Below are 228482 nucleotides of genomic sequence, written 5' to 3'. Positions count from 1 at the left end.
TATATATATATATATATATATGTGTATAAAATTAAATATTTATACTACTCGCATTTTTAGTATGAATTTTGTTCTAATATTCTTACGGACGTTAGAAAGTGTTCATTATCGCTTGCTTATTAGAAATAGATCTTCCTACATACTTACAATCTGTAAGTAATACTTATGTAAACATATCCTTATTTTATATTTCTTATTTTCTCCTTTCCTTATTAGACACTGTTTTCATTGTAAAAGTGTTACTACTTTTAATCATTATTTATGAATAATTTTTATTTTTCTTCTTATTTGGCTTATATAAATATAGATATATGCGTATGTGATATATTAGTATTTCTCTTAATTGTATTCGTTTATACATAAAAAAAACTGCGTTATTTTTTAACGCTGTAAAAATATCAGGGAAAAAAAAAAAAAACAAAAAAAAACCTTAAAATAAAAAAAGTAAATTTTATCTCAAGGAAATATATTGTAATTTTTTGTTTTATATTATATTGGCTTTTATATGTATACATAAATATATATATACCCTCTCACAATGTTAATAACAAATGAATTTTCTATAACGTATAATTTTACATTATAAAATTTTTTTATGTATTTTATTTTATACTTATTTTTTCTTCGTATGTAAAAAAGTAAAAATCACATAAATGAGTACCTAATAAATAAATATCTATCTATGCATATTTTTTAAATATAAACATATACAATTACAGAGCAAATAATATATATATATATAAATGTATATGTATAATAATGCCTCATTTCAGTTAACACTCTTTTTGAATATACATACATTATATAAATATCCATTTTTTTATTGTGATGCTATTATATATAAACTTCTCTTTTTTTTATTTTATAACTTACATTATTGCACGAGTTATTTTATAAAAATTTTGTCTATTTCAATACTTTTTTTTTTAAATGAATATAGTTATATGTGAAAGTGTAAAAAACGAGAATATTTTATAGAAGTTTAATAAAGATTACATGTATTATGTATATATAATATATAGGTAAAGCAAATGTAAAAAATTTCTTAATTTTCCAATGAAAGCGAATATACAGAAGTTTAAAGAATAGAATTCATATTTCGTGTTAACATAAAAACTATTTGTAAATATATTTCATATTGAAATATAGTTTTTTAAAAAAAAAAAAAAAAAATACTTCAGAAAATGTATAAAAAATTAATAATTCGTAATTAGAATATATATATTTTTTTTTTTTAAAAGGCTGCTTTTGTACTGTTAATTATTTAAAAAATGTTATTTATTAGAAATATGAAACCTAGTTAAAAACGTAGTTATATAATTAAATATGTCGTCTCAATTTTAATTCATGTATTATGCCATTTTGCAATTGTATATCTTTTGAAATTTGGAAAAAAGTCACATGTATGCGGCATATTAATACATACGCGTATACATATATATATATTTATATATTATACAACAAAAAAAAAAAAAAAAAAGTAAAAACAAAATAGCAACTTAACGAGAAAACGAAAAAGCCATGACAGTAGTAGCAGCAGAAGGCGGGAATTTCATAATGTATGTCCGTGTATGTATATAAGTTATATAAATTTATATACGAATGAATATGCATATAAACGTAAATAAATAAATATTTGTACACAATTAAAATGATAACAGATAGAAGTGATCAAATGGACATAGAATATTATGGTAAACTACACCACGTGAAAGTTATGGATGTAGCTACAATTAGAGATTATACACAAAATGGAATGAAATATTCCGTTGTTTCAAATACACAGAGTAATAAATATATTTGCTTGTATATAAATAATGAAAAAGATGTATGTAATAGAGAGGAGGTTTCTTCCCTCTTAAAAATGGGTACCAAATGTTTGCAAAATAATTCTAATATAAATGAATATTATGATTTTGGAATAATAAAGTTGCATAAAATAAATAATAAAAACTGTAAAAAAGTAAATAGTTATATTAAATGTGTTAGCAAAAAATTGTCAAGCTTCAGTAAGAATATAGAAAAAGTGAAATCCTGTAAAATTTTCCACAGTGATAATAATAAATATAACAAGTACTCGCACCTGCGTATTCATAGAATGAACCAACGAATAACCGCCTCAAAAAAGAGCAAGCTATGGAAGCAATATGGAAACACTGATAATAGGGATATAAGTAACATACTTAAACTGCTTAAGAGAAGAAAGAAAAAAAAAAAAAAAGAAAAGAAAAAGAAAAGGAAAAGCTAGAGCAAAAGCAAGTGCAAAAGCAAAGACAAGAACAAATGCAAATAAGCGGTATTTCAATTAGTGAAATGATACAATTTCCAAACAAAAATGAACCCCAAAAAAATGCGCTTATAATAGGTAAAAAGCAAGTGAAGGACTTTCGCATATATAACATCATAAAGCCATTACAACATCATAAATGGGGTAAAAATGAGGATGTTCGTAAGTTAGTTAAACTAACAGATAGCATTAATGTAAGTAATAGACACAATAGTAACAGTAACAATAATGCCAACAACATAAGCAACAACCGCAAGAGTAATTGTAAGAGTAGCGAAATAGAGGCTCATTCGAATCACAAGGATGTGGAAAATATTTCCGCCCATGATGTAAACGTAAAATATGTAGTGTGCAAAAGAAAAAGGAAAATAGCAAAATTAAACGAACTGTTAGTAGAAGAAGAAAATGTAGAGAATAATATCAATGTAAAGAAGTATAATAATAATGATGATACATGTTGTCCTATCTATATCAAAAAAATAAGAGAAAATAACAGTAGCATATTTGCAAAACATAGAGGAGTTACTTTTTTTAAACAGGATTTTATTAATAATTTAAAAAAAGAACTAAAAAGACATATAAAAATTTATATACATAAGAAAATTTTAAATGGAAAAAACGTTACAAGCTATAAAGATAAAAAAAATAATAATGCACGTTTACATACTATTATGAGACGTATAAATGGTGGTTACATTCAACATAACCCTGTTCTTTTTTTTAATAGTTATGAATTTGAAAATATGAGCAATATTTATTACTCCTACTTGTCTATTTTATTTAAAAAATTTGTAAATTATTATCTATTTGCATGCAAATGGAAATGCATAAAAGGTTATGGAGAAAAAGATTTTTTAAAAAAAATTATTTACAGTAGCAATATGCGTTATTTCTTTATGTTATATGGTTTTATTGCTATTAATAAATTCTATAATGAATACGCTAGAATATATTACCTCATGTGTTTGAAGCGAGATGTAAATATTTGCCTAATTCGAAACGGAAGAGGTAGTATAAAGTGGGGCCAGGACGATGCAAAGGGTAATATTGTTAGTATTAGTACTTCAAGGTTTTCTAAACTTAGTGAGCAGAAAGATGGTAGTGATCATGGCGACAATGAATACAATAATTACGACGTGAGTTGCATGAACAGAATTACTGTAGACAAAAGATTTATTTTAATGGGAGAATGCACTGACCGTATTACAAATAAAAGAAAAGTCACTCCTTTTTATACAAATGGTGAGAAAGAGGAAATAAGGAGGCGTGGGAATAAATATATTAACAAGAGAAGCGACAACATATTAGAACATGTTAAGGATCATATTAATTTTGATGATGCATATTATGGTAATGGGAAGAAAATAACTACAAGGGATTGTATTTGTAGGTTAAGTGGAAATAATTGGAGACACTTCAGTGGAAGTAACTACACAAATAATGATAGTAACTGTAACAATGAGAACGGAAATCAAAGAGAAAGTAGCGAATGTGAGAATAACGGTAATGGAAGTTATAACAATAGTGAAAATAGTAACAGGCATAGTAGCAGCGGTGGTAGGAATTGTAATAACAGAAGTAATAGTAGTAGTGGCGATAACAATGATGAAAACAATGGAGGACAGGGGAGTGGAGGCAGAGGAAGTGGGGATAGAGGTAATGGAGACAGAGGTAATGGGGAGAGAGGAAATGGGGACAAAAATAATGATGGAGATAAGAACAATAAGGAGAATAAAAGTAGCAGTAGCAACAATAGTAATGACAATGAAAACGAAAATGATACTAAGAATGGGGATCAAAATGGTAGTAAGAATGAGAGCCAAAATGGCAGTACGAATGGGGATCAAAATGATAGTAAGAATGAAAACCAAAATGGCAGTACGAATGGGGACCAAAATGGCAATACGAATGAGAGACAAAATGGCAATACGAATGAGAGACAAAATGGCAGTACGCATGAGGGTCAAAATGGCATTACGAATGAGGGTCAAAATTGTGTGGATAAGGAAAATAAACAGGGGAACAATAATATGAGTATTCAGAAGAACGAGCACGAAAATTATTACAAATTAATAAGGGAAATTGAATTTTTAGAAAAAAATGAGAACATGAAGGAATGTTTGAATAAAGAAAAAAACGAAGGCACAGATACTTTTTTATATGGAGATACAAAAGAAAGGAAGTTAATGAATGCGGAAAATTTTATTGTGAGACAAGAGAAGGGCAATGTGGAAAATGAAGAGGAAGAGTCCAGTGTAGAAGTAAACACAGTATTAAATAAGGAAACTCCCTTTTTAGACATAAATCAAATAATTATACATACATCGTCAAATTGTGTTAATCAGCCGTTAAAATTGCCATTGCTTCCAGAAATGAGTCACCCAAATTCGTTTTCTTCTCACTCGCCGCGTTCTATTAATGTGTGCAGTAGTGGCAGTGCCAGCGGTGGTAGTAATAGTGGAAGTAGCAGCAGTAGCAGTGGCAGTAGTAGTAGCAGCAGTAACAAAAGTAGCACGCCTAAGAATTATACTAATCAGTTGAATGACCCCGATTTTGAGGAGGCATGCGACATTAGACTAATGAATACACCAGAAAATATGAAATTTTCTCAATCCCCTCCAACGAGCTCACTACATGCATCATGTTTACATTTAACAGATGTGAACGAGTTGGTATTATCTCCTAATCAACAGATGTATTCTAATAGTCCCATAAAATCACCTAATACTCCTCTTACACCAACATCCCCCCTTTTTGAATCAAATTATAATGCGGAAAATATTGAGAAAGTGAACTCGAATTATTTGGTTTCCTCTCCATATAGAAATGATATATTTTCAGAGTTTGATATGTTAGGTTCTTTTTTTGAATCACTAGATGAGTTAGAAAATAGAAGCGATTGTACAGAAAGTAGTAGTAATGATAATGGTAAGCATGGTAACGATTTTTCCTTAGATATGAATACCCAAAGAACGAAAAAGACCAATATACAAAAAGATGAAGTTATTTATAATTTTAAAAAAGACAATTATAAGAAGGTTTTTCATGCTTGGTGTAATAAAGGAAAACATGAATTAAATTATGATAACAAAAAATTTACCTCTGTTATGGAATGGATCAATTATGTGGAGGAGTTAATGTTTCATGAAGAAGAGGGGAAAAATAAAGGGCTAGAAGATGAGGAGGATATGAAAACCGATACACCTCTTAGCTGTTTTAATGAAGAAAACGATGGTCATGTTAGCGATAATATTAACAGCAACATTAATGGTAATATTAGTGGTAATATTAGTGGTAATGTTAGTGGTAATATTAGTGGTAATGTTAGTGGTAATATTAGTGGTAATGTTAGTGGTAATATTAGTGGTAATGTTAGTGGTAACGTTAGTGGCAATATCAGCGGCTATATCAGTAGCTATATCAGTGCCAATTTTAGTGACAATATGTGTGAGTATGATAACGAAAATGATACAGGTGCAGATACGATAGAACATATGGACAGCCATGATGAATATTATAAGGATAACGATGTACATAACTTTGGAGTAAACTCATTTAACGTAAAAAATATAAACATTTATGGTGACGATAATTATGAGAATAGACATGATGATCATTCTCATGAAAATAATCAAATGTTTGTAGATGCGATGAATAGCAACAGTCACTATAATGATTCGTTTTCTAACAACAATGGATGCAGGGAAAATTTATTGCCACAGTATAACAGTGCTGAAGATAACATTACGTATAATGATGATTTTAAGCAAAATGATGATAACTGCTTTTCCAGTTATTTATTAAATAATGAACAGCTTCGGAATAATTCTTGTGGCGTTATTGGCGGTGGTAGTTCTAATGGTAACGCTATTGATAGTAATTGCTTTGTTTGGGATTATGACTTAAGCGAAAAAGAGGATGTTAATAATAACAATAGTAATAGCAATAGCAGCAACAATACATCTGCAGTTAGTAACAGCAAAGACAACGATTTTGATATTAATGTTGTTGGAGAAGGAAGTATAAAAACGCAAAATAGCACGTCCAGCGAGAATATAATTTCGTCAAATTTTGTAGGATAGACGCATATTGAATGGGGTTAATCGTAGGAGCAGATTTCGCCCTTTTACACAATTCCATTAGAAATGTTCTTTTTTTTTTTTTTTTTTTATTCATGATGTTTGCACAATTTCTTTCTTTTCTTTTTCTTTTTTTTTTAACACATTATATCTTGTGTTAGTTAAATTATATGACACCTTATTTTTATGTGTTAATTTATCTGTTATCGCATTAATTTTATCTCATTTTTTCTTAGTTCATTAATTTTATATACCTTATGACTTCATAATTTTACGACATCATAATTGCGTAATAATAATAAATGTATATGTTATTTTAAGGTACATTTCCTTTTTTTATTCCTTCCCTTTTTTTTTATTTTTTTTAAGTCAATCACATATGCATATGTACTTATTTACTTTATACGGATATTCCTTTTTACTCGTATACCCTCTTAATATGTACATCATTTTTTCTCTTTTTTTTTTTTTTTTCTATATTTGAAAAGTTACAAGCTTATGAATTAGTTTATTTAAAATAATTAATACATTTGAATTTGTAATTAAAAATTAATTGACCTGCTATATAGTCTTTTCATTTTACCTTTCCTTTGCCTTTTATTTTTCTTTTCCTTTACTTCGTACTTTTGCTTTTTATTTTTGCTTTTTATTTGTGCTTTTCATTTTTACTTTTCATTTATACTTCGTATTTTTACATCTTATTCTCCTTTTACTTCTTATTTTCCCTTAATTTTTTTTTTTTTTTTTTGCCATTTGAGTTTTATATTTTTCTTTTTTTGTGTTTTGCTTTTGCCATATTTTAAAAGAGAACAACTTTTAAAGAAAAAACGTATAAAACTCTTTGCATTTTAAAAAAAAATTAAGAATTTTTTTTTTTTTATAATTTTTATTAAAATATGAGGAATACGCATGCATAAGTTATGTGCTTATATCTATGTAGCATTTGTTTGAGTATTTTTATTTTTTTTTTGTAGGATTTTAAAATACGTATTTATTAATTTTAACTAATTAACAATAATTAGATAGTTGTTACTAACGGATGGGCAGTGGTTACTATTTCTCTTGTACATACACCTGTACCAATTCCTATACATGTTTTTCTTTTTTTAAGTGAAATGAAGAGTAAAATTTTATTAGGTTGTTACTCTTATATATATATATATATATACATAAGCATAAACACGTTATTAGCACATGGGCTGAAGCAGTTGCGGTATTCCACTGTGAATATTTTTTTTTTTTTTTTTTTTAAGTAACATAACATGGGACTTCTCAAGAGTAAAATGCTTCGTTTTAGTTAGTCTCAGGAACATTCTATGTACAAAGTTTTATGAAAAGTATGTTGCATGTGACAAGTTGTACATTCCATGTCATGAGTGATGTGTATTGCATGTTATGAACTTTTAAGTGTGTGCAAGAAATTACACTTTTTGTTAATTCAATTATTTTACTTGCTTTTGTTTCCTTGTTAATATTCAAAAATAATAGACAAGCTGTTGTTGATACTTCATATCAAATTACAAGGACATGTATTAATTCGTTCAAATGGGTACACTTTTGTTAAAAGTAGACTCGTTTGTGCGTATATTTATGTGTGTACATGCAAGAACATAAATCTTTTTTTGTTCTCTACCATAAGGAAAAATACCTTTCATAAGTTCAACCATAGTACACAACCTATAATGTGTTTAAGGTCAAAATAAATCAAAAAAGTCGTAGAAGTAAATCAGTAGAGACGCGAAGAAGTATCAAAGTGAGCAGTAGAGAAAAAACAGAATAGTAGGTTTTTTCTTTTACGTAAAGGAAGATGGAACAGGGGGAAAATTTTCGGAAGTACGTTTATTTGTGTCCTGTTAAATTCTAAGAAAGTATATGTTCAGTGTGTGTTATAATTTCATTTATTTTTATTCATCTTTTCTTTTCTGTTTTTTTTTTTTTTTTTTTTTTTTATGTCTAGGAAAAATAGTAATTATTCGGACCTAAAGTTGGAAAAATTTAAAAGAGAAGCATTTGAAATTATTGAATATAAAGACAAAATTATTAGGATGTTATGTGCTATTCTAGAAGTACAAGGGACAACAACTCTAAATATTAAAGAGTTCATTACGAGTAATACAGAAAGTTGTGTGTAACGTGATATATTTTGATTTATCTGCATTCATGTTGTATTACTTTTTCCTGCTATACCGTCACACGTGTATATATATACACCCACATATATATATGTACTGCAAAATAAAATAAATAATCTAGGCACAACAGATCAAACGAAAGGCCATTTATTCGAAAACAGTGAATACGAGTAACAAAAAATGATGGAATAAAAAAAGAAAAAAAAGACAAGTGAAATTTCACAAAAGGGAGTTATACCTCCCCCCATTTTTAAGGGACAACTCAGAAAAAAGTGACACCAAAATTTTGACATTCGTATAGGGTAAAAGCGTATAAAAAGAAAACGTCTTCGAGGAAGAGAACCGTAAGAAAAAGAGTCATACACAAATTGATGTACATGTTTATGCGTATGCCTGTGGGCATATATATATATGCATATTTCTTTGGGTTTATATACGTGTGTGCTTGTGTGTATGGTCAATGTGCCTCTGTAAAATGAAACCCTCCTTTCTTTTCTTCAAGTTAATTAATGTACCTGGTTTTAAGGCGTTAAACAAAAACTCAGAGCTAAATTTATTTTCAACCCCGAATAAAATAGATGAGGAATTAAATAAAGAAAGGAACTTTTCCGATTCTGTCTTGAGTTCCTATAAGTTATCATTAAACGAGAAACATTCAGAAAATAAGGTGATAAACAATGCCTTAAATATTTTTATCACTTTTAAAAGCTACATTATTTGAAGTGTATACACATACATATATGGATTGTATTTTTGTACGAAAAAAAAAAAAAGAAAAAAAGAATACAAAAAAAAGTTCATTTAACATAAATTTCACATATCCTCTGCACACCTAAATACATTTTCCTTTTTAATTTTATTTTTCCTTATTTTTTCCCCTTGTCTGTTAAGATAATAACAAGAGACATTTCAGTGAAAAAAAGTAAATTGTCATTCCTTTTTACTAAGCAATTTTTCGTTTATTTTGAAACGTTTCTTATCATTTGTGAGCAATGATAAGCATATTACATTTTCAACTTGCATTAATTTTTTTTTTTTTTTCTTTTTTATGTATATATTTGTAGATATTGAAGAAGATATGCTCCCTAGCGAAGTAGAACAAGACACAAGTAGTAAAAACAGTGTACCAGTAAATCATTCTGGATTTGACAAAAATTTCGTTGAAAGCGTAAAATTGAAAAAAAAAGAGCACAACTGAGAGTAAATATGTTTGTATATATTGTGCATGTATCTATGAGTTCACATATATATATATATATATATGTGTGTCTGTGTGTGTAAGCGGGTGGGCATGTATATACCTCATCAGTGCAATGCATTTGTGAGTATGAAAACATCTTCGTTTTTCTGCTTATTCACAAAGCGGAAAAAAGCGTTAGAAAATTTTCGAAACAGAGAAACCAATTTTGAGTGTACATATAAATCGAATAGTCAAAAAGAACATAAAAGTTCAAAGACATCACCAAATATATGCGCGTCAAGTACTGAAGAGTGTCAGTTGGTAAGTCACCTACTAATGTTTATTATAACAGCAATATATATTGATGCACATATATATATAGGAATGTACACGTATGCATGTACATACATGCACATACCCGTAATTAACGTATATGTACATTGAAATATGTTTGCTTGTAGTGGGTATAAGATGATTGTACCTAGATATTTAAGTTCCCTTTTTATATATAACCATATGAACAATTTTACATCCTTTCCCCAGTGCTTAATGCCAAATACAGAATCATTACATGGAAATTTCCCACCTACCTTTTATAAGCTAAGTTGTGGTAATTAATTTTATTCTTAGACTTAAACACTTGGTTATAATTATTTTGATTTTACTTGTTTTGCATGTTTTGATTGTTTCGTTTATTTTTATTATTATTATTTTTTTTTTTTTTAAGATCATGTTTTTCACTTAATGTGTGTATACGAAACTGTAATAAGAAGGGAATGTAGAAAGGTACTGAAAGCAGAAAAACAAAAAATATGGGTCTTTTCCGGGCGCACATATGTTTATACCCCCACATATGTATATATATATATATATATATTCATGTTCGCGTGCAACTTTAATGTATATTTAATTTTATGTTTAGCACTAATAATTTTTAAAAAGGGTTGAATGAAAAGAAAAATGAAAACATAAATTCATATAATCATTTAAAAAAGCTTAAATCAATGAATATATTTAAAAAATAATTTAAAAAAAAAAAAAAAAAAAAAATAGTAATTAATTTTAGTGAAAGAAAAAAAAAAGGCACGACGTGTACATTTTTTAAAAAGCTATACATATGATTCTGCATGGGCACAAATAATATATATATACAGAGTACATACACAAATATTAGAATGTGCATGTGTATATATATATGTATAAATGTAAGTGTGTATAAATTAATTCCTTTCTTTGACTATATAGACCTGTTGCATTTGTCACAACGAATTGAGCGAAGAAGATAGAAATAACATAATCAGCAAAGTAAAGCGCGAAAAAAAAGAAAATGAGAAAAAGAGCAAGATTCTGTTTAAAGTTATGAAGCTACAGGCAGATAACAATGATTAATATGAGAAAAAAGAGATAAAAAAATAAATAAAATAAAATAAAGTTTAGTGAAGAAGAAGGATCTTTACAAATGCTTTCTAATTAAAGTAATTAAGTCATTACTAGTAACGTAATGTTCTTTCCTTGCTAATACACTTTTATTTTTCATTACAACTATTGTTGGTAAGGATTTTATTGAAAATTTTCTTGCCATCGAATCATTCTGATCAATGTCAATCTTCACCACATATATGCGTTTACCGTAATACTTTTCAAGTTTTTCCTGTTACGAAAAAAAAAAATATGTACATGTTTCGTTTTCGACTTTTGCTTACAGGGAAACACATATTGACGCGTACACTTATATATATATGAAAGCATATACGTTTGCACAGATATGGGCTTTTACCCAAGCACACATATATATATAAATATATGTACGTATGTATGTAATTTTCTTCTCTTTATATCAACTGAATAGACTTTTTTGTAATTTTTCTTTTCTTCTTTTTTGTAATAATACCATTTCACCTCCTTGCATTTTACAAGCGTGACACCTACGGGGTTAAAAAAAAAAAATAAATAAAAAAGGAAATAATAAATATGTCACATATGTAGCTAACTACACAAAAATGAGCAGAGTGCCAACGGTGAAATAAATGTCTTATATTTTCTATACACTCTCGTGCAATGTGTAACAGTATAAAATGTAACATGACAAAATAACATAGAAAATGTAAGACACACACACACACACACACACTATTTTATATTACCATTTTGCAAAGAAGTACAAAACAAATACTGTACTTTTCATGTTAATACCCTGAATAGAAGCAAATATATATATATACATATATTTATTTATATACACATGTAAATAAGTACATTTTTAGTTACAGCGATTCTACATATCTACACCAGTCTTTTAATTATAAAGAATAACTGAGAAAACTCATAAATGTTTATGTGTAAGCAAAAAACATTAAAAAAATAAGGTGGTATAAAAAATGGTTATAAATAATAAATTTTATAAGTTGTGTAGAAATGTTCAAAGTAACATATTAAGAATACTTAAACATTAATATAAGGTGTGTTTTTCTATGCTTACATTTATAAAAGTCGATTCATTTTGCTGTAATCTTTTCGATTTATTATACATGCGTAAAAAGTACTTATCAAACTTGTTCAGAGGGGTTAAAGGACTAACTGCTTCTCCCTGAGGCGTTAGTAGATCTTTCGTACATTTAACATTGCTTAAACAAAAAAAACTTATAATAAAGAAACTTAACAGTACTATGTGCTTCATGATGAATTAAGGAAGGTATTATAAATATTTAACCAATGTGAGAAATGGTCAAAGAAAAAGGGAAATAAAAAGTTATAACTAAGATAAAGCAAATAAAGAAAATATGGCAAAATAATAAAAAATAAAACAAAATAAATTAAAATATATAATTGCCAGTTTTAAAAAAAAAAAATTCATCTCATTCGAAAAAAAAAAAAAAAAAATCACTGTTTTGCGTTTTTTCGCAAGAGTTTGCAAAAGCTTTACAAGCAAAACGAAAAACAAAAAAAAAAAAAAAATTTGAAAATAAGAGCTTAAAAAATATAAATGGTATAACCATCTTGAATATATAAAATGTTTAATTATTTATAGTAATATATATATATATTTATAAAATTGTAATATAAGTATAATGTATATATGTATATATATATATTATATACATATAGCATTTTTATTGTTTTGAAATCCTTCCTGACGGGCTTAAGCTTGCGAAGTCGCCGTCGTAATTATGGTACGTGCGCAGAAGGAATTTAAAAAAAAAAAAAAAATCTGTTGCATCGTTAATCATTAAGCAATGATATAATTTCCTCTCCCAAATATAAATATATATGTAAATATATATATAAATGATATAATTTACACATGTTATATTATTATTTTTTTTTTGAATCAGTTTAAAAGTAGCAGTCATTTTTTATAAACAAAAAGTTTTACTACAAATTCATACACAAAAACTATGTTGTACTTGGTCAAAATTTTTCAAGCAATTATAAATTCAATAATGTTCTAAAAAAAAAAAAAAAAAAATTACTATATATACTTGACGGGTCGAACATTTCTGTTATTACTAGTTTATATTATAGCCAATTGCCTTTTCTCAGAATAATTGGTCATATATATGTATATATAATATTATCCGTATATGTATATACGCGTACAATGAACATTTTATTGTGCTAAGAAATTCTATTTAGTATAAAAGTAAATTTTTTTCACAAAAATTCTTCCCCTGTGTCTTTCTCATAGTTAAAGTTGTATAGTAACATTGTATGTTACATAAGAGTTTAGCAAAGGTAGTTATACATTTATATATGTACATATATTTGTATAATTATTTGTATATACATTTGTATATATATTTATTATATGCATTTGTATATATGTATTAGTATATGCATTTGCATATATATTTGCGTAATGTATGTATAATAAGGGGTAACCTAATTTTTTCCCCCTTGACATCAGATTAAGTAACATTATACATATAGTTTACTGCGTTTTATTAGATGTAAAACACGTATAGGAATAAGGTACCATCAGCTGTATTTTATTTTAAAATAATTATAATTTTATTAACCAATATTCTTATTTAAATACAAAGCAAAGTTTTGTTACAAATAAGAAACTAAAAATCACTGCAATAGATCAATAAAGTAATATATGGAACATCTGTAATTTCTTTTAAATCTATAACAATATGAATGAAAGCATATTACTTTTCATATGCATGTTCTTTTGTTCATGCAAAAACTGTTAAATTATATTTAGGAGAAAAAAACACTTATGGCAGTAATTTTTTTTCCTTGTTCATATATTTATTACCATAGAAATAAAAAAAAATTATTATAAAAACTTTTAAAGGTTGAAGTGGTTATATTAGGGAAAAGTGTCCAAATGTTGTAACGTAAAATATTGTATAAATTTGTTTAATTGTTTATTGAAGTAGTTAATTTATTCTTTTTTTGTTTAAAAAAAAGTTTAAGTATAATCAAAAACTTGTAGGGTAAAAACATGCACGAAAAAAAAAAAAAAATTAAAAACCTGTGCATATGACTATATATATATGTATTATATGGACATATGCCATAGGTATGTGAAAACTCTGGAATAAATTTCATTTCCTCAGAACAAATATATTTTTATATGCAGAAAAAAAAAAAAAAAAAAACATAAGTTTAGAAAACAGCTAAAGAGATTTACTCATACAAATGTGATGTATTGCAAAGTAATATAATGTACAGTGTAGCAAAATAAAGCCTCAGCACACTTGTATTGTTTTTTGCCCTCTAGTTGCTCACTTAAGGGAAGAAAATTTTCTCGTTATCCTAATGAGTTTTTAAAGTGCCTTTTTTTTTTTTTCTTTTTTTATGTCTTTCTTTACGATTAAATAACAAAAAGAAAAAAAAAATTTTACGTATTACTACGAGAACATTTCGCTCTTATAGTTTAACCATATTTTACGTACATACAGAAGACACGTACAATCCTGTACATCCACGTCCATCATTTTTTTTTTTTTTTTTTTTTGTGTATGGTTCTACCTAGACATGGCTTCCAAATTTTTTACTTTCAACATATGAAATTTTAACCTTCTCTGAGATTGCTTCATTTTTATTGAGTACATTTTTTTCTTTATGTTTTGCATAGCACGAGGGTCTAAGGAAAAGAATAACTTCGTTTGTAGTTGCAAACATGTTAACATATCTACTAAATCTAAGTACGAGTTGAGGTAATCTATATATCCATTTTTGATTGACAAATGTATGAAGGGGTAATAATTGAAGTTGTTTTTTGTTTTTCTTTGATATAAATTGTAAATTACTCCTCCTAACATACCAAATAAATGGGCTGACCAAGCAATACCAAAATTATTTCTTTTAAAAAACAAAAAAAGGAAATTTGTTAAAATTGACATATGACATAATTGCAAAGCTGTCATCTTTAAATATGGAAGTGGAAATATGGATACAAAAATTTCATTTGGCTTAACTGTTGATAGAAGGTATATAAGACCCATGATAGATCCCGATGCACCTAATATTTGATTCCTTTTATGAAGAAGAATATAAGGAATAGTTGAAATTATTGCTGATAATAAACAAACATTAATTATATCTTTATCATTTATTTTTTTCTCTAAAACATTTGATTTATAATTAAAGAATATATAATAATTTTTTTTATTTTCTTTAATTTCTGGACATAATAAGGTGTTAGTAATAGTGTGGAATGCCCACATATTAAATAAAAAATGAGGAACAGTTATATGACTGATACTAGCTGTAAAAATTGTATGGTAATACTTTTTTTTGATATTTTCATAAGAGCAAATAAAATGTCTGCACATGAAATGAAAGAATTTCTTATTTCGAGCAATTTCACTTAACCTCCAACTCAAAAATACTACTCCGTTCACAAATAAAAACAAATTGCATCCATTGAAAATGTCATTTCTATAAAAATTATTTGCAATTATGTCTTTAATATTGTTTTCCTGTCCGGTCAGGGTGTTTTTGTTCCCCCCTCCGCTGTAGTCATATCCAAATGTTTGCTTTTTTTTAGTTAGTGTTTCTTTCCCTGAATTACTTTCCTTCATTTCATCCTTTTGATTTTTATAATCTAAGCTATTTATACGATTTATTTTTATTTCATACGAACAATTATCTTCGCAAATGTTGCACATTTTTATTTCATTTTTTTCGACAGGAGATAGTTCATTTTTATGCTCATATTTTAAAGCATTTTTATTACCACTGCTTATTTTTCCTTTTCCTTTTTCATCCTGTAAATATTCTTTTTCCACTTTTTCTGGCTTTGCAAATATATTTAGTCTTTTCACATAATGCAGAAAGGTACTACTGTCATCTCCCCCAATGAAATTATTACTTGAGCATTTTTTCTTATTTTCTACTTTTTCCTTTTTAGAATCATTTAATATAAACAGATGATAAATATAGTCACAGGTGAAAAAGTACACAGAACTAAAAATAATGAGTTTTAATTTTTCTCTTAGTTGTATATTTGTTTGTTTATTTATTCTGTCCTTTCGCATGGCAGCATTATTTTTATATATTCTTTGCCTTCTTGTATATTCGTGAAAAGTTCTCTTTCTATTTAAGAATAATAATATATTTCTCTTATGACAATAACTCGTTCTAAAGTATCTATACGAGTTAAGCATTTTATCTATGTCATCTCAAAAATGAATTTACACTCAACATTAGCAAAGAAAGGAGGTGCATTTTTCCGCTAACAAGGAAACGGATGGTGAGAAAGAAAAAAAAAAAAATAATAATAAAATAAAATAATAAAATAAAACAGAATAAAATATAGAAATATTTTCTACTAGTAGCATCATTAAATGGTATAACTTATCTTTAAGTTTTAAAAAAAAAAAAAAAATGAATTGCTTAATGTAAAAAACAAAAGTATATTAAAACATACTTTTAGATAACACCTACTCAAATGTAGCAAATTTTACAAAAATTTATATGCTTAAAAAAGGAGACATTTGATAAATTTGAATAACAAACATTCAAAAAAAAATAAATGCACTCATGAATAGGCATAACAAAAGGGAGAATCTCCTTTTTTTTTTATTTATATAGAATACTGTCAAATGATCCAAACGGATTTATAACTCGGTACATTCAAAGTAAGCATATTTGAATTTTTTTAATGGAATTATTCAAACATCATGTTTTATCTTTTCACTTGTGAGACCGTTGAGATGATTCACCATTTAAAAGTGTTGCTTCTCTTTTTGTGCATACAAATTATCATATGAGCGGAAAAAAAAAAAAAAAGTCTGCTATTTTTGCCCTCTTCTACTTTATCGTATTTTTTTTTATTAATTTATACATTCATTTGTCTTTTATATATTTATCGTTTTTTTTTTTGTTTTTTTTCTTTCATTTTGTTTTATTTCTTTTTTTTTTATTTCCATTTTTTCCTTTTTTTTTTTTTTATAAGGCCTCAAATTGTGCTAGTTTTCTTCCGTTTATACCATATACATTTCATTTTTGAAGCGAAGCAACGAGAAAACTTCGTCCTTGCGTCGTCGAATAATTTCACTTAAATACTATGAAAGGGATGAATAAAGATAATAGTTTTTTTTTTTTTTTTTTTTTTAATTTTTATGGTATTAAATAAAAAAAATAATATACCTCGAGTTACTAAAATTTCAGTGAACTGATATTCGAAGTGTTGTATTTTTTATCTGTTACAAAAAAACTGTAGAGTAATAAAGGAAACGATATGACATTGCTGTGTTGTACTAGCTACAGTTCTAACTTGAAATAGGGGAAAGTTGTTTCTATAAAATGGTATTTGCTATTAATTTGCTTTTAAATGTTTTTATTTACTACAAAAAATGGTCCTCTTTTTATATGCCCCTTGCATTCTCATTTAGTGCGAGATAATGTATCCACATATATATATATATATATATATACATGTACATTTATGTATACTTCTTTATATAAAAATACACAAAAAATGAGAAATGGAGTAAACCAAAAAATGAACAACGTAAAGGGGAATAAGGGAATAATATATAGAACGTGCATATATTTTATGTGAAAGGAATTTTAAAAAATGGCTTTTCAAAAACTAAGGGTTTCTTTTTTTCCATTTCATTTGAGCTTGCTCAGCATTTTTACTTCAGTAGCTGATAACCATTTTAATTCCCCTTTTTCAAATTTCTTTTCTGTAATTGTAAAAAAAAAAAAAATAATAATGAATAATTGAGCAAACACATGAAATAGCACTGAGTACATGTATACATGTGAGTGATTATTACGTGTATTTTGAGCAGGGAAACGTGCAAACATATTGCATGAAAAATTTTAAATAAACTCCTTAATGGAGTAATGCCAAATTAAAGACAAATATAAACACACGCACGTATATACGTGTGCACATATACGTCTGTATGCATATGTAAGTGTGCTTATGTATGTACAAACATATAAATGTGTATGCTAATATTTTATTTCCAGTTTATCTATAAATTTCTTTTTTTATAAAATTGTATTACGAATCGACGTATGTTGCAATGAGTTTTATCGAGAGGGTAGTAAAACAGCAAAAATCCTGCAAAGACTTTTGATGATACCTTCAAAAAACTTTTTAGCTAGACAAAAAAAGAAAAAAGAAAATTAAAAAATAATTTATAAAGGTAAATTATATTAAAAAGAGGAGTGGAGCAATGAAAAAATAACTATAACGTTGATGAAAAGTTACAAAAAAGGAAAATAACAAAATACATCACAGATGAACTGTACAAATGTATATCTATGTATGTATGTATGTATGTGTGTTCATTTATGCTCGTAAGTACATATTCATCATTACGTAGTAGGAAGTGTGCACTCCAAACAGGAAATTTCTGAAAAATCCATATTTTACATTTGGATGATATTCTTTTGGTAACTCAAAACGAACGTTCTTTATTTCGCACACCTCATATGGTAAACTTACTTTTTTATTCATGGTGTTTATGTAATTGGGTTTTATAAAAATATAAAGGGTATTAAAAGATGTTTAAAATAAATCAGTGGAAATGGCTTTTCTCAAGGAAAAATATTTGATCTGCATTTAATAAAAAAGTACCAGTTTTCACAAAAAAAAATTACGTATTTTATTTTTTTATATATACAATTATACACATAATATATATGTACATAAATACACATATACATATATATATATACATATATGTATACACAATTTTCTATGCATGCACTTATAAGCCTTTTAAGTTAAAAACATATTTTTTTGTCGCTAATAATTTGCTTAAAATATGGAAGAAAAAAAATATTTATTCTGGAATATGCATACATATACATAAATATATACATATATATATATACATATATATATATATATATATACACATATACGTGTGCATATGATGTATCAGCTATTCCGTATATGTACATGCTAGAAAAAAAAAATAAATTAAAAATTTAAAAATATTGAAAAGAATAAAAAGCATAAAAAGCGTAAAAAGCGTAAAAAGCGTAAAAAGCGTAAAAAGCGTAAAAGGAGTAAAAAAGATAATAATGAAATGAAAGGAATAATTTAAATTTCAAAATGTGCTTACTTAACGCAAAAAAAAAAAAAAAAATTAAAAGTGAAGCTCAGTGACGCTATATATAAAGAAGGGGGGGAAATAAAATGCTTGTGAGCACATTTATAGATTTATTTGCAAACATAAGTATTTAAAATATTTTGCACACTTTAAAAAGTAATATATAACGAAAGAGGGGTATGAGATAAAAAAGGAACATAAAGAGCACAAATACGTTATTACCTGAATGGTGATAAGATAAATATATCATTAAAAAAAAATTAAGAATGTTGGAATTATTTTGAAGTTATGGAAATATGAATGTGCGTATTAATGTATATGAATATGTATTTATTAATCAAGTTGTTGATGTGAATATATAGGCATATGTGTGTTTAGATGTAAGTATATACATATATAATGAAAAACATCACGCGTAAACAAGTAAAAACAAGTGCTACCCTTAATAATATGCATATATTTCCTCTTTCTTTTTTTTTTTCTATTCATAACAAAATAAATGAAATTGGATGAATATCAATTATTATTTCGTGTTTACTTCTTGCAAGTACATAGTACGCACATACTTTATTTTTTTGTATTACGTATTAACAGTTTTGTCTGAAATATAGTTGTAACGCTGTGTAGCTGAATTATTTTATGTTATACTGTATATATATATACATGCATATATACATACATGCATATATACATCCGTTTTACTGAGCATTTTCCACCTTCCTAAATCCCTTAAACACCTCACTATTTGTTGGTGTATCCAGTTCATTAATATATTTAATATTGTTATTCCATTTGATTGAAGCTTTATTATTATGATTAATTGTTTTATTTTGAATAAAGATAGGTTTGGGTTGTTCAACTAAATTTGAATTTACTTTTTTGGGTTTTTTCTTTGTTTTTTCATATTCATCCACTTGTTCTTCTTCCGTTACAGTTAGGTCGGACAGTTCATGATGAAAACGTATCTTTCTTTTTTTTTTAATTACTATTTTTTTTCCTTCATTTGTTTTTACTTCTTTTCTGTATATCACATTGTCGATTTTTTCTAATACTGAAAGGCGCAAAAAAGGGAAAAGAGGAAAATAAATAAATCACTTCCATGTGTACTGTGTAAAATAAAACGTACACAGGCATGTGAAGCGGTAAAATGGTAAAGGAGGTGTGTCAGATAAGTGCTTGAACATAAAATGATGTACGCAAAATTGGCTGTAATATATACACGTACATATATTTATGTGCACATATACTTGTATACAAATATTTGCACATACATATTTACGTACACAATATAACGTATGCACATATATATATTTGTGTATATATGCACACATATGCATGTACGAGCGTGTAACACGCAGGAAGGAATATTACTTTGCTTCTTCCTCTTTTCATCATCAATATTTCCAATGCACTCTCCTCTCTTAAAAACGTTATCATTAAAAGAGTTATCTATAAAATTCTTATTTTTTTTTAACATATCTACATTTTCAAGTTCTGTAAAAGGTTCATATAAAGAATTTTTCAAATATTTTTTTGTATCATCATCACTGCTGGTACTACTATCCGATTCAAAATCACTCAGCTTGACATTTCCTAAGCTGCAGTTAAGTAAAAGTTTTTTTTTTCTTAATAGCTGTTTTTCTCTTTCTAATTCGAGCTTTTCTTTATTCGTTAATTCCTTATTAAATTCTTTTCCTTGATATGTAAATTTTTTCAAAAACATATTTTCTTCAAACTTTTCCATTTCCTCCTTGTGCTTCAGTTTAACAATATCATTATCGCTGTTATATTCTTCATTATTTATGAACTCGCTTAACCTGATGACAAAGTAACGTGTATAGAATATTCAAATATATATAATTAAAGGGGATTCACAAAATAAATATTAAAATAGAGTATTCTTCTTCACTTGAGCAAGTTGCAAACGTTTTACAAGAAAGGAAGGCATTTGATCTAATACTGCACAGATTTTTTTTAAAAGAGCACATATATGTAGGTAAATATGTATATGTATGAACTTGCGATCGCGAATAAAAAGGCCTACCCCTCACTGTTGTACTGATCATCGTCTTCCGAATCATCCTGTTGGTATTTTGAATTTTTCAAAAGTTGAGCTCTTTTTCTTTCTTCGGGATCTTCTATATTCTCATCCTCACTTTCCTCTGCTTCCAACTCAAACACGTGCTTCATTTTGTCTTCCCGTAATCTTGTAAAAAAAAAAAAAAGGAAAAAAAGGAAAAAAATATATGTTTCCATTGGAAATGAATATACGCATTTACTATTATGCGTAAAACATACACATTCAATGTATTTATTTACACTATGCATTTTATGTTGACCCATATAAACGAATAATCAAAATACATACATTATTATGCATATAATAAATATGCTAGATACAGTTGGGTTACGAAGTGGAAAATTAATGGAATTATATTATTTATTGTATACCTTTTTTTTTCTTCTGCATATTTTTGCTTCATAATAATATCCACAGGATTAATAATATCCTGCTCATTTTCGTCATTCTTTTTTCTTTTTCTTATGTTTCTAACTTTTTCTTCATCCTTTTGTTCACTACTATAGTCACTTAAATCCTCCTGCTTACTGTTATCTTTTTGACTAGTAATATTCTTCCTTTTACTTATGCTATAATTTCCCTCAAATCTGTTATAGCTCTTTTGACTACTACAATAATTTTTGTCATCATCCGCAAAATCCTCTTCATGATTCTCCTCATTAGTATTGTCATACTTGTTAGCTATCTCACTCTTCTGTTGATAATTTTCACACATATCATTCATTTTATCATCATCTAAAATTCTTCTTTTCTTTTTTTTTATTTTTACATAGTCTAATTTTTCACTTTCACTTGCTACATATGACAGGTTAGTAACCTCATCTTTCATATGTTCAGCAATTGGGTCATGTTCCTTACTTTCAATCCTTTCACCCTCTACATTTATATTTACTTTATCTTTACTTAAAAATGATGTTAATTTCAACTGTTTTGTGTCATCGTTCGAACAGAACTTTTTGATTTTTTTTGTTAAAAAATCGCTCTTTCTTTTGTTTTCACTTTTGCTTATTTCAGTATTGGTTATGCCACTTCCCCATTTCGAAGTTTTTCCTTGATTCGTGTCATTCGTAAATGAGGGAACTTCCTCGTTGCACACCTTTTGGCGAGTCGATTCCTCCTTTAAATGTGCACATTGACTAGTTACTTCTTCACCCTTTACCTGTACACTCTGACTAGTTACTTCCTCGCCCTTTACCTGTACACTCTGACTAGTTACTTCCTCGCCCTTTACCTGTACACTCTGACTAGTTACTTCCTCGCCCTTTACCTGTACACTCTGACTAGTTACTTCCTCGCCCTTTACCTGTACACTCTGACTAGTTACTTCCCCGCCCTTTACCTGTACACTCTGACTAGTTACTTCCTCGCCCTTTACCTGTAAACTCTGACTAGTTACTTCCCCGCCCTTTACCTGTACACTCTGACTAGTTACTTCCTCGCCCTTTACCTGTAAACTCTGACTAGTTACTTCCTCGCCCTTTACCTGTAAACTCTGACTAGTTACTTCTTCACCCTTTACCTGTAAACTCTGACTAGTTACTTCCTCGCCCTTTACCTGTACACACTTAAGAGTCACGTCCTGACCTCCTCCAGCTGCTTCTATTTTTACGAAGACATTTTTGCTGTCCTGGGTTTGGTTGGGTGCCGCCACCTTCGTATCCGTGCATTGGACATCTTCTAACGGATCATCATCATTTACCAAATTTGACATATTCCATATTTGAAAATTATTAAGTTTGTTTTGTTCATTCCACATATTTTGAAATGATTCTAACAACCATGGTTGAGTATGTAACTCAAAATTCGTAGGCAAATTTTCATTGTTTTTGATAATTTTTACTAGCCCATAATTTTCTGCATATATTCTTCTCTTATTATATTCCAACTTCTTATTTAAGCTAGGAAATTGTAAAAAGTAATTTATTAATAAATTTTTTTCTTCTATAGTATTTGGTGGCTTTACATATACTAACTGATTACTGTTTGATTTATAAAATTCATGAATATTAGGATTAGAATATTTCGGGCCTTCTCCAAAATACTGAGCAGCTGATTCTAGTAGGGAATATATATTATAAATTTTTTTATCATCTTTTTCTTTTTTCTTTTTTTTCATTTCTTCTATAGCTTTATTTTTTCTTTCCAAATCTTCTAATTCTTTTCTTTTTCTTTCCATTTCTTCATAATGTTTTCTTTCTCTTTCCTCAGCATCATCTGCATTATTGTTCCCTTCACTACAAAACTTATTCTGTGCTATCTTTTCACCTGCATTACTTTTATTCATGCTACTACTCTCATTATAACTATTTTTATTTCTGTTTGTAATATCATATTTACTGGATGTTTCAATTTTCCTCCCATGTTTTTTTAATAATCTTAGCTTCTCCCAAGGGTCAGTTACGTGGTCATTTCGTAGTTCATTTTTTTTTTTATTAATATGAGAAAACATAGGATGTAAATTAAACCCTCGGATATCCGGGGTTGCACAAGTGTGAAGACCATATACATTTGGAGTACATTCTTGTGCATAACTCATTGCTATACATATATTTAAATAAAAAAAAATTTCTCTTCTTTTTATAGGTTCTAAGATCTTCATTTCTTTTATTTTTTCATTATTTTCTGTGATAGATGATAAATCGTAGATGTTTCTTTTTATGTACGAAATGTATTCCTTTATCAGTTTAATCTGTTGGTTGCACAGGCAAACTAAGTTATCTACTATGATATATTCCTTGCTCTTATTAAATATGTGGTCAATGGTTGGGATTCCCTTATCCTCCATAGGATGTGGTTTGTCCTCTAGTGAAGTCCTATCCCCCGTAGCAGCTTCAATTGAAGTTGGAGGTGCAACTGAGTATGAATCTTTAAAAGTATTACCCCCGCTATTAAGTACACCCAACTTACGCATCGTGGTAAAGCAATTAATGATGCTTCTCCTTCTATTTCTCGTTAATCTGTCAAACCAAAATATTTCCAAATTTTTTATATCATCCTTACTTGAATTGTCAAGAATAATGTTCTCTTTGCCTAAGAACAGCTCACTCTTGTTTATGGGAATAATTATCTTTAAACATTCGAAGATGTATTCTTCAACATTGTATTCCTTTTTTATAAATGCTATTTGAACTGCTTTCAATTTTAACTTGTCTTCATTAGGATTTATATTATCTATCAACTTCGAGTTTTTTATTTTTTTTTTTTTTTGCTTTTCCTTTACTGAGGTCTTTATTTCCTCCCCTTCCCTCTCCCTTCCTTCGCCTTGTTCATCTATATTATTATCGTCTCTTCTTTGATTTGCTCGTTTATCTCCTTTTTTGTGCGTCCCTGCCTTTTCGAAAATTTCTAATTCGTTCTTCTGATCTCTCCAAAGATCTTCTTCCTCGTTATCTTCAGAGTGGTTAACTACACGCTGCTTCTGTGTCTGGTCTTGTTCTTGCTGCTGCTCCTTCCCGTCGTTTTCATCTTCACTTTTCCATTGTTTCCCTTCATGATCATTCATCTCCTGTACCTCTTCCATTTTGTGCACTTTCCTTTTTTTTTTTTTTTTTTTTTCATTAATCATTTTATGGAATGTGGTCTCTTCTTCATGTTTCCCTTCTCCAAGTTTTTTAGAATTATTCTCCTTGAGTGAATTTTCTCCACTAGATGCGTCTTCGTTTGTATTATTGGTCTCACCACTGTCATTTCTGTTAAGCGTGTATTCTATATTTCTACTCTCTATCATATCTGTAGTATCGTTTCCTGAGGCGTCTTCTTGCATAGTGCATTTTTTCAATTTTTTTTTTTTTTTTTTTTGTTTCAAAATATCTTCACATTTGTTGCTTTGTTGTGTGTCATTTTGGCTATGTTCAGATTTATCATCTCCATTTTTACCTTGCTCAATATTTCCACTTTCACTCCTAATATAGCCATTTATGTCATTATTATTTATATCTCCACCATTTCTATCATCTCCTTCTTCTCCTACATCTTCAACTTTCTTGGTAATATTTCCTTCTATTAATTCTTCACCCTCGGATTTGTCAACAGGGTCATGTTCATATGCATCAATTCCGTTTGTACATAGAAGTGGTTTATTTTTTGTGGCCCTTTCACTACTCACCTCAATAGAAGTATGTTCAATTTCATTACTTTTACTGTCTTCTTCATCTGAAAATATTTTTTTCTTTTTTCTCTTCTTATTTATAGTACTCATTCTTATTTTACAATTCACTTTTCAGAATACTAAAACATAATTATCCCTGTATCCTTAATAGCGTATTCCGTTTTTTAGATCATCCTCTCATTGCACAAAGAATGCGCCACATATACGAGGTCAAAAGAAAAAAAAAAAAAGGAATACAAATATAGTTAAAGGAATTTTGCCTCTTTATTTTTCTTTATTACAGTTGAATCTTATGTAATATATATTTTTCTGTATATAACTGCTTAACATTTAAGGTAAATATACTTGTGTGCATGAGGGTAAAGTACGTAGGGAGGAGGAACGCAAAATATATACACAAATACAAATATATATATATATATCCACACATACACATGTGTATGCATGTGCGCCGTAAGTTTTCCTTAAAAAACCAAAGCTCGAATTACACTTTTGTTAGAAGGAAGAGATATGTTTCGTTCTATAAACCTGCATTAAAAAAGAAAGAAAAAAGCATATCACACTAAATTTCTTTTATAGTTATTGTGTCTGCTCCTCTTAATATTTTTGCTTTATTTTTTTTTTTTTTTTTTCCCTTCGTTTTTTCTTTAATATTATAAATGGTCATAAAATAAAATAGCTGTCTCAAAAAAAAAAAAAAAAAAAAAAAAGGAAATAAATCATATCACATTAAATTGTATTGTATTACAATAAACAATTTTACAGTAAACTATATTACAATGAGCAATATTATAATGTACTATTTTACAGTATACTATTTTACCTTATATTATGCCACATTACATTATATTTTATTGCATCAAAATTAAATGGAAACGAAATGAAAATACTACTATAGTATAAGTGAAAATTTTTCAAGTATATATTTACACTTATTTTTGTGATATCACTTTTGGAATGTTCATATATAAATATATCAAGGAGAGATATAAGTTATATGCACATTTTACATGTATAATGTATTAAAAAAGGTCAATTTTTTTTTTTTTTTTTTTTTTTTGATTCTTTGTTGTCATGCGAATTAATAGGTGAATTAAAAATTTATTCCTTTTACCAAATTTTTAAATGGTTAATGATAAAATATTTGTTACGCGAGGAAAGTTGTATGGTGTGAGGTTATAAAAATGTTCATTTCTATTAATTATGATTTATTATTTTTTCTTTACTTTTTTTCTTTTAATATTTATTTACAGCCCATTATATATGTTATTATAATATACCTTTTATTACATATTCTTTTAAGTAGTTATTGAAATAACATAGGTTTTTTCTCCATTTAACTTTTCTTTGGCTAATAAGCAGGCATCTAATTGGATGTAAAACACTTTTAAGCAGTGTAATTAAGAATATATACAAAGTTATAATTATACATATAATACTAAACTATAATTAAGCTTATATATATTAACACAAATATATATGTACATATGTATATTATATCGAGACGAAAAAGGCGTCAAAATTTTATGCTATTATTACACAGCAGTTAATTTGGTTTTGTTACACTTGTATTGCTAAGCAAAAACAGTATTATTCTTGGCTCATAGCCTATATTTAAGAGAAAAAGAAAAAAAAAAAAAAAAAAAAAAAGATCTGCCATGTTTTTCACTGTTTTTAAAAAGATGTTTAACCTAAACATATGGAAAGAGCCTGATAACAAGTTTTACAAAATATTCAAAGGACATTCTTAATAATTCGAATGTGATTGAATGAAAGCAATTTCTTTTTCTCACTTTTTTTTTTTTTTTTATGCTTTACTGCTTTTTTGCGTTATGTGTAAGCGTTAAATGCATAAATGAAAAAATATAAAAATGCTTAAATTTCTTTTTGACTGAAGGGCGTTCAACAATAGGTATGAAATTTATTGTGTTGATACAAAAATAATATTTTGCCTCGTACATTTTATATAGATAAATGTTATTAAGATTTCATATAAAATATGGGAGGTTAATTTTAAAGCGGAATACAAATGTTTTTTACAAAAATATTAAATACCAAATAACAATAAGATAAAGCAAAATAGGAGAATACAAATATTAAGATAAATATATAATAAAAATTTATATTTATATTGGAAGGCATGATGAGATCCCTTTCCTGTTTCTTTTGTAAATTCTAAAATGTAATGTTACGAGTTTGAATATTATATAACGACATAACAAATGCATTATTTTATTTTACTTTTTTTGTACACATAAAAAGAAGTAATCACATTTTTAAAAAATGTCAAAAGTAATAACAGTGTATGGTTAAGAGTTAACATAACATGGTTAACAAATGCGAGATACATTATAAAAATATTTCATTGTAGGAATATTTAAATGGGTTTTATGTGCATGCCAACAAACATATTTACACTTACATTATATATATATACACACTTTTGTATACATACACGAACACATATATATATATATATATTTATTTATTTAAATACGCAAACACACACATACACATACATAACAATGGTATAATAAGAATAAAGAACCCTTCTTAACAAAATGATTAATTCATATCTTATAAAAAAAAATTCGTTCAGTATAATAAGATGAGATTAAATAATGAAAAAGGTAAAAGTGCTAAAAAGTTTAATAATAATATGTTATATGAGCATATTAACAAGGTTTGGAAATAAGAATTGCGTAAAATGTAGATCTTTTTCATGTATACCAAAATATGGAAGCTTTACAAATCACAGGAATAAATATATTAATTTTATGATAAAGACAAAATGTGGCACAAAAAAAGAATGGAACAAGATATTACATAAAAACCCTGTATATTACTTAGGTAAAAGTAAATATCTAATAAATGAAAATGTGAAGAAAAATACAAAACGGTTATTTACAATACAACCGAATAAACCTGTTAATTGTAGCACACTGAAACCTTCTACATGTGTACAAAAGCATATACGAACAAAGTACAATTTGGGAAATGCTAATTACAGAATACAAAAAGAATTGCATAATTTTTTAAAAAATCCTCCAATCAATTGTACAATAGATGTACACCCAAATAATATTAGAATTTGGATTGTAACATATACAGGATTAGAAAATACTATATATGCTAATGAAATTTATAAAATAAAAATTATTTTTTCTGATGATTATCCCTTAAAACCACCAACTGTTTATTTTTTACAAAAACCACCTAAGCACACACATGTGTATTCAAATGGAGACATTTGTTTAAGTTTATTAGGTGATGACTACAACCCTAGTTTATCTATTTCCGGCCTAATATTATCTATTATATCCATGCTCTCTTCAGCAAAAGAAAAAAAGCTGCCAATTGATAACTACACACATGCAGATGCCAAACCTGGAAGCAGTCAGAATAACTTTCTTTATCATGACGACAAATGTTGACGTAGTTATTCACGTACAGACACACACAAGTACACATACAACACATATATGTATATGCACTCATGTATATATCCAATGCTGCTGCACAATGCATGAATTTATTACAATTTTTTCCTTTTAATATATTTTCCTAAACATGCACAAACTTTTGCCCAAATACTTCACCCATCTATACCCTTCACCCATACATTTTTTTCCCTCTTCCCCCTTTGCCATTTATATGTGATATTTTTTCTCTTTTAAGTGTTGTTTATGAGTAAAAGAATAATTTAAATTTTACCCTCTTTTTATTAATATTTTGTAACGTACCATTGTAAAAATTAAAATAAATATGTTTTATAATTTTTCTTTTTTCGCATTTTACCCCCATTTTTATATGACATGCAAGAATTTATATGTAAATATATATATTTTTTTTTTGCGTATTTTTTTTTTTTTTTTTTTACTTAATTATTGGTTAAATTGTTGATTTTTAATTTTAACTTTTTTTTTGTATTATTATTAGTTAAAATGCTATTTTATAATTCATTTTTTATATACAGTTAGCATTTAAAGCATTTCAGTTGTTTTGCTTTATGTTCATTATGTATGTTTCCATCTTTTTGCTTATTTTCCATAGAGAAAAATAAAACATGGGAAATTTTACTTTTTTTTACTTTTTTACATTTTTGGTGGTCCTTTTTGAAATTTCGTAATAATTTTTCTTTAAACATAAAACAAAACATAATAAATATGTGAATTACAATGTTCATATATGTTATTAGGCACTTGAAGGAATGGAATTATATGCAAAAAAAATAAAAGTATGATAAAAAACGCAAATATCTTTTTTTTTTTCTTGTGAGTTTTAGATTACCCTTTTTAGTTAATCCATTTTAAATTTATGTTTTTTTAAATGAATTAGTTTTTCCTTTTACTTATTTTTATTCTGCTGAATTTACCTAGTTTCTTTTCAAAAAAAAAAAATATTATAGAACAAATCTGATTCATGTTTATTCGTGAAACATTTTAAAGAGGAAAGCGATGGAATATAAATCGAAAATTGATAAAATTAAGCAAATTGAACAAATTGAACGAATTAAACAAATTGAACGAATTAAACAAATTGAACGAATTAAACAAATTGAATGAACTGGAAAAATTGAACGAATTGAACAAAAAGAGCAAAATGAAAGGAAAATAAAAATAAATGTGAAAATAAAAAAATATAGAACACATTTGTAAAAAATTTTTTTTTTTTTTTTTACTTGTTGCGAATGTAATATAAATACACTGCACACAAATACGCACACATCAAAAAAACATCCGGAAGTATATTAATAAATAAAAAGTACAAATGAAATTACAGTAAAAAAAAAAAAATGTATAATTTAAAATATACCAATATTAAGAAACACACTTATATAATTTATCAAATAAAATGAAATTATATATTTTTCTTTTTTTCATAAACAAAAAAAACATTGAATAAGTAATTTTTGAATTAGAAGTCTATAAATTTTTATGGAAATTATTTTAATTTGTTTTTTTTTGTAGAATAGAATAATTATTTGTTACGTTTTTACTTGATCCGATTAAAAGTTGAAATTTTGAATAAACTGATTTATTTAATGTACTATTAAAAAAAAAAAGAAAAAAAAAAATTACAAATTTTAAATTTAATTACATGATCAAGAGCCACATTTTTTTTTTTTTTTCTTTTGTTATTATTGCATATTAAGACTGTTATCTTTTCTTTTTTTTTTTTTTCCTACCATTTTTATGGTTGTACGTGTAATTCTTTTCAATATATGTACATATGTAACCTGAACAGTTCATATAATTTTTAATAAATAGCTTTTTTTGCTCACATGTTTTATTAGGTAGTTGCGTTATTTATTATGACCTGTTCATTATTTAATAGTATGGTTAATGAAGACAAAATATTAAATGTTTTTTCTTTCTTTTCCATTTTAATATTGTATCATATGTGTGTATAGGAAAATATATACATGTATGTATTAAAAATAATTTAAGTATTACCCACTTAAAAATCTCACATTTGTAATTTTTCTTAAAGCCTTTTCTCTTTAAAAAAGAATTTAAAAAAAAAAGAAATAAAGAAAAAAGAAATTTGACTAAAATATTAAGTCTACTTTTTTATACGTTAAAAAGATTATATTTATAATTGTACGTATGCATGTATGTATGTGTGTATGTATATATGCATGTATGTATGTGTGTATGTATATATGCATGTATGTATGTATATATGCGTATATCCATAAAAGTATATACATAAGCATATTTTATCCGTTTTGTATAAGTTTTTATTTCTAACTTAGCTGCATTACCAATGTTGCTTACTGAAGTTTTCGTATCACCATTTGTGTAAAATGTTTATTACAATATAAGGTTAAGTGGTTATTAGTGTCTTCCCATTTAACGTACATTACTGTTATAAAAAAAATAAAAAAGAACGAAAATATTAAGTTTTCACCTTATATATATATATATATACGTGTGAAGGTATACATATGCATACATTAATCATACGTAGAATTTATATTTTATAATATTTAATTTTGTGCTAATATATTTATAAAAATTTTTACCCTCTACAATGTTTATATGAATGAAGGAAGTGCAAGGAAAAACATTGGTTTTATATTCAGTTCATCAAGTATAGATTAACATATTTTTTTTTTTATGCTAATAAACTAATAGATTTATAGTGATATTACGTATATATATATATTTTTAAAAAAGCAGCTCATATATATAGTTATACCTATCTGCCATCTGGCTATGTTTGTAAATTCATATAAAAATTATGAAAAAATGAGTAAACCTGATAAGGGTTTTGAAGAAACCAACGACACCCTACCTGAAAGTACAGGTAGACAATATGCTGTAGAGGGGTACACTAATGAAAGTATTGCAGTTCCCCAAACGAAATATCAGGAGTACTATACTTATCCGAATGCAGGAGTTCATGAATATGAAAATAAGAAAAATTCTTCAATGAATATTAGTTGCTCAGGAAACTCATTTAGTTGCAAACCACAAAATCGAAAAGTATTTATTCGCACAGTTGACAACAAACGTAAAACGAGCAATAAAAAATATAATTCTTTTAATAATTCATTCTGTCAAGAATATAATCCTTATGTAATATATCCCAGTAATTCAATCCAAGGAAGTAATATAGAAGATTATAATTATGCTATGCCTATGAGTGATAAAAATGCAGAATATAAAGAAAAATATATAAGCAATAATCCAAGTAGGTTAACTTATGCATATCTATCTGATGATATTAATTACTCTCTAAATGGGCAATTTATGGATCTTGACAATATGCACACCAATGTGCCAATATGTATTAGAGAATCGTTTCAAAGCAACAGAGTGAACAACCTTATGAATCGTATGTATCCAATGAGTCAGGTAAAACAGTGTTCCAGTCTTATAAGCATTTGAGCTTAAAAAAAAAAAGAAATTAGACAAGAAAGAAAAGAGAAAAAGAACTAGAAAAAAAAAAGAAGACTAATAAAATAAAATAGGATAAAAAAGATATAGAATAAAATAAAACAGAATAAAAAAGATATAGAATAAAATAAAACAGAATAAAAAAGATATAGAATAAAATAAAATAGAATAAAATAAAACAGAATAAAAAAGAAATAGAATAACATAAAATAGAATAAACTAAAACTAAAACTAAATTATATTAAAGTAACAAATTAAGCGTTAAGACAATGTCATGCGTATATATATCAACAACACACTTAGTGTGAAGAAAATCATTTCCAATGAACACTTTTAAATTTATTAAAAATCAATAATATAATTATTCCATTTGTATGTTACTTGCTTTTTTTTTTTTTTTTTTATAGGATGAATATAATTTAAATAACACTCTACCTAATGTAGTAGACTTAAAATGTGATGTCATTGCGAAAGACATTTTAAGATATATTCGCATGTTTATAAGATATATTTATAAAGTAGTTAAATTAGCTTTTGCAAAAATTAAAAGGGACTTAAACACTAAAGAAATTTACTTTGACCCTACAATACCACCAATTCATCAAATGGATATGGAATGTGAAGTTTGTAGAAAAAAATATGGAGATATATTATTAGATGCCCATCAGAAGGACTGTATAAGTTTTTTTGAAGGGGTTGACGAATCTCGTACTATATTTTCTAAATTATGGGATATTATAAATAATTGGCTAGACTCAAAAGAAAGTGATAAAATTGACGTCTTAAGAAGTCAAAGAAGCGTAGAACAGCTAATTCAAGAAAATAGAAAGGAGTATGAAGAGGTTTATTATCAAATGGAAAATTTCCCAAGGGACGAAAATGGAAAAATCGAATTACCTCAATTCAATGATATTTCGAGACAGAGCATCGTAATGACATAGGTATATTTAGTTTTTCTATCATAAAAAGAAAAATAAAAAGGAAAAATGAGGTCATATATTGAACAAAATACGACGAGAAATAAGGTCAGAAGCTGAATAAATGAGAATACGATGCATCAATAAATTATTTCTTAACTCAGAAAAATTATCCCAGATTTTACGTGAATGGTAATTTGAAATAAAAAATTTCATGTAACATATATATGTATTTTTTGAAGAAATTAATCAGGTAAATATATGAAGTTAGCTTTTAGTGTTCGTGCTTTCCAACGCTGCGATAATAAGGCATATTTTTTGGTCGTGTGAAGATGTTATGCGCGGGCGTATATGTGTAGGTGAACATTTATATGCATATACATGTGTATGTACATTTTGAGTACCTTTTTTTTCACACATCAGGAAGTCAATATTTATACTTTCTCTATTGTACTGTTCTATAGTATACTTTTCTATGCTATTATGTAGTATATTGAACTTTACTTTTCTTTACGTATGCTTTCTTGACTTTCTTTTTTTGTAAATTTTTTTTTAAAATTATTTTAAAATTTAAGAATATTAACCTATGCATTTGCCACTGCGCTTCCATTCACTGCTTTGCATTTTAGAGTTATGAAAAATATGGACTTTTTCTGCTTTCCCTTAGTATTATATCACTCTATGAACAGTTACATTAATCATAGCTTACATATTATAACCTGCTCATTACAACAAATAGACAGGCGGTGAAAGCTGACGTAATTGCATCTGTTTATAATAACCAGAGGAAGCTAGAAAGAAAAAAAAAAAAAAAAAAAGGAAGAAACTTCTGTTCAGGATAAATGTAAAAGGTGTACATTTCACAAATGGGAATGGCATAGTTATACGAAAAATGTAAATATTCTAACGTGGTTAGAATCACTGAGGGTTTAAAATGTTAGCTACTATATAGCTTTATATTCGCACATGCATACAGTATATTTATGTTCCAGTGGAACGCATTGCGTCAACGCGTACATATATATGATCTTAATTAAATTGGGAAAATATGTAAAATAAAAGTGGAAATAAATAAATATGGAAATAAATAAATATGGAAATAAATAAATAATGAAATAAATAAATACTGAAATAAATAAATATGGAAATAAATAAATATGGAAATAAATAAATATTGAAAAAAGTAGATGAAAAAAGAATGGACAATGGAAAACTAAATAAGCGATAAATACGCGAATTCAAGAAAAGCAGTACATATGAACAGTTCAGGAGGCATGTTCTTGTGGTGCATAGTGATTCCAATTTTCATTATGTAATTTTGTATTAGTCGCTTGTGTTTCATTTTTTTTTTGAAAAACTAGTAATTTAAATTTAAGTTTTTCATTAATTGCATCTATAAAATCTTCTGTGAACAAATAGTCTTTTTCGGTAACATTTTTAATTCCTTTAATGCATGCTGCTAAATCTTTCGGCATTAGTCCATCTTCAACGGTTTCTATACAAGCCCTTTCAAGTGCATAACAGAACTGTTGTAAGGGTTGATTGTTATCTAACTTAGCTCTGTGTTGAAGACCCCTTGTCCATGCAAAAATAGATGCAATAGGATTTGTTGATGTTTTTTCACCTTTCTGATAAGATCTAAAATGTCTTGTCACAGTACCATGTGCAGCTTCAGAAACGCATGTAACACCATCTGGGCACATTAAAATAGAACTCATTAAACCTAAGCTTCCATACCCTTGTGCAACTGCATCTGATTGTATATCTCCATCATAATTCTTACAAGCCCATACAAATCCTCCCTCAGATTTCAAAACCTGCGCAACCATATCATCAATTAATTTATGTTCATACCATAAATTATGTTGTTCAAATAATTTTCGAAATTTTTCTTCATATATTTCAGAAAAAATATCTGTAAATAATCCATCATAGATTTTCAGTATGGTACTTTTTGTACTCATATATAGAGGCATTTTAAGATCTAATGCATATCTGAAGCATGATAAAGCAAAATTTCGGATAGACTCTTCTGTATTATACATACCTAAACACACACCAGAACCTTTGAAATGGTAAACCTTTTCTCTGACTACTTGAGAATTATCATCGGGGGTAAAAACTATTTCAAATGTACCACTTTTTTCAATTTTTAATGATTTCTGTTTGTACTGATCAGCATAAGCATGTCTTCCTATAATAATTGGTTTTCTCCAATTAGGTATAAATCTAGGTATATTTTTTATAAGAATAGGAGCTCTAAAAACAGTTCCGTCTAATATATTTCTTATCGTGCCATTTGGACTTTTCCACATTTGCTTTAAATTAAATTCCTTAACTCTAGCAGCGTCAGGTGTAATTGTAGCACATTTTATACCAACAGAACTTTTTTTTATTTCCTCTGCTGCTTCTAGTGTTACTTCATCATTTGTTCTGTCTCTATTTTGAATAGATAAATCGAAATATTTTATATTCAAATCTAGATAGGGTAGTATTAATTTATTCTTAATATCTTTCCATATTACTTTGGTCATTTCATCTCCGTCTAATTCTACCACTGGATTTTCGACTTTTACTTTCCCGTAAATGTTGAAGGAGGAGGGGCTCTTTTTTATATTTCGTTTGATAATATTGTGAATCACTGGACGTTTGATAATTTTCCATTTTGCTCCCATTTTTGTTCCGTTTTTTTGGCTTATTTTTTAGTTCCCTTATCTTTTTACTTCTTAGTTCCCTTATTTTTTTCCTTTTTAGTTCCCTTATTTTGTTACTTCTTTGTTCCTTTATTTTGTTCTTTTTTTTTTTTTTTTTTTTGCTTAACTTACTACCCTTTTTATGAAAAATTTTGAATAAAAAAGATGGAACACTTGGCCTAGTCACTACTTTAAAGAGTGGCTTAAAAAAATATTAAAAAAGCTGTGTATACGGAAAGACTTAAAAATATTCGCAAATGTATATATATGTATACACACACGTATACAAGTTAATGCCCCCGTATGTATACTTATGGTGTAGAAGCAGAAACCGTTTTGCGTACTTTTCGTATCTAAATATGTGTCCTCGTTTTTGTTTTTCTGTTAATTTCCGTAATAATAAACTAAGACATTATTTTTTTTTTTTTAACCTGATTCGAGAACAACTTTTCCATATTTGTTTCGTTCTAACGCGGATTTTTTAAACAGTACAACGGGTTAAAATAATATGATAAAAAAGGGGCGGTAAATTTTGTATACATATATAAATATATATTTATACCTATATATATAAATGCGTACCCAAGAATGTGGATCTTTCTCAGCAACTTACTTCCTATGCATTCAGCTTATACGAAAGCAAAATTATAAAAGGAACAGATACAATAATTTGGATCATATATGTGTACCTTTATTCGATATATCTACCTTACAGCCTCTTTTTGTAATGCGAAAAAATTATATACATGTATGCATAAGTATTTATATGTATGTACGTATGTATTTATAAGCATGTATATATATCAGGTCATTATTCCGTATGTGTAAACAAAAAAATTAAAATTCTGAATCTCATTTCGTTCGTATATTTTCATGCAAGTTCGTGTTTGTGCCTTTCTTGCCTCTATCTTGACCCTTTCTTTTAATGCATATATTTAAATTTTTCAACGGGCAAAAATTTTTTGTTTTTTATAAAAAGTAAATCCGTCGTGTTTTATTAACCATAAAAAATGTGTTTTCATTTCTTTCTATTTATTCCATTGTATATGCATACGTATATGTGTTTTTCTTTTTTCTTTTTTCTTTTTTTTTTTTTTTTTTTTTTTAATTTAAATGTTATTTATTCAAATTAACGGAAATGTATAATTTAATAATAAAAAAAAAAAAAAATATATATATATATATATAGAGTATCCTTTGTGTAATTAGTAACTTGTTGAACTACAAAGGCATAATAACTACTAGTAAAGTAATGACGGATTACCAATCCTACGACAAAATATTCCTTATTCTTACCTACTTATTATTATGCACGAAGAAAAAAAAACAGAACAGTAGAAAATAAAATATATAAAATAAAAAATACCGTGTTGAAATTGAACTATGCTGCATATATATATAAACAAGAAACAATTACAAGAACGTGCATTTACGGGTTTTTTTATTACGTGTTAATTAGCTAAATAATAATAAAATGTAAGTGCATCATGCTGTAGCCATGACTATTACATTCATATATATATAAATGTACCACTTATGAATGTGCACAAATATATATACATACATATTTATACATATATATATATATATATATATATATATATATTTTTTTTTTTTTTTTTTTCGTTTAACAAGTTGGGAATGTATAAAATTGAACACGTACATATATGCGTATATACATATCTATTTACCTCATATATGTATGTGCGGGTATATGCGTAACAATAACGTTCCTTCATTTACTTGAATTTATTACTCAATCCTAAAAATTAAAAAAATGCTAATTTTTCGTTTTTTTCTTTTTTTTTTTTTTCTTTATTTTTCTTTATTTTTCCCATCATTTATTCATGTATCATATGAAATTTTTTTACAATTAATAGAAAAAATTATATTATGTAGATAGGTATGTAAATATATGCTGTATAATCACGTACATATACGTACATATGTACTTGTATAAAAATATACGTGAAAATAAATAAATATATATATATATATATATTTATTTATTTATTTTTTGATTTATAATTACATATTAATAAGTAGTTCTTTTCAAAAGATCTTTAAAATTACTATAGAAGATGCTTTAATCTCCTATTTGAAGAATACTATTCTAGCAGTACATAAAACTGAAGAGTCAAAGCTGAATAAAATGAGATTTATGAAAGGAATTAATAATGTTAATATATTTTATTATAATAAAAATAGTATTAGGAAAAAACTGTATGTATTTGTAAATTTCTTTTTCTTTTAGAATTTAACAATAAATATATTTATCATCGTTAGTAGTAGTAGAAAGGGCTTATTTTCATTTATATATTTCTGAAGTTATATCTTTAATATCATATGAGTAATGCATGTCATTACAGTGTTATCGTATATATAATACTCATATAACGTTACCATACGATTAGTTTAAATTTGTAATAGCTTCACTTGGGTGTTAATATATGTTTTCCATTATTTTTGCTTTTTTTCTCTCATTTTCCCTCCATTTTTGTGCTCGTTTTTTCGCACTTTCCCTCCATTTTTTTTTTTTTTTCCTTATTTATAAAGCTGTTCCAACGGGTACATTACATATGGCTATGAATACATTTAACCTGCTCATAGGCGCATGTTCATAAAACTTAACTTGCTTTAATTTGCTGTGTTATTTTTGTACATACAATTTATTTTTGCTTCAATTAGCAAATCGTTTATGATCCTTTTATAGTGACATAAGGTCGTCTCTTTTTATGTGCAGTTGCCTAGTTCTGGGAAAAAATAATTTGCACACTTACATACCCGCATATGTATATATATACATAGTATATATGCACCTGTACCAATATATGTACACACGCATATATATATATATTTATATATATAGATATGAACTTTTCTATTTGTACTTGCACATATGCACATTTATAATATGCAAATGCTACCTTACTGTATGTAAAATCGTGAAATATGGAACGTGAGTTGAACATCTGACTATATCATATTTAAGTCGTCTGTTTTTATCTTTTTTTTTGATGCATATCACTCGTAGGGAAGTTACTTGTTGGGTTAGATGTATGCATGCATGCGTGCGTGTATAAATATATATAAGTGTATATATGTGCACGTGTATTTGTGTGCTCACACATTTTCGCATGTACATATGTGCATGTGTTCATATATGTATATGTTCATATGCTTGTATGTGCAAATGTTCATAACAGGTAAATAAAAGAAACTAATATGGACACGTTTAAGGTGGACGAGATTATTAAGAAGAATGAAGACTTCAGTAAATATTATGAGTACGACACTAAGGAGAGTGACCAAGGTAAGTCAATGGAGGAAGTACACAAGGAAACATGTAATTTGAATAACATGAATAATTATTTTAATAAAGATATTGTTAAGATTAATGATGAAAATTGTGGGAACGACAAGAGTCGAGGGATCAGTAAGCATACTGAGGCAAATAGCCATCGTGATAGAACTCATAGGGAGGATATTATAAGAGGGAGGGACAACCAAAAGAAAGATGTCGTTGCTGCATCAAGAAATGAGGTGAATGAAGTTAACGGGGTAAATAAAGTTAACGAAGTAAATGAAGAAAAAGAGGAGGAGTCGGGAGGGAAAGAAGAGTATGAAGAAGAAGAAGATGATGAAGAAGATTATTCAAGTTCCATGGAATGCATTTCAAATGATGATAACTCCTATTATTCGATGTATGAAGGGTACAAAACTAATTATATTATGGAATCACTATTTGATAAAAATTCGTTTGTTTATTTTATGGTGCCTTTTAATAAATATAATTATACAAATTATTACACAAACTGGAATAAGTTAAGTTTTCGTATGTATGCTTCTTTAAACTCTGTGACCCCAAAATATATGAAAAAAAAGAGGAAAAGAAATAGTCTAACTACCTCATATAATAGTATTAAAAATACGATAAATACTAACAACAGTAGTAGCAATAAAAAAATTAACGGCAATTATTGTGGTAATTATATCCAAAGTAATGATGATTATACCACAGATTACAATTTCAATAACCCTTTAATTTCCATTTTAAATAATTTCTTATATTTCTTAATACTTAGTGAGTTTTTAAATTATAATGAACTATATAAATTGATGCCATTATGTAAATGCTCATACGATATTTTTAACAATTTTTTTTATATTAACGTTCATATAAATCCGTTCAAACAAAATATTAAAGACATTATGCTTTTCCTAAAAGAGAACAAGGAATACCAGTTTAAAATTTTAAAAAGTGTGAATTATAAAATGAGAAGTTACGAAAAATTATATGACCATAAGAGGGAACTGTTGAATGGAAGGGGAGTATGGGTTCATAACACAAATGAAGTGTTTGAGGAAAGGAAGCATTCCAGAGAGGAACATTGGGTATTAAGTAATGCGCAGAATGGAAACAGCGGAAATAAAAACAGTGGTGAAATAAATAATTATGTTAATAATGATATTAAAAAAAACAATAATGATAATCATAGTAATAATTTGGATAAGCTGCATGCTTCAGATAAGCTTACAAAGGGATCGTATATAGCAGGGAAAGAAGAAAACCATGATTGCTACGGAATGATGGAAAGAATGGTTAGAGAGGGAGAGCAAAGGAACTCTTATGAAAAGGCTAGTCTCATACCTAATAAATCAGTACAAAATAACGTTCTTTTTACAAATAATATTATTAACATTAGAAATCTATTTAGCTTATATGAATTTACAAGAATATATTTAAGCAAATATAATAGAGAGAAGGTTCATTTTTGTATATCTGATGAGAGTTTTAAGTATGATTTTAAAAGACCGAGTACATTTTTTAATGATGTATTTCCTTATGGAAATAAAATATGTTCTTTTGAGTATAAAGTGAAGTTAAAAAAACATGTACAAAGAAGGTGGAATTTGAAAAGTAATTATGTGCATGAAAATTACTTTCATCATATATCGGATCATTCAAATAATGGGGGAATAGTAAAATTAATTGAAAATAAACATAGTAATTTGTATCCTTCCTTTACTTCTTTTATATCATTAGACAAGTTTGGTTATGTTAATCTGTGGAAAATTGATGATCTAAATTCGTTAGTTCCAAATATTTTACTTAAATCGAAGTTATCTCTCAGTGGCAGCAAACATATTATGGCGACGGATTCGGTTAACCTAACAAGTGACAAATTTTTGTTAGCCGACAGCTCCTCCTTGTACTTCTTTTCTCTAAAAGGTACCAAAAAAAATAGAGAGCAAATTGGGGGTTATGCGAACCCCCCCTTTAAGTGAGTGAGTGTGCAGATTCAACTATATCGATGCTCATGCATATATAGGAACAAATAGGAATACATGCGAACACATATATAAATATATATATATATATATATATATATATATATATATATAAACATACTCTTGATTGCATCCCCCTCTGCAACGCGTACATTTGGTTTATGCCTGTTTTCGTGTGTCCGCACCGAAATCGTCTAAACAACTTGAATGATTTATGTTTCGTAAATGCCCCTATATCTCGTGGAATATCCATATTTTTAATGATCTCTTTTTCATTTTACAGATGAAGGGGAACTACCACTGACGGGAGTTATCGCCCTGAATACATGCAAAGAGAAGGAAGAAACAAAGATAAAGAACATTGTAAAAACTGATAAGAACAAATGTTGTGTTGGTTTAAGTAAGGCAATATGCTATAGAGTAGACTTAGAAAGAGGTGAGATCGAAAGTAATAAGAAAGTAATGGAGAATTTACAAAAAATAAATTGTTTTGATACAAATACAAACATAGTTTTAAGTAAAAAGAATATATTAATTGATGATAGAAGAGTAGCAAATTATGTATCCTATGTAAATTATAATTTAATAGATTATGAAAATGAGAAGAAATATTATAATAGTGACAACTCTTTTAAAGATTTTAGCTTAACTGGTATTTCATTAACTTGTTTAAATTCGAACAATTCAATTTTTCTATTTGATTTAAGATATAAATACCCTTCAACTTGTTTATATTATGAAAACGTAATTACAGAAACGTATAATTTGAGAGAAAGTGAAAAATTGAAATATTTAAATATGTTGAAGAGGAATTATAATTCAAGGTATTATGTAAATAATAAAAAATATTGTGGTTTTCACGATAATGTAATTTTATATCCATGTGTTGTTAGTGATCATGTAGACAGATCCATAAAAGAAGAGGAAGAATACTATGTAAAAAATAAAATTTTATCAGATGAATCATTTATATATTCTATAATAAAAGAAAAAAAGAAAAGAGAATTTTATAATATTCCTAGTTCTTATTTAAATATGTGGAGGTGGTGTGATAAGAGGCAGTTTAAAACATTTTTTCATTATTATGAAGATCTAACTAGTAAACGAAATATAACAAGTACAACAAATATGGCAAATACATGTTATCAAAAGTTATCCTTCGATTCAATATACAAGTTTGTTGATGCACCAAATCATATTTTCCTTACTTATGAAAATTCCAATTTTATCCATTCCCTTTTGTCACCATCATATGGGTTGGAAATAAAAAGTTCTCTTAAGGAAGTCCCTTTTTTTATGCATCCTACAAATCTTTAACCATATAATGAATTGTATACCGCTTCTTACCCTTTGGCATTTTTCATGAATCTTGTGTATGTTTAACAATGATGGGAACGATTGAGAAGCAAGGGAGGGGGGGGGGAGGAACGCATATACATATATATATATATGTATGTATATATGTGTGTATATCACTGCACATTGCTGCTGCTTCCATTTTTTTTTTTTCACCATACGCTGTTGATGTTTTGAACCACGCCTTATATACCCATGACGGATGAACATAACTCTGTCATGACATAAATAGAAACATAGCCTTTTACCCTTTTTTAAATAAAAAAGGATAAAATTATTTTATATCCCTTTAGTTTTTTATTTACTTTTAATTTATTTAAGCTTTATTAATTTAATTTAATTTAATTTTTTTTTTTTTTTATTATTATTATTGACGAAGATTTTTATTGTCTCCATTTTGTGAATATGTTTATTTATTAAATGAAAAAACAAAATTGCGTAAGCAAAAAAAAATGAAAAACAAATATACAGTCCTTTCAAAGTGGACAGTTAAATCATGGGAACTTATTTTAATTTCTTCGTAAGTGTATGTTGGGGCAAAAGCGGACACTCACGTTTTGTCACGGCTGTATCGTATCGTGCTTGCGCAACTAGCTTTGATCGAAGATTTGGTCAGTATTAAAAATTATTATCTCCATAATTTTAGGGAAAGCATTTCCCAATTTTCACGAAATTATGCGCGAGTAGTAGTTCTATATTATTCCAATTTTGAAGATATCCACTTAAATATACATGTACATATATCGCATATACCCCTCTTGTGGCTAAAATGGAAATTCATGTAGCAGCTTCCCTTTTGCACATATTAAACAGTAACAAAAGAAAAAAAAAAAATAAAATAAAAATAAAAATATGAGAAATTTTTTTTTATTTACAAATATATGTTTCCTTTTTACGTATATTTTTTATTTTAAACTTTGTGTCCTTAAAAATACGTACGAAAAATGAAGAAGTCACTACTTAAATACTTATATAGTTTTGTATCATTAACACGTATATTACAAAAAAAAAAAAAAGAAAAAAAAAAATTAAACATTTTTACGTACAAAAAATGCACATAACACAATGCACACCTAAAATGTGCACTTTGGATATATGAGAACTCGTTGAAGTGGTGTGCAAAACAAAAAAGAAAAAAAAAAAAAAAATTTCCACATATTATTAATATTTATTCTAGTTTATTCCTGTCCATTCCAGTTCACTCCAATTCATTTCAGTTCTTTAAATGACTTTCTGAGTAGACAGCAGAACGTGGTAAAGGGCATGCCCTTATTTAAACTGTTCACGTAATCTTCGAATTTGTTTAAGCGAGGTGCCGTTTCAATAGCTGCAAAAAAATTGTTTGTTTGAATGTACATAGTGTGAATATGTCCATGTATTCACATACAAATATGTGCAAACTATATGTATACTTGCATACATTTGCACCGATTAAAGATTTCTGCCTGACCTTCGTACGTTCCATTGTGCAAAGTGACAGTAGCTCGATACTTCTTTTGCGGGTCAGACATTTGGATGTTATAAAATTCGATTACAATTTTATCATCTGCTTCAATTTTAACATTTACGACAAAGGGAAAAAAAAAAAAAAAAAACAATAGTAATAATAAAATAGTAATAATAATAAAAAAAAAGGCACACATATTTCCAGACAATTACACAGAAAAATGTCTTACAAAAGGAACAGGTGGTTATACAATATGAACTAAAAAATTAACGGACGAGCGGTATATTAGAAAAAGCTTAAGCATTAGAAAAACCTTGAAGTATTATCTCAAATCCTAAAAGGTTATATAAAGTCTCTAGTTTTTTCTTCCATTCACTCTCAATATAGTCCTTATGTAATTTCACGGTGTTATATTCTGTTATAGCAAAATTTAAAGGGGAAAAGGAAAAGTATAAAGCACATGAAACGTAAGAAGCATACGAAATGTAAGAAGCATATGAAATGTAAGAGGCATATGAAATGTAAGAAGCATGTGAAATGTAAGAAGTATATGAAATGTAAGAAGTATGTGAAATGTAAGAAGTATATGAAATGTAAGAAGTATATGAAATGTAAGAAGTATATAAAAAGTAAGAAGCATAAGAAAAGCAAAATGGCGTATGTAGGTAATGCAAATGGACAAAAAAAGCTCATGGGATCGTAAATAAAAAGAAGTACCTAATTTAGATGAATCAAAGTTTTTCAAAATTAAGTTAAGTCTTTCATTAATTTCGTCAATTAATTTGGGAAATTCGTCTAATTTTTTCTCCTCCTCCTATGTGCAAAATGGTGAAGGGAAAAATGGTTAGAGGTAAAACGGTTCGAAAGACATAATTATGTAGACTTCTTACCATGACACTCTCCTTCAGCTCAGTTACCAAAACGGTATTGGCTTCGATCTCTTAAAAAAATAATAAGCATAATATATATTAAAAAAAAAAGAAAAACATACTTATATATGTATATATATTAATAAACCTTTCTTTTAGATAAAAAAAAAATTATAAAAAAAAAAAAATAAAAATAAAATGAATTGTTAATATACATACTCATATGAAGTTTTCATTTTGGTCAGCTAATTTCAAGAATACCGTGAGTTATCCTATTAATTGATATTTTTTTTTCCTTTGTTTTATTTTTCAGAATTTCTATTTGCTCTTTGAAAAAAAAGAAAAAAGTAAATTAAAAAAAAGCTATATTTTCGTACACTGTAATTAAAAAGGAAGTTCAAGTGCATTCCTTGTATTTCGGCATATTCACTGTATGATCATTGAATCTTACTTTTTTCGTTTTCAATGTATGATATTAATTCATTGTACTGCTTTTCATTGTCCTCAACTATCTGATTTATTTGTTGTTGAAGAGACTCTTTTATTTTGTTATTATCTAGTACGTCCTCCATTGCATGAATTTTTCTTTTCCTTTTTTTTGTATATTTGTATTTTCCGCGTTATATTATACTTACATTTCATGTATAATATTTTGCGTTTTGTCCGTTTTGTATAGTTTTTGCCTTAATTTACTTCTGCTTTGAAATTTATTATTTATTTTATTTTATTTATTTTATTTTATTTATTTTATTTTATTTATTTTATTTATTTTAATTTATTTTATTTATTTTATTTTTTTGTTTTTTTTGTTTTATCTCGTTATACACGTACTAATTATTTTGTGTGAATTACTGTCTATTATATATTAACATATAAATAGGATTAACTTAACAACGTATAAAACATTTTACGTTTCGTCGCATCTTAAAAAGGTACAAGAATCAATAAGCACAATCAATACATACATATTTGAACATATACAGACATACGCGTATATGTATATGTATACATATGTGTATACGTGTAGAAATGTAAAACAATTTCCCTTCGCCCAATTAAAACTCTTGTATGTGTTACATATTTTCATCTAGTTCAAGTGCAAAAAGTTTCTATTGGTTTAATAAAACACATTAAAAGGGGATAATAATATATTAAATGAAAAATAAAATATTATAAAAAAAAAAAAAAAAGTTAACCGCTTTTTTTTTTTTTTTAAGAAAAATTTAATTTTGAAAAAGCACTTCAAAATTTAAAAAATATTATATAATGAAATTAATTTATTATTAAAAAAAAAAAAAAAGAAAAAATAATATATATATATCATCAACATGAATGTGCATATATAAATGATTATCTTTGTTCTGATAATAATGTGAAGTGTTTTACTGTTTGGCTTTATCCTGTTTATATAAAATACATAAATGAATGAATAAATGAGTATGGGGATACACAAATATTAAAATGTAGCAAGAAAAAAATGATCGTTTAATTATTCATAATTTTAAAACCGCACAATCCCTTATATTTTTAAACTTAATGATGAAATTATAGAAGGGGATACTAAAAGAAAAAGAAAAAGAATTGGAAAATAATGGAACGTAGGAATTAAGGAAATAATAAATTAAGGAATTACGAAAAAGAGCGCGAAACAAAACTAAATCTGTAAATTTAAATTACCACAAAAAAGAAATAAAATAAACGTCCATATTGTTTGCTCGCAGCTGTATGTTTGTCCATTTATGTTTTCTCGCTATTAATTACACATTTAATTAAGTACAAAATAGAATAATGGAAATGAGAGATAACAAAATGAGATAAATATACAGACGTAGGTATATATATATTTATTTATTTATAAGAGAAATAAAGTTCTAAAATTTTTTTTTTTTTTTCTGTTTTTATTTTTGCAAACTACATATAAATGAGAAGTTAATAACAAAGCCTAAACCAAATTAGGAAGAAAAACTGATTAGAAAAATTATAGTATATGCGCAAGAAAAAAGAAAGAATTTTTTTTTTCCCTCTTTTTTTTTTTTGTTTCGTTAATTATTATGAACAAAATGGAAAGGATGAAAATTTTATGAACAATTAATATTCAGAAACTTAATTATTATTTGAAGGGGAAACTTCTGATTGTATTTTTTTTAATGTGTCTTGAAGCAAATTAACATTTTCATCAATTTTACAGTTCAGTAATTTAATATTTTTCTCTGCCAAATTCAGTGTCTCGTCTAGCTTCGCTTGTTGCTTTTCTAAATCTGGGAATATGGAAGGACGAAGGAAAAAGAAAAAAAAAAAAAAAAGCATCTATGAGTGTTGCACGGGTAGATTTACGTGTATGCTCAGCGCATGCATAGATTTATGTGTACGCGTATTACACACATATGCCCACACTTGTGCAATTGTTCATCATACCTTCTATCCTTGAGGAGAACGATTGTGCGTTATCATGTATTTTTTTCAATTGATGAAGTCTGGTTAAAATATTAGGAATTATGTGATGGGTTTTTTTCCATATATCTAAGATCTTAAAAAGTTCATCAATTGATTCTTCATAATTTCCTCGTTCTTTTGATATGTTCAGGAGATCTTTTTTAAATTTTTTTAGGTTTAGAAATTCGGACTGAAGATTTTGCATCTTTTTTTTTACGCTCTCTAATTTATTTGAATCTAACAAACTTAGTTTATTATATAAATCTAAAATAGCATGGTTAAGATCATCATATGGAAGCATAGATATTTTATCAATACCTAAAACCTTTTCAATATTTGAAATTTTTCTTTCTAGCATTAATAAATCCGTTACCTGAACATCTTTTTCCTGCGCATTTGTAAGAGTATATATATCAAATTGTTCGGAATTGGAAACCCTAAGATTATCCCCTTTTTTTGTATCTTCATTATTCCGCTTATCTTCATCATCCCAATTTAAATTATTATCCTGCCAACGCTTCAATGTTTCGAAAAGAATCCTAGCGTCTTTACAATAATCATAGGTAGTGGCATATTTTTCCATAGATACTCTTTCGTCTTTTTCCGTTTTAAATAGTTTTTTAAGCGTATCATCATTTAACATATTGCTTATATCGTTTTTTAAAGAAAACAGTTCCATTAGTATTTCGGGTGCTTCCCTATTATGTAAAATTTGTTTAAGTATTTTTTCATGTTCTGCTAGCTCTTCGTCATCTAGTTTATTATTTATGTTTATGGGGTTTGTTTGTTCTTTTCGCATTCTTGTTATGTCGTTAATATATAATATAATATCCTCCACTTCACATTTTAACTTTTGTAAATAAGATAAAGGATCGTCTAAATAGCTATGCATGTTCTGGTTATACTCATACTTACTCGAATTGTTATACCTTAATTTCGAAGGATCAACATCTACAACAATACCGTTATTATTGTAGTGCTTAAAAATTTTATTTTTATAAAATTCGTAAGAATATATAGCTTTATTAGTGCATGTTTCGTCTAAAATGAGGCTTTTATTTTCGTCTGTTATTCCATATTTATTATTCATTATTTCGGACCCATATTCCAACGAATTTTTATTTTGTTTAACTTTAGAATTATCTGCTGTTGTTAACATACTTGATAGGTACGTATCTAAAGGAGAGGAATATATATTAACATTTATTTCATCTAAAAAATGCTTATTCATCGTAACTACATCTTTGTATAATTCATTTGGATCATTATGACATAATGTATAACTAGATGTATCTGGAACATATTCATAAACATCTTTTTCTTGTGAGGTAAAAAAAAAATCTCTCATGTTTAGTTTTAAGTTTTCCTTTGTTAATTTTCTACTTCTGTTCATATGAATATCTTCTTTTTTTATATAGTCTGATATATTTTCCACTTCAAATAATTTACTTCCACTTTTTTGCTCAATTTTTTTGCTTTTTAACTTTACATTGTACAATAGCTTCTTATCTGCTAGATAATCGTCACATGTACTTGAAATAATAATTTTACTATTTTTTTCATTCTCTAATGAATTTAACGGTATATTATCTTCTTTTTGTTTTTCATTTACAATCCTGGTAATGCCTTTATTTCGTTCTTCATTCTCATTAGTCGTTGTATTTCCGAAAGAAGCATGAATCTCTTTTTCCACGTTGTTTTCGAAGCCGTTTTTTGCGTATTCCGATTTTAGGTTCCGTTCATGTTGTTCATGTTGCTCAGGTTGTTCATGCTGTTCAGGCTGTTCAGATTCATATTCTTCTCGTTTTACTGATAGATTGTCTTGTTCATGTTGCTTACTATTATCACTTTGCTCAAAATGCTCGCTATCATCACTGTGTGTTTTTAATTTCCTTTCCGTTGATGTTTCCATATTTGCCAAAGTTCTCCTCGAGTGATTAGCCTATATGTTGTTTGCACTAATAGTGCTTATTTGTTTTTATTTTTTACTTTGTCTATTTTGTATACAACAAAAAGTGTACATATATAAAATGTTTTGCCGTTATATAATTATACTGAAGATGCTTAGTTATCCAATTTATATAATTTTAAAAGTTCACTTTTGTATATTGCAACATTGCACATATGGAAAGGTAAACAAGGAAAAAAGGAAAAAAAAAAAAAAAAATGGGGAATACACACCTACGCATACATTACATTTTAGCATTACAATAAGAGAAAAAAAGTGTACTTATGCGTATATATATATATATATATTGCATAATTTTTTTAAGTATAACATAAAGGAGTTTATTTTCTTTTTGATTGGTATTTTTGCGTATACGGAGAAGAAGCACTTGTAAGGTTTTAACCAAGCCCATGTTTCACATATTTTGTTATTCGAAAAACACATTCCATTTATATTTGAACTAGGGTTAAAATTGAAAAGACGCAAAAAAAAAAAAAATAAAATAAAGGAAAAAAAAATCAAGGCATAAAAAAAAGTAAAACTTTTGAAGACGGTTAAAACTGTGCATTTGTTTATGTTTTGGTATTTATTCTTGTATATGTTTACCAGTTTAAGCGTTTGCATATATTCACTTTTTGCTGCTTACATATATTCACTTTTTGCTGCTTACATATATTCATTTTTTGCTTCTTGCATATTTACATTTTATTCTGCTTGGTTATTACTCTTTTACAATTTTGCAAATTTGCTCTTTTTTCGTTTGCTTGTTTGCACTTTTACCGGTATGCTTGTTTATGTGCTTATATTATTGCCTATTTATGAGCTTGCAGCAACTATTGGGGGATTAAATATTTTACCTAATTCCCCTTCTTTAAAAAAAGAAATATTCTTCATTAGTTAACTGAGAACTGTTATTATTTTTTCTTATCTTGTGTCGTCTATAAATATACAATTGCACATATTCCTTTATAAAAGTATTTATATATATATATATTTATATATACTTTTTTTTTTTTTTTTTTTTTGGTGCTGTAATTCATAGTATTGTAAATATATATTAAGAAAATTCACCATACACTTTAATAATTTTACACGTCCTTAATAACATATAAAGCGTTTAATCAAAATATATTACACAAGTTTGTATTGTATAACTTGTTTCTGTTTAAATTATAAACAGACTGAAAACGATTTTTTATTTATTTATATACTTTTTTTTTCTTAAAGTGGAGAATTTTATTTTCTGTCCATGTAAGAAAAATATGTTCATATCAAATTTTTTCCTAGGTCTTTTTTTTTTTTTTTTTATGAGAGATTCATAAAAAAGCGAAAATAAAAGAATGAGTAAAATTATTTATATTACCATACAAAAATAAAGAAAATTCTTTACAAGAAACTCCACCATTCCAGATATTTCTATCGAATTTTATGGAATATCTTTTGTTTTATTTTTTTGACTATTTGAGCAAATTTCTAAAGTGCAGAAGTTCTCATAATGACTATGCAGCTACAATATGAATTTATACAACTGTCATCAGTTGTACACATAATCGCGTCTTTTTTTTTTTTTAATATGAAAATTACTGTGCTTTATAAAACTTAACCGAGGGAACATATGTTTTTCTTTAAATGGTAAACATTGAAACTTTTAAGGGTTTATTAAAAATTTAGCATTTAAATAAAAATTTTTTTTGGAATTATAAATATAGCAGAGAAGGGTTATCTATATATTACAAGTGTAAAAATGTGTTGTAAAATTTTTCCATAAGCGAAACAAAATAAATGTAACCTCATATTTGTGCTGTCTTTACCATAATTCAACTAAAATACCATGCTTTATTATCCCTTCGGATAATAAAATGGATGTATACAAATGTTTTTTTACAAATTAAATAATAATGTGCGATGTACGTTTTGTTTTTTCTTATTCATTACAAACAAAAACATAGGTAATTACAACTAAAAAAAAAAGAAAAAAGGTATATATGTATGTACGTATGTATATATATATATATATATTTATTCGTGAAAAATAAAAATTAACGTCGTGCAACATCTCATGTGCTCTACAGTTTGCTAGAAACATTAGAAAGTATAACTACAATAAATGTAACACAATTTTAAGTTGTTTAAGAATATTGCTAAAAGGAAAAGCAGTTATTATATTATTTATATGTTAACATAATTTATTCGTGAAGATATGGTACTAAGCGTGTTAACTCGTACAACATAAAAGAAAAAATTTCAAAAATATTTTCTTGAATTATATATATATATATATATATACACATATTCCCAAACATATACAAGTACACAAACGTATATTTATGAAAAAACTAATGGACAATTGTAATTTAAAAAGTGAAAATTTTTTTTTATCAATATTTGTAAAATTTTGCTTGGAGTAAAAATTTTATATTGAATAACGCACAGTTGCCACTGTAATACAGTACGCGTTAAATAAAGAAATAATATAAAATATGAAAGTTACATTTATACATGTATATATTTATATATATATATATATATATATATATATATACGCATAAATACATATGTATACATAATACATATATATTTATATAGTTTAAAAAAAAAAAATATATATAAATAAAATAATAATAAAATGATAAAATAATGAAGTGACACAATGACGAAATTCATAATATACACTTAATAATTTCCTAATTGTATATACATTTGTACATGTATACTTTTTTTTTTTTTGTTCGATATTATATTTTTTATTTGTTTAAAAATTAGGTTATTATAATTTGCTATTTATCAGCATACGAGAGTATGCGTTAGTTGAAGCTCATATTATTAGAGTATACACAATAATAAATTTGTCGTAGTATATAAAAACTATGTGTTTATTTATTTAGGTTTTTGTTTTTTGTTTTTTTTTTCCTTTTTTTTTTTTTTTATAAAATATTTAAAATAATAAATTAATAGGTATATGCTAACACATAAAAAAGAAAAACAAGGAAATAAGAAGGACAAGATTCAAATAGATTATATTGTATAGTAAGATGAAAAAAAAAAAAAAAAAAAACTAATTAGGTGAAAATAGCTAAAAGAAATACATAAACAGAATGAATGAAGTGAATATATGCTACTCTGTATGTATATATGTATACATACATATATGCATATATATATATGCATATATATATATATATATATATGTAAAGCATAAATGACTAGATTTTAATATTGTGTACGTTTTTTTTGAGTGGTAAATAAATAGCAAGAATGGTATAAATGTAGTATAAATGTCGTATAAACGTCGTATAAATGTAGCATAAACGTACTACAAATGTAGCATAAACGTACTACAAATGTAGCATAAACGTACCACAAATGTAGCATAAACGTAGTATAAATGTAGCATAAACGTAGTATAAATGTAGCATAAACGTAGTATAAATGTAGTATAAGCGTCGTATAAATGTCGTATAAATGTATGAATAATTTTTTTTTTATTTATTATAAAGCAGGAACGCAAGAGTGAGAAAGAAACCTAAATAAGGAAAGAATGGGTAAGGAAAGGAAAAAATACATTTTGATCATTTTATACTGATATTTGTTAAAACTGAATTTTTCAGTAAAGTAATATATATTATATGAGTACAACGAAATATTATTACACTGTTGTGTAACATGTAAGTAGGAAACGTATGTGTCCATATGTGAAGTGAACACTGCTCACCTACATATTTACATTTTCAAAGAGGGATAAAATTCTAATTCATATGAAATGAATGCCGACAGTGATAATCATATTTTTTGCATAATTTACATAATTCGAATAATTAATGTTTCTGATACGTATATTATTCGATGGTTGTCTAATATGACTGATTGCACATTAAGAGTTATTTCCGAAATCGACATATTTACTCCATCCCTTAAAAACATAAATGTGCAGAAGTGTTTAAATCGCATGTTCATCCCTACCCATGGGCCACATATATTTCATTTATTCATTTTGTGCATCATTTATTGCTTCTTTTTTTTTTTTTTTTTCCCTTCCAACCCCGCGTCTATTATACAGTGAGATTCCTAAACTTGATAAAGCCTGTTATGTTTTTACTGCCTGAAGTGCAGTCGTCAGATAGAAAACTACCATTTAAGGAAAAGTTATTGTGGACAGCTGTGTCTTTGTTTGTATTTTTAATATGCTGCCAAATACCGTTATATGGGATTGTTACGAGTAAGTCTAGTGATCCGTTTTATTGGATGCGGGTAATTTTAGCATCGAATAGAGGAACGTTAATGGAATTAGGTATATCACCAATAGTTACAAGTGGTATGGTTATGCAGTTATTAGCAGGATCTAAAATTATAGATGTGGATCAAAGTTTAAAAGAAGATAGAACATTATTTCAAGGTGCTCAGAAATTATTAGGTTTGCTAATAACATTAGGGGAAGCTATTGCTTATGTTATTAGTGGTATATATGGGAATTTATCAGAAATAGGAACAGGTCATGCAATTATAATTATTCTTCAGTTATTTTTTGCTGGAGTAGTTGTTATATTATTAGATGAATTATTACAGAAAGGATATGGTTTAGGATCTGGTATATCGTTATTTATTGCAACAAATATATGTGAAACAATTATGTGGAAATCTTTTAGTCCAACAACTATTAATACAGATAAAGGAATAGAATTTGAAGGGGCTATTATATCTTTAATATATTGCTTATTTACAGAATCGAATAAAATATCAGCTTTAAAAAAAGCTTTTTATAGAACACATGCACCTAATGTTACTAATTTACTAGCAACCATTTTAGTTTTTTTAATAGTAATATATTTACAAGGTTTTAGAGTAGATTTATCAGTCAAATATCAAAGCGTAAGAGGACAACAAGGAACCTATCCTATTAAATTATTTTACACTAGTAATATTCCAATAATATTACAAACAGCTTTAGTTTCTAATTTATATTTTTTTTCTCAAATATTATATAAAAGATTTAAAAATAGTATACTAGTTAATATATTAGGTCAATGGCAAGAGGTAGAATCTAGTGGTACATCTATACCAATTGGTGGAATAGCATATTATATATCTCCACCAAATTCTTTTGCTGACATAACAAATGACCCTTTTCATACATTAGTGTACATATCTTTTGTTCTAGTTGCATGTGCATTTTTTTCAAAAACATGGATAGAGGTGTCTGGTAGTTCAGCCAAAGATGTAGCAAAACAGTTAAGAGATCAACAAATTGGTATGAGAGGGTTTAGAGATACACCCACTTCGTTAACTCGTGTCTTTAACAGATACATTCCCACCGCAGCTGCTTTCGGTGGTATGTGTATTGGTGCCTTAACAATTTTAGCTGACTTTCTAGGTGCTTTAGGTAGTGGTACAGGTATTCTACTGGCAGTTACAATTATCTACCAGTTTTATGAAATGCTCTTGAAGGAACAAGAAAAAGCAACGTCATTATTTTAAAGGTCAATCCCATATATGATAAAGGCATGAAAAACGATTTTTGTAAAACAGGCCATTTTTTTTTTTTTTTATTTAAAAAATATTTCTTCCTTTTTTTATTTCTTTCGTTCATTCTTACTTAATTTCTTTCGTTTTCCTTTTTTCTTTTATCTTTTTTTTTTTTTTTTAAATGTCACGATGGGGGAAGTTATAAAAAATACGTGCGTATGTGTATTCATGTGTACATTTGTATAACTAACTATGCCCATATGCGCACATGCGTATGAGTATATATGTATATATATATATATATATATATATATATATATATATATGTGTTTGTAAGTACGTGTGTGCGTGCATGTATACATGCCCTTTGTTTTTTTTTTTTTTTTTTTTTTTCTTTTACGATATTATATAGAATAAAATAACCTATTTTAATTGCCGTATTCTTCATTCATATATGATCTACCACCTTATGAAATATTTGATCAATTTTATGAATAACAAAACATAACGAAGAAAAAATGCCTACCAAAAAATTATATATTAAAACACAAAAGTAAAAAGTTGTGTAAATTTATTATGCGTTATAGCAAAAATTGAGGGAGTGAGCTCAGCACTCAATGGAAGCGCGTGCTTAAAAAGGTACATAGTGTGTGTTATGTTGTGTATGTTAAGGTGTGTCTTATAAGGCATGCATGTGTAGATATATGCTTATTATGTGTTTACGCAATGAATATTGTCAGTATTTAGCGATTTTACTAAACTTGAATGAAAAAAAAAAAAAAAGAATAAAGTGTAAAGTTATTACATTGTGGATATTTAAATTCACTGAAACGTAATTTAAATGTATTTTTATAATTTTTTGAGATGTAAAACTTTGAAGAGTTATGTTTAAAAAGAGGAGAAAAAATATAGCAAATGTAAGGAGCATATTTAATATAATTTTGCTTTTTTTTCAAGATAAAAACACCAAAAAATGGAGATAAAAAATAAAATAAAATAGATAAGCAGGGTAATGAAATCAGATGAAAGAAGAAAACATTTCGAAAGTGTTGGAAAAAGGACTACATTTCAAACAACATCGTTGGGGGATTCTAAAAAAAGTAGCACACAATAAATTTGAAAGTGAGCAAGAATAATAACGACATAATTATATTGTAACAAAAGGATGTGGATGTATACAAACTGGGAAAAAAAAAAATAATAATAAAATAAAAATAAATTAAAAATATTAAAAAAATGATTAGAAATATAACTCAAAAGATAATTAAAAAGATAATTAAACAGACAATTAAATAGACAATTAAGCTCCTAATTAAAAACAATAAAAAATGCAATTAAAAAGTCAATTGAAAATATAGTAATACAGATGATGTTGCTTATTGTGGGGTTGTGTGGTATAAGCGGTAAGATGAGACCCCTGTTCTTGAAATATCATACAAACGCATAGGCCGTATATATATGATGTTACGAAATTTGGTTCAAACAAATAAGCTGTAATCAAGAATCCTAAAAGATTGTATCATTTCATTAAATATGTTCAACTCGGGATGAATATCCAAGTCTTCTTTTGGTATATTCCATGTAATTAATATATCAGCGTTATATTCTTTAAAGGAAAATATACAAATATATAGTAAAATGTTTTCGTATATATCTGAATTTTGTTTTTTTATTTTTTGTCTACCTACAATTAAAATATAATTTCTTTGTGAATGAGGTAAGCAACTATTATTTACAATAATCATGTTTTCAATACTACAGTTTTCTTTTGCTAAATCATAAAAATAAAATTCCCCCTTCTCATTATTATCTATATTTTGGTAACATACAACTTCAATAATAAAACATTTGTTATCAAATTTGTGAACGTACACTTCTTGGTTATCCGGTATTAACCTGTACTTTGATGCATCCAAGTAGTTGTCAGGAATATTCATTTTAATGTATTTATCAAAAAAATGATTCTCATATAATTTCTCTTCCATTTTTGTTTTCTGCATATATTTAAATATATATATATACGCTACTGCGCATGTGTGGAAAGGTTAACGCTTTTTCGTGGTAATATGACACTATTTTAAGCATAAAAAGTACAGAGAGATATAATTAAATGAGGGTATACAAAAGCGGGAGTACGTAGGTATTTATATGGCTTAAGGACTACTTGCTTATATTAATTTTATTTTTCTAATTTATTATTATTTGAATATTTTTACACAAATGCAACGGTATTTATTTTTTCTCCCATTTTTTTTTTTTTTTCCTTTTTTTTATATGTTCTTCAATTTTTAAGTTTATATGACATGCGTAAACAGTTTAAAAATGAAGGGTGGCGAGGATGATATAGAACGGCTGAAGGTGCTTTAAAAAATATATATTTTTTTTTTTTTTTTTGTTATAAAAAAAAACGTGTGAAATGAATTATACTAAATTAGATATGCAAATGCTTTTAATTTCTTCCTTTAAATTTTCATTCTAACCTTTTGATCAAATACAAAATTAGAGGGAGCTGTGTTTTACTACTTAAAGTATAATTTGACGTGTTTCCTTTGGGTCTAACTCCACATATGCGCCTCTATACATTCTTACGTATATACATATAAAAGTATATATATATATATATATATAAATACATGAATATATATGTGAAGTTATGTATATGCGATGTGCCCACTTGTACAAAATATACATAATTCGCTGCACATATGTTCGTTTTACATTTATTTTTTCAGTTATTTCTGAAAAAAATGTTCATAATAAATAAAAGCGATTTAAATATATTTTTTGCAAAAAAATTAATGAAACTACAGTCGAATGCCGCAGAATTTGTAAATGATTTTTTATTTAAAGTCATGTGAAATTAAAAAGGAAGAAAGTGCAGCTTAACTAAAAATATTAAGAAAGTAATAAAAACTTTTGGTAGCAATATGTATTTACCAAATGTTTTTAATTATATAATTTAATATTCACTAAAACAACGAACAGTTTTATTACATTCTCTTTCTGAATGAAAATAAAATTGCGCGGGAAATTTGAATATATATATGTATATGTGTACATGTATGTTTTTATATTTTTAAGAACATCCATATGAGTCTACCTTTATTTATACTTATATGAAAATATTACTTTTCCTCCCAAATTTTGTGTACACAAATATTTATATATAATTTTTTATATGATCCAAATGTATGTACAAATTTTTAAAACATAAAAAATATTCTAGATGAATAATACATGTACCTCCAATATGAACAAATTATTCTACAGTTGCCTTTTAAATTATAAGCAATTGCCTTATTCATTTTTGAGTAATAATGTTTGTAAAGGTACATGTATATATATATACGTACATATAAGTATATGCTAACTTTTTTGTACGGTTATTTACGTTTTCGTAACGCCTTTTTGTGTTACATATTGTAATTTGGTTTCTTTTTTTTTTTTTTTTTTTTTCCAGCTTACTAATTTTGGGCCAGTTTCTTCTTTTGTTAATATAACCCCATAATTTCAACTTACATGGAAAATTACTCAATATGCATATATATATACATAAATATATATTTTTATTTAAATATATAAGTGTATAAAGAGCCTTGTTACATATATATGATCAAAGAAGGGAATTGTCAAGGTGAATTACGTAGTATCCGTATATGTTTTTACCTTCATGTACTATATATATGTGTGTACATACATACGTATTTATGTGTATACCCATATATGTAAACTTAATTTATTTTTTTTATTATATTTTTTGTAAAAAAATAATAAGATAATTAGCAAACTAGTGAATTTGTGGTAAATTAGGAGTAATTAAAAAAAAAAAAAAAAAAGGCACAAACAAACATGTGTACATAAATATTTTTTCAAACAGGTTGATAAACCAACACATTATTTGTAAGATAATATTTATTACTATTTGCTAAGGTGGGAGGAATGTTTACAGTCCTAGGGTTATGTACGTATGTTTTTATATGTAAATGTATATGCACTTATGTGGCTTGTAAAAAATTAACCCCATGTTTTAATTTTTTACAAATTTTTTTATCAATTCTCATTCTATTATATTTAATATATTTTCGTATATCTTTTTGTATTTTTTTTTATATTGAAAAAAAAAAAAGAAGAAAAACAAATCTATATATGTATTTATAAACACATATGTTTACATTGAATAAATTTCTGTAAGGTGGTAAAAAGAATAATGGCTAAAAAAAAAAAAAAAAAAAAATCAAATTTCCTTTTTCCTTATTATAAATGTAATTTCATAAATTTTTAAACAAGATACTAAAATTTTTTGCTCCATAATAAATATGTATAATATAACTGAATAGGTTTTATTTCAATGAGTCCTATTATTCTGAGATACATTATTCTTCGAGTAGTTTAATAAACAAAAAGCGTTTTGGGAAAAAGAGTTATTTACAAATAAAAACATTTAAATCATATGCGTATGAATGTATATTATAAATATACGTAAGTTATGTACATATATAATATAATAATACTTATCAGTGTATAACTGAGCCAAATAACTTAGCAGTATAAAAATGTATATATATGTATATATATACATAAATATAAATAATGATTTGAGTATGTACGCAATTACTTATGTACACAATACGTGTATAAATATACAGAAGTAATGTTTATTGTAAAATAAGGATTGTTTTTATATTACATCATTTTTATTTTATTTAAAAAAAAAGAAAAAAGAAAATTATATTTATGTATTTATTATGTAACAAGAAAAAGATCTACAAACAATTGTTTTGTACTTACATGAAAGTATTATAAAAAAATATAAAACAAAATAAAAAGTATTTTCATATATTTATAAGGAGAAAAATATTTTGAAGTCTTAAAAAAAAAAAAAATTATTTTGTAATATAAAAAAGGGAGAAAAATAATAAATTATATATTCTTTTATAAGAATTCTCTACAACTTTTACTATTTTAACAATGTACATTTTTTTTTAAATTTTTATGAAATTTTTTAAATTGTCATATTATATAATTTTTTTTATTTTTACTTATACATATGTTTATGTAATAAAATAAATTATATTTATTATAAGTAGTTGTTAATTTACATATTTATTTTTGAATATTAAGAATAATTGTACTAATTAAAAATATTGAATTTTATTCCTTAATTTTATATTTTACATTATACGTTTTACATTTTACATTATACGTTTTACATTATACATTATTCGTTTTACATTATACATTATTCGTTTTACATTATACATTATTCGTTTTACATTATACATTTTACATTTTGCATTATACATTTTACATTATACATTTTAAATTATACATGATACATTTTAAATTATACATGATACATTTTAAATTATACATTATACATTTTACTTTTTACATTTTCATAACAAATTTCACATTTTTAATAAAAATTTTTTTTTATGAATAAATAATTTTTAAGTGCTATAATTTTTTTTGAAGCTTACTAATTATTGTATCATTCTTACATGCATAAATACATATACCACATATATTTGTATATATGTATAAATTCTTATGTATATAATTTTATAATACAAATATTTTATAAGTTGTATCGTTTTACATAATACTATTTTTCCAACATGCCTGGTAGCACAAAAAGCGACACAAAATTAGAAAACGAGATAAGAGTAAGTTATAAGAGTGATGCTTTAGATTACGTCTATAAAGCAATCGTTCTTTTTGAAACAAACGATGAAGTAATTTTATCGGGGGTAGGTAAAGCCATTAGCTCAGTTGTTAATGTTGCTGAAATGGTCAAGAGGAGGGCAAAAGGATTACACCAGTTTACCAAACTTTATGAAAAAGAACATACAATTAAAAGGTTCGAATTTTTTTTTCTTTATAAAAATTTATATTTTTGTACTTTGCACAAGTTTCTTATTACAGTTACAACTAGGAGTATAATTTGGCAGTTGTATTTGAACTTAAATTTTTTTTTTTTTTTTTTTTTTTTTACATAATACGCCATACGTATAAATATATATTTATATGTTTTGTTTTTATTATATATTAGTTTTAATTCATAATTTTCCGACACGTTTGTTTTATATAGTTCTTGTTCTAATCTTTTTTTACATGGAACATACAGTGGATACACATATATTAATGTACATAGAAAAAGTATGAGATAGTATAATATGTAAAATGAACAAATTATATTTATTATTTTTATAGAGGGGATAATAGCGGATTAAAGAAAAATTCAAAGAGCGAAGATAAAAAATCGGACGATGAAGAAGAAGTGGATGAAGAAAATGAAAAAAATAAAGATTCATCAAATAGAATAATTGAATATAGTACTACTGTTCCATGTATGAAAATAATTTTAACAAAAAATGAAGACAAAATTGATAAAAATGAAATAGGTTACCAAAAACCATTAGATGATAAGGATGTAAATGTTATGACACCAGATCAAATATTAAAGGAAAAGTCTTACAGGAGGAGATGTAAGATTTTTTTAATTTTTATTGTTTTATTTTACTCCAAAAAATAATGTCCTTTTAATTTGTGTATAAAATAGTGTAAACCATTAATATGTATTATATATATATATATATATATATATATATAATTATGCACATGTGGAAACTTTTTTTTTTTTATTCTTTTATAACTATAACAGATAGAAGAGGTAGAGGAGGAGACAGATATAGAACCAATTATCGCAGACCATATTATGAAACTTCCATGTGGAATAATAGGAGATATGAAAAAAGAAATTAAGAATTAAAATGTGATATCTTTATTTTTACCCTATTTTATTACACATTACTTACATCTGTACATTTTACATTATATATTTATTTTGTATAGAATAATGAATAAAATTTTTGGTTATATATATGTGTGTATATACGTATATATATCTAATGGCATGTGAAGAAGTCTCCATATATTTCAAAATAGTTTTTAGAATCCCTTTTTACTTTTTGAAATTAAATAAAAATTCTGAATGATGTGGAAGAAGAACAGAAAAGAAATTGTGGAACTATTTCAATATATATTGAACATATTATTAGTATTTACTTTAAAAAAAAACATTTTACTATATATTATATATATATGTGTATGTATTATGTATGTATTTATGTATAAACCGATTATGTTTTAAATGTTCTTAAGTGTGTCAATAAATAAATTATAATTTTTTTTTTTTTTTTTTTTTTTTCATAATAATTATTATTAAAATAATGTTTATAATATGAAAAGTTTTTTAATTTATTAATGTTATGTTAGAATTTCATATTTCAAATATTTATTTTTTAATAGTTTAACAATATTAGTATTATTTAAAAAAAAAAAAAAAATATTAGTTTTTAAAAATGAATTTTAATGGAATAAAAAATAATATAAATGTTTCTCTATATTTTACATTTTTCTTTTGTTTAAAACCCTTGGAGCAGATGTAAATATAAGAAGTTTCTTTTTTTTTTTTTTTTTAAGGTTATCTTTTATAAGAAATTAAATTTGCACATATTGTATTAGAATTAATTACAACAATGATTAAAAAAAAAGAAAAAGGAATAGACGTAAATTGTTGCAACGCTAAAAATATTGTAAGTTCAGAATAAAAATAAAATGTAAAAATAAATAAAAGAAGTTGTTCATAGGGAGGTTGGGAGAAAATGTTGTAAAATGTACCAAATACATTATTTTTTTTTTATATATTATATTTTTGTTTGTTTTTTACTGAATTGAATAGAATGTTTCATCTGTTCTAGCATATTAATCTTTTGTACGTGGTTGAAAAAGAAAAAAAGAGAATAATAAGAAGACATATTTTTGTCTATATAAATGAAATACTGCATGTGTCTTATAAAAATAATGACATCATATTTATACATGTAACATTGATATTTAAATAATATAAATCTGTCATTTTGTTTCGTTTTAACTTGTTTTATTTTTTTTTATTTTATTCTCATTTTTTAATTGTTTAAAAAATATAATTTGAATTTACCGTGTTACAATTTTTCTCGTTTATTATTATTACAATACTTACTATTTTTTACTTTTAAACGAGAAAAGAACATTCTTTTTTTTTTTTTTTTTTTTTTGGTAAATTTATTATATGGCTAACAATTTTAAATAAAAAAAAAAAATTATATCCATATTATAACTTGTTCGTAAATAAATTAAAAAAGTGTCTCATAAATTTTAATTTGTTCTTAAATGTTCATAAAAATTCGTTTTACATTAGCTTTAAGTATAAATACACTTACAACTATTCTCATATTTTACATCAGTTAATGTATATACAAAACGGGGAATAAAAATAAAGGTAAAACATGTATAAGTTTACGTATATATATATATATATATATATATATATATATATATACATATTTATATTTATATCTTTATATATTTAATGAAAAAAAAAATTTATACTGCCTTTTTTTTTAGTAATTAATGAATAATATTAACCCATAAACGTTTATAATATAATGTTTATGTACAAAAAAAATAAAAAATAAAAATACGAATGAAAAAATATTCATGTAAAAAGGTATACACATAATATTAATTCAGTGTAATATCTAATCGTTTTTACCTTTTTCATTGAAATATGATAAAAAATTTTGAATATTATATTCACTTTTTATTTTATTTTATTATTTTTTTTTTTTTTATCATACATTTACATATATAGCTTATGTATGTATATACATATTTCAACAAATTTTTTTTTTTATTATTAGCTGTAAAACTGTACATTTCATGTATTAGCTCCTATTACATTATACTATATAATAGAAAGTAACTTATTATGGAGTTGTGCAATATACATTATTACATGTTTTAGCAAAAAATGTGGACTTCTTCAAAAAAAAAAAAATACCTAAATATAAAATTTTAAATTTGGCTTTATATCATATAGAGGCAAAGAAAAAGGATATAAAAAATGTTCATATAACGTGAAAACTAAAATTATATAAACAATGAAGATATAGATTAAGTGAAGTTTGCTTTTTCTCCCTTTTTACTTCCTTTTACGTCCTTTTTGTAGTTGAATTTACAAAAGTAAGATATAATACTTTTAGAATATATTTACGTTAATAAAAAAGTAAAATATAATTATATAGAAGACGAAAAGGTAGGAAGAAAAGTATGCAACTGAAAAGAAATAAAAAATGCTGGAGTCATTAGTTGAAAAACTGTTAAATAAATTTCTCGCACCATATGTTGAAGGAATAGAGCGGAATTTGCATTTGGGTGTTTGGTCAGGGAACATTGTTTTAGAAAACCTAAAATTGAAACCACAGATAACCGAAATATTAGACTTATCGTTTAAGATAATACATGGAAACATAGGAAGAGTAAACATTCAAATACCATGGAGCAGCTTAGGGAAAAGTCCAGTATGTGTATTAATTAAAAATGTGCATATATACATAAAACCTAGAAGCTATCAAAAAAGTGAAAGTGTTATAATCGAAGAATTAAGGAGAGCAAAAATGCACAGATTAGAATTGTTAGAAGAAGAAATTTCTATAATTAAACAACAGAAAAATAAGGAAAAGTCATCAGAAAAATCTACACTTATATTTAAATTACTAAATAAAATTATTAATAACATTCATATAGATATTCAAGATATTTTAATTCATTTTGAAGATCCAGGAAAAAAATTTTCTATTGGATTTATTTTGAAATCATCGTCTGTAAAAAACTGTCAGAAAAATGTTGAAGTTTCGACAGAAGCTAATACAAGTTCTGAGTATAAAAAATTAAATCATATTATTGAATTCAAGGGGTTATGTATTTATAGCAACAGTAACATAAGAAAAAGAAGAAGAAAGAAAAAAAAGGAGTACAACATAGAGGACAAAGAACACGATGCGGGGGGAGGAGAAAAAAAAAAAATAAAAAAAGGAAAAGAACACCAGCGTGATAGTAATAATACCCCTTCTAATGAAAACAATGTTGACAGCAAGATTTATACGAATAGTAATGATGAAAAAGAAGATACAAAAAATAAAACTCATACCAATAATGAAAATGAAATGAATAATGATACTAGTGATAAGTTCGAAAACGTTGATTTTTCGTTAAAGATAAATGATGACATGTCACATAATAATGATCAAAAAGAAGATATAACTTTTGAATCTAAATTAAGTAGTGATGGTGATGAGAATAAGGATGATTATTTAAAAAGTACCTTAGCTCGAATAGGTAGTTTTTTAAAAGATGATGATAATAAAATTTTAAATTATTATAATTTTGAATATTTAATTAAACCGTTTGATTTAGTATTGCCAGTAGAGCAGTCTAGTAATAAAAAAGAATTAAAAGCCAAATTAGAAATTAGTGAGAAATGGGAAGGAATAACATTAACAAGAACGCAAATTACAAAGATTATTGAAATAATGAATGAGGCGAATAAATCAAGGAGTCAAACAAATAAACTGTTATTAAAATATGCTTGTACCGTCAAGTTGGACATTGAATCATTAAGAAATGAAACAAAAAACGAATTTATGAACTTGTACAATAAGGTTCTTGGAGAAAAATATAATATATCCAAAGTAGAATTAACTAACCAAGAATTAAATAGATTACAAATATTGTATGACGTGGTGGGTGTTAGACATTTAGCCAAATGGAGATTGCAGTGTCAAAACATGTTAGAAAAAATAATTGAAGAAAAAAATTTAAAAAAAAAATATCTATATGATTCTATATATAAGCAACAATCATGGTGGTCTTGGGTAACAGGAAGTAAAAAAGATATAGAAAACAAGGTTCAGAGTATTTTAAAAAGCGAGCAAGATATTATAAATGAAAAGGAGTTACATATTTTACAGGAAGCAGTAACGAATGAAGATAATTATGATGTTGTTGTTCCAACCAAATATGATTTCGAATTTAAACTTGCAAATTTTTCCATCAATGTATATGATGATTGTAAGAAAAAAAGGAAATATGTAGATAAGGAAGAAGAGGAACTTATTCAATCTGAAGAAAGAATGCAAAGTAATGGAGAAGAACATATAAAAGGTATTTCACATTTAAAGTGTGCAGGAAATGATGAGCAAATTGATGTAGGTACTATAAGAAATAAGCATTATAGTAATAATTCCTTTAATGATAATTTGAATGATGAAATATCTCTAAGTGGAAGCGTTGATTCATTATTAAACAGTACACCAGATATGAGTGCTACCAATTCAAGTTACATAAAAAACAATAGAAAAATGAGATATGAAGAAATTAATATATTATCAATTAATTTTTATCAAATATATTCATCTTTATCCCTTCAATCAGTTGTTGATCATAATGATAATGACAATTTTCAGTGGAAGTTCATTATCGAGTTACAAAATTTTGTAGCAAAACATAAGAATAATATATTTATGGAATTTAGAAAAAATAATACCTTGTTTCCTTTTGATAATAACGGTTCAAGCAGTATTTATAAAAATCCAATATACTATTCCTTGTTGTACAGTCAAAGTTTGTGTGCATACCTAGAGATAAATCATTTAGTTACGGAAAAGGGAAATACCTTATCTACCTTGTTAAGATTAAATCCTTTGGAATTGTACTTATCATCATTACTTATTAAAAACATTTTATCCTTTACTTTTCCTCTATTAGACATTATAAATAAAAGGCATAAAACTGCAATGAAAAGATACAAAAGGAAAAATTCATATCCTGACAAGGAGGAAAAGCAGGAAACGTGTACACAGGCGATTCATATGACAGATGCAGCATTATCATTTCTTCAAAAAGAGGAAGAAGCGGTAGAAGTGAAGGAAGAAGTAATACCCCAAGTAGAGGGCGATGAGAAGCGGGAATTTAAAGATAACTGTGAACATAGTCAAAAAATGGATGAATATAATAAGGAAAAAATACCAACGGAAAAGATAAGCAAAGAAGAAATTGAAAAAGGGGAAGGAAGATATACTGAAGAGGATGATCGTGAGGATGAGGAAGAGGTAGAAGATGAAGATGACGATGAAGCACTTGAGAATATTAAAAAAATGGAACAATCAGAATTAATTGAAGGATTAAAGGAAAAAGGAGAAAATGTATATAATAGAGCAGTTCAGCATTTGCCTGAATTATTCGAATTTTATATTCATATATGTGGCCCGATAGTACATTTTGATAACCTAACGAATGGTATTGTTGAGTTGCATTTAGGTAATTTGATAGCTAAGACAGAATGCCCATGTGCATACAACAAGTTTAATTTAATATTTGAATTTAACGAAACGCAAATAACATGTTTAAAAACGGTTTTTCCGAATGCTAATAAATTTTACAAGTATAAGAAGGACAAAGATTTGAACCACAAAAAAGAGCAGTTGGCAAATGAGAAGACTATTAATAACAGAAAAAATAATGTACATTTGAAAAGTAGTGCACATGTAGAAAATAATGAAGATCGAGTAATTTCTAAAGAGCCCGTTAACAGACGATTGGATTTTAAGGATAGTTATTGTAATAGTATAAAAGATAGACTGCTAAGTAGCGAAAAATTTTATATACTACAACCAATTCCAGTTAAGATATATGTGGAATATGATTTAAAAATTTTAAAAGCTAACATAATATTAGATTGTATTTTTTTTCAAATAAATCCAGATGCTGTCAGCATCATATTAGCAGTACCAACATCTATTACTAGATACTTAACACGGTTTTATTCAAAAAACAAAAATAAGGAAAAAGAGTTCTTTAAGTTTAAAAAAAAAAGTTCTGTGGAAAAAAAAGAAATGGATGCAAAAGGAGAAGGACGAATTATATGTCAGGATGGAACATCAAAATTTGAAGAGAGTCAGACGAAGAATGATAATCTGAATAACAGTATTGTAGCGAATGCTGAAGAGAATGAAAATTTGAATAAAATAAATAAAAATAATAAAGCAGAGGAGGAATCATTTTTATATGACATTGATTTTTTAATTAAAAATTCTTCTTTCTCTATAAAAAATAGGAAGGACTTTGAAATATTGAAATATGAGGCCTGTGGAATATCTTACAAAAATTATTTTCAAAAAAAAAAAAAATTATGAAAGTAGAAATCGAGCAGTTATGGATTTGTGATCCAAGTAATAGACAGCCAATTTTTTTTACCTTAACAAAAAATGTCAATTCGAAGGATATTTTTCTCTTCCTGTCTCTTTCCACCTATTTGGAGGAGAAAAACAATGCTTATGCTAACAATGAAAACGGCATTGTTGATATTGTGGATAGCGCAAACATGGATAATAATAGCAGCAGTAAGAAGGAGATTCAAGACGGGATGAAAATAGAGGATGCTCATTTGGAAGGACAAAACGACAGTAAAGAGAACAACAAGAATAGCGATAATTCAGGATGTATAGATCGATTCGAGTCAGCTGAAAGAATAGAAAATTTCATGATAAGCAATATTGTGAATAGGCAAGAGGAGGAAGAGAAGGAATACAGCGGACAGAACAGATGTCTTGAAAATTCAGGAAAAAATTACTGTAATAAGAATAGTAATGGAAATGGTAATAGTAACAATATTTGTAAAAGTAATAAAAATAATTATGACATGCTGACAAAAGCCTATGTGGAAAAGGTTATTACTGATGTACACCTATTGTCAAGGAATGTAAATTTGAAATCGTGTTATAACGAAAGTAATATAAGTATAAATGATCAAAATGGCAATAAGATTGAAGATGATGAGAAAGATATAGACAGCGAGTTGACGGGGGTAAAGGGAGGCTCAAATAACCCAAGTAGTAAGAACGTAGCTGCGAATGAAAAATATATGAAGAGTGGTAGGCAGAATGTACAAGTGGAAGGTGGTAACCATGATGATGAAAACGATGATGAGGATGACGATTTTATGGATGCTATAGAAGAAAAACAGCTTTCAATAAACCTCCAAATTCTGCAAAAACAAAATAAAAGAAATAAAGCAGAAACGCATATTAATTTTATTATAAGTGATATTGAATTACATTGGAAATATAAGACAATAAAGCAAATATTTAAAACAATGAAAGAGTATAAAGAGAAATTACAGTACGGATTAGAGAAAGACATGAAGTATATAAAAAAGAAACTAAAAAATGAAGAGGAACTTAAAAATTACAAGATGTTTATATCAGAACATACTTTAAGAAGTGTTCAAGAGACATTAAACAATGTAAAGAATGCTCTAAACATTTTAGATATAGAATCAGAAAAGAAAAATAATGAAGAAAACAATGTTGGAGATGATACAATTAATAATACGAATGTAGTTCCGTGTGATGTTAACGTTATCAAATCATGTATAATTGATGAAGAAACAAAAAAGATAAATAATATAAATAAAAAAAGTGATACAATTCTTAACAATGGGTTATGTAACTCGTTACCGAAATTGTATGGTCAGAAAAATTCGTATGTTAAGTATTTCTTCAATTGTTATATTAAAAGTGCATCTCTTGCTTTTTGGCAAAAAAAAAAAATTTTTTCAAAAATACAAGTTAGTAATATATTTTACGAAAATAAGATATATTTGAATTTCGATCAGAAAATGTTTATAAACATTGAAAAAGGTATAATATCTATGAATAACAAAAATATTATATCGAATAATATTAATGATTATACGTATGATTTGTTTATTTCTAAAAAGAGTAATAAGCTGAGTGGTGCTGATGGGGATGTTCTTCCACGTAATGAGGAGAAGGGGGAGAGCTCGAAAATGATTTCCGAGGGAAGAAATAGCAAAGATATTTTAAATTATATAAATACGGACAACTTGTCTGAGGAGATAAGAAAAAAAAAAATAAAAAGAGCTGCGGAGGGAGCGACAACTGTTGCGACCAACAAGCAGAAAAAAGAGAAACACGACCTGTTCATAGGTAAGGTAAAAGTTTACAATGACAAAAGAGATTATAATATATGTTTGTTATGTGACATTTCAAGTATCTATTATATTTTTTATTTGCGTGATTTGAAGTCATTTTTGGATTACTTAGATGATGGTATATTAAATGTTTTTATTAGCAAGTCATACAAAAAAGTGGTGCAAGTTGCGCAGGCAAAATATTTTTTATTTAGCTGCACAATTATGAATCCAGTTGTTATTATTCCTGAGGATAAAAATATAATATATAATTACAAGGGAGAAGTAAAAAATACGTCCTTGTGTTTTAACAAAATTAATAATGGTCTTTGCAATACGGATAAGGAAAAGAACAACATACCATATATTGAATCTTACTTAAAATTTCATCTGAATACTTTAAAGTTTAAAAATTCATACACAATAAATTGCATAGAACAGATTATGGTAAAGCGAAGGAATGATATGAAGGAAAACAAGATAAAAAAAATTAGTAAGAGGAAGGAGAGAGGAAAAAAGAAGTGCGAGCAGAAAAGGGAAAAAGGCACAAACACGCCTGCAGATAAAATGGAAAATGAAAAAATATACGTTAAGGGGGAAAAAACAAATATATCGTGTTCTCCAGTGAAGTATGATTTTACCTTATATGTTGATTTGCTAGACATAGAAAGCAAAGCTTGTGAAAATGGGGGAAGTACAAATATTGAGGGAAATATTTTACACAAAGTTAATATTGGTCTATGTTTAGTTAGTAGTAAAAATGGGGTTTATATTTTTTTTAATGGAAGCAATTTTAGTCTAGACTTAACTGTTTTTCAACTGGCCTTTTTGTTAGACATTATTAATGAAAATTTTTGTTTTAAAGGATATTTTCCTATGTGTTTTATTTGCGATAAAAGCGTCGATATGTACAACCTCATAAACGCAGAATGGTTCCGAAAGGGGAACATCAATTTGAACAATTTGAGCAATATGCACAATATGAGCAGTGTGAGTAATGTGAACAATATGAATAATATGAACATTGTGAACAATATGAATCATGTAAGCAATTTGAATCGTATCACTGATACTAATGACATTAGCAAGTGCGGCAGTCGAGTTGATAACAAGGACAACCAACACAGTAGTAACAACTGCAGTGAAAAGAGGGATGAGCGCGAGATGAAGGGCGATTTACCAAACTATGAAGTCAACACTTGTTGCTCATGTAAGAATCCTGTGATTAACGGAGCAAAGAATGAAGTACTTGTAAGAAAAGGAGGGTTTAAATTATATGTGTATATAAATTTGGAGAGTTTAAAAATTAAAACTTCTTTTGATAAAAATACACCTGTAGCTATTATAGCATTTCAAAATATAAGTATATCATTCCATTTAGTACTTTTAGATTTTTATTTTATTTATTTTTTTGATTTATATAGTAATTCTTTGTATATTGATGATGTTAGAAAGGATTCTATAAACTACTACAAAAGGGTTGCATATTGTTGTATTGAAAATGAAATAAAAAAAAGAAAAAGAAGCAATTTTATGCACGAGAATGGTAGAAAAGGTTTGGTAAAAGATAGTTCCTTTGAAAAGAAATCTTTATTAATAAATAACCTCGTATCAGCCAATAGCAATTCGATTATTCTAAATGTTGAAGAAGAAACTAATATGAATAGTAACACTGTTGTGAATAGTGAGTATAGTTTTAACAGTGGGGAGAATATAAAGAAGATGTGTACTTTTTCAGAGTCAGATATAAAGGATTACAAAAAACTATTAAGTTATATGCTTGAAAATAATGTGTTTTTAAACGAAAAGAAGAAATGTAAAAAGCAAAAAGGCATAAAAATAAAAATCAATTCCTTTATAGAAGATTTATTGTTAAGCATTGAACTGGACGATGCATACATTTGTTGTTTTTTTATTATTTTTATAGATATCTACAAATTTTTATCAACAAGTTTTAATTTGAGTACACTACGTTTATATCCCAAGCCATCCCCTTACATTGTATCAAATAAGGATGGCAAGAAAAATGGAAAGAAGAAAAAGAATACAATGAAAGTGGAGGGATACGAACATGTAGATAACCAAATGGTAAATACAAGTAAAAAAAAAATAAATTTGAATGATGACAAGGTTAAAGTGTATACAGATATTAAAAGTTATAGTAGGAGTCTTAAAAAATATAATGTAGAAAATATTCATATAGAGGAAAATGTGTTTAAACAAGGAAGAAAACAGCCTAATGAAGAGAATAAGCTTCTCAGGAAAGAAGAAGAAGAATCCTCAATCGATGACGACAAAGAAAACGACAGCATACAAATAAAAAAAAAAATAAAAAAAAAAAATAATAATAATAATGATGATGATAAAAATAGTAATAGTAATAATAATAATAATAATAATAATAATAGTAATAGTAATAGCTATGATAATAATAATAATAGCTATAATAATAATAATAATAATAATAATAATAATAATAATAATAATAATAATAATAATAATAATAATAGTAATAGTAAAAGTAATAATATAAATGGTGCTAATGGCAATAGTGGTAATACTATAACGAATATATCCAAATTTATAAAGCAGAAAGTAAGAGATGTGAAGAACAAAAAGATAACAAATATAAACGAATTATTAAAATTAGATAACAAACCAATTCATATAAACTTCAAAGTGAATAATGGGAATTTTATTATTTTCACACACTTAGAAAATGTGGCTAACCCTATAATAATGTGGTCTAACAATTTCGTTTTTTCCTTTTCTATTTTGAATAAGTGCATAATTTTTAGGAAAATATATGCTATAGATAGCAAGATAAAAAGAATTAATTATGTAAGTAATACATCAAATGAAAGGAAGCAAGAAAAGGGTTATAAAAATGTATCGAATCCACTTCATAATTATCATAAGAAGAAAATATTATTATGTGATAATTTAAATGTAAAAGGGGAAGCATTATACGAATCAGTTGATACCAGGAAGGATAATTACATTTTAAAAACAAATGTTAAGGGAAAGGATTCGTTTCATTTTATATCTATTTTTGAACTTGATATTAATATTAGTAATTTTGACATTCGATTATCAAATGATGATGTAGAAATATTGTTAAGGGCATCTTCTACCTTATTTGGTGATACTCCTAGCTCCTTTACCAATATAGTTGTAGGTCCAGTTACTCCACCAGTGACATTTATACATACAAAAATAAAAAATAAATTTATGAGAAATAATATATTTTTTATAAGCAAAAATATAAATGGTGCTCCGATAAGCGGTACAAATGATGTGCATATTACTAATGTAGGTAAGCTTAAAAGGGGGAAGAAAACAAAACCGAATGTGGACTCTATACAGCTTAGACCTAAGCAGAGTGTATTAGAGAAGGAAAACAAGAATGATATAGAAACAGAGAATGGAACAGAAAAAAACGAAGCAAAGGGAGATACTACGATGAAAAATATAAAGCTTAAACAAAATAATAAGAAACTGTGTGTAATAAATTTGTCCGAATCTAGCAATAATGTGATTGAGTCCTTTTCATACAATGCACTAACTGAATTTTCAACAGATACCAATACGATGAGTTGTTCCGATTCATCCAATACAGAATCATACAAGTCGAATTTTATTTATGAAAATAATCGTATAAGTGAAAATGGATCAGAATATGGGGAAAATCATAATGAAACAGCAAATACATACAGAGATATTAAAATAAGTATCAAGTTACACAATGTTAAGTGTACTTTTATTGATGATATCCGAAATTCTATTGTCCCAATTATTAGAATGATATTTAGTATGAATATAAGTTTAAATTTTTATACAGACGAATGTTCATATAATATTAACGATTTGAATTCTAAGGTAGAATATTTTAATAATTGTATTGGTGATTGGGAACCGTTTCTTGAAAAGTGTAATATATCGTTAGATGTTCACAAAATTTTACCTAACGATATGTATAGTGAAGATACAGAATCGAGTAAAGCACCAATCAGTATTATAAAAATTAATAGTGTTAAGGCATTGTGGTTTAACATTACTCCTCAGTTGATTAATCTGCTTTTCTTATTTGTTCCTGTATTTTCAGAAAAATTTCTAAATGGGTTAAAAAAAAAAAGAATTGAAAAAAAAGATACTAATATAGTTAATAACAACATAGGGAAGTATGAACATAATGGCTGTGTTGATCTTCTGAATAGCAATTATGAGAGCTTGTCTACTGAGTTAGATGATAAGATACTATCTGCTAAGAGTAAGAGCATTTATGAAAATTGTTCATCAGTATTTGAATCATTTCCAGGAGACATGGATACAAATAAGGAAAATGGTTTTAACTTAGATGATTTTTTAAAAAAGGAAGAAAATCGTGATACATATGATTCTATGAAAGATAATTCGGTAATATACTATGTCAATTTAACAAGTGATTATTTTTACGCCTTTGTTATGCCTGAAAGTAATGTAGACGAAATGAAACTGATGAAAACTTGTGTAACGGTAGAAAGCGCGTACGGAACAAATTTGCACAAAAGGAAGAACTTTGCTAATCAGCCTAAAGATGAAAGGGAAAATAAAAAGACGGATATCGTTTCGAGAGGGGTAACGGGTGAAGTGTTGGACATAGGGGCAGGAGAAGTGGCAAATACAACAGCTAGTGTAACAGTGAGCAGCTCAGCGATCGGAGAGGAGAACGATGGGGAAAATGAAGAATCCTCAAGGGAGCATGTGCTAAAAAATGTACCTGAAATATACACGAAAATTATAGCAACCAATAAGTTAATATCGTTAGATAGGTTGCTGATAAATGAAATAGCTAATAATTCTCTAATTGAGAAGAAGTGCTTATACTTGTACTTAATACCTATTCCTCCAACAAACGTGGTAAACATAATTCATGATATGTTTACGAATATAAGTAAAAGAGACATAGTTCTAGATTTAATGATAACAAGGAATCCAAAGAAAACAATTGAAAATTTATTATCGTATAATCGATACAGGGAAGATGAGAAAAAGAGTAGAAAAATTATGAACATCAATCTGAATGAAAACAAAAATGTTGATGAACAACAGTTAAGTAAATATAAAAAGGTAGAAAATGAAAGAAGCTCAAATGTTTCGAGAGGGACAAGAACGAGCTTATTAAATAAGGAAAAAGGGTATCTTATTAAAAATAATACAAGTACTATAAATGATAAATATGGATCAGAAGAAAAGACGAATGTTGACACAGAATGTGGGAAAAATGAAAACATGGTAGCTAATATTGAAGATATTGCACAAACAGATAAGAGTGATATTGATTCCGAAGGTGATCACTTCGCACGGGATAGAGAAGAGCATAACATGGGATATGCCAAGGATAACAATTATGATGTTGATGAATATATAGATATTGATGATGATGATGATGATGATGATGATGACGATGACGATGACGATAGTGATGACGAGGAAAGCGAGAACACGAATTCAAATGTGGAAAAGGAGAGCACGTGTAATAGGTACTATTTTGAATATAACAAGAAAAAGAAAGATTTAGGGAATTCTATATTTTCACCTAATAAATTTGTTGGTCCATTTTTAAAAAATTCTGAATGTGTCATCATAAATCTGATTAAGAATAGTTGTACATTATTAACTACATCGTTAAAAAATAGTAACGTGATTCATATATTAAAACCTGCTGATTTTATTTTTGAAGAAAACTCAATAAATGTTGTTACGAGTAAGAAGAATAATAACCAGAAATTTGTAAAGGATAAAAATGGCAGTACAAATGCGGATACCAAAGAAATAGTATTAAATAAAGAAAATATAGATAAAGTTAATGAATGGGAAAGAATAAATGAAGAAATGAATAAACAAACATATTTAGCATGCAAATATAGATTAAAGAATAATTGTATACCGCAAACATCCTTGGTAGAAACTGTATGTGAAATAATATCGCCTATGCCAAATTATAAAATTCTTTTTATGTCATCAACTGTTAGAATTGTAAATAAATGTGGTATACCGTTAGAATTTTGTTTTTTTGATGGAACAAAAAATCCCATTTTGTTAACGTCTATAGAGAATAGAACAATACCTATTAGTACCTTATATCCAAATCATAGTGATTCTTTTAAAAATTACAAAGTATCTAATAGTTTGAATATTAATCCAAATATAAAATTAAGACAAAAAAATAATAATTTAAGCTTTACTGTAATATTAAATCATGAATATTTGTTGTCCACCCCAGAATGTGCCTTTTGTGGTCCCTCAAATGTGTATCTGTCCTTTAAACCGATTAATTTGGTAAGTGAGGAAAATGACTACTATGAGATAGTGAGTTCACATAGCAAGAGAATCGGGGGGTGCGATAAAGGCAGAAGTAACAGCAATAACAATGGTAAGAGAATTAGCAATAGCAAGTGTAGCAACTTGGGAGGTTTGAAGGGTGAACAGAGTGCAGATAATTTAATCGATCCCACTGTTATTAACATGGAAGGCGGATGGTCGGATATCTTCAGCTCGGACACGAGTCAAGGAACGTATGTGAAAAAATGCAAATTAAGAGAGAAGAATAATTATTTATATTTTCTTGTAAAAATTGAAAATAAAATAAGTGCATTACCAGCTGAGAAAAATTTAAGAATTATTACAATTTATCCACATGTTAGTGTAGTAAATGCTATTCCAGCATTGGTAGATATAATTATGATGTCTGAAGTTACAGAGGAAAAACAGAATGAGTTTATTTACGAAGAGAAAGGTAAAATTGATATTTTAAAAAATAAGAGAGCTAAATTATTAAGACAGCATGAGGAAATTAATTCATTTTTAAACAAAATAGGATCGATAAAACAAAGTAATAGTGGTATGACCATTTCAGCATCTGATTATGGTTTAGGAAAAGGGGTGTCTAACAATGAACGTGTGTATGTGCATGAATTGAATCGATTAGAGAGAGAAATATTTACTCTTGATGAGCAAATAAATTCAAAGAAAAAAGAATTGAACTCAAGTACATTAAATAAAGGATATGTAAACAAAAGATTAAATCCTTTTTCTATATTTTATATATATGAAATAAAGAAATATACATGTTTGAATTTGAAAATGAAAATTGGTAATTCGCAATGTGAATGGTCCGAAAAGATATATTTAGAAGAAGATGATGAAGAAACTGTTACTAGATTTACGTTAAATTTTAAAAAGTTTGCATCAGTTGAAGTTGAAATAATTAAAAATTTTAGTGGCTATTTTAATTCCTTAAGTAGTATACTAGGTAATAAGCAGTTGTATATTTTTTCCTTACCTAGATGTTTTATTGATAGGACAGGTCTAGGTATCAAGGCTATAAATTCAAATAAATATTACCCCATAATTAATGGTATAACACTGTTAGGAGATAACTCACAAATAGACTTGTTGCTACCCCACAGAACGTACAACAGCAATAGTAATGGTACAAAAAAATGTAGTGATATCAGTAGTAAGAATAATAGTAATAATAATACCTGTGGTGAAATGGAAAGGTGGAACCAAAATACCTCAAAATTTTTTGAGGAACGCAATTTGACGGATTATGACCTATTTAATGATTATAATTATCCATCTCCTGTTGATAATTCTTTGATATTATTTAAAGCCACATTGCCACCTATTGGTAGTTACACAGAAACTAATGTAGTTTGTAAAAACTTTTTTTATACCTTTTGTTTAAATACAGAAAAGATTAAAACAACAAATATACCTTATATAATTAGCAGAATAATTACAGTAGTCCCTCAATTTATTATTAGTAACAAGTTAAATTACCCATTACTAATTAAACAATATCAAACGGAAAAAATACAGGGGATCCGACAGAATGACACGTGTCCCTTATATTTTACGAAGAAACAGAATATTTTATTATTCGAGTTTAAAACATTAGAACCATCTAAAAATGCACAAGAGGAAAAGAAGAACGATGTGGGTACTAATGGTGCTATTAGTACAAATAGTGCTAATATGAACAGTAGTAGCAAAATGATGAGTAGCTATAATAACAATAAATATTATAAGCCGAACAAGAATATCTTTTGGTCGTCTGTTATATTCCCTAGTGAGAATTTTGTGGGAACAAATTATATGGTAATTAATAATGGAGATAGCGAGAAATCGGATGTATATGTAATTACATGTATTCCAGATATGGGTACTAAAAATATAATAATTGAAAAGTTAGAAAATAAGAACAAAGGATTTATTGCTTATAATTATTCTAGTTTAGCTAAATATTTAAAAATAAGAACATTTCATGATGATACTCAGCATTTAAAATTAGAGGAAGAAGAAAATTATATAGAAAAAAATAATTTTTTAAGTAATTTTTTAAAATCAACAGATATGGAGCATTATTTTAATATAGAATATAACAAGTACAGTTACTTAGGGTGGATAAATCCATTCATATATATAACAAGGAATATACAAATAGAGATAGTACTACATGACATGAAGGTAATACCTAGAACACCTTTTGTTTTGAAATTTGCGATATATAATTATTCTCAAAAGACGTATTATATATACTACTATGATACGATTTTTATCATATCCATTGAGTATATAGAAGACTTGATAACAATTAAGTTAACACATAAAGAGTGTATTAAAAGAGGTTTATATGATGATAGTATTTTAATGAATAATGAGGCATTAAAGAGTGCATCTAATATGTTGTACTACAATAAAAATGATACAATCAGTAGTTATGGTAATTACAACATGTACAATGATAGGAACTCCAGGTATTCAGTGAATTTAAACAAGTATACCAAGATAGACACTACAGAGGAAAGAGGTAAGAGAGGAAGTGAAAAAATTGGAGGAAAATTGGAACAAGCAATAACTCCTGCTTCGAACATATTGAGCTGTGGAAAAGGTAGTTACATACAGAAGAAAATGATAGGATATAATGAGTACAATTATGTTAGAAATATTGTGGACAAGGAGGGTGCAGGTGGTCAAAGGAATGGTTATAGCGGTTACGGCAATTATAATTGTCAGAATGGTAATAGTGGTTACACTGGTTACAATAGTTATGGAAATTATAGTAGCTACTACGCGGAGAGCAGCAATAACGAGTTAGTTAGGGTTATTAGTAATACGTACAAAAATGTGCATGTAATAATAAATGTAACACAGATTGGTGTAAGTATCATATCGAATATTTTAAAAGAGGAGGTGTTTTTTATTGAGTTGTCTAAATTGTGTGCACTGTTTTATATGAAAAATGAAGAGGAAGTGATTGATATCAAGATAACGGATGTGCAGGTAGACTGTCAATTGGAATCGTGTGAAAAGTGTGTACTGTTGGCAAACAGAGGGATAAACAGTAGTACTAGTGGTACCAACAACAATAATAATAGTGGTAACAGTAATAGTAACAGCAACAGTAATAGTAGTAACAACAATAACATTAATAATAACAATAATAATAATAGCCGAAGTAGTTATAATAGTAATCGTAACCAGGGAGGCAATAGCGAGAATGAGATGAAGAAAATGAATAAATTTTCTTATGACAGCCATGGAGGTAGTATTACCAACAATGCAAATATGGAAGAAGATCCAAGTAGACATTTGAACACAGCATTGTATGAGAATAATAAGTTGACTACAAATAATGGAATAAGAAGAAAAAATATAAACGCAAATGAAGAGAAAATATTTCTAAATATATATGTAGAAAGATCATTTATATCACATAATGATGTTATATTTAAAAAGATACAAGTATCTCTAGATGATGTAGAGATAGAAATGGATGCAGAAACATTAAACGGAATAAACTTATTGATAGCAGAATATTTAGAAGGGGTAAGTATTGTGCAGAAAAAAAATTTATTATATGAAGAAATACAAAAGTGGACTATCTTACCAGTATATGTGAATTATAAATCTCCAGATATTCCTTTAGCTATTAATATACAATATATGCAAATAGACAAATTTACTTTAGTAGTATGGTGTTCCTTTTTATTAGATAAGATGCATATGATGAGTGACTTACTTAGAATAGGATTGAGAATCTTGATGGTATCAGGAAAATTAGAATTATTAGGTGCTCCTGTAACATTAAATCAAGAAATATTTAATAACATTCGTGTTAGTTTAAAATCTTTTTATGCATTATTAAAAGATAAATATAGTCATTCTATATTAGCATGTTTAGGTTTTATTGTAGGGTACAGTAGTCTAATAAATATACCTAAAATTCCGTTAGAAATTGGTAGAAATACTATTGGATTAGCTGTATATGCAGTGGATAATGTTAGTGTAGGTATTGGAAGCTTCTTATCCAATTTAACATTTGATACAGAATATATTAATAGGAGGCAAAAGGAAAGGAATTTTAAAACGAACACTAATATGAAAGAAGGGCTTATAAGTGCAGTAAAAAATATAGGTGAAGGAGTATTGAGTTTATCCAATATTGTAACAAAACCCATTGAAGGAGCACAAAAAGAAGGAGTTGGTGGATTTTTCAAAGGTATAGGTAAAGGAGTAGCAGGGTCATTAGTAAAACCATTAGATAAAGTAGGTCAAGCAGTTTCAGATGTTACAAGAGGAATAAAAGCAGAGGTATCGAAACCTATAGGGGGTTATAAATATAAAACTAAGAGACATAGAAAACCAAGAATGTTATGGGGAGAATATGGAAAAATTAAAGAATATAATTTACATGAAGCTGAATTAAGAGAATGTTTAGGTTTAAAATTTTCAAAAAATATTATGAAATGTTTAACTATACATAAGCAGGAAAATCATCCTCCATCTTACTATTCTTTATTACTATACCCTAAGGTAATTATATATGCAAATTTATATGCTAACTTAAATACCAATACAAAAAATAGCGAATTCTTTAATGATAAAAAGGGGGATATTGTTATATGGTCTCTTAAAATTGAAGATATTGCTGAAATAAGAGCTTCTAGTCATGGCCTAATAATAAGGACCAACAATAATAATAACCTTGTGTATAAAATACCATGTAATAATGCGCTGTTAATTAATAAAATATACCGAGAACTCCATAACTCGAAAAACTCAATTAACTCAACTATCATATTAGGCCAGAACAATTTCTCACTGTACAGATACCTCTGACATGTAGCACCTTTATTTGGGGAAAAGTTATGATCCGCTCACAAGGGTACAATTATATATATATATGACTGTGTATGTATGTATTTGTATACACGAAATACTGCTCACCATCGCAATTGTTCCTTTTCTGAAGGAGTTTTATACGTTGGATGCGCAGATATGGGTGCTATATACTGTTTCTGTGAATGTGCCATATGCCGTATTGTGATGGGGTAGTTAAAATTTTGGTAAAAGCTTCTACAATTATTAAAGACATGGGTAGTAGTTAACCTGTTTGGGGTTTGCGTTGTGTATGAACAATACGTAGGTGCACCCGCTGCATGCAGTATCCGTACGTTTTACATATATATATATATATATATATACATTTATGTACACAAAGTTGTTTATTGTAAGTCCGGCTTGCTGCCTACATTTTCGATTTGTTTAATGTTTGTCATTTTGTAGTTATTTTATGTACATAATGATCTTATTGTTGCTATGCTGATCAACATTTGCATCTTTTTTCTTTTTTCTTTTTTCTTTTTTTTTTTTTTTCTTTTTTACGTAATTTTTAACTAGCCAACTTCTGTGAAAATGATTTAAAGATTTATTTTTTTTTTTTTTTTATGTGAGAATACTTTAAAAAATTTATTCTTCAATAATCAAAAAGGTAGAAAAAACTGGAGAAAATGAAAAAAATTAAAACTTTGCAAAGTTTTCAAAAAAGTTTTGAAGTGCATATATTTCACGAGATTAAAGAGGGTGATAGAAAGGCGGAAAAAATTTGAAAGAAAACGTAAGCTAACATTGAATAAATAAAAAAAATATATATTTAAGCCAACGATTTCAAATGAATATATTGTGCATACTTTATATTTATAATAAAAGTAGGGTAAAAAATGGGGATGAATATTTTTATTATAAAAAAATAATAGAAGTGTACTGATGATTCTGAAGAAAATTTTGTTTTATAGCTCTTTATTTCTCGAGTCGTTTTAGGCTTTTTATTTTTTTTTGATAGCATATAAATGCCCTTCGAGATAAACATGTATATTTTGATACATAAATTAAATAAGAGCAATGTTTGATTATAAGGAATTTTTATATCTCGTTTGATTTTATATGAGTCATTTCTTTCCTGGTAAGTTTTATAACATTCTCCACGAATTCATCAATAACAACTCTTTTATTTTAAATATTTCATAGTTTTTAGTTGTTCCTTTTAGTGGAACTATTTGTTGTCACCTTTGATAGCATCATTTTGTTATACGCTTTTTTTTAGTATAAATATTTTTACTTTATTTTTTTTTTTTTTTTCAAATTTTAATTTTTGAATTTTTCGCCTCGTTATATTGGACGAGGAATTGGTTCTTCGTGATACATATAGGGAAGGAACATATAATATGTAGTGTGTGTTTACATATGATAGGACTGTATATGCGCATATGTTGTACGTGTAAATTGGTTATATTTGTCTATGCATATATATATATATATATACAAGTACATTTTGTACATTATTTATACGTGTAAGCACAAGTACCTACTCACACGAATGAGGCAGGCATATGGATAACCCAGAAGTAGATAGGAAAAATGCAAAGGAGAAAAAGGGAAAGGAGTTATTAAAAGAAAGGAGTGAAGAATTGAAGAAAAGAACAAATCAGAATGAATCAAAATTTAGAAAGTTTTGTGGTAATACTGATTTTATGTTAAATGTACCAAATATTGATAGTAACTTGAAATTTTTAAAGTATGAAGTAGATAACAGCATATTAAATTTTAATTACAATACCATGATTTTAAATGAGAAAATTGAGAGACTAAATGATATAGAACGTGATGTACACATACATATGGAATTACCATTTTTATATTCCTATAACATACAAAATAATGACGATATTAAATGCTGGATTAATGCTCAAAATGCCTGTGAAAAGGAGAAAGACGCATTGGCAGTAAGCGGTAATAATAGTACAAGTAATTGCAGAAGTAAAAACAGGAGTAATGGCAAAAGTAGTAGTAGCAGTAGTAGCAGTAGTAGCGATAGAGGCAGTAGTAGTAACAATAATACAATATTTTTGAGTGACAGTAAATTGAAAGAGATTTCTCCTTATCTACCCGTTGTAACGAATTTCGAAAAAGACGATTTAGATTTATTAATTAAGACCATCCCTAACTATGTTAGAAGTGTTCAGAATTATTTGTTAGCAAATGAAGAAAAGAAAAATGGAAATCACTTAGAAAAGAAGAAAAACTTATCAAATGATCATAGTCGTGGTTTAACTGATAGTACTAATTCAAAAAAAGATAAAAAGAGATTACCTTATAATCAGTACTTTCAGCACCCACTGAAGAAAAAGGCAAAAATTAGAAAAATTTATCCTGTTTTACCTTACATATCTGTATGGAAAAATAAATATATACAAGGAATAATGGAAATAGAGAGCACTTATGACAATGTAAAAAGTAAAAGTGGCGAAGATAGGAAGCCCCTTTGTAACGACAATGGTAAAAGTAGTAAGGGGACGAAAAGCAGTGCTCCCTATGGCCTTTTACACTTAATAGAAAAAACTAGAGATAAGCGCATATATAGTTTATATAAAAGGCATATAATGAATAATAGTAATAATAATACCTTTAGTAGTAGCGGAAATGATGGGAACGTCCTAACTTTTTCGAAGAGTATACCGGATATATACAATATGGAAAATTTTTATGATAGAGGCAGAGGGATTAGCAGGGAAAGGGAATACCCTATAGAATGCTGCAATGATGATGAACAGAATGACATACAGAGGGACACGGACAAAACAAGCAATGAATGTAGTGGTAAAATTGGAAATGATGTAAATAGTGCTAGTAGCGAAACAAACCATGATGGCAGCAAAACAAAGAAGCGCATCAGCCTTAGCAAATTTCTCATAAGGAAGCATATTTTAAAATTAAAAAATAAAGTGTCAGCGGTGTCAACAATGTCTGCTGAATCGCACGAAAAGAGTAAAAATAAAGGGGATTTATTAGATACAAAAAGTGAAGGAAATAATGGTAAAGTAATAACGAAAAATTGCAAAAATGTTACATTCAATGAAAAATATGAATATACACTAGTTGAAAAAAAAATAGATAATGAAAATAATGCTGAAGAGGACTTGAAAATAGAAGGGGATCTAGAAAATATAAGCGAAATACTAGGTGAGAATATTCAATGTTTCAAATACGTAAGAGATTACAAATCGCCGTCTTTTGATATAAATGAAAAGGATTCACTTTCATATGCTTTAAGTTTTTCAAAAAAGAACTTAGCTTTTATATTTCCTACCTTATCTAAAAAAATTATCTTCTCAAAAACAGGACAACAAAAAAGAAAAAATTATATTTTATTAAAAGAGTAGCTGCAGGCGTAGAAGTAACAGTAAAAGAGAAATCTATGTGTAATGAAGTTATACTCCATTGTATTAGGAGAGGGGTGGTTGCAGTTGATTTTGTCGATATTATTATCTGCATTTCTTGGCTTATTTAAATGGAATTATCCGCATTCGATTGTGTGTTCGATCCTCCGCAGTTAGATAGGAACTTATGTGTTTGAAGGTTTTGCTGTATATATTTATATGTATGTATATGTGCATGGGTGAATTACCTCAATTTATTTTATTTTATTTTTTTCCCCCATCCATTATCTGCTTCTTCCCAAGCATATATTTTTTTAAAAAACTCATATGTAAATATGTTATAATGGGCTTCGTAAAATACGTGAAAAAAAAAAAAAAAAAATTCGAGGTACGTATCAGAACACGTGTAAGAACATATATCAGAATGCACGTTACAATATAAGTCGAAAAACATCTCAAAAAATGTATATCTGAGAGGTAGCTGGAAATTTATTTAGAATTTCCACGTTTTCCCCGTTGATTTCCAAAAGGTTATGCTTTCTTATCACATTTTAACATAACAAGTAGAGAATATTATGTATAGAAGTAATGCGCCAATACTTGAACTATTCGAACGTATAAACATATGTACGTATGCATGTATAAATGTATGTATATACGTATGCATGTATAAATGTATGTATATATACGTATGCATGTATAAATGTATGTATATATACGTATGCATGTATAAATGTATGTATATATACATATGCATGTATAAATGTATGTATATATACGTATGCATGTATAAATGTATGTATATATACGTATACGTGAATGCATACCCATATGTATGGTCGTGATGTATTTCCCCCACAAACGTCCGCAAAAATCAGAAAAAGAAATCGTGCATATGCTTCCATTCAAAGGTGTATCTTTGTCTTAGCAAAGCTAAGCCTTGACCCAGTACTAAATTAATTTGGTATTTATATAAAGGGTAACTTACTAATAATTGTTCATATTTTTTTTTTAAAAAATCTAAATGTTCGTTCATATTTTCAATTTTAAAAGAAGCTAGAATATGTGTACCTGCTAAACCGCTACAACGAGATGACTGTTCGAGAATTTCATTTATATGATCACGTAAATCTTCTAATATAAATAATACATCAAATAATTCATTAATTTCTTTTTTTTTTTTTGTTATTTCCTTATCATATTCGTATGCTTTTATTTTTTCTTCCATTGAACTTAAGATTCCCTCCCAAATAGATACATTTAACACTAAGTTAACAGAATCGTTCCAGTTACTTGTAAGAATGTTATCATATAGCTGATCCATCTCTTTAATTAAATTTTGCTTTTCCTTTATGTTGTCATATAAGGCACTGAAGTACTTTCTTTTTTGACCGGAAAAAGAACTATATATATGACCATTTTTTAAATACGTACAAAAATATTTTTCTGGGATATAACCATGCCCTTTATGAAAAGCTTCGAAAATTTTAGAACCAAATGAAAAATACAAAGACAATTTCATAATATTTGAAGTCAATCAAAAAATACACTAAATGGTCAATTGGCTAGCCAGCAACCTAATTAATCAGCTCGCAAAAAACAATGGGGGCTAGTGTAGGTAAGTATGTATATACGTGTATATATATACGTAAATAATTACATGTGTACGTAAATACATACATGGGTACGTAAGTATATATATGCTTATGCATATGTATATATATGGAAAGCACCACTAGATGTATAATTACATTCTTGATGTTATTCAAAAAACGAGTGGCATAAAGGAAGCAAGCAGTTTTTATAATTTATTCTTTTTTTTGTGTTAAAACGAAGAATAAAAAATGAACGGGAAATATAAAATAAAATTTGATACGTATAAGGAAAAAAAATAAAAATGTGTTCAACGTCTTGGCAATTTATATATTACTTATTGCACATACACTTGTGCATGTACGTATCTGTACATGAATTAACTTACGCATATAAGCACAATTACTTTTGCTTTTTTAACAATAACTTGTATATATAAAAATGTAACATGCAAAATTTGTTTTTTTTACGCAGATCTGATCCTCTCTACATGGATACATTAGCTTGAGCATTGGGGTATCTACATATATCTACATATATCTACATATATCTACATATATATATATATGTATATGTATGTATTTGTGTATTTATTTATACACTTTGCACGAATACAATATAAAGAGAATGAACTATCACAATGCAAGTTTGCAGTTGTAAAATTTCTCAAAAATGTGCGTGATAATATGCCCAGTACTCATTTAGCATCTTTTGTATGTGTCTCATTTTGGTTATACTGAGGTCATGCTTTGGCTCTTTTAAATTAGCGTTATAGGGATCCCGTTTTTGTATTTATTATCCTGTAGTTTTTGTTTATTATGCTGTTTTTGAATTTATTTCCTGTACCAGTTATTTATTATTCTATATTTTATGCATTTTATGCATTTTATGAAATTTATGAATTTTATGCATTTTATGAAATTTATGAATTTTATGCATTTTATGAATTTTATGCATTTTATGAATTTTATGCATTTTATGAATTTTATGCATTTTATGAATTTTATGAATTTTGTGCATTTTATGTATTTTATGTATTTTATTTTTTATTTCATTTTTTTTTTTTCTTCCAACTCGGTTTAACAATTCGTTGTTCCTTTTTGATGAAGGGGAAATGTAAGCTTTTTACTCTTTAAGTAAGGCAATTCGAAAAATGAAAAATAAAAAAATAAAAAATGGTGAAGCTAGAGGATTCGTAAAAAGGAAATAAAAAAACTCTCACATATCTGTATTTTCACATACTTAGGTGTCCTTAAATTTTTACATATCTTTTAATGGAAAATTTTAAATATATGTATACATTAAAAAAAGAATGGAAGTTTCGAAGTATGAACTATCAGAGTTATAAGTTGATTCATTTTTAATTTTTAAGAAAAAAAAGCAAAAATGTGCGACGAATAGAGAGAACTACATATTTAATTTGCTCGGGAAAAAGAACATGTATGTATGTATGTGTAAGTATATGTATGTATATATAAGTATATGTTTGTATATGTATGAATATGTAAGTATATGTTTGTATATATATATATATATATATATATATATATATATATATATATAGGGCGTCCTTGCAAATATAAAATTACAATTCTTAATAAATGGAAATAAAAATTACAGATTACTCCTTTGTTTTTGCGCCGCTATATTTTTTAGGAGATGTTGGTACACACACAGAAACACAATATATATATATATATGTATGTATATGGGCATGAATAGGCATACCAAGACATATACACACAATGATGAATATAAGGAGGGTTTAAAAAATGAGGGGAAACACAATGGAAGAAAAAAGGCTCGATATAAAGAATGTAGGAGGTACGCATACACTTACGTATGTGCATAGATAATGGTACACACGCGGGGTGAATTCCCCTTAACATGAAGTAATGTACATGGAACTCTTTTAGGAATTATGTGTAGGATGGAAGTGTGTACAGGTTGGAAGTGTATACAGGTTGGAAGTGTGTACAGGTTGGAAGTGTGTTCAGGTTGGTAGTGTGTTCAGGTTGGAAGTGTGTTCAGATTGGAAGTGTGTTTAGGTTGGATGTGTGTTCAGGTTGGAAGTATGTTCAGGTTGGAAGTATGTTCAGGTTGGAAGTATGTTCAGGTTGGAAGTATGTTCAGGTTGGAAGTGTGTACAGGCTGGAAGTGTATGAAGAATGGACGCGTGAATGGTCATATATATAGCAATATTAGGACAATTAATAATATAAAAATTCTAGCTAAAAATCCGTAATAAGCGGATGCTACTTTAATTGTCATATAGGCAGTTTTTTTATCTTTCTTACAAATACAGGTGAAGGAAGTAGTTTCTTGTAAACTTCCAACTAAGCCAAATATTTTAATTTTATTATCACCTTTACTATCATCATAATATTCAATATTTCCCATATTTAATTGTGCATCTAAATAAACAATTTTGGATGGTTCTAATTCACCTTCTTGTGGTTGATATACTTGAAAAAAACAATCAGGTACAATATCTCCAGGGCAGCTTATCCCTAATAAATGATTATAACTTTTGTAGGTCAATTCGACATTACATGTAATATGTGCATTATCAGCTAAAGCAGTCATATCAATATTATTTGTGAATGTATGAGAAGTACTATCAGATGAAAAATTACATCCATGTATAGTTTTTTTTGAATTATGTGGACTTATAATTGTAGTATAAATAGTAGAATTATCAACTTTACATGAACATTCTGCATTTACAGTATCTGTAGTAATATATATTGGAGCTTTAAATATAGTAAAATTTTTATGATATACTATTTTGTTACTTTTATATAATTCACCATTATTATGTGATTTTTGAAAACATTTCTTATCAATTTGTTCACATGCTAAGACAAGTAGATCTCCTTCTTTTAATTGTACATTCAATTTTTTATCATTAAATGATTTAATATTATATTTATCAGCTAGATATGGGTAAGATTCTTTTGTTAAGTTAACTAGTATAATATCATAAGGATATTTTAATACACGTACATGTATTAATGCACTCCTTCCTTCAATATTAGATACTACCTTTTTTGTATTATCACATAGACAAAAGAACTCTACATCTTTATTATTAAATGGAGAAATAGTTAAAATTTTATCTACAGAATCTGCACTTGTTTTATCTTCTTTTACTTCATAATCAACTAGACCTAATGTATCTATTTTAGTTTCATTTTTCTTATTCATGTCTGTATATACAGTTTCAAAACACTTTTCTGGTAATATCTTAAACTTAGATTCTGACCCACCTTTAGGTATTGTTAATCTTATTTTGTCATATATAAAATATGAGTGGATACTACATAATATCGATCTATTTTCTAGGATATCCGGTTCTAAATTATGTACACCCTTAGTAGAAAAATTACATTTGAATCCTAAAAATGTTGTCACTTGACTACTCATATCTTTAGGAGATACATATGAATTATCATCTCCTGTACTTACTTTTAAGAGTAGTATTTTGCATATCAGTAGAATGAAGTAAAATTTTTTCATATAACTGCTGGACATGATAGACAATGGGGTAGCGGTCAAGGAATGGAATTAGGTGGAAAATGGGACTGTTCTTTTGGTAGTTAGTTGGCTTGTATGATTGTATGATCTTATAATGGTGTGCTTATTTGCTTTAACCCTTTATTTTCCTATATTTCTATTCGTTTTACCCCTTTATTCTCTTGTGTATTTATGATCTTGTGCCTTTCTCTCTTTTCCTCTCTCCTTTTTGCTTTTTTTTTTTTTTTGTTTTTTTTCTTTTTACAGATTTATACATATACATATGCAGTATGAGTACCTGCGCATAATGTGTGTGAGTGTGTGTGTTTTGTTACGTATAATACATTTCAGTATCTGAGCTTTCCTTTTTTGTTTGAATTGCTTTTACGTAGTTAAAGCGTGCCTGTATAAATGTTATGTTCACACACACACACATACATACATACATACATACATACCAGATGCGCATGTGTGTATGAGTTAAGTATTTACATTCATGATATGGAAAATTTTTTACATTTTTGAAGAATGAAAAAATGCTTAATTTTCTAAAGACACTTTGTTTTCCACAAATATTTTCCGTGTTAGCGACTGCTTAAGCATACTCATGAATTTCGAGATACGTGCGTACATATATTATAAAATTTGTATATTTATCGTATATTGCGGGAGGGTAAGGGAAAAAAAAAAAAAAAAAAAAAAGGTAAATAAATGAGCGGTATATAAACAAGTGGACACATAAATAAATGCATTAACCCATGAATGTAATGTGATACATTAAAAAGTGTTTTAAAAAATTCCCAAAAAGACACCTCAGTATATTCTGTACGCACATATGTGTACATGTGTTTGCTAGTTTGTTTTTCCTTTTTCTTTTTCTTTTTTATATCATACATATTTTCATGAAGTGTTTTTATGGTATTCGTGAGATGGAGTATTCTTATATTTTAATTTTATTACTTTGAATTTTTACAATTCTGATTCATCACTTTGCAGTTTTTCTATTTTGTTTTATTGCTTATTAAAATTTTTTTTTTTTTTTTTTTTTGCTGCCCAGTCCTTTAACTTCTTTACCTTCATAAGTACTTTTTTCTAATACTATTTGGATTAATGAATGTGCAATTATTGCTAATTTTAAATATATAACATTTATTTATTTTTACTATTTTATTTTATTTTATTATTTTTTTTTTTTTTTTTTTTTTTGGTATATACTAGATCTACAACATCATAAGAAAAAAAAAAAAATATATATATATATATATATATATATATATGAAATTGCACATGCTTGTAAATACGTATACATACATCTACCAAAATATCGACCTCTTTTTTCGACATACATATGTATTACATGTATATTTTTTTTTTTTATTTGTTAAATAATTTTATATAAATGCAGTAATAGTAGTAAAAATTCTTTTTTCTCATAACCTCCAACAGTGCAAACATTTTTTGTTTTTGTTGTAATATATGTCTTAAGGGGAAAGAATGAAATAAAAGTACCAGAAAAAAAAAAAAGAAAGCTATATTGGGAGTCCATAAAACTCTGATAATACTTAACTGGATGTGTTTTACTGAAAAAGGTAAAATATGCTAACTTTATATTTTATTTAAAAACTGAAAAGTAAATCTTTTAAGCGCACTGTTTCTTTAGCACATTTCGTTTCATCGCTTTTAAGAAAGGGATAAGGAAATTTTAGCTTATAAGCCACAAAAAAAAGGTTAAGTTGTAGTGCCCCCTCAAAGCAATAATTGAACAATGGCAATTCTACCGAATGTTCAAAAATTTAGAATTTTAAGGGGATAAAACATAACTGTATGTACTTAATTTTTTTTCTTTTTTTTTTTGTAAATCTCATGACGATGTTCAGTTCACCAGCATTACACAAGATAAACAAGATATTTATATATGCGTATGTGTATGCTCATGTATGGGTTTGTATGCTAGTAAACATTTGACACAGTTAAACTTCAGAATACTGCCCATCTTTTGGTTTTTGTTTTTTTATTTTTTTTTTTATTTTTTAGATGATAAAAAATAATTTATTTTACACTATCCAATATGTTTGAGTTTTCCTTTTTTGTATTTATTTGATCCGAAAACCTAACAGTTAAAAATTGTATGGGCATATTATTGTCTATATAGGTATCATCTCTTTTTAGTTCCTTATTCGAATTTATGATTATATCACTACTTATATTATAACAGTTTAAAAAAAAGTAGGAGTTTGTTTTTGATCAAAAATTGGAATAACATAGGAATGCATAATGAAAGGATGTTCAAATGGTACGAAGCATTTCGTTTGAATATATTTTGTTTTGTTTTGCTGTATTTTGCTCTATCATAGCTCTTTTATTATAAATATAGCTCTATTTGAAGCTAATGGAAACACCATTTCTAAAATGAAAGGGGAGAGGAAAAATTTGAAAGCAGAATATATAGTATGTTTGCATCGAACGGTATTTTTACTTGTTTTTTACGGGTATACAGGTAAGTAATGGGTACACATATATACGCATACTTGTACGTATACATATACATATATATATACATATATGGATGTACAATGTGTGCATAATGTATGCGCCTTGCATACTGCTATATGAAAACATCTCACGACTTGGAAAAAAATGAATATAAAAGTGAATAATAATCAAACCACTCGAAGTGTTATATTGGCACTCTTTATACACACATTCCCATGTATGTGTGCACTTTAAGATGTTGGGAAATTTTAAAACATACGAAAGCAATTATAAAAAAAAAAAAAAAAAAGATAAAATGAAATAAAATCTGCTTTTGTCACCATAAAAGAGTAATTTTTAACATGTACATAGATATATAATCATATATATATACATAAATATATATACATAGATATATATACATAGATATTTATATACTTAGATATATATACATAGATATTTATATACTTAGATATATATACATAGATATATATACATATATATATATATACATAGATATATATATATATACATAGATATATATACATATATATATATATACATAGATATATATACTTAGATATATATATATATATAGATATATATGTGTAAACACATCAGTATTTCCGTAAGTGCACACTCTTCATTAGTGCAACTCTAGAGTGAGAATGGTACTTCTCTTCCTTGGGCAAATTAATTCAAATATAGGAATGCAACAACAAGTAATACTAAAACTAAACTAACAAAACTCGTACTAGCAGAGTCAATTGTCAATTCCATGATTCCTTTTTTGCCAGCATTTTCACAAATGCACCTTATAACTTTATTTTTCTCTGGTCTAGTTGGAAATCCAACGACAAAAGCTCTTAGTTTTAAATTGGCGTAGTATTCTACATCAATTGTTTCTAATACATCATCTAACAAAAACGTTTCAAATTTTTTTTCTCCATTAATTGTTTTTTCATATAAAACATGTCTAAAACAATAAGTAGGAGTTAATTTATAAGGACACCTAAAACCAGCAGCAAGATTCTTTTTACCTGATTTTATATGGACAGAACAAATTTCTTCATCAGTTATATCGTTCAGGTTGAAACCATTTAAATACATGCCTTCACCTTTAGGTTTAGTAAAATCACAACCATCAATAGTTCCTGTTTTTTCTGATTTAAGAACAATTTTATAAGTAGAACTATTTTTTTCAAATGTTAATGTGCAATTAATTGGGCTCAAAAAAACAGTAGGCATTCTAAGAGAAAAAAAATATTCTGAAATAAAACCAAATTTGATATTCATTAAATTATCACATTGATCTTCATATGTATTCTTAAAACCAGTATATTTTAAATGAATAACTTCATTTTCTTTTATTTGAATTTCTCTATTATAGTCTGTTCCTGTTACACCATCCTGTGAAAATTCGTTAGATCCAGTAATATCTACACCCCTTGGATTTTCATCTTTTTGGTTTAAAATAATTTTTACTAATCCTACTTTTCCTTTCTCTTTTTCATTTGATCCAATTCCATTTTCTGTTTCTCTGTTATCACATCTACAATAAATAGTCTTATTCTTTTTATAACTATATGGAATAACTAATGTTCTTAATTCGAAATCATCAAAAGTTTTGTTTACAGTTAATATTTTTTCAACATCTAGTTTTTTAAAATCTTTTGCATCTTTCTCAGAATCGTAAGGAGAATATAGGTGAGTAGAAAAACATGTAGAAGGAACAATTTCAACCTTCGAATATCGAGACTCTTTTTTCTTTGGACAAATTAATGCAACGATGTCTGATAAGCTAGGGTTGTTTACTGTACATCCGATTTGTTCAAACTTATCTTCTCCTTCCTTTAATGATGGATTAACACTAGTTAAAGGATTGAAATGAAAATCGCATACATATTCAATCATACCTATTCCTTCATTCACAATTTCTCTTATGAAAAATAGTGACGTTACTGCAGCTAGTATTGATAATTTCATTTTGAAAGTTTCGTAAGGACGTGTAGGAAAATTAAAAAAGTGCAAGGTGCTACGTACCACGCTCGTCTACGTTTGTGCGTATATACATATATTTACGTATACCAGTGTACAGGGAGTGATACTTGCATATACATAATTTGCACAGCGTTCAATTTAAAACTATTGAAATATTTACTATGTTTTTTGGAAAAATATTTTTGTATTTTTCATATGTTGTAAAATTATTTTTATTGTAAGTTTTTTATTTATTCTTTTCTAATTTTTCTAATTTTTCTGTTTTTTTTTTTTTTTTTTTTTGTCTTTTTTTGTTTTTTCTTTGAATATTTAGAGTGTTATAAGTGCCGACTCGAAAACAGTAAAATTCGACTTTTTTTTTGATAGTTGGCAGTAGTTCAAGGTATTTGGCGTTTACATGTTTTTCCATTTTATTATTTTTTTTTTTTTTTTTGAAGTACAGTTGCTTAAATAAGAGCCTTTTTTTTTTTTTTTTTTTTCTGTCCTATAACTGTGTATGTATCTTTTTGTCAGAGGTTTTATTATTGTACGTATGGATGTGTGTATACGGTGTATGTTTTTTTTTTTTTTTTTTTTTTTTTTTTTTTTTCTTAGCTTCCTTGTTAGTTGTTTGTAATTGCAAAATACCCATTTAATAGTAAAAATAACGGGGGAATTATAAATTCTTATTTTATTTTTTTCCCCCTCTTTTAATGTATAAATTGTGAACGCTTGAGAAATAAGAAAGTCCTTTATTTTCATAACATTGCAGAGGTGTCTATATGTATACACGCTGATTGAGCTGATGAGAGATCGCGCATATATTTGCATGTACACAATTGAACATACTGTAGGATTAAACACGGAATGCTTACGACATACAACTTTTTTGTTTTTGTAGGAGGAATGAAATTTATTAGTTAAAAAAGAAAAAAAAACGAATAAAAAATAAATAAAAAATAAATAAAAAATAAATAAAAAATACATAAAAAATAAATAAAAAATGAATAAAAAATGAATAAAAAATGAATAAAAAATGAATAAAAAATGCTTCGTCCCTTATTTTTCTAATGTGCGTATGACTTTAAATCTACACTCTAACATTTTACTTTGTACAAGGGAAAAAAATTAAAAAATGTCAATCTTCACCTTAATTTATTTGCAAAAATGCGTTTAAGTTATAGTGAATATATGAAATTAAAAAGAGTATAATTCATTTAAGAAAATACGACGAACATAATAATTAAGCACATAGATAAAAACTTTGGCGGAAGTGGTACAAGAACTGGACTGTTGTTTTATTTTTTTAAAAAGGGGGTATTCAGTCGCATATACATTCACACAATTATGCATATATTTTAAATAACACCCTCTATTCCCTTTTTCCTTGAAATTGTTTAAAAACGGATGTAATGAATTGTATACCCTTTTTTCTTGCTACTTAAATATTTTAACCCTACTTACTAACATAATAGTATTCTTTCGAAATTAAAATATTTTTTTTTCTGCTTAGCGAAGTATATATATTTTTTTTCTTTTATTAGATGAAAAAAAGATATTAGTCCTTTTAAGTAAAAAAAGGAAAAAAAAAAAAAAAAATGAATGAATGGATTAACCAATCAAAAGAACAGCGTCTTTTGTTTTTATTCGTACGTTAAATTTTGTATTTATGCATTTCAATATTTTTTGATGTTCCTTTAATATTTTTTTTTTTTTTACCTTTATGTCTTTTTTTACCCATGTGAAAAGTGGTATACGTTAAATTTTCTCATCTTTTAACCGTATTTTGGGGAAAACCTAATTTTTGTTAGCTATTTGTAAAAATGGAGAAACAAAAAGAGATCGTATATCAGTAACTGTTCAAGTGATAAAATTTGGACATACGTTTATGTGCGCGAATATACTTATGTGCATATTTATTTGAATAATATATTAGCCATAACAAAAAAAAACCAATCATCGCATATAGTAAACACAAAATGAATAGCGTTTGAATATGTAATAATTTAAAAAAAAAAAAAAAGAAAAAAAAAGTAAAATGATAATAAAAAATGTAAAAAAGAGCAAGACTTGTAAAAATATATAAACAAAAGGTAAGGCTTGTAAAAATATATATAAAAAGATAAAGATAAAAAAAGATAAGTTTTGTAAAAATAATTATGCAAAAGAAAAGACTTATAAAAAATAAAAAGAAAAAATCATACAAAAGTAAACATTGAAAAGAGAATAATTCGCTTTTATGAAAAATAGGAAGAAACGTGTGTGTGCGTGCCTGTGTGAACATATCACTGAAAAGTTATTGACTTTGATTAAATGCGATTGACTGCGATTGACTGCGATTGACTGCGATTGACTGCGATTGACTGCGATTGATTGCGATTGATTGCGATTGTGTTCTAAAATTAATAAATTTAGGAGCTCTTTTATGCATAACATTATAATTCATTTTTATTGGTACTGTTAAAAAAGGAATAATTGAAATAGTGCTAAAGTATACAGATAATTTTACATATACATATAATATGTGAAAAAATTATATACATACAAAGGTATGTACATGCAAAGGTATATACGGCCAAAGGTATATACGGCCAAAGGTATATAAGGCCAAAGGTATATACGGCCAAAGATATATACGGCCAAAGGTATATACAGCCAAAGGCATATACATTCAAAGGTATATACGTTTAAAGGTATATACATACAAAGTATATATATACAAAAATATACACATACTGACAAACGTTTATTAAACAAAGGTAACAGTGAAAATGCATTCAAAGTGAACGAAGAATTCGTTTAATCTCTTTTATTAACAATTCATGCAAATTGTGACAGGCAATAAATTTCTAATAACAAGTTTCCCATAAATTGGTATAATTTAAGTAAAAATTAAATTGGAGGGGAAAAAATAAAACAACATAGAATTAAACAAAGCAGAATAAAGCGAAATGCAATAAAGCGAAATGCAATAAAGCGAAATGCAATAAAGCGAAATGCAATAAAGCGAAATGCAATAAAGCGAAATAGAATAAAGCAATACAGAACAAAGCGAAATAGAATAAAGCAAAACAGAACAAAGCGAAATTGAATAAAGCAAAGCAGAACAAAGCGAAATTGAATAAAGCAATACAGAACAAAGCGAAATAAAATAAAGCAATACAGAACAAAGCGAAATAAAATAAAGCAATACAGAACAAAGCGAAATAAAATAAAGCAATACAGAACAAAGCGAAATAAAATAAAGCAATACAGAACAAAGCGAAATAAAATAAAACAATACAGAACAAAGCGAAATAAAATAAAGCAAAACAAAATAAAACGAAACAATATTACCTTGGAAGAATGAATAGGAATACAATAATATATGAAGAAAATGCTGATGGAAATGAAAAAAAAAAGAGAAAACTTTTCGAAGATACGCCAAATTTTGACTCCAACTTCTTTTCAAATTACTTAACAGAATATAACGTTGATCATGTTAATTTCAGTCGGGTAAGCAGCAACCAGATCAGCAGTAATCAAATAAACTGCAATCAGTCTAACAATGTACTAGACAGTACTTATCAGAACAGTAAAGAAACAAACTACTGCGACAATTTTTATCCTAATGACAACTCATTTAATATATATAAACAAAACAAGAAGGATGACCCATTATTAGGCTTCAACAATAACTGTAATAATAATATACAATTTGACAAAAATTTGCTAATAAACAGTATTGATGTTCTTTTAAATTTTATGAATTATAACTACTTAAATGAGACGATAAAGCATGAAGCTCTTCATGAAAATTTATTGAATTTGCGTTTCTATATTCTTAGCTTAAATGATGATAAATTTATCCAAAAAAAAATAACAGAATATTTCCTGAAAATGTAAGTATATTATTAATCGATGTGTATACAATTCGAATTTTTTTTTTTTAGTATGATGAGAGGAGGGTGTGTGTGCATACATAAAAACACACGCATGGTACACAGGAAAAGAGCATAAGTACTTTATGTGCGTGTGTACATGTATTTTTAAGCACTTATGTGCGGACATATATTATATACATGTACCTCTTCATGTGCATGTATATACATTTGTTTAAGAGTGGCTTTTGAAAACAACATAAAAAAAAAAAAAAAAAAAAAAAAAGAAAAAGAAACATGATTTTTATGTATCATGAATTTTGAATGTTCGTATTTATATATATATATATATATATATTTTTTTTTTTTTTTTTTTTTTTCTTCTTCCTCTTCTTCATCCTTTTGAACAAATTTTGTTATATAATTTTTAACTTTCATTTTTAATTTTCCAAAACAAAATTAGTACAAATTTAGCTTCGTTATTATGTAAATCCTAATTGTTTGATCTAAGGAAGCAAAAACACAAAGACCTAACTTGTCTTTATTCCAATCAAATGAAATTATTGGTTGAGTAGAAACGTTCTGGTAATTTAACTTTTCTAATTCTCCAATTATTCCCCTTTTGCATCCTTTCAATTCATCAAATACATAATTTTTTTCCGGGTTTATATATTTATACAGAATTAGCTAGAAAAAAAAAAAAAAAAAAACTAAAATTAGGAGAACAGAGGTGTAATTGTAATGTGAATATAAAACACTGCTCCTAAACATTTCATTTTTCGAATATCCCAAATGTCCCTTAAATTTTGGGAATTTTTTATGGAATGAAATTCGTACTATCGTATACGTTCTTTTCGGTGTCTCCTTTATTTTTCCATTCTCATTCTACTTAATATTTTTATTTTGATTTGGTTCTCATTTTATTTTTTTTTATTTTAATTTACTTCTCATTTTATTTTATTTTATTTTAATTTACTTCTCATTTTATTTTATTTTATTTTTTATTTTTCATCTCTTTTTTATTTTCTAATTTTTTTCTTTTTTTTTTTCTTGTTAACATTTCCGTCTCCCCCTAATGTTGCAAAAATGTCCCGGTTCTGCGGCAAAAATGGAGTACCCCAGCAAGTTCCTTTTAAAATGGGAAAAAAAAATATTTTTTAAGTTAATATATTTTTTCAATAATTTTATTTGTAGGTTTTATTTTTTGAGCATATATTTTTTTCTTTTAGCATGTCTTTGTCATAGTATTTCATCCCCAAATGTAAAATTTTAAAGACAAAACTTTGATTTACCATCGTTCATATCGGTTAAGTTGCCTACTTATTAGCCGAGCTGTTTACTTATTAGTTAATCTGCCTACTTATCAGTTAATATAAAACCTATTCATTCCTATTCCTCGCATACTATAAATATACCTGATATTATTTGGTCCTTGCTATATGCAAACCCGGAATCTTCGCTGTAGACATCTAAGTTGAAAATGTAAATATTCCCTTCTAGCGTTGAGCAAATTAATTTATTTCGTTTGGTGTCTTTTCTGTCGTAATTTATAGAACAAACTCCATTGTTAACATTAGCCTTGAAAAGGAAAAGTAGTATTTAAAAAACATAAATCATAGGAACGTTGTTTGTACTTTTTGTGCTGTCTGTTATTCGTTCAGGAAACATATACTACGACAAAGGACAGCACGATGAAATATTTGTTGAACAGGAATAGTCTCTAGAGGATGAGGGGGTTCATATATAAATCATTTGTAAATATATACATACTTAAATAATTGCATATATACGCACATACATACATGTACACATATATACATATACATGTATGCACGCGCACGTGTGCGTTAAGGAATATACGGAAATATTGGCATATACAAACTTCAACTCTTTTCTTAATACCTCGTGCTCAATTAACATCATTTTTATGTCAAAAAATTTAATATCCCCATTGTCATATCCTGCGCATATATTCAAGTTTTCCTGTCCAGTCTCACAATACGAATTTTCTTCAATGTAGTTATTTCCTGAGATAAAAAGGGGGTAAAGATAACATATGATCATTTTCATCATGTAAGTATATATATATATATATTTGTGTGTACGTTTATATATTTTGCAAGTATTATATAACCTGTTGCAACACACCAGCAGTCAGGCATATAGTCTGAGTTTTTTGGGGGCTCTAAACTGACAACCTTCGTATAATATGAAAAAAAATGAAGAACAAACAATAAGGATACCAAAATTGTAATGTGTATAGGATTGATGTACAAGCATATGTATTAGGTATATATATGTGTACAATGTATATAGTGCACATTTGCGCGTATATATGTGGGTAACAGAAAAACCGAAAAAGAAAAAAAAATACAAAAATAACAACAAAAATAAAAATAAAAACACAAACACGTATGTTTTTGTGTGCCTATGCATTCCCCTTTTTTTCCTCCTTTTACTTCATGGTTTGTCCTTATGTCAAAAATTTTAACCGATCCATCCCTGCTTGCACTTACGATAATATTATTATTTTTGTAACTTTTGCAGTCTATTTTATTTATTAACTTGCTATGTTTTTTTATGCTATAATATGGCTCAGACAAATTGTTGATATCATATAACAATATGCTACCGTCAAATGAGCCTGCAGATTTTTGAAGAAAAATTAAAAAAAGGATAAAATACAAAAAATAAGAAAATGTATAAATAGTAATTTTATAGGAAAAATAACTAAGGCGAATTAACTGAGAATTATATTTTGCCTTAATATATTTTCCTTCGTTTTTTTTTTTTTTTTTTCCTTCTTATTATGCTTCTTTTGCTTTTTTTTTTTTTTTTGATGCCCATTTCCAACCACAAGCAATAGTGTAGCTTCCCGAATGAGAATAAAAAGGACAAATAGTTTTTATTCCTTTATCTGTTCGATTATTAGAAATACACGTAAAATTCCCCTTATTTAAATTATAAATATTTATGTATCCCTTTTTATCTAATAATTCTCCAACAGCAATGATGTTTGATTTTCCATCAACCCATTTCACATCGTATATAGTATTATCCAATGAATAATTTATATGTTCAATTATTTGTGGTTTATTTTGTATGTGCATTGCTTTAGCAAACTATTAAAGAAAGAAATAGTTACTTAATAGTTTTTCTTAAATTAAGTCGTTCCCTTCTGCCTTCGCCCACACAAGAGATATAAAAAAATGAATAAATGAATGAGCAGATAAATAAATAGATACATAAATATATAAATAAACAGATAAAGAGATAAATAAACATATATATAAAAGAATAAATAAATAGATAAATTAATATATAGATATATAAAAAAAAGGATACATAAATAAACGCTTAAAAGAATATTTTAAAAATGCTTTGTACTCAAGCAAAAATTTTCTTTTTAAATTAGAAAGAGGGAATACATTTACTTAAATATTTGGTCGTTTTGCTTTTTTTATGCTTCATGATACTATCGGCTCAACAGTTTTCGCATTACATGTTAGCTTTTCCTTGTATATAACAATATTAACATAAGCGTATATAAATATAGCATATGTAAATTTTGTAATATGTAAGAATAACTTAAAAGTTGTTCAGTGCGTTCCTTTATTTGGTTTAGACTTTAAAAATAAAATTATGTAGTATACATTTCGTATTACGCCTCCCCTCTTTGTCATTTTATGTTATTTTGCTTATTATAGTACGATAATGAAATTTGAAAACATTCAGGTTTTATATACCTGCACTTGTTCATAGTTTTTTTTTTTTTTTTTTTTTTTTTATTAGCGTAGATGTGTGTTTATATATACACATTCATGAATCCTTATATGTATAAAATTATCAATACACTAATGCACACATTTGTGTATTTAATAGTTTCCCCTTTTATGAAAAAAAAATGATGAGAAAGATTTATGATACGTGAATATAATTTCGATTAAAATGAATTATTAAGATTAACGAATATATATGATGGTTCCGTGTTATATGTTCATGGCTTCATCGTTTTTAACATGTTTTGAAAAATTATAGTGAGATACTTTTTGTTTATTCGTAGAACTGCTACACACCTTTTAAGAGTTTTTATGTTTAAAAATGGAAAAAAAAAAAAGTTTACCAATTTTTCCTCAACATGAACTATTTCACTCTCTATCTGAAAAGAGAAAATATGAACACTTCCAGCGTGCCCATAATTTAAAGTATCTTATATGTAGCATCGCCGTTTTACATTACCAAATTCATTCTGATTTTTTACACCCTATAAATATGTACATATATATATATATATATATATTTTTTTTTTTTTTTTTTTTTTTAAATGCAGTTAAAATTTGTATCCCTCTAAAACTAAATTTTAACATTTTTTTGCAAGAGCATTAATATGAGGTAAATTTTTTTCCCCCATAATCTTATGTGAAATATTTTGCTTTAAAAACAATGGGAAAACGTGTTCATTGTGTTTTAATGTGCATAAAATAGATATATAATTCTAAATATGTGTATGCACACAAAGACATTGTATATACGAACACTACACCTTTTGGAAGAACTCAAATTTAAAATGGGGCCACGTCGATATTGCATTATGCTAAATGTATTACTCTTTGTGTAGTCTTTCCAACCATGGTAACTTTCATATACAGTTGTGTTCTATTCATGAGAAAAGTATATTCACCTGCCTCTTTTTACGTACTTGCATTTGAATACATGTGTGTACAGGTACTAATAAAAAAAAGCAAAAGGTTTTGGAAGTGTGTGTTGTTAAAATAGGGGAACTTTTTATTTTTATTTTTCCATTTTGATGTAAAATTATTTTTATTCATTTTATTTAAATTAATTAATTCAGATCAATTTATTCATATTCAGTTCAATTTATTCATATTCAGTTTAATTTATGCAGTTTAATTTATGATGTTTAATTTATGCAGTTTAATTTATGCAATTTAATTTATGTATTTTAACATATGCTGATGAACTAAATTTTCTTTATTCTATTCATTTTACTCTATTCAATTTAATTTATTTTATAAAACTTCGTTTTTTTATTTGGAGCGTTCATGTTGCTCAAACTTCAAAAAGAGACTAACAGGAAAATTTTTCATTGTATTAGTTTCTTAATCTTTCTTGATGTTAAAAAAAAATTTTAACAGATCACCACACATTCCTTATAAAAGAAAATTAAAATTTTTTAGTAGTTGATTTTGCTTTAACCCCTTTTTTTTTTTTTTTTTTTTTTTTAAACGAAGCAGCATATAACTGATGTAAAATAGCTAGTTAACTATGCGTCAATCTGACAAAATCCATATAGAAAAACTGGTCATTCATTTTTTATTTAATTATACATATTTTTTTTTTTCTTTTTTTTTTTTTTTTAACAGTGCTTAAGGGTAAAATACATGTTTTATAGAGTTTCTTAAGCGAATTATGGTGAAAGTTATATCGTTTATTATGCTTCCAAAAGTATATGTGCTATTTGTGTGGTATGTACGGGCTTTTAAGTAAACACATAGGTACACATGTAAAGCAGGGGAGCCTTTTACAATTGTCTTTATAAATAAGTTTACTTGTTGAATATATTAAAAAAAAAAAAAAAAAAAAAAAAAAAAAATTAACCGCTCCTCATGGCGCGTATAAAAGTGTTAAACGTAGCTGAGAAACCATCCGTTGCATCAGCAATAGCAGACATCCTTAGTAAAGGCAAACAAAACAAAAAAAAAAGTTATAGCAAATATAATCCTGTTTTTACATTTGAGTATAAAATAAAAAATGATACTTGGTATATGTATGTAACATCAGTAACAGGGCATTTGACGGAACAAAAATTTGATGACAGATATAAGAATTGGAATAACACAGATCCTCAAGAATTATTTGATGCGAAAATTACTATATACATTGAAAAGGATAAAAAGACAATTGAAAATAACTTGAAAAAATACTCAAAGGATTGTAACATGTTAATATTGTGGCTAGACTGTGATAGAGAAGGAGAACATATTTGTTTTGAGGTAATAAATACATGTTATGTAACAAATAAGAAATTGAAAATTCAAAGAGCTCAGTTCTCAGCTGTTACTGAAAAAGATATAATCCATGCTATTAATAATTTGAAATATCCAGATAGAAATTTAGCATACAGTGTAGATGTAAGAAGAGAAATCGATTTAAGAATGGGTTCTATTTTTACTAGATTTATGACTATTAGGTATATAAATTTAGTAAAATCTGAAACAAATATTATTAGTTATGGGCCTTGCCAGTTCCCTACCTTAGGATTTGTTGTAAACAGATATTTAGATATAAAACATTTTAAATGTGAATATTACTGGTATATTAAAATGCAGTTTTTGTGTGATATGGATGGGAGCAGCACTATTCATAGTGAAGAGGACAGTGATACAACTACTGATGAGAATAAAGAAATATATAGTGCAAGAATGAAAAAGAATGAGACAAAAAAAAAAAAAAAAAGAAAAGAAAAAAGAAAACTAACACTGGTGGTAGTAGTTCCACTAATGTAGTAGATTTTACTTGGTCAAGATTGAAAATGTTTGATCATCTAGGTGTAGTTCTTATTTATGAAAAGTTATTAGAAAATCCTCTATGTAGAATTACTAATATTTATGAAAATGATACTAAGAAATATAAACCATTACCGTTAAACACATTGCAGATGACTAAACTCGTTTCCAAATTTTTTCATATCTCTTCTAAAGAGTGTATGAGCATAGCAGAGAAGTTATACAATAAAGGATATATTAGTTATCCTAGAACAGAAACAAATTATTTTATAGATAGTATGAATTTACATAAAATAGTCTTAGAAATGAAAAAGAATAATATTTTTGGTTCCTATGCCGCTAAGTTAAGTCAAAATAATAATTTTAAACAACCAAGAAAAGGGAAACTAAATGATAAGGCACATCCTCCTATACATCCCGTAAAAAATATGAACAAATCAGAAAAAATAGATGAAAAAGAATGGAAATTATATGAATTCATCTGTAGACACTTTTTAGCTGTTTGTAGTGATGATGCAATAGGATACAATAGTAAGGTTATAGCAAATATAGGGGAAGAACAATTCTTTTGTAAAGGATTAAAAATAGTAAAAAAAAATTATTTAGAAGTTTATATATATGAAAAATGGAATGATAAAATTATACCATCATTTCAAGTCAATGATCAGTTCTATCCATACAGTCTCCTAATAGAAGAGGGAATAACACAACCACCAAAGTACTTATCTGAATATAATTTACTATCCTTAATGGATAAATTTGGTATTGGGACAGATGCAACGATGCATGAACATATAGAGAATATACAAAAGAGAAATTATGTAATTAAAAATTCAAAAAATTTGTTTATACCAACAAATTTAGGCATCGCATTAATATTATCCTATAAAAAATTTAAAGACATCGGGGTAGATTTAACAGAGCCATCCTTAAGAGCAAAAATGGAAAAGGATATGTCTCTCGTTGCTTCGGGAGTAAAAGAGAAAAATGAAATTATAAGGAATTACATTGATATAATGAAATATATTTACCAAGAGATATATAACAGAATAGACCTGTTAGACCAAAACATACGTTTTTATTTAAATAGCACAGCAGTTACATGTTAGTACTTTGTTTTTTAACATAACACAAGAAAATTGTTATTTCATTAATAATGCGTTTATTCTATATTTTTTTTTTTTTTTTATGCTTTAAATGTTCTATCAAAAATGCTAAATTTTATTTCATGAAAGAGAAAATAAAAGTGATTTTTATTTTGGAAAAAGTGTATTCCCTTCCTTATGATTGTCTTTATCTCTACATGATTTTCACTACTTTGAAAAAGGCGTTATTTGTTTGAGTTTTTTTATATATTTTTTTTTTATTTTTAAGTGTGTGATGAAGTTGGGTTTCGTCAGTGCTTTTGGTAAATGTGTGTGATAATTTGCTTTGTTAGTTTTCCTTGTTAATTTGCTTTGTTAATTTTCCTTGTTAATTTGCTTTGTTAATTTTCCTTGTTAATTTTCCTTGTTAATTTGCTTTGTTAATTTTCCTTGTTAATTTTCCTTGTTAATTTGCTTTGTTAATTTTCCTTGTTAATTTTCCTTGTTAATTTGCTTTGTTAATTTTCCTTGTTAATTTTCCTTGTTAATTTGCTTTGTTAATTTTCCTTGTTAATTTTCCTTGTTAATGTGCCTTGTTAATATGCTTTACAAATATACACTGCTAATTCTTTTTGTAAACCTTTTTTTCTGTCAAATCAAATGATTTTATACCCATTGTTGTGTTATTTCCATGTTACGTAGTATATATATATAATTATTTTTGATGGTGTAATATATCTATTAACAAGGTGTTTTCTTACGATCCCTATTGCTGCTGTACGAGGATGACTATTTCTACTACTTTATTTTTTTTTACTTTGTTTTTAAAGTTTCACCCTTTTCATTAGAGACCAAAACAGAAATAAGTGTAGGTGCATATTTTTAATTTCTCAATTTAATTAATAACAAATTTTTATGCTATATGGGACGGATGCATCTATATCGCACGGTCGTGTTATATGATCATAACTTTTCCAAAATGTAAACATTAAACAACATTATTTACTGCTTTTTTTTTTTTCTTTTTTTTTTTTTTTTTTTTTTTTTTTTTTTTTTTTTTTTTTTTTTTTTTTGGAAACAAAAACTAATTACAAATTCAGGATAATATTGTAGAAATATCAGTTTAAAAGTCTCTTACACTGTGTTGGGTTATCTTTACAATATCAGAAGTAAAATTAAAAAAGTTATTAAAGTTCGAAACTGATAATTAGTTCATATGATTGTATTCAAAAAGATGTGCATATTTTTACGTGAAATGAACGTATATATAAATAATGTAACGGTATTTTGTATGCTCATGTATTCTAATTAATATCTGCTATATGTACGTAATTAATTAATGGTTTACGAAGCAATTATTTTATTTTTTAAACACATACGGAATTAGAGGATTATGGTAAACATTATTTCCTCTTTACATATGGAGCATTATTGTGTAATAGCAATTAATGGCAAAAGGAAATGAATCTAAAAGAAAAAGATTTATTATAAGATAAAAATAAAAATTAATGAAAGGACATAAAAGTTTTTCATAAAACAATAATAATTAAAGATGATGGGTAAAAAAACACGTTAGTTTCAACGGTGAGAAAATTGTAATAAAAAAAAAAAAAAATTACAAACTGGGGTGATGCAGTATAAAGTGGATGCTTATGCATAAGCATACACACATACAGAGGTACATACGTGCATACATATATAAGTATATATGCAGGTGCCCATCGTCACTTAATTTTCTCTCTTCAACCGCGGCGTTTGTCCGGTAGACCTACTTAGTCTCAGACAATATTCCGCACAAAAGAATGGAATAAAAAATAAATTGTTTTAATATTATTTTTTACTTGGTTTTACTTTGTTTTATTTTGCTTTGCTTTACTTTTCTTTATTTTGTTTTATTTCTCTTTATTTTGCTTTACTACGCTTTACTTCTCATTATTCCGCTTTACTTCTCTTTATTCTGCTTTACTACGCTTTACTTCTCATTATTCCGCTTTACTTCTCTTTATTTTGCTTTACTACGCTTTACTTCTCATTATTCCGCTTTACTTCTCTTTATTTTGCTTTACTACGCTTTACTTCTCATTATTCCGCTTTACTTCTCTTTATTTTGTTTTACTTCCCTTTATTCTGCTTTGCTTTACTTTATATTCTTCGTTTCGCTTTGTTGTCCTTACAACTGCAGCTACTTATACTTGTCCAGTTTTTTGCGCCTTTCTCCCCGTTGTAGAAGCTTATCTGCGGCTCTGTACATTTGCGCCTTATAGTAATTGTCCAAAATCATTCCTCTTCCTCCTCCTTCTAACATGTGTTCACAGTTCTGCTTTACTCTCTGGCACAAGTGGAAATAGGTTATAAATATAAGTCGTCCATATACCCATAAACAAACCAACAAACATAGCAATAACCATGAAGGTAGATATTGTTTCAATGTCTTTCTTTTTTTTTGCTTTTTTTAATTCTTGAACAAAGACTATAAATGGAATTGTGTTAAACCATCCATTAGTATAAGCAAGTAAAGCCATACAAATACACTGTTGAATGATGCTTTCAAAAAATGGTTTAGACACAGCTGCGTTTAAAACAAACCATGGAATAAAAAGCATACGAATAACATTTGCTATTAATAATTTATTTAAAGAAAAAGTAAAAAATTTAAAAATCTTAATATGACTTAAATTAGGTGGATACCTACTTACAAAATCAAAAACTTGAAACATACCAACAATGATAGTTACATAATAATCTGTAATTTTATGACGCTGTTGCCATTTTTTATGCCCAACTCCTGGAAATAATTGTAGAGATAACCAATTTACTAAAAACATAGCCAAAATTGCTTTATAACTATCTTTAATTAATTCCATGTATGATAACCCTGGTTCATCATTTTTTTCCTCCTCTTTTTTAGTTGATGTTGATGATAATTCTAAATTACATACACAAAAAATAATTGCAAGTACTAAACATACTTCACATATAATATATAGATATAATAACTTTGCTGCATTTATATCATGTATTTTTGTATCTGAAACAATAAGATCAAGCAATATATTTATAACGAAGATAAAAACTCCCGATATACCGATTCCTGCAGACATATAGCCCCCCATATTTTCTTCCATAGTTGTTCCAATACTAAAAGCAATTGTTTGTGCAAATCCTGCCATTATTCCTATTACTATAAAAGCCACTAAACAATACGTGTCAAATTCTTTATATTCAAAAAATCGATGCGATATTTGAAAGCCTCCACATAATATTGCTAGCATTCCTAAAATATATGGTAATAATATTTTCGGTATGTTAATAAAAAGAGCTATTATAGAAGAACATACTAAACCGGTTATTTGATATGTGTTATATTTAAAATTAATATTTAATCCTAAGGCTGTATTCCACACATTTAACGAACTCAGACCAATTAAAATAAAAGTTAATGGTAAAATAATTTGTTCTCTCTTATTTAATTTTGACCCTTGTTTGTCATCACACTTGCTATCTCCCCCTTTCTTCTCAATATCTACAAGAGCTTTCGACGCTTGTTTGCTAGTACTCATTTTCACTCAGTTCGAAAAGAAGATTGTACATACGCAAAAATATACGCGTATTGTTACATACATACGCTTATATATATATATATATGCACGCAGAGATATATAAATATATATTTGTAAATGTATAGATGGATATATATATATATGTATATATTTGCTTATATTCGTATGTGCTATATATGTGCATATATTTGTATGCGCTTCTATATATGTGAATATATTTGTATGTGCTTCTATATATTTGCATATATCTGTATATTTTATTTTTTTTTTTTGGCATAAAACGTAAAACTACTTTTAAAAATTTTGTTCCAATTTAAGTATTACAGAAAAAAGGAAGCCAGTTGTACAAATATTTTAAAAAAAGTTAATACAAAAAAATTGTAAAAGCTATAAAAAAAAATTAAAAAAGTAAACTCTATGATACTGAAAAATAAATGTGAGCTTATATAAATAATACAAAATATATTATACGTTAAGAAATCACCGTTAGCAATAAATTCTTCCGCCCACTAGTGAAGGAGGATCATCCGTGCTTCAAGTAAAATATAATAATACAGTATAATATAATTTGTTTTTAAGAAATACTAAAATATTTTTTTTTTTTTTTTTTCTTTTTATTTGCTTTTCTTTTCTTGTGATATAATCTCAACATACAATTTTGTAATATTCCAATTTATTCTTTTCCGCATGTATATGTTAATTAATTTTTGTTTCATTTTATTTGCAATTTTTGTTTTTTTACTTTATGTAAAAAAGTAATATGTTCTTACGCTTTCTCATATGTAAAATGCATGAATGTACTATCTACATGTATATGTACATGTTTATGTATAATTATATAATTTCAAGTATATATTATACATATAATAGAATTAAATTTTCATCAAGTTATTAATCAAATGATACTCAATACTCCGATCGGAACTTTCTAATAAAATAAAAAAGTAAATCTTCAAAGGAGAAGTTTATTTTTTTTGCGTAATTTATGTAAAATTAAAAAATAAAGAATTCTTATAAGTTGTATGATAAGTAAAGGGATAAATTAATAATTTTTAATTAATTCTTGGAATGTCGAAATGTTGGAATGTTAAAAAAGAGAAAATGCCCAAGCAACACTATTACGGTTAAAGGGTTACATATATATATATATATTCTTGTGTTTATATGTATACATATATGCATATATCTATATATAGATGTGTATATGTATATACCTACACGTAATGCACGTTGCTGTAAGTTGTATATTTTTTTAAAGTTGATGTTCCGTTAGCTTTACTTTCACAGAAGGCCGTGATATTAAAAAAAAAAATTGATGGCTGTATCATTTTGGCTGCTCATTAGTTTCATAAGTCATTAAGGTATATCCCAAAAGAGGTTGAAGGTATAGCCTTTTTGAAATGCGAGAATATAAAAGAGGGTTTTTTCACATTATTCTTTTTAAAAAAGTATGTAAGTTTTTACCTTTTTTTAAAATAAGAATGAAATTATATATATTTATTTGTATGTAATTATGTATGAATATATATATATATTTATATGTGGTACACATTAACAGTGAAATTAATTTTTTTACCCAATTAGAAAGAAATATATTATACATGCGTATACGAATAGGTATTGTATGGGCATATGTACTTGCATGTATATCTGAACGTAAATTTATGCATATAACCCTATATTGAAAATATTAAAAAATGGTATCCTCAAAAATAGGCAAATTAAAGTTTTATATATGAAAGGTATATCTGAGTATAATTATATACATGAATGTGCAAATACACTAATGCATGCAATAAGTTTACGAACGAAATGTAATTTAAAAAAAAAAAAAGAATCATGGTAGAGTATTACTGTACACAAAGGATCCTGCATGTCATAAAAAAAAGTGTGCTCCATCCTTTTCATAAATATGTATGTGAACCTACGTACATATCTTTCTATCTATATATAGATAGATAGATATGCACAAATTCGTTATTACGTTAAAAAAAGCGCTTTGTTTTTGTATGTTATACCTTAAATATAAAAAAGGGGAAACTTGAATAATAAGTGTCGTGAAGCGTTTTGCACCATATTTTTAATATTCTTGGAGATCTATGAGAATAAACGGGTCCATAATGTTAAAAGGAAGGTGTTGCAAAAATGCACATTTGTATATATATATATATATATGTGTGTATGCATGCATGTACATGTATATACACCTATGCACATATATTTTTTTTGTTTATCCGTTGCTGCTGCAATTTCGGTATTTTACCTCAGTGTAGAATACTATATAAATGGTACATATACATGAGTTTGTAAATAACTACAAAGAAAAAAAAAAAAGAATAAAATATTAAGATCCATTATTACTGTGACTGTAGTAGGAATGGTATAAAAAATGATTGTGTAAAAAAAATTCTTAAGAAGTTGTATGTATATATTTATATGCTTAAAAAAGAAATCTAACAATAAGCGGAAGAACAAGGGTTGAAATAAGAGGCATAAAAATAGCGTTAAAAGGATATAAAAAAACAGAGACGAATGGCGTGAGGTATATAAATAATATCGAAATGAAAAAGAGAAGAGATCCTATAGTTATGCAAGTGCAAAATATTATTTCTTCCTTTAAGATTATCTGCGTTTTGTCCTATATAAATTAGTATATATAAATATATGTATATATATATTTTTTTTCTTTTTTTTTTTTTTGCGATTTATATGTAAAAGCAGTTTTACGCACTAATTTTTTTGCATAATACGCACATATATGTGTACATATTTATATATATGTAGAGATCCATACGTTTTTGCGTGCACATTACTCTAATTAGTGGGTAGAATAAAGGAAAGAAACAAAAGAAAAGGGAGGATAATAAAAAAAATACCTAAAAAAAAAATATACACGTAAATATATGTACATATGTACAAATAAGAACATATACACATATGAGCATGTACAAATAAGAACATATACACATATGAGCATGTACGCATATGTATGTTTACACATATATATATATATATATATAAAGAACCCTACGTGAGCATTAAATGTGCACTTGTGTTACACGTAGTAAGAACTATGTAACTTTTCTTTGTTTTTCCATTTTCTCCTTTTTTATTTTCTCCTTTCACGTTTGTTTCATATAGTGAATTTATAATTATTAAGCCTTACTGGGAGAAATATTATGAGGGAAAAAAGCAAATACAGTAAGAGTAAAAATAATATTATAAAAACATTTAATACTGAAAAGACGCAAAAGATTTTATAATTTTCAAAAAATTCTGTGTAATTACATATTAAGGAATTAAAGTTTTGGATATTTAATACTTTCTATGGGAAAATACGAAAAAAAAAAAAAAAAAAAATTTGCAACTGAATAGTATAGAACAGGTGCATAATAATATGTACATACATAAAACAAAACGACGGATATGACCTACACTTCTGAAGAAGTGAGAATATAATGTTACTAAGTGAATATTTCTCATGTAAACTAATCATATTTTAATTTTGTATGTACTCAAAAAAAAAAAAAAAAAGGTCTACATAAAAACTACATTGGTGTGTACATAGTGACTGAAGTTGATAAGCAACATTTATTTTTATTCATCTTTATTAAATTTAATATATTTCATTTTATTTTATTCATCTTATATTATTCAATTTATTATTGGTTTTTCTTTTCATCTCATTTAATGCAATTGAGGATGACTTGTTTTAGTATGTAATACGGGTTTGCCTTTACAATCGTATCATCTTTATTCGTATAAACTTTTTCTTCATAGGGCATTACACTGTTACTAGGACATATTGACTGAGTAATAGTTTTTCCTTCAGTATAGTGTTTCATCTTTACACATCGAATAATAGAAGTAAAAATAAGAATATTATGTTGCTATAAAAAATATCGCTATGTTGTGTGTAATTTGAAAAAAAAAAAAAAAAAAATATGTATTTTGGCCAATAAACATTTCTATATACACAAATTTTTTATCAACACATGCTTGCTTTTTTAAAAAAAAAAAAAAAAAAAAAAAAGGGATACAGATAAGCACTTAAATTATATTTTTAAAATGATTAAATGTGAAAAAAAAAAAAAAAAAAAAAAAATTAGTAAAGCCCTTTACAGATTCAAAGAAAATTATTAAATGCACCAGTTTTTTACATTTACAAAAATGGTCAAAAAAAAAGTAGTAATTATTGAAAACGGTAATTGAGAATGCCAGAACAGTTGTAATTAACATATTAAAATATTCCCCTGTTTGTACCTGTGCTTATATGGATATAAGTGTACTTAAGTATTTTTTTGCTTATGTTGAGAATTTTCCCTGTGTATACCTTATAGTGTTAATTTGTACTACGCTTAAATTGTTCGTGTTATAGCGGATATACATGAACACATGTGTACACTACATGTGATAAAAATTTGCTTAAAGTACTACAATTGTATGATTTAACGAACGAAAAGTTGCTCACCAGGAAAAGAACTTGAAAAAGAAAACTTCTAATGGAAGCTTACACATATGTAATTAATTTTATTTTTTCAGTTTTTTTTATATCGGAAAATTAAATTTTATATTTCTGTTTAACACATATTTCGAATTTTTTTTAAAACAGTAACACATTGCTTATTCATTACAAAGATAATAAGTTCATTGATAACTCGCTTACTAGATAAATTGTTTACTTGACGGTATTTTGTTTACCTTTATAATAAATTCTTAAATAATACTTAGTTTTAATTAAGTAGGTATCCCCAACTTTCCACTATTGTTATGTATTTACTTGTACATTCATATATATACGTACACATATATACATATATATATGTATCATTTGTTCGCATGAACGTCCTCTTTCTTTCCTTTTTCAAAAAAAAAAAGAAAAAAATACTTTATATAAACGTTAGAAGATGAAAAAGGTTGAATCTTCGTTGTAAAGATATATATATATATATATATATATATATATATATATATATATATATATATATATATTTTTTTTTTTTTTTTTCCCTGTTATCTTTACGTGTATATATATTTGAAGTTCCCTTTATTTTTATTGAGCGCATAATTTTTAATTCACAAAACTGATATTTTTATTTTCTTTTTCTCCTTTCACATATACATTTTTGCTTTATAGTTTGCTAATAAGGCTGTATAAGTATTATTTTTGTGAGTAGTTTTACTTATTCGTACGCTTATTCTTTTTCTTCTTTTTCTTCTTAAAGTTATTATTATTATTTTATTATAATATTATCCTTTTTTTATTTTATTTTTTATTTATTTTATTTTATTTTTTATTTATTTTATTTTATTTTTTATTTATTTTATTTTATTTTTTATTTATTTTATTTTATTTTTTATTTATTTTATTTTATTTTTTATTTATTTTATTATTATTTTTTTTTATTTGTGTTATTTCAAATAACAGAAGAATGCTGAAAACTCGAAGCAAGGCACAGTTTAAGCAGTATAAACCAAGCAAGAATGAAAATATTTATGATGAAAAGGTAAAAGATATGAGAACAAACGAAGAGGAAGAAGAAGAAGAAGAAGAAGAAGAAGAAGAAGAAGGAAAAGGAGGAGAAGCAGAAGAAGACACCGAAGGTGGATGTTTTGGAGTAAATGATTTTTTGTGTTACAAAGAAAATTCTAAAGTTTTAAGAAAATTTTTCTTATTTGTGTTGTTAATTATATTATCTCCAGCAATTTTAATTCTGTTGTATAAATACATGTTTGTGTATTGTTTAAGCTTATCTAAAAACAAGTCTTTATTGTTTAGTCTTTATTTCGTAATTTTATATATTGTATCATTAACCTTACTATATGCTTATTTAGCTTTTAATGAAAACAACAATAACGTTGAGGATGGAATAACAAATCAAAACAAAAAAAAGAAGTGATAAGATAAAAAAAGAGATAGAAAAAAAAGGGGGTATGTGAAAAGAAGGGATAAGAAAACAGAGAGATGAAAAAAAGGAATATTGAAAAAGGTTAAAATTTTAACTTAACAAAATCAGCGATGATACTACTTTTATCACACATTCATTGTTCATTATTTAATAATAAAGAAAAAAAAGAAAAATTCCTTTTTTAAAGCTTATTATTTTACTTTGACCTATTTTTATATTTACTTGACTTTATTTTATTCTACGTCACTATATTACATTTTACTTCATTCTATTTTATTTTTTTGTTTGAAGGTGTGAAAAATTAAGACAACTGTATACTTACATATAAATACATTTACCCCATTTTGCGCTTACATATATATACATATATATTCGTGCGTATTTATGCGATACTTTTTAAAATTATATATGATTAAATATTTATTTCATGTGTGCACATGATATAACAAAAAAAAAAAAAAAAAAAGGTAAAAAGTAGCAAAACATTCATTTTACCCATAAAAAAAAACAAACTGTAGTATATTTTCTCTATTCGTGTTATATCATTTTGACGTCATTTGTTTTATGTCTTACATTTAACATAATTTAAAAGAATAATTAATTAAAGGAAAAAAGAATTATAAATTATACTTCTTTTTTTTTTTATTATTCATCGGCATTCAATGATATGACAAGCATTCTTCATACTCTTCATGCGCAGAATGAATAAAAAAGGAGCAAAAATTTTATATGACTTATTTTAACTCACCAATTTTATTTTTGCAATTCACTGTTTTAGTTTTTCGCATACTCGTCAATAATAAAGATGGACGTATATATAATATATACATGAGCACGCAAAGCAATGCTATAAACTCGTTTTGTTCTTGTACATACAGACAACCCATTATATCATCTTAGTGTTATAAACATTATCAGCCATGTATCTTTATGTGCATTCGAATTACTTTAATATAATGGGAGTGGTAAGTGAAAAAAACTATATAAAATATATGTACACCAAATAGAAGAAGGCGACGCGTATATTTTATCAAATAATCATTTATAAAAATAATTAAAAATAAATAATTTATACAATGGTGTTTTGTATCTGTAAATATGTTATCTAAAGGTAGAGAAAAGGCAAAAAAAAAAAATAAAAAAATTAAAATAAAATAAAAATAAAATAAAAATAAAATAAAAATACAATAGTAAAATAGTAATATATATGGTAGAATAAAGTAATATATGCTAATATATTAAAATGGAGTAAATATAGTAAAATATGCTAATATAGGAATTGGTATATAATGGAGTAAAATAAATTTTGGTAAAAATTAATATGCGAAAAAGTAAAATGGGGAAGAATATAAAAATGCAAAAAGGTTAGTTCTTAATGCGTAATATTCAATGTTATGTAATAATATATATATATATATATATATATATATATATATAGATATATAGATAGATATAGATATAGATATATAATGTAATGAGATACACTTTTTTTTTTTTTTTTTTCTTTTTTTTTTGGTTAAGCATAAATTAGGAACGAAATATAATCACTCTATAAACAACCCTAACAGATGTTGTGATAATGTAACATTTTTCTGTCTTTTGTAAAAACTCTCTCTTCATATACATAACATGTATGCGTATTAGTCAGTTAGAATTTCATATAGCGCTACTAAATCCTGTTGCACTGTGTATTTTTTACCTTTTCCCTTTATTTCGTCTTTATTTTTTTCATTTATACGTATATATATGTATATGTATATATATATATATATATATATATATAATTACAAACAGGTAAAAATGAATTGTTACATGCAAAAATAATGCATATCACAGAAACAAGAATTTGCTCTTTTATATTTTTTTTTTTTGCATATTTTTTGCAATTTTTAGTGCATTTAAAAAATTTTTTTTGTACTTTTTTGTACTTTATTATATTTTTATTTTTCCCATTTTTATTCCTTATCATTATGATTAAAAACTTGCAGTCCAGTTGTTTCTACCCATGCATCCTTAAAAACATTATCGTCATATGTAAAATTTAATCTAGGTGATGGTCCATGTCTATAACCTATAGCTAACCCGTTTAGAATGGCTTTAGCTACATCTAATTTAGACACATTTGAATGCTTAAATATACCACCCGAAAATAAGCAGATTCTGCAAGTATTCATTCTTACATGTTTTATTTCTTCACGTTTTACTAAACCATTGTAATCACATAACGCTGTCATCAAATTTTCTGCTGTTTCATGTACAGCTTCTAAAAATTCATCAGATGAACTAAAATTTTTTCCTTTTGGGCCTACTACGTAAACCATACCCATATTCTTTTCTTTCTTATGAGGGAAATTCTTCTTAAATGTAACAATAAAAACAGATCCTGTCGTATAATCGCTACCTTTTTTTAAGCTGTTACGGATTCTACACAAGGCTAATTTTACATCTGGGTATTTTTTTTCAACATTTTCATATAACACTGATTTCACCTCCTCATCGGGTTTCTCACCATTGTCCTTAACTGCTTTGCTTAACAACTCCTGCGAAACGTTCAAAAAAAAAAAAAAATAATAGATATTTATAAATGTAAAAGTTGGTACAAAATCATCGAACTAAATGAATATGAACCAAAAAAAAAAAAAAAAGAAAAAAAAAAAAAGAAAAAGAACAAATGGGAATGGTAGCTAATGACCCGATGCCTTGGGTGCATTCCAATGTTAATCCAAAAAAAAAAAAAAAAATTATACACATACATACAGTACATGCATGCATTTTTAACAGATTTGTAAATGTAAAATAAAAATCTGTATAGGGAGAATACAGCCATTCGTGTACACAAATAATTGGAGCCTTTTTTTTTTTTTTTTTTTTTTTTTCCCCCTTCCTTCTCTTTCCATTTAACTCTATTTCACATTCTTTCTTACCTTGAACAAGGCTTCGTACTTGTCGACCTCCTGACTCTGTGCAGACAAAAGTTCAGAAAAAGATCCATTGATACCCTCGCCTCCAACATACAAATTATTATCTCCGGCATTCACCGAAGAGATATATTCATTTGGATTTTCGTCAAAAATGGGTGTGAAATTGTCCGTTTTTTCATGAAAACTTACATACCCTGGTGATATTCGTGAGCCTTTAAAATCTGGGTGCTTTTCCATATATATTTTTAATCCTGGTGTATACGAATAATTAGAATTAAAGTAGCTATACGATGTTTCAATTTTTACTACTACTGCTGCATTCTTTGATTGTAAAGAAGATTGTAACTGTACACATAAAGGTAATGCATCACCTAATCCACTAAGGATAATATACCTTGTTCCCCCTGCCAATAATTCCCTTGCTGTTCTTTCTAAAAACCTTCTTGTCCTTTTCACTGATACTAACAACACTTTTGAATTAGGATATTCGTTTTCGTCTACGGTATTCTGTTTATGATTATGTTTTTTTTCATTTTCCATCTTTACCTTACTGATGTGTATATACGTATATATATGTAACTATATGTATATATGTATGTAAAAATAAATATATATAAACGTATGTAAATATATGTATAGGTATGCGTTATATGCAAATGTTATATGTACGCGGTGATGCTTAAAATATGCACTAACTCAAAAATTGATTACAAAGGAAAAATCTGCTTTTAAATATTTCTCCTCTTTATATATGCATATATATATATATATATATATATATATGTAGATGTACGTATATATGTGTATATTTATTAACACTCGCGAAATTTAAGCATATATCGTTTATAATGCTTATATTATATAAACAGTCCCTCTTTGTGCAAAGTTGATTGTATATTTTAAAAAAAATTTCTAAACGTAAAAATTACAAGCTTGTTCTTCTAATTTATTCTTCTCTATACTGCTTTCCACCTGTATCTTTTTTTTCTTTCCTATTTCTTATATTTTTTTACATTCTTTTTTTTACATACGTTTTTAAATCTTCCCTTTTATAATCTTATTCTTTTTAGTTCCTGATCGTTTTTTTTTTTTTTTTTTTTTTTTTTTAATTTTCTGTTTTTCTCCTTTTGTTTTTGTTTCTTTGTTTCCTTTTTTTTTTTTTTTTCTGTATTTTCGTTTTAGTTTCTATTTTTTTTTTTTTTTTTAATTGTTACTTTTATAACAAATAATAATGGCGTATATGAATATAAAGATCTTTTAAATTATATTTTTTACTTATTATTAAAATTTTATTTTATTTTATAGATTTATTTTTTTAATTTTATATATTTATTTGTTTATTTTTATGGGTATAAATTTAAAGAAAGCTTCATATATTTATAAATATATAAATATATATACATAAAAATATGTATATTATATACATATAATAAATATGTAATATATATTGTTAGTATAGTAAAATTCGTACAATATTGAGATTATATATACAATAACACATGTTCAAGTATGTACAGGTTTACACGTATATGCGCATTCTTATGTAATACATGTATTATATAATATTACTTATGTAATGTATACATATATATATAATATAAAATGTATAAATTATTTTTGGTAAAAAATATATGCCTATTTAATTATTATTATTATAATATTGCGTAACAAAATTTAAAAAAAAAAATTTTCTTTTTTGTTATTGCTTTATTACATGCCTGCTTTATTTTTTTTAATTTTTGTTATATCTATCTTCAGTAGAATACATACTGCTGATTATTCTTGAAATTTAACATTTAACTAACGCTTATCATTTTTTTGTTTTTACCTTCTTTTATGTTCTTTGATACGTACTTTATTTATTCTTTCATAATAAATAAATAGTCGAAGGAAGATTATATATATATTATTAATATTTTATTATAATTTATTATATTTTTGTTTGGTATGTAATAATTTCTGTTACTACACTATTTTCTATTATTTTTTAATTAAAAGAATTAGCAGTCCGTACCGTTGATATGTATACATATTTATATGTATGTAATATATTTATGTACGTATATATATTTATGAATACGTAATATATTTTTATGTACATATATATATCTATATGTAATATATGTACATATGTATATATATTTATATATATAAAATGTATATATATATATATGTATATATATTTATGAATACGTAATATATTTTTGTATGTACATATATTTATGAATGTATGTGTATACGTACGTACATGTGCATGTATGTATGTATTACATAATATATATTTATGCACATGCCGAATATTTGCTTGAAGCATGTAGTGTTACGAGTATATTATATTTTATATTCATGAGAATAAAATAAAACTTTTATGTATGTATGTAAGTATGTATGTATGTACATCGATAAAAAATCTAATTGATGAGTTTAGGTAAAATAATAGGAAAAAACAACATATATATAAATATATTTATTATGCATACCTTATATGCATGTACACAAAAATACATACGTATTTACAAGTGCAATATAAAACAAGCATATATTTTTCCCCTATATTTTATGAATACAATGAAAAATGTAAAATTAAAGATGTAAAATAAATGGAAAGTAACAAAATAAATGGAAAGTAACAAAATAAATGGAAAGTAACAAAATAAATGGAAAGTAACAAAATAAAAGGAAAGTATTAAAATAAATTAAAAAAATGATATTAAAATTAAGGAAAAAAACAGTATAAAATGAGGCAAAAAAATGATAAAAGAAAGCAATATTAAACAATGTTTAGTTCGATGTAACTAAAATTTTTTTTTTGTTTTATCATTTTTTAGATTAATTTTTTAGCTTTTAATTTTTATTAAAAAAATTATAATAATAATTTTTTATTCTAAGTTTTTTTCATATTTCATGTATATACAGCTACCATTTTACCATTTAAAGGCTGTACACACAAATTCATGGTATGGAAAATTATGTACCTAATAAATATACATTCACAGAAAATTAATAAAAAAAAAAAAAAAAAAAAAAAGGATATAATTTTCTACATTTCGGGCGAATATAATATATTATTTTGAATTTATACTACATATACTTATTTTACAATTGTGAAGTTGTTTTATGTATATAATATTATATATATTTTGATTAAATGAACGAATTGCCCATTAGGAGTCCCTTTTTTATTTTTTAAGGGAAAAAAGAAAATTTTCCTTTATATCTGTACTTACTTTTTTCAGCTTTTCGATAAATATTTTTAAGTTCTTAAATGATAGGTATATATGTTTTATAGTTCATCTTGAATATAAAAGGGGGGGATATAAAAAATGATCCTCACCCGCACAAGAAAAAATAAAATGATTAATATGTAAAGTAATCCTTTGTAATTGTTTGGTGTATGTATTTGCATATGTTTATACACACATACGATCAATTATATTTGTACTGTAATAAGCATATTACATTAATATTTATCGATCAAATGTGAAGAGGAAGTATCAAGCTTCTTTTTTTATGTCTTTTTTTTTTTTACCTATTATTTTTTTTCTAATTTAAAATATGCTTAAGTTGCTCTTTTGTATTTTATATATGAGTAGTTACACTTAGGAAAACAATTTTCCATTTCGCATAGTTAGCGGGTAATATATGCTGTGAATGGACGTTACCATAAACTTTCTCTTTTGTTGGCAGCCATTGTATTGTAATTAAAAGGTTACTGCGGTGATAGAAAAAAAAAGATGAAGATGGGCGGAAAGTACTAACAATTTAATTATATCATCGTACCAGAGATACTTTTTTTTTTTTTTTTTTTTTTTTTTGTGTGTATGGGTAACACGAAAGCGAATAAGCAAAATATATATGTTCATGGGTAAATGCTTATGCGGACTCATTATACTTGCTAAAGTGGTGTTGTTGGAGAAATCTCATATTTAATTTTTTTTTTTTTTTTTATAAGTTAAAAATTGTTTTTCTAAAATAAAATAAGACATTCGAAGTTACTTCATCGTGCAGTTCTCTTTTTTTAATAGTATCAAGTCGGTGAAAAATATATGCATATATAATGCATGGTATAATGTATAATATACTGCGTAATATATTGCATAATACATTGCATAATACATTGCATAATACATTGCATAATACATTGCATAATACATTGCATAATAAATGGAATAATAAATTACATAATATATTGCATATATTATATACACATTTATAATAACTAGTTAGGATGCTTATTTATTAGAAAAGAAGTTTAATTCTAAAAATAAGTTAAATAAAAATAAGACGCAATATACTTAAATGAAGTTAAGTAAAAAGTGCACATTTCACTCAAATGAACTTTATAAAAATGTTTAAATAATATCTAAAAGAGGAAAACCCAAATTTATCCATTTTTTTTAAATTGTTCTTGTAATAATTATAATAGTAATAAAAGTAATAATAATAATAATAATAATAATAATAATACATACACACTTGCTGCGTTTAAATGTTTTCTTATTTTTTCTCGTATATGTTTTGTAATTATAATTATTTGCAAAATAAATGCGGTAACGTTTATTTTACTTATTTTTTCGACTGTATTTTATTTGAAATTTGAATGAAAAGAAATATTGAGCAAGATAAATAAGAACTTGTCTTAATAAATAACTTTTATAATTTTTGTGTACTTACACTTCTGTACTTTGTACTCTTTTTTAACTTAAATATCTGTATATGCAATGTTATGTCATTTGCAATGTTTGTTGATTTATGGCACATGCATACGTATACGCATATACCTATGTGAGTGTACAGCTACACGCATAGGTTTATATATTATATATACATACAAGCGAATGAAAAGAACTGTTTTACTTTGTAGTGTTGTTGTTGTTCAAACCTGTGGCATCATATACATTTTTTTTTTTTTTTTTATTTGTGTTTTTCAAAATGAAGATTATTTTTTTTGTTTTTTCTTTTACTTTAACGTTACTTGGTAAGTTTTAACGAAAGTTCACTTATGCATCGTTTTATTATTTTATTTTTTTTTTTTTTCCTTTTTTGCTATTTTTCATTGTACAATGTACCAAAAAATAATGGGCCTTAAAAATAAGAATATATACTTGCATATGAATATATATGTTTATATGTAGATATTTTGTATTATACTATTTGTGTGTGGTAAATGTAATATATTATATAAGAGAAGAAATTATAATAAAAATAAATAAATAATTAACAGTAATATATTTTTTAATATTAAAATAAATGCTACACTTAACAAAAAAAAAAAAAAAAATATTTCTTTTAAAGAAAGAGCTTGCAGTATACCATTAAAGAAAACTAGTTTTGATGAAGAAATTAAAGAGTATGTAAAAAGTTTTCTTATCTTAAAAAATTCACAAAAAGTATGTAAGAAGTTTTAAGAAAAGACAGTAGATTAAATCTGTTATATTTGCAAATATGTACATGTACACATATGTATAAATGTACATAGGTTCGTACGATATATATATATATTTTTGCTTTTAAAGATGTGTACTTTTTTGAGAGTATTTTTTTTTTTATGATATATTTGTATACATATGTTTTTACATATATTTTTATGTATATATCTGCATGTGTATGTACATATTTGTGGGGATGTTGTACATTTTCGCAAATGTGCCTCTTGCATGCTTGGCATTTTTGTAGTATTGTGAAGGGAGAGATTTACTGTTAGCTCCAAATAGCGTAAGGATTTTATTTCTTTATTTTAATTTTTTGCAAGTTTAAAAAATTTTTTTTTTGAAAATATTGACATTGATATTGATCATTTCACTGATAGAAGAAAATAAATTATATATATAAATTCGGAAAAAAAAAAAAAAAATTTATAGGAAAAAATATTTAATATTAGCAAAGTATTAGACATTTGTGAGTCTAAGAAAAGATGCGATTTTGTATCTTATTCGCCAAAAAGAATACTTAGAAACTCCATTTTTTATGAACATGAAAAGGAGTTAAAACATACAGGCGCAAATTGGGTCTGCTCAGGTTTTGCACACATTCACTCACATGCATATATATATATATATATATATATATATATATATATATATATATATGTATATATGCATTAGTAAATATCTTACAAATGATCTCTTTAAACTTAAATAATTCGTGTAAATGCATCTGTGTAGACTACTCCGTGTGCGCAATTATTTTTAATATTCATGGCGATACTGCGTCTACATTTTTTTATTCTATTTTTCATTGACTTTTTTAGCGTTATTTTATTTTATTTATTTATTCTATTTTATTTTATTTATTCTATTATATTTATTTTATTTTATTTATTTTATTTATTTATTTATTTATTTTATTTTATTTATTATTATTATTATTTTTTTTTTTTTCTCCCCCGTGATATGCCTATTTTTATTTCATTTTCGTAAGGAGATAAATGGGTGCTTTCACGTCCAAAAAAATATTGGGTAATTAAATTTACTCTTCTAACAATTTACTGCATTTATACTCTATTTTTTAATTGATAAAATTTCATGTTATAATATTTTGTTAAAATTTTTATGTGTAGATTACTGCCGTTAAGGAGGATCACATAAAAGGTCTAAAAAAGAATTTTTGGAAATGGGGTCTTTTCTCATTGTTCTTTCTTTTTCATTTATTTTATTTTAATTTTATTCTATTTTATTCTATTTTATTCTATATTATTCTATTTTGTTCTATTTTATTCTATATTATTCTATTTTATTATATTTTATTCTATTTTATTCTATTTTATTCTATATAATATTATTTTTATTTTTATTCTATTTCTTTTTTTTTGTTGGTAATTTGTTTCAATTTTCACGCCTTACAGAAAATTTGAAGAACTACAAGTTGATTTCTTTGAACATATCTGGGGTACTACTAATTTGAAAATAACAGTAGAAAAAAAAAAAAAAAAATATAACATGTAACGCATAACGTATAACATATAACGTATAACATATAACGTATAACATGTAATGTATAACATGTAATGTATAACATTTAACTCTTAACCTTTAACTTATAACGTTTTACACATACCACTTAACAAGGACGAAATGTTTTCTGAAATTATATATGTTGTCAGGAATGCGATAGGGAACATGTCTTGATGAAAATTAGTAAATTCATTTCACCTAAAGGAGTGGCAGAAGAGTAAAATTAAAAAAAAAATTACAAAATAGGGAAATAGGTCAATAATTGATTTCCAACCACTGTATTTTTTAAGTATATAGAGAATTAATTTTTATTTTATTTTATTTTATTTATTTTTTTCTTTTGTAAATTTATTCAAATGAAGGTGCAACAAAATCCCTAACTGCAAATTTATCGTATTTGTAATATAATAAACGGATGTGCAAAAGCAAAACCAGTCTTTAAAAATAAACACATATATATGAGGGCATATATGTATGTGCATATATATATATATATATATTTATACCACAATTTTCTTCTTTCCTTAAATCTTAAAGAATTACAATAGGCAGCTGGGGGGAGAAAAAAAAGCGGATGACATGGCAATACTTTGTTCCCGTAAATATAAAACCTTGCTTTTTTATGCATAACTTATACATATATAAGCATATATATATACTTATATAGATACATACATATAAATAAATATATATATATATGTATGTATATATATGTATATATATGTATGTATATATCATACTTGTTCGCCCAAATCCTATGTGGACAACATATTTTTCATTTGCTCATTAGAACCCCCTATAAATAGAAAAAATAAATTAGGTTTCCTGATAGTTGGTAAAATAAAAGAATTCACGTAGCTGCCTATGCACATATGATCATATACACAAAATATTTATATAGCAATTTTTACATAATATCTGTTTCATCTTATGCAGGAAAGAATTATATAGAGGTGCCTTATGGGAAAAGGAAAACAGATGACCGAAAAAAAAAAATCATAGTAATTCTTTTAATAATTAGGCAATGTTTATTTTTTGTATTCCTGTGCAAATTATAGAATTTTGTAACTTTGTATTTTACATGATTGTAGTGCATAATACATGTTACATAATACGTAGTACATAATACGTAGTACATAATACGTAGTACATAATACGTAGTACATAATACATGTTACATAATACATGTTACATAATACATATTATATATATTTTTTTTTTCTTTTCACTAAGAGCGCAAAAGGAGGAACCGTTGGAGGATCCATAACTCCTGATGGTATATTTAAATTATTTTAATTCGATTTAATTTTTTTTTTTTTTTTAACTTTCAAAAAATATTTCTTTTTTATATTTTTATTCGTGCTACTTTTTTATGAACACATAATTTATCACTTTAGATAACTACTACAATTATAAGAAGGGCGAAATTGTACACGCTAGTAAGATTAACTAGTAGGAAAAGGGGAATTGTAAACCTACATTTGTTCACATATAGGTTATTTAGCTATCTAACAGTATGACAAACCTTTAAGTATATATATATATATATAGATAGATACATTCATGCGTATATATACTATTAACATTTGAAAAGAATTCTATAACTTATCAACTTACAAATTTCCTATTTTGTATGTGTATGGATAAGATTAAAAAAAATTGTTTCAACTTGTATACATAAAGTTATTACCTGAATAAACATACATAGTAGCTGTTGGAGACATGCGAAAATGATAAAATATTTAGAGTCATATGTTACCAATGAGTTAGCAATGTAAAGACAATTATTCTTACGATTTTTATCAAGTTGCATTATATATGTACATGTATATGTATATATATGTATATGTATATATATGTATATGTATATATATGTATATGTATATTTAGATATATATAGATATGTACAAAATGAATAAAATACGTTTTATTAACCCCCTTTACATGTCTATAAAATAATACTAATTTTTTGTGGGCTATATTTCTTTTTTTTTAATATAACAGTAGACATATCTATATGTACTCATCATGCTTGTTAAAACTTGCTTGTTTAAGTTTAACTTATTCACATTAATAAAATGTACGAAAATTCATTAATACAAAGCAGCTGGTAATCATATTTCTTTTTACATTTTTCAATGTAATTATATGGACCATTCAGAATTATAACAATGTCTTAATTTTCTTTTTCGCCTCGAAAAAAAATAAGCGAAATGAAGAAGAATAAAATGAAGAAATTAAAAAAAAATATTTTATATATTTAAAGGAGAATAACAAAGAAATAATTACATAAATGCTGAATATAGTGGTGGTAAAATCAAATATATTATTTATAACTTATTCTGACATGTTCGTCATAATTACTGCTTTTTATGGCACTATTATTTATAACTTTTACTTATGGTGTTATATTTACAGTGTTTAAGTATCATTTTACTATATTACATTATTATAGGTATATAGCGCTATATGTACAACTCTATAACAACATAGCAACACGTACATTGGACATTTATTCGATATATTGTGCTTACAAAATTACATGTACAGCAATTACATGTTTAGTATTAATATTTTTTCATTAAATAATATGTCGACTGGTTTATATATCAGCATTTTTTTGCAAAATTTATAAACATACTTATTATAGATTTGCAAAAATAAAAAATACGAAGACGGATTAAAATTAATCAGTTTATTTTGATATAATTTTATCATTTCAACAATTTCCACTTGACACTTCACGGTACGACTTATCATTAAATAAGCATTATATAAAAATTCAACTAAATTCTTCATTATAATTTAAATTTAAGCTTTATTTATACAATACATGCACATATATATATTTGTCTATATATAATCTTTTATGTTCAATATAAATGAGAAAATAATTTTTTATTAACTATGTTATTATGTCATTTAAAATCGCTGTTTTTTAATTTTAATTTATTACAAAAAATTAAAAAAAAATAGTAAATTATGACAATGTCATTATTATATATATCTAATATATATATTATAAATATATTTTTATATTTTTATGTATTTAATAAATTTATATATAACTTTATAATATATATATTACATACGTAATTACAATAAGAAGGATTAAAATAAGAGTATACCTTTCTACATAAAATCATACATCAAAATATGTAAGATAATGTATTTATATGCACATAATAATATTATATATGAGGTACTACGAAAAAATAAAACTATAAAGCCAGTGCATTAACTATTATTTTTAATTTTATATTATATTATTTCGTCCTTTTCTAGTAAAAACCTAATTATTCGTATATAGCTTTTCCCTTTCATAGCTACCAGTGATGTAGCAAATTAATAATTTATAAAAACGGGCTAAAAAAGCAGTTTTATAATTACATATATATTACTATTACATATATATTATTATTACATATATATTACTGTTACATATATATTATTATTACACATATATTATTATTACATATATATATATATATATATATATATTTGAACTTCGTATCTGAAATTTTTAGCTATTAACTTCCTTATAATAATAGCTCCTAGTAAATTTAATTATAGTATATTAAGCATATCATAAACTCTTTAATATTACTGATTTTCACCATATTTTACGCATAAAAAAAAAAAATATATATATACATATATATATAATGCTTATACTGTATTTGAAAAAATGTTAAACTACTTGCTAAAAAAGTATATATTTTTTATATATAATATATAATGCATATATAATATATACATTATTATATACATTACGTTTATTATATATATATTACAATGTTTGTATATATTTATGTAATATTATAATAATTTAACGAACGTTTTTCCGCTTTATATGCACGTATAAAATAGTAATAAAAAGAAATAGAAAAATAATAGTTTTTGATGATATATAATATATAAATATTACCGATAGATTTATTACCATTCTATTTTGTTCATTATAAAAAGAAAGGAGTATAATAATAGTGCAATGTGAAATTTTAAAAAATTATAAAAAATATAAGATGTCATTTTTTCTCCTTTTTTATTTTTATATTTCTTTTTTTGATATGAGAAATAATTTTGATTACAATATTACATCTTAATAAATTATATACAATGCTATAAAAAAAAAAAAATATCAACTTATATACATTTAGCAAAAAATAATATATATATGTTACATATATTACATGTACTGGCATAGTGTGATATATATATTTCACCTCTGTATATAATTTTTATATTTTTTATCATGTACACCATTTAACGTTAATGACTTAATAATGTATAAAGCTTTTTATGCATATAATACACATACTTTATATATAAATATAAGTTTTCTTTATTTATTATATACACATGTATGTCATAACATTTTTAGAATTAAAAATTTGTTTGTTACATATACAAATAAAATGATTAACAATTAATGAAAATCGTTACATAATAAAATTCTTTTTAAAACTCAAATTGAACTCTAGGAAATGGTTTAACTTTTTTCTTTTTGATATGTATATATGTGAGTGTGTTTTCTTGTACACAAACCCATCATGATGAGAGTTATGTGTTTGAGGATAATTAAATAATTTACTTTTTAAATATTATAATATAAATGTAATGAAAAATGATTTCTAGTTAAAAAAAAAAAAAAAATATTATTATTTATGTATAATATTACAATATATATACATTATTATATAACAATAAATATAAATTTGAAAATATGCATAATGTAATGTATACGTATATATGTTACATTTTCGCTACAGAAAGAAAAACAAAATTAGTTACACAATTTTTAGCGATATATAATGTGTATATTATATATATATATATATATATAAACGTATACATATTAATAAATTATACTAATAGAATATAAAACATACTGAGTTATTTGATTTTACAATTATGAATATATAATACATCAAAATATAGCAGTCCATTTGTTTTATGCAAATACATTTTATATGTAATTTTTTTATATAATACTTGTACTTATATATATGCAAATATAAATATGTGCATTTAAATATGTATTTATAAATATGCATATAAAAATGCGTTTATATGAATATGTATATATAAATGTATATATAAAAATATGTATATATAAACGTATATATAAAAATATGTATATGAATAAGTATATATAAATGTATATATAAAAATATGTATATATAAACGTATATATAAAAATATGTATATAAATATGTATATATAAATATGAAAATAAAAATATATTCATATAATTATGTGCATATAAATATGTATGTATCGTCTTTTTGTGTAAGTTTTATTTCTTTTTTTCGTCCAATTTTTTTTTTTTTTTTATTGTATTTTCCCCTGTATTTTTGTATCACATAATTTGCTGCGTCATTTTTTTTTAGTTTTTGGCATTTTTAATATAGTTAAATGAATACATATATATATATATATAAAAGATGTAAAAAGTAACTGCCCTAAAATTGTGTTTGACAGTACGTACGTGTATGTATATATATATATATATATATATACATATATTTATACATATATTTGTATTTTAGTACATTTTACATTTGCAAACATTGTAGATATTTATATAACACGTACTAGTATCGCTTTCATGCGTATAACAGTACACACCTTTGTATACGTCAATATATACATGTATAAACAATCATGCATATGTTTGAATTGTTAACATTTTTTTTATATGACTTATGAAGAAGTAGAGCAAAAAATATAACTGTTATTAAAGATTAATAATTTTTATATACGTCTTATCGTATTCGTTACTTTATTTTATCACATGCTGCTATATTTTACAGTTTGCTTTATTTTACCTCATTTTGCTTTATTTTTTGTTTTCTTTTTTTTTTTTTTTTTGTATACTACCAATATTTTGACAAATTTGTAAGTTACGAAGTAACAGCTGTGTATATTTTCTATATACATGCAGTTACATTTGCAAACGTTAAAAAAAAAATAATAAGAAGAAGGAATAAAGAGTAAAAAAATAAGGAGTAAAGGAATAGAAAGTAAAAGAATAAAGAGTAAAAGAATAAATAGCATAGGAATAAATAGTATAGGAATAAATAGTATAAGAATAAATAGTATAGGAATAAATAGTATAGGAATAAACAGTATAGGAATAAATAGTATAAGAATAAATAGTATAGGAATAAATAGTATAAGAATAAATAGGAATAGAATAAAAATGAAAAAGGAAAGTGGATTAATGATGAGGAACGAATTTTTAGTTAATACAATTTATAATCATGGAAATTTGAAAAAAATTTTGGGTTTGTTAAAAAGTATAAAGAGAAATAATAAACTGGACTATGTAGGAAAGGTATGTGAGCAATTTAATGTAGATGATGAGGACGAAATATGTAGGATATTTTTAAATGAACTAAAAAATATGTGTAAAGATGATCAGATAAACAGGAATATTGTTAGCGATAGTAATGATAATAATATGAGTAAACTGCATAATATGATTAATAATAATAGTAACAGTAACAGTAATAGTAATAGTAATAGTAATAATATTTCTAATAATAATAATAGTAATAATAATAATAGTAATAATAATAATAGTAATAATAATAATAGTAATAATAATAATAGCAGTAATAATAATAGTAATAATAATAATAGTAATAATAATAATAATAGCAGTAATAATAATAATAGTAATAATAATAATGGTAATAATAATAATAATAGCAGTAATAATACCAATAGTGGTAGTAAAGGCTACCTCGAATGCAACAGTGATCCCATTTATGGTGATATAAAAGACATTAACAGTTCCCCATCAAATAATTCTGAAGAAATTAATGAATACGATTTAAATTGTAGTACATCAACACTAGAGAAAAATAATAAATCCACACGAATATATGTGGATGGTATATTTGATTTATCCCATTCTGGTCATTTTAATGCTATGAGACAAGCAAAAAAGTTAGGTGATATTGTAGTAGTTGGGATAAATTCGGATGAAGACGCTTTGAATTCTAAAGGGGTTATGCCAATATATACACAAGAAGAAAGAGGAGCATTAATAGCTGGTTGTAAGTGGGTAGATGAAGTTATCGTAGGAACAAAATATACTGTAAGTATGGAGCTATTAGAAAAATATAATTGCGATTATGCAGCTCATGGTAGTGATGTTGCTTATGATCGTAATGGAAAATGTTGTTATGAAGAAGTAAGGAAAAATAATAAATTAAAAATATTTGAAAGAAGTTATGGTATATCTAGCACAACGATAATTAACCATTTACTGCAAGCGGTAAATAGCGGTAATAATAATAACAGTAGTAGTACGTTTACTGCAAATAATGATAATAGTAAAAATACATCAACAGCAATGAGCTGTAACAAGGGTACAAATAATAATTTGAATAGTTGTGGAGATGATAATAATTATATATACAACCAGGATGAAGCAGATAGTGAATGTAATAACATTAATAGTAATATCAATATAAATACTTATAGTACGAACTGTGTGAATGGGTCAGGCGAAAAAATTAATTTTAAAAAATGTAAAATCAATCCCAAAGAATTGGAAGAGCAGTTCAAAAATACTGAAATAGTTGGAACAGATAATGTAACAAAGTTAAATGATCATATATCCAATGTAAAGAATTCTTTAAATAAAAATAAATGTTATGTGACAGCATCCCAGTTATATCAATTTATGGAAAATCATGATAAAAAAAAGAAGCACAGAGTAGTATATGTTGATGGGTCATTTGATATATTCCATATAGGTCATTTAAAAATATTAGAGAATGCCAAAAAGTTAGGAGATTATTTATTAGTAGGTATGCATTCTGATGATGTCGTTAGAACAATGAAAGGAAAATATTTCCCTGTTGTTTCATTACTAGAAAGAACGTTAAATGTTTTAGCTATGAAGGTAGTAGATGATGTAGTTATCGGAGCCCCTTGGGTTATTACAGAAAGTTTTATTAAACGTTTTCATATTGATGTTGTAGTAAGAGGAACAATTGTAGACTATGTTTACTCACATAATGAAATAGACCCTTATACCATTCCGAAGAAGCTAAACATATTTAGGGAACTTTCTTCCGAATCGGTAAGAACATCAGCAAAGGAGAACCGAGGGAGGATGGTGGAAGATCGTCCTTTGTGTCAACTACAACGATGCATATTATATATATATATATATATATATATATATATATATATTAAGCCCCCCAAAAAAAGGGCAAAAGGAACTTATATTTTTTTTACATTGACATATTTTTACGCTAACGTATCTTCAAGTTGACTCAATTTTACGATCATTTCGTTGCTTATACAGGGTATCACCACATTTGAAATAATTCAGAGGATTGAAAAAAACAAAATGTGTCTCATGAATAGCATTACAAAAAGGTACTATAAATTTTTTTATACGTCATGTTATTGCTTAGGAACATGTACACATTATATGTATACTTGTATATATATTATGTATGTATATGAATGGGCACGCGTAGTTATGTGTATATATATACATATATATGTGCATATATATACGTACGTACAAATGTGAAAACACTTCTACATATACATAACATCGTTTTTTCGGTACCCCATTTACAGGAAAAAGAATGAAGAGAACATTTGGAAAGTTAGCAGTTCGTATGTTTTAAATTAAGTAAATAACTTTTTTTTTCTTTTTTTTTTCTCCTCTTTCTTTTACCCAACTCTCGTTTTCCCTTTATTTTGCCTTTTTTTTTTTTTTTTTAAATTGATTTTTTTTAAAATTTGTATAATAAAATGACTCCACCACTATTTTCTATTATAATGCACTTAAAAACGCGTAAAAATCGTATTTGCAAAAATGAAGAAAATTAATTTAACCTATCTTTATTTTTATTATTATGATTGTTTTTAATAATTTTAAAATATAAATAATTTTTTTTAATTTTAACGCTTTGAACTTTACCGAATATTCGGATTTCATATATATATATACATGTACGTGTGTATATTATTATATGCCCACACACATACGCACACGTGCACACTCATTTATATATATATATGTATGTATGTATGTATGTATGTATGTATGTATGTATGTATGTATGTATGTATGTATGTATGTATGTATGTATGTATGTATGTATGTATGTATGTATGTATGTATGTATGTATGTATGTATGTATATGTGCACATGTATGTCAACACACATATGGATACCTTATCTTTAATAATGCATATTTATTTATGTATTATTATTAATATTAATTTTTAAGAAACATAAACATCCCTTATTTTAAAAATCTTTATATAGATTAATTTTGTTTCAAAAATATTAAATGTTTAAAAGGTTATACCGAAATTAAAAAAAAAAAAAAAGTGTTCTCTCTATATACCTTAAATTTGCACGTATATACATGCATCCGCATATCTATACCTACATACGCAAACGTACACTCATGTAGACATACATGTAAGCATACACACAGACATGCACATGCATATACACATGGGCATGTATGTGTAATCGAAAATACGTATATTTGCCTGTACAACTTTAATTAATCTAATAATGGACTGCGTTTTAAGCAACCAAGAAATTAAAAAAATCGTTGAAAGAAATGAAGCTTACTATTCTGTTATAGAGTTGAATGATGTGCTTTATTTAAACAATAAATTCTATAGAAAAATCGAAAGTTTGCAGAATTTGCAGAATTTAAAAACCTTATATCTGAATAATAATGGTTTTACCATAAAAAAAAAAATAATATTAACAAAATAAAATAAAAACAATTATAAATTCCATAGAGTATATAAAATAAATATAAAAATAATAAACCAGCAAAGCGGCTTAAATGTCTTAAAAACACATTTAAATATATGTACCGTATTTTTAGCACTGGAAAGCATTTGTGGCCTCGACTGTTGCGTTAATCTGATTGCTCTGTTAGTGTTTAGTCGCATGCACTCATACATATATGAATACATATTAATACGTATGAACATGTATGTTTGTAATATAAAATGAAGCTACATAATGCGAGATGAACCTTACCCATTTCAAATTACAGTGAAGTGTCCATTTTTATGTAGTCATATATTGGTGCACCACTTTTCGCGAAATTCTGAATTCATTTATTTGTAGATATGTTTGTTTATTTAGCTATTTGTTGACATATTTATTTATTTGTTTGTTTTTTTTATTTTACAATATTTTTTTATGAAGATACCTTAACTGTAACCGAATTTCCAAAATTGAAAATTTACACTCCTTGAAAAAGCTAAGAATATTGAATTTGGAAGACAACAATATTTGTGAGATAGAAAATTTGGGTAACCTATTACTCGACTCTTTATTTAATTTTATTTTATTTTTATTTTATTTTTATTTTATTTTTATTTTATTTTATTCTATTTTTATTTTATTTTTATTTTATTTTATTTTATTCTATTTTATTTTTATTTTATTTTATTCTATTTTTATTTTATTTTTATTTTATTTTTATTTTATTTTATTCTATTTTTATTTTATTTTCATATTTTTTTTGTTCATAATATCTTTGGGTGAGCGGAATATCGTATTTCATTTTCCCAATGCATATCTTCTTTTTTTATTCCTCTCTCCCATTTACAGATAATTTAAAGAATTTAGAAGATTTAAATTTGAGTAACAATTGTTTGGGAAGTAAAGGCTCTTCAAATATTGTACACTTACGAGAGAACAAAAAGATATCAATTTTAAATATTAGCAACAATCAAATAAATGACGATATTCTGGATAACTTGACTCATTTGGAAAATCTGTCTATTTTATATTTGATGAACAACCCCATAGTAATACACACAAGAGAAACTGTTACACATACATAAGCATGTATTTACGTATAATCCCATACACACATACGTATAAATGGCTAATATGTATTCACGCTTACACATATATATATATATATATTCATAAAAATACACCAATTTATGTAAATCTAGCCAAACGATTTTACATCATACAAATGCATAACTGTAAAATAAAATTCTTACCTTATGTGGGGAAAAAAAAATTGATATATTTTTATTTTTCTCCTACCATTTTCTATTTTCTTATTTTATTATTTTTCTACTTTACAACTTCCCCATTTTTTTACGTATTTAAATTTATAGCAAATCATATGCATATTTTTATTTTTTTATATTCACTGCTTTTCTTTTAGTTGGTGAAATACAAAAATTACAGAAAATTATTCGTGTATACGTTGAATAGGTTAACTTTTCTTGATTACAAACCAATCAAAATGGAGGAAAGAAGGTAATAAAATGAACAAATGTACAATTTTCGTTTTGTACACATACATAAGCATGGTCATATACTTAAACTCTTTTTTTCATTTTGAAATGTATAATATAAAAAAAAAAAAAAAAAAAAAAAAAAAATGCAGGTGCGTTGAAGCCTTTTTTGAGGGAGGTTTAGCAAAGGAGATGGAAGAAATGGAAAAAATTAAAAAGGAGAAAAAAACACAACATGAAAATTCTATAGAATGTACAATTTCAAAAATTACATATGGATTGCAATCGTTTAAACAAATATAATATACACACACGTAACGCTAAACCATGTATACATAATGAAACACGTATGCATGTCTTATTTATACAATACATATACATATGCATTAACATATGTGTAACACCTTTACAGACTTCAGAAAATATGTAATGAATAAATAAGTGGGGTCTTCTAACTGTTTAGGGATGAATGCAAAATGCGAAGAATGTAATCACACTTTTCCTCTGTGTTCAAGTTTTTCCACTAAAAAATAAAAGAAGCATAAATTTTGTCCATTTGAGAATATTTACATATATTTGCGCATATTTGTTTACGTTTGTACACATTTGTGCACATTTGTGTATATTTGTCTACATTTGTGAGCACTGAACATTTTGCATTTCTGTGGTACATGTGAGCACGTATTTGGAAGTATGTAGGAATACGGCATTTTGGCGCTGCATACATGCATGCATAATATTGATATATATGATTATATACGTACATAACTGTTCACGTGTACACATATGAGCGTGTTTTATGCAAAAATATTTTCTCTTTCATTTTTATTACCTCGCTTAAAAATAACAAAGAAGTTGTATACGTTTTCTTAATATTCTCAAAAATGTAATAACTATCATTTATGAGGACATTGTTATCCCTACTTTCATCCCTAAAATGTGAAAAAAAAAAAAAAAAATAAAATAAAATGAACATAAAATGGGAGCGATAAATAAATAAACAGTAGACGAATTGGGCGAGAATAATAAATAAACTGCATGTAAATAATAAAACAAATTGCACGTTAATAATAAAAAGAACTGCACGTGAATAATAAAAAGAACTTCACGTGAATAATAAAATAAATTTCTGATAAATAATAAAACGAACGGCTTATAAATAAAAAGTATGAACTTGTCATGCGCGTCACAAAATTTAATGAACTTATTGCCACTCACAAAATGTCATCTTGACTATTTCATGCTGCCAAAATTTTCATTTTTTTTTTTTTTTTTTTTTTATAATGGTTATATATGCTAACCGTAATACGTTCTCCTCTGGGATGCATAAAATGGAAATGCTCTTATTCCTTATATCATCGATAACTATATTATATTTTTGATACAAATGCAAAACGTTTTCAGGAATGTCAAAGAAGTATTTTGCTTTCTTCACATCATTAAAGAAATGAATAAAATAAATTTCGGTTAATGTAGGTGTGAGAAAATTTATATTTAGCAATTTAAGAATATTTTTAATATCATTATACTCGTTGGATGATGTAAATAAATTTAATTTTTCTTCTTCTCTTTTATACCAATAATAACAAGGTAAATTGGTTAAAATGTAATTAATATATTTATTATTTTTGTTAAAGGAAAGAAAGTAAAAGTTCATAATAACATATACATATATCTCATATAATTTACAATAATCCTCATCATTTATATTCATGTTTTTTTTATTGTTTAAGAATTCATTTATTAATTGCATATAATAATTTTTTATCAAATCATTATAAAAATGAAATTTGCATAAAAAGTATATTATATTTAACTTATGGACAAGTGACAACTCGAATTTAGGGGTGACGAGATTTATTTCTGTGATGTTATCTTCTGAAGCATTATCATTGCTGCTTACTCGGTCAGGCAAAAAAGTATAATCTTCATCTGCGTTTTTATTTTCAATGGTTTGTTTTACAAAATGAGTATAGACTTTCTTCTCTTCTCTATGTATTGCATTAACACCACTTTCGATGGTACTTCGCTTTCTCTTTTCAGTAGAAATATTGTCAGTGTGGATATTACTACTAGTAGAGTATCCACTGGGTGCATATGCAATTGATGAATTTTCAATGAATGAATTTTCTTTTCTTGCCTGTTTATCCAATTCGTTTACATATTCCATTTGTTGTCCTCTTTTATCATTTTCGCAAAACCCATTTACAAAGTCGTCCCTACTATTGCCGCTAAGAACAGTAGCAGTTGGAATATGTGTATTGACATTCTCCTCACTAAGGAACTTTTTCTTGTCTTCATTTTCATACAGTTTAACTAGGTCATCGTCAACATTTGAATTTGAGTGTGTGTCAAATTCGCTTGTGTAATTCCCATACTTTTGTATTAAGAGATAATTTAAGTGAATAATTTCTTTATTTTTAATACTCAAGGATATTAATAATTCATTTGTTTTTATCAAATTTTGAATGATTTCCTTATTCATATTATTTATATATTGATGTAATGAAGTTACATATACCTCCAATAAATTGGAAATAAAATTTTCATTTATATATTTTAATTTGGAATAAAAATATAAAATAATATGAACAAGGTAGAAATTAAAATTTCTAATATTGATTTTATTTAATTCTTTATTTAAAATAATTAAATATTTCAAATAATTTTTTGTTAAATCATATTTTATAAAAACTTGAAAAATAGGAAAAATGTCTTGAATGGTAAAAAAAGGGGAAAAATTTCCCATTGCTCGAACATAATATTTTATAAACATACTTAAATATGAGTACTCCGATGATATATATATACTTTGATAAAATTGTTTAACACTTAACAGAACAGTAGTTAACATTCTGAATGTGTTTACTTCCACTATTTCGTGTCTACATAGAATTATATCTTTTATGGCTAATGTTAGTAATTTCATGTATTTCCCATCGTCATTTAATATACTTACATAATTTAAAAGTCTGGTTATACTGTTTAACGAAATAATTTCTTTTTCAAGAAAATGTTTTATCTCTTCTTTATTCTCATTTACATAATCTATATTTAATAAATAATTTTTTAAGTTAATATCATATTTCAGCCTGTCTACTACTACATTGTATATGACGTCATTGTGTAGGGGATGCTCACGCGCTGCTCTTATTTTTTCCGCTTCCTCGAGACTGCTTCTTTTAGCAGTTGCACCATTATGCCAATTTTTTCCTGCTTCACTATCTACAGTTTCGTTAACAGTGCCAAATAATGAATTTCCATTTTCGCAATGTAATAACAACTCATTCGGCACCCCATTTATTAAGGTATTTTTAAGTGTTACTATTTGTTCGCTCGAAATGCACATCTCGCTGTATCTTCTACTCCTCTTGTCCTCTTTTTCTTGATCGCTTTTCAAAAGAAAATAACTCAGATCAACTTTTAAAATATTTACATTTTTATAATCAACATATGTTTGTAAATATTTCGCAATAGTGTCCCTTGTTTTTGTTTTTGGGTCCAGTGCTAAAAAAAGATTTACCGTACTTGTAAGATCGTCATAATCATAATAACAATTTTCAAAATGTGAAGCATACATTGTATGTGTGTTTAAGTTCATTTCATCAAAATGTTTGTTACTGTGAGATGGGCAATATTCAGACGTGCAATCAGAATTCTCTCTATGGTTGAAGTTATCCATTTTTACAAGATTTTCAAAACTGTTTTCTTTATTTCCTTCTTTAATATTTGCAATATAATCATCTAAATAGGTGTCTGTAAATTCTCTTTGTGTATATTTTATCCCATCATAAGTACTATATATTATATTCCTCTCATATGTTGCTTGTTCTTCCTGTTTTCCTTGTTCTCTCCACCTCTTTAGTAATAATCCTTCAATATGTTTTGAAATAAAAAAATCAACGAATGGGTGAAATTTATTTATTGTCATCATGACCTTAATTAATGAATACAACTGAGATACATCTAGCTCACTTATATAGGTGAAAAGAATAAAATAATTGATAATTTGCTCTATTGATAATATATCATATTTTTTACTTATCTGATCTATATAAAATTCTGAATTGTTCAGAAAACAATTGTAATGGTGTTCAATTATATATTCATATATATTATTGTTGGTATCAACATGACTAGTGATATATTTTTGTTTTATTAAAAAGAATTCCTCTTTTTTTATTTTAAAAATAAAATCTTCACAAATATCATTAAAAAGGGCACGCGATATTAAAATAGTGAAATCGTGTCTATTTATTATCATAGAATTTTTTTTCCCCTTAAAATTGCTCTTACTTAAAGGATTCATGTGTATAACATCTATATGTCCAGCTAGATTACCCTCCTTCTTTTTTTTACTACCACCAATTTGTTGATAAATATTATCAGTAAATATATCATCATCATTTTTTTTTTCTTCTTCAAAACTTTTTTCATTCTCATAATAATTATTCTTTATTTTGTTTTCATTTGATACGTTATGATAATACTGAACTTCTTCGTTATTTTTATTGCCTTGTACAGGTGATAAGTTCATTTTTTCAACTGATTTGCTGGGTTTTTTCCCCACATTTGCTTCTCTCCCCTCAGAATTAAGATCTAAAATATTATGCAAATAAAAATGAGCTGTGTGTCCTTTTGTAGTATATCCGTTATTTCTCTTATCATCAAAAGAAAACTCATTTTTTAGGTCAAAAGTATAATTTTTGGGCAGCTCATTAATTAAACTAATTAAAGTTACAATCTCTTTAAGTGTAAACAAATTTATACTAGCATATATTTCATTTATTAAGTAATTCACAATTTTTTTAATATCACTAAGTAGATTTTTTTTTTTTTCCTACCATCTGCATAATTCTCATCATTATTTAGCATACGAAAGAAACTACAATATACATTCAATATATATAAATACGTGTTCGTCGGGAATGCCATTTTTTGTTTAACAAAAAATTGTGTAAAGAACACAATATTATTTTTAATAAAATCATTCAGGTGTTTTGTGTCGTCTTTTATTTTACACATAAAGTGAAACAAGGAAATATTCCTTTTATTTTGTAGAAAATATTTCATTTTACTGATTTGTAAAAGTTCACAGCACTTAGTATGCGTTTCCTTTAACTGAACTATTGATATTAACATGTTATAAAAGACATAATTATTTATATTCATCATGTTTACATCTGTTGCATAGTTTATTGTGTTACAAAAATTATTCAGGTAATGGTTTTTTAAAAAGGAGAAGAAATTGTTCCTCAATAGCGTGTTTGAAAAAAAGGTCAACAGAGAGTTATGCAGTACATAGTGTTTGTTCTGCAAGGGGAAATTCTTTCCATAGCCGCTGCTTGGGATACTCTTGTTTCCACTATTGCTGCCACTACTGTCACCTCCGCTAATGCTAATGCTAACGCTACTGTCCATACCCCCCTCGATATCTAAGTGAGAGCAGAAATCCGAATTTTTAATTTTGGAAAAAGCTAAATTCATGAGAACGTATTTTACTTGATAGTTCTTCAAAAAGGACAAGTCACGATATATTAAACTTAACAAACAAATATTTATATTTTCATTTTGTAAAATATTATAAAAAGATAATTGATCCATGAAATAATACTTTACGTCCATTTCTAAATATTTCTTACTTTTTGATGATAAAAAGTTCTTATATATCAAAAACATAACGTACTGTTCTTCTACTCCCTTTTTTGTTTTTTTCTCTAAGTGTTCATAAATAGATAATATATTTTTTTTAATATGTTCATAAATAGTGGGAGAGCAAAACGTGTTATCACATATATTGGTTAAGTTCAATAATAGTTCTATTTTTTTATATACATCATTTGTGTCATTAATTCGGTTAATTATTATTTGAAATATTTCGTTCATTTTTTTAAAATTAAAACAATCATTTTTTACGCTTTTATCATGTTTTGTCCAATTTTTATTTTGCATATTCATTATATAAAGGCTATCCTTTATACTTCTTAAAACTTCAGTTGCATTGTTCAGACAATTTACTTTCTCTTTTATAAAATTAAAAATATTCTCCTCTTCTATTTCTTGCTTGGTATATTTATTATAATACCGCAGTAGAAACAAAAGGTTGTTCACTTCTCTCTGATCATTATATTTTTGTGTACTTTTGTTCATGTTTTCTTTTCCCTCTACCTCGACATTATGTTTACTATTCATATCATTAGAGAATGGGAGAATCTGCTTTATATGGCTCACATATTTGTTAATAAAAATTGGAAAGGAGTTGTAGAAATAAGTGTAGAAGTTATTCTTTTGATTTATAAATACGATATCATTTAAATGTTCTTTTAAAATATGACCAGTTGTTTTGATAATATTTTTATTATCATCATAATATTTTAAAATATCATTTTGTATGTTCTTCCTAATTTTACTAACTCTATTAGGATTGTTACCTTCTATACTTTCGCACTTATGATCGTGTGCTATTTGTTTATAGGTATTATCAGATATACCCTCTTTAATGGCTGTTCTCGAATGTTCGCACCTCCTCGATGAGTGAAGGAGGAAGCAGTTTCTTTTTTTTTTTATTGTGCCATTCCTTCTTGGAATTATAAATTTTGTTGTTTTCATTTTGTTAAAATATCATTACGTGATGAAAGCGTTATAACATAAAAAATAAAATAAAATAAAAAAATAATAAATTAAATATATATATATATATATATATATATATATATATATATATATAATATATATATGTATATACATGTACGTATAAATAGAATAGCATAAAATATGAAGGATGCTCCTCGTACGGTCATGTGTCGCATTTACTGCTGGTTACACCTATCTTTTTTCGATACAAATATGGATAAGCAGAAATATTATTCATATTTTTCTTTTTTTATCTCGTTACTTTTATATAAATATGAATATATGCATATGTAACGGACAGCTGTAATAATTATATAGCAGACTTTTGTTCTCTTTATTTTTTGCTTTTTTTTTTTTTTCTTTTTCATATATTACGCCCCTTTCTCGCCTTCTATTTTTACGCTCTATGTGCAGACTCGGGAATGAACATATATGTGTAATTTACGCAAGAAGGGAAAAACATTTATACTAAAACATTTGCATAGCAATATTTTTCGCCTATATTAAAGTTAAATTGTAGTTAATGTGAAACAATACATTAGCATTTGATTGTCACATACGTTGTTCAAAACGCGAAAGAGTAGTTATTTTTATACCTACATTGTATATATATATACGTACATACATAAGTACGTACATATGCCCATAGGCGTATATTTATATTATAGCACTATAAAGTAGTATGCTTTGGGATCGGAGTTTTTCTAATTTTTACAAGTATCAAAAAAAAAAAAAAAAAAATACGATGGAAATAGTAATATATTATTTTTGTGTTATATTGGCGTATATTAAAGTATTGTTACAGTATAATATGTATTAGCTGCACACTAGTATGTAAAGTTAATCACTATTATGGGCGAATAAAGTTTTTCAAGTACATTCATTGATTATGGTAGGTCTCATAAACAAATGAAAGGAAGTATAGTGCGTTATTGTACGCCCAAAGGTAAATATCGTAAATGTATTATTGTAAGTGTTATACAAAATAAAAAATAAAATAAAATAAAAAAAAAAAAAAATAAGATAAAATAAAATAAAATAATAAAACAAATGCTTAGGTAAAAATTAAAAAAAATAAGCAAATAGAAATGTAAGAAGATACAAAAATGTACAAAATAAATACACAAATTGATACAACAAATAATGCTCAGTAAAATGACGTGTTGTTAATTAGGTGGATGATAATTTTTTTTTTTTTTTTTTTTTTTTTTTACAAATTAAATACATTTTGAATTAAATAAGAAAATGAGTTTTCATTTAGTATAATCTTATTACAGCTTGGGAGAGTTGTCACATGTTCAAAAGGGATACGTCCATCCTTAGTTCTATTACTTGAATCATCCCCTCCATTTCTGGCTTCCACGTTAGCTACTACATCCCCTCGCTGTGCTTCTCTACCGGCTACTACCCTTTCATCGGCTTCTTTTTTTCCCTGAATAGAAATACGCAGCATGCTATCTTGAAGTGAAACCGCATCATTAAATTTTGCTAACTTATTCGTAGTGTAAAAATTATTTACTACACTTTTGAGGGATTTTAATTTGCTGTACACATGAGCCCTCTCTTGAGCTAACTTTTGGGCGCACTTTTGAGAGTGCCCTTTGCTGCTACTTCCAGTATTTGTTTGGTCATTAATACTACCAATAGGTGTATTCAGTATTTGTGTGAATATATCGTTTTTTAAAATTTTGTAAGATTCAATGATGTCAACAATATGTTGAATTGATTTATTATTTTCACGTGGAATAAAAGAACTGCTTAATGTCGTTTGATACAATTTATTTTTAAAATAATCCGTTTTGCATCTTTTTAATTTGCTTTTAATTATTTCACAGTTATAAATATCATCATATAACATTGAATGTTTTGTATTAGAAAAAAAGGTATTATTATCTTGAAGAAGTTGATTCTCATTTAAGGTAATTTTTTTTTTTTTTTTTTCATTTTTTATTTCCCTCGTATTGTTTGGAGAATCCACTTCGTTGCTATTAATTTCATTAGTTTCTTTTGGAGGATTTTCATTTTCTAAGGAGTGATTAAAATTTATTGCTAAAGAATCAAGATATAAATCATTGTAATAATTAATTTTTTGATCAAATAGATAGTAATGTTTATTTATTTTTGTCAAGAAATTTTCATAATATAAGTTATTTATAATTCTTTTCATATAATAAATGTCTAGATTTGATTGTTCGAAGTTTTTGGTAGACCCTATATACTTTTTTTTTTGTTCATAATTTTTTAATAACTCATTGTATTTATTCTTCAGTTCGTTGTAATTTTTAGAAATATAAGTAATTTCATTTAAACTTTCATTTTTGCTTTTTCGTAAATCAGTAATAATACTTAAATATTCATTTTTTTCTTTTTTTAAAATGTCAAAGTCCATTTTTATTTTATTAAATTTTTCTTCTCTAATTGTTAAAATATTAATATTCTTTTCTAGCATTTGAATTGTATTTGTGCATGACATTACTTTTTCCTCTAATTTTTTTATCACCCCCTCCTTCTCTTCTAAGTCCTTAGGTTCTATTATCCTTTTGTTTTTTTTCGACATTACGTTATTGTAAATTTCTATATATTTTTCAAAAATTTTGAAAATAAATAATTTTTTCTTTTCTTGTATATCAATTGAATAAATATTAGAACTTTCTAAAATGGTTTTTAATTCTTTTAAAATGTAGTTACTTGTTTTACTTATTGTACTGCTTAATTCTTTTCCCCATTTTTCATTATTTGTGTTACTTATGTTATTGATGAGTACCTCTTTGTACTTTTCTGTGTACCTTATAAAATTTTTAAATGAAATTTTGTACTGCTTAGTCATAAAATGAAAATTGAGAATTTTTTGTGGTGTCTTTATTAGTTTTAGTACCTCCTCACATTTTATAATTATCTCCATTTGTATATTTAAGTCAACTTCGTTGGAAAAATGGACATATGTGTCCTTATCAATTATCAGGAGGATGCTAACTGCACTGGCGGTGTTCAAAAAGCAGAACATCTCGAATGAAGATACAGTTTCGTTTGTATTCATTTCTCGCACGTCCTTGCATTTTATCTCCTTTTCCTTATCGTTCATTTGGTTATTCTTTTCAATATAGTAAATATGGTCGATTTCTCCATTTTCATCCATTTCGTGGTTACTGTATATTTTCGTAGTCATTTTGTACCTCTCCTTTTCGTATATCGCATGCCGCTTTGACTGGTAACTCTTTTCCTCCATTTTTCTATCATCCGGTTTATCTAATTGCACATGGGTAATAAACAGTGTGTTGTGCATATCTATTAGCATACTAGTTAACATATTAAGTGTTGAGTAATCAATGTTATTAGAGAACAATTTGAATTTAATTTTTTCCATAAACTGTTCTAATATATATTTAGATAGACAAAATATGTTGGCAAGTCTATCATCTTGTAACAATTGGATGTTATTATATCTATTCGCGCTTTTAATAATTTGGACATATTTTATTATACATACAAGAAAATTACAGAGTGTTATTGAAAAATAAATGCCAAACCTAATACTACCCTTTTCTAAGGATAGGACATAAGAAGGATGATCATTAATGTTTGTAATTATTTCTTTTAAATACGTATCGCGTATATATATCAAAAGGAGCAAGGACATATTTACACAGTCCATAATATCATTCACTATTTTCATGTTGCAATATAGGATTTCTACAATATTTGAAAAGCTTAATTTGCTAAGGGCAAATGCTTCTGAGGTAGTTAAGTCTTTTTTTTCATTTTCCATTGTAGGCATACTAATAGGAAGCATGTTTTCTTTTTGTGGGTTCGTCTTTGAAATGTACTCAGTTAGAATTTTCTCTTTTAATAGGTTCATCTGTTCATCGTATGTGACTTCCTCTTTTTGTTTACTTCTTTCTGTGTTATAAATGTTGCACAGATGGTGGAAGAGAAGACTGTTCACTGCCTTTTCATCCTCTAGATTGAAGATATTATTACGGCTATTATAGGCGCAACTACCATCACTGCTTCCAAGGACGCCATTACTTTTTCCCCTTTTAATGCCCTCTATCGGGGAAGAGCTTGATATCGAGTTAATGTACTTCAAGACTAAGTGCCTATTCGCGTTGCTCACTTTATATTTTACTTCATAATAGTTTAGCAAAACGTTGAGTGCATTAAATTCTTCTAATTTGACTTTCCATTGAATATTATAATTTTCTATGGCTTTTTTTTTTCTTAGTTCTTCTGTAAGTTGTTCATTAATTTTTAACGTTGCTAGTAACGTTTTGTCCTTTTCTTTTTTACACTTCAAATATCTGTCACTTATGTTAGTAATAATTTGAAAAAAATTCTTAATTTTATTATTGGCTATACATAATTTATTTCTTGTATTTTCTAATTCGACTATTACTTGTTCATTTACTTTCTTATTAACATCATTAAGTCTATCATTTATTTTTATTATTTCTTTTAGTAAATTATTATCATTCTTTGTCTCTAAGTTATTGTCTATCATAGAACAAATTTTACTTTCTGCTTCATCTTTCTTCTTTTTAAATGATATAATTATACTTTTCAATTTTTCTAAAATTTTTTTATACCCATCTATTTCTTTTTTTTGTTTGTTAATAATTTTTTGCAGCTCTCTGTTTTTTTTAACCTCTTTCTCTTTTTCCAGACTTAGAATATTTAAATTAACGTTTAGAAATTCGCACTGATTCTCCTGTGTGTGGAGGTAGTAAGTAGAGAAAGAAAAAAGAGGAGTAAAGTTTTTAGGTGCACATGATAATTATTATTTCAGGATGCAGTTAAGTATATAGCTATATTTTTAAGTAAAGTACGGAGACATGTAACGGTAAATAATCAATAATATATTAGTATGTACGTAGCTTAGATAAAATGGGAATATTTTTTTAATTACCATGTACTTATATTTCATTGAAACATCTCTCATAAATATTTCATCATTTCGCTCTTGCCCATTTTTATCACTAGAATGGTTTGTAAATTTCTGTAATGTTTTCTTCAAAATTGAATGCTCTAATTCAATCTGTTCGTACTTTTTCATCCAAGTGTCTCTTTCCTAAAGGGAGGTAGTACACCCACGTACAAACACAAATATATATATATATATATATATGTATATATATATATATATATATATATATATATATATATATATATATGTGTGCATACCACGTAGATCATACATACAATATGTTGTGTAAACTACTATATATTCAGTGCATAGAGTGAGCTACATATGCATAATATCACTGCAAAAAAATTTACATATATATATATACATTACCTCAATCAAGCTTTTAGTGTCCAATCCTCCCTAAAAATATGCCAATATAAAAAGAAAAAAAGAAAAAAATGTTAAATATGTACTTCTTTTGTTTAAATATGATGTAATAAAAATTTTGATAAAAATATAGTGTTACAAATAAAATAGTAGAAATTCTATGTAGTTTTTGTTTATATAATGAGTTTTTCATAATGAATTTTGAAGACTTTTTGGCTTTATGTAAATGTATAGAAAATTTTTGGAAAAATGTTTTTTACAAGTCTTGACTTCTTTGAGCAAGTATTTCCAGCATATGAAAATGAAAATGAGAATACATGCAAGATAATATGGACAAACACGAATACAAATGAGTTAACACAAAAATGTGCTTATAACAGCATGTTTGTTGAAGGTTAAGCCTTATATTTTTCCTAATAATATGCATTTGAACTCAGCTAAAAATTGGATCTTTTTTTTTTTTTTTAACTTCGTTCTTTGTGGAGCATAAACGTGTAGTCGTATAGACGTAAAATGGTATAAACGTATAGTCGTATAGACGTATGATGGTATAAACGTATAGTCATATAAACATATAATCGTATAAACGTATAGTCATATAAACATATAATCGTATAAACGTATATTCATATAAACATATACTCGTATAAACGTATATTCATATAAACATATACTCGTATAAACGTATATTCATATAAACATATACTCGTATAAACGTATAGTCGTATAAACGTATAGTCGTACAGACGTATGCAAATAGCATTATGTGTATTTTGCGCTTACATTTAAGCCCATTTTTATGCCTCAGGTTATGACGTAATTTATTAATATGCTAATATACTAATTTTTTAATTCTTTAATTCATTAATTTTATTGATGTCTAACTGAAAAATAAATAGGCATGCATGCTTGAAGCATAATGAAGAAAAAAAAAGCCTCCATTAATTTTTTCATTTCATCTGTTAAGCTCACATTTTATTTTGCCTAAAAAAATTTTTTTTGCAAAATGGGACCTCTTTAACATTAGCAACATAAAAGTGAAAATAAAATAAATCATATATGGTAAGGTACGATATGATAAATAAAATAATAAAACAATGGAACACGTGCGAGAAGACAATTTTTCCTCTTAAAATTTCCAAAAAAAATGAATTTATTACAAATAAATTAAAAAATGTACATAATACCTACATTTCGCGTTATTATGTACAGATATGTAATTCATATATTGTCAACATTTAATGTTATAATGTTATGTGATTTGATTTGATTTGATTTGATTTGGTTTGATTTGATTTGATTTGGTTTGATTTGATTTGGTTTGATTTGATTTGATTTGATTTGATTTGATTTGGTTTGGTTTGATTTGATTTGATTTGATTTGATTTGGTTTGGTTTGATTTGGTTTGGTTTGATTTGATTTGATTTGATTTGATTTAATTTTTTTTATACAATTATGTATACCAAATGATGTGTACATTTGTGCGCTTACATATATGTTGATGAGCTAAACAAACTGGTGTAATTTTCATTAGTTACCATAGACCTAGCAGACTTTTTCAAGAATTATTATTTTTTTTTTATTTGAAATGTATGTATAAGTATCATTTACGAATTACTTATATTTGTATAAATTTATTAATGAGGAAAAAGAAAAAAAGAAAAAAAAAAAGATAAAAATAAGGGGAAAATTACACTTTTCATAACTTTACGCTGTTACGAAAAATATTACAATTTAAGTAATTATCTTAAAAAAAAAAAAAATAGAATAAAATAAAGCAAAATAAAGTAAAGCAAAATACAGTAAAGCAAAATACAGTGAAGCAAAATACAGTGAAGCAAAATACAGTGAAGCAAAATAAAGTAAAATATACGCGTACACACACGTTACATGTGTGTATATGTACGAAATGAAAATTATAAAATCCGAAAGTTCAGTATAACGCTGATAATTTTATTCAAAATAGTGTATTTTATTTTTCAAATTTAATTATTCCCAAGTAAATTAACAAGTATTGAATGATATTATCTTATCTGCTAGTTTACTGAATAGCTTAATGCTTATATTTTACCACATATGTGCTTCATTAGTTACATACATGTACATATATATGTATGTTTTTATATATATGTACACATATGTGCACTTGCTCTATGCCCCTTCTCACTTTTTGAAGGGCTTATAAGACAACCAATCCATCGAAGAGATAATCATAAATTTTATTTCTTTGAAATAAATAAAATGAAGGATGATTTTATTACAGCTCACAGTTATTGGTTATATAAACACTGGAAAGACATCCCTAATAAATTCCATCATGAATAACGAAGTTTTCAGCAAATACGCTCATACAGATATGCCCATGTAATGCAAATATAAACGCAAGAACATATGAACTCAGACGCGTACATACATAAACATGTACATATAAAATAATTATACTTACGGAAATATATACATATATTACAAAATAATCTTTTAAAAATTTTGAAGGGTGTATTATAAGGTGCACAAGGACAAGAACCGAACTTTCTGCGTTGAAATAGAAGACACCTCCGTTGATGTAGACATAAATATTTTCACAAATATGCTAAGGAAAGAAAGTATACTTATCTTTTCGAAATAAAAATACTTGGCTTCATGTATATGAATGAGTCGGACAAATGCGCACACATACATACATGCTTACATACATACGTACTTACATACATACGTACTTGCATACATACGTACTTACATACATACGTACTTACATACATACGTACTTACATACATACGTACTTACATACATACGTACTTGCATACATACGTACTTACATACATACATACTTACATACATACGTACTTACATACATACGTACTTACATACATACGTACTTACATACATACGTACATATATATATATATGTATACCTGCGCATGGTTGTATTGTGCACGCCAACACAAGTAACTGCAAAACTATTTCGTTCTCTCAACGAAAGAAAAGTATGCTCTGTTCAGAAAACATATGCTAATGCGCTTGTCTATTCTTATATTTTAAAATTCTTAACAAAATGAAAATTTAAAATATAATTCTTCACAGTAACAACCAATAGTAACACCACGAGAAATCCAGTATTCAGTTTCTTTGAAAAGCCATCCATTCCTTTTAAAACAGAAGATAAATATAACTCAATTAGCTATGGTTAAAAAAAAAGAAAATATTCATTATTTTTTAATTTTTGCAGTTGTTTATAATGCTATGAGATATTTCTATTGTCGAAAAAATAAAAATTCTATAATATTAACCTAAATATGTACACATAATTGATGTTTATAAAACATGATTTGTGTGTGTGTATTTACTTTTTTTTTTTTTTTTTCAGGGAGGATGGCTTATTTTCTCGTTTTTGATCTTACAAACCCTTCAACACTTGAATATGTTAAAACGGTTTATTTAAACATGTCAAGTGTATATGAGAGATATTACGTAATTATGAAAAATTATGGAATATTCTTCTTTTTTCTATTTACCGCATATTTTTATGCCTTAGTACTTTTTCGTGCGTCTAATTCTTATATATATACCTCTTTTTTTTTATTCACTGATTTAATTTTTATTTATTTATTTTTTACTTTCTATTTTTTAGACACTAAAACCATTTATAACCCTTGTTGGTAATAAATCTGGTAGGAATTCCTTCCAAAGCTGAGCTAATATACATACACGTATATATATGTACGCACACCTATATATACGTAAACATATGTATATATATGCATATATACATATGTGCATAAAAATACACGTATGACTCTGCTTTTGTACGTGCGCTAGATTTAGCAAGTGAAGACTCCGAGTTAGTTAGGCAAGCTGAAAACTTCGCGTAAGCTTTTTAGTATTGTTCATTGAAGCAGTTTATATTTTGTGCTATATCTTAAAAATGAAAATACATTCATACGTAAGCGCATACAAATATATATATATATATATATATGTATGTATGTGTGCTTATGTATATATGTGTGTGCTTATGTTTATATGTGTGTGTGTATGTTTATATGTGTGTGTGTATGCTTATATATGTGTGTGTATGCTTATATGTGTGTGTGTATGCTTATATGTGTGTGTGTATGCTTATATGTGTGTGTGTATGCTTATATGTTTGTGTGTATGCTTATATGTGTGTGTGTATGCTTATATGTGTGTGTGTATGCTTATATGTTTGTGTGTATGCTTATATGTGTGTGTGTATGCTTATACGTGTGTGTGTATGTTTATATGTGTGTGCTTATATATATATGTGCATAAATATACCCATACGGAAGTTTCATTTTTCCCCTTAAAAAGCAACGAAAACATGGTTCAGTTGTGGCTAACATCAGCCTTTACAGGAAAAAACGTTAAAAAGGTTAAAAGATTATTTTTTTTATTTCTGCAAAATTATTCTACATATTAATAAGAACTACGAGATGAACAGTGAATATAATTAAATAATATATCGGAATAATTATGGAAATAACAATAGTAAATTTTGTTTTTTCAACTTTTAGCTGTTCTTGCACATGGTTAATATGGTTTACAATAACACGAACTTGTGGAAATATGATATAGAAGACGTAATAAAAAAAAATATATATACATATATATATATATACAAATGCGACAAAGAATAAAGCATATGATAATTATAACCAAAAAAAAAAAAAAAAAAAAAAAAAGAAAATTACTATTAAATAATTGCACCATTTTATTGTATTTATCGAATTTTTTTTTTTTTTTTTTTTGAAATATTACCATATTAAATATAATTTATACACCCCTTTGTATTGCGTAGTTTTACATATATGTTAATGTGTCTACCTGCTTATTACTTTTATCCTGTTAGCACTTTTTTTTGTTTCTGAGTATTATAAAGTTCATTTTAATGTTCAACTGTATATGTACTCAAGTTGGCACATATATGTACACATGTAAAATATGCTCATTCTACATATTATTCCTTTTTCAGTCAGGGTCTGAGTCGTCAGAAAGTTGATCTTATTGGCATGAGTACAGAAGGCTATGAAAAATTTTCTTTCCTTTTTAATTTTTAAAACAATTCAAATTATGTAAAAAGAAAGTGTTCGCATAACCGACTTTTTATATGCCTAGTTATTTAAAGATAAGGGGAAATAAACATTTTAAATGTTTAACAGAGAAAAAATATATATGTATTTGTACACACATGTATCAACTTCATTTATCAATAGTTATGACGTCAGAACTCCCTTTTTTGTAGCGCTGCAAGTACAATTTCGCGTTTTATTTTAGGTGCACTTCCTTTTTAACACCATATTTATTCATTTATTTTTGAATTTATTATATTTTTTATTTTTTTCTTTTTTACATTATTTTTAATTAAAATTATTATTAATATGAATGCAAAACACATTTGCATTAGAGTGAAAAAGAGACCATTGTTTAATGAAAATTAAATATACAAAAAACATGGCATATATATGTATATACATGCATGCATACAAATACTGTTATAGTAGTTTTAGTCATGCTGAACAAGCCATTTTTTACTATAAATTTTTTGTTTACAACAGAACAAACTACAAAAAATTGAAGCTGTTTCTTTTTGTCCATGATGAAGAAGAAAGAAATCATTAAAAAGATATACAAATTTGCAAATATGCAGATATATAAATATATATATGACAAATAATAAATAATAATTAGCTCTTTTTCTTTCCTGTTAATCATCCCCTTTTCCTTCTTTGGTGTTCTTAATTTACAGTTTTATTTTCTTTGCATTCAAATAAGAAATTCGTTAAGGATAACATAAATATATAGTTCATCTCAGAAAGTTGGTTGCAAGAAGAAAGAGGTATTTTTAATAACAAAAAAAAAAAAAAAAGTGTTAAGCAAATTTTATTATTCTAGAATATAGAAAAGAATAATCTGCTTTAATTGTTTTTTAAAATAGAACAATTTATATATAAAATATAATTTTTTAAAATATAGCAATTTATCATATTTAAAGGGAAAAAAAAAAAAAAGCACCTTTTTTATATACTTAAAAAAATATATATATATATATATATATATATATATACATTTAACATACGGTCTTAAGATTAATATAATAGAGTAGTTTTAAAAGAATTAATATTATTAATTATTACATATTACCTATATTAAATTTTGCAAAAATATATGTAACATTGATGAAAAAAAAATGGTTTTTTTTTAAAAAAAATTTCTGATTAGTAAGGTATAGAAGCTTAGCTTCAGGATACTCTATTATAATTCTTGTTTTTTTTTTTTTTTTTTTTTTTTTTCTTTCTATATTTTTATTTTGGTTTTTACGTTAAAATTTGAAAAATTATTATTTGTCAAAATATGTTCTTTTTATATGTACATTTTTTAAGTGCAAAAGGATAAAGCAACACTATAATGTTAAGAAGTGGATAATTTTCTTCTAGCTTTTGAAAAATAAGAAAATAATAAAATATAGGTTCTTGCAAGGCAATAAATAGTAAAATGCAGGTTTCAAATCATTAATGAAGAAAAATTGTACTATTAAAAATTCGTCAACCAAAGTATGTGATGTTAAAGGGAAAAAAACTGAGCGTAAAACTTTTTTAAGATTTACCTGACCCATACATTCTCTTGTAGCTGAAGCTGTTTTTATTTGTTGGTTGATACCAGTATGATAAGGAAAAAATACACGTTCATAAATGAGAATTATACATACGTGTGCATACGCATACGTATACATATACGCACATATAGGAACATATACGTACATATACCTATACTTACATATATACATGTACTTATATGTTCCACTTCCTTCCAAAGTATAATGTGCACGTATAGGAAGGACTCACAATAAACACAATTTTGAACTTTTTTAAAAAATTTTATCCTATAGAATATATGCACATATCAAAAGAGGGCCCCTTTCAGAACTACAAGTGAGTAACAGATGTGCAAGATATTTATGTCAGTCTTCAAATAAAACAACTGAAAAATTAAAGGTTGAGAATGCATATAATTCAAATAATATTGCTTTAACAAATATTGCAAATTAAGTAAGGATTATGTTAAAAAAGGGAAAAGCAACTAAACAAAATGAAAATGATTTAGAAATAGAGAACATACTTATAAGGGGGAATTTATCAGAAAAAGAATTAAAAAATATGGATTTGTCTACATTACGTTCAATGAGTAAAGATCATAATAGTCAGCTTACCTATCAGTTATTAGACCTTTTGATGAATAATTTATAAGAAAAGATATTACGAAAGGATGTTCAAGATTTATAGTATCATGAATGCAAACTGCATAGGTATAGATATATTCTTATGGTTTATAATATATTTAAGTATTTGCAAAAGAATATGAAACAGTTCAATTTATATGAGCTCTTTGTACGACGTGTTTGGAATACGTGTATTTATCTTTTGTCACTTATATTAACAAATAAGGAGAAATATCTCGAAAGCTTTTTTAAACGTTCTACTTATAAGAAAAAACCTTCTACGAAAAAGAGGTATGAAAAATTGTCAAATCAAAGCAGAAAGATATTTGATACCTTGTGTGCAGATATGTGTAATGAGTGCATACAATTAATAGACAGAAATATCAAAAAAAAAGAAGAAAGAAAATATAGTTGTCAAGGTGTAATTGAAATTTTTAAAAAATCTTAACAAATATTGGAAATATGCGTACATATTTTGTAACCTTGGGGAAGTGAAAAAAAAATAAAATAAAAATATGATATAATAAAATAAAAAAAATAAAATATGATAAAATAAAAATAAAAAATAAAATAAAATAAAACTATACTGGTAACCTGTTTCTATATCGTGGCAAATATTATACAAAAATTTCGGAGGTCTATAAATATTTATATATATATACATATATGTATATATATTATCAATACACGCGTGCAAAAGTTTTTACGCAGAATTTAAGCTATTCAAAAAAAGCTCATTTAAAAAAAAAATAATATGTCGTTATAATTTTTTGAGGGCTTTGCGCCTTTATTAGTATGCTCTGTTTGATATATTTATTTTAATATATACCTGTCCCCTTCATCTCCTTCCTTTCATTTTTTTGTATTTTTTGTATTTTTTGTAACAAATATATATTATAGTAAGTAAAATATTTATACTGCCTTATGCAGTTAATTTAAACTTTATATATTTTATTACATGAATTATTTTAGCTCTATTCGTGCAATACTTTCTTTAATTATTGTGCTCCGTGTTACACATTATATATCTTTGTACATTTTGGGGGCATATTTAAATAACATATAATTGCATGGATATAGTATAAATATATATATATACATAAATGTTTGTATGTATGTATATATGTATGTATGCATATATGTATGTATGCATATATATGCACACATACATATACACCATTCTATATTGCGTATAAAATATGTTAAATGACCTATTTTTTGGAAAATTATTCGTCGGAATGTGAAAGTGTATTATTCAATGCTTACTCGCCTACAACTATATTATCCATGCTTGGGAAAGAATTCATAATATATAAACTTCCGTCGTATAATTATACATTTTTCGAAATTACTAGCGGCGATTTTAACACTATTTATTTGTATATCTGTTCATTTGTTCGTTTGCTTATTTGATTCTTTTCTTTTTCTTATTTTTAGTAGGGTCGCACAATAATTCAGCTTTTAATATTTTATTGTAAAATGCATTTTTTGCCCTTCTAAAATTATTCACAATTGTTTCGCATAATTTTTTAAGTTTTTATTTCATTTCGCTTATTTATATGTTTATTTGGTTAATTGTTAATTTCATTTTGACTATATAACTCGTAATAACACAGTTTTTCTTTCATTTCACATTTATTTTCAAGATTTAGTTAAAATAAAAAGCAAAAATTAAATCAAAAACAAAACGCAAAAGTTTCCACGCTATATAAAAAAAACAAAAAAATAATATTTTCAATAAAGCAAAACAATAAGGCGAAACAGTAAAACGCTAAATAAAATAAAGCGAAACAAAATAAAAAAAAAAGCAAAACAAAGCAAAATAAAGCAAAATAAAGAAAAACAAAGCAAAATAAAGCAAAATAAAGAAAAACAAAGCAAAATAAAGAAAAACAAAGAAAAACAAAGCAAAATAAAGAAAAACAAAGCAAAATAAAGAAAAACAAAGAAAAACAAAGCAAAATAAAGAAAAACAAAGCAAAGCAAAGCAAAATAAAGCTAAACAAAGCAAAATAAAGCAAAACAAAGCAAAACAAAGCAAAATAAAGCAAAACAAAGCAAAATAAAGCAAAATAAAGCAAAATAAAGCAAAATAAAGCAAAACAATTTGGAGACAAAAAAAAGATAAAATGAAAAATACAAATAAAAATACATATAATACGGCCATTATTATATTTTTTACTTATCCTTTTATTATATAAATTTTGTGAACAAATATGTGGATAAACAAAATAGGAAACAAAAGTGCTTCCTTTATAAACCATAAGCATTTTCATCCAGGTACATTTACCCAAAAGAAATGAATTATGACAAAGTTGCACTTGTGTATTACATATGTACACATATATATATATATATATGCATAGTATGTGCAGTTTCTCATAATATGTATGTGCTTATACTTACAATCCTTGAATTTGCAAAATATGATTATATCATCTTGTGCGTGTTTACCAATGTTCACTTACCCAAAATTTTCAGGGAATATAAAAAATTTAGAAAGAGTATGGTTAGCTGAAGAAAGCGAACGAAAAAGAAAAGAAGAAGAAGAAAAATACTTAAAAAAGAGAGAAGAGCAATACAAATTGTATGTTTTAAAAAAGCAGTTAACAAAAAACGAAGAAGATAATAAAAACGCCCTGCATAATAATATACTGTACGATATAAACAAAGAAAGGAAAAAAGAAAATACAAACAAGAAAATTAATATCACTTTTAGTGAAAATGAACAAAATGGAATTGATGCAATAAATAATAAATTAATTATAAAATCGAAATATAATGAAGACTTATTTGTTAAGAACCATAAGTCCATTTATGGTTCATATTATGATATAGAAAAAAAAAAATGGGGGTACAAATGTTGTAAGAAAGTTAATAAAAATTCTATATGCACAAGCAATGATTGTGATAATACAAAAATTAATAATACAAATGGCGTGTGTGTCAAAAAGAATTTAAGCAAATCAAAAAAGAAGAAAAAAAAGAAGAAAAAAAAGAAGAAAAAAAACATTGTTGATAACAGTATTTCTGCGCTTTTGAATAAAATATTGTGATATTTATATGTATATATATATTTTTTTATTTTTTTTTGAATAAATATTTAATTTGTCTATTCATAAAATTCGCATCACAATGCGAATATACAATTATGGTATCAACTTTTTTAGTGCAAAACTTTTAAATATGTACAACTGGGAATTATTATTTTTGTGTATGTGCGTGCGTATAATACACAATTTTATGCCCAAGGATTATTTATACATTCATAAAATCTTATGTGATAAGTAATGAAAAAGGAAAAAAAAAGCTTTGAAATAAAAATAGATCTGCAAAACTTACATTTTAGCAATCTTGGCAGCTTTGTGAAAGCATAAAGTGTACGACATAAATTAACGAATTATATGCACACGTATGTATATATATATACATAAGTGTACGTCTATTCAAATAAACAAAGCGCTTTAAAAGAAACCCTTTTAGATACTATAATTAAAAAAATTATTTGATCAGTGATGTATTAAAAAATGTAAAAATTAACAAGAATTGACATGCAAATTTGTTATTAAATAATATGATATATTTTTTCAGACGTTTTAATTGTTAATTTTGGTATTATTAAATGATTTAGTTTTTTCAAAAACTATAACAAAAAAAAAAAAAAAAAAAGTCAAATATAAATAGGTTACATATATATAATATACGTAAATCTGCCATGAAAAGGTGCAAATTTGATGGTTCATTAAAACAGAATATTTTTTTAATATAATTGATTTACATAAATATCAGAAAGATTCAGCAAAGTTGTTGTATATAAGTTACACATAGATAAGTTTTTCATCAATTTTAACATTATAAAATACATTATTTTTTTAAGGTGCACTGCTTCTCAGGTTTTTGTATTATCTTCTCATTCGTTTCGAGGCCCTGTAAAAAGGAGTAAATTATTTTATAAATTTTAATCATTTTACTTACATTCACGTTGAAAATTATTATACACACATTCGCAATATATACATACATACATACGTACATACGTACATACATACATACATACATACATACATACGTACATACACACATACATACATACATACGTACATACACACATACATACATACATACGTACATACACACATACATACATACGTACATACAAATTTTGTGCTCAATGAGAACAATTCTATGTAGCTCATCCATTCTTGTGAATAAAGCTTTTACGGAGATTAAATTAATGTAACTTCTTTTATGGCAGTGTTACATGTACGTGTTATATTGTCTATTTTATATTGTTATATCGTACCTTTGCTCTTCTAATATAATTTACAATTTCGGTAGCAGTGTTATCCGTTAACTTAATGTCGAAATCTTCGTCATAAATTACGGATGAGCTGTCATTCAACAAAAAGATGTCCTCATTTAATTTATTCCAATGACTAAATTGAATGTCATATATTACATTACCTGAGCATTTTGATCTTAACTCTTCAGCTAATTTAAAAGAATTAAATAAAGGTAAATATGCATCTATACAGTACAAAAAATATCCATCTTTTATTTCTTCTGATAGTATAGAACATCTTCTTTTTAATAATACATTGTAAACTTTTCCTAGTACATTACTTTCACATGTTAAATTTAGCCTTAACATGGGTTCAAAAATTCGTAGTTTATTTTGTTGCATTGAATTTAAACAAGCTTCTTTCATTAAAGCAATAATATTACCAGCATTTATTTTATCTTCTAAGTTATCCTTTGAATTTCCATCTTCAAATGGTTCATCATTGGATGCCTCGTCAATAATTAACCCCTCAATTACGAATAGAGCTCCTCTTGGGGGAAGAAGTAGTATATACACGAGCATGTACATGTGTGTGCATTTTCATATGAATATATGTGCATGTACATGTGTGTGCATTTTCATATGAATATATGTGCATGTACATATGTATGATTATGCATATGTACATACTTGAGTACACATTTTATTTATGTACGTACACTTGAACGTACACACTTATGCGTACACATTTATCATGGAATAACGAAAAAGAATGTATAATATTTGTACATATCGTGTAAATATGCATTTTTTGTTTTCTATCCTACCTTATAGGTTCCTGAGCAATAGGACCATATTTGGATGCTAATTTAAATCCAAGAGATATATTATTCAAATAAATATTTATGTCACTATTTGTATCTGATAAATATGTATCGACAAAAGATCTTTGATTAATTATATTTTTGTATTTTTCATTTGTCAAAATATTGTCAAGTATATATTCATTATTTTTTTTTTTATTAAAGTATTTTTTTATATATAATAATGTGATACTACCATTTTGAACACAAATATCCCATAGTTCTAATTGGAAGTTTTTGTTTTTTCTCAAACTGCTTATTTTTTCATTATTATGATAGTTACTATCCCTTTTGGTGTTTTCTGTACTATTGTAATCATTCATTATATTTCTATCATTGTTATTATGTTGTGATTCTTCGTCATTAGAATCATGTGTCAAATTCTCATTAATGATCTGGTTTAGTTCATGTATTTTACTTTTCCCTTCCTTAACTTTCTCCTTATCTCTTTCTGCGACCTTTTCCTTTTCTTTGTCCTCTGCTTTGTCCCATTCTCCCTCCTCCCTCTTAACCGAACTGCTTACGATCGATTTACTCAGCCTGTTCTCTATTATATTATCATAATCAATATTATCAGAAAAGCACAAATCGTTAACACATTTTTCCAAATTGATTAAACATTGCTTGTACATAAAATATTCATTTTTACATGATAGGTCTATTTTGCTATAATTTAATAATGAAGGGGATATAGATCTATTTTCTAAAATTGTTTGTATATTTGAATAATGCTTATCAAAGAAATGTAGCATATTTTCTGGCATATCTAGTACGCTCAAAAAAACGTAGAAAGAATTATTATTTAACTTATGACATATGGTATTATGACTATAATTAAATAATATATTTAAAAAATGATTTTCTTTTTCTAAATTAATATTTTTAAACAGATGTTCTAAACCATCTTTTTTCATTTTTGTAAAATAATTACCATCGTCAGCATTATTATTACAAATACTGTTTTTTTCTTTGCTTATAATATTACAATTTTCGTTGCCTGCTACAATTTTGTAACTGTCTTTAGCTATTTCACCATTCATATTATTATAATTATAATTATTATTATTTTCACTAATTTTATGATGACTATCCATATGAATTTTCAAATAATAATTATATAAATCTTTTAAATTATCATGTATCTTATTTTTTTTTCTTTTCACTTTTATGTAATTGTCACTTATGCCTTCTCTTATAGATATGTTCGTATCGGACGTTTTTATTTCTATATTACTATATATGTTGACGAAGTCCGACAGACACTTTTGCATATGTATTTCTCCGCAAAATTTTAAAATATATTCACCCTTCTCGTTAAAATCTATGTCTATGGATGTATCACATGTATATAATAAAATTAAGCCATAAAGAAATTTATTCATGTCTTGAATATTTTTTGGTTCTATTATTGTGTGCAAAATTGTGGAGGATGTGTCAGAAAAAGGTAAAATAAATGAATCCATATTTTCCTGACTTGACAAGGTAATATTTTTATTTAAAAAAATGCCATCGTTGTTCATTAAAAATATATTGTGCTCTTTTTTATTCTGTTTGTTTTTTATTAATTTCATTAAAGTGTTGGATAAATATTGCAGATCCTCTGTATTACACGAACCACCTATGTTTAAAGGTGTGTTAATACAAAATTGATCATTCGTATTTTTTGTTTTATTATTTGTTGGTGTGCAATTACCTGACCTGTTCATAATTTTTTTTTTATTATCTAAAGAGCATCCATTGTTGTTTTCAAAAAGGGTTTCTTCTTCCTCTACTTCATCGACGTCCTTTTCTTTCTCTTCTTCCACTTCTTTCTCTTCTTTCAATACTTCCTTAACTTCTTCTACTTTTTCTTCTTCCCCTCTTTCATTTTGTCCAACATAACCGTTGTTGTGCTGTCCAAATTTTTCACACAAATTATGATCTGACATGTTAATAATTTCTTGCTCCTTTAAGCCATTTATTCTATTTGTGTCATTATGTACACAACTGTGGTCACCATCATTTATAATCGACAGATATACAGCTACAATGTTTCCAGCAAATGCTTCATTAATAGGTAAAAGATCTCCTCCCATACATATATAAATTTTTTTAACGACAGTTTTAATACTTTTTCCGCAAATATATAAAATCATGTTTTGATATAGCATTCCTGAATAAATTCTACAAATAGAGAGGAATGTGTTTTTATCATAGAATCCCTTAAATCCTACTAAGGTATTATTATGTATATTTGCACAGATGTATTTAGATATATATATAATGGTAAACTCATTAGTTAATGAACAGTTAATAATATTCTTGTATATTTTTTCATTATATAAAGATGGGAAAATTTTAAAAAGTCTACTTTCATCAATTGATTTTGGAGAAGGAAACATTTCTATACATGCATTAAATATGGATCTAGAAAGATTTAAAAAATGGGACATTATATAAGTTAAAATAAAAGTATTGTTTTCAGAATTATTTTGTTGGTTTTTTTTTAAGAATTGATCCGAAATATTTAATTCGGAGCATAATTTTTTTATTTTGTCATCATCTCTATTTATTGTAGTAATATCATATATTTTCCAAAGAAAATCCAAAACAACTAGAGAAAACAAATTTTTTTTTTTTTTTTTTTTGTACTCATATTATTACATGAATAGTTAGTATCATTAGGTATTTTTAAAATTTTCTTTTCTTTCATATTAAAATAGTATTGATTCCACATGTACTTTTTTATTTTATAAGAATTGTTCAAATCTATATTCATTTTTTTACAAAATAAAATTGAAAAAATATTCATATCAACACACCAGCAATGTATACTACTACATAGTAATACATTTCCTTTTAAAGGAGAATATGAATATTTTTCTAATTCTGATGTTTCAATATTTTCATTGTTCATATTTTCTTCAATATATAATTGATATATATATGCATTCACTTGTTCAATTATATTATTTATATGTTCATATGCACTTATACTATCCATATTTTGATTAGTAATTAACTTATCTATTTTATTAATTACTATAATGCTTTTTATCATTTCTTTCCATGTTTGCCTTAAAACAGTCTTCGTTTGACTGCATAGACCTTCTATGCAATCAATTAGAATTAACGAGCCATCACAAATTCTTACACACGTGGAAACCTCGGATGAAAAATCGACATGCCCGGGCGTGTCGATAATGTTAATTAGATGCGTGCCACTGCTTCTACTATTATTATGGTTATTATCACTAACATAATTATTATTTCTCGTTCGTACAAGGGATTCTTCATCATTTTCCTTGCTATCACCACATTCCTTTTCAATATTTATTGAATCCTTTCCGCATTTCAGAGCATTTTCGTTATTATCATTTTTTACAAATTCTTTATGGTTGACATGCATCTCATAATTTTCATTCTTTACATTGCACTGATTATTACCCCCTTTTGTACTATCAGTTATATCATTAAATATTTCACTTAGGTAAAGTTTACTGTATGTATGTTTTAAAAGAATACTTGAGCTCTTCATAGTTATTTGTCGCTTCTGTTCATCTTCTCTACTATCTAAATATTTCACTTTCCCAATATTCTTATCACTTATAATTTTATTAGAACTGATCAAGTTGTCAACAAGGGTTGTTTTCCCATGGTCTACATGAGCTAAAATGCAGATATTACGAATTTTGTCATTTTCATTAAGGTGTTTTATCAAATCCATAATAGCAAATATTTAAAAGGGCCTTAACAAAGAAAATTGGCTTTGTATACATATATATATTTATATATAAGCATATACCCATATACACACATACACTTGTGCATATATAAACGCATAAATATACACATATATGAACATATAAGAATATGTATATATAGTGAAAGGTGCTGCATATGGGGAACTAAAAAAAGAAAAAAAAACATACAGAGGGGAAAATAAAGAATGAAATGTAATATATTAAATTAGAAATTACACAAACACTATAGAAAAAAAAAAAAAAAAAAAGAGAAAGAGAAAGAGAAAGAATAAGAATAAGAATAAGAATAAGAATAAGAATAAGAATAAGAATAAGAATAAGAATAAGAATAAGAATAAGAATAAGAATAAGAATAAGAATAAGAATAAGAATAAGAATAAGAATAAGAATAAGAATAAGAATAAGAATAAGAATAAGAATAAGAATAAGAATAAGAATAAGAATAATAATAAGAATAAGAATAAGAATAAGAATAAGAATAAGAATAAGAATAAGAATAAGAATAAGAATAAGAATAAGAATAAGAATAAGAATAAGAATAAGAATAAGAATAAGAATAAGAATAAGAATAAGAATAAGAATAAGAATAAGAAAAAGAATAAGAATAAGAATAAGAATAAGAATAAGAATAAGAATAAGAATAAGAATAAGAATAAGAATAAGAATAAGAATAAGAATAAGAATAAGAATAAGAATAAGAATAAGAATAAGAATAAGAATAAGAATAAGAATAAGAATAAGAATAAGAATAAGAATAAGAATAAGAATAAGAATAAGAATAAGAATAAGAATAAGAAGAGAGATAAGAAAAGTAAAAATAAGAAGGAGCTTATTCATACAGTCAATATTCGTTGTGAACGAGAATTTAAGAAAATAAAATATTCAAAATTAGGTATGGAAGAATAAAACTACAAATTAGTTCTATAAAATTAGCTTAAGTGATAAGAAAAAAATATAAATAAATATATACATATATATATGTATGCATAACATGACTACACCGTTGACAAAAAAAAAAAATTGAATTATATATTAACTGTACTGCGGGTTTCGCTATTTTATATAAAATTACGTTAAATGTACAAATATATATACTTGTGTATGTATATATATATATATATATATATATATATGTGCACATATATAGGACATGTCGACATACTTATTCTCCTCTTCAGTTAATAACTTTCCACAGTTTATTTAGTCCTATATATCATTACGTATGTGCCCGTAACACTGTGCATACGTACATTTACCTTTTTAATTAAAAGTATGAAACTATACGGCAAATTTTAATTGAAAGCGATTCATTCGTTAATGCTGAACGAGATTTGATAAAAGAATGCTGGGATTATACATATAAATATAGTAATATATGCATATATATATATATGTACAAATTCGTTTTAGATGCCCATAAAATGAAAACCATTGGTTTATTCTCCTCACTACATGTGTTTGTGTTATAAATCTGTGTTACACGTAAGTATTATACGTACGCATACCCATTTTATGTGCATAATTGAAATATAGGAGCACGCCAAAAAGAGAAGGAAGGAGTAGCAAATATTGCAGAAAAAGGTCTTATAACTCACAGTCACTTACAATTTTATTCTGCTTTCTCTTTTTTTCATTTATTTATAATATATGGAAAAGTAAACGCTATGCACTTCGTTTCTTCGAAAATAATTATTTTCTATCGACAATACGCAACAACGTACATAAATGTACATATATATATACATATGTGCATACATTCCCTGTTATATACTTGCGTATAATAAAACGCATATCACACAACTTATGAATGATATGCAGTATGTCATATGCTTTCACATTTTGTAAAAAAATTATTCTTACGTTCCACGATAAAAAGAAAAAAGAAAAGAAGAAAATAAAAAATAAAAAATTGGCAAAACAATATATACTTTCCGCTTATATTTAAATTAAATATGATTTACTGCTTCTTATTCATATGATATACATTTCCAACCTGATATCTTTTTAAGGTCTGGAAATGCGTTGAAGAAGAATTCATAAATTTCAAATGGAATATAATAAATAAAAAAAAAAAAAAAGCTCCAACTTAAATTTAACATATACATACAATACATTTGTTTTTAAAAAGTTTTTTCCTTATAAAATTAATACGAAAAAAAAAAAAATTACAAAATGGTGAGGTCCATATTGGTACGAAAAAAAAAAAAAAAAAAAAAAAAAGAAAGAATGGGAATAGAATAAAAAAGGGAATAAGAAAATGAATAGGAAAAGGGAAAAAATATGGAAAAAAAAAAAAAAAAGAAAAGAACAATTAACACAGTAAACTCGATGAACACAATAAGCACAATAAATAAAACAAAAACAATTTAAGCTAGTTAAGAATACACAAATATTAGTCACAACACAAAAATATTCCATGAAAAAAAAAAAAAAAAAAAAAAAAAAGCTTCAGCCGAAAATTACGAATAATGTATTGATAGTGTTTTACGTATATTTCTTTATTGTTAATCTTCTTTGTTTTGCCGCTTCCTTTTGTTTTTTTTTTTGTGCATATTTTTTGTTTTTTCCATCCTACGAAAGAAGGATAAAAAATATATGTTTTTACGTCTATATATACATGTATACACATATATGTATGTATATATATATATGTATAGCATACATAAACGCTGGTTTAAATACTGTACATCCTTTAAAAGTAGCGTGTTTTGCTTTTTACATTTATTAGCTTATTTAAATAATCATTATTTAAGTTATGCGTATTCAGATTGTATTTGTGGCATTTGTCAACGATTGATATGTTGTCTTCTATAAATATTTCGATACATTCATATATATATTCATAATAATTAAAAATAGTCCTTTTCTCTTCTCTTTTTCCATCCTCAATTTTACTCTCCTTAACATGTTCATCTTCAATTAGATCATTTAATCTGCGAAGGGGGAAACAGAAGGTATATATATATATATATATATGTAAGAACGGATAAGTTAAGGCATTGATGTGACCAATAAAAGGTCAAACATTTTAAAAAAAATAATATAATGGATAAATACATGAACCACTTTGGAAATCATTGGGCTTGTGTATATACGCCCGCACACACCATTTAACATTTAAAAGTAAGGCGACTATAAATTAAGCAGCTATATTGGTGTAGCTGCTATTTTGCAGATACATACATAAATACACACACTTACACCTACGTACACATATAAACACATGCATATACGCGCTTATGCGCATCCTCTCTGCTCACGTCGTCGAGTCCACATCGTAGAACTTTATCATATTGTTCATCAGATTGTTCAACAACACCATAACGAAGCATTTGATTTTATTTAGATTGGAATTAATTAAAAAGAAATTCTCATTTTCCTTGTCATTATTAATTTCATCTTCATTGGTTAACTGTCTGACTTGTTCATTTACAGCGTGTAAATAGTTGTGATTGGATGTGAGAGTTTCTATATCCGTGCTAGTATTAATTGTTGATGAAATAACACAGTACACTTTGTTAATGTCATACACTAATAAAGCTATTTCATTGTACGTAGTATAGTTTAAATAAGATATGAGATACACTAAAATTTGTAAATATAAAAATAGAAAATAATTAATATATGTATATTCATCCATTATCATATGATGTTCTAAGAGGTGATCATACTTTTTTTTTATTTTGTAAAGTATATTTTTTTCATTATAATAATTTTCTTCTGAACTGTTCAGGTTAGAAATATCATCTTTGTTGAAATTTTCTTCTGATATGGCATTTGCATTATTTGATGACTCATCACAGTTACTTTTATTGTTCTTATCTCTCTTTTTTTTTTTTTTTTTGGTATTTGCTTTTTTCTTTACTTTTTTTTTCATATATTTTTTTTCATTGCTAATATAACTATTAACATAGCTATTTTTGGTAGAAGAAGAATTCGAATCATTCCCCTCTGACCCATCCTCTATATCCTGACCTGCTTGTTTTATTGAAGACATATATGTGTTAACAATATGCAAATATATTTCTTTCATTGTATAAACTTGAACAAAAACCTCCCTGTTACTGCCGTCGAAATTATTCCCCTCACCACAGTTCCGTTCGTTCAGCATGTTACTACCTCCACTGCTGTCAATATTGCCTATGTTATTACTTCCGCTGTTAATATTGCCCATGTTGTTATTGCCCATGTTGTTATTACCCATGTTGTTATTGCCCGTGATATTACTGCCCGTGATATTACTACCCGTGATATTACTGCCCGTGATATTACTACCCGTGATATTACTGCCCGTGATATTACTACCCGTGATATTACTGCCGGGGTTATTACTACCGCTTTGTGTACCTCCGCTCGTGTTACCGTTATACTTGCAGTTCACGTCGCGCACGAAATTCCGGACCTTGTTATATCGAACGAAGTGGCAAGCACTTTCGATTTCTTTCAGTATAATTTTCAAATAATTGATTTTTAATTTTGTATTTGTTAAGTTATCATACATATCTATGAGGCTTTTAAAAAAGGACTGTTCCATTTTACTAAACAGCAAAATGTTGTTCATGTAATTTGTGTCTCTGTTGTTAGACATATAATGATTTTCAATTATATAAAATAATAAATACTGTAAACATTCAGCTAGATTGTTTAAGAAGTTAAAATTTTCTTTCTCTATAATTGAATGAATAATTTTTTCACTTCGAGTTTTTAATTTTTCATCAGTACAAAAACATAAGCAAAAAATACTTGGTGATATTTTAGTACTTTGTAAAAACCCTTCTTTATATAAATGACTTAAAATTTGAATACCCAAATTTTTGATAAAGTGCAATTCTTCAATTGTACAATCCTTGTACATAAACTTATTAATCTTTAATATATCTAATATGTTTGGAGCAAATACAGAAGCAACTAGCAGAACATGTATTATGTCTTTATTCTGTTCATTTGATATATTCTTCGTATCTCTTTCCTTTTGTGCTATTTTTTCTTTTTTTTCTAACTCGTTGGATATAACCTTTTCACTTTTTTTAATCGTTACTCGTCTTTCCTCGTTTTCTTTTTGTACATCCCCTTTTGTCTCCTCTTCATCTGGTTCGGTTATATCTTTTGGCCCGTCTGCCTCATCTGCAATATCTTCCTCTTTCACTTCATCAGTCTGTTCTAGGCCTCCAACTGCTGTCCCTTCTTCTTCCAATAGTGCTTCTCTTTTTACCTTACCCGTCTGATTCTTCCTTTTGTACGTTTTGGAATTGTCCCTGTTCTGTTCATATTCAGTGCCTGTGCTTATCCTGGAGATACTTGTAAGAAGGTTAGGTATGTCGTTGATATTACTACAATGGGACGTATCTAATGAGGTGCTTATTTCATCATTTAAAGGACGATCCTTTCGCGTTTGGCTATTGACGAGGGGATTTTTCTCCTCTAAGCATTTATGGGTACTACTATGGTGCACACTGTAAATCACGTTGCGACTCATACGATAGTTCACATTACTAGCATTAGTGCCATCCCCATCACTGTCAGTAGTGTTATTTCTCTTAGGGCACTTTTTTGTAGCTTTCCTGCGGCATTCTGTCGGGGCTGCAGTTGCGCTGGCTCTACAGTTTTGAGAGAGGACTTGACTTAAGTTGTGATGTGCTCTACTTCGAGCAAGGAATAAGTTATCCTTATTCTTTAAGCATTGTTCATATGTCTTAATTAACTGAAGGAGTGTGTATAAAAAGCTTTTTTGTAAGATAGGGTTAAAACAGTTAATACAGTAAAAGAAAACATTTCTTAGTTTTAAATCGTTAATAAAATGAGAATTATAATAGTTTGATAATATTTTACTAAGACAAAGAAGAAAGAAACACTTGCATTTTATATCATTTGATATATAAAATAGATCAACTAATAGATTGACCAGAACTAAAGCAACATTAAAAAATTTATTGCTGCATATATCAACACACTTTTCTATTTTTTGAATAGTTACTCTTTTTTTTATGACTTCCAAAAGTATTTCATTCTTTAGTTTTAATATATTCCATTTCGAAATATACTCATTTTGTTTATTGTACATATATTCAAAGTAGAAGATGCCATGCCTATATATTTGTACATTTCTAGCAATACTTGACAGTTTAATATACTTTATGCTATTATTTTGATTTACATTGTCAAACTCGTCTGAGTTTGTTATCTCTTTGTTGCTTCGATAGTTTTGTTTACTTTGATTGCTTCGCCTACCGTTACCATTTTCCTCTTTGCCGTTTTTCTGCATTTCCTTTATTTGAACGTGCGTATGTTCATCTACGCCTTCTGTATACATATCGTTGATAATAATTTTGTTCATATTTATAAATTCACAAATTACTGATATGAACCATGCATATTTATTTATATTTAAAATGTCATTCTGTGTTATAGAAAACATTTCAAATACATGTTTTTTATACTGATATAAGTGCCATACGAACTTTTCGTATTTTATATCAATGATATTGTAAATGAAGTAGTTATTAGGGTCATTTTGACTATTCTGCTGCTTATGCTTTTCATTTTGTGCATTTCCATTTATATCTAACTGTGTGTGGCAGTCAGTACCTTTTACCTGTGTATAAAGGTAACACAAGCTATTTTTTATATTTTTCTTTTCCTCTGTTTTCATAAAATAAAACTCCCTTACAAAGTCATTCATCTGAAAAATATAATTATTAACTAGCAAGCATAGTTTATATTTATGTAATTTTATTAAACAGTCTTCAATATAATTTTTGAAAGAAACAAAATTAGCAAAGATATATGTATGCAATGTGCATAATAACTGGGTGTACGATCTTGAAATAAAAATATTAGGATGATATATTAAAGAAGTATTAAACGAAACATTTTTAAATTGTAGTTTTAACTGTAGATCTAATTTGCAATAAGGGATAATAGAAGATAATAATTCGCATACATCTTTAGACACATCGTTATTATAAATATATGGATAAAAAAAATTGATATATTTTATAAATAAGTTAGGAATAATTTCAATAATGATATTAAATATATTCATAATTTTTTTTGTTTCACTCTCTTGCATGCTGTTTCTTCTGCTATTTATAAATAATCCTATTAAAGTATGCACCCACACTTCCAGAATGTACTTTATGCTCTTCATATTCAGTATCTCTAAATGTTTGTACGAGCTGCTAACGTATATGTTGTAAATGGTATTCTTAGCACTAAGCAAGTTGCTTTCACTGTTAAGTGCTGTACCTATACCAACCTCTTCCCTTATGTTAGACTCTTTTCCCCTGCTAATTTCGCTTCCTATCATTTCTGTCCTTCCTGCCACTGTTTTTTTTTTTTTTTTTTTTTTTTTTTTTCTCTTCCTCGTCACCCCATACAGCTTCCTCTGTATAGCTCATCTTTTCCTCTTTGTCGTCAAAAGAATTGTCGCCCCAATTTTTGCTCATAATGGTATTTTTATCAAATTCTCCATATAATTTATTTTTAATTAGTTTTACGTTATTTGTGTGTTTTATATCCTTTTCACTAATAATTTTGTGTATTAACCCTATTTTGTCTTGATATTTTTTTATATTTTTATCCATATATGCTAACATTTTGTTCACAATATTAATGTTATGTTTATTTTTCATAACGTATAATAGATGAATGAACAATTTGTACATATTTTTTCCTATTTTAATATATTTATTGGAATTCTCTTCTTGTATGTCAACTGACTGATCTTTTTCCGATCCATATGCACTACATGGTGATAAGTTTAAAATATGTTCCTCATTACTATCTTCTACATAGTCTACTGACGACGTCTCATGGGCATGTATATTTCTTTTCTTTATACGCTTATTATTTCTCTTAGCTAATATAAATATGTTAATAAAAAATACTTCAATAAAAATTTCTAAGACCGTATTTTTCATAGCATCGTTATCAAAGGTAGATATGTATCTGTCCATAAGATCATTTAAAATTAAAATGTTATCATCAATACAATTCGTCTTTTCATTTCTACTACTACTCAATTGATGAAGTGTTTCCTCAGATGTTTTAGTTTCCTTGTTATTCTGTTCGCAATTTTGTTTACAATTATCTTCACAATTCTCTTCATGTATATACTTTTTCGCGTATATGTTAAAATAAATAATATACTTTAATATTTTAACGCTAATGATCCTTACGCTTACTTTTATATCCTTTGAGGATCTTTTTATTGCTTCAACAATTTCGTTCGTGATGTACTCGTTCAGGTCAACGCGGATACCCTGACAGTTGTTCAGATGCTCCCCTTTGGTATCAACCTGACCATTACTGCTATTTAAGGTGCTATTAGCATTAGGGACTCTATTCGAATTTGATACACTATTCGCATTAATACCTTCCCTCTTTGTTACCCTTTCTAACTCTTTCCGAGTTCCCTTCTTACTCTCTCTTGTGTTATGATCACTGTCATTTATTATACCTTTATCATGCGGATTGACTTCTACCATTTTAGGTTTTCTACCATAATATAGACGTTCTTCGAGCTTATCGTGCACATCACTGTTGTAGTTGTTTATCAACACGTCTAGCTCTAAAAAATTTTTGCAAAAATTGTAAAAAATGCAAAGAGTATACTCTCTAACCTTTAAATAATTATCAGTTAGACATGACAGTAAAATATTTTGAGTCTGTTTACACTTCAAATACAAATAGTTATCATTTATAATATTATTAATTATGGAAATACTATAATACCTTAAATTTTTATTACTATTTTCATATAATATATAAAATAATTGATTAAAAGCTATATTAAAAAAATCGTAAAAAAAAAAATATAAATATATTTTCCAAACAGAATTTATATATACATCAAAATTGTACGTATATCTAAAGCATTTAAAGGAGTCTTCCTTTGTCTTCACATTTTTATACTCGTATATTAGGAAATCGTTCAGCTTTTTTACAATAATATCTTTCTTTGTCATCTCCCCTTTGTTACTCTCATCCGCTTTGTGTTCCTTGCCTTTTGTACCTCTTTCTTTTTTTTTTTTTATTTTTTTTTTACTTTTCATGGATGTTTTTCTTTTGTTCCCCCCTTCTATGAACAACTTGCCTTGTTGTGGAGTCCTGGTATCACCTTCATGCTCATTTTTATCCTCATACATAAAGTTATTATACATGAGCAGTATGTATGAGTAAATATGGTTACAATCTTTATCTATTCTTTCATTTAATCTGTCTTTTCTGATATGTATTAGTAAGTAGTAATAATATATAGCGAAAATTTTTAAATTGGTAAGAAATTTTTCAAAACAGTAGAAGCCTTTATATTTTTCTTTCTTCTTTTTAAATTTTAAATTTAAGAAACTATTATTCCTTTGTGCTTCTTTTATAATAAAACTCTTAACAATATTTTTAATTTTACAGTTATCACAGTTATACTGTAAAATATTAGGAGTTCCGCATTTATGTTTGCGTAATTTTGTTCCTACTTCTTTATTTTCGACGCAGGTATCGCTCTTTGGGTCGTTCCTACCTCCTTTTTTTTCCTGCTCTTTATAATTCAGACTTAGGTTATTTTCAAAGCAGTTTTCTTCCGCAAGATTATCAATATTATTGTCGTTATTATTGTCATTATTTTTATCATTGTAATTGCTATCATTGTAATTGCTATCATTGTAATTGTTATCATTGTAATTGCTATCATTGTAATTGTTATCATTGTAATTGCTATCATTGTAATTGTTATCATTGTAATTGCTATCAATGTTATCACTGTAATTGTTATCATTGTAACCGTTCTCGTTCGTGTTATTGCTTCTGCAGTTACGGTCGAAGCCATTTTGCACGTTTAACTTGTTATAATCCTTGTAGATGCACGTTAAATGGTAGAAGCATTCGCACTGTGCACATCGAAAAAGTTTCTCATTTTTCTTTATGCTATTATCACAACATTTTACATAAATATATTTTTCGTTTGTCTTACTAGAGCTGCGATCTTTACCTGACACATTGCTACTTTGGTCCACATGAGATGAAGTGCCACTATGTAGTAGTAAGCTCTTTTTTTTTCCTTTTTCACTCCTCATATTTTCTCTTTCTTCATTATAACTATTATTATAATTATTATTATGTTCATAATTACGCATATAATTGTGAGTATAACTACGTTTACAGCTGTCATTATAATCATATTCATATTCATGATTATGACCCAAATAACTAGTGTATCTACTTTGACTAATCCTAACAACACTGCTGGGGGATGTGGCAGCGGCTTCAGTAAAAGCATCATTAATGTAAAAAAGAGGTTTTATAAACTTACTTTTATGTATTTCTTTGTTAAAATTATACAATAAGTGAAAACATGAGTAATTAATATAGTTGTAGATGTTAAATGTGTACTTGAAAATGCATCTCAAAATAAATAGACAAGTTTCTTTAATATTACTTTCGTATTTCTTATTTATAATATCAATGAAAATATGGATTGTGTTTTTTATGAACAATGTACTTATACTAAATAGAGGATTATCACAACATTTTATTAGGTCTAAAATAAGATATTGCAATATAGTTTTCGCATTTTTATTATCTTGAAGTAAAACCTTTTCAATGATTTCTATTAATATGTAATTTGTAATGCTATTTAATCTGGTGAAATTTTTTCTCATCATAAATATGTTGAACGACTCGTCTGACTGAGCCTCATGGCATCCATGCTTTCGCGCGTTGCTATTCTTTCTCATGCTGCTATTACTTTTCAAGTTGCTATTACTCTTCATGTTGATACTACTTTTCATGTTGATACTACTTTTCATGTTGATACTACTTTTCATGTTGCTATTACTTCTCACGTTGCTATTACTTCTCACGTTGCTATTACTTCTCACGTTGCTATTACTTCTCACGTTGCTATTACTTCTCATGTTGCTATTACTTCTCATGTTGCTAAGGTTCTTTTTTTTTTTCTTTTTTTTTAAATCAGTACATCCGTAACTTCCGCTACTATCTTTACCTGAACTCGTGGTACATTTTTTTTTTTTTTGAGCCATATTAATAATTTCATTTGTGTCATTCAAAAAATCGTAGTCATAAATATCACTTGTTATTTTTTTCTTTATCCTTACGGAATATTTTTTTTCTATATTTCTGCTACTAGTGAGATTTTTTTTGGAGGAGATAAATTTGTTTTTATTAACCTTATTTTTTTTATTTTTCATTTTTTGTTTTCTATCATTTTTTGAAATATGTTCATTACTAATACTATTGTGTTCGTCTTCGCTTGTAAACATACTTAAGTTAAAAGATTCATCTGACTGTGAAGAGGTGTGTTCGGTGCATTCGGCGTACACAGTGCTGCTGCAAACCTTGGATTTTGCTTTATATTCCTCGTCTACACGATATTCATCATCGTCATCATCATCATCATCTGCACAGTCATCCGTGTAGTTATCCATGTAGTCATGCTCCACCTTCTCATTATCCTTGTATCCATATTTTCCCCTAGCACACTTTCCATAATTTGCATTTTCACGTGGTTTATTTATTACCCTCTCCTGGTACAATAAAAACTTGCTTCTTAAATTTCCATCGTAATAAGAAAACGATTCAGCAATTTTTATAAAAAAGAACGTGATAAGATGTATGTAGGTTGAGTTAGTATAACTGTTTTTAAAATTTAACTTGTTATATTTAAAATTTACATTGTTTATATTTAGTAGTAGGTTATCTAATATGTACTTTTTAAAATTTTTTCTATTATTATTGCTGTACACTTTTAAAAGTAAATTGATTGAATTGACAATAATATTCTGAACATTGTAATGTGTTTGAAAGGATAATATGCACAAGTCTAACAAGTTCACTAGCACTGTGTCATATTTTTCAATATATATATAAATATCAAATACATAAAACAAGCATTTTTCATATATCCAATTTAGTTGTATTAAATATGATTCATGTATATTGTAAAATTGAATTATTCTGTTTTTAATTTCACTTTCACATAGTTTTAGAATAATGTTCTTGAAGTTAATTTTTAGGTATATTAGAACGTTTTCGTTAAGATCATTTGTGTCAACATATTTCTTAAAATATTCGAAATTTAATAAAATTAAGTACAGCAAAATGTTGTAATGCCCATATATTATATCGCTCATTATTTCGTTGTTACTGCTCATATTGCTTCTATTTTTGCTTGTCTTTCTGGGATTACCCGAGCTAGACAGTTCAAGTTCTTTTGGTTTGTCCTTCCGACTGTCGGCGTTACCTCTATTAGCATTGGCATCATAATCATCATCGTAATCAGCACCATATTCAGCGGCATAGATAGCATTATAATCAGCTTCATTATCATTGTCATCATTTACATTTTCCTTTGCATTTACATTAGCATTACCATCACCGTCGGACGGAGTGCGCGCTGCCTTCTTTTGCCCGCCTCCTCGATAACTAATTTCGGTATTTAAAAATTGCTTCACATTATAGAAAATCCTGTCAAATATAATTTGTACGGTATTCGTTTTATCATAAATGAGATTTTTGTTATTCTTCAGGCAATCCTCAATGCATGTTATTATTCTCTTAATCTTTTTGTTTTTATTTAAATCATTCGCACTTAAACTTAAGAACAGATCAATGTTTCTATCGAATAGTAAGCATGATGTGTCATTCCCCTTGTACTGCATTTTGTTATTATCATCCTCCGTTTTCTCCTCCTTGTTCTCCACTTGTCCCCTTTTTTGTGTTATTTGACTATCTTCATTTTCAAATAGGGGCTTTGCATTATTACTTACTTCATATGAATGTACTAAATCTGGTTTAAACGAATTTAAGTTTGTTGGTATATTTCCTTTGTTCTTTCTTCCACAGTTGTTCTCTTCCTCCAGTTCGTCTTCTCTATCTCTTAACTCACTTACATTTTCTTCTCTTACATTTTCTTCTCTTACATTTTCTTCACTTACATTTTCTTCACTTACATTTTCTTCTCTTACATTTTCCCTTTTTATACTATTTAAGGTAGATGAGCTGGACAAATTAGACATTTCCTTTTCGGCCTTGTCCTTTGTTGTGCTTCTTCGCGCCTGCCCTCTTTTTATTTGATTAATTTTATTTAACTCATTTATTCCATTAATTAGTGGTTCATATGTTTTATTATTAGAGTAATATTCTATGTGAGCTTCTTTTATATTTTTATCAGTAGTTGTATGTTGTTCATTTACACTTGCAAATTGAAGAAGCGTCGGAGGATTGTCATAGTCGTAAGCTTGTGTAGTCTCTTTCTGATTTAGTTCTTCCTTCTTATGGACCTTCTCCTTATCCTTAACCCCATAATGAGCTTCCCCTTCTTTCTGTGTTTCCCCTTCTATCTGTGCTTCCACTTCTCTTTGTGCTTCCACTTCTCTTTGTGCTTCCACTTCTCTTTGTGCTTCCACTTCTCTTTGTGCTTCCACTTCTCTTTGTGCTTCCACTTCTCTTTGTGCTTCCACTTCTCTTTGTGCTTCCACTTCTCTCTGTGCTTCCACTTCTCTTTGTGCTTCCACTTCTCTTTGTGCTTCCACTTCTCTTTGTGCTTCCACTCCTCTTTGTGCTTCCACTCCTCTTTGTGTTTCCATTCCTCTTTGTGATTCCACTCCATTTGCTTTTCCTTTTTCATTTTCTTTCTTCAAAAATATGTTTGTGGAGTTTTTATTTGAATTACATTCACGTTGGACGGTTATCCCCAAATTACAGGTGTATTGAGACAGCTGGTGGTTGTGATAACTTTGGTGTATATCATAATTATGGCGGTTAATAAAATTGTCCACATACTGATTGTGTTGCTGACCATTCGTGTGCTTATACGATTCATAATCATTCCTACGTTTATATATCATATTATTATTTGTATGCTGATCTTTCATGTTTTGGTCCGCACGATGATATGATTCATCATGAATCCCATGCTGATACGTGTTAGAGTTCGGACAATCTGAGTGGTGTTCATAATTTTTCTTACCAAATAAATTATGATAGTTGAGATGCTCATTTTTTATGTTAGCATTTAACGGGTTCATGATTATGTTGATATTCTTTAGTTTATGGAATTGACTCTTATAAGCAAGTTTGATCATATCCATTTCGTTTATTAACTGCTCATCGATATAGCTATTATTGTTACTATTAGTGGTTTCTTTATAGCTATTGCTGCGAGTGCTGTTCATATTATTTTTGCGCATTTCTACATTGAAATTGGGATTACTGGACGAGATGAAGTTGTTTGTAACGACTCTGCCGTTTATGAATCCGTCTCCCACATTGCCTTCGTTGCTTTCGTTGTTGTTACTGTTGTTGCTGTTACTGCTTCTTCCGCTGGTCCTCCTGCTGCTTCCTTTGTTTGTACATTTTTCAGTCGATGGAGTATTATGTGGGGGGCCGATTAATTTGGCATCGCTCTGTCTCTTATATGTATTACTTGACTTTTCATCTATGTAATAACCTGCACAATTGTTTCTAAAATAATGACTGGAGGAATAGTCATCACTCATTCGTAGTTTATCCTGTGCAGGTACATTATTCCCATTTGGGTATTCATTGGTGTAGAATATTTGTTCATAGTTTACATTACAGCCTTTTTTCGCTTTTTGATAAAATATATGATTATCATCTGTGTATTTTCTTTTATTCCCTAAATTTTGCGTCTTTAAAATCTTTATTGCTATTTCTTCAGGTGTCTTACATTTTTCTAGGTTTTCTATATTTATGTTATAGGAATTAGAAACGTTTATTATATGTTCATGTGAAATATGTTCATCATTTTCTCTGTTATGGTTAATTACACTTTTATTTATGTTGTAATGAATAAGATCCTCATCAATATTTGCATGTACATATTTAGAATTATTTAGACCGATAGTTGAGGGTACAATGCTTCTAAACATGGTTACTAGTACTGTGAGAGTTTGAAGATAAAGTTACGGAAACCACATGCACACATGCGCAGTAATTGTAGGTGTAGGGGCAGTTGTACGTATAAATGGAGATGTACTTATGCACGTGTGTCTATATATGTACGTATAATTGCATGCGCACATAAGGAAATGTATTTATATATATATATATATATATATGTATGCATGTATATGTATTTGTCCATATGTGCGTATGGTATAGTCACCTGTCCATATGTACCCATTAGAGAATGTTCTATATTCACAACGATTGTATTTCTCTTCAATTAAATTATGCTTAGATTCTATGTGTACGGTTGCATAGGAGTTTTCGATAAAACAATCAAACAGGATGAAAGTCAAACAGTTGAATAATCAAGCAGTGAAACAGTCAAACCGTAAAACAGTGATGCAGTCAAGCTGTAAAACAGTGAAGCAGTCAAGCTGTAAAACAGTGAAGCAGTCAAGCTGTAAAACAGTGAAGCAGTCAAGCTGTAAAACAGTGAAGCAGTCAAGCTGTAAAACAGTGAAGCAGTCAAACAGTTAAACAGTGAAGCAGTCAAACAGTTAAACAGTGAAACCGTCAAATAGTTGAATAGTCAAACAGTGAAACAGTCAAACAGTTAACAGTCAAACATGTAGGACCAAATATTATCATTACAAAGAAAATGCATATACAAACATAAACAGAGTTAATGGACGTGAACTGCTTTATCCTTGATTGCTACTAAAGATGTTCTCCTTCTTGTTCCAATTGAGCTACTTATTTATGGTTAAAAATAAAAAAAAAAAAACAAAAAAAAAAACTAAATCATAGCATAGAGAAGCAAAATAAAGAAACTTAAAGAATAAATAAGTGGGCGGAAAAAAGACTACTTTTATTTAACCTATATTTTTGATAAATAGTAACAGGGGCTTCCTATTGTCACACATATGTATGCTTATGTACATAAAAATAAAATATCAGGTGCGCAAATCAAAAGAAGTAAAATGATGTAATATTTACATTTCGAATTATAAAAAAAAAAAGGACACGTAAAAGAAAGTTTTCACATATATAAAAAAAAAAAAAAAAAAATAAAAATTATATTGTTCTTTAATTTACGAATAAACAATTTTTACTGTAAACAAAATAACAAAAAAAAAAAAAAAAGATAGAAGCCTTGTTATGTTCAAGAGCCATATATTGTTAATAAAAAAATTAGGACAAAAAAAAAAAAAAAATATTTAAAAAAAAATAAAATAAGATAATTTAACAAATAACAGATGCACTATAAAGGGGAAAACACGTAGTAAAGAGTATGGTAATACAAAAAAAAAAAAAAAAAAAAAAAAAAAAATTATATATGTGTTTATACATATATAGGTATGTATAGTATAGCTCCTAATAAGCTTTACGAAAAATGGGAAAGGAATAAATAACACAGAGAGGTGGAAAAGTTTGCCTCTTATTTCCTGTCTGAGTATAATGTTGAACTATACGTCAAAGTAAATTTTTTTAAATCAAATACTTTTAAGCATATGATATACTAAAATTTAATAAATTTTTCAACAAGGATTGTTAGAGAATTGTTATTTCATAATTATTATTCTATTGTTCATTGTTTTTTGTCATTTTTTAGTTATACTTTTATTATACTTCATTATTTTTTTTATTTATTATTTTTTTTTTTTTTTTTTTGGTTTTATGACTAATAATGTAGAAGTCATAAAATAATGCAAATAAAATGTATGCAAATAGCGACTTAAGGGAAACAAAGTAAAATGAAAATAACTTAGTAGGGATAATAAAAATGGTATCAATTACTTTAACGAATGGTAATTCACATTCTGTTATTTTATAAAATTTAAGTAGGATGCCATGCGACATATATATAGGTCGCACATATCTTTTCTATTTATAGGGAAATTATGCTTTAATTAAAATGAGATAGCATTTTTTTTTTTTTTTTTTTTTTTTTTTTTTTTCCATCTGTATTTACACTAATATATGTAATATATAAAAACGTTACCATAATAATATTACACTGTTTTCGTATAATACTACATACAATTCGATATGTAGTTTAAATGTAATATTATTATGAATCATCGTGTATAAATGGAAAACATACAGTCTCGCTTTTATAAATTCTAAATAAAAACAAAAATTACTAATAATTTTTTTCCAACATCGTTTTACACAAAACGTTTATTTTCAAATATAATTTTACGTTTTTCTTACATGTATAATATTTCATAATGTGGGTATTTTATTTTTTTATTTTTTGTAAATTTATCCTACATAAAAGTGCTTTACGTGATATTTTGTTAAACCATTTTGCCTTTTTACTATTTTGCCATCTTATTTTACAGATATATTAATATACGTATATCATGTGGGACATTTATTATACATATCATATAATGCTCTTTAAATGTGTATAGAGTGTTTCGTACCGTTAATGAAGCACTTTTCTAAAAACACATATATAACGGTTCAATACGCAAAATTGTGTTATAAATACGAGTATTACTGTTATACTAATAATAGCATCTTAAAGCAGAAGGTAATATATTTTTTGAAAATAAAATGCCTGTCAACCTTGTTTTTGTTATTCTTCGTTTGGCATCTTGCTGTTAAGTTGTATATTACAAATGGGAAAATATAATGGATGTCTTATTACAAGGTTTGGGGCGACTAGTAGTATACTAATAAACGCGCATACGCATGCACATATATGTATATATATACATGTATATATACGTGCACACATACGTACATACATACGTACATACATACGTGCACACATACATGCATACATACATATATGCGTACACACAAACGTAACAAACACGTCCCTTTGAAATTTTTTTTCAGCGTTACACCTAGCTTTCTCTTTAAACTTCTTCCTGCGCATTGGGAGTATATTTACCCATATTAATTTTTTTTTAAAATTGGGAAAATTTTTGACGTGTTTTGGTTTTTAGAGCTATTAAAAGATGATATTTAATTCCGTACATTTTTACTTCCGTACAATTTACATTTTCGCATCTTTACATTCTCGCATCTTTACATTCTCGAATCTTTACATTTTCACATCTTTACATTTTCACATCTTTACAATCTCACATCTTTACAATCTCACATCTTTACATTCTCACATCTTTACAATCTCACATCTTTACAATCTCACATCTTTACAATCTCACATCTTTACAATCTCACATCTTTACAATCTCACATCTTTACAATCTCACATCTTTACAATCTCACATCTTTACAATCTCACATCTTTACAATCTCACATCTTTACAATCTCACATCTTTACAATCTCACATCTTTACAATCTCACATTCTTCCTTTTTCAAATTACAAGTAACAAACATTTGAAAGAAAAATTGAATAAAATAATATAAAATAAAAATGCAAACGAAAATGAATATAAATGAGAATAAAAAAAAGGGAAATATATCGGAACTCTTTTTACTGGAACAGCATTCTGAAAAAAATAAAATTTTGACGAATGTCAGGGGCACGTAGTGGAGTAGTATATAACGAAAAGCTTACAGTAAGCAGTATGTAATGTTAAAAAAAATATACAAGAAATAGATAAAAAAAAAAAAAAAAAAACAATAATAATAATAATAATAATAAAAATAAAAATAATAATAATAATAATAGCAATAGTAATAGCTGTAATAGTAGCAGTAATAGTAGCAGTAATAATGGCAGCAATAGTAGTAATACTAATAAAGTAGCAATAACAGAAATAGGAAGAGTAATAATAAAATACAAAATAAACGATGAGAGTGAATATCTATCCCTAAAAAAACCTTAAAATGAATAATAAAAATAGGATACTTTCATATACCCATATAAGAAAAATTTTATTTTCTCTATGTGTTGATTCTTCCAGTTTTTGTTGTTTAAAAAAAAAAAAAAAAATTGCAAAATGAAACTAGAAATAAAAGATGGGGACGAAAAAGATCAAACGGAAAATAAAAAAAATATCTCACATAGGATGAAGAAACTTTATTCTATTCTGAACAGTCCGATTATAGATATAAGTAGGGAAAAATAAAAACACGACAAGATAAAGTTAAAGATATATATATATATATATATATATATATTTTGTATCCGTATGTCAATATATGCGCGTACATTATTGCATAACAAGTAACATATTTCGAAGAGGTGTATATGTACATGTATTTACAGACATATATACACATGAGTACACACACATATATATATTTATAAATACCAATTTGTACACATGTATCACTAAGGGGTAGTAGGAGAAATCCGTATATTTTTTTTCCATCCCCCCGCAGCACAAAATAAAAATAAATATAAAAGATATATATAAAAGATATATATAAAAGATAAAAATAAAAGATAAAAATAAAAGATAAAAATAAAAGATAAAAATAAAAGATAAAAATAAAAGATAAAAATAAAAGATAAAATAAAATAAATAAATAAATATACAGTTTTATTTGCCCTATAAGTAAAAGTTATAGATTATAAAAAGGAATAAAAATCCTTTTCAACGAGTTCGATATGTGCAAAATTCCATCACTCCATTTGAGTATTTATATTCTCTAAAGACACTCAGAGAATGGCAATCTAATTTATGTGTATGTAGTTTGTCTGACTCTTTAATTAGCATGAATTTGTACATACACGTTAATCTATCTTAGGAGGTTTCACGAATATGTATGTGCATGCAATGTTCGTATGTACAAATAGATTTATTTGTGTATATGTGGACTTATACGTATATGCCCATGTTTATAATGCGTGTGTTCAACAAGTCCATGATTTAGGATGCTACCCAGATTTTTTATATTTAAAGTTCATAGAACATTTATGCCTCATTTATTGTTCATTTGATATCAAGCGATTAATGAGAAAAAGATCATATATGATCGTTGTGAAGGGTGTATACGTTAATTTCCAGCTAACGCTAGGTCATTGTCTGCTCAAAGAGCACATATATTTATTTATAATCCTATATACACACATATACATACATACAAACGTACATATGTACATACAAACGTACATACGTACATACAGACGTACATACGTACATACAGACGTACATACGTACATACGTACATACAGACGTACATATGCGTATTGTACCCATGTGTACATGCACGTGCGCCTCATCGCATAGGCAATTCGTTAATAACTTCCCTTTTTTTCCCAATTTGTCCAATGCAGATGAACTAAAAAATATATTATGGGGTGGGATATCAGACGAAATGTCGTTTAATGTAAGAGAGGAGTGCTGGAAATTAGCATTAGGCTACTTACCACTAAATCGAGAAGATACAGAAAAAGTGCTAAAGAAAAAAAGAGATGAATATGAAAATTTAAAAAAACAATATTATATCAAGAATCGATTGTCTGAAGATGAATTGAAGATATTACGGCAGATAAAGGTTGATATACCTCGAACGAAATCATGTTATAATATATTTAATAATAAAAAAATACAGCAGTTAAGTGAACATGTATTATTTATTTATTCTGTTCGACATCCAGCTTGTGGATATGTACAAGGAATAAATGATTTAATAACACCATTTTTAATAGTATTTTTACGACCAATTATTTTAAAAGAAGAAATTAATTCCAATGATATTGATAATATAGGTGAACAAGAATTAAAAAATGTAGAGTCAGATTTATATTTTTGTCTTTCGAAATTATTAGAACAAATACAAGATAATTATACATTTGGTCAACCAGGAATACAAAGAGCTATAATCAAAGTTAAAGAAATAGTTAAACGAATTGATAATTCATTATTTAATCATATATATGATAACAATATAGATTTTATTCAATTTTCCTTTAGATGGGTAAATTGTCTTTTATTAAGAGAATTCCCAATTAATATATCTGTAAGATTATTAGATACATATATTAGTGATATCTGTGATATATTTACCGATTTTCATCCATACATTTGTGCTGTTTTTTTAGTACATTGGTCTCAATATTTAAAGAAAATGGACTTTCAACAAATGCTATTATTTATGCAACGCTTTCCAACTCATGATTGGAAAATTCAAGATATCGAATCTATTTTATCCAAGGCCTTTGTTTTAAAAAACGCGTTCCAATCATCTCCCAAGCATTTCTCTTAGCACCTTCTGCGTGTGCATATGTGAGTATACGTGTACATACGTGAGTATACGTGTACATACGTGAGTATACGTGTACATATGTGGGTATACATGTACATATGTGGGTATACATGTACATATGTGGGTATACATGTACATATGTGGGTATACATGTACATATGTGGGTATACATGTACATATGTGGGTATACATGTACATATGTATACCTATATGTAACCATACTACATGTCCCCATTTACACGCATGTTCATCACATGTACATGTGCATATTCAGTTCCATACACATATATATACAACGACAAAATGTAACGCTTAATTCTTTGCAAAATATATATTACACATATAGAAGGGGAAGAACAATATAATTTTCCTGGTATATTTTTTTATGTAACACCTATTATTTCATTTACGATGTTTTATATTACTTCAACTTTTTACATTTTAAATTACTTTATTTTTTTTTCGATTGCTCAATTTTTAATAAAAAGGTATTAAATAATTCTCCATTTTATTCATATGGCATCCTTTGATTGCGCAAAAAAAAAAAAAAAAAAAAAAAAAAAGTAAAAAAAATATTGTTTTATTGAATTCGCGATGAGCAAAAAATCCTTTCAGTGGAAGTAAATGAAAATTTACGTTAAACAAAAATTTATACATAGATAAATATATATATATATATATATACATACATATATAAATAAATATTTATTTTTTTTATTTTCTACCTGTTCCTTCTTTACCTGCTCGTTTTTAACAAATGGCAGTTGCGAAAAACGAGAGTCCTCAAAAACATTCAGAACGAATATAATGCATGCAATGTACATATATAAATGTATAAACGTACAAATATATGTATGTATATATATATGATATACATGTGTATATACTGCATGCATTTTATTAGCGGCTCTTTGTTACGTGGGATGATGTTATAATTGAAGGTATTTGACTCTGTTTCATGTTTTATAGGTGTACTTTTCCCCTCTTCAACACATATGTACATGAAGGAGAAAATAAAAAATACATTTTAGTGTCTAAATAAATTTGCAAATACGGCCGTTTTCGTATTCATTTTTGTGTTCTCTTTTGTGTTCATTTTTTTTTTTTTTCGTTTTCTTACTGCAAATTTTTTAAATAAGCTGTCTTTTTCTATTAAATTTCGCGGGTGATATTAAATGCTTGGGAATAGCACAAGCAAAAAAGGAAACATGAAAGCGCATTAATAATAATGACAAAAATATAAAAATGCTCCGTTTTCCTGTGTCTAGCGGAATTTTATAATTATGCTATGTATGTTGTAGGAACTTCTATTTTGTTTTGTTTTGTTTTATTTTGTTTTATTTTATTTTGTTCTGTTTTATTTTATTTTGTTCTGTTTTATTTTATTTTGTTCTGTTTTATTTTATTTTGTTCTGTTTTATTTTATTTTGTTCTGTTCTGTTTTTTTCTGTTTACTTTTCTATTTTTTTTATTCATTTTTTTTTTTTTTTTTAAGTCCATTTATTCAATTTAGAGCAAGTGTTAAAAATAAAAAATTAAAGAATACACATAGAACAACGTTCAAAAAACAGAACAATTTTTTCTTTGTGCAGTTCGAGAGAATAAAAAGGAAACATCTCTAATTGTAGTATTAAATGTTTATGTATAAGTATATATCCATATTTATATCTATATCTATATATCTATATATCTATATATCTATATCTATATATCTATATATATATATATATATATATGTGTGTGTGTACATGTAGAACTGCTTTCCCCCGTAATCGCGCAAATATCGTATGAATTTTTTTTCCCAAATTATATACAGTTAAAATTTAAGTAATTTTTTAAAATACTTTCTACTGATAAATTTATTTTTTTTTTTTAACTCTGCTTCTTTTTCTTCTTCTCCTCTTCCTTTCTTTTTTTCTTTTTTTTTTTTTTTTTTTTTTTTCGCCAAAACTATCAAATATTGAAGTAACAAAATGAGTTTCCATAAAAAATTGAACGAAAGGCAGAACTGTAATGAAGTAGTATTTGAGTAAATTGAAATAAATGAAAACATAGGAAAAAAAAAAAAGAAAAAAATGAGCGAATATATGAAGACGATGCATACTTATTACAACACAATATAATATCTTTTCTCCGCTTTTTAGTAGCTCATCAAAACGAATTAAATACATTATTGATATATGCCATCTTGAAATATGCAAACAGCAGTAAGTATACAACATTTTTTTTTTTTTTTAGAGCATATGGAAAAATAGACCAAGAGTTTAAGACAAGTAACAGAGGAGTAAAAGCGAAAAATGGTATTCAAAAAATAGGCATTACTTTTTTTCATTTGAGTGGTTCATTATGTATGAATGCACTTATGTTTATTATGCACTTATGTTTATTATGCACTTATGTTTATTATGCACATGTGGGTATTACTGAATGTGTGCATTAATGCATATGCGTGTTAATGCATATGAGTATTAATGTATATGAGTATTAATACTTATGAGTATTAATGCATATGCGTATTTATACATACGAATATTTATGCATACGCATTTGTTGTTTCACTTCCGTAGAAATAGAAGATAACTTATCTAAAAAATTGCCCTTCTTTTTGAGCAAGGAAAAGAAAAAGGAGGTACGAAAGGAAAGAAGCATTAGTGCACACACACGTATTGTACATATATATATGTATGTATATATCTGCACACGCGTTGCTCATGCTGTATAAATGGGAAGGCTGCTTTACCCGTGGATAAGGAATTCTCTGGTGGTCTTTCCCATGAAGCTTTTTTTTCTTAAAAATATGTACATAAATTTTCTCTAATTTTATGAATTCTTGATAGAAAACATGTGATTTTTTGATGAACATTTCGGACCAAAATGATGATGTACAGTTTGTTTCAAAAATTATAAAGTCTTATATGAATATAAGTGAGCCCCTTAGAGTTAGATTGTCTCTATTATATACGACTGGACAGTATGACTTGTTTAGAAATTATATAATTGCAATTAAAACTATGATGAAAGGCTTTTTAGTATTAAAAGTTTCGAGAAATGGAAATATAAAAAAAAGGAAGGTATCTTTTAATTCATATTATATGACCATAATAGGAAATTGGTCAAGGAAAATATTATTATATGATGAAATAACACAAATAAATATAGGGAATAGCTGTACGCCAGAATTACGTATTTTTGAAAAAAAAGTTCAAGATTATGAAAATAGAATGAATTATGTTGTCTTAAGGACTTTATATAGAGACTATAGCTTCTTATTTATAACGGATGATGAAATATTAATGCGAATAAAAAATATATCAGCATTAGGAAAATTAAAAAATTTACTAGCAGGTAAAGATAATATGCTTAAAAAAACTAACGACTTAAATGTAAAAAGGGATGCTAAACAAGAATTAAAAGATAATTCTTTTTTAACTTCTGAAGGAAATTATGACGACATAACAAAGGAAAAATTACAAGGTAGTCTTAAAAATATCCACCAAAATGATGTTATACTTAAAGATGAAAAAGAAGATGTGCGATATACTATTCAAGGTTTTAAATATTTCTTTTTATCCGTTATACGGAGCATAAAAACAAAAAACGTTAACATTGAGATAGAAAAAGTGAAGGGCATGTTTAAAAAAAGTAATATGCTTTATTTTGATAAATATGATTTTAAAAATACAAAAATTAATTCCTTTTTCCTTTTTTGTCAAATAGCGTTAGATATATGTGGACCTGAAGTTTGGTTCACCTCCAAATTTGACGAGATTCTTTTTACGCGCTTAAATTAGGAATGCGTTTTATGTATTCAAGCTTGAGCAAAGGAATTTTATTTTTATTTTTATTTGGTGTTTTTCTGAATAATTTAAATGCGTTTTTACATCTGTACGTTTGTATGTCTTTATGTCTGCGTGCATACGAGCCCCCTTCTTTTCCGCTAAAACGGTTCTGCTTTGGACGTCATATGTGTGTGCACATATAATACGCTCATGTATATGTTACACGCATAAATATATACATACATGTATGTATATACATATATATATATATGTACGCGTTTATGCGTATTTCCACCATTTGGTTATTTTTTTTGAGTAATTTGCATGTACATGGAATAAAAAAAAAAAAAAAAAAAAAAGTTACACAATTTTCATACATACTTGAAGTTGTACCCTTTTTGTATATTAATTTTATTATTTTATTTTATTTTTTATTATTTTATTTTATTTTTTATTATTTTATTTTATTTTTTATTATTTTATTTTATTTTTTATTATTATTTTTTTTTTTTTTTATGTGTGCACTATGCATATGCATTTCTGAAACTATCACTATTAATTTTTTGAATATTTCTTGTGAAGTCTTTCTCAGTCGAATTCCTTTATTTCGGGGGGCACTTTCCAGTATATTATACCTGCGCAGTTTGAACAAATCATTTTTTCGTTTCAAGGGAAAATTAATTATTTAATGTTAACAAGGCGTACTACCTTACTTCATCTTCTCTTTATAGATATAGTGTTTTATTTAATTTTTTTTTTTCTTACTTTCATCTCTTGAAGTCGAAACGATAAAGTGATTGTCATATGTAAATAGGCATTTGTTTATAACATCGTTATGGGCATTTCCTGTTATTGGAGAGAAATGATGATAAGAAATGCAAATCGATAAATGTAAGGGTGTGAAAGAAGAGGAAAAGGGACTACAAGGGAGAGAAATGGCCACTCGTTATTCACTTCATTCGTCGTTGTTAATCATACCTATGTATAGGCAAGTGCAGCTTTTAAATTCGTACAATCTCAACTTGTGATCGTCAGAACCTAAGGGGGAAAAATATGCATATGCATGTGGATATGCATATATATACATACGTGTATAGGTATATATACACCCATACGCACACAAAAATGTGTTTCATTTTTCACTTCTCATAAATCATGATTGCTTGTGTTGCTTTTTCTAAGATGGACTCGAACCTGTTATGAAGAACTTGCCCCTGTCATCAATATCAACAGAGAGGATATTGTGAAATGGGGAATAATAAAAATTCTTACTAACATCATTTTTAATTAAATCATAATACATAAAAATATTATTGTTTCCACAACATAATAGGATGTCAAATTTTCTATTCAGAGCAATTTGTTTATATCTTGTATTATTTATATCTATTATCTTTTTAACTAGTGCACTTTCTTGAATATTATATAAGATTATAAGCCCGTCTTCGCTGCAGCTACAGAGCTATAAATATAAAGAAAGATGAAGGGGGGAGGGTGAGTCATGTGCAATCATTGAAAAAATGGATATGCTACGTGTGTGTCATTCTTATATGTTTCTTTAAAGAATGAAACTATTTGCGGTACATTGCGAAAGAAGCACAAAGGGGAAAAAAAAAAAAGAAAAAAAAAAAAAAAATGTATCTTATTGCATCTCATCACAGTGCAAAAAACGAGAAATAGAGAGAGAGCATAACTGTGTAGTGTGCTCTTCCCATATATGATGCCCATAGACAAAACGTTCAATTTATTGTACATTCTTTTGAATATTTTTTTGTCGTTACATGTTTATCCTTGTAGAGAATAATATGATTAATTATGGATGAGTGATAATTAATTGTATTAAAATTAATATATTTGTTTTTTTCGAATTTCCAAAATTTGATATCTCCATTATTTCCGGCAGTTATTAAATCATATTCATTATAAAAAGTTAAAGTATTGCAATAGTCATAATGAGAATTTAAAATAAGAGAAACAATTTTCAAATATTTCGATGTTAATAAGTAAATATTGTTATGTATAGATAGAGCTACATATTTTCCATCATTTGATATTTTTATACTATGACAGGTTAACTTCTTATTTATTTTGCCTATGTTTTCTATATTTTGTAGATTTTTATCATTATCTAAATTGGCACTTTGTTTATCATTTTCAATAGCATTACTATTTTTTTCTTCAACCATTTTATTAAGCTTACATAGTTTCTTTCTTTTATCTGTTGGTATATTCAAGAACTTCTTATCATAATAGATGAATTTGCCCTTGTTCATATTTTTTAAGTATATAACTTTCTTATCATAGAATTGCCATGCCATTATACTATTATGGCTGCATGTATACAGTATATAATTATAATTCATAGGAAAGCATAGATCACGTATATAATTATTGTGAATTAGCAATAATACATAATAACTACCATTGTTTATATCCATTACGTAAATAATGTTTTCATAAATACTGATAAATATTGTGGATTCATTTCTCATTTCAATTGAATTTACAGATCCATATATCTTTGTTTTCCTTAAAATTTTCTTTTCCACAATGTCTATTAGGCTCACATATCCATCTCCACTTCCTTTGGTCCGGTGTGTAAAGGGATAGCCAAAAAATATATGTGTGCAATAGCGCCCCCCGCATTAGGGAAAAACTCGCATTTAAGAACACGCGCGTATTTGCACATGTTCGCACATACGTATATATGTATGTATGCATGTATGTAAGTATTTATATATATATATATATATATATATATATATATAAGTGCATGCAACTGTGCACCAGCAGTAACCTTTTTTAAACGAAAAATTAGAATGTCTTATGTCCGCTAGTGGCACTATTTTTATACAGTATTATTCCATTTTATTCAATTTTATTTCGTTTATTTTTATTTTTATTTTTTTTGCGAACCTGTCAAGATCGTTTTGTCGTCCAGGATCTTTACTACGTTTATCCCATTACTGAATAAGTAATTCTCTGGTATAATTTTTTCGAGAACCCTAGACTTTATATTTACTACTAGTACATCACCTGCGCAATATTTTTTTAATATGATATATTGTTAGCGTGGAATTGTTATGACAGCTTTTAATGCTTCTATTGGATTTTACAGTCTGGAATTATTGTTGTTTCGGCTGGGCACAGCTCCCTTAACACATGTACATGCACGCATATGTACACCCATACATGTATATTGCAAAGATTGATATATGATCCCATATACATGCACGAAACCTGTTAATGTACATTTTATGCATATGTCTTACCCGTCGTCGTCCCTAAAAAGGCATACTCATCGTTGTTTTTCAGTTCTAAGCACACAAACTGCCTTTTGTAAATGGATGTATTTACTTCTACTTCGTTCATTCGCTTTGTCGAAAAATTGTAGTAGCATATTTTGATGCTGTTAAGTTTAGCTTCAAAACAAAAAAAGAAAAAAAGAAAAAATTAAGAGGATTTAACTGCATTATTATTTCACTGTTTATGGCTTGAAAAGGTTTTTAATGCCATGAGGGGATATGCTACGAATGGTACTTCACTGATATACTTCTAATGCTGCTACGGTGCTATACTACTAACACTGCTTTACTGCATGATTGTATTTTATTTTATTTTTTTTTTTTTTTTTTTCCCTTCCCCCCTTCTCTTAAATATCTTGTTTACACTGTTTAGCCTCCTTTTTTTTGAACTAACCTATTATGAAATTATTAGTTTGATGGAAAAAGGAAATATTAGTATATGGATAGTCAGAAGAGGACTTATATATAAATTTTTGGTTTTCTATTTGAGTTAATATTAAGCATTTGTCGTCTTCTCCTCCGGATGAGAGAAGGTATTTCCCATCATTACTTATAGAAATATCCACTGTTTTAAATTTATGTAAAGATAAAATGATATTTTCTTTTTTATTTTCAAAATCGAATATATAAATATTAGACATCAGTTTACTCTCTTTGCAACAGCAAATATATTTTTTGTTGTTATCAACATATAATTTATTTATTTTATATTCATCACTTTTAAAAATTGTTCTATTATTATTTACAATGTCTTCTTTTATTATATTAGTACCAATAGCATAGATCATAAAAAAATTATATTTTAATTCTTCTTTTTTCAGTTCATAGTAATTATGATTAATGGTAATATTTTTTAAATTATAAACACTTTTTAATTTTTTTTTTTTTTCATTTTCTAAAAATTCTTCTTCTTCTATGCATTTTAATTTTTCTTTATAATCCCTTTCATTTATTTCTTTATGTTGTCTTATTAGAATTAGGTTATTTGTTATATTACCGTTGAACCCGATAAATGATTCTACTGCTAGTTCTTTTTCCATCTCTGAAGCCTCGATAGTAGTGTAATATTAAATTTTTGATTATGTGGAGCAAAAATAAAAGAAAAAAAAAAAAAAAAAAAGGAAGGAAGAGGAAGAGGAAGAGGAAGAGGAAGAGAAGGAAAAGGAAAGAAAAAATATTCACGCGTACATCGTAGCGGATGGTGCACTTTAATCCCCGGTCATGTAGACACATGTACATGTACATATGTGTAACAGTATGTACACGTATATTCGTATGTATATGTATATATATATGTATACACATACATACGTGCATACATGTATGCAGAGTTTTGGGAGGTAGCGGAATTCCTTATTTTACAAGTGAAAAATAATCTCTAGGTCCACATAAATATAATAAGCCTATACTTGCTGCATATGCAAATATGGACAAGTGGTTATAATATTTATATGTAGGCCATTCAGATCCAATGATTCTTCATACTTCATATAATATGATATTATAAATTTTTTTTCCTTTTTTTTCCTTTTTTTTTCTTTTTTTTAATAATTAGTATAGTATTTCCACCGTCATACTGAGGAAAGGCCCGCACATACACATATATGCATATGTATATGTCTTAGTGCATTAAAAAAAAAACATATGGGGAAAGTGAAGTGCGGAAATTTTAACACTTCGTCGTAAGCATTATGAAGAAAGTATTTATTACAAAATGGGCTTACATAAATTATGTAATTGGGAGTGTAAGTGTGCATTCAAGTATCCATGTACTAATTTACGTATTTATGTGCGTATGCTCGTATGTATGTATGAAGGTGTGCATGCATCTAAAAATCTAACAGAGGAGTGCAAAGGGGAGAACTGCCAAAGAGATAGACATTATTTTCAAGCGTAATCACGTACAGAAATGGCTATAAAAAAAAAAAAAAAAAAAAATACCATTCTATTAGGTACGAGCGAACTTTTTATTAATTTACAAAACACTCCTATTATTGTATTTTAATATATTTTTATATGTTTTACTGTATTATATTATTAAATTTACTCATATTATTTATTGTATTTATTATTTTTTTTATTTTTCCTCTCACTTCTACATTTGTTTTTTCTCTTTTAAAGCAATTTTCCCTATAAATGAATATACTCAACATGAATTGCTTTGTGTGCATTTAAAATAACGTAGGTGCGAAAATGGCTAGAAATGGCGGATGAGAAACTGCAAAAAGTAAAAAAAAAAATAATAAAATGAAGTAAAATAAAATAAAATGAAGTAAAATAAAATAAAATGAAGTAAAACAAAATAAAATGAAGTAAAACAAAATAAAATGAAGTAAAACAAAATAAAATGAAGTAAAACAAAATAAAATGAAGTAAAACAAAATAAAATGAAGTAAAACAAAATAAAATGAAGTAAAACAAAATAAAATAACACGAAGTATATTCGTAGTGAAAGGAGGGAATAATAAAGGATAAGTTGAAACATAAGTCTATGCATACACACCAAACATACATACTAGATACTCTATACATAAACGCATTGTGCACACGCATATAACGTAATATGCCATGCAGTTAAATTTATAAAAACAGTGGTTACGTAAAAGATTCATACGCAACTAGTGATACGTAGTTTATATATGAATAATACACATTATGAATAGTATATAGAAGGAGCATTAGGTTAGGAGCGCTAGTAATGATAAGACGCCTTAAAATGAGGAGTAATAATAATTTGAGTTGAAGTGGAAGAGAAAGTATTTTGATTTTTTCCCTATTTCTTTTTCTGCGCGATTAGTATCGCCTTCTCTTCATTTTCCTTTGCTTTTTCTTTTTTGTTTATTTTTTTGTTTATTTTTTTGTTTATTTTTTTGTTTACTTTTTTGTTTATTTTTTTGTTTATTTTTTTGTATATTTTTTTGTTTACTTTTTCTTATACTTCTTCTTTTTTTCTCTTTTTTTTATATTTATGCTCTTTTTACTCTCCTCTGGCTATTCCGTACTTTTTAACGAAGCAGGCACTACCCGAGTCATAGTCTCATTTCCCCCTCTTGTCTGTCCAGTACTTACAAAATCAAGATGAATAAGGAAATTACAAAAATTCTATTTCCCTATGATGTAAAATTCTTCAAGGGTATATTTGACAAGTATATGCAAAATGAAGACTACAGCAAAGACTTGAAAATTATTCACAGTTCAGGTAATTTAATGAAAGAAATAATTAGTAAGGAGAACGGGCTAAATTTTTACTTAGATGAGAATAACGATGAAAGTTTTTTAAAAGAATGTAAGTTACCATTTTTTAAAAAATTACTCAAGTATATGGATGTAAAAGAAGAGAAGGAGAGAGTAAAGAGAGAAGAAAAAATGGAGAAGGATATGGAAACAGATGAACATGGTCATATTTTACAAAATAAAAAGAATCAAAAGGATGAAAATAATAGATATGATAAGAGGGTGAGTAACAGAAGAAAAGCATTTCGAGCTTACTTTGTGTTTAATAAGAAAATTAATATAATAAATAGTTACAGGATATATAGCTATTGCTCAAATATCATTCAGTCATTACCTTCTCTCACCTATTTGTCTGTTATTAAAATATATTTGACAAACTACCCCTTAAAAATATTTTTGTCTTGTGTCTACTTTTACACCTTCGTTACTTACGTGTGTGATAGGAACAACTTGATAGGTATATTTTGTGTGTGTGTGTGTGTATGTGTGTGTGTATGTGGGTGGGTGTATGTATGTATGTTTTTCTCCGTGTTTGAATTTCTCCATGTGCACTAACTTTAGCTTTATATGTGGTTTAACACTATTTTAATGTTTTCCCTAGCAGAAAGAAAAATATGTCGTTTCTAATCTATTTTTTTTTTTTGTTCTATTTTCCTGCTTTTCCTGCTTTTCCTGCTTTTCCTGCTTTTCCTAGTCTTAATATCCTCTGTGCTTCCATTTTTTTAGAATTTCTGGAATCCCTCTTCTGCTCGATAATTGTCACGATCGGCTGCTTGACACTAACAGCGGTGCACTACGTGAAAGAGAATCGAATAATTTCATTGATGTCTAGAATAAACGATTTCAAGGAGAGTTATATATGTAGAAATTTCATAAAAAATTCTGCAAGGGATGAAATGGAGGTCTCTAAGTTTGTAAGTAAGAAAACACATGAGATGAAGAAATACTCAAAATATTTTTTTTTGAAAAGTGTATTAAATAGAATAAACTCAGAATTATATGATTATGAATGTTTAAAGGATTCTAACAAATTGAACTATATGAAAGATACCTTTAAAGAAAACCCCCTTACTCAATATTCCCCGGTCAACTCGAAAGAGGAGTACTTAGTTCAAACGATGGAGGAAGGAGATCGCTCTAAAAAGGGGGCAGCAAAACGAGAGGAAGAAAATAGAAGAAGTAGTATTAGCAGTAGTAGTACTAAGGCTCGAGAAATGCTCATGGGAAGTGGGGTTCCTGAAAAGATCGTCTCAGAAGGTATATATGTAGATGGTGAAAAAAAGGTAAATGGAGGAGAAAGCATGCAAATGGGTATAAATACAAACGAAACAGATATAGAACCAAAAGGAAATGAAAAAGAAAAAAAAAAAAAAAATTAAACTTAGAATATTGTAGTGGCATAGATGATACAGAAAAAGTATGCAAACATGGGGAGGATAAAAGCACAATAAATAACATAAGAAAGGATAAAAAATATGACCATATGATGGTCGAAGTTGAAAAGAACAAAAATATAATTGATTACATAATTTTTGAAAATAATATTTATTTAATTAATGGAAAGAATATACTAGTTGGGGACATTATTTATTTATTCAAAGGAGATATTATACCAGCAGACGGTATACTCATAAAAGGTAACAATCTGATTGTAGATGAATCAAATATAGTAAATTCAGGTAAAAAAGAAAAGAAAAAAAAAATTAGACTAGATGAATATATATATGAAATAGAGCGATCAAGAAAAAGAAGAATAACTGTTAACGAATTGAAGAAAAAAAATTTTAATTATTTTGAAACTCTTAATTTAAAAGTCAAGATGCAACTAAAAAGGTTTAGCAATCCGAAGAATTCTAAAAAGGGAGATTTGTCTGTACTAGGTCAACAAATGATCACAGAACAACAACATGAGAATGATGTGCGCAATAGTCTGGGGGATAAGGATAAATCGAGTTCAAGGGGGGAAGAAAGGCAAGAAAAGAAGCTAGGGGAGATTAAAAGCAGACAATTTTGGGGTGAAAAAGGGGACAATTTGTGCCATGAGGCGTTAGAAAATGGGAATATTTACAGGGGATCTGTTGGGGAAAGTGCAGCTGGACAAATTGTGGGTGGGATTAGCCCGAGTCAGATATATATGAACGAAAATTGCGGTAAGCTGTGCGAATATTCACCTTTGCTTTTATCCGAATCCGTGGTAACAGATGGTATGGGCATAATGATCGCTACTTGTGTAAGTAAAAACAAACAGATGTTTAACAATACTATTAAAAATTCGGAAGAAGATACAAAATTAGAAGTATTAATAAACAGCTATTCAAAGAATGTTGTGATATTATTAACTTTTTATTGTTCTCTGTGTATACTTTTTGTATTCATACATTTTCTTATTAATCTAATTGAGAACGATATGCAGACATTTGCATACAACTTGTTAATGTTTTTGCTGAACGCGATAATGTTAGAAATTTTGAAATATCTTTTACTTTCAATTGATCAAATGCCTTTATTATTACAAAACTGTATAGCATTAAATTCAAGTCAAATAATGAAAGAAAATTTTATAATCAAAAAAAAAAATACGTTCGAAAAAATTTTACATACTAATACTATTTTTATTGATATACAGAGATATATAAAATACCAATGTATTTATTTTTATTATAATACTGAATTTACTTTTGCTACTGATGGAGATATAGTAACATCTAGTATTGTAGAAGAAGATAACATAAGGGTGTTTAATAAAATTGGAGAAAATGAAAATGTTAGGAGTAGTCTCTTTTTTGTTTTATTAATTCAAGGTATACTAACCACTAGCAATTTGTATCAATATAATGAAAATAACCTACCAGTAGATTTATCTTTACTAACTTTTTTGAAACGTTTAGAAATAAATATCGACGATTATTTTATAAAAAGAAAAAATATTATACGTATAATATCTAGTGGTCAAGATTACATAATTTCATTTGTTCTTTCGAAGAAGCCTTTTTTAAGTGACAAGAAGCTGTCCCTACAAGTAAGCAATGTGAGCCTTAACAGGGGGGAAGAACAGGCATACGTGTTGAGAATATTTGTGAGGGGACCCGCTAACCTCGTCTTGCCCAAGTGCAGTCAGTACGTGAACGGCGATCGGCTAGTCAGGTTAGTTCGACCATGCGCGGTGGGTGCGAGAATGCATACATATATACATACATACATACATATATACATACATATATACATACATACATATATACATACATACATATATACATACATACATATATACCTACATATATACCTACATACATACATACATATATACATACATATATACATACATACATATATACATACATACATATATACCTACATATATACCTACATATATACATACATATATACATACATATATACATATGTGCATGTCCATGTGCATGCATATAAGGACTTCCTCACGAACACGCCGATTAGCTATTTGTAACTTGGTTGTTTATTATTATTTTTCTTTTTTTTTTTTTGCGAGCAATTATTTATTCGTTCACTACTAAACATTAGATAAAGTGCAATTTTTCATGTCCATTTTTTTTTATCGCATGTGTTCAACTGTCCCATTTTGTATTTTTTTTTTTTTATTTTTTTTTTTTTTCGTTTAGAAATGTGGATAAGCTAAGAGAAAAGACGGAGAAGGTTAACAGAAGAGACCACGAGCTAGTCCTCTGTGTTGCATATAAAGAAATACTCTTGAAGGAGAAGGAAAAAGAAAGTCTTTTTTTATGTGAGGATGATAACGATTTAACGTTTGATAATAAAGAAATGCAAATGTATGTGAAGGATAGTTACTTAAGGTACATGAATATGAACGATTTTACATGTGTGTCAATTTTAGCCTTTGAAAGAAAGCTAAGTAAGCATTTCTATTTTGATTATAAAATGTTAGAAGCAAATGATATGACTGTGAAATTGTTTACAAATGATAATTTGATAAAAACGAAAAAACTGTTTTGCAATTTTCCGAATTTTTTTCAAAATTTTATTTTATATAATGCAAAAAAAAAAAAAGGTATGGATGGAGAAGGTCCCATTATGCCTGATGGGAATGCTTATGGCATTAACGAGGAAGATAAAAAAAAAAAAAAAAATTTAGAAGATATATATATAGACAATTTCGGTGGTAGTAGTGGTAATGGTCAAGACAATGGATATGGTAATGGCAATGGTACTTATAACGGAGGTTACCAAAAGGAAGGAGACAATTTGCATGGTTATAAGTTGAACACAAAATGGGAGGAAACCACCGTTCGACTTAATAAATGCAAAAGTGAGATTTTAAACCTGAAGCAATATGAAGAAGGTATTACAATGAATCTATTGAATCAAAATGAAAGAAAAGAAAAAGAGGATTATTTTATTTTGCAGCACAACGTTTTCTATAACTGTTCTAGTAAAGAATTGGAGAATTTATTATATGTTTCTAAATATTATGGGCAGAATGCAGTAGTAACAAATCAAAGCAATTTCGTTAATGATGATCGTATATGTAGTTTACTAGTTTGTGATAATAGAAGTAAAGATGCAGATAAAGCAAAAAGTGATATAATAATTTTAAATAAAAGCTTATATTATTATATAAAACTAAAATGCTTTTCCAGGTGTATGTTAATGAATATTCGATTATTCATTGAATATAATATAACTTTATACATGTGTCTTGTTCTTTTTTCTATCGTTTCAACATTTGTAAATGGATTGGAATTTTTAAGTGCTATACAAATATTATACATATATTTAATAAAAAATGTAATATTCCATTATATATCTTGTTATCGAAAAAGTTTATATAGCATAGGAGGAAATAAATTAAAAAAAATATCATATGACTTTTTTAGTGAAAAAGATATGAACAATATGATATCATCAATTTTGTCTAAATTTACAATTCTTTTAATAGTTTTTTTATTTGGACATTTGTTTATACCTGAATCGAAATGGGAATTTGTCAAAGATGAAGTGAGAGAACAATTCGCGTTCTGTGAATTTTCATTCTTTACAGATAAACATAATTCTAATTACTTCCATACGATTAGATCAAGTATTCGTTTTAAAAAAAATTTAGAAAATATAAGAATTCTTAATATAATTGATGTTAAGAAGGATTATAGGACAATGGAGGAATGGGATAATCACATTAGCCCAAGTAGACATAGCACTATTCTGTTTAATCTGTTTTTCCTTTTTTTCTTTTTTTCATACATTCATATTTATATGAAAACTTTTTTGTGCGAAATAAGTTTGTATTTCGATAAATTTAAGGAAAACCAAAGGGGAAAATATAAGCATTTGCATTTGATTCAAAATGAGGGGAAAATGGAGATAGAAAAAAAAAGATTGTCTCAACAGATTTACAGTTTAAAGAAAGAATTAAAAGAAGAAAGGGAAAAAGGTCTAAAACGTATGACACCAAATTCAGGGGATTTAAACAAAGGTTTTGTTGAAACAAAGGACCAGGCAAATTATTCTCTTAGTTCTGAAAAAAAGGAAAACAATCCGAAGAATAGCAGTACTCAAAACAGTGATACACAAAACAAGCACTCCGCAGTAAATTTAATAAATCAGTTGAGCACAAAACATATTCTAACTGATAAGGATATAAGAAGAATGTTAATTAATTGTATCAATCAAAATTATGTTAGTTTTCTTATTTTCCTCTTTCTATTATTACTACACATTACAGTCATTCAGAGTGGTTCATTTTTTTTTAATTTCCACGTAAAAGGATTAACACTAATTCAGTGGATTATCTGCTTTGTCTTTTGTGCCTTAGATATGGTCCTTTATCTAATTATATCCCGACTCAGTCTTTTCAAGTTATTTTGCAAATCGTTTAAGAATTTTCAACATTTGTATGAACCGCGGGAGAGAAGCGTGTAAGTATTCCCTCTCGTCTTTGCATCAATAAAAAAAAAAAAAAAAAAATGACAAAATAGACATAACAAAAGAGAAATGAGAAAAGAAGGGAAAAAAGAATTGTTAAATGAAACATACGTGCACAAAAAATTTGAAGCCGCAGAAATGCGTCTGAGCGGAAAATATTATGCATCTTGAATATGGCACTTGGTTGCTATGCTATTACTCCGCTACTATTCTGCGATTTTTTCCTACTTATTTTATATTCTTTTTATACTTATTACCTATTTACTTCCTATTCATTTCATCTTCATTTTTCTTTTATTCCATATTTTGCTTTATTTTTTTTTGAAGGTTCGACACGCTGCAAGAGTACAAAACAAGTTACATATCCCAGAGATACAAATACGACCTCAAAGTGTAGACAACTTTTATTTCTTTATAATTACCAATTCATGCGAATTTTGCTCAGCCTGGTCATGTTCATCTATTCGTAAGATTGTACGTTCACCTGTCCTTTTGCTGACCTGTTCATTTTTTTTTTTTTTTTTTTTTTTTTTTGTAGAACGCGAAAGAGCTGGATATAAAGACATGAACTGTTCATGCAAAAATACCTTTTTTATGTATGTGTGCACATGTTTAAAGAAGACATTTAATTAAAGCAATAAATACGATGTACTACCTTCTACTGCTCCATTTCATTTAATAAAATGAGATATAAATATATACTGAAAAGGAGAAATGCAATATAAGAGTAGAATTTGCACTTATCGGGAAACTCTATTTTATATTTATTCTATTTTTTGAGATGCTCATGTGTATTTCTTCATGTATATATATAAATCTACTTGTGCGCGTATAGTAGTTCATACGACGCCCACAATCATAATTTCATACCCATAAAGTATTTTACTAACTCGCTTTTAAAATTAGCTTGACCATTTTTTTCTTCTCTTACGAAGAAGTAACAGTATAACATGGATACATATGCAAATATAAAAAAAAAAAAATTTATAATAAATAAATTAATAAATGAACATATCAATAAATGAATAAACTAATAAATGAACATCAATAAATGAACATCAATAAATGAATAAACTAATAAATGAACATATCAATAAATGAATAAACTAATAAATGAATATATCAATAAATGAGTAAATTAATAAATGAATAAATTAATAAATGAATATATCAATAAATGAGTAAATTAATAAATGAATAAATTAATGAATGAGTAATTTAATAAATAAACCAACAAAATGAATGAAGACAAAACCAATACTAATAAAATGTAGTTAAATACATTTATAGTGAAAGCAGTATATTATCAAATTTTAAATTGGTTTAAGTTTAAAAAATGAAAAGCTCGTTCGTTAAAAGGAATGAATTTGTATGGACATTGTATATGCACAAAGTTGTGGACTACATAATGTGTAAAATATGTTGTACACAACAATAATAAAAAAAAGGAAAAATAATAAAAAAAAAGAAAAAAAAAAGTACAATAAATAAATAGAACTTAAAAAGGCAGTTATTTCTATTCTCTCAATGAATGAATGGGCTTATTTTTTTTTACGGAATTAATGAATTTCTTAATTTCTATATTGTACAAATTTACATAATTATTGTAATTATTATATGTTTTCCTTCCTAAACAATTTAAAGAAACATTATTTTTATTTTTTTGTGATGATTTATTTTTTAAAAAGGCATTAACTTGATCTTCATAATCCTTAAGAATCCATAAATGATCATCATTTGAATATTTTATTTTCTTTTTTACATTCTCGTCTTTCCCTTCTATATTTTTTTTCATAAAACTTAAAGAGGTAACGAATTTTGAAAATTTCGCATTTTCCCTTCTTTTATTTGGTGACTCAGCTTTGTTATCTTCCATTACTTTTTTTTTTTTTTTTTATTTGCGTGTTTATTCAAAGATTTGTTTGAAATGCTAATTGTAAAGGAATTAGTGGCAACTTTAATATATTTGTTGGTATGTGATGGACTGCGAGTATTTGATATTTGCCAGCACTGTACATGTATTATGCGCATATGTACACATATATATATGTATATGCACGTATACGCATGTTGCTTACCCTTTTGCGACTTTAAAATTCATCATTTCAATTTCCATTACGCTTACAATTTTTGAGCGGACGCTTTTTTTAGTCATGGAAAATGTACATAACGTACTTGCGCAATGATTCGCTATAAATATACATAAGCAAAAAAAAAAAAAAAAATAATTCACTCTAAAATAAAAGCATATGCGATAAACACGTGAATACTTTTATGTAGTTCTTTGGTGCATTCGAACTTATTACTGCTGTATATGCAAGTAGCCTTCCTTTATTTTAGTTTTTCATACATATTAAATGTATGTACACTTGTTATATATTATATATTTTTTCAAACTGTGCAAACTTAAATTTGCGTTGTATGTCTCCACCGCTTTAAATTAAATTGTATACATATGAATTTATTAGCATTATTTTTATTTTTTATTTTTTTATTATGATGAAAAAATGTAAAAGGTTAAACATAAATTTAGCTGTTTGAACTTCATACATTACTAAAAAGGTTGTAAATAATGACCATAAAAAAATGGAATTTTTGAAAGATAAAAAAAACGGAATTTTTTAAAAATAAAAAAAAGAATTATTCATTTTTTTAAGTAAAATATACATATATATACTTTTTATCCTTTTTTAGTGGCATAATAACCCATTTAACATGTATTATTCTGCAGAGATTTTTACGTATATAAATCAACGTTATGTACGGAGGGAAGAATGCATGTATATATATATATATATGCATATTTATATGTATGTATTATGTATGTGTAAAAGTTAGATCTGCGCAGCACGGAACGACTAGCATACCCCGCCGTATGTCTGTATTCTTTTTAAATTTATATAATATTTTTTTGAAAAGCTTTATTCATATTAGCTAAAAGGAGAGATCTTGGATCAATAATTTTTTTTTTTTTTTTGAAGTCGTCTTTTCGATAAATATTATCACTCTTTTTTGCTAATAACATTGTTCCCTCCTTTTTCGTGTTAGCACTATCACCAGTTAAGTTTTTTAAAAGGGTTAATTTATTTTTCCTATCATGGAATTTGAAGGGAAAAAAAAATAAAAATAATAAATAATATGTAAAATGAATTATGGCTAGAAAAAAAAAAAAAAAAAACATGAATAAAAGAAATGACTTATGGCTAGAAAAAAAAAAAAAAAAATTGAAATACACATGTTTGCATATGAATATATAACCTGATTTTAAATTTTTTTCCCTTGTTTATATACTCTATCAACGAGTTGCGTGAGAATTTGGAAGAATAATTTAACCTTTCATTACTATAATGCTATCAGGAAATAAAAGATAAAGTAAAATATGATCATATGTCATTAATTGATTATGTGATTAAGTAAAACAATGTAGCTTGAAAAAATATGTGAAATGATGTAGACGCACACTACGATATCCTTTTGTACCCTTTTGTAACTTTTTTTTTTTTTTTAATTACTAATGGGTTAAATTCTTCAATCAGAATTAGGAAATGGAGCATTTCCTTCAGTGTAGTGTCCTCTATCATATCAATTGTTTTTTCATTATCCATGGAACACTCTTCTATAGTGAGCGAATAAGTTTCTTGTGTTGCTAATCCCTTTGTAATGTGGAAAGAATAAAGCATATATTTTGCGTTATTACATCGATATACATATTCCACTCATTCTGGTTATACATATGCATATATGTATATGATGCATACGTCTGTATATATATATATATATATGTATACTCAAATGTTATATATGAGAGATAAATGAAAAAGTGACAAATTATATAGAACAAAATTTACGTGCAAACATAAGGCTATTGTCTTCTCCTCCTTAATCATAGGAGTTCCTACCCACAAGAATCGAACTTCTTTTTCGCTATTCAAAAAGAACGAAAAAATAGTATCACTAAGCATTTGAAGTTTTTGTCCTTGCGTGTGTACATTTTGCCATAAACTGTTTCTTTTCTTTTCTTTTTTTTTTTTTTTTTTTTTTTTTTTACTGCATTGTTAGGTCCGTCGGATTTATATTAGATCTTAGTATTAGTACTTGTTCCTGTGATTATTATTTTTATTTAATTTTTGTTGTTCCGTTTGTCATCATAAACATGAATGAGTATATATAAATCTGGATGTATATTCACATGTATATATGCAGTGCATGATATGTAGCTTCGACGGGTGGAAGAATCGCTGCTAATTTGGTAATTTTTTTTTTTTTTTTTTTTTTACATTTTCATATAGCTCTTTTGATAAAGAACTTAGCGAAATTAAATTTTGTTCTTGTAACAATGGGCTGCTTAAAAAGATAGGTATTCCATATATCTGGTAGGAGAAAAAGGAAAATAAAATTTTGATAAATATTACAGAATAAAAGGTTCCAAGCATTTGGAAATGCAGATGCCCACGTAAGTGTAAGTATAAATGTGAATGTTTAAGTAAATGTAAACTTATATATACATGTTATTATTATTTTTTTTTTTTTTATGTTCCCTTTTTTCGACACGCATATTAACAACGATTAGATAAATGCAAAATTTAACTAAATGCTGAGAAATGCCATCCTTCAAAGCTTTTGCTCTTATGTCAAATTCAACGGATAACTTATTTAAACTGACGTAAACCTCATGCCCTACTTCTATTATTAAAGGTCTTGCTTCACATTTCAGCAATAGCTGAGAAGGTAAGTATAAATTAAAAGGAAGAATTCGACTTTGTTAGTTTTCACATGTTTAGGTTTTACCAATTTGATGACTGCTATTAGATTTATCTCTCCTTGCTGGGTCTATCTCATCGCGTTCGATCTATTTCGTCTCGTTTGTTCTACCTGTCTTAATTTTTTTGCTTTTCCGTATTTTGTTATTATGTTATTTTATTATTCTACTTTATTTATTTATTTATTTATTTATTTTATTTTATTTTTGTACCTGGTTTTTCAAACTTAAGGTAATTGAAACAGTAAATTTGATGGCTAGTATCTCTTTTGATATTTGCAAAATGTTTACTTTGTTCAGTTCTATATTCTTGAAAAAGAAGTTTGAATATTTACTCAATTCGGAACTGATTTTTTGCATTTTCCCTGTAGCATCAATAATCCCGTTCATAACTAATTGAAAAAAAAAAAAAAATATAGGAAGAAAAAGGATATAAAAAAAAAAAAAAAAAAAAAAATTAACAGTATATAAACGTTATATCTTAGTAAGTGTGCATTATTTTATTATATACAAAAAAAAATATTATAATGGGCAAAAATATGTTTAACCGTTAAAAAAATTAATTTCACATATGGATTCACTCAATATGTTTCCTATTATTTTTAGCTCCGAAATTTTATCATCCCAAATATGAACATTGCTTGATATAATTGCAGCCTTATCGCATTTCTTGATTTTTGCAATATCTAAGAAGCAAATAAATGGGTAAGAGAGTCATGCATAAACTGCTGTTTGTTTACGCATGTACGTGCGTATATATGCGTATGCATATGTATGTTTACACATACATAAATTTGAAAGCTAAGGCTAATATGACTTGTTATAGACAAAAATATAGAAAGAAAGGGGATCCCGAATATATAGCAAAAGAATTTTATGATAAAACGGATGAAGAGGCATTCGAAGGAATGCGTACTTTTATGTTCTTTTAAAAAGGCTAATAAGGGGTCTACAGCTACTTCACTTCCTACTACTGAGTGCTCATTATTTAAGTAGAAGTAAGGGGATATTTTGTCTATGGCTTTTTTTACATTTTCATAATCAAACGGATCAGAAAAATTTAGAACATCTGAATAATCGATTAGATCTAGACAAAGGGGAAATAAAAATGAAAATTGGGAAAAAAGGAAAATGGGGCAACTAAAAATGAGATACCAGAAAATTCGTTTATTTGTATAATGTACATATGTATAGATATATATACATATATACATACATACATGCATATATATGTATGCACGTGTGTGTGTTCATCTTAGTGTTTGATGTCGTTTACAGTTTTATACGTACTTATGCACACGAGCCAGAATTTGATATCTCTTGTTTTACTATTATTAAGCAAATCTTGCAAGGAATAAAACATATATTTAAATATGTATTTTTTCTCTTTTGAGTTAAATGTGTGAAATCTGGTATCACATATGTACAGAAGTTTCATTTGTGTAATGTATATTTTTTTTTTTGTAAGATCATAAAAGGGAAATAAAAAGTATAATACAAGTTTATTTTTTGTCTTTATGCAATGTAGCATATAAAAAAGGATGGAAATTAACATATCTTTTTTGATTTTTTGATTTTTTGATTTTTTGATTTTTTGATTTTTTGTTTTTTTGCATTTTTTTTTTTTTTTTTTCCTTTCCCTATGAAGGGAACAACAGGGCTTACAAATAAAACTTCAATTTTGCAAATATGTAGAAAAAAGCGAAAAAATGTTTTTTCATTTTGGTACTTTTTATCATCAGCAAAGTATGAGATAGGGAAAATATCATTAAATGGAAATTGAAAAATTAACATAAATTAGTGCGGGGAAAATTGTAAACATAAATAGGTTAATGTAAACGAATATATGTAAATAGATCAAAGTTGAAAAAAAAAAGAAAAAAAAAAAGCGGTATGTACACACTAACTATAGCTAACTCTCTTGCTTTTTTAGTTTTCATCCGATAAGTGGATTACAAAAAAGTCTTAGTTAATTTTTTCGTAAATTTCGTCCAAGTGGGTTTTTGTCATTTTGTCCTTGAAATGGTTATATATGAATATACCTAAGAAGTTGTAAATATGTTTGTTCGTATGCGCGTGTGTACATATGAAATGTTTGTATGTTTGTGCGTTTGTACGTTTGTATGTTTGTACGTTTGTATGTTTGTGCGTTTGTACGTTTGTATGTTTGTATGTGTGTGTGTGTGTGTGTGTGTGTACATATGTATGCATATATGTGTGTATATATATAAAAAAATATTAATGTAGATTTTTTTTTTTTTTTTTTTTTTTTTTTTATTTAAATGCTACATATCAAAAAAAAAAGATGAATTTAAATTTTTGAGCTATGCTCAGAATACAGAAAAATAGGTTGCTGACGCGAACGTATATAATGCAAAAATTGGTCATAGAAAAGTATAAACATAAATTATTTGTAAAAATAACAAGGTTTAAAATGTTCTTGTGCATACTTGTTAGTGTGAATTTTTCTTGTTCCAAAAATTTCTCAAAGTCATTCATCGAAATTCTTGTTATAAATTCGACTTCATTTAATTGAGGTACTGTTTGAAAGTCCGGGTTGACAAAGGTTAACTGAGAGAAAAAAAAAAAAAAAAAATAAAAAACGAAATAAGGAGAAGTAATGAACTTGTGAAATGATTAAAAATGAAGAGTAATTTACCCAATGTAAAAAGCTAAAACTGTCTGTAGCTTTACACGCAAACATATGTACACTTATACACATTTATACATATATCCATACACCCACATGTAATATTATGTAATTAGAAACGATGCGTGTTTAGTTATTACGTAAGAGCTGACAAAAGATCTGGTACAACCCGTGTCACATTTTAATATGCCTAAATAAAATAGCTGTTCAGGTTTTTTTACTATTCCACTTTCCTCCTCCAGTTCTTTGAGTGCATTCTGAAGGTACTCTTCTTCACTGGAAACTACCCCACCAAAGCCAATGGAATAGTAAGAAGGGCAGTAATCTTTTATTTTAGATCTTTTATGTATATAAATAAAATACTCTTGTTCTAATTTGGTGAACACAAAAACTGCCGTTGATCTGTGCCATAAATTGTTCGTTCTCATAGCTTTTCGAGTTTTCAAATCTGAAAACTCATTTTGTTCATTCACAATAATTACCATTTCATCCTTATTATCCTCGAATCTATAATTTATCGTATCCTTCATTTTTTTATCAAAAATGCTGGGGCTATATAGAAGCAGCTTATTATTATTCCACTTTTTTGTTACGCTTTTTTTTTTTTTTTTTCAATTTTCCTGTCATGCAGAATTTAGCTGTATTTTAATCGTTTGAAGGAAGACAATTTGAACTGTGTAAAGACGTAAAAAAAATAAGGGCAAGTGAAGTGGGCCAAAGATCAATAAGGGTGGAATAAATGGAAAAAAAAAGAAAAAAAAATTAAAGAAACGGAAAAGCAGAGAAAAGAAATAAACAGTAAAAGAACGGACTAGATTATAAGCAGAAGGAATGATTAACAACTAACGAAAAAATGCATGTATGAATAAAGTTCCTTTTTATAATTTCAAACACAATGAGAAAACTGAAAAAAAAAAAAATATTACATAAAAAATGTAGGTCGTTAATACGACTCTAGAGCTGTTACTACACATATATATATATGTACTATGTATGTTTACTTATATATATGTATGTTTATTTATATATATGTATGTTTATTTATATATATGTATGTTTATTTATATATATGTATGTTTATTTATATATATGTATGTTTATTTATATATATGTATGTTTATTTATATGTATGCATGTTTATTTATATATATGCATTTTTATTTATATGTATGCATGTTTATTTATATATATGCATTTTTATTTATATATATGCATGTTTATTTATTTATGTTTATGACAATTATATTTATAATAAAAGTATGTGGTCAGAATCGAAGAAGTGAAATAACACTCCGGGGAAGCTCCAAGTTATGAGACGTTAAAAAAAATAAAATAAAATAAATGCTTATCTTTAGAAAGCCATTAATAGTTTATCGTCGAAAAGAAAAACAAACATATGCTTACGTATTCAAGTATAGTCATGTAGATTCGTTGTAGTATGTTCATGCTGCGTATTTCTGCTATGTACGCATGCTGTGTATTCATGTTATGTATGTGCAATATATGCATATATATATATATGTATAGTCCATTTGCACGAGTGAGTATTTAGGAACACAAGCACTTTCTACATGTACTCGTTTAAGTATTCGTGAGTTTAATTTATGTGTTTACATGACGCCATATTTATGGTTTTCTTGTTTTTCTTGTTTTTCTTGTTTTTCTTGTTTTTCTTGTTTTCCTTGTTTTTCTTGTTTCCATTTTTGCATATGTGTTTATGTTTTTTCATACTTTTTTTTTTTTTATAAAAAGGTATTCGAGGAAAAAAAAAAATAATAAATAAAATGCAAAGTGAAGAAATAAATCGAAATGTAAAGAAATAAATAGAAATATGATAAAATATATCGAAATGTGAAAAACTAATATTAGGTATAAAATAAAAATATAACAGGAGTGATAATCGAAACAGGAACGATACCTGTAAGGGGGATGATGATAATGGAAACTGACAAATTAGGTGAAAAAGAGTTAGATTTCAAAAGCAAAGGAAAAAAGGGAATATAACAAAATTTACTTGTTTAAATAATAAACGAGCATAGAAGATCTATACTTTTTTCACTTGCAGAAATATGAAACATATGGGAGGAAGGACCTTACTACATTTTCATGTTGTCCTTCTGGGTGGTTTTCCCTTTGTCAGGCATAGCGACAGTTTTATTTTTTGTTCCCGCCAAAACTTGAGGATCAACTTTTGAGCTAATTATGGACATATTTTTTGATTTTCCATCCGGAATTTTGACTAAGCGAAAATGATTGTTGTTAGATATTTGATCAACAATAAAATAGCCTCTTCGCTCAAATTGAAATTTGTCCCCCTGTTTGAGAGAAGTAATAGCTGGTTCTGCATAGACTTCTGTTTCGTACTTAGTAACTGGATTAATAAATTTTGTCCATTCTTCTTTATTATCATTTTCAAATTTATCCACTGTTAACAGATGATCGTATTCGTACAAGGTACATGAAATTAATTTTTCGCGAATGTAGGGTATCCAGTGTACTTTTTTTTTTGTTGTTTTAAAATCTCCGCTAAAGTTGGAAACACCTAATATTTCCTTCAAAGGAGTATCATGATTAACAGTAGCACCACCTTCAACATCTTCGCCATTTTTAATGACTCTCGTAATAATTATATTTCCCAATTTTATTAATGTAATTTCTTCTTGTTCAACGAAGGTTTGGGCATCTTCTAGCTCTATGAAAAATTTGTTTGTATGGTACATAGTACAAGTACCTAATGATTTATTTTTCATATGTAAATCTCTTTTTTTTTCAACAATATCTGGACTTAAATCAGTGAGTTTCAATATAACTGCTTTTTTTTTATCTACAGCAGCAAATCTAGGAATAATTGGATCAATGATTTGTTTATTTATTGACCATAATTTGTCCCACTGCATTAAGTTTCCAGCTTTTGACGGGCCCTGCTGTAAAATAAATTGAAATAAAGCTTCTTTAGTTAATCCTCTTCTTAATATTCCTTTAATTGTTGGCATACGTGGATCTGACCATCCATCGACAATTCTATTATCGACAAACCATTTCAATTTTCTTTTGGACATAAGCGTTTTGACAAAAGAAATTCTACTGAATTCATAAATGTATACTTTACGTAATTGGAAAATTGATAAAAACCAATTATATTGTTCTATTCGATCACTATATTCATTCGTTCTTAATGCATGTGTAACTCCTTCGATTGAATCTATTATTGGACATGCAAAATCGTACGTTGGATAACATTTATATTTAAATTTATGTCTATGATGAGGTGTATCCACTATACATCTATACAAAACAGGGTCTCTCATACATTTATTTTTACTTTGCATATTTATTTTTGCTCTTATACAATTTTTTTTTCCTATTTCTGTACCATTACGCATTTCTTCAAATATTTGTAAATTATGTTCTATCGAATTTTCTCTATTAGCAGATTCAATACCTTCACCCCTTTGATTCCTCATTAATTCTACATCTGTATCATCTGCATACGCTTTATTCATTTTTATTAATTTTATGCAATACTCTTCTAATAATGCGAAGTAGTCTGAAGTATAACTAATTTTTTCATATTTTAATCCTAATTTTTCTAAATCATCTATTATACTTGTTTCATATATGATATCTTCTAATGCTGGATTTGTATCATCAAATCGTAGTAGCATTTTTCCTTCATACATATTTGCATAATAACTATTTAAGAATGCTGCTTTTGCATGACCAATATGTAAAAAACCTGATGGTTCAGGTGGAAATCTTGTTACTACTTTTCCTTTTTCAGCATTTTCTAATTTCCCCGAATATGAAGTATTTGTCGCTTTTTGTTTTAACATATGCACAGTGTTTGCATCATCTTTTGTTATGTTCACTTTGTTCATGAGTGCTTTTTTTTGTAAGTACATATTTAACTCATCATCCTTGTTATATAGCAAAGATGTTATTAACTTAAACCATCTATTAAGATTCTTGTACTGTTTCGTATATTTTATATTATAACAATTAGTTATATTAAAATATGTATACATCTCGTAATAAATATATATATCAGACAAGGTTAAGAAATGAGAACAAACAAAGGTATTCAAATGTAAGTGATTATTAATATGTTCACATACATGTTGAATATTTTCTTGTATATCTTTATATCTAAAAAAATCTATCCAATCATCATACTGCGTTTGAATATAAACATTAAGAATTTTTTTTTTTTTTTATTTTCATCATAAAAATGGTATAAATTCGTTTTCAATAAATAATCCAAACTCTTTGCAAATATTTTGTCACTACTTTGTATAAACTTTACATCCGATACATCGTTTACAAATTCTATTTGTATCTCTTCCACTTTTTCGTTTTTCACAAATTTTATGTTTTCCCCTACTAGGCACTCACTGTTTAAATTTTCTTTTTTCTTAACAATATTATTATATATGTTACGCACTGTTCTACACAAAAATGGGTACTTTCTACCATAGTATATGTTTATTTTGAGCTCATCGGCCATTTTCTGAACGTGTTCATAAATTTAATCGAAAATCCGCAGCCGTGATGCTTCGCATTTGAACGTTGTACATGAATTGGTATACACACAACGTAAATATATGTATGTGTACAAATAGATATATATATATATATATATATATATATATACGCTCAAATGGAAATGATACAAAAATGAGAAATGTAAAAATATAAGGATTAACTGGGGTATTAATTGTTCGAAGTTAAGAAAAGGAACTTAAACTTTTTTTTTTTTTTCCCCCTTCTCTTAGTTCACGCAATTTACAACCTTTTATTTGTCCTTTCGACACAGGATTTTTTTTACTCGTGACAACATTAACTGTGCAGGTAAAATGATCACGTGGAATTATAATATGTATTATATATGCGAATATAAAAATATAAGTATACGGGTGTGACTACTTTGTATTTAATTAACTATATACGTATTTGTACGTTTGCTCAAGCAAAACTGTTAATACAGGAGGAAATACAATTTGTACGATGATAAAATACTGTTAACTTTCTGTTGTTTGTATAAAAAATCCATTTTTATATCTTTTCAATGCTACATGGGGTTAAAAGGCACAAATAGGGAATAAAATATTTTTTTTTCTTTTTTTTTTTTAATTAAATGGATTAAAAAACTATGTACATAAATAAATATATTGCATGTACAGGTGTATGTATATATATATATATGCTTGTATATACAAGTTTAGGATCTTTAAACAAATTACTATTTTTTGTTTTTCTTTTGGAACATTTTTTCTTTTTTATTATTTGATAGAACAAGAAATGTTAATAAGAAGGAGAAAAACAATATTAAAGGTGTAAATATTACACTTTAATTTTTTTAAAAAATTGTTTAAAAGCTTACCATGTAGGGAGGAAAAGGTAAAATGGTACTTTCAACAATTTGTATAATTTGTGCAGTTACAAGAATGCAAAATTTTTACAATTCTCATTTATGTTCATATTACAATATTTTCAAAATATTTTAGAATTTTTTGTTTTAATTTATTTTAGTTCATTTTATTTTTTAACGCATTCATTCATTTGTTAATTTATTTATGCATTCATTCATTTGTTAATTTATTTATGCATTCATTTATCTATTATTATTTTTTTTTATTATTTTATAATTTTTAATTTAAAACAATAATTTTCCAAAAAATTATAGTTCATGGGAGTATTTTTACCGTTTACATAAATGGTTAATATACTTAGGGCGAGGATTTTGCAATGAAACCTGGCTTACTTTCTTCAGTAAAACGTCTATATAAATATAAATGTATATGATATGTATAATTATTATGTCAAGAATTAGTAGAAAGTTCTAGACGTGGTTCATCTTTCAAAAAATTAGTATATTTATTTTATTTTATTTTTATACTTTATTTTATTTTTATATTTTATTTTATTTTATTTTTATATTTTATTTTATTTTTATATTTTATTTTATTTTTATATTTTATTTTTATATTTTATTTTTATATTTTATTTTTATATTTTATTTTATTTTTATATTTTATTTTATTTTTATATTTTATTTTATTTTTATATTTTATTTTATTTTATTTTCGTATTTTATTTTTATATTTTTATATTTTATTTTTATATTTTTATATTTTATATATTATTTTCATATTTTTATATTTTATTTTTATATTTTAACAGATTAATTTTAGTGTCATCAATAACTTGAATAAAAAAAATTAGAAATTTTTGGAAAAAGAAAAAATAATGTAAATAAAACTAATTTTACAAATATATATAAATTAAGAATGAAGCAGTATTTTTTATGCAGTGGTACTACAACTTCATGTAATGAACTAGATGATATTAATACAGCATATAAACTTTTGCAGAATTTTGTTTTTATAATTTATATTAAAAGGAAGTGACTACATATATATACATAAATTTGTACATATACAAATCATATATCTGTATTATATTATGTATATGTAAAAATGCGTCACAAGTGTAAATCTCATGTATACAATTTTGGAAATCAGCAAATTAGATGAATTAAAAAAAAAGTTCATAGGTCATTAAAAAGTTTAACTTGGATTCTTTGCATAATGAATATGTATAGAATATTGTGATCGCTTGCTAACATTTTTCATAAAAAAAAAAAAAAAAAAAATTAAACGTAATAAAATAAAGCAAAATAGCAAAAATGTAAATTGTATGATTACTGCATTGTATTGTATAAGTTAATTTTTAGGGTTATTTAACGAATTATTTAAAAGTCTATCCATATTTCTGCCTTTTAATTATGTATAAATATTACTCAATTTCGTGAAAGTGAAAAGGGATAATATTTCATTTAATAAGACGTACATGTATATTTCACACAATCTGGTGATACGAGTAATATTGTTTGCACTTTTTTGGGGCATTTGTTTTGATTACAAGTTTTTTGAAAAAGATGAAAAACAATTTCATTTATGTGATAGGATTATAACACAGTTGTTATATGTGTACATTTATGTTTGGATATGCATGTGTATTCATGTATATGTATATTTGCGAAGTGCATAATACAAAAATAAAAAAAAATAAAATAAAATAATTTTGTCAAATCTGTTTCTTATTACTGTGTTCATAAAAAAGTCTCTCAGATTAATATATTTATTTTTTTTTTTTTTGGGAACGGGGGGGAAAAAGGAAAAAAAAAAAAAAATAAAAGTTGTCCTTTTTTTGAGTATAATAAAGTACGACGCAAAATTAAATTAAATTCCCAGCGTTTACTAATGATGATGAAGAGGAATGGAAAACATATGGGATGAAGAATAACTGATCTAGTTACATTACAACGAGGGGATGTTAAGTGTTTGTATCTATGAATGTGTAAAAGTAAAATTGGCTAGTTGCAATACACATTTGTATGTATAATTATGTACAATCCCTCTTCTCTGTGAAATAAGTGAAAAAGGAAGAAACGGTAAAATACATAAAAGAACAAGAACTGATACATAAATCACAGCATATACTTAAATCGCAAGGTTTGTGTTATCAAGAGTAGTCATTACTTCTGAGATATGACATAATATTAATTAGCTCTTGTGTAATATATATGCAAATGAAGAAAATAATATTTAAAAAAAAAAAAAAAAAAAAAATTACTTTTAGCTTTGTTCATACTGTAATTGCCTAAAGGTGAATTTTTTTTTCGTACTACATATTAAGAAATAAAATGAAGTGAAAGGAAGGCTGAATAAATATATGGAAAGCGAGTAAAATGCTAGTATTCTCCTTAACACTCTTGACAATTTAATTTATTTCTTCTTTTGCTTTTGCTTTTGCTTTTTTACGTTTGTCATTTGGTATAGTCGGGAAAACAAAAAAAAAAAAAGTAAAAATATTGGGAAATTTCCCCATTGATACATAACGTACATACTCGCATACGTACATGCGAAAATACGAACAATTATGCATACAAATGAGTGTACAATATATGTGCATACAAATGAGTGTACAATATATGTGCATACGAATGAGAGTACGAATATACATATATGTGCGCATACATAATTTATACATAATATATATGTATATATTTATACATACATACATACATACATACATACATACATACATACATAAGTACGTGCAATTTAATTTTTTTTTTTTTCCATTTGTAACAAGAATATCTAAATCAGTTATTCATATATTGATATGCGATTTTTGTGTTTTAGCCGTAGGAATTTTTTCTCGTTAATTTTTCTAATTTACACATTATTGAAACGTACTTTATTGTATATCAATGTGTTTATAATATATGTATCCAACACATTGTGTGTTCGTGATATTCACTCTGTGCATATTACATTTCGTTTTGTCCCACTTCATGATGCTGCATGTATAAGGGAAAAAGAAAGTGTAATATTTACAAAGGTCTTTTATGCGCATATATATATATTTATTTATTTAATTTATTATATTTTATTATTTTTTCCTTCTTTATAGTTATTATTGTCTCATTTTTAAAAACTGGTCAGCTTAAGGAAGAGAAGAGTACACATCCTTTGTTTTGGTGAAACACGGAGGGTCTTGAAAAAAAAAAAAAAAAAAAAAAAAAAATTGTTACAACGAAAGAAGTACGTACATATGCTATATATGGTTATATGTATATGCACATACACAAATGATAAAAAAAAAAAAAAAAAAAAAAAAGAATCTTTTTTTCGTATGGGTGTACAACGTATGTTTTTATAACGAAGCGTAGACATATTTTTGTGATTAGCTGTAAAAAGGTTTAATATTTTTTTTGCTACCCGCGAAAAAAAAAAAAAAAAGAAAAAAAAAAAGTGCTTATAAGTATGAACCTTTTTATTATCTCGTCTGAATAAAAACATGAACGAATTGAGCTCAGGTGTGTCAAGGAAGCTATTTTGTAATTCCGACAAGTTATTTTATGATAACTTAAGAAATTTGGACGAGCGGTTAAATTTGAATAACAATTTTAATGAGAATAATTATAACGACACAAATTTAAAAAAAAATTATGTACGAAGTAGTAGAAGATTTAAAACAGAGCCACCAAAAAAAATTTGTGAAAATGAGAATACACAATTTTATTCCTCATTTTTTCAAAAATTATTGAGTAATATATCCAAAAATATAACATATAATAAAACGGATGATGAGAGGGAAAATGATGAGAGGGAAAATGATGAGATGGAAAATGATGAGAGGGAAAATGATGAGAGGGAAAATGATGAGAGGGAAAATGATGAGATGGAAAATGATGAGAGGGAAAATGATGAGAGGGAAAATAACGAAATTCTAAATGGCAAAATGCTAAATGGTAAAATGCTAAATGGTAAAATGCTAAATGGTAAAATGCTAAATGGTAAAATGCTAAATGGTAAAATGCTAAATGACGAAGCAATGTTTGAAAAAAATGCCACCTATAGTAGTATTTCAAAAGAGGGTAAAAAAAATATCCAAATTTTCAAACAAGATTTTGTTCATAAAAAAATATCAAATGAAGTAAAAATGGAAAGGGGGGAACGCACAGGTAAATTCTTATCTGCGAAAAGTATTTCCGAAGAGAATGTTCCCCGGTCTAATCGTAGACTGAGTGATTCAAAGGAAAGAAGGGGAATTTGTAATAACAGTAGGAGCAGACACAAAGCAGTGGCCATAAACAGGACAAGGAAAAATCAATGCAGTGGGAAAGAAACAGAAGAGAAGGAGGCGCTTAGCGAAGGGGAAGGACTACATGAAAAGCAGATTAGTAGAATAAAGAATTGCTGCGATCATTTAGAAGGAGTATTATACGAGGAAAAGTTTAAGAATGGAGCAAAACGATCAACAGAAAGAGAGTTCCATGTGACAAACTCAAAATGCCATGGAACAAAAATGATAGAAGAAAGCATAGGAAGAAAAAGCAAGGTAAGTGGAACAAAACTAGTAAATAGTGATATAATATCAGATGTTTTTTTAAGAAAAAATGTAAAAAGTTTAATTGTTTATGATACTGGGGGAATAGATATAGAATTAATCGAAAACGAAAATCCTGAATTTTTATATCATACATACACAGGTAATAGGATATCAAATATATATTATGACTATGATGATTATATTAAGAATAAAAATTTGTGTAATGATAAGGAAGTGAATAGATTCAATTCGTCCTTTTTGCGTCAAGAGGATAGTAACAGTGGAAATTCGGTCAATAGTGATAGCTTTGGTAGAAACGGCTATGTGAAGAGTGCGGGGAAGCAGCAAAAGGAGAAGAAGGATACATCCCATCATTGGAAGTCCGAACGGTTAGAAGAAAGCTGCTCTAATAAACGATGTGAAGAAGAAGATAGCTTGGGAAGAAACCATGTGGAAGATAAAATAATGAATCAGTCGAACGAAATATTTTACAGTGATAGTAATCTAAGTTGTATTGAAAAGAACAGATACAAAGTGATAAAAAACTATTCATCAGAACGGCTTAAAGTAGTCGATACGTATTCGTCAGTTTCTAGTACTTCTTTAAATATATCCGAAAAGGAAAAAAATAAAAAATATTATTATATAGGGGAAACTGTTAATAATGTTCGAAATGGGTGGGGTATGCTCATATATAATGATAGAGTAATTTTTGAAGGAGAGTATAAAATGAACAATGCTATTGGTTACTTTATTAAATACAATGAATATTCAACAGAAATAGGATATAGAAGCCCATTAAGTATTAAGTCAGTTATTATAATGAGTGATAATGATAATTTTATTATTCAGAATAAATGTGAAAATCTGAATACAGTAAGAATAGATCAAGATTTAGATAAAAGTCCAAGTAATAGTGTATACACAATGGGTAATAATACTATTGTTAATAATTATGGAAGTTTTAATTCAATATGTAACAAAACGTATAAAACTGAACTAAATTTATGCACATCGGAACGGCTTACAAATAGTAGTAATTCGTCTTCATGTTATGATTTTAGACCTCAAGTTCCATCCACTTCTTTGGATAATAAATCTATAAAGGAAAGTTTACTATTAAATAATATTTTTAATAATTTTAAAAATAGTACGTTTCAATCAAATAAAATAGAGGATATAGAAAAGATGAGAAATGTAAACGTGAGAGATGTAAACACGAGAAGTTTAAACATGAAAAATGTTAACATGAAAAATGTAAACATGAGAAATGTAAATATGAGAAATGTAAATATGAGAAATGTAAATATGAGAAATGTAAATATGTTCTCTAGTTATATCAGACAAAAGAGTAAACATAAAACAATTCCAGCACGCTCTGTTAATTATTTAAAACCACCTATGATGTCCTTTATTAAAAATAATGATTTATTTTTTAACAGAAATGGATTTGGAAAAAATGTGAAATCATCATCCTCAACAGGAAGAAGGAAAAAAGAGCATAGGACAACTCACTTCCTAAGCCCAATGAATATTATTGTTACTTCCTTTGACACGGATGATGAAACAATATCGTCTGATAACAATGAAGAGGGTAAAAATGGTTTAGGTGGGCAGGTGGGTTGTCGCTCAGGTGCCAACCCCTTAAGAAGGATTGACAAGCAGAAGCACGTTGTGCAGCAGAAAATAGCAAATTGTATTAATATAAGTGTAAACAGTAAGGGTAATACTAATAGTAGTTGTAGTAGTAACAATAATAGCGGTTACGATAGCAGCCATTGTAATAGTAGCCATTGTAATAGCAGCCGCTGTAATGGCAGCCGCTGTAATAGCCAAGAATATAATAAAGGTAAACTGCTTAGCAACCTGAGCGACTTACACAACGAAACAAGTGAAACGAAGGAGAGCTCAACGAATCACATGGATAATCCTTTGTACATCTTAACCGAAGGTGGAAAGGGATTAACATGCAATTCGAATGACATACAGATAGAAGAAGGAGGAGATGCGATGGAAACGGTAGAAGAAGAGGGAGAAGGAACGGAAGGGGAAGAAGTAGTGAACGGATTCAAAGTAGTGGAGGGAGAAGATGCGATGGAAACAGTCGAAGAAGGGGAAGGCATGTGCGGGGAGGAGGAAGAGGAGGAAGAAGTGAACAGCTTTGAATTGATGAATGGATTGAAGGGGGAAGCATCTGGAAAAAAAGGGGGGGGAATAAATGAATACAGAAGTGAATGCAGTTTAGAACAGAGTTGCACAAAGAAAAATAGTACTGAGTGGCACAGGGGCTTAAAAGCGGACTGTGAGAATGTGGAAGATAAGCAAAATAAACTGAATATAATAATTACGGATGAATATAAAAACTTAATTTGTAAAAATATTAATAATGACAGTTTTGTAATTAAAAATAATGAAATTACAACTTTTGAAAAATTTATGGAAAATCGGGAAAATTACGACTGGGGAAATAAATGGAGGGAGGCCATAAAAAAGGGAAAAGATGATGGCGGCAACTATGAGGAGGTTGGAAGCCACAACAAGAATAAAACTGATATGGACAAAGTAAATGGGAGATATTCTTCCCATGGCAATGAAAAGGCAGTGAATAGTGGTACTACGGATGGGTATAAACATGATAACAAAAGCAGTAAAGAAAAGGACTATAGTGAAGAGAGTAAACATACGTGTGATGAACAAAAGAGCATTGGGTGTTCAGGAAAGGGAATCGCAGTGGACAATAATATACGAGGTGAAAAAAAAGAAGAAATAAATTTTTACCATTTTGATAAAACTCTAATTAGAAAAAGATTAAGAGGTGCAACCTTTCCAGAAACACATGATGATAGACAGAAAAATTGTTTTCTATTTATTGATGATTATTTAACATCAAATGATGATAAGTTTGATATGATTAATGAAGATGTAAAGTTGAGAGCCTCTGATTATAATAAGTGGTCTGTTAATATGTTATATAATTTTCTAAAAATGATTGGTTTAAAAAAAGAGGCCTATTTATTTAAGATAAACAAAGTTAGAGGTTATCATATATTAAAATTAACAGATAAGGAATTAAAAAAATTAAATATAAATAATACATATGTTAGAAAATTTGTTTTATCTGTTTTTCGTTTTTTAGTAAATTCTATAGATAGTGCAGATCCGTTATCTTTAAATTTTAATACAGGACAAAAATTCTCTTTTAATAATATTAGAAACATATGTAATAGTGATATAATTATTTTAAATAAAATAGGAGGTGGAAGTTATGCTCAAGTGTTTAGGGCAAAATATAAGGGCATATATGTTGCTTGTAAATTGTTTTTATACAATCCGAAGGATATAAGTGAAGAGAGCTACTGTGAGAGTTATATATCTACACCTAGGTCAAGTCATAAGTACATTTTCCCGAAAATTAGTCAAAATTTGAGTCTAGTAAAGGCTGAATTGAGGAACAAGCGAGCTGAAGAAGAAGAAGAGGAGGTGGAGGAACATATGGAGGAGGAGCATGTGGAAGACGCACGAATAGAAGAGGATCAACTATCCGTTGTGGAGGGGAAAGCTAGACGGGATGCCGAGTTAACAGAGAATTCGTCATACACTTTACAAAGAAATAAGAAAATCAAAAAAATGGCGAACCTGGAAATATTTCGTTATTTCCCAACACCAGTGAAATATCGAAATTACGAAGCTAAAATTTTGTATTCTTTACGTGCATGTACTAATGTTATAAAGTTAATAGGTGTGTGTAGCTTAAGAGAAGGGGAGGAATCATTAATATTACAATATTGTCCTGGTGGTAGTTTAGAAAAATATATATACAGGGATGAAAAAAAAAAAAGTTCCATTTATACAAAATGTTTATCAAGACCAAAAATTGTTAAAATATTTCAACAAGTAGCAGAAGGAATGTATAATGTGCATTCTAATCAATTCTTTCATAGAGACTTGAAGTTATCAAATATATTATTAGATGAAAACCAAAATGCTATTATATCTGATTTTGGTTTATCTACGTATTTTTCTATAAATGATAGTCCAACTGCTTATGCTATGTATGGAAATATTTTTTATGCTGCCCCAGAAGTTTTGAAAGGAGAAGGGTTTTTCAAAGAATCAGATGTATGGTCATTTGCTGTTAGTTTATGGGAAGCCTTAACAAAAAAAATTGCTTATGATGGGTTATCTGCCTCTGAAACTTTTTGTAAAATATCTGCAGGTGAGTTATTTTTGCCTATTCCGAATGATATACCAAGTGAATTATCTGATTTGTTAAGAAGCATGCTACAGTATGATTTTACAAAAAGACCTCTTTTTGATATTATTGCGAATAAATTGGAACATATTAGGCTCGACGCTGAGATGAAGCTCCACTGTGACATAATATCCTTTTTCGACGGATAGAGGAGGAAGAAGAAGAAGAAAAAAAAAAAAAAAAAAAAAAAAAAAAAAAAAAAAAATTTCCTTTTAGCCATACTCTTATAATTATCTTATCATGCAATCAAATTGCACATATTGCCTGGATGGGCAAATACGCATGAATTCGAGGGACACGAGCGTTTGGACGTAATTTACCATTTCTACATATTAGGTATATGAATACGTATGTAATTACATGCATATAACCATATATGCATATATATATATATATATATATATATATATATTATATATATATACATATATTATGTGCAATTCATTTTTGTACATTTGCGTAAATACATGACGCCTCAACGTTGGGGGAAAATGAAAAGGCAAGAATTTGCCATTTATTTTTTTAAATTCAAACGTATATTACTTAACTGTGCACACAAACTTTTCCCATTTCCTTGTTCACTTAAAATTTACAATTCGGAACTGAATTCCATTTTGGAGCTTGTCCATGTATTTCGATTAAGTTTGATTAAGTTTAAATAAGTTTAATTTATTTGATCTAGTTGGATATGTTTGCATTTGATTCTATGTAGCTTTATCTGATTTAATTTGATTTACTTTCCTGTGTAAAAGTTACAAGTGTATGCCCTTCTAAAAATGAAAGGAGGGAGTTAGCGCAAGTTCATTTCTTTTTAAGTATAATTTTAATTCTTTTTTTTTACGCGCAGTTCCTCCCGTATGTTACATACATGTTTAAATATTTGTGTAAAATGTTTGAGATTATGAGTAAATATGTAAGTACATGTAGTTTTCAGCATGCAGTCCTTTCTTGCGCGTACATATTAACTGTTCATGGTATATTCTTATTTTTAAAAACTACTTTATACTAAATGTACAATATTTTAAACTTCTCTGCACAGTATGCTGCCTTGTTACCCTTTACCATTTTTTCAATTTTTTAAAGAACTCACATGAACTTATCAACTAAAATATAAAGCGCAATAATTAAATGAGCAAGTCTTTGCAATTTTTCTCCATTTTATTTTGTTTTATTTTGTTGCATTTTGTTTTATTTTGTTTTATTTTGATTTATTTTGATATATTTTGATTTATTTTGATATATTTTGATTTATTTTGATTTATTTTGATTTATTTTGATTTATTTTGATTTATTTTACTTTTTTTTTTGTTGACTTGGAGTAATTTAAAATTTTTTTGAACTCGTATTTTCCAACATTGATGCATTAATATATAGGGAGTCGTAAAAAGAGAAGAGTTTGCAGTTTAAGTGTAAATAACTGTTTACTTTTTATGATATATATATATATATATATATATATATATATATACGTATGTATGGGGATATATTTTACTTAAGTATGTATGGTAGAACCAAATTAAAATAAAAGGAAAAATATTATGAAGATACAACCTATTCTAACACGAATAAAAATAATATTATTTTCTTTTGAATAATATGTGGGTTTTGTCAGTAACTATATAACAATTTCGGGAAATTTTTTTTTTTTTTTTTTTTTTTGACAAGCAAAATGGTTGAGTTAAGCGAAATAGAGGCGACTTACTACTTAAACATAGCTCTGAGAGAAGTAATCAGTTCAAAAAAAAATTGCATATAATAAATAATATATATAACTGTATTTACTAATAAAATTCGCATTACAGATAAGAAATGGGTATGTCTGTGTACGAATACATTTGTGTATTATGATGCATTCTTGTAGTGTGGGTATATTTTGGTGTGGACATATTCGTGTATGTGTGCATATATGTATGTATTAGTGCATGTTTACATGTAGATATCTTTTCTCCATTTTGCGTTATGGAAGGCTGAAAAAAGCTTGCACAAAGAGTTGAAGGAAATGCCGATTTTCTGTTTACTAATAAACGAGAAAAGGGAAATTATATCAAGCTCCTACAATTACACGAACGAATCAAAAAATGGCTGTCGACACTGTGAACTTATTGCGATAGATAAGTATATTTATGGTGAAAATTATGAGAAAATGAAAAATTTGAATTTGATAAAATGTTTTAACAATGATCGAAATGATATAGAAAATTCGATAATGAGTTATTTTATGAACCCATATATATTCCAAAAAATAAATGAAACAAATGGATGCATTTATATAAATGAGAATGGTACTGATGAAACACAAAAGGAAAATTATTTATCAAATCAGAAATATACTGACAGTAATAATGATTCTTATTTAAACATTACTGAAAAAGAAGTTGATGTAAAAAAAAAGATAGAAAAACTTAAGAACTGCTGTATTGTTGTCACATGCGAGCCATGTATCATGTGTGTATATGCGATAAAACTAGTAGGTTATATAAAAAATAAAGCTAAATAAAATGAAATAAAATAGCTACACTGTTTTTGTCTAACATACATTTCATTATCCTGTTAAGCATATGTTATAAATAGCTATTTGGAATTTTTTTTTTTTTTTTCTTTTTTCATATTTTTTTCTGAACATGTCAGGAATAAAAAATATTTACTTTTGTTGTCTGAACGAGCGTTTTGGAGGATGTGGCTCCGTTCTTTCTTTGCAAAAAATGTAAAAGAAGAAAAGAAGAAAAAGAGAAATATAAAAAATAAGAAAATAAGAAAAAGAGTAATATAAAAAATAAGAAAATAAGAAAAAGAGTAATATAAAAAATAAGAAAATAACAAAAAGAGTAATATAAAAAATAAGAAAATAAGAAAAAGAGTAATATAAAAAATAAGAAAATAACAAAAAGAGTAATATAAAAAATAAGAAAATAAGAAAAAGAGTAATATAAAAAATAAGAAAATAACAAAAAGAGTAATATAAAAAATAAGAAAATAAGAAAAAGAGTAATATAAAAAATAAGAAAATAAGAAAAAGAGTAATATAAAAAATAAGAAAATAAGAAAAAGAGTAATATAAAAAATAAGAAAATAACAAAAAGAGTAATATAAAAAATAAGAAAATAAGAAAAAGAGTAATATAAAAAATAAGAAAATAACAAAAAGAGTAATATAAAAAATAAGAAAATAAGAAAAAGAGTAATATAAAAAATAAGAAAATAACAAAAAGAGTAATATAAAAAATAAGAAAATAAGAAAAAGAGTAATATAAAAAATAAGAAAATAAGAAAAAGAGTAATATAAAAAATAAGAAAATAACAAAAAGAGTAATATAAAAAATAAGAAAATAACAAAAAGAGAGATAAATTAAAATAATAATTAATTGCGGAATGTACACAAAACTAATGACAAATTTTGTCAATTATTTTTTACAGATACGATATAAATGTGAACTACATCGAATGTGATCAACTGACAAAGAGAAGTATTAGCCTTATGAAATCCTTTTACAGAGCTGGAAACCCATCAGGTATTCTTTTTTTTTTTTATTTTCTTTTTTCTTTTGTCTATTATAATGATTGTTACAGTTCGGCATAAAGCGCGGATATGTATATGTAAAAGTATGTATAAATGGTATATACATACATAGTACATACGTATGCACATAGCTCATTTACACACTGAACATGTATACACTTATCAACTGGTGTTACATATATTATCGTATTTCTTCTTTTCTGTTCAGCACCTGAAGAAAAGAGAAAAAGAGCATTGTCCTAACTTCTCAAAATCCAAATTTTCTTTTTTAATTTGTTGAAATCTCCCCTTTTCTTGAGACTATTTTTTTTTTTTTTTTTTTTTTTTATTTTAATTTTGAATTAACATTTAATCATCTTTATAAATATATTATATTCACTTTTTAAAAAAACTTGCAGTTCTTATATTTAAATAAAATACGCATTTAAGTAATTATTTTGAGGAATTTGAAAGGAAGTAATGAATTAAAAAAAAATAATGTTTCCTAGAGATATTTTACTTGCATAAACATGTATATGTATATACATATATATAATGTGTGTGTCAGTGCAAATATATGTATATAAGTATAATAATAAAATATAAAAATATTACAAAGAGACGGGCACCTCTGAGAAGTAAAGTTGAACGCGCATAATTCAAAAAAGAAACCATACATGTCTTACATATAAATGCATGTACAAATACGCGCACACATATGTGCACATTATATATGTATATATTAATAAAATTGAAAATGAGAAAATTAAGCAGATTGTGAAATTACAAATTATAAAAAGTTATTCGTGAAAAAATTCTTTCCCCTTCCAGATTTGACAAAAAAAAAAAAAAAAATATACGATAAATTTGCATTGTATATATATATATATATATAAAACTATTTCCACAAATTTGTAATTGGTCATATTTCCAAGTTTTACTTATTCAACTGAATGTTCCGATTTTTCCCAGTTATCATGGCCCTAAAACGGTGAAAGGAGGAATGGAAATAAAAAAATAAAGTGCAAATATAACGTGAGCAGTTAATATGAGAAAATAAAAGTAAAGGCATGTTAACTTATGAAAAACACTAAAAGAGAGGGAAAAAACACTAGTAGCTGATTAGAGCAAATAAATGTACAATATTGACAGGTTTTAGTCGTGCATGTATATTACATGCATTTTTTACATACACATATATATATATATATATATATATATATATAATAATATATATATATATATATATATATATAACATATGCATGTGTACCCATGTGTTCACATATGTATGCACATTGCATGTATGTGAGTTGGTGGACTAGTGAGCAAAACTTACAATGATTTGTTATGAGGTCGCGAAACGATGCTTCTTCGGCTTTTTGCTCCTCTGTCCACGCATAATTTCAGAGAACATGTAACGATCCCCGTAGAGGGTATCGAAGAAGGTGTCTATATATTCATTTACATCATAGTTTTTAGTTAAGAAGCAATGACTTAATACAAGTTGGTTATCTTTTATGTAACTTTTTAAATATTGATTATCTTTCTTCATAGTATGTATATCTTCATCACTAAAGAGTATATTGGAGAAGCCTTTTTCAATTACAATGAGCATCCACATTTTTATAAATAATTCTATAAATACTGTTAATATGCTTTTAAAGTACATTTTTGGTATTTGAGTGAAAAATTTTTCAATTGTATTAGGAAAGATTGAAACTATATTTTTTATGTTATTTACATGAAATGGTTCATATAGATTAAAAAACATTTCTTGTTGAAATTCATAACAAATAATTCGTATTGATAATACTTTAAAAATATAATATAGTGCATTATTTAAAGTATTTTTAATATTATTAATAGAAGTGTCTAATATATCAAATATTGTTTTAGTATAAACATTTTTCTGTAACATCTGTATAGTTATATCGAAATTAATATAATTATTAAAAATTCGACTAATTTTGTCTACATTTTTTGTACGCGTAACTATATATTCAAGATTATATTTTTCAAATTTTTTTCTTATTAATGGTAACTGTTCCAAAAAGAAAAATAAATTCCATGTAACGACTAAAGAATTTGACATATCTGAGTCATCAAACAAATAATTGATTTCATCTATAATATGTATTAAATCATCACTCATATATGCACCTTTTTTATTATTATTACTATTATTGTTACTATTATTATTACTATTATTGTTACTATTATTATTACTATTATTGTTACTATTATTATTACTATTATTATTACTATTATTATTACTACTATTAT

The 228482-nt window shown here is 26.5% G+C and overlaps 43 protein-coding genes and 3 pseudogenes across 46 annotated transcripts in view; 24 read left to right on the top strand and 22 right to left on the bottom strand.

Moving 5' to 3' along the window:
• The first annotated feature begins 7911 nt into the window (after window positions 1-7911).
• Window positions 7912-11067, top strand: MKS88_004138 (annotated as a pseudogene). The gene is made up of 12 exons: window positions 7912-7944; window positions 8060-8145; window positions 8324-8475; window positions 8620-8668; window positions 8800-8842; window positions 9001-9165; window positions 9390-9420; window positions 9563-9666; window positions 9862-9999; window positions 10222-10288; window positions 10406-10464; window positions 10924-11064. Coding segments are annotated over exons 1-12 (1068 nt in total).
• Window positions 11068-11131: 64 nt separating this feature from the next.
• On the bottom strand, window positions 11132-12355 carry MKS88_004137 (thioredoxin 2; the record flags this gene model as incomplete). Its single annotated transcript, XM_067217289.1, has 4 exons — window positions 11132-11329; window positions 11570-11603; window positions 11823-11872; window positions 12158-12355. The coding sequence occupies 4 exons, from the start codon at window positions 12353-12355 to the stop codon at window positions 11132-11134; spliced, it is 480 nt and encodes a 159-aa protein (XP_067071732.1).
• A 2299-nt stretch (window positions 12356-14654) lies between these two features.
• MKS88_004136 (rhomboid protease ROM6) lies at window positions 14655-16298 on the bottom strand (the record flags this gene model as incomplete). The annotated part of the gene is made up of 1 exon (XM_067217288.1): window positions 14655-16298. The coding sequence occupies one exon, from the start codon at window positions 16296-16298 to the stop codon at window positions 14655-14657; it is 1644 nt and encodes a 547-aa protein (XP_067071731.1).
• Window positions 16299-19909: 3611 nt separating this feature from the next.
• MKS88_004135 (uncharacterized protein) lies at window positions 19910-25489 on the bottom strand (the record flags this gene model as incomplete). The annotated part of the gene is made up of 4 exons (XM_067217287.1): window positions 19910-20262; window positions 20583-21028; window positions 21256-21417; window positions 21663-25489. The coding sequence occupies 4 exons, from the start codon at window positions 25487-25489 to the stop codon at window positions 19910-19912; spliced, it is 4788 nt and encodes a 1595-aa protein (XP_067071730.1).
• A 2531-nt stretch (window positions 25490-28020) lies between these two features.
• MKS88_004134 (ubiquitin-conjugating enzyme E2) lies at window positions 28021-28833 on the top strand (the record flags this gene model as incomplete). The annotated part of the gene is made up of 1 exon (XM_067217285.1): window positions 28021-28833. One exon carries the CDS (start codon window positions 28021-28023, stop codon window positions 28831-28833), a length of 813 nt encoding a protein of 270 aa, XP_067071729.1.
• A 2820-nt stretch (window positions 28834-31653) lies between these two features.
• MKS88_004133 (inner membrane complex protein) lies at window positions 31654-33245 on the top strand (the record flags this gene model as incomplete). The annotated part of the gene is made up of 2 exons (XM_067217284.1): window positions 31654-32262; window positions 32712-33245. The coding sequence occupies 2 exons, from the start codon at window positions 31654-31656 to the stop codon at window positions 33243-33245; spliced, it is 1143 nt and encodes a 380-aa protein (XP_067071728.1).
• Window positions 33246-34486: 1241 nt separating this feature from the next.
• On the bottom strand, window positions 34487-35896 carry MKS88_004132 (isocitrate dehydrogenase [NADP]; the record flags this gene model as incomplete). The annotated part of the gene is made up of 1 exon (XM_067217283.1): window positions 34487-35896. One exon carries the CDS (start codon window positions 35894-35896, stop codon window positions 34487-34489), a length of 1410 nt encoding a protein of 469 aa, XP_067071727.1.
• Window positions 35897-39139: 3243 nt separating this feature from the next.
• MKS88_004131 (uncharacterized protein) lies at window positions 39140-42523 on the top strand (the record flags this gene model as incomplete). Its single annotated transcript, XM_067217282.1, has 2 exons — window positions 39140-41147; window positions 41490-42523. The coding sequence occupies 2 exons, from the start codon at window positions 39140-39142 to the stop codon at window positions 42521-42523; spliced, it is 3042 nt and encodes a 1013-aa protein (XP_067071726.1).
• Window positions 42524-43770: 1247 nt separating this feature from the next.
• On the bottom strand, window positions 43771-45450 carry MKS88_004130 (kinetochore protein SPC25; the record flags this gene model as incomplete). Its single annotated transcript, XM_067217281.1, has 7 exons — window positions 43771-43889; window positions 44013-44111; window positions 44323-44424; window positions 44727-44823; window positions 44900-44949; window positions 45140-45205; window positions 45330-45450. 7 exons carry the CDS (start codon window positions 45448-45450, stop codon window positions 43771-43773), a joined length of 654 nt encoding a protein of 217 aa, XP_067071725.1.
• Window positions 45451-46981: 1531 nt separating this feature from the next.
• Window positions 46982-49223, bottom strand: MKS88_004129 (dynactin subunit 2; the record flags this gene model as incomplete). Its single annotated transcript, XM_067217280.1, has 2 exons — window positions 46982-47136; window positions 47294-49223. The coding sequence occupies 2 exons, from the start codon at window positions 49221-49223 to the stop codon at window positions 46982-46984; spliced, it is 2085 nt and encodes a 694-aa protein (XP_067071724.1).
• Window positions 49224-53345: 4122 nt separating this feature from the next.
• Window positions 53346-54731, top strand: MKS88_004128 (protein transport protein SEC61 subunit alpha; the record flags this gene model as incomplete). Its single annotated transcript, XM_067217279.1, has 1 exon — window positions 53346-54731. One exon carries the CDS (start codon window positions 53346-53348, stop codon window positions 54729-54731), a length of 1386 nt encoding a protein of 461 aa, XP_067071723.1.
• A 1466-nt stretch (window positions 54732-56197) lies between these two features.
• On the bottom strand, window positions 56198-56704 carry MKS88_004127 (nuclear import protein MOG1; the record flags this gene model as incomplete). The annotated part of the gene is made up of 1 exon (XM_067217278.1): window positions 56198-56704. The coding sequence occupies one exon, from the start codon at window positions 56702-56704 to the stop codon at window positions 56198-56200; it is 507 nt and encodes a 168-aa protein (XP_067071722.1).
• A 3633-nt stretch (window positions 56705-60337) lies between these two features.
• Window positions 60338-61484, top strand: MKS88_004126 (DNA/RNA-binding protein Alba 2; the record flags this gene model as incomplete). Its single annotated transcript, XM_067217277.1, has 3 exons — window positions 60338-60579; window positions 60933-61207; window positions 61384-61484. 3 exons carry the CDS (start codon window positions 60338-60340, stop codon window positions 61482-61484), a joined length of 618 nt encoding a protein of 205 aa, XP_067071721.1.
• A 2411-nt stretch (window positions 61485-63895) lies between these two features.
• MKS88_004125 (uncharacterized protein) lies at window positions 63896-80763 on the top strand (the record flags this gene model as incomplete). The annotated part of the gene is made up of 2 exons (XM_067217276.1): window positions 63896-67748; window positions 67799-80763. The coding sequence occupies 2 exons, from the start codon at window positions 63896-63898 to the stop codon at window positions 80761-80763; spliced, it is 16818 nt and encodes a 5605-aa protein (XP_067071720.1).
• Window positions 80764-82313: 1550 nt separating this feature from the next.
• Window positions 82314-84143, top strand: MKS88_004124 (uncharacterized protein; the record flags this gene model as incomplete). The annotated part of the gene is made up of 1 exon (XM_067217274.1): window positions 82314-84143. The coding sequence occupies one exon, from the start codon at window positions 82314-82316 to the stop codon at window positions 84141-84143; it is 1830 nt and encodes a 609-aa protein (XP_067071719.1).
• Window positions 84144-85014: 871 nt separating this feature from the next.
• MKS88_004123 (uncharacterized protein) lies at window positions 85015-85662 on the bottom strand (the record flags this gene model as incomplete). Its single annotated transcript, XM_067217273.1, has 1 exon — window positions 85015-85662. One exon carries the CDS (start codon window positions 85660-85662, stop codon window positions 85015-85017), a length of 648 nt encoding a protein of 215 aa, XP_067071718.1.
• Window positions 85663-87917: 2255 nt separating this feature from the next.
• Window positions 87918-89267, bottom strand: MKS88_004122 (6-cysteine protein; the record flags this gene model as incomplete). Its single annotated transcript, XM_067217272.1, has 1 exon — window positions 87918-89267. One exon carries the CDS (start codon window positions 89265-89267, stop codon window positions 87918-87920), a length of 1350 nt encoding a protein of 449 aa, XP_067071717.1.
• Window positions 89268-92414: 3147 nt separating this feature from the next.
• Window positions 92415-93707, bottom strand: MKS88_004121 (6-cysteine protein P47; the record flags this gene model as incomplete). Its single annotated transcript, XM_067217271.1, has 1 exon — window positions 92415-93707. One exon carries the CDS (start codon window positions 93705-93707, stop codon window positions 92415-92417), a length of 1293 nt encoding a protein of 430 aa, XP_067071716.1.
• A 3339-nt stretch (window positions 93708-97046) lies between these two features.
• Window positions 97047-97586, top strand: MKS88_004120 (uncharacterized protein; the record flags this gene model as incomplete). The annotated part of the gene is made up of 1 exon (XM_067217270.1): window positions 97047-97586. One exon carries the CDS (start codon window positions 97047-97049, stop codon window positions 97584-97586), a length of 540 nt encoding a protein of 179 aa, XP_067071715.1.
• Window positions 97587-98020: 434 nt separating this feature from the next.
• MKS88_004119 (WD repeat-containing protein 92) lies at window positions 98021-100671 on the bottom strand (the record flags this gene model as incomplete). Its single annotated transcript, XM_067217269.1, has 7 exons — window positions 98021-98248; window positions 98620-98690; window positions 98977-99139; window positions 99464-99588; window positions 99696-99759; window positions 100021-100205; window positions 100416-100671. 7 exons carry the CDS (start codon window positions 100669-100671, stop codon window positions 98021-98023), a joined length of 1092 nt encoding a protein of 363 aa, XP_067071714.1.
• Window positions 100672-103188: 2517 nt separating this feature from the next.
• MKS88_004118 (DNA topoisomerase 3) lies at window positions 103189-105197 on the top strand (the record flags this gene model as incomplete). The annotated part of the gene is made up of 2 exons (XM_067217268.1): window positions 103189-103996; window positions 104020-105197. The coding sequence occupies 2 exons, from the start codon at window positions 103189-103191 to the stop codon at window positions 105195-105197; spliced, it is 1986 nt and encodes a 661-aa protein (XP_067071713.1).
• A 2158-nt stretch (window positions 105198-107355) lies between these two features.
• Window positions 107356-108733, bottom strand: MKS88_004117 (nucleoside transporter 1; the record flags this gene model as incomplete). Its single annotated transcript, XM_067217267.1, has 2 exons — window positions 107356-107502; window positions 107579-108733. 2 exons carry the CDS (start codon window positions 108731-108733, stop codon window positions 107356-107358), a joined length of 1302 nt encoding a protein of 433 aa, XP_067071712.1.
• Window positions 108734-114165: 5432 nt separating this feature from the next.
• MKS88_004116 (uncharacterized protein) lies at window positions 114166-114633 on the top strand (the record flags this gene model as incomplete). The annotated part of the gene is made up of 1 exon (XM_067217266.1): window positions 114166-114633. The coding sequence occupies one exon, from the start codon at window positions 114166-114168 to the stop codon at window positions 114631-114633; it is 468 nt and encodes a 155-aa protein (XP_067071711.1).
• Window positions 114634-116597: 1964 nt separating this feature from the next.
• MKS88_004115 (DNA/RNA-binding protein Alba 4) lies at window positions 116598-118103 on the bottom strand (the record flags this gene model as incomplete). The annotated part of the gene is made up of 2 exons (XM_067217265.1): window positions 116598-117182; window positions 117567-118103. 2 exons carry the CDS (start codon window positions 118101-118103, stop codon window positions 116598-116600), a joined length of 1122 nt encoding a protein of 373 aa, XP_067071710.1.
• Window positions 118104-122813: 4710 nt separating this feature from the next.
• MKS88_004114 (uncharacterized protein) lies at window positions 122814-125969 on the top strand (the record flags this gene model as incomplete). The annotated part of the gene is made up of 13 exons (XM_067217262.1): window positions 122814-122870; window positions 123240-123278; window positions 123425-123581; window positions 123984-124021; window positions 124123-124153; window positions 124408-124451; window positions 124666-124733; window positions 124879-124915; window positions 125054-125114; window positions 125307-125351; window positions 125453-125517; window positions 125750-125792; window positions 125914-125969. The coding sequence occupies 13 exons, from the start codon at window positions 122814-122816 to the stop codon at window positions 125967-125969; spliced, it is 741 nt and encodes a 246-aa protein (XP_067071709.1).
• A 4752-nt stretch (window positions 125970-130721) lies between these two features.
• On the top strand, window positions 130722-133184 carry MKS88_004113 (ethanolamine-phosphate cytidylyltransferase; the record flags this gene model as incomplete). Its single annotated transcript, XM_067217261.1, has 3 exons — window positions 130722-132617; window positions 132846-132919; window positions 133130-133184. 3 exons carry the CDS (start codon window positions 130722-130724, stop codon window positions 133182-133184), a joined length of 2025 nt encoding a protein of 674 aa, XP_067071708.1.
• Window positions 133185-134085: 901 nt separating this feature from the next.
• MKS88_004112 (leucine-rich repeat protein) lies at window positions 134086-136097 on the top strand (the record flags this gene model as incomplete). Its single annotated transcript, XM_067217260.1, has 6 exons — window positions 134086-134257; window positions 134411-134459; window positions 134740-134846; window positions 135148-135347; window positions 135722-135816; window positions 135947-136097. The coding sequence occupies 6 exons, from the start codon at window positions 134086-134088 to the stop codon at window positions 136095-136097; spliced, it is 774 nt and encodes a 257-aa protein (XP_067071707.1).
• Window positions 136098-136245: 148 nt separating this feature from the next.
• On the bottom strand, window positions 136246-142403 carry MKS88_004111 (uncharacterized protein; the record flags this gene model as incomplete). The annotated part of the gene is made up of 4 exons (XM_067217259.1): window positions 136246-136317; window positions 136627-136726; window positions 137096-140540; window positions 140639-142403. 4 exons carry the CDS (start codon window positions 142401-142403, stop codon window positions 136246-136248), a joined length of 5382 nt encoding a protein of 1793 aa, XP_067071706.1.
• A 1234-nt stretch (window positions 142404-143637) lies between these two features.
• MKS88_004110 (uncharacterized protein) lies at window positions 143638-148512 on the bottom strand (the record flags this gene model as incomplete). The annotated part of the gene is made up of 4 exons (XM_067217258.1): window positions 143638-147132; window positions 147331-147492; window positions 147721-147750; window positions 148501-148512. The coding sequence occupies 4 exons, from the start codon at window positions 148510-148512 to the stop codon at window positions 143638-143640; spliced, it is 3699 nt and encodes a 1232-aa protein (XP_067071705.1).
• A 1115-nt stretch (window positions 148513-149627) lies between these two features.
• MKS88_004109 (GTPase) lies at window positions 149628-152794 on the top strand (the record flags this gene model as incomplete). The annotated part of the gene is made up of 10 exons (XM_067217257.1): window positions 149628-149649; window positions 149895-149994; window positions 150212-150321; window positions 150801-150902; window positions 151084-151187; window positions 151348-151387; window positions 151536-151584; window positions 152049-152109; window positions 152252-152317; window positions 152714-152794. The coding sequence occupies 10 exons, from the start codon at window positions 149628-149630 to the stop codon at window positions 152792-152794; spliced, it is 735 nt and encodes a 244-aa protein (XP_067071704.1).
• Window positions 152795-154249: 1455 nt separating this feature from the next.
• MKS88_004108 (uncharacterized protein) lies at window positions 154250-154981 on the top strand (the record flags this gene model as incomplete). Its single annotated transcript, XM_067217256.1, has 3 exons — window positions 154250-154319; window positions 154624-154666; window positions 154789-154981. 3 exons carry the CDS (start codon window positions 154250-154252, stop codon window positions 154979-154981), a joined length of 306 nt encoding a protein of 101 aa, XP_067071703.1.
• A 2398-nt stretch (window positions 154982-157379) lies between these two features.
• MKS88_004107 (step II splicing factor) lies at window positions 157380-158009 on the top strand (the record flags this gene model as incomplete). Its single annotated transcript, XM_067217255.1, has 1 exon — window positions 157380-158009. The coding sequence occupies one exon, from the start codon at window positions 157380-157382 to the stop codon at window positions 158007-158009; it is 630 nt and encodes a 209-aa protein (XP_067071702.1).
• Window positions 158010-158817: 808 nt separating this feature from the next.
• On the bottom strand, window positions 158818-163804 carry MKS88_004106 (elongation factor Tu; the record flags this gene model as incomplete). Its single annotated transcript, XM_067217254.1, has 4 exons — window positions 158818-158880; window positions 159257-159785; window positions 160063-162640; window positions 162742-163804. The coding sequence occupies 4 exons, from the start codon at window positions 163802-163804 to the stop codon at window positions 158818-158820; spliced, it is 4233 nt and encodes a 1410-aa protein (XP_067071701.1).
• Window positions 163805-163950: 146 nt separating this feature from the next.
• MKS88_004105 lies at window positions 163951-164747 on the top strand (annotated as a pseudogene). Its single transcript has 2 exons — window positions 163951-163961; window positions 164051-164744. Coding segments are annotated over exons 1-2 (705 nt in total).
• A 1578-nt stretch (window positions 164748-166325) lies between these two features.
• MKS88_004104 (uncharacterized protein) lies at window positions 166326-178747 on the bottom strand (the record flags this gene model as incomplete). The annotated part of the gene is made up of 4 exons (XM_067217252.1): window positions 166326-166412; window positions 166561-166774; window positions 167102-171158; window positions 171211-178747. 4 exons carry the CDS (start codon window positions 178745-178747, stop codon window positions 166326-166328), a joined length of 11895 nt encoding a protein of 3964 aa, XP_067071700.1.
• Window positions 178748-182263: 3516 nt separating this feature from the next.
• Window positions 182264-184907, top strand: MKS88_004103 (uncharacterized protein; the record flags this gene model as incomplete). The annotated part of the gene is made up of 4 exons (XM_067217251.1): window positions 182264-182319; window positions 182428-182518; window positions 182657-182807; window positions 183976-184907. The coding sequence occupies 4 exons, from the start codon at window positions 182264-182266 to the stop codon at window positions 184905-184907; spliced, it is 1230 nt and encodes a 409-aa protein (XP_067071699.1).
• A 1973-nt stretch (window positions 184908-186880) lies between these two features.
• On the top strand, window positions 186881-188698 carry MKS88_004102 (uncharacterized protein; the record flags this gene model as incomplete). Its single annotated transcript, XM_067217250.1, has 4 exons — window positions 186881-186936; window positions 187146-187207; window positions 187475-187536; window positions 187745-188698. 4 exons carry the CDS (start codon window positions 186881-186883, stop codon window positions 188696-188698), a joined length of 1134 nt encoding a protein of 377 aa, XP_067071698.1.
• Window positions 188699-189274: 576 nt separating this feature from the next.
• Window positions 189275-193031, bottom strand: MKS88_004101 (WD repeat-containing protein 16; the record flags this gene model as incomplete). Its single annotated transcript, XM_067217249.1, has 8 exons — window positions 189275-189321; window positions 189452-189532; window positions 189665-189724; window positions 189881-190148; window positions 190468-191270; window positions 191603-191722; window positions 191959-192108; window positions 192386-193031. The coding sequence occupies 8 exons, from the start codon at window positions 193029-193031 to the stop codon at window positions 189275-189277; spliced, it is 2175 nt and encodes a 724-aa protein (XP_067071697.1).
• A 1163-nt stretch (window positions 193032-194194) lies between these two features.
• MKS88_004100 (uncharacterized protein) lies at window positions 194195-196604 on the top strand (the record flags this gene model as incomplete). Its single annotated transcript, XM_067217248.1, has 4 exons — window positions 194195-194218; window positions 195006-195025; window positions 195054-195682; window positions 195952-196604. The coding sequence occupies 4 exons, from the start codon at window positions 194195-194197 to the stop codon at window positions 196602-196604; spliced, it is 1326 nt and encodes a 441-aa protein (XP_067071696.1).
• A 104-nt stretch (window positions 196605-196708) lies between these two features.
• On the top strand, window positions 196709-201709 carry MKS88_004099 (uncharacterized protein; the record flags this gene model as incomplete). The annotated part of the gene is made up of 4 exons (XM_067217247.1): window positions 196709-198369; window positions 198864-201134; window positions 201469-201532; window positions 201680-201709. The coding sequence occupies 4 exons, from the start codon at window positions 196709-196711 to the stop codon at window positions 201707-201709; spliced, it is 4026 nt and encodes a 1341-aa protein (XP_067071695.1).
• Window positions 201710-202657: 948 nt separating this feature from the next.
• MKS88_004098 (uncharacterized protein) lies at window positions 202658-203017 on the bottom strand (the record flags this gene model as incomplete). Its single annotated transcript, XM_067217246.1, has 1 exon — window positions 202658-203017. The coding sequence occupies one exon, from the start codon at window positions 203015-203017 to the stop codon at window positions 202658-202660; it is 360 nt and encodes a 119-aa protein (XP_067071694.1).
• A 1020-nt stretch (window positions 203018-204037) lies between these two features.
• Window positions 204038-209080, bottom strand: MKS88_004097 (nucleoside diphosphate hydrolase; the record flags this gene model as incomplete). The annotated part of the gene is made up of 13 exons (XM_067217245.1): window positions 204038-204233; window positions 204400-204491; window positions 204654-204794; window positions 204990-205065; window positions 205190-205242; window positions 205419-205511; window positions 205730-205861; window positions 206114-206292; window positions 206449-206586; window positions 206817-206987; window positions 207191-207244; window positions 208351-208471; window positions 208691-209080. 13 exons carry the CDS (start codon window positions 209078-209080, stop codon window positions 204038-204040), a joined length of 1836 nt encoding a protein of 611 aa, XP_067071693.1.
• A 1566-nt stretch (window positions 209081-210646) lies between these two features.
• On the bottom strand, window positions 210647-213054 carry MKS88_004096 (glutamate--tRNA ligase; the record flags this gene model as incomplete). The annotated part of the gene is made up of 2 exons (XM_067217244.1): window positions 210647-212722; window positions 212854-213054. The coding sequence occupies 2 exons, from the start codon at window positions 213052-213054 to the stop codon at window positions 210647-210649; spliced, it is 2277 nt and encodes a 758-aa protein (XP_067071692.1).
• Window positions 213055-217415: 4361 nt separating this feature from the next.
• On the top strand, window positions 217416-222851 carry MKS88_004095 (tyrosine kinase-like protein; the record flags this gene model as incomplete). Its single annotated transcript, XM_067217243.1, has 1 exon — window positions 217416-222851. One exon carries the CDS (start codon window positions 217416-217418, stop codon window positions 222849-222851), a length of 5436 nt encoding a protein of 1811 aa, XP_067071691.1.
• A 1520-nt stretch (window positions 222852-224371) lies between these two features.
• On the top strand, window positions 224372-226461 carry MKS88_004094 (annotated as a pseudogene). The gene is made up of 5 exons: window positions 224372-224428; window positions 224669-225140; window positions 225331-225406; window positions 226116-226210; window positions 226427-226458. Coding segments are annotated over exons 1-5 (732 nt in total).
• Window positions 226462-227544: 1083 nt separating this feature from the next.
• Window positions 227545-228482, bottom strand: part of MKS88_004093 (uncharacterized protein) — a gene marked incomplete at both ends in the record, with an annotated part of 9048 nt that continues 8110 nt past the window's right edge. The window contains one exon of the mRNA XM_067217241.1: window positions 227545-228482. This exon is cut by the window's right edge and continues 8110 nt beyond it. Within this exon, the coding sequence (XP_067071690.1) occupies window positions 227545-228482 (938 nt within the window).

This window comes from Plasmodium brasilianum, chromosome 12 (genome assembly GCF_023973825.1).
Source record: "Plasmodium brasilianum strain Bolivian I chromosome 12, whole genome shotgun sequence".
Taxonomy (NCBI): Eukaryota; Apicomplexa; class Aconoidasida; order Haemosporida; family Plasmodiidae; genus Plasmodium; species Plasmodium brasilianum.
The sequence above is the reverse complement of the archived record's forward strand: the minus strand, read 5'-3'. Positions and strand labels throughout refer to the sequence as shown.